Source organism: Colias eurytheme, chromosome 3, assembly GCF_061535395.1.
Source record: "Colias eurytheme isolate Ceu_HAF_F1 chromosome 3, ilColEury1 Martin Lab GWU primary, whole genome shotgun sequence".
Classification (NCBI taxonomy): Eukaryota; Metazoa; Arthropoda; class Insecta; order Lepidoptera; family Pieridae; genus Colias; species Colias eurytheme.
Window position 1 is genome coordinate 12,681,886 of NC_142982.1, and position 258,769 is coordinate 12,940,654.

The 258,769-nt window shown below is 32.8% G+C and overlaps 7 protein-coding genes, 1 long non-coding RNA gene and 1 other non-coding gene across 13 annotated transcripts; 3 read left to right on the top strand and 6 right to left on the bottom strand.

Moving 5' to 3' along the window:
• Positions 1-16,700: 16,700 nt before the first annotated feature.
• Prx2 (Peroxiredoxin 2) lies at positions 16,701-33,444 on the top strand. Its single transcript, XM_090120107.1, has 5 exons — positions 16,701-16,851; positions 26,733-26,873; positions 30,547-30,686; positions 32,366-32,534; positions 33,237-33,444. The coding sequence occupies exons 2-5, from the start codon at positions 26,743-26,745 to the stop codon at positions 33,382-33,384; spliced, it is 588 nt and encodes a 195-aa protein (XP_089976233.1). The 5' UTR covers positions 16,701-16,851; positions 26,733-26,742; the 3' UTR covers positions 33,385-33,444.
• A 2,021-nt stretch (positions 33,445-35,465) lies between these two features.
• Positions 35,466-41,804, top strand: LOC149910010 (uncharacterized). The gene is made up of 7 exons (XM_090118534.1): positions 35,466-35,555; positions 36,702-36,801; positions 37,005-37,121; positions 37,528-37,659; positions 38,035-38,162; positions 40,512-40,692; positions 40,974-41,804. Exons 1-7 carry the CDS (start codon positions 35,511-35,513, stop codon positions 41,180-41,182), a joined length of 912 nt encoding a protein of 303 aa, XP_089974660.1. The 5' UTR covers positions 35,466-35,510; the 3' UTR covers positions 41,183-41,804.
• A 9,046-nt stretch (positions 41,805-50,850) lies between these two features.
• Positions 50,851-52,037, bottom strand: LOC149910011 (uncharacterized). Its single transcript, XR_016458422.1, has 2 exons — positions 51,718-52,037; positions 50,851-51,393 (listed from the first exon to the last, which is right to left on the bottom strand). It is a non-coding gene; the product is annotated as an uncharacterized LOC149910011 (long non-coding RNA).
• Positions 52,038-61,763: 9,726 nt separating this feature from the next.
• Positions 61,764-100,065, bottom strand: LOC149910012 (ichor-like). 4 transcript variants are annotated; one of them, XM_090120108.1, is made up of 3 exons: positions 99,890-100,065; positions 99,430-99,569; positions 61,764-65,314 (listed from the first exon to the last, which is right to left on the bottom strand). In XM_090120108.1, the coding sequence occupies exon 3, from the start codon at positions 65,233-65,235 to the stop codon at positions 63,841-63,843; it is 1,395 nt and encodes a 464-aa protein (XP_089976234.1). In that variant the 5' UTR covers positions 65,236-65,314; positions 99,430-99,569; positions 99,890-100,065; the 3' UTR covers positions 61,764-63,840. The 4 variants fall into 4 exon arrangements, with proteins under 4 accessions (XP_089976234.1, XP_089976235.1, XP_089976237.1 ...); XM_090120109.1 differs by having other exon boundaries at positions 99,794-100,065; XM_090120111.1 differs by having other exon boundaries at positions 99,956-100,062.
• Positions 100,066-116,429: 16,364 nt separating this feature from the next.
• On the bottom strand, positions 116,430-190,349 carry LOC149910013 (uncharacterized). Its single transcript, XM_090120112.1, has 2 exons — positions 189,145-190,349; positions 116,430-118,163 (listed from the first exon to the last, which is right to left on the bottom strand). The coding sequence occupies exons 1-2, from the start codon at positions 189,836-189,838 to the stop codon at positions 116,818-116,820; spliced, it is 2,040 nt and encodes a 679-aa protein (XP_089976238.1). The 5' UTR covers positions 189,839-190,349; the 3' UTR covers positions 116,430-116,817.
• Positions 190,350-218,949: 28,600 nt separating this feature from the next.
• On the bottom strand, positions 218,950-219,022 carry TRNAF-GAA (transfer RNA phenylalanine (anticodon GAA)). The gene has a single exon. It is a non-coding gene; the product is annotated as a tRNA-Phe (tRNA).
• A 12,159-nt stretch (positions 219,023-231,181) lies between these two features.
• Positions 231,182-235,481, bottom strand: RpL35A (ribosomal protein L35A). The gene is made up of 4 exons (XM_090120113.1): positions 235,366-235,481; positions 234,925-235,148; positions 232,368-232,598; positions 231,182-231,241 (listed from the first exon to the last, which is right to left on the bottom strand). The coding sequence occupies exons 2-4, from the start codon at positions 235,144-235,146 to the stop codon at positions 231,218-231,220; spliced, it is 477 nt and encodes a 158-aa protein (XP_089976239.1). The 5' UTR covers positions 235,147-235,148; positions 235,366-235,481; the 3' UTR covers positions 231,182-231,217.
• A 3,973-nt stretch (positions 235,482-239,454) lies between these two features.
• On the top strand, positions 239,455-249,521 carry P58IPK (dnaJ homolog subfamily C member P58IPK). The gene is made up of 11 exons (XM_090120114.1): positions 239,455-239,655; positions 239,774-239,887; positions 240,850-240,944; positions 241,221-241,325; positions 244,338-244,538; positions 244,899-245,024; positions 246,672-246,896; positions 247,459-247,576; positions 248,403-248,535; positions 248,885-249,014; positions 249,373-249,521. The coding sequence occupies exons 1-11, from the start codon at positions 239,577-239,579 to the stop codon at positions 249,517-249,519; spliced, it is 1,473 nt and encodes a 490-aa protein (XP_089976240.1). The 5' UTR covers positions 239,455-239,576; the 3' UTR covers positions 249,520-249,521.
• Positions 249,522-252,598: 3,077 nt separating this feature from the next.
• LOC149910017 (uncharacterized) lies at positions 252,599-257,453 on the bottom strand. Of its 2 annotated transcripts, none has more exons than XM_090120115.1 (6): positions 257,303-257,453; positions 254,993-255,150; positions 254,517-254,767; positions 253,946-254,165; positions 253,370-253,549; positions 252,599-253,016 (listed from the first exon to the last, which is right to left on the bottom strand). In XM_090120115.1, exons 2-6 carry the CDS (start codon positions 255,144-255,146, stop codon positions 252,706-252,708), a joined length of 1,116 nt encoding a protein of 371 aa, XP_089976241.1. In that variant the 5' UTR covers positions 255,147-255,150; positions 257,303-257,453; the 3' UTR covers positions 252,599-252,705. The 2 variants fall into 2 exon arrangements, with proteins under 2 accessions (XP_089976241.1, XP_089976242.1); XM_090120116.1 differs by lacking the exon at positions 257,303-257,453 and adding an exon at positions 255,467-255,523.
• Between the last annotated feature and the right edge of the window lie 1,316 nt (positions 257,454-258,769).

Sequence of the window (258,769 nt, forward strand, 5' to 3'; positions counted from 1 at the left end):
GTCGATTTCTCATTAAATGCTTATACGTCATGTGTTTTCCTCACCGATAAGTTTCATTCATTCTTCCTCACATCGTATAAACTTTATTATTTTCATAATTTCAAGATATCAATCCCATAGCTTATATGAACTCGCGTCGCTCATCACCCACGCGTTTAATCTTAAACTCGTTAATGTCCTACATATATTAGCAGACGCAGGTAGCTGCTATCTCGATTGCAGACACGAAATGTTGCTTAAATTGTAATTTATACGTGTACTTAGGAGCCTTGTTGCTGGAAGCAAATTATCCTTGTTAGATAATGACGTTGAGGTTGTAACGCATGCACTTATGTTGGGTAATTGTTTACTAAGGGCTTTCTTGTGTCTGATTTAGCATTAAGAAGATAAAGGCTTTAAGAATGCTGTTTATTGTTGGAGTGTTCAAAATTTGGTGAAAAAGCTATCATTAGAGAACTAAGAACCGCCCTTTGCTATTTCTGTAGTTTTGTCTTTGTTATATGTATTTATGTATTTTCAATGCAATAAAGTATAATAAATAAATAAATAAATAAATAAGAACCTGGGTCTCCCATGAGGCATTAAACTCAAAGTTTCAGGATCTAAACCAAATAATAACGTACGTAATGCTTAGGTTTTTATTACTTCCAAATGATTAGAAATAAAATATGATAAAATTTGAATGTTATTTTCGTTAATCCAACACCACTATTTTAACCTAAAACACCGGAGACAATGCCGTAAATTTGAGGTTATATTAAACAGGCATACATTGTAAATTACAAAAGCAAATATAGGCATTAAATTGGCAAAACAATGGGGATTGTTATATTAATATTAGTTCGGTGTCTATTCGTAATTGAAATGAACGATCATTATGAAATTTGGCGAATTTGGTTTATAATACCGTTGTATAGAGTTCAATTTCATTTGTAGTAATTACTTAATAGCATTGAAATAGTAGAGGCAAAAACCTCTGACACTTTAAAACAATATACAATGTAAACATAATATTTAAGCTGATTACGAAGACTGTGCGTGGGAGTAAAACTCGATTTATCAGAAAAAAGTGAAGAAAAATGGCAGTACATTTAGATTCAGTAACGATGAGTTTAATGCCTCAAGGGAGAGCTAGGTTCTTAGTTCTCTAATGAAGGCTAATGACGATAAGGGTCTTTGTAAATAATATCCTATTATCCTTTAACAAACATTTTTATTGATATAACGTTACTAAAGAGCTGTAGTGACTCAGTTAATTCCAATTAAAGAATCAGACTGCATGAGAGATGAAAATATATTATCGAACTTACATAATATCAGTGATCCTATAAGTGAAGGAAAATATCGTTAGGAAATGTCCAAGAAATAAAAAGTTCGACGAAATATGTGTCTTAAACCCTTCGCCTGTGTCTCTAGTCTCTACGGTGGAAAAAAATACTTAGGGATGATGATTGATTAATATATTTTGATATACCAAAGGTATTGATAAAACTCACCACACGACGTTCTCAAAGTAGCCTTTTTTTAATGCAATTTTAGCTTCTATACGACAAAAACTTCATAATTAAAAGAAAGTTCAACATGACATTTCTAATTTCTCACTCAACAATAAATTCTTGCACATTTTCCGCTCTTGGAGCTTATAGAAAATAATTACTATAATGAGGAAACCATAAAAACTGAGGCAATGTCAGAAAAGACGGATGGTGCAGTGTTTGCGTGAGGGATGACTGATCTATTTGCTGATAATATCATTTAGTTAATTAAAACGTTTCTGCTCGTCACAATCGTTTAGTTTATGAAGCTTTTTATAGAATACGCTCGGTACTATTTTAATGTTTGTTTTCATTTCTAGGTCAGGCAATCAAAAGTTTGCTTTATTAATAAAAGTTAATTAATCAAGCCAATAACTGTTGTTAAAAGGCAAGGTTTCATATTTTTATTTTTAGATTTTCATCCAAACTTACTACATTAAAGTGATCACAAAATTGAAATTCAAATTTATTTATTTGCAGAATGTAGAATTACAAAGATGTTAGGTAGGTACCTACAGATTACATAGATTCTTAAACATTCTGGCTCGTAATTGAGCGTGCAAATATATTATAAATGACAATAAACAATATTATATTACACAACACTAGATCCCATTACAAAATATTATAGTAGCTATTATAAATTTTTACAAACAAGTAATTCGGTCCAATATTCGGTTCGGAAATTCGTTTTTTTACATAATACATATTATTATTATAACAAAAATTCAAAAGTCAATACAATATTTAAGCCTAAGCCAAGTCCTCGTTCATCTTCGTAGCTTTTAATACCTACATACTTATCATGCATAACCTAATTAATACCACATTGTATGACCAAGAGATTCTTCTACCAACTTTACCTCTCGTTCCCTTCAAAGTTTCTCAAAATCACTACAGCCAATAGTCAAGTTTTCCGTCCGGCGAAGTTTATAGTTCAAAGTTGAATGTCACAGGTTGTACTGACTGCTAAGTTCAAGTGGAAATCTACTTACAAGTTTCACTATTCATCATTCAAGTTTCAGCGTATGGGAGAATGTGCTATTTGGTAGTTCATTTAACGAATCATGTGTTAGAGACTGGTAATTAAGTAAATATCTTCATGATCTAAAATGATAATATTATAAACGTGAAATATATTTTAGTTACTTCTTCGTGCAAAAACAGCCAATTGATTCTGTATAAAATTTTGCACAGACGTTAAATACAGTGATTTGCAACTTTTTAATCAGGCAACAGGCGAGTGAAACCGCGGGCTACGAAAAGTTAACTTTAACTATTCGTACTGAATTTAGAATGGTGGAGAAGCCTCATAATCAGGCTTGATTTCATTGTAACGAAAAAGAAATTAAATAAATCGACTCGAAGAATGATATTTCAAACTGTAAAGTTATTTAAAACATCATCATTAAAACGCCCTTTATTTCTCACAAAAGACAGCAAAAACAATACGTCAAATCCGTTCAATAAATTCCATACAAGTGAAGCGTAAACATGTATTTAACAGTACCTACACCGCTCGAAGCGATAAAAATAATAAGAGAAAACAATCTGAACAGCACAAACGGGATACATAATGGTCTATGTGAATAGACAATGGGACGCTATCTTTAATTTTACATACCCTAATTACTCTTCGTGAACTATTTTAACGAGTATTGGTACTGACTACTGGTTATGCGACAATGGTAGAATTTATTAATTCCAGTGATTCTTGTTTCACAGATCGAGTTTTCTAGGAATATATACTTAGCAAAATAGTTAGAGCTTCATTAACATAACTAAACATTAATTTTTTGTAGTTATTCCCTGTCTATCTGAAGTGTCGTACGTGTAGTGTTATCTGTGAAATGTCGTATGTGTAGTGTCGTATATGTAATGTTTATAGTGTCTATCGGTAATGTCGTGTTTGTATATGTAGTGTCGTTGGTGAAGTGTCGTATGTGAAGTGCCGTGTGCGTAGTGTCGTGTTTATAGTGTAATGTGTGTAGTGTCGTGTTTGTAGTGTCGTGTTTGTAGTGTCGTGTGTGTAGTGTCGTGTGTGTGTAGGTCAGTACTGTATACTAGATGCGATAATATTTTTAATGTGTCTTCAACATAGAAATCTAAATAACAAGACACATAGAAGTGCTATAATGTCATAATTCGTATGAAAACCGCTGTCGCCAAAATCAACACATTCAAACCGAAAGCTAAACAGTACACACCAGTAAACTATGCCTTTTATTGGACAGCTTGATTTTAGTGAAAACTAACTTAACTATTAAATTAAGCTTTTGAATATGTATCCTAACGCACGAATTTACGGTTTATTTTAGAATAACATCCCCAAGTATATGAGACTTTTTGCTCCAATACGAACAAACGTGATAATAAGAATGGTCGACTGTGTCATTCATTGTTATTTCGATTACTATGGTGACACTCGTAATACTTGTAAATATTCTATAATTTTAAGGAAAAACGGCATTATTTCTAAAAAAAAATATTTTCCGATGAAATATTATTCCTTTATAAGTATAATTACAACTTGTGGAAGAATTTCCGCAATGGGAATTGCTGAAACACACCATGTATACACTCATACGTCTCCAGAGCAACTGAACAGTGACGAATGCACTGGTGATGTGCAAATCACCTGAGTGGCGACAAGGTCACGCACGCTTACGACTTCTAGTGTCTTGTTAATTAGATTTCTATGGTCTTCAACCTATCACATGTTTTTGGAAACGGTGTTTAATCAAATCTTCAGAAGCAAAGCAATGAAAAATTAGAAAATGAAGACAAATTTAAATAGGTATATCTATGAGAATTTTGCAGAAGATACAAGAGACATAACAACAAACGTTTATGAAGATAAACATTGACTAGAGGCGTCGGAGCAGACGTCTCAAGGACTACGACAACTATTTGAGGGCTATTGTTCCCCAAGAGCTCATTATCGTAGTAATACTTGGCAATAATTAGGCCCTTTAACATTTTGCAATTATCTTTTCTCAATAAACTAGGGCCATTGTTGAAAAATGAGAATTAAAGGGGCTTATGAAAGTCAGACGTAATGAGGTATAATGGGGCTTACGTTTATTTGAACTAGCTGTGCCCTGTTGCTTTACCCGCATTGCTCCGCTCTTTTTGTTCGTAGCGTGAAGCCTACCTCTGTAAATGGGCTATCTAACACTGAAATAGTTTTTCAAATCGGAACTGTAGTTCCTGAGATTAGCGCGTTCAAGCAAAAATAAACTGTTTTTTTTTTCAATATTGCTCAACTGCAAAACAAGACCGATTTTTTGAGTCTAGTAATTGAATAAATAAGTTTTTTAACAATATTCCTTAATCATAGTTAGTTATGTAAAAACCATAAGTAGCAAAAAATGATTTTAACGAAATACATATTCCAAACCGCATGCCTTTGATCACTGGGGTTCGTTACACATGAGCTTTCTGTTAATTTGATAAAAAGCATCAATAACCGCGTGTGCTAACGTGATAATATTAATCAAAGAGGATTCAATCGTGTCATTTCATACGCAAACGCGCCCGGCGTCACGGTATGAGGGGATTAATTATTATAAATTTATAACATACATATAGTTATAATGTAGATGTAATTTATACTTATTTAATAGTACTTTTAAGTCTTTATAAATAAATAAAGGAGTCAAGATATAGAAGTTATAAAATATATATAGAAACAGATTTCTTTAGTTATTTTATAATTAAATAAAAAAATATTTGTTATAGATTTGACTTGTGAATGCATGGCCATGAAATCGAAGGAATTTTTCGAACATTATATTTGCTGATTGAATGACTAGCGCGTTTAGATTAAATCAGATGACTGCGACACATACGTATACACTCTATTATTAGGATACCTATTATTTGGATAGTATAGGATAGTTCGACGTTTGATTAAATATTAATATTTTAATTAGTATAAACGCATGTTTTTCTTTAAAGAGATAAGAGTCGAAATAATCAATAACGCACCAAAATACAGGTCATCGTTTTCACAACAATATTTATGAAAATGGATTCGTTTCGATTTTACGAAACAAACAGCCGCGGACAAATTCGCTTGACAAATGAATAGGAAATACCGAATTGATTTAAAATTCAGTTGGAAACAAAAAAAACTGCACTAAAGTTTGCTGAGCCGGAATAAACTAGGACCGAATCGGTTTACAGCTTGGTAAATGTTTGAACAGCATACAGTTCTGCTAGTATATTTGGATAATCGCTGTGTTCTTCCATTCTTCGAGCTGTTAATATTTGAATTTTATATGAACGAAATTAATGCGCAACACGGTAGTTACGTACTTATGGGAGATATTAAATTTTCGTTGGACTGGCTTTGGAATAAATCGCTTTCTCATTATTATAAACTACGATTTAAGTACAATTAATAAATAATGATAGCTAGGTACCTATATTGATATTTACATTTATAATATTTTCAAATGAAGATAAAAGAAAAATGCATATGTAATGTGCATGCAGCCTCATTTCCAATGTGCCCTGAATTGTTACAAATCAAAATAGAAATGAAAAATTAATAACACCAGATAAAATGTGTTGACTTCGATCGATACAAATTCATTGCCCCTTATTACACATCAAAGCAAATTTTACTCAAACTTGCTTTTATGTTCAACAGGCGTTAAAAAATTACTTCGACAACATAGCTGAGAACAATAAAAATATAATATTATTCGCTGCAAACGCACGCTATAAAATATGGAAATAAATATATAATCACACCACACTCAAGCTCCGTAGATATGAGTAATATTATGAAGATAAATGTAGACATACAGAAGGGAACAAATGGTTTTATTTTGCTTCAAATATTATGTCTGGAGAAAGGGTGAGAACGGGGCGAAATATCACCTTCTTTGTGTAAAATGTACGACGACAAATGGAAAAAATACCGACGTAATTCATTTTGTTTTTAGGGAAATGTGCTGTGTGGGGAACCAGATTTTCATTTAGCTGTTTTGTTTTGTTAGTTTTAGGTACTTACGTTATATTTGAATTTTGAGTAGGTAAGTACATTCTTGTCAGTTTGTGACGTGCCTCAAAACCTCGTTTTTCTTATTAATATTAATCAAATCTTATTAATGAACTATAAATAATTATTTTTCTCTAAATTCATACAAATAACTAACTTGCTAATTGTACGTTGTAATAATTGTTCTTCTTATTTCTAATTTAAAAAATAACAATATTCGGAGAGTCAAGATCTTTATCGTTATTAGGTATTTACGTAGAAAAATACTGAAATAAAATTATGTGTAAATACAAGATAGAGCCTACTTCTATCAGTCCATTTATAGTAGAGACTGTAATTGTTGAACCTTTCTCGATGCCACATAGTCGTTTGAAATCTCATGAATTCTCCTTTCGTTCAAAGACATGTCCCATACAAGAGCTGATCTGACTCAAAGGATTCTAGCAATCAGTGAGGGACTTTATCACTCTAAGTGGCCGTCTCTCTCAACGCCTGACCGCGGTTAATGTAACGCATTAGTTACTGTGACACGGGTGCATCTCGCTGCCCTCCTCTGAAGCCTTAGGGAGATTATATTAATGGTTCCTTGGACATTTTAGAAGTAGCTGAAGTGGTATAGGATTTACTACTGTATGCTACAAAGTGGGAAAAGTCTATAGACCGTATAAATAAATAAATAAATAAATAAATCATTTATTCCACTTATAGAGCACTTGTTTGTTAAAATCCACAGTAATCTAAAGCAGAAATGAATTACTTTAATTGATTTGATAAAACGTCTTTGTTTTTAATTTAGAACTCACGTTGAAGAAGGAAAAAACAGAGTTATAAATATTTTATTTACCAACTGTTTCAACCCTCTACTGCCAGTGCGGTCAAGGTCAGCTTTTTGAGCTTTGTAAACTTATATTTTGATTGTAATTTAAAATGTTACTTAATGAAACCTCTACTATAAAAATACTTATGTATAAATCGGGTTTTAATCCCTTCTTATCTTGTTTATAACAACACAAAGAAATATGGAGAACGAACACACAAATAACTGGAGACCAAATTATGCTATTCAATTAAAATGAAAATGTTGCAGAATAAATAAAGGCTCTCTTCTTTCCTTGTGGTGCCTGGAGCGATTAAAATTACTCTTGTTAGATTCAAAAACTAACGGTAAAGTTGCATGAAAACTAATTATTACATTCTGATCAGTTTTAATAGGAAAAGTTTAAACTATAATTACCTAATGGGCTAGATATTATCATAAATATTAATATAAAAGTTGGTAAAAGTACTATTCACAGAAAGCCAAATATTTTTAAAAACCTGCATCCAGGTTATATTATAGGAGTGGCCTTTTGATGAATAAATTATGATAACTCGCGAATCGCGATGCCATACCCGTTTAAATCAAGTTGGTATAGCCGTAGGTAGGTATTCAAGTTTAATAAAAGGTTCAAACGCAACTGCATGAACGAATTTTTTTAATCTTTTTATGCCCCAAAATCTGAAGTCAAAAACGGTTGACTAATCCTTTGTTTTATTATTTTATAATTGTGATATAAAACCTTCATAATAATATTACAACTTCGACTTTTAAACTACAAAGCGTAAAAACATAACCCTCCTTTATCCAGTCGGGTAAAAGCCACCCTGCACTTCAATATTGCATTATAACGACCACATTCTCTGCATAATCCATACTTAAAATGCTCCAACAAAATCCTCTTTTAAAAATTGAATTTTTTCTTAGACCTCACGTAATCTTTTACAAAGAAGATAAAGCGAAAAACTATTGGTGTCAGTTTAAACGTGGTCACGTCGGTTCGCCTCTGACGGGAGGTTTTTCTTGTAAAGCCGAGTTCAAACATTATCGTGCGAATATATTTAGTTAGAATATAGTTATTTACTGATCTATAAATTAGTACAATACAATGTTAGGTTAAACACAGTGTTTTTGTTATCTTTCGAGCTTTACTTCTAACTCTGTACTTTTTTTAAGCGGTCATAATAAATACTGATACTTATTATACCTAATTACGCGTAAAACACAAAATAACGGGAATTTTGTGTGAATGAATACCTATTGAATTTACTGCCTGAAAATACATCTCCATCGTTATATTAGTTTTACGTAAAACACACATTCAATTATTAACTAGTACATTAATTTATAAAATACGCTCTTATTCCATTATACTATTTGGAATAGAAACTACACGAACTTTCGTTTAAACTACATAATTAAACTTAAAATTAACCGTATTAACAGCACGCACTTAAAATAGGATATAAAGGACAAAATTACCAACTTGTCTAATCCATAGCTAATAAATAGACATTATAATAGGCCTTATTACGGTCGATTTAAATTATTTCGCGTATGTTGGCACTTTGCCCAATACAGAAGCAATATAGTCCCGACTTGATCACTATCTGCATTGACTTAATGTAACTGTTTATAGCTTGTAATTTGTTTTATTACTGTTTGTACGGTAGTGGCTACAAATTCATAGCCAATCTTGATGTAGATAGCTTTCAGGTACTATTTCTTTATATAATATAGTGGTTATGTTGTTGGTTTGGCCACAGAATAATAAGGTTTGGCTTACAATAATTATTCTGTAACATATGGTTCATGCCATTCATTTGAATTGGATTGGTCTTTTTATACGTGTCACATCCAACCAGATGAAGAAATATTAATTTCACTTGAAAATAAAAATTTCAATAAAATTTTTAATAAAAATTCTACAATTCAATAAAATGGCATTAAAATACGGTCAAACATGGATAAATAAACTATAAAGCAATCACCTGTACATTAAAAGTTAAAGCTTCACCACTTCATTTAATCCCTAATTTTTTTTCATTAAATAAATATGTAATGGGTTAAGACAGTGTGACTCTGGCTTTATGTCTCCGAGGCGTCGATAAGTCCAATTTGCTTGTATCACGTACGCTATGCGTACGAGCTTTAAAAAACATCATCAAAATCTACTTGGGAGATATTTTCTGAACTGACGCTTAGGGGATTTCGTAGATATTTTAGAGAACATACCTTCTTAAAATATGTAAAGTGTTAAATCAAGATGCCCATAAAAAGTCTGAAAACATTTTTGTTGTTTGTTTGTTTGTTTGAACGCGCTTATCTCAGGAACTACTGATCCGATTTGAAAAATTCTTTCGGTGTTAGATAGCCCGTTCATCCAGGAAGGCTAAGCCTATAGCCTAAGGCTTTAATATATAATCACGCTAAGACCAAGAATAGCGGAGCCACGCAGGTGGAACCGCGGAGCGCAGCTAGTACCTAAACTATAATTATGATTAGGTATCTATGCTACGAAATGCTTTACGATAATAATCAAAACTACAATTACAGCAGATTTTAGTCCAAAAATACAATATACGAAACACACATCGACCTTCTTTCGCTAATTCATAAAAGGATTCCATAGTCGTCAGTCACCGTGTCTTTGACTTTCCGTCACGATCTTTTGGTAATGATTAAATAATTTTTAATTAAACGTTATTAAATTCTCACTACGTTTGTCGGCCATAATGAAATTGCAAACTCGTATTGCATATAATGAAATCTGAAACAAAATTTCAGTAGTGTACCCGTGTGGAAGGATGTAATTTGTCAGTTTTACGTGGCATTCAAATATTTGCCTTTTCCCTGCTGTTGTTATATTGTGAAAGCCTAAGCAATAATATAATGTTTATTTGATAGGGAACTGTATAACAGAGAAAAAGGTAAGAGTAGAAGAAATACAAATAATAATAGTTTAAAAAAAACTTAAAAAACACGCTTTTTTATAGAAAACCGAACTAAAAAATAGAAAATTTTATCAAATTAGTGTATTGTCATCGGTCCTCAATAAATCTACAAAGTTTGAACGAAATCTGGCCGTTTAAAGTGGGTCAAAATCGCGCCCAAAGAAGTCGGTTAAAAACAAACAAACATACAGGTGAAGCTAATACTTATAAAGCGTGTAATAAAAACGAATTCAGATAATTGTAAAGTGATGACCTGTTGTGTGTTCCTACCTGTGGTTCCTACTTTCATTCGGAACTAGGCATAAATTACATATAGGTACATCTCCGGTCCGTGAGTTCGTCATTAATCTCCTACTAAACAGCTGGAGCAATAATTTCAATGATATTTTCTGTATTTCTTCAGATGGATTCGATAATAAATTTCCAAGACCAACGACCAAAATTCCCAGTACCTATAACTGAAAATCCATAATATTCTGATTTTTGTAACAAGAGAAGTAGTTATTACTATTTATCTAAAGTCCCTGCTTTATAAAATCGAATTATGTTTATTATAAGCAGGCCTTTTTTCAATACAAAGTAGGTACTTACCAACAAACCGTATTTATGCAAGCGTCCGAGTTTAAACGCAAAACAAACTTACAATTTAAAAGAGCAAAATATTCCACGAGCGCGGGCAGCATGAAAAATAATGTACAAAAAAATATCAATTTCATAAACAGTTGAATTTATTTTAAAACACATTTCATTCCCGGCATTTTGTACATTTTAGGAACATACCGCCGTTTCGGGTGGACAAAGCGGTTTCATTTTGGCGCGCGCCATGATGGATGGTGCGGGATGACAGGTGAAGCGCGCGTCGGCCATTTTGTAATCCGTGTTACCCGGGAAAAAATTGTTTGTAAACGACAGAGATGTTTTGCTTTATTTCTCAATTAATCGCGTTTAAAATTTTCACACGAACGACTCACTTCTTATTTTGTACGGTTTTTATTTGGTTCTATTATGCTGAACGTTTTAGATCACGATTTATAGTGGTTCGGGTTACGTTGTTTGCGAATATTTTTCGTGCATGATTGTAAAATACTGGCTATTCATCAGCCTGCCATTTTGAGTTGTGTCAATTTAAAAGAGAACACCTTGCGAACACAATAGCCAAAAAAGACTTCGCTTACTTAGGTAGGTAGTTAAGTATAATTAAAACAAAATCATTCATCATTCTATTTTTTACATCTTGGTAATTTTCTAAATATGAATGACTAGCTTTCCGCCCGCGGCTTCGCCCGCGTTTTCAAAGCAAAACCCGCATAGTTCCAGTTCCCGTGGGATTTCCGGGATAAAACCTATCCTATGTGTTAATCCAGGTTACCCTCTATAATATGTGTGCTTAATTTCATTGCAATCAGTTCAGTAGCATTTGCGTGAAAGAGTAACAAACAAACACACACACACATCCTCACAAACTTTCGCATTTATAATACATATTAGTAGGATAAAAAGCTTGCACAATAAACTAGGCAGTAGATACTTGAACTGTCTATCATAAAAATTCTTACAATAGGTAATAATTGTAAAAGATGCATAAATGCATTGTAAGTAAAATGTTTTCTCAATCTTATAGTATAACGTAGAAAAACAGCATCATTTAATGCACTAATGAATATAATATATGCACGCATGAAGCATTAAAAACAGAAATAGTTATATAAAATACTGCAATGAGCGTATAATCTAAAAGTTTATAGGTACTTTAGTAAGAAAATTAACATTTCCAACTATTCAATTGTACTTGAAAACCGTTATATTCCACCTGCGTGCTATAGAAGTTACAGGTCTATCTTGGCACTTTGCCTACAGCCGACTATAATTTTATTTGATTTTAAGTACAATAGGACATAATATTTAAAGAATTGAATTTTTTGTATAGTATTTTTAGTACACATAAACTTAATAACTCAGGCCCCGGAATCATAGACACAATAGAAAATTTATTGTGTCGTGGACCGATCGGGCCGTTCGGGGCTCAATGGGTTAAAATATATAATCTAAGGTGACATCACTTGATGATATACATACATAGATTTCATACGTTTACAGCGCAAATTTTCTCATAATGAATTGTAAACCTATGTTGTTACTACATACATTACCTTATAGTATTTGTACTTAGGGCTAACTTGACAAAACTGCTATCGATAAGAATGCATTTTATTGGGTTCACATTTTTATCTTTACATTGTGAAGAAAAATGCTTACCCTTAACAGACAAGATACCTATTACTAGCGTATTCTGTGATATATAACGTTATGCAAGCAAAACCGAAATATAAGCTAGTTTAGTAAGGTGAGAATAATACAGAAATTAATTATAGTACACCTACGCCGTCAGGAGATTATTTTGGTGAAATATGGCGGAACGATTTTCGAAGTTAATAATTACTTAGCCTCGTTAAGGAAGTCCCGGCTTGTTATTAGACGACATAGTCTGAGAGCTGGACTGAAATCTATTCCTCTTTTCTAATATTACTTCTCTTTAATACATGTACGTATCTAAAAAAAACATAAGGTTCAAATAAAAAGGTGCACTACTTCGTCTTTGAAGTGAAACTTCCTCAGGTGCGTTGAGAGTAAAATTTCAAGGTCGCGTCATGGCAATACCGTCACGTCATTGAGTAAGGCGACGATAATGGTATCTTTGAATCTTGCCAAAGAAGTTTTACTTCTGACACGTGTGTTCAGCACACACACTCTTTTTTATTGTTTTGGTTTGTATCTATATCAATAAAGAAAACATTAAAAAAAATTGTGTATCCGTTTGGCGTAATTCCGATGAATCTAAATTTTAGAACATAGAATAATTATTAAAATTTAAATGAGAATGATTTATAAATAATTTCCTTTTATTCCATAAGTACTCTTAACTACTTAAAAACATAGCAACCGGCAAAATGGCGATGTAGAAGTAAAATATTAGATGTACTAGAAACTTCTCATACAGCTCTCTGCCTACTCTCTCGTATACCATGTGTCGAGTGTACATTATTGAATCACCCGTTAGTTTCCACTTTACGTATGATTTTACTCGGAATTTCTTACATTATATTATACTCCATATTATAGTTAGTACTTGCAATCTATATGTGTACTGGCTAGTATTGACCGGCGACTTTGTTTACACTTACCCACTGAATTTTCAGGAATTATTTATAGTCCAGTCATTTGGTATAAAATATTGAGTCATAGGTCAGAAAACTTTTTGAAAGTTTTGAAAATTACTGGTTTTATAGATTATGGGGTGCTCTTTTCGAATTTCTACTTTCCACTTGGCCTCGTAGCTTTGCCTTGCCATTTTTCTAAGTAAATCTTATTTTCAAATAATATTTTCTTTTTCTAATATAGTTTATTAGTTATACGAAAATACAAAGATTTATTTAGAAGATTTTATATACCTACCTGCTAATATTTCAATAGCATTTTTTTTATTGGATAGTTTGACTCGCAAAGGTCATTGATTTTTCTATTCTTAAATAGATCGCATTATTGATAATGATGTCTGAAGAAATATAATACATAAATGAGAATCGCTAGCCATTTTCGCGGGTCACATTATTATATCTTAGAATTCAAGACGCCAAGGAATTTACATTTTCGAACAAAATTTAATACAAATTACTCGGAGTTGAATTCAACGCATTCATCTCAATTATGTTAAATAATTACTCTTATTTAGACATTCGTAATTATTACAGCATTCCGACGTTGGCGGGAATAATTGTGTAATTTTATTTTATACGTATTAAATTTATCTAACATTATTTCGATAAAGATGTTTTTATAATATGCCTAAAAAAACTAAAATTCTCATGTCACATTGTTTGTGGCAAACACATCCGTTAAAAATATAAATAAAGAACTAAAAAAAATCTAATACGATAGAATAAACGCTTACGTTGCTTTTAACTAGTCCCTATAAATTTTAAGTTTCTCAAATGAAGAATAAAAAAAGCCTCATTAAAATAAACGTGTTTGCGTAAAATAACTTCCTGCATTTTAATCCAAGCTTTAAAATTCTAGATTTTAAACAAATGTTCGAGCAGACGCGTTTCATTTACATAGTACCGACTTCTGTTTTACACGGATTTCCATGCAATCTTTTTTGACCCTTTATAACGTTGCTATAGCCCTATAGGCTTTTAGGAGCGGTCCTTTTTGTTAACAATAATAGACAAAAACGTTTCTGATACCATTTTATATGAAAACTGATGAAAATTCAAACTATCTATTATAATAATTATTATGTACCTAGTAGGTACCTACCTCCAAAAATACTTCTTATTGAGAAAGAACTACAACTTCCTACGTGATTCTCGATACAATGAAGTAACTAATTCTATAATATTAAGTAGTATTTGAAAGTAACATTTTTAAATCACTTAAAAAATAATCGTCGTATAAAAAATATAAAAAGTTTTACAGAGCCATAGAAACCTAATAAAATATAATATGTTGGAATACGAAATAAGTAGATAGGTACTTACACAAAAAGGTAAACAATATTCGTTTTATTAATAATCTTGATAGTTGATAGTGTTGTTTCAGTCTGTATTTTTTGATATTGTTAGGTATACTCTTAATATTATCTTTCACAGTAATTTCACAATACCTCTGTTGACCCTTGTCAGCTTCAAACTTGCTCCAAGTTTGAAAGAAAATTGTACACTATAGTAGGTAAGTAAAATAGGAAACTACTAAGTTCCAAGCATCTACTTTAGAAACAGTGCCTATATTAGGTATACAACTCAAACTGAAACAAACTCAATCTGTAGGTAATCCTTTATATTCCTGAAAAGGCCTTCAATTTTACGAGATAATTTTAAACTACCTCCGTTTTTAAGAATAATCGGCTATTGTAACATTTCAAAATTCATCAATAATGATACCAGTACCTAGATAAAGTTAATTTAATAAATAGTTGTTTATACTAATTGACAGGTGTACGCAACATTGGCGTAGTAATGCGATATACATGTTCGCGAAATTGATTCGGGATTCAAATAATCCCCGCGGTCAGTTTGTATTGAAGGTATTGAATAACTGATTAAGAAGTTTTCGCAATTCCGCTATCTGGCTGGAGCCGATATCTAACCAAAAAACAAAACAACAGACTACAGACCTACAGACCACATATAAACATATTTTATTTGCCTTCGCAAAAAATTTTTTAATTAAAAGTCAATGTTTTAGACATATTCAAATTTGGTACGTATTCGAACATCTATTTATTAAACTAGACTTCTTTTTGAGGCAATTTCAATTATATATACCACTAAAAATTAAATTAACATCGACTTTTTTTAATCATTATCCATTTTTAAATTTAAAACTTAAAATAAAACGTTTCGTTGTGGTTTCCTTTTATTGTGACTTGTGAGTGAAAAAGCTTCGGTGCCATTATAATATAAAGTATAAAGTACCTACCTACCTTAAAAATATCTATTTAATATTATGTTTTATGTAAAAGCAAGTCATGTTAGTTACACTGTATAATAACTCAGTATTATGATATTATCATACCTACTCAGAGGAAAGATTTTTTGTTTGTAGTTATTATGAATTAAATCTAAAACTGTTCGATCGTTTCTTTAAAATAACAGTTTTACATAATATTATTATGTAATTGTGTGCTATTTTTTTATCTCGGATCAAACCGTTCGAAGCCGGAGCAAGCGCCTAGCAACCTTCAAAAAAATACAAATGATACGATCCGTATCCAACGATTTGATACATTAAAATAATATTGCATGCGCCTATTATAATACAATAATATCGCAAACATGGTAAATCAATTTCCACGTAATTGCTCGTTGCTGTTTACAAGGTCCAATAATGCGATGCTTCAATGATCCGTACAATTTATATTATTAAAACTATTTAGTAATCGGTGATATTATTAATTATTAACGTTCTCTATATTATAATCAATATTATTTACACTATCATTTTTTTCGACATTAGGTAAGTACATAATATATATTTTTATTGAAAGAATTTAGTTGACTGAAGCTGAACCGTCCGCGACCGATGGTTGAAAAGAAACTTATACCTACATTGTTTGTTGTACTAGTTTGGTGAAGAGTTTGGTGTGGCGTTTTTAAATTAGTTTTAAATTCATTTTTTTTTTATAAAATGAAAACGAAATACAATTAAATATTAACCACCCAACTACGAAATTTGCGAATCCCATAAAATCAATCGAAACTGAAATAAGGAAATATATTTTTTTTAAACAATAAACAATATAATACTATAAAATAAATTTAAGTGCCATAATGACTTGACCATAATGAATTACTGATAACCTTTTTTATGGAGAACTTACTGGCAATTCTTTTATCTTATCTGTGGACGTTGACGTATTTGAAATTCATGCGGCCGGCCACCGGCTGTCAGTTCACAGTTGTCATTCGCACGCCAACGTTTCTTGAGCAAGTTCGTTGCCGCAAATTCTCTACGCCTCATTTAATTTAAATTACTGTGAGTACTTTTTAACTATAATTAATTGTCTAAGATAATGTAAAAATTACTTACAACACAACGATAAATAAGTGATGCTTTGCATCAATGAGGAACTTGTTCTAATTTTTTTTTCTTTTGTTACCGACAATGACTAGGTACCTACAGATTCATCTAGAAATATGTAACTACGCTTCCTATTTGTACAACAGATAACTACACATTCAATTGGCTTTATATCAAGCAGTTTTATGCCGTTAATGCGTTACTAATGGTTTTTATCTTAAATCGATACCGATGAAAATTTTCTAGAGATGTTTTCGCGGAAGTAATCTTATAGGATTTTTTTTCTAACAAATTCCTTTGGATCAAAGGTTAATATGATGCAAGAGGTATCGAATAGAAAAAGAGAACGCAGCGATTCAGGCAATGAGCAAATAGGAAATGTAGCAAAAAAGGTCCTTATTTCAAGGTTAGTCAATGACGTGGTGTAGGGATAACGCATGATCAGTGAGGAAATTTGGAGTTATATGCTTGTTTGTCTATTACAATGGGGAAGGATACTGCTCAAATTGCATAACATTTAGTATTGACATACAAAGGTCTAAGATATGTTTGTTTCAAAGTATTGGTAGATTTTATCCTGGAATCAAGTATGTACTGCTTAAATCTTATCCAATACTGCAAGTGATTAAAATTTACTTAATTTTGTTCAAAATTATCTAAATTCTAACATTACTCGCACAAAGTCGGCTTTCAATTATATTATTTTTAGATATCTAGAAATTATTGCTCTGATTACTGCATGGCTATCTGCATGTATGTTGATTAAATAGATTATTCCAACATACAATAGATTTATCAGTTAAAACTTAAAACATAAGTGGAATGTAATAGTATTGAGATAAATCATGTGAGCAATAATAAAAGATTAGTGTTTAATCTACACTGTATAGTATGTGTACTCAACTTATTTATTACTCTTGAACTAGATTAAAAATAATTTTGTCTAGCTATGGTTAATACAATTCAATATGAAACCAACCTTTTTTTACGCTACCCTCAAAATTCTGTTAATTTTTACATAATTTTTTATCAAGCATAAAGTAATGTTTTATCTTTAAAAATAAGTAGAATTATAGTTAACAACACTAATGTTTGAAGTTTGTGCTATAGATATAAGGCTATATAAATTTATCAATATGTGATAATACTATCTTCAAGTACAATACAGTTTATGACTTAAGTGTTTTTAAATTTTATGGGAGAAAAACATGTTAGGTCAAATATTATCATACCAGTACAAACTATAAAGTTTTAGCTTATCTTGTAAACTGTTAGTCTTTATATCATTTTCTCACATAATATTTAAAACTTACTTATTAACTTGTCCAAATAAAAATTAATAACAATAGCAAATATTTCTTCAATACATTAAATATGAATGAATCAGCACTTCGACTTTAAATGTAATTATTTTTAATTTTCTTATTAAACTTGTTTACCATCATCATCAAAATTTCAGTGACAAACATACATAGTAAAAACATCTATGTATTTATATTCAATATTCTCTCTTATCCTTGTTTTTTTACTTTAACATAACAGTTTCAAATTAAATTCATTTCAAATTTTGTCCCAATGTTAATCATAACAAGATATATTGATATCTTTATATGTATACATAAGTTGAATGCACAGTTATGTTAATCATTCATAATAATTACTGAAGATTACAATACACATCATACTTGTTTCTATTACCTGCAAAATTCCAAGTATAGTAATGATGATGCTATAAATGCATTAAAACTGATGAAATACAATGAAACATTGTTACAAATTTCACAATATATTGTGACGTTGCTTTATGACCTCAAGTACTCAAATTTGTATTTCAATTGACACCAATCCTTATATTATAAAGGCAAATATGACTCACAAGGCCTATTGGAAAATTCTATTAGAGTATATTAAATTATAACAATCAAAGTAAAGTATGACGATTTGAACGAATATTTACTTTTATCATCTGAGACAGACCATATACTAGACCGCTAGGGACTAGTACAATATGGAGGTATTCAAGAGGAGAGTGAACAGGTACATTCTAGGGAAGCGCGCTCAATCTTAGGCCACATCTTAGCTTACCATCAGTCCAGATATGCAATATTAAAACAAAATATATTTTAGAGAATACCATAATATATCAATTTATCACATCTAGATAACTATCTCAACTATAAAAATTAAAATAACTATTTAATTATTCAATAAACTTCAAGATATTAATTGGATATAATAAATTTATTCAAAGCTCATATCCATATTAATAGTGTTATTCAATTCATATGAATTATTAATTCCTATTAGAGCTTTAATTTCTGGAAATATACACAATACTTTGTAGAGATATAGTTGAATGGTTAGTTCCACTTTACTTTCATGAATTCTTGTAATATTTCTTAGTTGCAATACACAAATTCTTGTATCTTCTAGATCTTGAGATAAACAATTTATTTATAATATATAGATCGCTTACAAACATCAAAACATACAATTTTTAATGAGAAAATTAAAATGCAACGATAAAAATATCCACTAATTAAAATAAAAGTTCAATATACTTTTAAGTATTCGAACTGTTTCAATTGTATTACAATATATGCATAAACTAATTACCATGTATTATCGAACAGCTGACTAAATTATCAAGTAACAATGGCAATGGAACACAAGTGTTATTGCCGAGGAGATGAAGGGAATGCCCTTGATCTGGCCAAGCCTGAGCATCTGATGCCCATGATGAGACCGTTTTCTATGAGGTTTTTGATACTTTTACTATGTAGTTTTGTTTAGTTGAGCAAGTATCAAAATGTGTTGGTCGCAGTAATTTTGGGTAGTGGATTTAAATTGTTTTGGAGCATAAGTTATCATGAATAGTTAGATTATCTTTTTATTTGATATTTGTAGTGTATAAAAATGTTAGAATTAAATTGGAAAATTGAGTAGCGGGATATAGAAGAATATATTTTTTTAATAGAGTGCATAGTATATGCACAAAACAATAAGTTGGTTTATACAGAATGATAATTTAATTTAATTAAAATAATAAAGAACTTGATGAAAGTGTAAGATAACAATGTTTACCAAAACTGCATTGATAACAATAAAAACTTCATGTAATTTTATTCAAGAAAAGTTTATTAAGGTATTTGAATTTGGGTTGCTAAAATTGCTATGTTTTATAAAGTTATTTCAATATATTTTATACGGTTATCACATTGATAATAATTAATGATATAAATCACTTATAGATAATTCTATTCTATAGTTTATATAGGTCAATGTCATAATTATAATCGATATTTTAAACTTGGCGTCACGTCCGCGTCAGCTGTTTAGTTCATATAGATTTTCACATCGGGGTATGGGGCAGGTGTACATTTAATAATTACTTAATTAATATTTTAGTAATCTACCTTCTTTCTTTTGTGCCTAACTGGGATAATATACTTAACTTACTAGTCTTGGTACTTGAGATCAAACTTGCGGCCTTGCAGTTAACGCCATGGCCATAATCACTCAACTAAGGGGTCATTTCAATATTTATTTAGGTATATTGAGTAAAATAAACTTTTATTCAATGTAACATTTTCCGGGTTGTTATTATATTTCTAGTTCAATTTTGCAATGAGGAAATGCGTTTGAATCTAATTGTATTTCGATTTCAATTGAGTAAAACCTTGATTTTTGTCATTGAAATTGTTGTAACTATTGACGGGTTCAGTTAATAATTTTATATGGATAATAATTATATCGGAATTAATTTACCGCGTGGATAGTCAACCTGATTTAAGTATATATACGTAAATTGTATTAAATGCTTTTCTCCTTTGTACAAATATGTAGGTACCATGGCAGGTACATATCATTTTATTTAACTATTTTGAAGGCCTTCTGGAATTGTTTATTGTTTCACCGGACTTCTTGACTTTGACGTCACAACTCATACAACAGTCAACAACCTCGAAGTACCTATACCTATATATGACGTCATAGCCACTGTATTTATTCACATAATTGTGGTTACAAATTACCAAAGAGTGTTAAGGTAATACTAATATTCCATAATAACTATTTGCTATGCCTAATATTTCGGCAGGTTTACCGAGAATTTTTATCGAAGAATATTTTTAATAAAAGTTCAGTTCATTGAAATTAGTAACTACGCTTGAATTTTACTTCTTTCAATGGGATAATATTATTATACTTGAAACAAATGCTCTTAGTCTAAACAATGATTTAATATTACAATTCTAATTCCCTAGATTAGCTCTCATACTAATACCTAAAGGCTAAAAGCAAGTACTAACTATGTACTAACCTACAAACTTTGACTACAGAAACATTTCTAATCCCTTCGGATTGGTTCACATGTAATTAACTGAACCAAACCACTGCAATTATAAACGAGTACGTTTTAACTTTTAATGTTACATCGTGTTTCCCTAGAGAGTAATTCATAGTGATGTTACATTTTAAGTTGATTGCTTGATGTATGTGTTAAAACTCGTTATAGAAGTGACCTTATCGTAAATTGATGCTTCAATGTTGACTTTTTTATTAGAATTAACATACCATTATGTAGCTACTGAAGTAAGTACATGTCAATCTACATTGTGGAAAACATTCAAATAAATTAATAAAGTACCAAAACTAGTCGATCGCGCTATTAAGTATTTTGAGATATGTATAGCCTACAAGTGCCAATTTCAAGACTGTATTGCACGCCTCATAAGCGAAGCGTTGAGGTGGGTACTACTGTCGCTTCGCGCAAAACATCTGATTTTTCAAACTTAAAATGTCTTTATGTATCATACATTGCACTTGTAAGATAATACATACACACACATATTAAGAAAAAACACTATTTTTAACATTCATGATATTTTTGATGTCATTTTTGTTATTTAAACTAGTTAAAAAACAGTTTAAAAAAGTTCTGTCTTGGACGTCCGTGTGTCTGTATGTGCGGATCCTTTTTCTTGTTAACACGATAGCGATCGAAATACTTTACTAATCGAGTCTTTTGCACGCCTCATAAGCGAAGCGTTGAGGTGGGTACTACTGTCACTTCGCGCAAAACATCTGATTTTTCAAACTTAAAATGTCTTTATGTATCATACATTGCACTTGTAAGATAATACATACACACACATATTAAGAAAAAACACTATTTTTAACGTTCATGATATTTTTGATGTCATTTTTAGGGTTCCGTAGCCAAAATGGCAAAAACGGAACCCTTATAGTTTCGTCATGTCCGTCTGTCCGTCTGTCCGTCTGTCACAGCCGATTTACTCGGAAACTATAAGTACTACAGTGATGAAATTTGATGGGAATATGTGTTGTATGAACCGCTACAAAAATATGACACTAAATAGTAAAAAAAAGAATTGGGGGTGGGGCCCCCCATACATGTAACTGAGGGATGAAATTTTTTTTTTCGATGTACATACCCGTGTGGGGTATCAATGGAAAGGTCTTTTAAAATGATATAAAGTTTTCTAAAAAACATTTTTCTTAAAGTGAACGGTTTTTGAGATATCAGCTCTCAAAGTCGTAAAAAGTATGTCCCCCCCCCTCTATTTTTATAACTACGGGGTATAAAATTCTAAAAAAAATAGAGGTGATGCATGCTAATTAACTCTTTCAACGATTTTTGGTTTGATCAAAGTATCTCTTATAGTTTTTGAGATAGGTTGATTTAACTGTAATTTATTATATTTGCTGCTACGGAACCCTTTGTGCGCGAGCCCGACTCGCACTTGGCCGGTTTTTGTTATTTAAACTAGTTAAAAAACAGTTTAAAAAAATTCTGTCTTGGACGTCCGTGTGTCTGTATGTGCGGATCCTTTTTCTTGTTAACACGATAGCGACCGAAATACTTTACTAATCGAGTCTTTTTTTTTCTCTTACGCTTGAGTATGCTCAGGAATAGAACCCTTTCATTTTTCAGGGTCTGATTCGATGTGGTTTAATTGTTATTAAATAAACAAAAATAATAATTAATAAATACAGTAGCACCTCGTTAAGTCGAACCTCGATAAGTCAAAAACCTCCAAATCTCGAAAAAATGTCTTGTTCCCTTCCCTTCAAACCCGAAAACCTCCGTAACTTGAAATTTTGGCCCTCTGTTAGTCGAAATGATCACCGAGTCCCTCCAAGCCATTTTGGTACATATTTTCACTCTATAACTCGAAAAATTAAATTTGACCTCTGTATCTCGAACATGGCAACATTTTATTTTACAATCTTTATAACTTGATCATTTGGACTTTAACAACTTGCCGACAGTGCAGTACACTATAATTGTTTCTTAGAAAACATTTTAGGAGTATGCGATAATAAATTTATGACTCACGTAAACACGTGTTTGCATTAAGTAGGTATCTGATGACGAAATTATCGATTCAGTAACTCAGAAAACCGATACTAATGATAAAGATGACATAGAAGACGTGAATAGTACATGCGCTCCATGCGTTTCCATCAAAGAGGCAAGAACCGCATTGAATACCTTACGAAATTTTATAGAGCAAACCAGTATCTCTGAAGAATAAGAATTTTCTGTTCTTTATAAGTAGATTAGACAATGCTAGAGAACAACCAAATTATATAAAGCAAAAAAAATACTGACTTTTTTAATGCCATATTTTTTATTTTTTTAAATGATTTGAAATAATGTTGATTTATAATAAATAAAAACATGTTTGTCACCTCTGCAAGTTGAATTTTAATGTACTTTACCTCTCTAACTCAAAATTTATAAGAATAAACCTCAAACTCTTTATTCTCTCTCTTTAAAATCCGCCTAAGTCGAAATCCTCCTTAAGTTGAAAACTCTATAACTCGAATTTTTTGGCGTCTCCCTTGATATTCGACTTATAGAGGTGCTACTGTATTTATTAAAAAAAAATTATGAGGCGTGCACTTTTGGATTTTCCAAATTATTTTTTTCTCTTACGCTTGAGTATGCTCAGGAATAGAACCCTTTCATTTTTCAGGGTCTGATTCGATGTGGTTTAATTGTTATTAAATAAACAAAAATAATAATTAATAAATATTTATTAAAAAAAAATTATGAGGCGTGCACTTTTGGATTTTCCAAATTATTTTATTATTTATAGCTTAAAATAACTAAAGATTCTACTAAACCTTAATTAAACATATAAATACATATTAGACTTTTATCATAACTAATTGTTCTCAGGGTGAACAATCTCGAGGCAACAATAGCTAACATACTTAACTGTGGATTCTTAACTGATTTACTTTACAATGGCGATGGGAAATTATTGTCCAGTATATGGAGAAACACTGCTTTCATGAAGAACACTGTACATTTGATAAATTCCAAGTATTTTACGTGGAATCTTAGGTTCGTTGTTAGATGTTTCTGTTTGATAGTTTCTCATCATATTCATATAAAATAGTTAAACTGAAAATGAAAACTCTTTAATTAAAGTGTAGATAGTAATGTCAATAACTCGATAAAGAAGGTAGATAACAATAAACTTGTTTTAAAATAAACGACATTGTTTAATCAGTTTAGTAAATAGGTCGATAAAATACACGTACTTTATCAATTAGATGGTTCAATAACTTCGCTGTAATGTAACCGATAAATACATTATTATAATAAACAGAATTATATTATTTAATACATTCAGGCGAGAAGCCTCGTATATTTATAACTAGCTAGCGCTCATAATTTTGCGTTTAATTAATTTTAACGACAGTAATTTTATCAAATAAAGTACTGGTAGGTAGCGAACTTTAATATCACTCAAGATGGCGTAGTTTGAGTTTCAAAGATTATTCCTACAAGTACAAACTAACATGCTGAAAACATTACTTCTTTAGAATCACATTGCGTAATCACAGTGAAAATTAAACATAAATATAGAATTAAACACACTATGACGATTATAAACTTATAGAATTAATTACTCATAATATCTACATAATATATTGAAGGGGAACAGATTGTACGTGATAACCGCAAACTAGTTAAACCCATGGGGACCGAGCACGCAATGTGGTCATATGTCTGGTTAAATGGTAATCAATCTCGTATTAAACTGTTTTTAACTGTTAGACAATTCATAAATAATTAGCTTCTAAAATAACCCATTTTCATAGAAAACTAATTATAGCCCAGTAACAATCCTTATAAATACGTATAAATATTTTCAAATATGAGCTAATAATATAAATTATTGCAACAGTAAACACATTTGCGTGCAAAAAACATTTTTGTAAACAACCAAAACACGCAGTCCTTTAAAATGTTCAATCTACTTTATGGGGATTACAATTTTATCAGCAAGTCAACATCAAAGGTGCGACCATTGATAGGCTATCTGTCCGTCAGTTTTGGCACAGCAATCGTGAATATTTGACTGACAGATATACACCCCACGTATCTATACAAATACGAGCGCTTTGAAGTATATTCCATTTGCCATAAATGAAGAGAAATGTAGCGAGTTTTTTTCGTGGTGTGATTCTACAAAATTGCAAGTTTTCTTAGCAAGCACTTAAAACAATAATTAGGTACATAATAATTATTGTAAACCAAACAGCATATCAAAACGACCTTCATTTAGTTGTTAACGCTTCAGTATTACATTGCATATTTCAAAGTGTACTGTAAAGTCACACTGATAAAGATCCTCTATTTACTAATAGATGTTCGAAAGAAATATGCATGGAAATAACTTCACTTATATAAAATTGCTTCAGTAGTTTAACCGTGAAAGCGTAACGACTTTCACGTAAATAATATTACAAAAAATGGATGGATCTGGCTTATTATTTCACCTTTGACATCCAAAGTATCAAAAAATTCAATTCGAGCTATCAAGAAAAATGTCAGCTGATACATTATCTCTTGTATTTTAAATAGCTACTATTATCAATATTACATAACATTGAGTAATTAAGATTGTGTTACCTTTATTACTGTTAAATTATTTACAAGATGACCCGTTATTTTTCTTATTAACAAAAAATTTAAAGATTTTTCGATTACCAAAAAGCCCTACAAATAAATTTTACGATATATCGACATCATAACTATAAATATACAATGCCACTTACTCCAAAAACAAGGCCATAATAAATAAATCAAAAGAATAGGCCATAAAAGTGCATTCCGCAGTGCATAACGACTCCATGGTAGGTCGATGCTCCCTAGCAGGTTTACCTCATCGATTTTGTATGTTGAATAATATGTATTAGATGTACTAATTAGGTACTGTAAATGTATGAAAACAATGTGGAAGTACATAGGTAGTAAGAACTAAGAGGTAGAATTTGTGTAGTTATTTTGTACAAGGTGATTGTAGTTATGTAATTTAACCAAGTTTTGTAATATAAATGTAAATTGATTTTCATCACAAATTATGTACCAAACAATTGTCACGACACGTTTTTATCGTTAAAATTACTGCGTTTCACGATATTCTTACCTCTAGTAAAATAACGTGATCTTCCGTTATACTTAACACATCATGTTTATATAATTAGGTATATATTGTTAATTAAATTTATAATAAGTAGTTTCTCAATACCAAACGTGAGTCAATAAAATTATAGTTTTAAAACTATAATTTTGAATTTTCCATAAATATAGTTTACTATAAGTTGTAACTATATTTTCATTCCAATTTAGCCCCCGTTACTGACGACTGCTCTATGTCGGTCTTCAAGCGCCATAACTTTCCCATACTGGTAATTAATAATAATACTACTATAAGACATCATTGTACATCAAATGCACACATCAATTCACTCAACCAACTCAACAATAATCCATGTTCTCAACATTTCAGTTTCAACAAAATGCCGCTGCAGTTGACCAAACCCGCGCCCCAGTTCAAAACTACAGCCGTAGTGAACGGCGAGTTCAAAGACGTCGCTCTCTCCGACTACAAGGGCAAATATGTCGTGCTCTTCTTCTACCCACTTGACTTGTAAGTATATTTACTAGATAAAATAATAATTTACTTAATGTTTGTAGGTCGGTATTATATTATTACTAGCTAAAAAACCCGGCTTCGCCCGGGAGTTGATATGAGATGACGTGGTAGTCGAAATCCATACTAATATTATAAATGCGAAAGTAACTCTGTCTGTCTGTCTGTTACTCAATCACGCCTAAACTACTGAACCAATTGTCATGAAATTTGGTATGGAGATATTTTGATACCCGAGAAAGGACATAGGCTACTTTTTATCCCGGGAAAATGACGCAATCCCGTTCCCGTGGGATTCCCGGAAATCCCACGGGAACGGGAACTATGCGGGTTTATCTTTGACTGCGCAGGCGAAGCCGCGGGCGGAAACCTAGTAAAAAAATAAACTATGACGTAAAAAGTAAAAAAAAAGTTTTTTGAAAACGTTTTCTCATTATTTACAATACTTGTTTATAAACAACATTTTTCATTTTATTGTCCGGAGTATATATATACATAAATTTTTCGGATTTCCTACTCTTGAGCAAGCTACATATAGCTGACCGTGAGAGAAGCAGGATTCTTTGAGGTTAATGCCACAATATTTTAAAGTTTGTCCTGGCGCTTTGTTAATTGTAAAACTAAAGGCTAATTTTATTGGAAACTGCAGTCTTTTAAATTGAAATGGCAATTCCGAAGAGATCAGAGGTATTCTAGGTTTAAATACTGTCTGTCCTTTGGTCTTTCCAGAAATAAGTTCAGCTTCAATGATATTATTCGATAGCTGTTTTACGATCATTCTAGTTCCATTACATAATTTTGGGGAGTTGAGATTTCTGAGTAGTATGATTGGAGTTCCAATTTTCAGACGAAGGCAGTGTAATGGCATTCCTGGTACTTGTAAAGAGTTTAGAAATTCAGTGAGGAAGTTGACACTTTCTTCAATAGATACCATCGTGTCGATAGATTTATATATTTTCTCTTCACCAGGTATTTTCTTTAGAATATTAAAATTGATATCGTCAACAACATTATTTTTAGTGGCCAAAATTGCTCTTTGAAATAACCACTCTGCATTAGTATAGTTCTGAATAAATTTTGAAAGATAAATTTTGTCGATTAGTTCGTCTTCAGTAGTGGCTATATTACAGAAATCACTATTAAGTTCAATTAAAAGCGCGAAATTTAAAAACCTAAATTTTTAATGTTTTGAGAACTAATTTGGATAACTAAAATTATGTCGCTTTAACTCCAAAATATAAGTTAGCTAATGACGTATACATACACAAAATTTAATAACTTTATTATAGCAACAAATTAAATTTAAGACTTTATTGAAATTGGAATTTTAAATTTCGTGTCACTACTACACATGCTACAATTGCTCGCAACGCTTTTGGAAATGCAACCCAAACAATCATTGTCCTGAATAAAGTTCAAATATTCGATAACAGATGGCGCCACTGCACTTAATTTCCAAGTTGAAGGGTCGGAAAGTCCCTTATATCTTTAAAAACATGCCCTTTAGATTAAAACGGGAACTTTCTTGTTCGAGGGGGGATAAAGGGCTATCACACCACATAAGTCCCTTTATCGTGTCGGGACTCCTTTTTAAGTTTTATCGGCACGCACATTTTATCGACTTAGTTTTATTATATATATAGATTATTTAGTACTGGATTGCCACAATTCGTAATTAATGCAACCCTTGTTAGGAACATATTTTAAGGCTTCTGATTCGACTTTATCATGAATTTTGAAACAATATTCGCATGGTTTATAAAATTTAATAAATTTACATGTTATAATAACTTCGTCAGTTAAAAGTACATATATCTATAAGCACTTAGAGTTGGGCAATATGAGTTCTTAGAAATTAAATTTTCTGCACGAGTTTAATTATTATTTAAGTAGATATACGTCGAGGTTTGCTACGAAATTACAGCCATATATCTACCTAACGATAAAGCCGTCTGTCTCTTCAACGTAAAGGCAAAATCACCGAGTCTAGATACTAAAATCATTTTCACAATAATCTTCCAACTGTCATCTTTAGCCTTGTATAGCAATCTTGATAATTTATGACCAAACGACGCGGTTATTCATTATTATTACTACTTGTGGACCGCCCCGGCTTCGCCCGTGGTACATGTTTACGTTTGCTCTCCATAAGAACAATCCTCGTACTTCAAGGAATGGAAAAAAATATTAACGAAATCATTTTTATGTAGACTAGCTGTGCCCGTGGTTTTATCCGCATTACTCCGCTTCTATTGGTCCTAGCCATTTGATGATAGCCTTCCTCTATAATGGACCATCTAACACTGAAATAATTTTTCCGAGGAAGAAGTCAGATCCGTAGTTCCTGAGATTAGCGCGTTCATCAAACATTCTTTATAATATTGGTATAGATTATCTCCTTATGTTCTCTTAAGAAGTACCTATATAAATTATACAAACATTTGCATATCAAAATAATTAACGGAGACCAGCTTCCCTTTGTCTTCTTAATTTACACTCCCGATCCGTAATTAGCGATCAAAGATTCGTGCCGCAGTAAACAATCGATCTTCCCGTTAGAACCCTTTAAGGCCCTTAGAAACTTTGAGTTCATAATACAGTTGACGAATTATTTCACGCCCTATTTGCATTAGAATACTCGTAGATACTTTGTGAACTTGTTAAACCTGTTTAGTGTGCTAGTCGTCATGGGAACTTGTGTCGGTTATAGCAATACTAGGTGTGCCGCGTGGTTTTCCGCGGGCAATTTCTATAGCTTATTGTATTTTGGTAAAAAGCTATATCACTGTGAAGTAGCATCAAAATCTGTTCAGTGGTTTCGTGTGAAAGAGTGACATAAATATACATTCTTACTTACTCGATAGTGAATGGATTCATCGCCATAGAAGATTCTGGGTAAAATATATTTTGACTAATTTATACATTTGATCAAAAACCGTCCTGTTCGAATAAATAACTTTCTACTTCAATATATTTTTTAAAATTTCCTTGAAATCAATTGTCATTGTAATTTAACTTCTTAAATGGCGATATTTACATCAGATTTGTAAACATTAAATTACATTGCATTGTTGTAATCATTGTCTTTATTCAGTTTGTACAATTGTTTCTTTGAATTATTAAAGAACATGATAAGTTATAATTCTCTCTTAAAATTGTAAATACTGATTAGATAATATTATGTTAAGGAACGAAATGATGAAACTATACAAAAAAAATCATCGTTATAAGTCAGTTATACATAATTTATATGTATTCGGCGTTTTATGTATTAGTTTATATTCGTAGTAACAAAAACAGTTTTAGGTATTCAAATGCTGAACACATATATTTTTAGATAATTACTTTTGTCAAGAACCATGAAAAGAATTAATTAAAATGTTAATTGATACATTTAAAATTTTAAATCGATTCTATTTTGAAAACAAAGAATAATGTAACATTTATTTTGGCATGTTTATTTGCATATCATTAAAGTACTGCAGGTATTCCACAATATCATACTTACATTTAAATGATATTTGTATATGGTTAGGACTAAGATAGCTATGTTGTTCTGAAATTACTTTTATTAGCTTCATCAGTAAAACAGATTTAATTCAAACTTGATAATTAAGAGTTTAAGCGTGTCAGTTTTTTGAACTATATTTATTTTTATACAATTTTCCAGCACATTCGTCTGCCCCACCGAGATAATCGCGTTCAGCGAGCGCGCCGACGATTTCAGGAAGATCGGGTGCGAAGTGATCGCCGCCTCAACTGACTCGCACTTCACTCACCTCGCGTGGATTAACACACCCCGCAAGCAGGGTGAGTTCTCGAATGCTCTAGAACGTTCTAGAATGTTTTATAATATTCTATGATTAACTTATTTGTTCCCCTAGCGTGGATCAACCCGCCACGCAAGTAGGACGAGTGCTCGAGTGTTCTGGAATGTTCTAGAATTGTCATGTGGTTGAAAAGTGAATTTAGTACGGTCACGTTCGATAATCTCCTCATCTGAATTCTATCGAATATATTTTCATGCATAGTATTTCAAAAAAATTCCCAAAATTCCTAACTCCATTACATTAAGGCACATTCTGACGCAGATGTTAGGCGGTCTATAGACGACGCGGACACGTTATGTCTTCGTGCGTTTCGACGGTTAGGGTGTGCGCGACGCGAGCGACGCCGTAGGTCTGCGTCTGTAGGTGACGACAGTGAGTCAAACAAAATAAGGGGGGTTATATATGTTGGATTGGATTCTGTCGGTCATTCGGTTTAATGTTGGTCTGGTGTGGAACTGTCTAGGTAAACATTTATTTACTAGTTAGCGTAAATTCCTGAGTCGCCGCAGAAAATCCTGTATTATTTTTATTTATTTATTAATTCTTTATTGCTCCAAGAAAGTTACAATAAAACTTAACCTAGGAATACATTCAAACAATTGGCGGTCTTATCGCTATGCAGCAATTTCTTCCAGACTTTACATTATTTTAAATTATGGATAAAAATTCTTGGAATAAAAATGAAAAATAATATGTCCCAACTTTATTTTGAGAAGCAGCTATTGATATCATTTTATAGGATCTTCCGTACATCCCTTCAGTTTCCCGACATTTGAAACTTCCTCCGAACGTCCTTTATAGTTTGATTTTTATGATATTTTTATCTTTTTTTTATGTAAATGTCAAGCAACTTCTATAACAATTAATATCTTTGTAATAGGCAGTTCCGAGGAGTGGTAATAAAACTCTGTCTACACAATGTTATGCAACTCGCAAGTTTCAATGTATTGTGTGGACCGTCCTTAAGTAAACTATTTAACGGGTTCTGTGTTGAATACAGTTGACTAGCGCTTGCCTACGGCTTTGTTCGCGTCGCACTTCGCAAATTGTGATTGTATTTTGGAATATTATGTGCTTTTAGGGTCAGTTTCGTCTTTGGGTTTCATTTTCTTGAATATTACATCGTCTTGTCATATCTTCGGGAAATTATCTCTTTGTTCAGTGTAAGAAAATTCTGAATACTTCCAGAAATATGATGTGACATCTCAGTGGGATCATTTTTAATTTGTTTAGAATTAAAAAACTGTTTTTAACATTTTAAATAGAAAAATAGCCATTTTCTTGTCCTCAAATAATATTAGCGTGGATTTCAAAGATGACCTTTTGAATATTTTTGAAAATGCCATTTGCTACTTTCTGCTGTAAAAAAAAAAAACAACTGCCCCCCTACGTAGATATATAATTAGTAGATACGTTTATCTACAGCTTACGTCAATCTCATACATTCGTAGTCTATTCTATTGAACGCTGCGCTAACAGAAAGCCACTTGACTAGGGGGGCAGATAATTGATCTGTTGATCTGGAAAGCTCTGGACATACTGTATTCTACTTTTAATACATTTGTCTATTTTCATGATGGCTAATAAAGTTTTTCTATTTTCACGTAATTATTTAATATGTCACAACAAAAAAACTAAACATTCTCCTTTCTATATCAGGCGGTCTCGGCCCAATGAACATTCCGATCATAAGCGACAAGTCGCACCGCATCTCGCGCGACTATGGCGTGCTCGACGAAGAGAGCGGCATCCCGTTCCGCGGGCTGTTCATTATCGACGACAAGCAGAACTTGCGCCAGATCACCGTCAACGACCTGCCTGTGGGCCGGTGAGTGACGTACACACGTACAGACAGACAGATACGCACACACATCATCACACGCACCTATCAACAATCAAAGATCAACACACGCCTCAACGCACGCAAATACACACACTAAAAATGCCCATCAGATATCGCTTTTCACGCACTCGGTTGTGCGTGTGCGGTAATTTGTGCATATTATGGTCTGTGTAAAAATTTATAAAGCAATGAAAAAGTTAAATTAAAATTCCATACGATTTTGACACACGTACACACATGCAGACAGACATATACGCACACACGCATCAATTCACGCAAATACACACACTTAAAAATGCCCATCAGATATCGCTTTTCACGCACTCGTTTGTGCGTGTGTGCGAGTAATTTTTGCATATTATGGTCGGTATAAAAATTTATAAAGCAATGAAAAAGTTAAATTAACCCATTGAGCCCCGGCCCAATACGACAACGACACAATAGATTTTCTATTGTGTCTGTGATTCCGGGGCCTGAGTTATTAAAATTCCATACGATTTTTATTTAACTTTATTAATTTGACAGTGTACCGTTCGTTATAGAACATGAGATAAATATCTCGCAGGCGAATATATCATCTCGATTAATATTAACCGCGCAGGCGAAGCTGCGGGCAGAAAGCCAGTTGACTATAATAATTGTAAAGACACAATTAAAATTTAAATAACATTTCATTTCCCCCCACAGTTCAGTAGAAGAGACCCTCCGTTTAGTGCAAGCGTTCCAATACACGGACAAGTACGGAGAGGTGTGTCCCGCCAACTGGAGGCCGGGCTCCAAGACGATCAAGCCCGACACCAAAGCTGCGCAGGAGTACTTTGGCGACCAGAACTAAGATAGCGTAGATCCTTAGCGGCTGTTTATTTAATACTAATAATAAAATCTTGTTAAAGTATATGCTGTTTTATTTTTGAGTATAGTGCCCTCTAGTGACGAAAATTGGTATCGTTATATGTATTCCGCAAAATGAAGGCCCGGCCCACGATCAAAGGTGCGTAGGACTACTTCGGCGACCAAAACTAAGATAGCGTAGATGCTTAGCGGCTGTTTATATTTTAATCTTATATATAAAAATGAATCGCAAAACGGTTGGTAAGCGCATAACTCGACAACGGCTGAACCGATTTCGATAATTCTTTTTTTATTATATTCCTTGAAGTACGAGGATGGTTCTTATGTAGAGAAAACGTAAATATTATGTACCACGGGCGAAGCCGGGGCGGAATCTGCTGTTTTATTTTTTATTTTAGTTTTAGTATTGCGCCCTCTAGTGACGAAAATTGATATCATAAGTGTCTCTTCAACAACTGGAGGTCCGGCTCCAAGACGATCAAGCCGAGTTAGTTAGTTAGAGTACACAAGTACAACATGTGAATCGATAAGAAGTTCATATAGTACCTACAGATTATTTGTTCTAGATATCGATAATATCCATTTACAAGATTACCAAAAATAAATAAATATCGTATTTGTTTTCAGCGCCATCTAGTGTATATAGCTAAGAACACTTGTCATTCTATAATGACAAGTGTTTTTAGGTATAATATGTCACGTTGACATTCAATACTAGTTTAATTGTTAAATCATAGATGGCGCAATTTGAAATTGTAAACAATCAAAACAAAAATAACAAAGGTGGTAAATATTGTTACCTATTGTTTACAATACAATGTTACAACATAATTGTAATCACATTTTGTGTATTGACCATGGTATTGACTATGTAGTTTAGAGTGGTTTAATAAAATACACAAAATGTGTAGGTAAGTAGGTATGTAGTAACTAGACAAGTAATAACACATCAGAGAAAATATTTCCATAAAAAGGTTAAAATGAAGCTTCATACTTTTGTAAAGTCGGTAAAGTCTTAGTTAAATTAGAAAAAAACTAGGTATATTATTTATTGTTTAGGTATATTTTATTACAGTAATATTAGATTCAAACTTCACAAAGAAATACTAGGTATACAATCGAAGCCGCTTCAAGCGATTAGTTTTGTATACAATCTCAAGTGAAAACATTAATTACTTAAATTTTATACGTGCATCTTTTGAAAGTCGATACCATAGACTATATACCTACTTATTACAGAGAACTTTCCGACATAAACAATATTGAGTTTCAAGCAATTGAATCAAGTCGGTCGCAATGAAATTGCTGACTACATACCTAGCACTTTAATTATTATCGAGTGAAAGATTATTACCATCGACCAATATTAATTAATACTTAGTATAGTTACCTACCTACGATTTGTATTTTCATTACCTATCTACAGAGTTTGTTTGTTACAATATTATGCTCAATAAGATTATGTTACTTTGTATTTCTTCATTTAAAATAGGGTGAATGTACAATGTTGTAGTTACATGCAAACTCATAGAGTCATAATTTACTATTATATAAATACATAACATATTATGTAAAAATTTATGAGTAAATAATTAATTCTAATAACTAATTTTATTCCTACGTTGAAAGTTTTTTGTTTTAGTAATTTTCAGAAGCAATTTAAACAAAATCTGTTGTTTGCCTCATAATTCGAAAGTAGGTATATATTTTGAGCCATAAATTTAAATTTAGAACATTACCTACCCATTGAATCGAAAAAAAAGAAATAAGAAAATACAATGATTAAAATAGGTACTTTCACGTTTTTATTTCATATGCTTGTGTATGGTATTTTGTCTATTTATTCTTTATTTTTCCACGCAGCACAATAAAAAATTCAATGCGTTGTTATTTCAATTTTTTTTTAATTTTTCCATTTCGTTAAAATTTTATTTTTTTTAACCTGTGTAGACACATCTTTATGTCGTTCCTTGTTTACAAATTACAATTTCGATTCGAGCGACGAGCACAGGATTCGACCAATAGGGAGAGATTATTTTGAATTCACAATCCGAACCGGGTAGTCGTGCGCAACTTACACAAAGGGACGGTTATAAAAATTGTAATAAAATGGGCCTAACGAATTTAAACGATTTATACAACTCCGTAGAAACTGTAAGTTATTTTATTATTTACTTTAATATACATTAATATAAAATATAAGCGTATAAGTAGTGAATAACATGCATTATTTGCGGGTATATCAAAAAAAAAAGATAACACGCAGTTTATACTTTAAGGCGTAGTTAGAGATGACGCGTACCTATATTTTAAATTTTTCTCTAAAAGAATTTATCATTGGTCGACTTCTATTTAATAATATAGTACAACATCATAGTTTTAGTTCCACTTGCCGGCCTTAAATTTCTATCATATCAATTCATATTGTCTTCTTTTCTATTCTATTTTTATCCAAATTTTATGTTGCATACGATTCAGTATATTAAAAACGATATTATATTTGTAACTAGTCGTTTGTAATGTAGCAATGTTTGTAAAATATCGTCAGAATGGATTCGAATTTTAAAATAATTTCAAATTCGGGAAAGCACGCGCAGCAGTAAGTTACCTCGCAGTCACCAGCCACGAAGCAATAACCAAATTAAATAAAAATGAATGGGTTCTGTAATTTAATCAATTACACTATGAATTGTTTTAAAAACTCCATAATAAGGATTAAATATTATGTTCTGAAAACAGAAAAAAACTTAGTCCTAAGTAATAAATAATAAATAGTAAAGGGCTTGTAACTTGTAGCATAGTAATCATTTAGTAATAAGTAATCTATGGACAGTTATTATTCAATCATCAAAATAATATTATTTTAATGATAAAACAAACGCAGGCTAAATGCACCCGAGCGGCCGCGGCGCGGCGGCACATGGCGGCGGTGCTCCGCGCTAGGTTATATTTTATGCTTCACATTAATTCCATATGCATTCAGCGATTATTTTTATTATTTCTTCTTATTGTAGTTATATTATATCACGAAGAAACACCAAAAAGCTTGTACATTATACCTAATAAAATAAAAATCAAAAGAGAATACTTATCTCTTTCAACAAGATACTTTTAAATTTTAATAGCGCTGTTTAGTAGTATATTTTCAAGTAAATTTTTACTTGTCCCTTTCTTCAGGAAGACCAGCAACTTGAAATTATTGTTTTTTGAACTCTGCATGCTTACAAATCAGGAACTCATCGTACAGAAGTGTTTAAAATTAATTAAAATAATCACAAGAGCATCTTCTATATCTTCCAGTTACCACCATGGTTGAACCAAGATACGATGCGCTTCGCAATGCAGACAACACTGGAAGACCACAAGACGATACGTCGGCGTTGGTCCAGCGGTTTTGAAGGTATGTAAGTATGTTTCTACTTGTTAGACTCAAACATTTTTTGAACTGAAACTTCTTTTAGGCGCGTTGAGAGTAAAATTTCAAGGTCTCGTCATGGCGATAACGTCAGGTCATAGAGCAAGAAGTGTTACACACGCTCTTTTTTATATTTAAAATAGTTAAGTTTTCGTAAATTTTTCCTCCCTTTTACCTTTCATGAACAGGTACTGCAAGCAGCAACATAGATGCTGTAATGCAAGAGTTCAGAATGAACGGATCTGACACGCCCTACGATCCTGAAGACGTCCATAATATAGGTGACCCTTCACTTCAAGACTCAGGTATTTATAATAATTATTAATTATTTTTATAAAACACTTTACTGGTCAATTATATTACAGATAGACATAAATAAAATTAACAATAACACATATATACCTACACACAGCACCACACAGTCCTGCTGGACAACGCTCGGATAGTCCGTAGGTTCCTCACTCAGTCGCCCTAGGCTCCGGCCGTCTGGCCACTCAGCCGGAGTTGTTCACAACACCGCCGCGAGGCGAGATACTTGCCCCCAGATTACACATATTATACTCATCAATGAGAAATTTTTAAACGGCCACGGAAAATGACTGTGCATACACACATATGTGTATGTGACATATATACTGTCACATGTGTGACATGTGCACTGACACAATCATAATTTTTTGTGAAATGCCCTTTATTAATATATCTGGTCAGGCTTACTAGGCCTGGGCCCACCCAGCAGTTACCTCCGACAGAAGTCCTGGCCCGCTCCAGATAGTAGTCCCTGCACTCGCCTACCGAGATACACTCCCATGCCTGACTACATCAATGGATCTTCTGATGAAGGTAATCTATATTTCGAAGTAACAGATGACCTTCTGAGGACGACTAAAATCATTTTTACGGGACAATTAATAGAATTTGTATTTTCCTTAGATTTTTATCGTGATAAATGACTTATTGGCTGGCAGTTTAAACTTTAAATTACTGTTATCCATTGAAGTTCGAAGTAATAGATTTCTTAATCTTAAGATTTGTCAGATATCAATAAATTTTTCTTTGAACGCAAAATAATAGAATTTAAAACGAGATAGTAGATACCCAGTAGTGGAAATCTGATAACATGAACGACTATTGCTTACAGAACTTTTATAAATATGTACCTTTTTTTATAGAAATGTGGTTTGGTGAAAAGAAATGAACTTTTGTTAATAATTTCAGAATCCCTATCATCCGAGACGCTGACTGACCAGCAGCGTCAAGTGCTCAGCACCATCCCCACGGCTGTGCTGTATCACATGCTGAGGAATTTGGAGAAGACTCGGGTGCAAGAAAAGATGAAGAAAACGGTAAGTTTCTGTCAATAAAAGATTCATATACTCCCAAAATAAGTGAAAAACCTAAAATATTTTGTGTAAAGTTGTTAATATTCTATCGTCTTTTTAACTAAGATAATGTTATTGATAGACTTAGGTATTTATTTATTTATATTTTAGGAGAATCTACAGCTATATCCTTAAAGATAGTCACATAATATAATACTTACAATAAGCCATTTACAGATTCTCACGGCTAGAATAATGTTAATATATGTACATATAACAATTACAAATGTGAGCGATTACGTACACGAATCAAATGCTTAAAACCAATGCTATTGTAACACTAATCAAATTACATATCAACTTGACCACCAAACTGACGGAAGAACTCATTAGCTAACTGACGCTTAATGGAGTAAGAACTGCTGCAGAATAAGTCAAAATCGAACTGTTTTGATAGCTTGTTAAAATTATTGCTTACGCGTAGAATAAACGAGTTTTGACGATAGTTAGTGCTGACTGCGGAAGTAAAGATAGGATTATATTTACGAGATAAAATTGAGGGTGTGTATAAAGAAATTTTGGCTAGTAGTTCTGGGCAGTCTATTTTATTGGATGTAATGCCTAAAAGTAATAAAATATCAGAAATTCGATAGTTGAAACGCAGTGTTTGTTTTTTACGACTAAATGAGACGACTGTGCATTTACCAGGATTGAGATCTAATTTATTTTGAGTACAATAGTAGTCTAATTTATTAAGGTCATCTTGAAGCATAGCAGCATCAGCAGAAGATTTAATAGTCCTAAATATCTTCATGTCATCAGCAAAGCAAAGAAGATTTGAGTGTGTGAAGCAATTTGGAATATCATTTATGAATACGCAAAACATAAGAGGACCCAAAAGGGAGCCCTGAGGTACTCCACTTGGTATTACCACCCAACTTGATATATAGTTACTTATTACAACTGCTTGAGATCTATTGTTGATATACGAGGAAAACCATCTGAGTAAGTTACCTCTAATGCCCATTATGTATAATTTATGCAAGAGAATCTTGTGATCTATGCGGTCAAAACATTTACTGTAGTCCGTGTAGATTACATCGACCTGATGGCCTGTCTCCATAGCATCAGTAATGTAATCATTCAGAAGCACCAGGTTAGTCACGGTTGATCGACCTTTAAGAAACTGAATTGATAACTCATAATAAAATAAACTGATAACTCATGAATGTGTGTTTAAATACTGCATAAACCTGGTCGTATACTATTCTTTCGAAGACTTTGGCTATGATACACAATTTAGATATAGGTCTATAATTGACAACTTTCAACTTAGAACCTTTTTTGTGGACAGGTGTAACAAATGCCCTCTTCCACATTGAGGGGAATTCCATAAGAGTAAGTGATTTCTTAAATAAATAGGCTAGTGGAATGGCTATTGAGTCGGCACATTTTATAAGAAACAGTGGACTGATTTCATCAGGACCTGCAGATTTCGAAGGATCTAGTTGGGATAATGCCTTTTTTATCGTTTTCAAGTCAATGTTTATCGAACAAAGGTCAAAATTTGATTCAAAATTACTTAATTCCAGTTCAGATACATAATTTGATAAATTTGTGTCAGTTTTGTCTAGGAATGTAGAATAAAAATAATTTGGAAAATCCAAAAGTGCACGCCTCATAATTTTTTTTTAATAAATATTTATTAATTATTATTTTTGTTTATTTAATAACAATTAAACCACATCGAATCAGACCCTGAAAAATGAAAGGGTTCTATTCCTGAGCATACTCAAGCGTAAGAGAAAAAAAAATACTCGATTAGTAAAGTATTTCGGTCGCTATCGTGTTAACAAGAAAAAGGATCCGCACATACAGACACACGGACGTCCAAGACAGAACTTTTTTAAACTGTTTTTTAACTAGTTTAAATAACAAAAATGACATCAAAAATATCATGAACGTTAAAAATAGTGTTTTTTCTTAATATGTGTGTGTATGTATTATCTTACAAGTGCAATGTATGATACATAAAGACATTTTAAGTTTGAAAAATCAGATGTTTTGCGCGAAGTGACAGTAGTACCCACCTCAACGCTTCGCTTATGAGGCGTGCAATATTCTGAGAATGCAATTACAAATATTGTTTCCGGATGTGAGTAAATTGTTATTGTATTTAATATTGCTAGGTAAGCCTTTAGATTTCGATCTACAATCTACATCCTTACCTGGTTAAACGAACCTGGTTAAACGAAATATGAGGGTAGATATAAGTATGTAATGTATTCTTTTCGATTTTGTTTCACTTTCGAAATCATCTTTTACATTCCAAGCCTTTACTTTGTGTTTTATATTTATTTTTTGGTCGACCAGGAGATGGAGTGCCGCTTCTGCAAGAACAACGGCGAGCGCGAGCAGTACTACCGCACGCACTGGCTGCGCGTGGAGGGGCGCGTCACCTGCCCCGTGCTGCGCGCGCTCGTGTGCCGCCAGTGCGGCGCGCACGGCGACCGCGCGCACACGCTCAAGTACTGCCCGCTCACCAGCCCCGCGCGTGAGTACCGCGAGCTGTGCGCGCTGTCTGTGTGCAGTCGCTCTAAGCACGAAACAGCAAGAGTGCACTTCACCCCATAATATACTGGACTGACTACTACTGTATTCCATCGTAGCGACAAGACTTAACCAAGTTCATAAGCCTTCGACATCGAGATATACGTAGTACATACTATCTCGATGGCCTTCGATGTTTTTTTTATTATCAGTAATAAAACTATTAATTAATACAATATTAATGAACACTGTTTCCTAAAATTATTTGAATGCTTTCGATTTCAGAGCGCAAGAAGTCCGCAGCGATGATGCAAAGCCTGCGCCTGACGTCCGGTCGGCGCCGCAACAAGCTGCCATCTGACGACAAGAGCGGTGACTACGTCGTGTTCGGCGAATTCTCACAAAACGTGCTCAGAGATGGCGCTCTTTGCAACCCCTACGAATTTCCCTTGGACCCCATGTGGGCAGCATTGGAGAAGAAACTAATGCGCTAATTAAAAACCTACATTTTGCTTCTAATAAATTTGATTACGTACTAACTAGAATATATTTTTGTCAATGATAATTAAACTCTTATGGTAGTTGATTGTGTGGCGCATAGATGGCGCTAAATCAATTAATCGAGTGATTTTTCTTTTTTATTCGTTTTTGTGACTTGTGTATTATTTTTGACATTAATAATTAATAATACAATTTTTTACAATGAACGATTATAAAATTTACCTCGTGTATGTCTTATATAAGAACAATACACAATATTTTATTTACAAATTAGTACGGAATTCATATAAAAAAATAAACTTTAATATTCCACTGAATATTTTATATTATCACATTATGATCACATGCATCAAAATAATTTCCTTTTTATTTCCAGACTATTGAGAAATTAAAAAATCAATTAAAATATGTGAAGGTTCACTTATGCAATAAGTTTATTTAACATTTCTATAACATATTATATCTTACCTTTACCTATTATTTTAACTTCCAATCCTGTGCGATTGGATTGTATAAAATAATCGACAAACAAATAAACGTATTTTTCTTCTTAATATAATAAAGGGAATGTTGATACATTATTCCTTTTTATATTTGTCTTCAAATTATTATATTTAAGTGTTTTTTATATTGCACGCCTCATAAGCGAAGCGTTGAGGTGGGTACTACTGTCACTTCGCGCAAAACATCTGATTTTTCAAACTTAAAATATCTTTATGTATCATACATTGCACTTGTAAGATAATACATACACACACATATTAAGAAAAAACACTATTTTTAACGTTCATGATATTTTTGATGTCATTTTTGTTATTTAAACTAGTTAAAAAACAGTTTAAAAAAGTTCTGTCTTGGACGTCCGTGTGTCTGTATGTGCGGATCCTTTTTCTTGTTAACACGATAGCGACCGAAATACTTTACTAATCGAGTCTTTTTTTTTCTCTTACGCTTGAGTTTGCTCAGGAATAGAACCCTTTCATTTTTCAGGGTCTGATTCGATGTGGTTTAATTGTTATTAAATAAACAAAAATAATAATTAATAAATATTTATTAAAAAAAAATTATGAGGCGTGCACTTTTGGATTTTCCAAATTTTGCACGCCTCATAAGCGAAGCGTTGAGGTGGGTACTACCACAGACTAATAATAATATACTACGTATGTACTACTGTCGCTTCGCGCAAAACATCTGATTTTTCAAACTTAAAATATCTTTATGTATCATACATTGCACTTGTAAGATAATACATACACACACATATTAAGAAAAAACACTATTTTTAACGTTCATGATATTTTTGATGTCATTTTTGTTATTTAAACTAGTTAAAAAACAGTTTAAAAAAGTTCTGTCTTGGACGTCCGTGTGTCTGTATGTGCGGATCCTTTTTCTTGTTAACACGATAGCGACCGAATTACTTTACTAATCGAGTCTTTTTTTTTCTCTTACGCTTGAGTATGCTCAGGAATAGAACCCTTTCATTTTTCACATTTTGATGTGGTTTAATTGTTATTAAATAAACAAAAAAAAACTCGGATGTTTTTTTTTTTTTTTTTTTTTGAAGTGAATTTTTATATTTTTATTGAAATTGATTCCAGAAGATTACTGGGAACTTTAAAAATTCATTTTGTTACTTTTATTAGTAGGTACGATCCTTATAAGTATTTTAGTGTATTCAACCAACTTAAAAAAGTGTGACTATTTTACAACAATTTCAATATGAATTGTATTATTGTATACAATATCGAAGCTTTTTAAGAAATGTATAAAATACTTTTTTAAGAATTATTATCATACACAATATTATGTTACCGGCAATATATTAAAACCGGCATTGTATGCAATTCTTAGTAAATGTATGTTATTCCGAGAAACAGTCGGAATGAAATAAATTAAATTCGTCACATTACCTACTTATATCTTTAAATCTGAACTTTTTCTAAGTAGCAAACACATTTGCAAATGTGGGTGGTTTTTGGGGTAGCTATTAACCAATATGAGGCCAAAACTAAAATCCAAGATGGCGCCGACGAAAATTTGAAATCTTTTCGTCATGGGTGTCATTTTCATGTTTTTTGGGGTAGCTATTAACGAATATGAGGTCAAAACTATAATCCAAGATGGCGCTGATGAAAATTTGACTTTTTTTCGTGATGGGTGTCATTTTCATGGTTTTTGGGGTAGCTATTAACGAATATGAGGTCAAAACTAAAATCCAAGATGGCGCCGACAAAAAATTTACATCTTTTCGTCATGGGTGTCATTTTCATGGTTTTTGGGGTAGCTATTAAACAAAATGAGGTCAAAATTAAAATCCAAGATGGCGCCGACGAAAATTTTACATATTTTCGTCATGGGTGTCATTTTCATGGTTATTGGGGTATCTATTAACCAATATGAGGTCAAAACTAAAATCCAATATGGCGCCGACGAAAATTTTACATCTTTTCATCATGGGTGTCATTTTCAAGGTTTTTGAGACAGCTATTACCAAATCCCCAATGTAACCGTCGATAATTAGGTATATTTTTCTTACTCCTCTAAAGTAAACTTAAATAAAATAACAAAAACGTTAACAACTACAGTTTTGTAGAAAGTCTTAAAAAAAACAATTTTAAAGAACACTATTTTAAAGAACATTGAAATACATAATTATTTAGAAATGTAATATAAAACGTAACTCTGTGGCAATCATGTTAATATTCTGACAGATATTATTAACTTTGAATATATTCGCTAAACTTTATTTAAAATAAAGTTTATCTAAAACATTTAAACGAAGAGAATAAAATAAAAAAGAACGTGTGTGCCGAGAAAACGTGTCAGGAGTGAAACTTCTTTGGCGAGATTCATAGATACCAAAATCGCCGCCTTGCTCCATAACGCGACAGTATTACCATGACGCGATCTTGAAATTCGACGACAATCTTGGATTTTAGTTTTGACCTCATATTCGTTAATAGCTACCTCAAAGACCATGAAAATGACACCCATCACGAAAAAAGTCAAATTTTCGTCAGCGCCATCTTGGATTATAGTTTTGGCCTCATATTCGTTAATAGCTACCCCAAAAACCATGAAATAACACCCATGACGAAAAGATGTAAAATTGTCGTCGGCGCCATCTTGGATTATAATTTTGACCTCATATTCGTTAATAGCTACCCCAAAAACCATGAAAATGACACCCATCACGAAAAAAAGTCAAATTTTCGTCAGCGCCATCTTGGATTATAGTTTTGACCTCATATTCGTTAATAGCTACCCCAAAACCATGAAAATGTCACCCATGACGAAAAGATGTCAAATTTTTCGTCGGCGCCATCTTGGATTTTAGTTTTGACCTCATATTGGTTAATAGCTACCCCAAAAACCATGAAAATGACACCCATGACGAAAAGATGTACAATTTTCGTCGGCGCCATCTTGGATTTCAGTTTTGACCTCATATTCGTTAATAGCTACCCCAAAAACTATGAAAATGACACCCATCACGAAAAAAGTCAAATTTTCGTCGACGCCATCTTGAATTGTTTTACCCCACCAATCTATTAAACAACCCATAAAAAAGAGGATCTCAGGCAAGGTAATTTTTAAAACATAATTTTAAATTACAAATAATTGGAATATGAAACTTATACAGTTTACTCTTTTATAGTATCAAATATTTCAAATCACGAAAAAGACAGTGCACGCACAATAATCTTTTTTATTTCGTTTTTATTTTTGGCACGAGGAGCGCCGAGCGATACACCCGTCCTTCCAAGAGCGCTTCTGAGCGTGGTCTGACGAACCGCGAGAACAAAATGTATGAAGAAATCGACAAGTATTTTTAATTTAGCTCATAATTGAAATAAAATTTTGATTTAGATTCATAAAAATTACACCATATATAAAGGACTATAATATTATATCCCTCAATAGTTAAGAAGATAGATTAGGCTCTTAATTTTCCTAAAATTGTACCGTTTTAGACCCCATTTTTTTTCATTTTATGCGTTTATTGTGATGGGAAAAACTTATTTCAGCGACAATTTTGTATGACGTCGTACAATTTTTATAAGATGAACGTAGAGCTGAATATATCATCTTTAAATTAAGATATTACTATGTTCTCACGTGTAATTGCTTTAAGTTAAAATGGTACCGTAAAACAGCGTGTTTTTGTAAAAATACGTAATAGCGTCCTTAATCAAGTTTTCACTTCTGCCGGCACTTCCGGAGTGCAACCCGTCTTTTTTTTTGTAAGAAATACTATTTTTGTGCTTGAAAACCTGCGTCGAATGCCGTCAAGCGCGTCAAAATCGAACTATGCGTTCCAAAGATATCGCGGTTCCAAAATTTCCTAAATAACCTTTTCTTTGAATAAGTGAATAAGTCTCAGAGGTCTCAGATTTCATCAACTTGACCGAAACTACCGATTGTCAGATTTTTGTCGAGAATGTGTGGCTATCGGAGTATATTACTTATTTTACCAACTTACCGGAAGTAATTTATCGGATAATTAACCAAAGTAGTAGTTCTCAACAATAGCATTTAGCGGATTTCTAACAAATTAACTTGTTTGAAAACAACCAGTGCAAATTAGACAAAATAAATTTATTGACTCATAAAAAAACGATTTTCTACAATTTAAAAAAAAATTTTTTGAACTGTAGTATCCTAGTGGTGTGTGTAGGATACTATCTACTTCTGAGATAACTATATGTGATCATATTGCACGCCTCATAAGCGAAGCGTTGAGGTGGGTACTACTGTCACTTCGCGCAAAACATCTGATTTTTCAAACTTAAAATGTCTTTATGTATCATACATTGCACTTGTAAGATAATACATACACACACATATTAAGAAAAAACACTATTTTTAACATTCATGATATTTTTGATGTCATTTTTGTTATTTAAACTAGTTAAAAAACAGTTTAAAAAAGTTCTGTCTTGGACCTCCGTGTGTCTGTATGTGCGGAGGATTTTCTTGTTAACACGATAGCGACCGAAATACTTTACTAATCGAGTCTTTTTTGTTCTCTTACGCTTGAGTATGCCTAGGAATAGAACCCTTTCATTTTTCAGGGTCTGATTCGATGTGGTTTAATTGTTATTAAATAAACAAAAATAATAATTAATAAATAATTATTAAAAAAAATTATGAGGCGTGCACTTTTGGATTTTCCAAACTATTTTGAACTTTGTTTTCTACTTAGTTACTTACATATTTATTATTAGTTACATATTTTGTTAATTTTGTTGATTATACACGAGAATGTGTTTTTTTTTATTTTGTTGAAAATCGTTTAACAATTGACATTGTACTTGGTGATGGTGTTTTGGGTCATTAAATATTTAGATAGCATTTTTTTTATTTCATTTCCCTCCTATTATATCCTCCTCCTATTTTATAGTATTTTCTTGTTACTTAGTTAAAAATATTTGCCGTAAAAAATATAGTTTATTGCGATAAATGTTGGTTACAACTTACAGGATATTGCTTTTATTTCAACTTTTTTCGTTTTAATTACTTACCTAACTATATGAAAATTTAATTTTTTACACCTAGCCTAAGGCTTTAAATGTGAAAAAAACGAAAGCGTAGGCATGTCCATTAAAAATAAGTAATAACCATAATTCAGTACAAATAAGAATAAAAATTATAAAGTACTGCCCAAAAATTGTAAGCTTACGCTTACCGCTATAATCGAATTCATTGAGAAAAACTCGATTCAAGAAAAACGAACCTTATCGTATTCGATTAAAGTTTAATTCGTTATGCTGTTTAATTTAACAGCTAACTTTTATGGCGGAGACGCAAGGTTGAATTTACTACAAGTAAATAAATATCTAGGTTAGAATTCGGTTGCTGTGGGATTTTGTGTCGAGGAAGTAGAACGTATGGGAGGGGGGGCTGCGTCATGGTTCATAACTGAAGTAATATAATGTCAAAATTATATGAGACGAACTTAATTTGTAAGGTGTTTTTAAATAACATGCGGTGATATGGAGGAAAACTGAATGGAAATCTTTCAGGGAGTGTTGTCTTCAGCAGTGAATGTTTATGTAAGTACTGAAAAGAACGAAGAACTCGCGCAAACTTTAAAGTTATTATCTATACTAATATTACCTATATAGCTGAAGAGTTTGTTTGTTTGTTGGAACGCGCTAATCTCAGGAACTGGTCCGATTTGAAAAATTCTCTCGGTGTTAGATAGCCCATTTATCGTGGAAGGCTATCATCACGCTAAGACCAACAGGATCGGAGCAATGCGAGTGAAACCGCGGGGTACAGCTAGTTATTAATACAAATCAGTATCTTGACTTTATTACTACTACATTGAACAGGTACTTTAGGTTCATCATCTATGAAAAGGTCAAATAGAACTCATATCTTTTATCCACGTAGGTACTTACATATATGACTTACTGACTTAGTGTCCTGTGGCCCCTATGTGGGGCAGAGGGCGTCCACAGTGCGCCGCCATCGCGTTCTGTCTTGGGCTACGCTCTTCACCTCCTGCCACGTCAACCCAATCGCCCTAGCCTCCGCCGCCACCGATCGTCGCCAGGATTGCCTAGGACGGCCACGCTTCCTTTTTCCTTGCGGAGTCCATTCCAGGGCTTGCCTAGGTATATGTGAGGTATTCCTTCTGAGGGTGTGGCCGATCCAAGTCCATTTTCGACGTAAGACGACTTACATATATACATTTCCGTAAAAATACTAAGTTCTGATATTCCAATATTTACAGTGCAGTGTTGATGATAGATCTCGATTACAGAATTTTTAGCATAATCACAGAATACTTAAACTTAATAGTACCTAGGTAACGCTGGCATAGTTTTAGTGAGTTTGCAATAGAAACCCCTGATCAAGAACATAAGAATTTTGGTTATTTTAACTCGATTAATGATTACATATTTTCATGTTTCAGATACAGACCATTTTCATATTAAACATAATTAGATGTTGTATGCCAGCTTGTGCCTTCCTACTTCAAAGATATGCGATTCCTATGAAGTAGCCTGTATGTACTTGTCGCAAAGCTAAACTATAAAGTTTTTATATTTTAGGAAATACCCATATTTTCAGTATTGTTAAAAGAATAAGTACATAATAAGTTTAATTGCACAATACTAATTCTCTAGAAGTCAGAACATGATCACCACGCAGAATCTCAAGAGCATACATAACTGTTAATATGTCACATGAAAAATAAACACTGCATCATAATGCCAACACATTAATTTTGGGGTCAAGAGTTAATTGAACACCTACCTGAGAACTTCATAGCATCATGGATTACCATAGGATTATATTTTTGCAGGGCCGAACTTGACACATGATTTTTATATTCTGGCACACACATTTTAGTTCATAGATATAATTTTGGAGCCCCAATTCTGAGGACCGAATATGTAGCACTTGTTTGTGTTACTTCGTGATTGAAAAATTGTGTTAACGAATTAAATGAATTCTCTGAACTTAACTTGATGTGAAGAAGGATGTTTTCACTACATTATACCACATATTACATATTTATTCACCTACGTTTAGTTTCATGTGTTCGAGCTCCAATTTATTTTTTACTTACCTATTTATTATTTAAAAAATCTTAAAATTTTTGATACTTCAATCATTTCGTTTTATTAGCTGAAAGCCTTTATCTACTGAAACAATTGAAAACTCACAGATCCAATGTCCACAATTTCATTGTAAAAATATGATGATGTTTCATTTGTAAATATGACTGATCAATCATGAATGATAGGGCCCTCATATTGGGGCCTCCAATGTACCAAGTACGTCCTTACAAAGTTAAATATAGCATTTAGTCTGACGAGCGTAGGCTTATATTGTTAGCAAGTGGGTCATTTTGAATAGTATTGTGATTGAATGCACTCTGATTTGGCTGTTACCGTATATTTTATAACATTAGTTTAGAAAGATGTGATATTGTATTGTTAAAACTATAGATAAGGTGTGATTATTATTTGTTGAATAAAACAAACGCCGGTGTCATTTTTGTTTATTTTGTGCTTTTGTGCATAGAATTGGATAAATAAGAAAAAAATAGTTAAATAAGTATACCTTTTTACTGGTGAACTTATGCTTCCTTAAATGTTTTTTTTATTTTTTATTTGGCTAACTTAGAATGATTAACTAAGCTGTTGATTAAATTATGACTGTTTAAATAAAATAACGCCGTATTGAAATATCTATCAAAAGACACGTTCAAACGAAAGAGAATATAGATCTTTAATCTTTATGCTATTCTACAATTATATTAAAAAATTGAATGAAGATTTGACGTTCAAATTAATTAAGTAGGTACCTAGTTAGGTTTATTCGTATTTAACGCATATTATTAGACAACAACTAAAACACCTATAAAGTACTAAACGAAGCATGCAAAGCATAACATAGTAAAGCGCCCACGCCCCCCTCCTCCCGCCCTCGTGGAGTGGAGAAATGGCGACCTTGTTTCATGACCCACTGCCGACGTCGCCGGCGATCACCGAGCCTTTGCGCTTGCGCATCTATACTAGACTATTTTCATACTAAGGCTGGTTGAATGGATGGATATATTTGCTAGTAATCTACACTTATATTTATTATAAACAGGAAAGATTTGATTGTTTGTTTGTTTGAATAGAATAGGCTCTGAAACTATTGGATGTTAAAAAAAAATATATCTAAGGTATTTCGCTTTATTTTTAATGAAATTATGTGGTTGGGTGTTGATAAATAGTACTTTGTAGCACAAATAAATAATATCTACATAGGTACTTAGGTATTTAGGATGGGACAAAAAAGTTTAAAATATCTAAGTTTAAAAAATAGTGTGGTTTTTATACTTTTAATTCGGTCTACATCGATAATGTGACTTCCTTGAAATTAACTGAACGTTTATGTTCCTGGATATACTCTATACTTTTTTAATAAATTCACTAGCTTAGGATTTGTAGGACAAGTAGGATATCACAAGCCAAAATACTTTTTTAAAATCTACCTAGTTACCTATATTATTGCACAACAAATTGACAAACATTTGAATGGCAAAACGCAGTCTAACCGATCTATTTAGAAGTTAAATACTCGAAGTCTTCATTATCCTTATTTTAAACACAAGAAATCAAAACAATAATTACTATCGTATAATTTCACTACTTCGTCATTTATATGCCGCAGACGGTCTAGGATAGACTAGCACGTGGTGTGTGTATGTGTGCTCGTTAGATAGTGCATGTGTGGGTGAAAGTTTGACGACACCACCTTGATAAAGCGTGATCTTTGGATTGAAGAAACTGTCTAGACTATTGATTCCAGCAAGTCTAGGCGTTTTGGCTATTAGCATTGTATTGTGTTATTGACGATATTAATGGAATTGTGTGTTTCCATAATACAAGCGAAAGCTTAGTATGGGATCAGATTGTGCCGTGTGTGAAAATTGTCCTGAAATATTTATTTATTTTATTTAGGATATAAAAAAAGACGTGTGGCACTCGGGGACTGCCGCGGTAAAGCTATTGCATGGTATGCCTTCAAGCCACACCTCCCTGCTCGTCAGAGTGGGGAGCGTAAGGTTTTTTCGTTACGGAATTATTGGATTCGGTCCCCGCGCTCAAGGCCCGCGATAGAAGCTATGCAATAGCTTAATAATTACAGTGCGACACAAAAGAGATGAAAATAAATGAGGGCGCCACCGTCGCTCATATAGCAACACTGATACTGCGACGCAAGCGATCTTGATACTATAGAATAAAAATCCAAAAATCTATATAATATAATCTAAAATAAATACCGCGATTTAAACCGTTATAATTGTTTCATTGTAGCAATAGTGTAAATTTAAGACAAAAATACATTAGTATTTTAATTGACCTACCTAGGTCAAATTTTACTTAAATGTATTTGGAATTAGTTATTTTATAAAAATCGGTCAAGTGTTTAGACTGCAGAGGCGCACATAGAATCAAACATACAAACAAACAAGCATACATGCAGCTCAAACACATTACCCTCTTTCTGGGTCCGTCGGGTAGAAAAAAACAAGGCGATTTGAAAACCACATATTTTTATTTTTTTTTGTAGATAAATTTTGTACATTAATATAATCCATCAAAATCTAAATATTCTACTCCTTCAAAGGACTGATCATCACTCTGTTTCGAAGTACTGGCAAGAGGGTACGGGGCATCTTCAGTATCTGTAAATATGATACAGTAAATATGATTTTTTTTCTTATGGTTTGATTGATTAATAGATAGATAGCTGTATGAAAACAGTTATCACTATACTATGTAGTAAAATCTAAACTAGGTACTTTATTTGAGGCTGGTTGGATTGGATATAACTTCTTGACTCAAATTGTGCTGGTCGCACTATAAAAACTAGTTTTTGTTTACATACAAATAACCTCAAATTAAATTGCGAAAACGTAATAATCGCCATACATACATACATTAAACACTCGTCACTAATGGAATATTCTATTTTACGTAGTACTGAGCAAAAATAAATGGAATCTCACCGGTATATTCTGCTGTACGTTTGTAAACGTTTTCCAAATCAGTCAATAAATTTCCAGCTTGAAATTCGGACAAACACCGAATAAAAACTTTATACACCACATCACGGACACCGCTACGTTTAACCTTTTTCATGATGTCTCCTTTTTTATTTAAATTTCTTGTTCTAAATAACAATTTTATCTCAATAATTCTCCACTTCACGAAAAAAACAACAAATTTTTATTCAACTTGACAGCTACATTGCCAATTCAGGGTTGCCAGGTAATGAAAAACGAATTAGTTCCAAAATAATTAATTTCATCTCTTTTATGTCGTACTATAGATAAGCGTTCTTTGATCGGAAACGTTAAGTATGCTTTGCTTTAAAAATGTTATGATTAAAAAAAAATTATACTCTTTCTTTACTGTTCACTAGCAACATACAGAGAGTAAGTATCAGTCCACCTTCGATAAGCCTTAACTCAATCAGGACTTCTAAATTCTAATGGTCATTGGTCATTTGCTCGAGGCAACGGCATTTAAAACGCGCTATTAGATCAAAGATCAAAAGCCTCATCGCTATAAATAATAAATCTGATTCATCATAAATATATTGCAATAATAACTGTAAAGATTCCAAATATTTCAGCAAATTGCGCCATAACCCTCCCACCATGCCCTACTTGATGTCACTCCACCTTTAAGGCAATGAATTTATTCAGATCTTCAATAATACAGTTACAATACCGTTCATTACACTTTTTTAGTTTGGATGACGCTATAGGTCTGGATGATTGACTATTCTCTTAATCATATTACAAGTTCCGGTCAGTCTGTCATAATTATCTTTGTAACAAATGCGATAGTAACACTTTTTGTCTGTTCTTTCATGTCTCACTCTAATGGAATTGTTTGATTTTTTGTTGTGAAAATAAACTTGAGGAGGAGAAATTCAATTTTTCATGAATAGCTCCTCCAAGTTAGGGAACTTCAGGTTGGAAAATATATCAAGTTTAGAACAATGTCCTGAAAGGGAGGCAAGAATATGGGCCGTTAAAATTTCATGATTCCAGTATTCTGTTGATCAGGTTTGACTTAAACCAACGCCACTGACATTTTTTATATGTATGAACATTTTTGAATAGTTCCTCCAAATTAAACTAATCAAGGAAAACAAATGTCATGAAACATGATTCAGAATCAGTAAACATCCTGAACTCGCTGGCAAAGACGGATATATTCTGGGCTAAAGCTCGCACAAAAGTATAATTCAAAATACTACCTACCTATGTGTTATCAGTTTGTTAACAAGTTGTGACGCAACTCACACTAACAGTGGCTCAGTCTAAAACCGTACCATGTATCCCGCATGGTGCATCGGCAATCAGTAAAAACTAAAAAGTAAAAGTAGCGAGTTAACTGTACCCACTTCGCTCTCAAATGCCGACACACTAAAGCCTTGTGTATGGTAGCTGACACCGCGGTAGCGATTTCGCTCGTGAAGTCAGCTACGTAAAATTCTTGTCATGGTAAAGGAAAAGGAATTAATACAGATCTATTTCATTTCTTTTGTATAGTTAAAATTATAATTTCATCCAGCTGATATTTATGATTGATTGTTTTATAAAAGTAGGTAAATTTTCACATCATTTTTTTGTTTAAACTGACATTTTTGTAACAAAATATAAAGCTTCAATACAAAATCACTTTTTATATACATACCAAAGTTTAACTAAACACCCATCAAGCTTGCAAATAAAACGGTAAATTTTTCATATAATTAACCTTTATTTTCATTAATGCATTATAATTACGTCGTTCTCTCAAGCTGTGTGGTATAATATTAACTCTTTCTTCGCTCCCGCTACGCTTTCCGCCACCGCTCCCGCTCCGCTCGTCGCTACACCACCGCTGGCACACTAAGAAATAGCACGCGTAACCGTTGATGTTTTAACGGATTTTAATGAAATGCCTAACTTTTGACGACCTGTAGCGGTTATTTAAATTTTTAAGTCATTGCAGATTAGCACAAATTGTAGTTGAAACGAATCTAACGTAGTATTTAACGAATATTCATTTATGTTTTTAGTTCGCGATAACGGCTAGTGGATTTTGTTAAAATTTTATTAATTTGACGACTTGTTAATTTGGTAGGTTAATTAAAACGATACATATGTTTATAATATGCAAATGAAGGCTTTAAGTGGTTTAATATAGAGTAGTGACAAAGCTAAGTTAATAAACTTATTTTAGTAACTAGGTGTTTCAGCAAAGCCTATATTTTTATTAGACACATATTTCTTTACATTTTCCTTTTTTACTCTCGTGTTATGTTAACAGTTAATAATAATGTCAAATATGTTTAAGCAATTTCATAACACAATACTTTTTTAAGACTTTATCCTGGATGCAGGAATACACCAATCTTGCTGTTGTTTAACCCATTCATATAGTCTTAAATCTGTTAGGCTATTATTGTTAGTTTGAAACTAAAATAACATTTATACATACTAAAGTGTAGCCTGTAGGTCTGTCACCGTTAAATGTATTTGCAGCAATTCTACGGCCCTTCGACATGTCTTACCGACGCAGTGTAATGTATATTTCTCATATCTATCCCAGCGAAGCTAGGTAACGTTCAATTATGATAATCTCCAAAGAATACATAATATATTAGCAATATGGTAATCTGTACTTACCGTTACAGACGTACTACTAACTTGGGATTATGCAAAGTGTGCATTTATTTGATCGTTCAGATAAATAATGCGGACACGTGCGAATAGGTCATTAGTGAATTTATAAGCTAGTTGAGTTTTTCACTAGCTGATACGCGCGTTTTTGCTTGTGTTAAAATATGATTTGCTACACGAAACGCTATAATACTTATTACAACTAATAGATACCTGACAAAGTCTTCATGCTTATAGGTTCTTAAAAAATATGTTATTTGCCATTACTTTTCTATATTATATCTAGGGCTTTAGGACTCGTATCAGCCATCAGGCCTTTATATTTTATTAAAAAACAGATGAACACGATGAAGGTAACTAAAAAAGCTTTGAAAGCTCTTCTATTTAAATAATTTTCACAATTGTATTTAATATGCTTACCTACTTATAATATTTTTCAACTGAAAGTGTTTTCAAATCCTTCCTCTTTCTTGTATTCTGATTTAAATTCTTTGTGTTAAAGGAAGTCAAGCGAGTATATTATGTTTATGTATTTAGGTTTGTTGTTATCATTATTCTGTGTTATAGCTGCAAGCCTTGTGTACCATTTATCTTTTTCTATGGTCTTGTGCCATTTATTACTTGGTTTAGTTTTGACGGCGTATCAACAATTACTGTTAATGATTTTAACATTAACATTTTTTCATGTTTCTATAAGAACAATTATTAATAAAGTGTTTTTCATTTGATAAAGTATTTTCCCTAATTACCCATTTTTCCTCATATTTTTACCACTTCAAATCACTATCATTTTTTGTCTATACTATCTCCATAAACAAAACCCTACATTCCTTGATACAATTTATTTATGTATATTCCTCAGAACTCAACAGGTGTTATGATACAAGTTTATTATTTATTAAAAGCAAGCCCATCTCTATAAAATAACAAACACGATAGTTTTGAAGTATTCCCATGTCGTCGCACGGATGTGGCACACCGACATACTGACATACTTTCTTGGCTTGCTACTCGCGCGGCGGAAGCACGGTCAAGGTTGAGCTTGTCACCTGCGATTATAAGGAAAAATGCTTTTCTTTTGGTGTAGTTTGAATAATATCATTTCAGTCATCTGATTGAGAGGCATTAACAAATCTTAAAGTTATTAGTTTGTAAAATTAAACAGACAAGCGAAATAATTAAGAATTGAACAAGATGTGAGACAGATTTTTATCTGTTGTTAGCTTATATTTTTATAAGCTATTAATAAGTAATATAAACAATTGTAATAATAAATTTATTTAGATTTAATAAGCCTATATAGGCTCCGATGATATTTTTTACATTCAAGAATACATGTACAGTCACATACTTAGATATTATATTAATACGTAATTATCCTGAAAATCAATCATTGCTTGAAAAAACAATCTTTGTTTCTCGTAAAGTTTTTTTAACAAATTATACTTATGATAATTATATATAAAACATATTTCCAAACTGAGTACATAAGTAGTCTGTAGCACAGTATTACCATATAGGAAATAATATTGTAATACTGTGTCCGTAGTATCTACTTGTAATTTAACATGTTTTGTATACTCGTAGGTGCCTACTACGCGTGTGCTACATTTTGCGTAGTACGTACTTGTTTTCGTTGAATCCTGGGTCAAACAAAACAAATTCAATATAACTATATTTTTATAACAATGTAAATAAATTATGTAATAAAATCAACACCTACAAGTACTGATTATCTTTGCTGACTTAAAATCGAAAAAATTCTATCTATCGGAGGCATTTGTTTGAGTTAAATCTTAATGTTTTAATTTACAGTTAGTAATGTTAATAATTAATAATTATTGACGAATATGTTAACCCATTTGCAGTTTAACCTATTTGGTGACCCATCACAAATCCAACCGCTCGTAACTGTGCTTTCCCCGAGTCATTACCGAGTATTGGTTATTAGTTCTAGTGTCTATAGTAAAGCACTAGGTCGTAGAGTGGTAATTTAGCGGCTCATTACTGACTGTCTTCAGTATAACGATTAATCATTGCCGCTTGAATGTGTGGTGTAAGGTTGCTTCAATAGGAATATAAAGATATGCCTTTTATAGATCTAGTGGTTTGTAGGTTTCCCCATTGAGAATCGGTTGTCGCCTTATAAATTTTTACTATTATATTATATTTGGATTTATGAGTTTATTTTCTGTACATTCACACCAAGTTTAAAAGAAACCTATAATAATTAATAACCTATACTAAAGTGTAATCTATTTCTATAGTTTAGAAGAAAAAAAAATCTGACGCTATTAGCAGTAGATAACTAAATCATTTATATAGCTTAGCTTTCATTCGCATATTACCTTTTTTTTTTTTTTTTTTTTTATAGTGGGGAAATCTTCTTAGATACCCCCGGCTCCCGGGGATGGAGCCGTGGTTATGTCGGATTTCTACCGACTAAAACCCCACTCTGTTCCATCGCGCTGCTTTGGACGGAACTGCGGGAACGGTTACGACTCTACCGCGTGTCCCGCCCAGCAGATGCCCGTTTCCAGGCCCACCACTAGAACCCCCCTCGCTGGTGGCTGCTGGAACGAAGGCTTACGCCACCAACGCGCAGACAATGGATCTTTCCCCGCTCCATCATCCGCGTTCCCCCGAACCCCCGACCCCATCACCGTCCGGCCGGAGGGTGCACGCCGGAAGGTCCTCCGATGTGTGAAATACACGTCAGGGGACCCTCCGGCGCAATTTTATAGAGATTACCTCGCAGCCCCCGCCTCACCAGAGGTGGCGGCCCTCGGTCCGGCCCCACGGACCGGATTACGAGTTGGCAGACGGCCGTTTTACAGCGGCCGCCGCCCCACACCTCTCTGCAGGAGTCTCCGCGCGTCATCACAATGACGCGTCGGGATCCCGCCCTCCGCTGCACGACGTTGCTTGCTAAACCAGCGAGCCCGCCGCGCCGCGACCTCTGGCCGCCATCCACCGCCGCATAAAAGCCGGCTCCTCTCTGGCCCACAAACAGGACCTCTGCCGTCGGGTCAGTCGAGGCTTTCCAACCCCAACTGCCGTTCAGCGCCACCTTTGCCTAGTGGACACGGGGTCCGCCAAGCCACGACCTCTGGCCGCCATCCCACGCCGCACACAGCGGCCGCTGGGCCACACCTAGCCCTGGCCGTCGGGCCGGTCGAATCTCCCCGACTCTAAACCAGCCGTTCAGCCCCTCGCTGGTCCAATTTCGCTTCACTCAGAGGGCCATAACTCTGAGCTACTGAGCCCCTCCGCCGCGACAAGGCCTGGACCGTTGGGGGGATTCGCATATTACCTACTAAAATGCTATTTTAATTAATTATATGATATATCTACCAACAAACCCTAGTCCGATCATTTCTTTTGCGAGATAGAAAGGAAGGAAAAACTTATATTCGACGAGTATAAATTTAGTTTATTAAGGACCTGAATCCAATCAAAAAGGAACAACAAGCGACAGTAAACAATATCCATCCATGCTCACAAACTTTCGCCTTTTCGCATTTAGGTACTCAATTCGCTTCATCTCCTCCCTCGCGGGCAGGTCACACGGGTTCAAGAATGAAGGGCGTCTGTTATCGGTTTCCTCTTGAACTCGAACCTTCAAAGGTTGCGCTGGCCTTTGGTTTAAGGGATCTGGGCTGATGACACCCTTTCGCACAGCTCACAGGTGTGGCTTACAGTTAGGATGCTCAAAATATTTAGATGTGAACTTTGCAAGGAACTGTTTTTGGTATGGTATTTCTGCAGTTGGACACAGCAACATAGGTCTGTTTGGTCAAGCATGTTTAAAGTTCAAACTGCGACTTCAAGCTCAAACTCAAATCAATTTATTAAAGTTTTATGTTCATACTATTCTAACTTTGCTCATATCAACCATAAATACAGATTTAGGCAATTTTTCTTTTAATCCTAGTTATTGAAAAGTTCCAGGATTCGATCAACAGTTCTTGAAATTACGATTAATTTTGCAATATTTGTTGTTGTTGTTTAAATTAATAATCTAGTATGTAGTTAATCTTAAGTATAGTTACATCTAGAAGTAATAATACGATTTTCTTTCGGGGATTTATATATCCTTTATATTCAATAATTATATTCAATATTACGAGGTGATAACAAAATTTATAAAAGAGCTTGTTAGCTACTGTGCATGTAAATACAAAATTCTAACGAATCTTATTTACGACTATTGTATGAGTAAGTCGTACATATTTAAGGTCAACAATAAATATTATATGTCGTAATAAACGAAATGTACATAATGTATTAAGTGTGAAAACGGTATATAAGCTTGTTTAAATTATTTATTGTACTATTTATCTGTTAGTTTGTGTTAAATTATCAGGTATCTTTATATTCCTTTGACACAAGTATTCAATTTCTTAATTTATACTAAATATTCAACCATTTAACTGTAGGCACAATAAAACTTATGAAATTATGCTGAAATGTATTCAGCAAATCAGTAACTTACAAGCAGAAAAATAAAGTACTTACTTACACATATTAATAAGTAGTGACCAAGTATCATGGTTGAAATTTTTGAAAAATTTCTGACAGACCGATTTTAATGAGACTTTTACATGGACTCGTGTTATAAAAAATAAACTTGCATATAAGAGGATGTTCAAGCATAGAATGAGACTTCATTGAATAGATAAATAAAATTAAAACTAACTCTTAATAAATATTCTTCGTATTTCTTCAGTTTGCAGAAGAAACGTAAACTTTTTATGCTTTCCATCAGCCACTATAAATAGAAAGATCCGAGTTTCTTGGAAGCGATGCTATAATGCATGTGAACTGGGTTTCTATTGAGGTGTCATTGTTACACACTAGATAAACATACACTTTACTGTGCGAAAGAGATTTTGAGCGAAATGTAGCGGAGTCTTAAGTTATAAAGTGGATTAATTATTATTAGCCAAATTAAAAAAATATAATTTTTGAAGTTAAAATTCTTCAGGCGCGTTGAGAGTAAAATTGAATGTCGTCATGGGAATACCGTCACGTCATGGAGTAAGGCGACGATTTTGGTAACTTTGAATCTTGCCAAAGACGTTTCACTTCTGACATGTATACTCGGTACACACGCTCTTTTTTATTAAATATAATAATTTTTACGACTAAAGTGAGAACATAACCTCCAGAGGTCAAAGCTCCTAACCAGCAGTATTTCTGATGAAATATTTGCTATTCAAAGCCCTTGCTCGATAAATTAGGAAAAAATTACACAATCGTACTTTAGTTATTCTATTGTGCACCAATTTTACGCACAGTATTTTATTTCACAAAATTGGCAATAACTTCAATCTACCAATGAATGAAAAATGAAAAAGTTAAACTTAAAGTGTACCTACTCCAATATTTAATATTTGCCAATCCAAACCAAAAATTTTACACTCCCTAATGGTTGAGATTGTCCCCTAAAATTGCTTTCAGATAGACCATCAAGCTTATACTTATTAATTGTTTAGTAAAATATTATAATTGATATGGCATGTTTACTCAGATCATTCCCGTTGTTCTGTCATATCGCATGCTGATACACGTGTGTATATAATATACTAGCTGCTCCCCGCGGTTTCACCCCCGTGGCTCCGCTCCTGTTGGTCGTAGCGTGATGATATATAGTCTATAACCTTCCTCGATAAATGAGCTTTCTAACACCACAAACAAACAAACAATCAAACAAACTCTTCAGCTTTTTAATATTAGTATAGACTTATTATGTAGAATATTGAACTTGTATGTTGATGTGTAAATAAACATTCAGGTTGAGGTTCCATCGAATTTTAATGAACATAGTGTTTTGTATGGTAATTGGCACTTGCTCTTGGTTTAGTTCTTATTCAATGTGGTTTAAGGGATTTTATTGTTCCTTTTATAAGAACATGGCTTGATAAGAGGCTTTATTAGCTTGAATATACTTATATTTTCAATACCTACTTGAAATTACGTGCAATTATCTAAATACATAGGTACTTGTTTCAATTACTCTAAAAAAATTTTCGTTGTTTCAAAATAGAGAAATAGAGTGTTTCTTTTTTATGTAATGTTTCATTTTATCACAACCTATATTTCTTTTAGCATTTCTTATTTCCAAAGAAAGTTCATATAATTTGTTGGCTTATTATTAATTATGTCCATTTCCTTCTCCTCAATGTCGTTAAATGATATTAAACATGTCTAAGTACGATGCGCAAATATCATAAACTCGTCGTGTGATGGCTGCGCGGAGAAATCACGTTGCGCCGTAAGTAGGTTGAAGAAAGAATCTGCGCCTGCGATGTACGGACGGCAAAACAACTAAATAAAAAAGTGTAAGAAATTGCGTGTACTGTTTTATGGTTTTGTAAAATAATTGGTAGATTTTAGTTTGTAAACAATAATTGCAATACGGGTAAATAAACATATATATAATCTAAAATTTAAGAAATAGGTAGTTGTTCTTTTAATCAAGTTCTAACAGTACATATTCCAAATTGCAATGTGGAATGACGGAGGATAGAAAATAAGTCTTTAATTTTTATCCTATTTTATTATCATTGATCAATGATCTTTTCAAAGGCAAATAATTTCAATGAAATTTCGCAATAGATTCAAAGTATTGTTAATTCCCCAATTTGACGCCGAAATTGAAATGTCTCAATCCTAGAATTACATAAATCAGTTAGTGATTAAAGGCGTGACGAATGATGCCATTTAGGAGTTAATTAAATTTGATTGTGCAAACATTTTGACAATAAGTTTGGATGCAGTTATTATTAGATTGAGCAAAAAAGTTATCACAAAGTTTACGTGGCCCTTTGTCATATACAAAATATAATAAACTAAAATATGTATTGCCAATTCAAAATTAATTTCAGTGTTATCAAATAATTATTCTATGTTTATTTTATCTATTAAATTGTTTATCTAGACAAAGGTGTTACAATTACAATGATATGCATAACAAAGACGAACCCATTTTTATTTCCATTGTATAACAATAAATGTTAAGTATGAATCATAATTTTTTATCATCATTATTTACACGCATGATTAGATTTGTAGGTAATTATTTTCTCAATGGATTCCTCGAGCTCCTTTAATTATGTATTTCTATAATTTTTTTCATATAGTTTTTTTTGCGCACGCTACTTGCTATTGACATTGGTTACGCGCGTTTTCTCCGCCCTGCAGTACACTACACAGTACACACCTGACGCAAAAAGTCGATTCGTCGCGCATTATATATCTTTTCACATCCGACTTCTCTTACGGAAACTGTGCGAACTCTTTCACCGGCCTTTGTTCGCGACCCACATGCGCATAGAAATCATCCCATGACCTTGCAATAAAACAACAAATAACAAAAAAAAATCTCAATTTATTTTACATTAATTTACACTTATGGAAATCGAAAATAACCTACACATCTACCATTAAGTACGGCGTATTAACATTCGATATAAATATGTAATATATATTCGCGGCTCACGTCGCGACGCGGCAGTGTTACTGTTACAAGATACGAGGATATACAAATTACAAAATTACAAATCAATAAATACTTAAACAGCTAATATGCTTAATACTAAAAAGGTACTTTTAGTCTACGAGCACTGTAGGAAACGCCACGTGTGAAACACTTGATAATTTTGAGATTCGAAGACGAATTTAATAAAAAAATTAATTTCATGAAACATTGATATATATATTTTATTAATTAAAAAGAAAATGAAGGTATAAGGGCGTTTCACAAACGTGCATTTAACCCACAGTGGGTAGAACGGTTCTACCTTTTGTGTTGAAAGGCTTTCCACCGACGTTCGTTGCCTAGCTGAGCGTGGACAGACTTACAAAATATATTGTTTTGGACGAATATACTATCCAATTACATTTGTTTACCTGTGAAACGTGATTATTTACTATTTTAATCAAGAAATACATTGGAAAATTTTATTTACCTTGTATTATTGGGATACATTTCCCAGAATTTTCTTTAATTTACTAATATTCGCACAATGGATATTAATTTTAGCACCAATTGTTTCCAATCCTTAAATTCATAATTTATTCACAAGTAAACTGTTTTTCTTTACAACCACTCAGCTCTCTTCAACTACCAAAGTAAAAAGGAATGCTTTTATATATTTTTATAAATACCATTTTGTCATGGATTTATTTGTGCTAACATTCCGTAATCTGTCTTTATTTAAGTAACGATTTGGACGGCAAAGTTTTTATTTACAATTATAAATATACAATTTAAAACACTAAACGTAACAAAAATATCATTTTATTATAAAACAAGTCACCAATTTTAATTAAATCCAGAAAATATCAATAGAGATGAACGATGAACTATTTAAAAGAGATTCAGTTGTGATGATGATGATTTTAATGTTTGTGATGAGATGATAAATGATTTATGATGTGAATTTATATTAAAATGTGAAATGCGTAAGTACTATAAATTTAATGAAATAATGAAAATGAATGAATTACATATAGATGAAACTAAAGTGTTCATAAAAGATATTAGCGTGTCGCATTATGTGTCTACATATTAGCGAATGATAATTCCTAATTGTTTTGTTTGTAAAGAAGTAAAATAGATGAAAAATAAATTGGTCTATTTGCTATTAATTCGCTGTCCTACTTAAGGAGTTGCGTAACAACGGATCGTTGTTATTACATTTGATTTTAAAGTTTTTCGATCATTTCCCGGACACGGTTGTTCCGCTCGCATGCGCCCGCGCACCGCAAGGATTCTTCAAGCCATCAATTATTTCATTAAAGTGGAATGTTCGTACGAGATTCGGAGGATATTTACACTAATAACATTCAGATGGTGATTTATAACGCTATTTTTACTGAAATAAATATATTATGTAATAATGAATGATGGGGATTATGACTGTAGGGATGATGCTAATGAAAATAATAATTTGAGACCAAATCAATGAAAAGAGTGAGCACTAACTAAAACTCTACTGGGAGCGTCGCAAATAGCCTCGTGAGCTTTGTCCACATTAAATACAAAATAAGTAACTAATATTATACATTATAAAGCTAATTAATATCTTTTTAATTTGACTATAAATAGGTAATCGGAGTAAGCATTCACACTCGAAAAATATAAATTATTTGAAGAGTTAAAAGATTCGTCGTTCACTGTTTGTTCAACGCTCGGTGTTCATCGACCGTACACACATTCTGATACAACGCGCAAAGAACGACGCACAAGACTTAATCATCTACACAACAAAATAAAACAATATTATCTACATAATAAATCTGAAGGGCTTAAAACTAGTTAACATTGCACTTTTCCTTAGGAGGATATAACTACGGGGTCGAACATCTCGAGAAGACAATTACACATCCAATACACAGTTCACAGGTTCAACACACACACTAGGAGCTAGGAAATGCTTGCGGTCAGTCGCGGCCGATCCGCTTGTGTATCTGCTGGTGCTTGATGAGATGCGCCTTCTGGCGGAAGGCCTTCGCGCACACGTCGCAGCGGAACGGCTTCTCGCCCGTGTGCGTGCGGAGGTGCACCTTGATGTTCGACTTGTTCAGGAAGCCGCGGTTGCAGATCCCGCAGCGATGCACCGGCTTCTCTTTGCCCAGAAGGCCACTTAATTCGGCTGATGTGGCGGAAGAGAAGGCCAACGAGCTGCCGTGCAAACTGCCGTTGTTTTGCTTTGCTTTTGCGCGACTTCGTTTCGACTTGCTGGATGGTGTGACTGTCGTCGTGTGCGCGTGCGGGTAGCCGAGAAGTCGATCAGGACTGCACAGGCCGTCTGGTTTTAAGCTCAGGGCGTAATGAGGTGCGTATCTTCCATTTAAAAGGCCGCCCACTCCATCAGTCGTTGATACAGCGTTTCCGGGTGGTGACGACGTCGATATCACTTCCATCCCGTAACTCGTCGAACTCGGGGCCTCTTGTTTGACGGGCGGCCCGTTTTGTAACCGATTTTGGAGTAGGGGCATGTAACTTTGGGTGAGCAAATTTTGGAGGGTTGAGCCGGCTTGGCCGAAATTATTTTGGAAGAACTCTTGGGTTTTTGAAAACTTTTGATTGGCTTTGCTGGGGTAATCGAGCCCCGAAGTGTGGCTGGATTGAGAAGGGGGAGGAGAAATGGAAAGGCCGAATTCAGAGAGATCTTGAGGGACAATTTTCTCTCCGTGCTGACTGCTGGCGCTCGTTATCCACGTCATGTCAATGTCCATCCAACTGTCTCTCGAGTCGTTTCTTTCTGGGTCTTCCGGCTGAGATGGAACGGTAGTGTCGGCGATTGCAGAACCAATGATGGCTGCTATGTCTTCTATTGAACTTAAATCGTACATTTCTTGCTTAGGCGCATCATCAAAGAGCTTGGCTGGCGGGGAACAAGATTGTGCACAGGAATCCGCCGCCCCGGGCGCGGTAGATTCCGCAAAAGGTTTCGTATCGGTCACATCAAGCGGAAAAGGCTTCACATCTTCTAAATCGGGCGGTTCAGAGTCGGTAGGACAGGTGGAGGACGAGACGACCTCGTTGTCGGCGCCGTAGCCGCTCTGGGTGGGGTAGTTGTTGTTCTCCTCGGGAAGGCGCTGCGCGATCGCGTGGAAGTGGTGGCCCGAGATGCCGTTGATGGAGAGGTGTCCCGTGTAGCCGGTGAAGGGGGGGAGCGGCTTGAGCTCGGCGAGGGGCGGGGGGGCGAGCAGCGAGTCGAGCAGCTCGTGGCAGGGCGGGGAGGAGGCCTCGATCTTGGGGTCGAGCCAGCAGGCGCCGAGCAGCAGCTCGTTGCCGCCCGGCCCGCCGCCCGCGACGCCCGCGCACTTCATGCCGCGCCTCACCGCGACGCCAGAGCCGAGAGAGACCCCGCCACCACCATACTTAGATGCCGCCACCCTGTCGCGCTGTCTGGAATTAAAGAGAAAGCGACGTTTAGTATAAATAGACGATACCTAATTCATTTAGAGCTTTAAATATGAATTGACTTTCTTGGTAAAGAGACTTGGTGGTCAATGTTTTTAAATTAATAAACTAGATGTATAAATTATCGTTTTGAAAGTATGTTTTGTTGTGTGCACGATTTGCACAGTTTGCAATCGTTTCATGTTCAATTTTTTCTGTTGTGTGACAAACATTTCATTCTTTTACATGCAATCCAAAATCCAATTTATAGTCTGCGCTGTCGAAAGCAACATAATAAGTAGGTAACGTAAATATGAACCGAGATATTGTGTTAAATGGTGCCCATTTTGCCGCGTGCCGCTCGCTCCGCCTCACTAAGCATTTGTGTTAAGATATATACTATTTTATTTACATTCGTACTACGCTCTATTTTCATTGTCTCCTTGCAAAACTATGTTATAAAAACGTCGGTGTATAGTGGTTATGATTTTGTTATTTGTATAATATTTTGAATGTAATATCATTTTAATTGGGTTTTGGTTAGCTAATGATTGTGTGAAAATTTCAATAATGGAAATTAAAAAAAAAAATTAAATTTTATTTGCATCTTAGCTTTCTTTCTTTATAGGTTACAGCTACCACCCTTTGTAAATTATCTAAGTATACAATTTCCAAATAATAAATACATACAACTTTTTTAATAAGGGCTCATTTCTTACTTTTCATTTTGACTTGATTGTTTCATTTTTGATCGTGCAAAATTTTTGCAAAATATAAGTCGATAAAAGTACATTTTCTTTACGATTAATTAAGTTATGTTCCACAGTTCCGACATTTTATGTATCCTCTTCAAATTATATACTTCTTACAAGATCTAGATATATTACGACTTTTAAATAGTTAGTGTATTTTGAACTAAAATTATGCATTCAGCAATTAATGTAATATTGTTTGTAGGAAGCCGTTTTACGGATAGCATAGCCGGTGGCATACTTAATGCAAACATGCACAATTAGGCTTGCTTATGATGACCGTGTTTTTAGTTTAAACTAGTTTTAGTTTGCGACTATGTTCGTGTTTAATTAAGATTCTATCTGAATTGGAATTTGTTCTTCTTTGTTTATTTTATTTATATTCTAATTTAATTTAATTTGTCTGCAGCTTTTAATATGGCTTGCGTCGTGTTTTATTGAATAAAAATTCGGGGGAGATTCTTTGAAACAAATTTTTGAACATTTAATAAAACTGTAGAATAATTTAATTGGACCATATTTGTATTGTGATATAAAGGTAAGTTTTTTTTTATTAGTTTTAAGATTCACACAAAGAACGTTAACAAAAATTAACGATGCAGACGATTGGGATTCAATTACCTACTGAAAGAATTTTATAACATTTAGTTAACATGTGCAAGTAGACGTTTAAAAAAACGAAAAAAACAAAATCAAATTTTGGAACAAAATCCATTGTATTTCGATTTGCTCCAAATCCAACAATATCCTAGTTGATACCATTTCGCCGGGTGTTGCACCAAATTTGATGTAGAAACATGCGCATGCGGCTAAAAGACCGATATCACGCACAGTTGCCCAAGCATTGCACGCAATTCGCAATAATCCAATAAAAAGACTGTAGATTATTATAAAAATTCGTCTCGGCTAGCCAAGAGCGTGGCCTTCTAGATTTTCGCAAAGTTATTGCGCCGGTCGTCGGCCCGTGGCGGGTTGCCGCAATGGACTAAAAAAAATCGTTTCAAGATTTTTGTGATTGCGTTTTGAACGTGACTTTATTGGCATTTGTTGACAAAGGGTTCCTATAGCTATAATTAATGTGGAAGGAAATTTTCGCGGTTACATAGCTATATTATGTACCTACATATAGAATTAGAAATGGCAGCGATTCGCGTGGTTACTGACCCTAACAATTGTGTAGGGTTGTGTGTGTTCTATTCAAAGTGCTGTGGAAATGTTGTTTATGTAGTGTCTTTATGTTTGTAATATATCATGTGTGTTGTATAGAAATGAGTATGTTTATGAGCAGTTTAGCAGATAGAACAGGATCCGCTTACTTTGGGATTAGATTGCTTACGTAAACCGTTCAAGAATTAAACATTTTTTTAGATATTTTTAACGTTGTGATTCCTTGTTAGTTGATCATAGTATTATTAAATTTCATTTTTATCAATATATTTATTGTATTTTAAATAATTTCCGAATCAAATCATATTTTTATAAATTGTACCTTTACGCGTAATAATAAACAGTGATTATACGTATTTAAGTGGATTAAATAAAATTAATTCAACTAGTATATGTATATATGTATTAGCTTTTCAAATAAAATAACTATTACTTCTTAGCAACAATATCGACCTCATTGTTATTGGTAAATTGTTTGCAATGAATAGTTACAATTTTTGCAATCACAAGAAAACAGCAGCTTATTTGCAGCTATAAAACTGTATGATAATTGAATCTCTTTTATATCAACTAAAACGTTATACTGTTGAATTAGATTGGCCGTATTTAAATATTCTTAATCGTTAAATTATTAATTAAAATATCGCTTGTATTACAACAATCTACGAATTAAAAATAATCGCAATATTACTTAGGTAACTAAGTACTTAATTGCCATAATAGCCTAAAATATAAAATACATAGAAGTATTGTATCTATACATGCAAGTTACAATGAGGTTATCCCACAGGGTTATCCAGATAGATCCTGATTCATAATATTTTCTGTCAAATATAACTAAAATAAAATTATTGCACGCATTAGAAATAATGAATTATTACAATTTCAAGCTGCAATTTCGAGGTCGCTTGCTGTTCGATTGTCAACCAAAAATCGATATCGAATCAAATCGAGTAAACAATCGATGTCGTCTGAATTGGAAAGAAAGTTGAGGTCCGGTTCGCTACGCGCTCGGCTGCTTCAGTGAAAGTCAGTAAACAGAGCCTAGGGCCTCCACAAGCGGTTATCTGACTTTTCTTATTTACAATATGAGTATAGATGTCTTTTTCGTAATTTCAGTATAATTAGATATAGCGCTAAATTCTGTTTTAAACAAAACAAGTACTTTGAACATTAAATAGCGCGCCATCTAGTTTTAAATTCCGCAAAGTTTGTACAAGCAAGTACCTATAGAAAGCCAAGTTGAAGTGAAAATTACAAATAAAGGTAAAAAGTTACTATGTACTAAGTATATTATTAGAATTTTTTTAACAAATAAAAAATCGTAGTAAAATGTCAGAAAAAAAACAGGTAAAAATAACAAAAAATAAAAAGCTGACTACTAAATTTAAATTTTCGCAGTCATTTCAAATGCCAAGTAAGTAGGTAGAGTAGAATAACTACTGAGTTATTTCTGAGAGTTCATTTAAAAGCATCGTTAAGTTAAAAATTTGACCGACCTAGAAAAAAGTTATAATTTTTGAGCGCAGATCTAAAATTGGATATTAAGATTTGTAATTTCAATATCCACTACTATTTTAATAGAATCTTTGGTGATTCAACGTTTTTTAATAATATTTTATAGGCTTTCTATTTACCTATAATTCAAAACGAGTTAAATAGTCTGTATTTGCATTTTTAAAGTCATTTTTATCTCAAATTTGCCATTAACAATATATTCAAATTTAAAAATAACTAACATGGTAAATATAGCACGAACGGTATCAATGTCTATAAATGCTTTATACGTAGGAATGTTCTGCGATATTAAAGTTTCTTTATAAAATTCTAAATGCCAAGTCCGGCTAAATATAGAGAAGACTAAAACGGTCTTCCAGCCTTGAGGTAGGTTAAATCTGGGGGCTCTAAGGCATTTACCGCAAGCCATTGTGAATCAGCACCGTGAAAATCGAAAACTTGACCGAGCGCGCGCAATTAAGCCGCTTAACGCACAATGTCAAGGTTGAATTTCCCCTGCGCAAGTTCGGCTGTTACGTCCTATGGGTATCGAGGTACACTTTACGCTACTGACACACTTCCGCGTAGTACCGTTAGGCGGCCCTGTTCCGTTCTTCCGTCTCATTCACTCTCGTTGCGGCGCGTATCTCGCTCTCTGTCCGCGTGCGACAATTTTTCGATGCGGGCGCAGCATGTGGGTTGGCCCGAAAATTCAGTTCGTGATAGGATTTTTTTCGAAGTGGGGACGATGTGGACCAGGTCAGCGTGGGTAAGGGGGTCACGACGGTGGCTCGCATCACGTTGAGCGTATCCTGATTGAATAATTGGTGAATAAATCGCTCTCAAAAATGCCCGCTGAATCGGTAATGAGACGAAATGAGAAATAAAGTGACTTTTGCGGTTCGACTTATTTACTCGAACCTTTGAATACTGAAAATGCCCCTGTAGCGAGCTTTTGACTGTTCGTTGTGGAATAATTAAAAACATCCGACATGTAATTACAAGTAAAGTATTAATTGCTGTTATTACATTTCAATTACAGGATTTTAGCAAATTTTTTGTACTCATTTCTAAATACCTATAAAATTGTATTGTGAATTGAGACGCATACCTTATGATACTTAATTAAAGTGAAGATTTTTTATTTATATAAGATTAAGTGCATTACAATAGGTAATTTGCCATTTATGGGTTTTGTTTAGTAGTACCTAATAAAATAAAATATATAATAATTTACTTTTTAGAACCCGTATATATATAGACTAGATTTCACTTATTTAACATAAACGTTAGCTGATAACTTATCATACACAACTACTCCTGTTAAATATATTTATTATATTTAAAGCTTGTATATTTCTTTTCAGGTAGGTAATAATTTAATAGACAAAATCAAAACGAGATGAAATAAATAATTAATGTTTAGAGGTAGGTCACAAGAAAATGGCGCTTTTTTTAATTTAGTATATAAAATTTTTATTATTTTAAGTGTGGAATAAAAACCTCTAAAAATTAAAATACCTAAAAAGCTTAAAAAAATAACATAAATAAAAACGTAAAGTCACCTTGCCACACATTCCACAGCTCACGTAAAATCAAAAAACTTTCACTGCCAATAATTTATATATTTTAGCACAGCACGTATATAATTTGTCCAAAAAGCACAAGTACTGACACCCTCACGTCGCAAGAGCACATCACTAACTGGGCTATTTTGTCCCGAAAAGCAATAAAAATCAACTTTTAAGTAAACAATAGCGTGCTATTTCAGATCCTTACCGTTACCGGCTACCTTACTATAAAATTACCGACTGTAATAAAAGCCTACAGATAAACAACTATTCAAACGCTTTATTTGTATGTACTTTTACGATCGCCGAAATTGCGAGTAAATATTCATGATTTTGGGGAATTCTTTACTCGTTTGAAAGATAACCGGCACCTGACTAAGTTGTTTATTGCTACGAAATATGGTCACTAATTTATAAACAAAATTCTTTTATAAGTGATAGTGATCTATTATTTATCTATATTCATTATATAGACGCGTCAAAGACAGAGGTTCTAAATTAATAGCACAAATTTTACAAGGTGTATATATAAAGCTCAAAAGACTGAAACAATATAATTGCTTTCGTATACAAGCAAATTACATTATTGCGTGAGAAAATCAACATTGTCTTCACAAGATCTTATGCTCGAAGAAAAGACTTCAACGAGCGTATTGTTCGGGGATCGATTAATTTCTTTGCTCAGAGGAAATCTATTTTCAGTTAATCGCAGTAACATATCGCGTTTTTATCTATTTATAAGTCGAATAATTTTCTAGAACATTATTTATAAGTTTAACGCCACGTTTGAGCATGATTTCAAACTGAACGGTAATAAAACTGATATTTTTGTTACTGTTCTCTTATTTTGTTACTGGTCTCAGACCTTCAGTCCCTTTGATATTACCGATATGCAGAGAACAGTAGAATAGCGGTAGAGTGTTATCTGTTTGAAGTTAAAAACAATGGCTTGGACCCTAATCCTAATAGCCTAATATAAACATGACCTGCCTGTACCGTTACAACGGGTTCTGTCGCGTGATTTTGATGTCAATTTTTTGGGAATTTTAACATGTTAAATACTATGTTTAGAAGATTTAAAAATAGACTGCATATGTAATGATATTAAATTATAATAATAATAAAATATATGTTAAAAATCCATATAAAACTATTAAGTTATTAACGAAATATTTTTTATTCAATAGAACTTTAACAATTTAATATTTAATTGAGCCTTAATATTTGTATTTGTAATTACTAATTTGTAACCGTTAAATTTTTTATCCTTTTCGAGAAGAGCAATATTGTTACTGAATATAGCGATTATTTTTGATACAAAATTTCTATTTGCTCTTTGCAAGAATAATTACACATCTTTCAATGTTTTCTAACATATCATATTATCATAATTCAGTGCATACTTTTCAGTAAACAAATCAATACAGAAGTGGTACACTGTTTAATCTCACAACTAATAAATAATAAATAGTTAGGATCAAGTGAACTTAACTGTACCGTTGAGCGGTTCTGTTAATTATTTCACTGCTTCATAGCGCACTCATGCATGCGTTATGTAGACGCAGAGACCTGACAATATTCATCAGTATCTTAATAATATTGTGAATTCTAACAATGATATGTTTTAATAGAGGTATATATCCTTCTGTGTAACAATTACTTAAACATCTTCATTTGTTGATACTTCTAATATAAATAATGCTAACCATGGATGCTGATAAAATTTAAAGAATCGATGTAAAGGACAAATGCAACACAATTATTTTTATGTAAATGCTTTGGTCATCCTATATAATAATTGAGACAGGACGTGAAAAGATATTCAGTTTTTGTATCATGATAGAACCATGTAAATATAGTTACCAACTTAATTGTAAACTTAAGTGATATAGATTAGGCTACGGTTACGCCATCCATCTCATGTTCCCAAAACAACGATCACTAACATTTCATATTATATCAACGCGCGCAACGCTGAATCTATGAAAAGAAAACTTAATAAAGTAAAAATAATTTTCTAAACAATTGCGGTGGAATAAAGAAAAAGTTTGGAAAATCCAAAAGTGCACGCCTCATAATTTTTTTTAATAATTATTTATTAATTATTATTTTTGTTTATTTAATAACAATTAAACCACATCGAATCAGACCCTGAAAAATGAAAGGGTTCTATTCCTGAGCATACTCAAGCGTAAGAGAAAATTAATTTGGAAAATCCAAAAGTGCACGCCTCATAATTTTTTTTAATAAATATTTATTAATTATTATTTTTGTTTATTTAATAACAATTAAACCACATCGAATCAGACCCTGAAAAATGAAAGGGTTCTATTCCTGAGCATACTCAAGCGTAAGAGAAAAAAAAAGACTCGATTAGTAAAGTATTTCGGTCGCTATCGTGTTAACAAGAAAAAGGATCCGCACATACAGACACACGGACGTCCAAGACAGAACTTTTTTAAACTGTTTTTTAACTAGTTTAAATAACAAAAATGACATCAAAAATATCATGAACGTTAAAAATAGTGTTTTTTCTTAATATGTGTGTGTATGTATTATCTTACAAGTGCAATGTATGATACATAAAGACATTTTAAGTTTGAAAAATCAGATGTTTTGCGCGAAGTGACAGTAGTACCCACCTCAACGCTTCGCTTATGAGGCGTGCAAAAAAGACTCGATTAGTAAAGTATTTCGGTCGCTATCGTGTTAACAAGAAAATCCTCCGCACATACAGACACACGGACGTCCAAGACAGAACTTTTTTAAACTGTTTTTTAACTAGTTTAAATAACAAAAATGACATCAAAAATATCATGAATGTTAAAAATAGTGTTTTTTCTTAATATGTGTGTGTATGTATTATCTTACAAGTGCAATGTATGATACATAAAGACATTTTAAGTTTGAAAAATCAGATGTTTTGCGCGAAGTGACAGTAGTACCCACCTCAACGCTTCGCTTATGAGGCGTGCAAAATAAATTTAAGTGTGGCATTGGGTTTATAAATTCTTTTCTTATCGATATGTGGTAAAGAACGTAAATTAAAACTGCCCATCTGTTTATATTATTTAATTTTGAAAATCTTGAAGGTACATATACATATATATTGATTATTAGTAAATAGTTTGAAAATATCAATTATATGTATAGCTATAGAGAACCAAACATAGAAAATTTAAATCTTCACTTTACGCTAGTGGAATGACTTCAATTAAACTTATTAATTCAATTATAGTTTCTAATAAAATATAATGCGTGTAAAGTTTATGCACAATATTAATTAATAACTTATAATAAGAGTCAATATACCCACTTGATTTATGTAAATAATATAATTTACGTTTATTATGAAATTCATTGATTTAATACAATGTATAAATGTAAAATTTAATAAAATATAGATTTTGCTACAGAAAAAAAAATATGTAGAAGGTATTATTAGTTCGTCGCCGGTAAATTTTATGTACAAATTCATAAATTTAATATAAATCACAACCAACAATCTAAAACATCATAGATTCCCTAGCTCTTAGTCTACTTGACTAGCACCTAATTTGCATTATAATATGCAAACAGATTTGTTCAAACAGCTATAAACTTAAGCAGAAAGGATTGTATATTGTTTCGAAGAAAACATTTTAAATGGTAAATTTTGTCACAACTTCTTATTGATAGGTTCGAGGAATAAGGATACAGAATAATTAGAACTATAAAGAAAGACAAAATACATCATCTGACGGTAGGCGACGCGGACACGTCACTTATGTTACCGCTCATGTATCTTGAATAGCAGAAAATAAAAGACGATTAGTAGAATTATTGCATAATAAAATGAATATCCTGTCATTCTCAGGTAAGTACGTATGTTTATGTTTATTGTCCATTTTAACAACGTATGGAGTACTTTAATTACCGTATTACATTTGACGCTCCGCGTAGACCCTGTTTTAAACATTTGATTACGATAAATAAAGGCTTAAATTCACTCTGAGTTATTAGTTTTATTCTCGATAATGTAATGTAAGCTTAGATTGCTGGGTCTGATAAAGAGTCGTCTTATTATTTACGAACTTCAACGTTATAATATAAGGTCATAAATAATAAAAATCGAGATGAAATTTGAGATAAAGATCATTGGATACAAATGAGAAGCTTCGAAAAACTGCCTCGTTCCAAAACCGTTTATTTTTAATCAAGGTTTGTATTGTATCAAGCAACCTATAATAAATAAATAAATAAATAAATATTATAGGACATTATTACACAAATCAACCTAGTCCCACAGTAAGCTCAATTAAGGCTTGTGTTGTGGGTACTAGGCGACGATAAATATAATATTTAATAAATACATATATAGATAATAACACCCAGACCCAAGAACAAATAATTGAGTTCATCGCACAAATATTTGCCCTGACCGGGGATCGAACCCGGGACCGTCGGCTCAGTAGGCAGTTACTTTACCACTGCGCCAACCGCGTCGTCAATAATAGTAATATACTAATAATAATTTAGATATTTGAGCACAACATTAAACTTAAATTGTTGTTATTTATAATACATATATTTATATACACTTGTATATACCTAAGATTCGGTTAAAGAATTTTTAAATTTGCGTGTAAATTATATTATCTCATATAAATATAGCTGAAATACTTAGCGTATTTAGCAAGTTACAAAAAATACATCCCTCCAAATACAATGACGTCACATTATGACAAAAAAGTATTCCAAATACAAAATCTCAAGCAATTATCGATACAACACGGTCATCGTCCTTGCAGGGATAGCCCGGGATGGTTCGTTCCATCTAACGGGATTGGGGTCAGCGACCTGCGGGATCGTGACGTCATGACCTTGGACGTTTTTTGGCCTCGAGTCGTTTGGGATGTTATTTCATCTCTTGAATGATGTTTGGTGGTTATACTTTTAGTTTGTTTGCCACACACGACTCTGTTTTATTTAGAATACGATATATGTAAGGATATAATATAAAAAATGGAATATTTATAAATGTAAGTGTCATAAGTGTGATTATGTATTATTATGCATACCTGTTAATTGTCCTATGATATTATTATTACTATGAAATTAATAAATTACATTATTTGAATGAATCCAATTCTTGGATTAGTTGTTAGATTTCAATGTTGAAAATATCATTAAACTATTGCAATTTGTAACTAATAAAATATGATTAAATTTATATTGTGTAATTATCAATAGATTTCTAACTGCAAATAATGCGCTTTATTAATATTAAAATTAATTATTATGTTGTGTGATTCCATTTTATAAATAAAACATGAATAGTTCAATATTTTGTAATATGATTAATAATATTTAAAGAAATGAAATAATGTAAAGTTCAACGTCCTCTGTGCACGAAAATTAATAAAAATAATTAAAATGTACATACGTACATATTATATGTTTCATAATTAGATATTTTTATTTTGTTAAAAATACAAAGAATGTTTATTACTTAATTAACACAAATAAGGCTTAGTGGCATTACTGAACACAAAAAGGTTCACTGGCCCTTTCCCTCACAATTAGGTTCACTTAATTTGTAATAGTGGGGTAAAATTGCAGGTGTGTTTATTCATTATTGTACTTATCGCAAGTGTTTTCCAGTTTAAGAAATAATAAATTATTATTCCTATTTAACAATTTATACGAAGGTATTCTTCCTTCTTCTATAATTAATTTTAAGAGCAAAAAGCAATTAATTGTATATCTATCAGAAATTAAATGCAGGTTCTACGTACATCGAAATAATTCACGCAATTTAGGGCATGTATGTCGAATAATTTCAACAAACAATTACAAATATTGTTTTGTGCTATTGAGAAAGCATCACCGACATTTAGTTAGTACAAGAGACATCTTGTGACATTTCCAATGAACATTTTCTACATGTTTCAGTTTAGTGCGTGTGTTGTGAGCAAACCTGTTGAATGAACAAATTTGATAGTGTCTAACTGTCTAATAATGAGATAATAATAAATATTTCCATAAATTTGTAAGAGTTTTTAGGGTTAAAAATCATAATAATTAAACTACAAATCAATTCAACGGTAGCAGTATTGCTAGAGGCTCTGTAAATGAAATATAACAAAAAACATAAAGGAAATAAATCAAATTGACAAAGCTGGCAAAATGTTGCAACGATATTAGTTATGAAAAATTAAAAATACAATAGGTACATGGTACACTCTCGTAATATACAAACGTTAACATCTAGTCACTATACACACTGTTGAGGCGTTACCAGGCATTTAACACAATGCCAAGAAAACCGATTGAACGATAAACTCACTTAAACTTTATCAATATGCGACTTACATTTAAAGGTAAACACGTAAGAGCAGTGTCGAGCTAACATATAGTCATCATGACAAATTACAATGTGTTTTAGAACAACTTTTACTCAGCAAATAGAAAATCTTCGAGGCCCTATCACGACGGGATAGGGTTCAAAATGTTATAGAATCAACACTTTTACATTTAGCGAATAAGTGTTAATACGGTCACTTTTCCAAATAGATTTTGAAGAAAAATGAAAGTTCGCACTTTGACCAAATTGTATTAATGATGCTGTAAGTAATCTTGTATAAGAAGGTGCGTGATAAATAATCGTGTTAATATGGACATATGAAAAATATATACATCGTCATTCTTAAATTGTAAAATATAAAGGGGAATTATAAAACGAGCGAACAAAAAAAAACTTTGCGACTGATGATGACATACTGTTTTAATAACTTGAGCGGTATGAATTTGACTAAGCGAAAAATTAACTAAACTGACGACGAATATTGATTTATAATAAAATCCAGAACGAGCTTACAAAAAGTGGATTGTGATAAATCCATTTCAGATATTAAAATTTTATCGAAGCGACTTCATTACTAAGTGAGCGACTGGAAATACAGAGAGGGCAACTTCAATATTAAGATAGATTCGATTTTTCTAAGTGAGGTTGTACTTAGCGAACTACTAAAAAGTTCACTTTGAGCAAAGTTTTGTAAGCTGCTTTATTAATGATTATTGGTTACTGATATTCTATTTGAGGGCTTATGTTTTTTATTTTGATACGCTTTTTTAATAAAAACTACAGATTTTTAAATTCGCGCGAATTCGAATGGGGGCGGGGCGACGAATCGTTGCAGTCAGGTGAGTTGGGAGTTGGTTTTTTTTTTAGTTGACTGAAGCGTCTTATTTTATTTTTTGTTCATTTGATTGAAATAAATGCATGCATATTACTTTTAATTGGCTCGTCTTTAAGTAGTACATTTACGTTTCGCTAGAGCGTTGATTTTTTTTAAGTTAGTTCTAAGTTTGTTAATTAATTTTGGAAAGTTTCAACTTGCGGAAACCATTACTTTTCAAGATATAATTTTTTGAAATTCAGAAAATTTGGTTATTATTTACGACGTTTTTGACAGCTGACGTTTCGTTCACTGTAACTATATAATGACTGATTCCTTTAATAAATGTGTTTTTACGGTTAATATAAAAGCGCAAATTAAACAATTATGTATTAAATCAAAAATATGATATAAATATGTATATTTTACTTTACAAATCTAATACGGTAAATATCAAATCTAAAAAAAATATATGCAATAACGAAACGTGAGCCCATTTTGTGTGGCGAGTGCCAAAAGCGACTTTAGGGTGATTCCCACTCAACCAAAAAAAACTACGTAGGTTAAAAACTATAAAACTTTTATTCTTAATATTCAAATAGGTAGCGAGGAGCGAAGCGACGAGCGTGTTAGGTTAACCCTTGAACTGCCGCACGAGCCGAGCGAGCGAAGCGAGCGTGCCGCGGCAGCGGCCGGCGAGTGCCAGAAGCGACTTAACCCTTAACTAGAGTCGTGAACAATTGTTACGTATGTATAGTCGTGGGTCCATTAGACCCATGTATTATTAAATGGTCATAATTATTTATTTATGCATTTTTTAATGTAAATTTAAATAAAATATGATATTTTAGTTTATGAAGAATATATATTATAAAAATCAACAATTAGAACTTTTATTTACTTAACATAATTTCACTTATAAAATCAGTCGTTGTTTTCTTATACAACTAAAAGGCGTCTTACAAAAATTAAAAATCTCAACAAAATTTTTATTTTTTTTAAATCAAAATTTTTTTATCTGACTAAAAAAAGTATGTTGCTTCCTAGAAAAAACAAAAACAAACTAAAAACTCTTTTATAAAAAAAATAGCAATCCCTAATTACGTGCAAGATTTACAAATTATATTTGAATATGGGCTCCCTGCATTTAGTGCAGAAATGTACAGTCTTTGCTCTTTTGCCAGGCAAACAGAATGAACATCGCTTCCTTTTATTTCTATCTAACAACAAAATCTACATCATTATCGGAAAACTCATTAACTGATTTAGTTTCTGCAATACGGGTAGGTGTTGAGTTTTCATCGGAGTCTTCATCATTTTTTAACAAATCTTCATTTAACCATTATTCTAACATCTCTTCGTTATCAACACATACACTTCTGGGATTCGACATAGCGATAAACTAAATACAAATACAATAATAAATTTAATAATGAAAATAAAAAAGTTACGTATCTATAGTCGTGGGTCCAGTGGACCCCTGTAAAGGTCAGTACCTACCTAAGGAGTACCGAGCCGAACACGTCTGTCTCACAGGATACGCTCCAGCGTGCTAAAGGAAGGTACTGAGCAGTGGGAGGTTCTGCGGTAAGTGCCGTGGAGTAAACGAGACTTTAAATACTCAACCTGGGTCCATTGGACCCACGACTCTAGTTAAGGGTTAAGGGCGATTCTCAAAATAATTTTCATTCTCGATTTTCACAAAAACTACGCATTTTCGTAGAAAAAGAAAAGCAGTTTATTTTGAAAAGTCACTACCCGCTATCGATTAGACACCTCAAAATAATGAAATTCGGGGATCACGAGTCGTAGTGTTAGGTTGCCTTATATTGCTATAATAAAATTTCTCAACTAATAGAATAGTGTTTCTTCAAATAGTTATTTCATATTATTTTTATTTTTTAAATGTGAGCTCATTATACTCTGCTCATTAGTGTATTTTTCAAAGTGGTTTTTGTATTCGAAACACTTCATTTAAGATAAAATGCCGCTCAGTATAAAAAATACATTTGCCAAATATTGAAAAAAATGCAGGACGTAACGTTGACACTCAAACAAATATTAGGTCGCTCAAATATTATGAAGCTGCTCATTTTGTATTTTAAGTAACTCAAATTAATGTAAGTTGCTGTTCTGTTGATTTCTCGTCACTCGCAGTCAGTCGCTCACTTAGTAATTCTATAACCCAAATTAATTAATTTTGACACTTAGAACTGTAATTTACAGTCACTCGTTTAATTGCTACCCAAATATAAATAGTTTAACAGGTCAGTCTTTGGATAGCAATTAGCAATTCATGCTTAAGATCTTCTTATACTGAGATCGAAGTATCAATAAAATCTGATCTGGGTCTTTGTATAAAGGAGCAATAATATAATGTATATTGTAGAACATCTCATAGACATGTTAAGACATGTCAATGACGTATCTATTTAATACAGCTAGAAGGAAAACACATCAAAACTAACACCCAAACGAGATCAGACAACTCACATTTAGTCCGATAAAAAATCGTTTGCAAAAACAATACAATTATTAATCATGTTCCGATTTCTATTCAATGTTAATAAAACGGTGTCGACTGTATCTCGAGGCGGTCTCGCTGAAGAGACGCTTTCAGATAAAAACAGGGTTGCCAAATGTCAGTTTAAATGGAGATAATGAAAATGTCACGTAGACTCACGTCACTTTAAACAATGGGAAATGTTGAGCGTTTTTTAACAAGAGGTTATGGATTGGATTAATGGATAGAGTTTGTTACAAAAATATATTTTTAATTTAAGTTACTGTTGTATTAAATTATTTTTGCTATTGTTAAATTTATGGATCTTAGGATCCCATGTTTATAATGTTTCATCAACACAATTGATAAAAAAACGAACAAACGCATTAAAAGATCGGCTCTACCTCGAGTTTTTTAAACAAAATATTAAAATATAGTTTAAATATAAAAGTGGCAACCCTATATCTATCTAGCCACCGATACGTCGTCACTACACTATCGGCGGCGGCAATTAATCGCAGCGCTGAGATTAAGTTCACGGTTAAGGCTTCAGATTTATCAGCCAAGTGAACAGTAGTTTTGTTGCGATAGAGACGCCGACAGTTGCTGTGCACTCTGCTTTGCTTGGTGAATTTTAATAGTATCTACAATTCACATATTTCGTTGTAGACGTTATTATGAGTAAAAGATATAGAGATTGTTGCTTACTTTATAAAAAAGGCAAATTTGTTGAGTTGATTAAGAAGAATATTCATCCAGCTTTATATGCACATTGCATCTCATTTAGGACCTCTTTCATATAAGACCTCTCTTATTATTTACATTACAAACGTAAGTAGATGAAGCCTTATAGTCTAGCGGATATAAAAAGGTTCTACCTGAAACAATATCATTACTTAAATCAAAACAATACAAAACAAGGCTCTTTTCTCGATAGTTTATCAAAATCCATATCCCTTTAAAAATTAGAATAATATTACCTAACCCGCTCACAGCGTCGAACGCAGATTTATTTGTTAGATAAGTTTCTAGGTCACTCAGAGCTGAGAGAACTAAAAGCCCACTAAATATCTGGCCGATATGTAGTAATGGATGTGTAAATGATTCTGTACCGTAATTGTCTTTGTCTTATTTATTGACTTGATTACAATTTATATGTTGGCGATATTGTTCCGATGTTCTGAGTTTAGTTGTTGGTTTAGTGGTGAGCTTTTACGGTTAAGTTAATCCCGGGTGAGGAAATTTACTATTTTATTTATTAAGAATATTGGCATGGGACGGTAATACTCTGTTATGAATGTATGCACAAATATTATATCATTGTAAGGGAGAAAAAAAACAGAGAAGCACTTAATATTTGTCACGTTTCGTTCACCAATCCTTCAGTTATATTACAGTGATTATGATCAAGGCTTATTCTTTTGATCTGCTAATATTATTTAAACTATTTATATATGTCGTGGCCATATCGTAAATTTGCTCATTTCATGATATGACTGGCCATTTCACGAAATGGTCGCATTTCGTGAAATGGCCAATTTAGTTTGGCCACATCATGATGTGGCTTGAGCAGATCAATGATATGAAATCGTTTCACGATATGGCCAACTAAACGCGCGGTTTTTTTATGAAATTATCAAAATTATTTGATCCTATCGTAAAATAGTTACATTAATCATTGGTAGAGGCGCTGCAAGCTCTGTGTTTATGTGATAAGATGGCGGCCGCTGGCGAAAATTTAATTATTCGCAGTTAAAAACTTCATAATTCGTTTAATAACAATATGAAGAAAGTCATAGCAAAGAATTTACGACGGTTCGAGTACCTACTATGGAAAATGTGGATATCTTATATGTATTGAAGAAAAAATGCGTCTTAAATAAAATAATTTAAGACGCATTTTTCTTTTAGGATATATATTATTTTTTAAAAATTGTTTGTTTTCTAAAAAGCTATCCGCTTCTGGCACTCGCCGGCCGCTGCCGCGGCACGCTCGCTTTGCTCGCTCGGCTCGTGCGTTGTTTATCAAAGTCTAACCTAACCTAACCTAACTGTTTTTTATTACAAAAACGATTCGCTTCTAGCATTCGCCGGCCGCTGCCGCGGCACTAACTTAAATGACATTAAACAAGTTTTTACAATATGCTGAATTTTAATATTTTATGAACTCTTTATATTTTATACGATCTGGCCAAATGTGGATGGCCAAATCGTGAAACGTTGACGATTTAACGATCTGATCAAACTATGTTGGCCATTTCATGAAATGCGACCATTTCGTGAAATGATCGATCATATCATGAAATGAGCAAATCTACGATATGGCCACGACATATATATTATATTAAGAAAATCCCTAAATATAGAATGAAAGCGCAAAATTATAAACATTTTTATTTTAGAAAAGAGAAATATTTATACCAATAAACCTCTAAATGTTTCTGATCACTATTTTTAACAACCAAAGTGTTATAAAAGTATTTTTTAACAAATATATTCATATTAATCTGGGTCAATAAGCTTAAGTTTAGAAATAGATATGTGAATAAATACAAAAAGAAAATCATTTTTAAAATCTATTCTATATTTAGTAGGAAGTTATTTAAAATATTTTAGCTATATGTTTGAAAATAAATATGCAAACAAACAGAAAACTACTTGGATGGAGATTTAAGGGAAGATCATACGTAAATAGTAAATACTACAGACGTCGCCGACCTTAAAAAGGGGTGTGTTGACCCATGCCAATGTTATTGAAACTCGAAAAACAGTGAAATAAAATTAAGAAGTAATCATACATACAACTAGCTTTCCACCCGTGGCTTCACCCATGATGTCTAAAACTTAACAAATCATATACTTAACCTTCCTTCATTAATTTAACTTCCTCATGAACGAGTCTATACATTAAAATAACTCATCAAAATCTGTTCAAAGTTGTAAAGATGTCTGGATATAAGATTTTTAGCACCAATAAAATTGCATAAAAGAAAATATGTAATATTAAAATTTCGCCAATGGAATATTTCGAACGCATAATTTAGTGAAGCGTAGTGAATAGGCAGCGTAAACACATAGTGACATTTGGGCCTGCACCTGTCGGGGTTACAAGCTGATTTTACGAATACGATCGCAAACGATAAAATATAAACACTATGCTATGACTTATAAATTTAGATAAAAGCCTCTCTCCTTTTACATGGGAGTTACATTGAAATTGATGAAATGCTATATTATGTATGCCTTTTTATCTTATTGAGCCAGCTGCATTAAGGTGTTTGTCATGTGTATGTGTGTATGTTTACTATTGATGTCAATAAGTATGATGGTTTGTGTATGTGTGTGCGCATATTAATGGGGCATCATTAAGCACGTCTAATAAGTTTGACCAAGGATTTTATGGATATGACGAATATGAAAAAAATTTAACACACCGAAAGATATGCACAATGAGGCACGTTGACATCATCTCCAAAAAGTAATTTACGAAAATCTTCAATAAACATATAAAAAATGTCCTAAAATAACTGAATTGTGAATCAGCAGCTAACCTGCACGTCTGCACGTCGCGGCTATTTCGCCACAGTACAGTTAGATTCGTTTTACGATCGTTTAATTGTCTTTAAGCATTGTTCCCACGATTCTGATTAGAATTAATTAGTTTTTAATTCTGCAAGTTGGGCAGATGATATTTGGTTAATGTAGAGTGATTAAGTAGGAGCGAAAGTTATAAGCAAATTAGTTTCATAAATAGCTGGTGATATTATATTTATTTTGCGTGAAAAAATAACATAAATATTGGAATTATATTTTTATAATGTCGTCGGAGGAGTCGATTTCAGTGTCGTTTTGTATATAAATTTATGTTAGCTCCTTATTAAATTAACCGATATCCGGTTAAGTGTAAAGATATACATAGTGTGGGTACTGTGTACTACATTGTCCAGGAGAATAATATGAAATATTTTATTATGATAGATAAAAACGAAAAATATGCATTCAAATGCAAATGTTTTAATGCATATGTTAATATTTATGACAATTTGACAGTTGACACTTCTTTTGCCTTCAAAACAGCGATATGAAGCCTTATCTTAAGCCAACCGGTCATAACCGTCCAAACATCAAAACATTTTAATAAAATATCAAAACGCGTGGCCACAAATGGCCAAGAAAGAGCACCGTTCGTGAACTAAAATGTCGACTAATGTAGGTTTATGTTCCCAAACTTGTCACCTGTACGCACGTACGCTGCGTAACTTAAAAAACAACCTACTTTTTTAATCCACGCGGCCGTTTCGGATAAGGCTTCAACGTTTTTGTCAAATAAAATGAGAAATTTGCAAATATAATACGTGACAATATAATAATTACAGATTTGAAACTATTTATTTATAAAAAAGTGAATTAGAATTTTCGTAGAGCCACTTCCAGATAACTTTGAATGGATAAATAATTTTCTTTCTTGCTACGATAAATCTTGACGTTCATTGTTTAGATTTTTTATTCTAAAACTATGTAAACTATCGATTATAATTGATAAGAATACTTTTCAGGTTTTAGAAGATAAAAAGTTATGAATAAGGTCTCTTACAAGATGCTATCATTATGGATTAAGAATCAATACTTTAACATTTTTACTTTAAAAATTATTAATTTACTACAGTTACACAATACCGGAGTAAATCAATTGTTGTACTCATATTCCTACAAAAGAAATAATCTTTCACGTCAAACCAAGTAATCGTATTCGTATCGTGATATCGTACAAAATAAATTGATCATAGAATACATTTTACAAGGGCCAGGGCCAGTGTCCTGTGAGAAACAGGTTTCGTAACGGGACCTCAGATGACCTCAATCGAATTTTTGGAAGCTGACCGGGTGAAGAAATTGTTCTTAGCTGCTTGAGGCTGTTTTGTTTATTATTTTAAAGTATTTAATATCGTGGATGATGAATTGATGCAATTTTGGTTATTGGTTTTACGTTATGAAGTTAAATATTGCCCGTTTAAAACTTCAGTGGTATGGTAGAAATATATTGCAATTAAAACATGCTTACTGTTTTGTTTAAATTCGGTTTTATTTTTTGTAAAGGGCTATAATAAATAGTAATGAGTTATTTCATTTTTGAATCTTACTACTTCACTACCTCACTACCTATACCACGGAATATATAATAGTACTACGTACGTAGTCATACCTACTCGTAAAATGTACATAAATATCAAATACGTATATACTATATGTACATTTACGTACTATGTACATTTTCAGCAGTTCAGTTCATTCACAATACAGATCGAAGTTGTTCAAAAACATTTGCAGCTTTTCCTACGAAGTTTTAAAACCTCTACGAACAACAGAAAAACGCTACGAACTGAACATGTTGTATTATATTGTAGTACCATAGAGATTCGTGATCATTTTCTTCTTTAAGTATTCATAGTCAACTTTGTAAAATACTTATTTTTTAATAATCAGTACAATTCTAAAATTCAGCCATCTTTCACTTTCTCATAAAAGTCTTATAAAATTCTAAGAATAATGCAAAATGAGTCACATTATAAGGAAAATGAGATTTTATTAGTTACGCAATAACTTTCATCGATGGAGGGTTTCCCAGAACTTATTTGGGCACTTATCTGGTATCTCATGGAATTCGCTTAATATTTAGGTCATCCCTGTTCGTGATTCAGTCACGTGTGATGCAATTTTAATGAAAGTCTTTCGTTAAGACGCCATTATAACAGATTTTTGATGTATTTTAAAGTGAAAGTTTGGATGTTGATTTGTTTACTGTTAACGGTATTGTGAATCAACTGAAAAAGTGTGTGTGTTATTCTTTTCTTTGTAAGAATGTGTTATACGGTGTTTTAAATTTTAATAAAATTGCAAATACAGACTTGAAGCTACTTATCACCACATAAAAATTCTATGCAGAAGATGGATGGTCTTATCCTGTGAATAATAGTAATACTTAAAAAGAAAATTGTCTTTTATTTTGCACGAGAAAATATTTAAACTAGATACATTTGCACAGATTCACACACATTTATAAAATAGACCGCGTTTTCGTACTTGAATTTCTAAATAAAAAAACAAGTAAGTATGTTCTCATAAATTGCTAGTAGAACAAACATTAACACAAAAACCACTATAATAATAATAATTAAATACAAAAAGCATATAAATATGACATACAAACTTCTTGAATAACTCTTTGAAAGTCATTGTAGGTCAATGTAAAAGCATTGCTAACGTGCTCTTGACTTTGAAAGGAGGTTTCGGGGTCGGCGGGGGGGTAGAGGGGAGGAGAGGCGGTGAGAGGGGGAGGTAAAAGTGAAACGTCTCTTAGCGATTCACATGAAGTTAATTGTTTGCACGCTGAGTAGGTGATATGGCTTAGAACACTGGATTTGTAGATTAATGGCCAAAAAATAAGTATCATGGCTAGAGCTTCAAAACTGTGTATATCCGGGTACTGAATTATATGTAGGTTCAGTAGAATCTTTTACAAAAAATATTTGCAAAACACAACTAGGGCGCCTGAAAAAGAACCTTTGGGAACAGTTGGCCCCAAAAATTTATAAATATGTAGAGACACCTGAACTTTAAATTCGTTAAATTCAGAGCTTCAGAGTTTGCCAAAGACTTCCAATAATATGTAATTTGTACATTTATAATATATTCAATTATCTGTATTTAGTTGCTATCAATATGAATTAAACTGTAGCATTATTTTCATTATAAACTTGGTCAGAATTTTGCGGTATTCAGAAACTCAAAAAACAAAGACTGGAACAGTTCTACTGTAGATTCACATCACTCTTCTTCATCACACTTCTTTAAATAATAAAGGATTCTAGTAAAACAAATTATGTATCTGTTTGGAGAAGCTGCGGTCTATGGCTAGTATATATTTGTGGCGGAGAAAGGTAAACGAACAAAGGACACGCCGCCCACACACTGACTTGATGCAGATGTGACTTAGGAGGCAATAGAATTTTACAGGATATAAATAGATATACCTACATGTTATTTTTAGTTCAACCTAGAGTTGTTTTACGAATCAAAGACTGACTGACGAGAATAGCTACTTCACAAAAATGTAAGTTAGAAATTAGACAAATACTAACGTATGTGTCTTCCTGCCAATATTCATAGTATTTACTCATAAATATCCTCTTATCAAATAAATCAGATTTTGTACATTCATTTAGTAAGAGATCCAATTAATTATAATATGAAGTTGATATGAAGTTTTTATTTAAACATATTCAAAGATGGTCTAAACCTTGCAAGTGCATAAAAATCGTAACTTTTTATGAATTAACAGCCTGCAATTAATAACGGCTTATCCACGTTATTCGCTATACAAGATCTCAAAACAGACTCAAACGGGTACCGTACAAAATTCTCATTTGAACGCTTTATATGTAATTATCGTATAAATTACGAAGCAGTGGATGGATACAACGGTACGACTACACTATGACGTGTAACCGCCATACGGTCCGGTGAGCGCGGTAAACAAACACATAGCTGGACTTTATAGCTAGCTGGTTCACCTGTTTGTTAGTAGCTTATTTTGTGTTGAGTACTAAGACTCAAGCTTCATGTTGTTCTTCATAATGTAGAGTGAAGTTGGTGGATGTCAAATGTCAAACTTACAAGTAGACTGTCACTGCTGTAACTTTTCATCAACACTCTTTCGACTATTGTGTGTGCAGTGATATTTGGCTTATGGTAATCTATGATAGATTTGAGATGATCGCATTTGTAATTAGCTAATGTCATCTTCACCATAAGGTGGTGGTTGGAGAAACATAAGTTCTAGGATCAATACGGCGTCATATTGATTACGAATTTTTGTACTAAATTATTTATTTTCTAGTGTAAAAAGACAAGTAACTTGATTTTAATGTAAATACATATATATTTATTCCGAATTATTATTACGTTCTTTATAACGTCGAAATTAGAAAAAATATTAGTTTGTTTATTCTATCGTTATGGAAAGGAACTGGCTTCCATTACACAGGAAACACCTAGTTTGGAAGTCCAGAGTTGCTAAAGGATATATAAACAATTGTTTAATAATATACATTTCCTTTGGAATTATATTTCTGTGTCTTATTTCATTAAAATAATTATAACATTGTTATATAAAACGGCTCTACAACATAGACTTGTAATAAGTACTCTCGATACTTGAAATACAGTTCTACAAATCATAATTAAAATTTTAAGAGTCTGTAAAATAGACTACAGAATAATCTCAAATTTAAATAAATTCAAACTCAAACATTTATTAATTTATTAATTAGGCTTCTTCTATAATTACTTTTGAATCATCATAACATGGATTAACCATTGACAACCAGTAAAATATGAAACCCGAATAATCTTTGTTACTTCTAATCTGATTTGAAAACATTTTGCAAGGTGCAGCTCGAATAACTACTATTCAACCAAAATATAAACATTTTTGGGTATAGGTTCTCTAAAGAGGAACTACTTCTATATTCAATCGTCTTTTAAACTAGTATACTATAATATTAAATCATGCAATGATAATCATTACATACAAAAAGTCGCGGGCTTCAATTAGCGCTATACATAAAGCTAACTATAAAGCTATAGGTGGCTATATCGAGCGACTCATTCGCTACGTCAGCGATACAGTTAGGCTGTGACGTAGCAACAAGGCCGCTGGCGCACGTGGCGAGCCTTGTACAGTGGATATTTATTATTTATCACCAGCTGCATGTACTGGACTTTAGTTGGATAGACGTAGTGTTTGGAGTATAGTCCAGCTATAGATAAATATAGATAGGCTTTGTAAGATTTAGAGATATAACGAGGCAGGAGGATACAGTGAAATAGTTTTTCATGCAATTGTCTATTGAATATATATATATTTTAACAAATTAACAATTCCTTTGTGTATCAAAAGTTTAGTTAGTATTCACTTTAGTTAACACAACAAAAGCGTAATTTCAATTTATAGTAAAAACCAGCTATACACCGAAGTACAGTAGTAGAGTAATCGTATGAAAGAATGTGTCTAATCAATCTAAGTATCTACTCAAAAGTAAATTATTGTTGGTGTTAAAAATTGTGGGCATTTCAATGTGTTTATTATTATTCTTTCAGTATGTATTTAATCATGTTAATAACGGAAGAACTATATTCAACACAAAATATACGAAGAATCGTATTAACAGAAACATATTTTAGCATTGAAGTAAACGACCTGCAGTATCAAAGCCTTACTGCCGCAACAGCGTGCCATGTAAATGGATATGTATTAAGTAAAACAAGTTACTAAACATAAGGTTAAGACTAAGTTAGAGCAAGGGAAGTCAGGGCCACAGCCTAATGCACCGTTATATTGAACAAGGAGCTGCTTAGGGTGCGATTATAATTTTCAATTGAATTATAATGTTGTTGTATTTGTTTGTTGTAATATATTGAAATATGTAAAAAATGATGTTGACTATTATTTAGTATTTTACTTCTGTTGTCAAAGTTATTTGTGTAATTCCCAAAAAATCATTCGAATTTAAAATGAATTAAGAGAGGATTATTGAAATGATTTTCTTTTATTGTTGTTAAAATTATTAATTGTAATTTAATATTAAAGAAATTGAAAATTATATGTAGGTATGCTGATTTCTCATCCACACAACATTTGCGAATCTCAAATCTAACCATTTCCGTCCATGTAAACCGTCCGTTATCTAATCACGCATGTGAACCAACCCTTATCTAAATTCCTCCAAGACGCGGTCTCAATGAAACGTAGGCTTATGTGGGTCAAGTTTATTGACAAACCAGGACATTGCCCGTGCGCCGTCTCGCTCGCACGCGCTCTCTCGCTCTAACTGATACATTGTCCTTGCTTGTCTCGGTTGGGACCAACTTTAGATCTTATTTGTAGGCTGTACCTATGAATCATTTGATTGTATTGAGATGTAATTGAAAAGTAATTGTTTAAATTTAGTTGTGTTTTCGATTTAGTTTCCTTCAAAAGTTTTATGTTTGCTTAATCATTATCGTGCAAGTTTTGTTTTAAATATTTCTGAATTGATATGAATGACATAGACATTTAACTGCCATATCTTATTATCAAATCCTATTAGGTATTCTAGCTTTTTACTATATTAGTTTATACTTATTTTTATATTTCTACTAGCGGTCCGCCCCGGCTTCACCCGTGGTACATATGAAAAATAGATGTTGGCCGATTCTCAGACTTACCCGATATGCACAGAAAATTTCATGAGAATCGGTCCACCCGTTTCGGAGGAGTATGCAGACTAACATTGTGACACGAGAATTTTATATTTAAGATATATTTTCTATAAATCGTAAGTTCACGGGAAGCAGGCGCGTTGAATTCTTTTGAATACACGTAGAACAATAAACGTTAGACTACATATTTTATTAAAGCAAAGTTTCTTTATGGATTATAAATTAACTAACCTACATAATATTAACGTTATATTATGTAGAGTGTAAAGCTGGTACTGTAGAGAGTACTTAGAAACTACTTCGTAAGAAAATAATAAATGAGCTTTTCTATAAAATATTTTTATCTTATTTAAACATATTCAACAAACTCATAGCGTCATCTGAATACTTAAGGGATAAACTACGCAATAAACTATGCAATTACGTCGTACGAATCTAAGATATAATCATCCCTCTTTAAGCATTTATCGGATATAACCTGATATGAACCGGATATCAGCTTAATACACGGGAAGTGAACCCGCTCTCAGGTGTTCCGTCTCTAGGTTAATGGGTTGTTTGGATAGTTTTTATTAAAGTATAGAAAAAATGCAGAAAAAAAGCATCTACACAGGGGTGTTTGGGTGGGAAGCTATTTGATTATACTTGTGAGAATACAAGTGCAATTACTTGTAGATTAATGCTTTAACGATTTTTCATTATAAAATCGTGCGCAATAAATTTTTTTGTTTATTTGTAATGAATATTAAGCTCCTATTTTATATGTATGATATATGTACTTCCATAACAATCTATTTGCAAAAAGTAATTTGTTAAGTGGTTTATAATGTATAAAAAAACAGGGAATGTTGGATTAAGAAAATGAGTATATGTAAATACAATTTATTATTATCAAAATAAAAAATAACTTCACAACAAAATAATAATGCATGATGTGGAAAAAATGTTTCCAAACCCGCCCATTGTTGCGTTTTAAATAATAAGAAAGTAAGCCTTTTGTACTCACTGTCGAAGCATCAGGTGCGTTTAATCGATAAAGATGAAGGCATATCAAATGTTTTGACTTATCTTGAATAATTATGTAAAGTTATTTATTATTCCACGCATTATTCATACACATGGTTACTTTGTAAATGAAGAATAACCCATTTATAATGTTTTGTTTATATTAATAGATTATAATTTATAACGTCTGAACCGTGACAGCTCTATTAATTTTTATGATATTTGAATACTTAATTCTTTACTGTTTTATTCGCACATAACAAAGCTTTTTACATGAATTTGCTAATTTTGATGATGGAAGAAGGATTTTATTTTAAAAAATTTAAGGGCTCCAAAACGATTAAGTTTCTTTTCCTTTGCAAAATACACACAAACGTCAACGACCATTTTTCCTAAGCAAGAATTAATTTAATCAGTGACATTTCATACTTATTATAAGTATCGGAATAATGTTATGTGTGATTTTATAAGTGATTCTGCATTCAGGAATCCCGATCATCATCACTTTGGTAAAATACAACCGAAGATGCTACTTAAGAAATGTCTCTCTCACATACCACAGCCAAGATTCACGTAACCAAATCTGGCAAGAGATCAAAAATCAATAACCCAGGTACGTTCCCACCGAGTACACGTGGCTTTTTTTCTTAAATTCAAATATCGTCTGATTGAAGGGTTGTAGGACATCTGTCGCAGAGAAAGCTATGGGAAAGCCTCACGATGTTTCGGTAACATGTGCGCAAACCTTATTGTTTGAGTGACATGTGTTATTTGGTACTTTTTTGATAATTATAGCCTGGATTGTGGTCTTCAATTGTAGGTAATATTGATACAGTTTGGCTGAAACTAAATTGGTGGGTAAAGTAATTATGTGGAATTTAATATTTAAATAGCAAATTATTTCCTTTAAATAAGACCATAGTAAAGACTCCAGTTCGTCAGTTAGTTCGTAGTCAGTTCTCAAGCTATTGTCAAACATAAAATAAATTCGCAAACTTGCATTTCTTTCTCAAGGAGCCACCCAGATTGAAGCGGATCCCACTGAATTTATTATGTAGAAGTGAAAGAGATGATAAATATAAAAGCTTGTATAAACTAAACAACTTTTCGTAACAAAATACATCATTTTTTGTCAACCAAAACGCACTTAATGACGCAAACGAAACAGATGAAAACAGCATAAAATTTCATCGCAAAAACAGACGCAAATCGAACAAATTGACATTAAACCTATAATGGCATAAGTACATAGCAGATTTTTACTCCTGACTTTAAAACCTGTCTTTTCTTATACATTTTAGGTCACAAGAACGAATACTAGTCGGAGTATCTTGTTTAGCTTTCTCCGACGTGCGTGACTCGACCGCTTCATACCAAAATAAGTCTTATTTCATATTGTATAGAGTTGAGTTTATATTCTTACGCTGTTACCACTAGGCCAGTGGGCGAGACAAACTGACTTTGATGTCTCTTGAATGAATTTCTTGGGATTATTAAATGCAACGAATAAAGGCAAGCAAATAAGCTGGAATTGTTATGTTTGATGATTGCTCTTAATTTTAAATTTACATTTTGTGAGTCCGTTTATTGAGAAATTTAAACATGTAGCTAACATCGTCATCAATACATTTTTATTATATTATTTTATATTAAAAAAATACATTTGTATCATATCTATTCCTAAGGTTTACATTATAAAAAATAAAAATAGTAACGGTGGTTTGAAAATGCAATGTTAGTTAATTACGTATCATCATCATCATCATCATCAGCCCATATATGTTCCCACTGCTGGGACACGGGCCTCCTATGAGGGTACAGGCCACAGACATGTATCAAGATAGACTAAGCGAGTGTATGTACTTCCCGTGTCCAAACTACGTTATTGAAACTTACTTGACGCTGGCCTACACTCAGTCCGCGCTTGCAGTTCGCCAAGGAAAGACGTGAAGCTGAATAAAGTAAAATGCCGAATTGCGCCGTTATAAACTGTAGAAACTCCACAGCTGTGAGTGGCCAAGTTAGCAGAGATGTTTCCTTCCACCGGTAAGTAATTTTCTAATCAGAATATGCACTATTTATTTTAAAATCAAATAAAGAATATCTGTGGAAAACGATCGTGACAAACACGGATACCAAATCATACGAAATGATTCGGAATACATTGCGGCTTTTACTTGGCACGGTAAAGATCGCGTCGTATGATAACAAGCAATGAATAGCGTCTTCTCATTTTTCTGTTCTCATTTTTCTGTCCAATTTTGTGGTTAGTGATGTTCATTTGATGCAACAGTTCTCGATTCTAATCGATTTTATAATCGAACAGAAAAATGATAATTTGTAGGAGCAATTTTTCAGAAAAAAAGGCATAGATTTTTTTTGTCATTTAATACGACTTGACCTAGAACTTTTAAGTATTTTAATACAAAGGTACTAAAAATAAATATTATGACATGGACGCCATTAGTTAAAGTGTCATCTTGGGAGTTTTTTAAGAAAACTCCTTATTGCTTAGACTATGTTTGTTTTTTCAGTTTTCCAAGTAACCCGAACATAAAAGGAAAATGGATCGATGCAACGGGACATAAAGATTGATTGATTGACAGTTTCATTACTTTCTTTCGATGGCCTCTCTAGTACGTAGTACATGGTAACTCAATGGGCATATGTAAGAAAAAGCTAAAACACATTAGTTTACTTGTTAGAATATTAAAAGGTTTATAACTTTATTTTATCATCCCTCTGTCTATGGTAATTATCATTTTTCTGTCTTGAATCGATTTAGTAATCGATTACGATTCATTTATTTGACTACCTCTTAGACATAGATCTAGTTTGATCTGATTTCTTTCGATTTACTTCGATGGGATAGGACGATACTAGAATCGCCGCGCGAGTGGCGGCCTAATCGATTTAGCGTAAAATGAAATTAACATCACTAAAAAGCGCTCGTGACGTCATAACGCGTCAAGGTCAGTACAAAAAATATGACACGCTTGGTTTTCATACAGATCGCGGTACTTGCGTATATACATGTCTGTGGTACAGGCCATAATCCACCACGCTGGCCAAGTGCGGGTTGGCGGATGACACATATCGTCGAACTTTTGATTCTTCGACATGTCGGTTTCCTCACGATGTTTTCCTTCACCATTCGAGCAGTGGTGATGTTACAACATGCGCAGATAAATTGAAAAATCAATTTATTTCCTGCGCGCTTGCCCGGTCTCGAACCCCGGACTTATCGATTCGAAGTCCGAGGTCTCACCACTGAGCCACCACTGCTCATTACTATATTTTGTACGTATATTTTGTACATATTCTATTTCTATTTTATTATCGACAGTATTTTTTATAAAACTGAGCAATATAACTTCTTATTTCAAATCTGTCAATATATATTTTTAATTTTACGTATTATATTTGTATCTTATCCGTATTACCTACGCACCAACAACGTACCTACGTACGTACAATTTATTATCTTTACTCGTATAGTATTATATTATTATGCCTTTACCTACTGCTAATATAATTCATTCATTCAGCTAGCAAAAGAATCCGCATCACATTTGGCATTCAACAGCCGCTAGTGGGTCAGTGGACGGTCAGCTGATGCTTTCACCGGGCGACGTCCTGCGCACGTGTCCTTATGACGCGGTTTACGTGTGTGTGTGTGTGTGTTTGTGTGTTTCTAGCAGATATTATGGAAATCCGAATATATACAAGCAAAATAATATATGCTTTTTATTTGGTTTTGACTTTGTTTCTTTCGTTTGTATCGTTTTTTTATGACACTTAACATGATTTGAAGTTAGTCGTAGAGTTACTTTTTACAGCGATTTTTTGTATTTTACAAATAAAGGAGGTTGGCAAACATGGCAGTAATATCTTTTTGCTTATAATAAATATTCTATTTGTTCATGAACAAGCAAAAACAATCAGTATAGATGTGTCCGGTTGTTATTTCAGTAACACCTTTTTACATTAAATATTTATCGAGGATAGAGCCTGATTCATATCGACTACCGGTATGGAAGGCCTTTTCTTATATCCCAATGCGTATTAGCATTTGTTGTGCAATGTTTACTATACACTGATTCGTGTCCTAGAAGATAAATTTACTACGTACATGCACAGCAATCCTTGGACATCGTCATGTTGGAATGACCAATGTATTGGGTAATAATTCGTGTGAATGTTAAAAGGTTTTTTCCTTGTTTCATCGATACCTGAACGATTACACGGTATTCGTAATGTGTAATTAATTTAATTGTTACGAAAAATTTGTTTGGATTCTATTTCACGTACTGTCATGAAGTAATGAATGACAGTAATTATGAATTCAAACTGACAGAAAACATGAAGGCATTATTCAACCTATTAATAAATATTAAACGACTAGTAAATTAAAATAATAATGGGCATAAACAAAGTATTATGAAGTGTATTAGAACAGAAACTTTTCCAACTTTTTAAAACAATAAGCTTTAACAAAATTATGCATGTTGACTTATTCTACACCTGATTGTCTGAACATAATATCCACAAATTACAAACAATCTACATAAATTAACCAACAAACTAAACCGTAAATCATGTACTGTAATTCTAGTACACTATACTCGCACGTGAGCAAAACCGGGTGAAAACAATCCACTCTTGACATTCACATGGTCATTGCCGAGTGGAGTCGAGACGCGTCGAGTGAAAGTTACCCCCCCCTCCCCCTCCCGCGCCTGCAATATGTGTCACTAGCCGTAGAAAATGTGCGACGAGTGAAAAATATATTTTCCGATGCGACTCTACTGGCGGGATGTTTGAACTTCGTTATGTTTGCAGGATTGCCTTGACTGCTTGATGTACTTAGGGTACAGATTGTATTATAAAGGTAAGTTTATAAAAGCTTAATCTCTATATTGAAATTTTATATTTATTCAGACTTTTGGTACATTTGTTAAAATAAAAAATAATGTACTGATAGGCATTGCGTTTGGCATTAGTTTCGTGCTGTGGAATATTCGTATCTTTTTTTTTAACTATTAGGTATATAAAGGAAAAAATCTGTGTTTTTATTTATAATTATTAGGCTTTTCTTAAAAATAATTGTATTAATAATATTACCTATAGATAAATCTCTAAATGTACTATTAATAGTTAAAAGTAAAGTTAACTATGTATATCTACATGGTACTTTTGGGGTAATCTGTTCTTTTGGTTCCGAATCAGAGAGCAAAGTCAGGGTTTATTTCTTTTTTGTGTATTAATAAGTAGGTACATAATGTGGTTTCTTTTCCGAGCAATCCAAACAACAAATTTAAAATAGTCGATACGAAACAATTCGTCAGTTGTTACGAGCATCAGCATAAATTAAGATAACTCAATTTAATGTGTTTAATTGTTGTTTAAATATAAAATTATTTTATCTTGGAATTTTTACTATTCAATCCAATCTTGGAATAATATAAATGTTACATTTTAGGGGAAAAGGGATGCTTATTGATTTTAGTTATACCGAGTTTTGAAAGAGGAAACTACCCCCTACGGGAAATAATAATATAAAACAAATTCATCGAATACCGTCTTTTTTTTGCAATTGTAAATTTTTAATATTTTTGAAAATCAAATGAAAATCAAATATCACATGCTTTATCAAATCACATGTATGTAAATTGAATTACATTTTCAGAGTTGTACAACTAGGGCATGCACCCGGGTTTACCCGGTTCCGAAAAACCCGGGTAAACCCGGGTTTTTTGATGATCTTGAGAACCGGGTCTGAATAGTATGAAACCCGGTTCTCCCGGTTCCGACCAAAATATTAAAATATGAAGTATTATTTATATTTTGCTGCATTATTTTAACAAATTTATTGTATCTGACAACGTCAGACTCACGTGCATTGCGAATTTTCGTGCCACGCCTCAAGCGTGGCTCTGATTGGTTGTCTAACCTTAGATGCTATAAGATTCCTACGGTTGTATTACCAAAAAAAAAAAGACGGGTTGCACTCCGGGAGTGCCGGCAGAAGTGAAAACTTGATTAGTAGAGCATGTTTGATATTTTGGAATGGTATCCGTCTTACGCTTTTTCGATCAGGTCACGTGTTCTGACGCGAGTTTAAGATTTTATACCCATTACAGAAAAAGTGCTCAACGCCGCTAAAGAAGTTTTCACTTCAAAAAAAAATTAGGCTTCGAAAATGACAAAAATTAGGCTACAGAAATATTTTTATTAGATTTGTCGTGAATTTGAAAAGCTGTTGATTTTACTGTTTCATATAATGATCCAGTCATGTTTTTTTTGGTATCAAGCTGAAATTTATATCGAATACTCAAGTCTTCGGTCCCTTTTATGTGAAAAAGTCAAACTAAAAACACAAGCCAACGCATCAAAAGATACAGCCGTAAATGCTGAAAATTTTCGCAAATTTCGACATCCGCATGGGACTCAAAACCTACAGCTGGGTACTTTTCATGAACACAGATCCTTTAAATTTGGTAAAAGTAACGTCTTATAACACAGATAAAGGAAAAATTGCTCGAAACATAAATTTTAAATATAAAAAATAGGTTTGTTTGGAGCCCTCGGAGCACGAGTCCGACTCGCACTTGGCCGGTTTTTTGCTTTACAGTTTGCAGTGAATAAGGTTTAAGTTTATTTTATGTGCTATTATGATAACAAGGTACTTTACTTGAATTTATCTTGAAATGTTGTTCAAACACGCCTTTTCCCTAGACAAAACCGCATGCTGTAGCTAGTATATAATAATACTAGCATTAAACAATAATACATACAATTTACCGCCCTGCTCCACCTACCCGTTTGCTTCATCGCGACTATCTGACTCATGAGATAATTTGGCTTTGAGGGAATGTGTCACTTCAATATTTGAGGTCAAACCGTTTGTATTAATCACTTTCGATGTTTCGTGCTTACGGTATTTTGTTTGTTGTTCTATGACTAAATTTCGTTTTCAATTTACTTTTCGCTTTATCGCTTTTGAATTGTCAAGATTGTTACCGCTGCGCTAGAAGCGAAACCCCCACACGATCTAAGTTAGGAGAAAACTATTAATCAAAACATAAATTTAGAATGAATCAATAGCTTAAGATTTGTTTGTGTTTAAACAATCCTTTTAAAAGATTTACTATCTTTAGTATTGGGGTCTCATTATTGAATATACAAGTACAACCATTGGTGCTTTAGAACAATTCGTAATTACTGCGTAAAAAAACTAAAACGGATTCAAACGTTTCATCAGATTAACAATGTGCTCTTGGTTGTAACAAGGTGTGTTATCAGAAACAAAAAATAATCTAGAAGAGGAAATTGCTGTCTTTTCACAAAATATGCATAATCTAGTATCATTTTTTTAAGTTTGTATCTTTGTTAAAGAACCTTAAAGTGTCGAACCCATCCGCACAGCAGGTAATAGATAATACTATAATAAATTCAGCTACTAAATAATTAGTTAGCAAGCAGCATTGGATGAACACTCAAACAAAACTCATTCTTGGCCGTCTTTGGACACACCTAGTGCCGAAGGCGGCATATTTTCCATGGGCGGGAAAATATGGAATAGGCAAAAAATATATTCGCATTATTTGCAAAAAAAATATTTGTTTATGAAAACGTCATTAATTTCTTATGTATTCAAATATGATTTAGGTACCTAATAAGAATAAAAAAAAACTTAATATAATATTGTACCAATGCCAAAAATAAATCAACTTTAAAGTTATTTTAAACAACAATATATCCATAGATACTTAATTTCAAAATACTTGTAATTCGTACGAAATTCGCGCATCGGTGCTCTTATCAAATTAATACCCTAACTAGTTTAGCTCTTCTAGGTCACTCACCCGCATTACCTAGACGATAGGTCAATGTACATAAAAACACCGAAATTTTGCGTAAACGCATTACACAAGGTCGCCATTTTAAAGTACCGTACGTACTTTATGTATGTATGCAGGAATAACTAGCGGTCCCGGCTATGTGGGTCACAAATTCGGCAGACGTTTTTCCACTTGTGAATTTATATATTTAACTGTACTTGTTCAATGGATGCATGTTTCTTAAAATATTGTTGTAATTTATTTAATTTATTCAAACTTAATTCGGATTAAGAAGTGCGATGTTCTACGCGTTTACAATAACTGAAACTATTTATACCTATATAAATTTGATAAGGACTCACCTGAAATATTGCAGTAATATCGTGGGCAGCGGTGAAGTAGGTGTCAAATCCAAAACATTATACACTTAAGTCCACTTGTCACAAGCGTCACTTTCTTGAGGGGTCAGAAGTACCAAGGCCGTGGGGGGTTCGGGCACAGACTAGAAATAATAGAGACAACTGTAGACACCATAAACTACTCTGTGTTATAGGCGAATAGCAACTACAAGGTATGGTTGAGAAAATTGAATATTCAAGTTGACCTATTTTAAGTAAACTACAAATTGAGATAGCATAATAAATTTAAGTTGAATCAAAAGAAATAAAAAGACCAAGAATTTAAAGTTAAAACAGGAAAAAAATCTCAAATATACAGATATACAACCTTCAAGTGAAAATCCAGAACAGTGAAGAAGCGAGTATATTACATGCGGTTAGTGAAAAGTCAATGTGATTGGCAAAAATAAAAGATACACGAAACCTCAGCTACGCAAAGGCGGGTGGCGTCACACACATCACAACACGTCACTTTATTAATGCCAATTACATTCGGGCACCAGAGGCTGAACGTACGAGAGCACGGGAGTGCCGCACCGGCCGCTTGGTTCCGTCGGGATCTATCACGAGAGGCGGGCGCGAGCCGCGCGACCAACGAGTGACTGGCGGCGCGCGCGCACCCCACTTACTGCCACCAAAAATTTTCTACCACCAGCAGGATTGTTAGACCGCGGCCCGCTACCGCTGCGGAGCGTCCGCGTCGGTTCTTCTGTGGTAAACTTGTGACTTGAAAAAGCAGATTATTGGGGTTTATTATACTAGTTATTATACTTATTTTAACATTTGTGTTATCTAAAAACAATAACGTTAGGTCTATGAATATAATTTAACTTAGTTATAAATTATAATGATGTCTAATATCTAACATACCTACTGGAAAAAACTTAATACATATTCGTTTAAGCAGAAAATGAATTTTATCATAGTCATACAAAATATACCAGATTACTTTTTATGCTCATAAAACTATTCAATAAATATATATTTACCTACTGCAGATAATTGTAACAACAAAGAATTACCTTATTTATGAACGTTATTTGACGTTAAATATAACAACACACCATACTTTAACATTTAATCTCAATTACATGCACCATTTAAATATAAAAGCGACGCATTTCTCTTCAAGTTGAGGTCCCCTGTCGATTGCTATCTCCAATGCGTATACGCACACAGACGCCCGCACGCACACGCCGACATGCGCACTCAGCCTACAGACCTACAAGCGGCACTTTCACCTACTATCACTTCTATTCCAGGGTGAAAGAGTCGACTTTCCTTTGTCTAAACTGTAAGAGTAGTTTGTCAATCGAGTTAGTAAGTGGGCCACCGATGATTTTCTTTGTAGGCTCCGGTGGGGCCCTGGTGAGGTCCTATATCTTTAGCATTTGGATGAGCAAGAAACGAGATGCTTTTCATCTTATACAACTTAGTTCGTTATTCTAGATCTAATAAAAGTTATGTTTTTATGCAAATTACTTGGAAACACCACATTTTACCATAGATATAATATAATTGTACTGTTTATTTTAGTGGTTCGTTGATAGATAAACCAACATTGGAAGCCTCTGAGACCCTTGTTTCCAAATTCCAATGTTTATAATGAAAATTTAATAGTCCAGCCAACATTTTCCGCCTACATGAAATGAAGCTGAGAACTCAACCAAGCCTCTTATCACATACCTTATTTAATTAATAACACCACGTCGAAATATTCATAATTTTAATATATATATCATAATATTTAGAACTTGTATAGAACATACAGATATAGGTATGTTAGATTAATTATACCGCTCGTTTGACTTGGCGATAAATAATTGAAACAGTTCAAAACTTCAAAAGATTACCGCCTACATTTATAAAACGTCAATTACATTGCCAAAAGCCTTAATTATTTCCTAGAATAATGAGTAAATCCATGTGTAATTATATAATAACGGTAAGATTCATTTGTATTATGCTGATTTCGTTCCTAATTACTGATGCTTGCAGAAAATGGGGTTTAGGTCAACTTTACCTACATTAAAAATAAATATTAGTCGTAAGAATAAATAAGAAAACTGGTAAGTTATTCTAAGCTATACCCTATCTGCATACATAATTCTGCAAACATCAGTAATTAAAAATATTGCTAGATTATCGCTATATTTCAAAACTGAATTTTTTTCTTGATCTAAAACTATACAAATTCAACCAGGAATCTTAAAAAAACGGTCTTGTAAATCATATTATCTTTTACTGAATGCCTAAAAATAAGCTTCTAACTTAAAATTAGCAAAAAATATAAAAGCAAAAAAAGTCCCTGAAAATATTTCTATAAAATCTGAATAGATGTAGGCACCACCATGACAGATATAATATAATACTATACTACGCACTACTAAAACAATTACCCACATCTGCAACTTCTTCATTACCACCATTCACAATCAAATTCAAATACATATATACAATTATAAAAATCAATCTATTCTATAGGTCTAACTACACTTAAACATCTCTACATATAAGTTAAATGAATTCTCTAATCATTTCCGACTTCCAATCTTCAATCATATCATTAATTTGTCGAAATAATTGTGAGCACGAAATACTGTCGCGATCTGTTCCAATTGGTTGATGAAGCGATATGTCATTAACATTTAATGGGGCACATTTTGGTTTGACAGCCCGATAATTTGTGGGAGTGGCTGTAAACTAAATTAATGATAAATGATCTGGGAGATTATTAAATCTAAATGAATTGTATCGCTCGCGGCGTTGTGTTTCATTTGCTAATTTTCGATTAGAAATTATTGATAAATTTATTATTATTTTTATGAAAATAGATGGAGATGAATATATTCAATTTTATTTTATTTAAGGCATAACTTTCTTATTTAATTTTTTTGGACACTTCGTCACAAGAGTGGAAAGAGTCATGTTAAACTGAAGTTTAACATGACTCTAAATTGAATCTCTTGATTGAATCTAAATTGTAATGGTAATCTTCAGATTACCTACTATTTTTAACAATTTAGATTTATGCTTTCCATGTATTTGTGAAGCAATTGAATCAGAAATCATTAGTTGTTTATGTTCATATATTTGTAATTAATAATTCAATAACCATTGATTTTAATTATCTACAGCTGTTATACGACCCAGGTTTTATTTTTAGTTTCTTCGTGGCAACGCGGTCGAGTCCGAGCGTTTGGCTAGTTTACAATAAATTGCCAAGTTGTTAATCCCAATCATACAACTAACAATTAAAACGAATACAACCAACAAATTATCTAACAGTAGTTATTAAGCCACTATTTTATTATAAAAACATAAATTATAACTGTACGACCGGCGAAAGAATCTCAAAAAGTTTATCTTAGCTAAATAAATAACGGAATATCAGAATGAACGTGACGACGCGCGGAATGTACCTGTTTTTTAAATGAATGCAAAACTATTTGTCTACAAGCATATTTAATTGTCGATATGGTAATGAATAGCGTCTTTTTGATTAAATCCGGAAAATTATTGTGTCCGGAAAATGTTGTCTAAAGTTATGATTTTATATCTGAAATTATTAGTGCATTATGTATATTTTACAACATAATTATTGTGTATTTATATATTGTATCTGGTACAGATTTTAAAATAAAAATATTTAGTCTACATATTTTTCTTAATTAGGCTCTTACTGAGATAAAAAGTGATAGATGAATAAGCTAACACAGAAAACTAAATTTTCAACCTCAATTATAATTTATAACAAAAAAAAAATAATCCCATTGTAATAAAAAAAACAATACTTTTAAATAATTAAAAGTCAAAACTTTTTTTTAATAACTTATCGAACTTATTTCAGTATCGGAATTTAAAACTAGATGGCGCTGTAATCAATTTCGAAAAGTGCATAAACTTCACATAAAGTAGTGCTCTAGTAAATAGTAATATTTTGCGTAATAAAACACCGTTGTATGGAGTACGTAGTGCAGACGGACACTGTGGTCATTACCATGATGGATGGGCGACTCGGTTCCTATATGATGGTGACTGGTGTAAAAACAAGATGAAGCGGTGGTTGATTGATATAGTACCTCTTTCATATATATTCGTTGTGCAGTTTTTTTTAGTTTAATTTTAGTTTCAGTTTTTTTTTTTAATTCCATGCGTTGAGTTTTCTATGTAAAATTAGACGAAATTATATCTTATAGTAGTGACAGTTGTGTCCTGGATATAATCATCTATTTCCCACTTCATTAACACATGCTTTTTATCAGGTTTATAAACTGCAATGACAAATAACGATCTTGAAGGTGACACATTACTAAACAAGGATTCTGTGCTTATTGTTGATAAAACATCTATTGCCGTACAACAAAAAACTGTAGACAGGGTTTAACTTTAATCTGGTTTTGTCGTATTTCACAGAGACAACTAGTAAAGTGACAGATCCCTGGTTTAAATTTAGACTGTGTTTAAAAATTGTTTTGTGGTAAGACCACTAACATCTCTTGTAGACACATCTCTTGTAGAGAATTTGACAACTTAAAAACCGCTATTGCATATCACTTGGACCTCAACAAGTCCGGTCAAGTCGAATTCGGCATCGCTTAATGATAGACAGACCGACACACTGACACCGATCCGCATTCGCTCATCTCTTAACTAGACGCCTTTTTATTTCGATGACTCAAAGCTTTTGAGTTTTGACGTCAAACTTCAGTTACGAAATTGTTATAAGTTATATTCTTTGAATGTAGGAAAATTTGGTGGTTTATCAACATAGTATTTCTTAAGGAAAACTGACTTATTATTTATTTTATTTACTCTTCAATACAAAGGAAATCCTGTTCCAATTATATACGAAAACACAGTATAGTTTATAAAGCGGCCTAATCACTTCCCAATGATCTCTTCCAGGCAACCGTGACCTTAGCTTAGTAGGTATAATCTCATTGTATTATTTTATTTTACATCAAATAAAAAAATCATAGTTTTAAATAAATTTCTTGGTTTCTCTTCGTAAATTTATTCGAAATATTTTCATAAGTTATTTAGACGATTTAACAGCTATTTGATTAGTAATAAATTTAAATAGCTAACCTCAAAATTTACGATCAAATTAAGATAACAAATAATGTTATAGAAAACTTCTTTATATATCTTCCGAAACGAGTAATTCATAAGTCGAAGATGCATAGTGTGTCTAAGTGTGAGTCGGGATGTGTTGTAGAATACCTAATCACATTGGAAATTTAATTCACGTTGTATGTTTAAAAACTGATTATTTAATACAAATAGATGAATCATTCATCTTTTTGGCAAAATTTAAAAAATCCCCTTTACAGAGTTCCTGTTACCTTATAACCACACCGAGCTTTATTGGCGGCAAATATTATTTTCCAATACTAAATTGTTAAGGTATTTTTTTTCTTAGGTTTTTCACATATACATTCTATTATACGATACGCAAATCAATTGTATTTTGACAATGAAATAAAAAAAATCCTTCGAACCAGTGTAAATATTTATTTAAAAAATATTTTTTTATTGTTTGTTTTATGAAAGACTATGTCACTGCTGCATTATGCACATTGCACACCCACGTTTCAAGCGAACCAAGCGGTATTATAAAGAATAAACCGTGATTTAAACCCTTGAATATCTAACAATATGTATTCTATATTTGCAAAATGGATCCCGTTAGAGACGATTGCACAACCTTCGAAGAAATGATTGAAGATGACCCAAATTTTTTGCCACTTATGTTTTAAATGTAAGTGGGTTGTGGTCTTATTTGAAGATTTGTCATCTTACATTTTTATTGTATTTTTATTTCTTAACTGTTATATTGTTACGTTTTTTTTATTTAAATTTGATTAATAGATAATAATGTAATTTGTAGCACCAATCAATTAACGATAACTTATTATTTTTCCTTAAAATATTTTTTGAGCTATCATGCTTAAGATAAATGACAATTATAATAGATAAGACAACCAACTAAATTTAATGATATGACGATTCGGATTTTATCGTAAAGTCGTAAATCGTAACGGTACACGTCCCGCGAATTGCGAGCCCCCAATTGGCAACCAGTCTTCGCGACAGTAAATTAACAATAATCAATTTTACAACGAGAAATGTAAATAGCTGACACGCCAATATTGAGGATTTATCAACTTCTGCCCGCTTTGTCGGCTGTGATAACGTAAGAATTGGGAGAAATAAGGATGGATAAAAACGAAATTGAACTAGGTATAGTCTCTATATTAATATATATAAAGAAGAAATATAGAGCCGTGACAACTTTACGATAGTTTATAACAGTTACCTACATAATATGATATTTAGGGGCCAAATCATTCATATTTTATAAAAATGACTGATTTGGCCCCTAAATATCATTTATATATAATTATCATATCCACTGTTTAATTATTATAACATATTATGAGAATAACTTTCATACTTATACCGTTCTTAATCTATGGATAGTATAATTTTATAATTGTTCAGAAAATACAGCTAATCTACACAACTTATAACCCTAACAAATATGAACCACAACATTCCTTGCCATTAACAACCCCATATAAATAAAATTAGTTACACCGTTTCCCAAATATTTTTAGACAAACTTTGTCTTTGAATGTGTCCGACATTGAATATTACCCTTTATTCTGTGATCTGTGAATATTACAATAGAACAATAAAATGTGCACTTGGAAGATGGGTTACTTTGCTACGTATCTCGTCAAATTGAAAAACTCAGCTCTAGCAACTGGAACTATGTATTTTGTATCAAATATTGACACATTTTTGTAGCTTTCTTTGAGTGGGAACTGTATATTATAATATTTTATATCAAATTTAGAAATTAAATGGCAAAAAAACATAAATTAACTCAACAACTTTCACTTGAAAATAAATCTTAAGTAAACATAATTAAAAAACCTAGTTATAGTCATTATATTCGTCCATGGTTATAATAAATACTAAATAGGTATGTAGGTTGTAAGTTGTTAACGCATCCTTTAGATATTCTCAAACATACTTCAGATAACCTCATTTCTTTAAGATATATTTTATTAAAATGCGAAATAAATGAATTTTGAGAATTTTATCATATTTCCCCAAATTAAAGACTATAAATTACACTTTATTATTTTAATAATATAATTAAAGATTTGTAGAACGGAAACAAGCAGATTCATTGAATTCTACAAGTAATAAAGACGTTTGGATGACATTATTTATTTCATTTATTCTATTTACAGACAATCTGTCTGCTCAAATGGATATTAACACACATATTTGAAGATGGCGTGGAATATATGTCTAAACGATATATTAGATATGTAGGTATGGATATTGGAAGGTGCAAAGTTTTTTTCTTAGAATTTTAATGGTTATAATTTCACATAGTTTACTATTATATGAGGTCGAAACCTTCTATTTTTATACTAGAAACCATGCCTTTTTTCTAATACAAAAATATAAATAATATAAGCTTATTTTGAAAATTGCCGCCTGTAAGTTAGCTCGTATCTCGTTGAAGTCTTTCCGTTCAATAAAACTACCAATGCAAACTGTTTCGATGTGAAGGCTAAACTCGTAGTTTTAATCGTGATAAACCCTAGGGGATTTTTTATCCCCTATTTTAATCCTTTTGAGTTTTATTTTTGAAAAAAAAGGGGCAGTATGAACCCGGATTCGCAACTATGAACTGTGCGAAGATAGATACCTAAACAGAGACAGATTTTCGCATTTTTAATATTTATATTTAGTACATACATACATATATGTATTATAATAGCTGAGTTCTCTATATTTTGTGTTGTCAATTTAATCTTGGAAATTAATATTAAGTTAAATCGCTTTTGCTTCACAAGTACTAAGTCATTCTAAGAAATGCGACCTTTTAATCAACATTTCTTCTAAAACTAAGACATTGGTCATTCTCATTAACAACACAAGAAAATAAATCCCGACACATGTTTTTTGTCAAACCATTAACCAATTTTGGACAAAATATTTGACGACATATTGAAGACATTTCTATTATGTTCAAAGGAAAGCAATAATTAGTCAATTTGTCCAAAAAACACATGTTGCAGATTTTGCACAATGTAACAAAAAGATGATCATTGTGGAACTAATGTAAAAATTAAAATACACTTTTTATTATTGTTTTAAAAAATGTGGGGTCGCGTGTCCTTAGAAGGTTAAAACTTAAAATGTTTTGACCATATTGTATAAAACAAATTATAACCCATTGTTAATTTCGACATCGTTGAAAAATATTAACAATTACTATTTAGGATAGGATTTTAGGAACATAAAGTGCAATTCATAGGCTCAATACTTATTTACAAATTATAGTTTTGTTTTAATTTATAAATTAATAGACACCTATGATACATCATAATTATGTAGATCATAAAATGGTTCAATCTACACCGAAAGAGTATCCTTATTAAAATTATTGGAGTATAAAATAATCTCTCAACAAAAAAAATATCTCAACTCAAATGGTATCAAGACGCGCTTGATTAAGATCAAAATCGTATTTAATTCTGAGCGCTAATTAATGCAATCACGCTTGCAGCGCTTTACATTCCTCAGTGGTTAAACGCTCGGATTCCTGCAGCGCTCCACCGCTGCAAGGTGGCGGTACATACCATGTGGTCCCTCGAGCGAGACTCACATCGCATGCAAAGTAGGCTGATCTAGTCGTTATGTGTATATGGGTCGAGGTTTTTATCGCGAAAAACCTTAATCGTCTGATATTAATCGAAAGGAAAGCTCATTAGTGGTTGTTTTATTTTGGTGCTAATTCCTAATTTGTGTACAATGTACCTTCATAAGCACGATTTAATATATTTTGCAAATATTTTATGCAACAAATTAAAATATTCAGTAATATGTAAATATTCAAATATCTTTTGCAGTCTTTAACACTTTCTAGCTTTTGTTTAAATTAATTAACCAAATTCAGGTTGATTCGAATAACTAGGTCTTAGGTATATTCTGTTATAGATTTGTTTATGTAGATCAATTAAGAAATTAATTTAATCAAATGTGTTCTATTAAAAGAGCAAGTAGATAAGTAAAATGAGAATATACGTTGTTCGACACAGTTGTTCGAAATATGTTTTACGCAAATTTCCCTTCGTTCATCTTTCTTTCTTTATCCTAATTAACTGTAATTTTCGTATGCCAGATTTACAATAATTAAACAATCAATAATTTTGCCCATGAATTATAAACTCATTTAATTCATTCAATATAAAAACTCATTAGAAATGATAATTAAACTATTTCTGTATGTTTGTATCGTATAGTTGTATCGTATGGTCAAATTCGAGTTCACAACTCGAATTTGACCCATTTATTATTCAGAACGAATTTAATTCAAACTTTGTGTATCAAGGATCGGTTACAATACAATAATTTCATGAGTCTCAAGCGTGTTTTTAATATTGCAAATTATTTATTATTTCTATATAGCGATTATTTAGCCACAAAGCACGTGGCAGCAAGTAACCTGGAAGGCAAGTGGAGCGAACAGCACCGTTTACAATAATTTGGGACCGCGACGGATCTGAATGTCAAACAATAGCGATTGATCATTAATGATACAGCAATTTGGTGTTATTTTATTTTTAGGGCGTGATAATGAAAAAAGTTTTATGATAAATAGTTGTAGAGGTGTGATTTAAATTAATGGTATTCGGAATTTTGGTGGCATGATTGGAATGGAACTTCCTTGTACATACCTGTTTGATTCTTTTCGATTTTAACTATTCTAAGTACCTATTAGATGATCTTAGGTTGATCACCTACTTACTGAGGAATAAATCGTCAGACATCAGTCCTATAACTTATATGTTACGGAAATAATCGAAGAAACAAAGGGTGAAAAGATTTACAAGCTATCTATTATTATACAACATATAATAAAATGTTCTTACTTACAACACATAATAAACTAGTAGTAAACTACACTATCTATTATAACAATTTTTAAAAGGAAACCATTTTTTTATTTTCAACTAAAAATTATAATTTCAGTTATCCAATTACGTATTTATTTTCAGTAAGCATCGAAACCATTCTATATATATATATTTCACCAACAGGTTATACATATATCGAAAATAAAAATAAAAATTAACAACTTTCGATACCTAATATAAGTTTTGCCACTTTCTAAAGGTAAAATTAGTATTCGAGCTTTTGGAAAAATCTATTAGTCTATTAGTATAATTATAATGTGATAAGAAACGTAAGAATGGGGTTTATGGTTTCAATAAAGGTGCATAGATATTTATAAATCAATAGCAACAATACTAACCGGTGTTAGTTTTTAATGTCTAGGTAGGACTTATGCATTTATAATTAGGTACCTACTTAAGTAATTCTAGAAACTACTGAATATTACTATTTTTAATTAGTAATTTAGCAATAATAATTTTACAGTATTTCAGTTCTTGTGTAAGAAATTCTCATCTATGTACCTACTCACATCAGTTTTTACGCATTTAAACAATAACTATGTATGTGCTACAATTATGATGTACCGACATAAAAAGAGCGACAAGTATAAACCTAAATCGATTATACGTGTAGGTACGAATTTTTTTACTGAACTGTTAACACCATGACAATATATGCTATTGTCTAATTGTAATTTATCTGAAATATTTCCAACAATACTGCTACTTGTATTACTTACATAAAAGCTTAGTTTGCACAATAAAAAACATTTTGTGGGGGGTCCATTGGTCTCACCTGTAAAACAATATAAAGGACGAATGCCCCTGTCTGTTTGTTACGGACGTTAATCCTTAGTTCCATTGAAATCGAAAGTTACACGAATTGTTTTCATAAAACATAACAAATAGTTGAATGGGCTACTTATTTTAAAATACCTAAAGGTAAAAAATAACTAATATTAAAATAAATAGGTATATAACTGTAAATTAGATTAAGAAGTAGGTGTCTAAATATAAAAAAATAATACAATTTTATTAGACAAAAAAACATTAAGTACATGAAATCTATCTACAATAGTTAAACTCCCTGCTACTTACTAGTATAGTATTACATTTACTGTGATGATTCATGATACTCACAATAGTTTTGGTTGATTGACTTTTCCGATACCCTGCAACGGAGCTCCGAGCCACAGGAGCTATAAAATAAAATGTCATGAAATTTTGCGAAAAGATAAATGTTAGATGTTCCTTGATAGTGATCTAGGTATATAAGTAGTAAGTACAGAACAAAACATTACTGTTATCGACGCATCACATAATATTATAAAACATAAACCTACTATAACATTTTATTTGGAAGTTTATGTAAAAAATATTTAGTTTATGTATAAATCAATAGGTGGAACAAAAAGATATTGAAACGTAAAAATTTAGCATGACGCAAATTTAAAATGTCTCTGTCGCTTTAAATAAGTCACGAAACGTCTGAATCTATTCATGCCGCCAAATAAATACATAAATCTATGTTCCCTCCTGTGCTATTATAATCTCAACAATTGTCAACCAAAATATTTACCTCTAAATAGCTACTGGCACCTTTTAATCTTTTGTTCAATTGTACAACCTGTCGAAGCACTTGCCCAATATTCGATTTATTGCCGTTAAAATTAACAAGCTACCGCGACGTTTTTGTTCTTAAAACTTATTTAGGGACTTCGAATTGGTACAGACAGTAGTTTTCTTAGAACGAAAAATCAGGCGTAAAACAATCGCTCTAGTTGATTCGTCAGGTAGATTTTGAAAAAAAAACAAGAATAATACCTAGGTATTATGAGTAAAGCGTTTCGAATTGTTTGTGATTCCATAGAATGATTCAAAACTAGATTCGAATTAATAATAAAAAAAAAACGATTAAAAAATGTAGACTGCCAGTGATCGAGGCCAGTGATAAAGCCTAACAAAAAATATTATGGATTTTTTTTTCTTTAATTATAAAAATAATAAAAATACAATTCATAAAAATTATTAGATAAATTTAATGACAAGATGGAAAAATTTACCATCTTCACTGTGGCGCCATCTATTATCACAGTTAAAAAAGACAACAACATGCATTCTTATTGCTCCGGTATTGGTTTGTATGTTTTACGCTAGATGTCGCTGATTTAAATTATTCATAATTTAATATTTTTATATGATAAATGAAATACCAAAATATGACCAATAATTTTGCTTAATTTCGAAAATAATAAAGATAAAAATAACAATACAGATAAAAATTGAAATAAATTATATATTTGCACGCCATCTGTTATCTTTAATAGGTACTACATAGACGACATTTTTAAATGACATTGACGTAGTACTTATACTAAAAACTAGATGGCGCTTTTATCAAAATGGAAAAAGTTAACGACATTCTTCATTTTTGTTGCATATTATTTGATACTGTAGTCTCCGTTCAATTTTTTTTGTCCTCAAGATAATGTTCTATTAATTTGCAGCCTGCAGCGGGCGTCTACAGTAATGTTTAATTTACCATAAAACTTTTATACATATTTTATTTGGCACCCACCGCGCCGTACTAAAATTAAAAATTCATATTATTTTAGTAACTTAGTTACACGATTTCAACTCAAGCTTTTATCTCTTATCATCAGGCATTCAACGCCTTGTATGTTTCTTGTAATATAAAATAAACTGGTTTCTGAGAAAAACCTGATGTCCTGATGCTTTTACCTACCTATATATGCTTTTTAATATTTTTAAAACATTAAACATTTAACAAAATAGGAATATAGGTATTAAAAGAGTTCTTTTCTAATGAAGGTAATATTTTATGTTCGAATTTATCTCTAAAGCTAGTAACCAACTAACCAAGCTAGTAACCATCAAGTAAAGTAAAACCACAGACTAATAATAATATACTACGTATGTAAAACTAAATACCTTCACGGGACCGTAAACCTGTCAGTCCCTGGGTCTAAGCTTTTTGTAAATATTAGACTGTTATTAGGCTGTAAAGACATAATAAAATTTGTGTAGGCCTTATTTAATCTCTTGTGGTCTCTTTATTTTCATTATAAAGGTCAAAATTAATAAACAGTGTAAATGGTAACTTTGATAATATGTGATTGTCTGATTGATGTAAAATTATATTTGGGGACATCCTTAGGGGACATCATTAAAATTTATTCATTGAAATAGTAGTTATGTCAATCCAGGTTAAATTTTATTATTTAGCTATATTATATTATTTTGACTATTATAATCATTTTCGTTATAAATATCCATTGTGAGAATTTAGAAACTACACTTTTTAGCAATTACGTCAACCGTAGTTCCGTTTTAGTCAGCGATTATAACAATTACATCTGATAATAACTAAACTACAGTTATTATAAAGAATAACCATTTATTGTTTTCATTTTAAATATACAGTACGATTCATTATTTAATTTAAAAGTAAAACGGTATGTTAACTAAATTATATTTAACTAGTTGTCCGCCCCGGCTTCGCCCGTGGTACATATTTCGCAATAAAGGGTAGCCTATGTCCTTTCTCGGGTATCAAAATATCTCCATACCAAATTTCATGCAAATTGGTTCAGTAGTTTAGGCGTGATTGAGTAACAGACAGACAGACAGAGTTACTTTCGCATTTATAATATTAGTATGGATGTAAAATGAGGTACCTAAATAGTAGATAATATTGTTGCCATGGTAACAAACTTAGTAAGCAATACAAACTATCAGTGAATATACAAAAGATTGATTACTTACTTACATATTTTTTAACAAATAGATCAGTGAATAATAATGTGATAATAATAGTAGGTATGTGTTATAATTATATCTGTCATACCTAATGTTGGTATGTAGGTAACCTACATGCATTATGCAACAATATATTAATTATTGTTGTGACAATTAAATTAAATACTTTGCGTAAGTTGTAGAATATTTCCCCACTAGTTGTTACCCGCGGCTTGATAGCCAACCGATAGAAATAATTTAGTCCTAAAAATTATGCACAAAGGAATAGAGTAATTCTTAAAATGTGATCCGATTTTCAATAATTAACATAAACCATTTCTATGTCACTGTCGAAGAACACGACATTCTCGTGAAAGTAGGTAAAACACATTTTGCAATATTAGAAGGTAAAAGGTATGTACATTTTATAGTAACTATGTCTGTAAACATTAAAGCGGTATTTTCATAAGGCAATAAACTGACTTCCAATATATTGAGGAGGTAATTAGTGCTGATAGAGCGACCTTCGGGTTCACTGAACCCATAAGGAAGCTTACCGTTTATAATTTTATAGCCTATGAGCCGATGTAAATTTTTGAAAATCTACATGTTTTGAGTTGACTACAAGAGTTAATTACTGACCCTATAAGTCTATATAAACCCTACTAGCTACGATTTTATTATCATTGTCCAATGGTGAAAATCTTTTTTAAATCGGTTCAGCAGCAAAGAAAATCCTCAGCTTTATTTTTACACGCTTTATATTAGCTTCACCTGTATGTTTGTAAGTTTGTAACCGACTTCTTTGGACGCGATTTTGACCCACTTTAAACGGCCAGATTTCGTTCAAACTTTGTAGATTTATTGAGGACCGATGACCGATACACTAATTTGATAAAATAAATAATAGTTAAAAAAAAAATAAAAAACACGCTTTTTATAGAAAACCGAACTAAAAGCGTGTTTTTTAGTTTTCTAAACTATTATTATTTGAGCTAGATATAGATTGTGAACAGTTAACTACACTTGTCAGTAAGCTAGCACTTGTTAACATGGGTAACGAAGTGTAACAACATAATATGATGAGTCGGTTAAAACTGGAATAGGGTAATAATAATTGGGGTGCAGTTAATCGTACATCTACGATGGTTTAACTGTTTAGGTTAAAAAAAGTATCTTTACCCTTTTAATGATATTTGACTGGACATAAATAAACAATAAACGCTTGTTATCGATTCAGAAAATAAACACTAAGTACTATAGTACCTAGTGTACCATAATATAAATTATTATTTTCTAGTCGAGGTATTTCTATTTTCATAGGTGAAGTATGATAATCTTCTATTTTGCTTATTATTAATTAATATATTTGAAGTTCAGCATCACTTCTGCAGCAGCATCTTTATCATCTCCTGTCTATAAAAACGGTTTATACTTACAGGTCTGCTTACAGGCGCCAAATTTTCGTTTATTTTTGCTAGACAAAAAAGGAAATCGTGGTTTGTGTGATTTCTTAAAGCACATATTGTAACTTTGTAATATATTTTTTTCTTTACTAAGTATATTTTTTTATAGGACCGCCTTCTTGGTACAGTGGTTGACGTGTGAGCGTAGCACCGAGGGGTCCTGGGTTCGATTCCCGGTGGAGATGAAGAAAAAAAAATGTCTCGGTCTGGTAGGACATAGAAGGCTGATCACCTACTTGTCCCTAAAGAAAATCGATCAATGAAACAGATGAATAAAGCATCTGCCCCTTACCCCACTAGGGGACATGGGACTTCACTTTTTTATATTTTTATTTTTTATAGCCTATTTTATCACGAACACAAAATAATAATATGATATTCATATTTATCCTATAGGTATGCGTTCCGACCGAAAAATATAATTTATTCTTTTGTAGCGATTGAAACCAGTTGCAGTGCTATGAATAGTAATGTTTTAATGTGTACCTAGTGTGTACGCAGGATCTTTGTTCCTTTGTTGATGTTAGGTTTTGCAACTAGTTTACAGGCTCGTCTATTAATATATTGATCAGTTAAACTAAACATCTTTCTAAATAAGGTAAAGTTTAGTGTTTACTGTTTACAACGGTTATCCATGTTTTCGTATAGTGACGCTACTGTAATCATCCAGGGAAACCCTTCTCGAGTTTATTTTTCCTTTAAAAATCGGCAGTCTTATATTATTTTTTGTACTCTTAAAATTATAAAATAAAAGATCCAATAACATTTTGATGTGAAGCGCGTGAGCAGTCAAAGGTAAAATTTGTAGACCAATATTGATTGAAATTGTCACGTTGATACACCTCTTTAGAAAAACATTGTTTAAATGTTCTACATCGCATTGCTAGTACAACAACGTAAATTAATATTCGAAAAGTATTCACATAGTAGTTGCTCGAAAAACCAACTAAAAAACGTCGTGATTGGAATTTTAATTTCAATAGCGGGTGAGCACGCGTCACACGCTCACATCATCGAAGTAATTGTTCTGATGTACAGTTTTTGTCACATTTTCTACGTTAATTGAAATACCATAGGGTAATAATTTTACTTTCATCTAAGAACCTTTGGGGATACACACTAAAGGGAAATAAGGAGTTACTAGTTTTATTTATTACTAGCTGCGCTCCGCGGTTTCACCCGCGTGGCTCCACTCCTGTTAGTCTTAGCGTGATGATAATATAGCCTATAGCCTTCCTCAATGAATGGGCTATCTAACACCGAAATAATTTTTCAAATCGGACCAGTATTTCTGAGATTAGCGCATTTAAACAAAGATACAAACAAACTCTTCAGCTTTATAATATTAAGTATACCTAGATGTTAGTTACCTAATTATATAAATTAATTACGGCTCAAATAGTATAAGACCACCGAGCGGCCCGATTGGGCCACGAGTCACGACACAATAGATTTTCTATTGTGTCTGTGATTCCGGGGGCTGAAGCATTAAAATGGTATCAGTAGTTCAAAAGTAGGTACAGACTTATATTCACAATATATTAAATCGATTAATAATGTTTCATTTATTTGAAAGCATAATATTATGAGGAGACAAAATCTGTCCAGCATCAGTTTTTGAGTGATAAGCCTCTGCTCGATTATTTTTGTTGTGCCTGAGATTCTTTAGCAATATTTATAAAAAAACAGACTTTTTAATTGATAAATCTTACTATTCTTATCTAAGTGAGGGATTAAATGAATAAATCTATTTAACTGTTTTTAATATTTATTTTTTAAAGTAATTTTTCTCTACAGACATAGGTGAATGACCTGAGTTACAAATGTATAAACATGGAATGTGTAAGTACCTACTAACCGTGACAATGTGACGAGCATACTTACAATAATTCAATAAGATGGTTCTATATCATAATATATTATTCATAACATAATACGGTCATCCAATAGAATTAGAATTTAATGAAATCTCATATATAAATCACGACTTAATAAATCTTATTTTACAATATATACAAAACAAGCTGAAAAAGTACATAATATCTCTCTATTTATTTACATGTATAATTATCTACTATTCACACATATATTAATCTATGCTAGATATCATCTTAACCGTGCGTGCATGTGGCGGTAAATTAAACCATTATCGTGTTACCAATAATGCTTTCCTTTTCCAGCAGTTCAGAATATCCCGATTCATCGCTGCAAGCGCTGTCATTATCACCGACCGTCTTGAATACATCGGTTTCAGTGCTTGAGTGCAAACTCTCTACATCTGTTAGATTGTCAATGAGCGACTCAAATTTGCCTTCGAGATTCGTCACGCTGGAGTCACCTCGTAGCAGCGGGTATGTGGACCGTCGACGAAAACCATTCCTCTCTCCGATCGGTACGTGGTTCACCTCATCTGAGATGTCCTCGCTCTCTTCCTTTATTGATGCATGGTTATAGCTCCTGCTGCTGCCACGTATGGTGCCAAAACGCACGCTGTCAAATGCTGACACTCGTTCGTCATCGCTGTCCTCTTTGTGCTCTTCGTGGAATTGTGGCAGAGAGATGGGCTCAGCGTCAGACGACGTCACCGTACTTGCAGTCTCACATCCTGAAGAAACTGAACCGTCGTCGCTGTCCGTGACGAGGTAGTTACTTTGTAGCAATTCTTTTCTATCACAAATCGTGCTCAATTCACCCATTTCCGCTATCGATTCTAGTGGTTTTATCAATTTGTCGGTATCATTGTGACTAGGTTCCTCGTTTTCAGTTTTGTAATTTGTCTCGCGGATGAGAAGGTGTATAATGTCATCAGCGGCGTCCGAACCTTCTGATTCAGAACGGATTCGCTTGACGACGTCAGGGCATGATAATTTGCGAGGTGATTTAACATCCTGTCGCCGCCTGTCCAGAGTTTGTGTGTCGTAATCGTCATCTATAGGTTTCTTCGCATTCATCTCAGCTTCTTCTTCGTCTTCTTCAGAGCAAAGTTCCTCAATAGCACCGAGTTTAGGAGCTGATTTTGAACGCTCTAACGGTGGCCTATAATTAAGTGCGCCTACACTGAGCATTATCTTTCTTCGGGGCATACTGGGATTCTCATAGATGCTATTCGCAAGGCTAAGCCTGGCGTTCTGTTTGCAGATACGATCCTTCTTAAATTCGACTAGGGCCTGTTTTAACTTAACTTGTAATTCTTCAGAAATTCTCTTTGAAATGGATTCTTTGGTGCATAGAACGGCGTGGCAACGGAGTTCGTGTTTCAGTTTCTTCCCTTCGTGGCGGTAGACCCAGCAGAAGAGCTTGGGGTAGTGGGGTGGGCTGGTGCAGTAGGTGATGCGGTGGGACCAGTACTCCGTGAGCCCGTGTTCTTTGGTGAAGCCTTTGAGGCCGGAGTTGGTAACGGAGAGCTTCATGACCACGTCGGGTTTCGTGGATTGTTGGTAGTTGCGCCATAGAGTAGCGAGCGGCTTCTCTATGCAACCTTCACCTGAAAAGAGAGAAAAAGCTTTGAGTAAATTGTAAATTACACATATTTGGGTCTTAAATTACATTTGTTCATAAAAACTATTCGCCAAGCAACAACTGCAAAGAGTTTTTATCCAATATTTTTTAATATAATGTTCGCTTTTTTATCAGTATACCTACTTACATAATCTAAATAGCCACAAAAACTAGGCTTAGTGCAAATTTAATTAGACTTTTTGCATGACTACTTTAGTATTTCATAAATGAGTTTTTTTACATATTTAGACATCAGAAACTGTTAAATAATATCTCAAATGAGATTTAATTGTTAATACATTTGGATAATATTAAGGGCGCGCGTGGGTGCGCGTGCGACCCACGTGACTATCATCTAGTATAGCTTCGATATCGATCAGCGTGTAATGTCGAGGTGATCGTGTACTTCATAAGGAACGCACAGGCCACAGACACAGCGTAAAAAGGACATCGCTATTTAAGGTTAAACTTTTAAAGCCAGCAGGTCGCTATTGTCTATTTATAAAATGGTTAACTTGTATAGTGTAGCTCGGAGGGCCTTGACTTTGCTCGTTATATCTATAAATTACTCTGCTACCTATAATATGTATATGCATTCAAACTATGTAATACGAATGCGAAGAGATTTTCAATAAAGTAGAGATTCTTCATGATCCAAGGAAGAATTTAATTATCTTATGGATGAATATTTCATAAATCACCTGGCTAGCTAACTTCTAGTTTACATTTATTAAAATTCGTTTATTATTGAAATGGTCAATGAATAGATTAAAAGACTTATTTAATTAACACTATTGCTTGTTCTCGCTTTTACACCGTTTTGAAAATTCGTCACATGTATTTTAAAAGTCTTTGTTCAATTGTCACAACACGCAGATTCTTATATTTTTCCGTTTTTCTTAATATTTTTTCGTTCGTGGTTTTTTCACATAATAATCAATTTTAGCGTCGTAGTGTTAAATGAATGTATCAAAATGTAAAATATACACCTGTCCTTGTAGAGGTCAGGAACCTGTGACCCCTAACACCCCAAGACTTATACCTTCCGCTTGACTATATGGGGCTATCGAACCATAACTAGGTTACATGTAAAAATTCATTAAGTCAGATTTCTTGAATAGTTACGATTTACATATTACATATATGCAGCAATTTTATTTTTATAATAAATTTCTACGATTTTGATATTTTTGGTTTTATGGCATTCAAATGCTTTATAAATATTTCTACGATTTCAAACGTTAATTAAATAGGAGAATATGTTAAAAACGAGAGCGTTCGAATAAACCAGGCTTTAAATCCGTTAGACCTCATTCACACGAGAGCTTTTTTAACGTCCGTTAAAAAAGCGTCCAAATAGAACAAATGCATTCCCAAGTATATGTTCACACGTCAGCGCTTTTAAAGCGCGACGCTTTTTTATCGCGCAGTGTTCTATTTTCAACGCTCGGCGTTGGGCGTTAAATAAAATAGACCATAGGAAACTTCTTATGCTAGCTCTTCACTCTCGTCGAGGTTAGGCGAGGCGAGGTTTAGCGAGGTTAAGCAAGGCGAGACAACACGAGGTTGTATCCATCTTCACTCTCGCCTTCGTTCATTTCTCTCTGTGTCGCGAGCATAATGGACGTGCTCGAAGTGACACGTGCCGCAACTCTATGCGTCTTTGCGTATATGAATTTTGTTAAAGTATATCACACGTAAAAAGTTAAAAAACGTTGAAAATGAAAATGAAAATGAAAAATTATTTATTTCAGCAAAAACACAGTATGTAACAAAACAAAATTTAACAACATCATATTTTGCTGTCACTTATTATACAATATAATTTGTTGGAGAAGAAGGCGATGGTGGATAAAATCTATGCATGATATAACATCTATATACTGATTGACTGAACGCGAGAATGTGGACGCCGCACCTCGCCTCGTCTGCTCTCGCGCCTCGCGTCCTTTGACTCGCGCCCAAAAACCGACTCCAGACGGAGACCAGACGAGGCGAGACGAGGCACGGCGATGTGACGCGAGGGCTCCGACTACACTCTTGTGCTCGCGCTCCCTCGCCTAACCTCGACGAGAGTGAAGAGCTAGCGTTACTATTATTCAGACGAGCGCTAAAAAAGCGCCGGCGCTGCGTTCAGTATGCCGCACGCTCGCTCAGCGGTAGCACGTGTTTGTTGTGCTTATAATCATCAGAAAATCGATACGATGTCGTGGATTGTTGATCCCGAACTATTAATTATAGATGTGGAGTCTCGTCCGTTCCTGTATTCAAAATCGTTATAGACATTTGAAAATAATTAAAAAAATTCCGGGGTATTGCCTTAACTCTTCGTACAGTGTCACAAACTGCCCTTTTAAGTATCTCTGTTCATTCAGAGGATGTACCCAGAATGCCTTTTGTTTTCTTTTTCGTCTTTTAATAACACAAATCGCTAGTGCCAATCTTTCTTTCTTTCTTTCTTTCAAATATACCTAACATATAAAAATTAAAACAGTAGGTATTTTTATCATATTCCTTTAAGTAACATCACAGGTAACATGTTTTTTAACGCAACGCTTTTTTAACTCTCGTGCGAATGAGGTCTTACCTACATATTCTTGTGTACAGCTAGCTGCTAGAAGATTAATTATATTTTACTCGACCATCAATATTAGTAACAATCATAGAATATTTTCCAACCTATTTATCACTTCGTATATTATTCTTATATTATATATTCGTATCACTTCGTGAAGTCGTTTAAACAGAACATGGACTTAATCAGAGCTTTCATAATGATGATTGAAAATATCGGTACCCCAGTTTACTTTCATCGCGTTTGACAGATTACTACTACCTATGCGAAAAGAAGACCCTGATATTTATTATGCTTTTGTCATTTATAAGCACTGTTATCTTTTTTACGATATTAATAAAAAGAGAACAGGTTTTGCTGATACTATCAAGTTACTGTTAGAACATAATAAAACCATTATACTGTCAGTAAATTATCGCTACAAATTAAAATATTAATTATTGAAAGGAATATCTGTAATCATTGATTAACTAATAATTTTTACATTAATATATCTCTAGAAAAATATAAAAAATAATATATGTTTGTGACGTAAAAGCTCATAAACACTGCATCGATTTAAAAACGACGTCTACGGAAACAAAATCAGTCATTCATTGTGTAAATTTGATAAATAAATTTACTAATTAAACTTATTTTTAAATGAATAATTGAATAATTGAATAAATGAATGTTTGAGTTTGAAATGCTTGTTTCCTTGTACACCTATATGTTTTCGTATATAGATCGATTTTCTCTGTCTGTAATGATACTATCAAACATTTCTTATTTGTATTTTGTTTCAATGTACGATTCAAACCATGTACCTTCAGATAATAAAATGGTTACTATGCTCAGCGGCCATTATTATATCACTGACATATTCAATTTGATTAATCGTAATAAATCATATCAATATATTGGTCCGGGAGCCAGCAGCAGATTTTATGACCAAGTTCCTCTCAAGCGGTAATTAGTAAAATGCATCAAAGTATAGTATTATGAAGCCTCGTGAACGTCAGCTGGAGCTCGGTTGGGGGGAAGAGCGGTTGTAGCCTCCCGTATCAGCTGACGGTTTTTCCACCAAGATACAGCCAGCTGACATATATATTTATCGACAGTTACATATAAGCTATCATCAGGTAAATTTTTGTTTGAGAGGAAATAACGGAAAATAAATTTTTCTTTAAATTTAACTTTCATGTTCGAGACACCAGCTGACGTATAATACACCATGTTGTAACCAGCTGACTATTTTTTTTCGTTGAGATATTGGGTTAGCTACAATTTGACAAATTTTTAGCTGAGAGGAAATGAATGAATGAATGTATTTTTTTTCCTATGTGCGTGGGAGGCTACAACCGCTCACCCCCCCAACCGAGCGCCAGCTGACGTTCACGAGGCTTTATAATACTATACTCTCATGCGTCTGACGAATTATCTCTTGAGAGGAAATAGTTAACCAAATTTGCACCTGGCTCCCTAACCATATTATTTAACGCGGAGTTACGACCACTCTACTATGCATATGATTATAATATTATTAATAATACTAGCTGTTGCCCGCGACTTCGTCCGCGAATACGGAGGACATCGAAAATCTGAGGAAAACATGAGTGAATTTGATTTAAATTCTACATTACTTAGTAATTCAAATAATAATCTAAATTAAATGTAGATTAACAGTTTGAGCGCATCATTATATAATATGTACCTAAGTATTAAATTACGTTATAGTTTACATAGTAGTTTTACTAAAAACACGATGACTTTCTTTCGCGCTCGGTACAACAAACTAAGCATGTTTGTGGTACGTGGCCCGCGTCACTCGACCCCCCGTGAGTTCCCCTCCGTTACTATGCGAAAATACATTCGTCGCCCTACTGTAGGAAAAATTGTAATATTTTAAATTCGAGAAATATTGATTTCTTGTATTCGACTATTCGTTGTAGTCGAATACAAATATATTTGAAGAAACTTAGGTTGGCCTTCAGGCAAAAGGGATCCTATCAAATGATAAACTTGACCTTGTATCTTAAAAGTAAGCATGAAAGGATCCTCTGATAATTGTTGAGCATCAAAGGATCATTTAAAACGCACTACTATAAGAGCGAATATTGTCTAAGAACTGTTTAGATTGCACATGTTCCTCTAAAAGTAGTGATTTCAAAGGTTCTGGTATATCTTCAAACGAAAGCCGACTCCTTACTCCTCTTTAAAGCATTACAAAAAGAACATACTACGTTAATATCGCCTATACAGAAGATGATCTGTAATCAATTGTGAGGTTATAAGCAAACCCACTTTTATATTTGTCGGACCACACCACCGAACTCGTAGATTGATCTTCTATGTTTACCTCTAAGTCATTAAGACTGTCGAAATCTGTCTACAGTAAGACGGGCCTCTCGCTATTCGTCCGTTTCAAGAGACCAAATAGTTTCAATTCTTAATCTTTCATTAAACAAACTTATTAATCGTACTTGTCTCAAATAATCTTGTCTCAAATAATGGTAATATTCGCGTCCCTACTCTAGTCATTGCTTATGCTCATGTTCATCTTCAAGAGATCAAATAATGTTATGGTGCACCCTATCATTTGTCAAACGGTCTTCATATTGAGTAAAAGTTTCAGATTATCGAGATAAAATATGCCATTTGCGATCAGCTGGGAGACGTTATACCCTCTCAGTGAAGGTTTCGGTCTCACAGGCAATTCTCGTTGTGAAGCGGTTTCAGGTTCTCGGCATAACACATGTTGTTTTCGGTCAATAGTAAGCCTCTTACCTCTAACGATCCTTGAGAACTCTTATTTCTCATTTTCTTAGCTTTGCTCGAATTTCGATATAAAGATTTTTTAGGTAGCACTGATGCGAGTGAATAAAAATTAAGTTAAAACGGACTGAGAGCGTTATAATCATCAATCATCATCATCATCAATACATATAATAAAATTGTGGAAAAACGATGTCTGTACAATGAAAATATGTAGAAAAAAATTAGCAGGTGTTATTATTAAATCGATCTTGAACCCAAAACTGTAGTTAAAAAATTTTTTGTCTGTATGTTTGTGCACGCTAATCTCAGAAACGGCTCATCCGATTTAGATGCGGTTTTCACTAATGTATTGTGGTAATCTTCATTTAACATTTAGTGTTTATTTTATATCAATCGGTTCATAAATAAAAAAGTTTATGACAATTTATAAGTAATCACGGCGAACATTTGCTAAGGCATTCTATTTTACACTGTACAGTGTACGATAAAACGTAATTTATCTGTTATATGTACGCTACAGTTATTCCTTTACATGTCCAGGTGATCATATCAAAATTCCCCAAGGGTTTGGGGGTAAGCTGAGGTAGTAGGGGGGGGGGGGTCAAATTAACATTATGGTTACTTCTAATAGGTAAATTTTCCACATAAAATGTCCTTTAAATTATGTCGTATTATATTTTTAACCCCCGACGCAAAAAGACGGGTGTTATGTGTTTGACTGCTATGTATTTCTGTGTGTGTGTGTGTGTCTGTCTATGGCACCGTAGCTGGCTAACAGGTAAACCGAATTAGATGCGGCTTTTTTTTGTTAGGCAGCATATTTTCCGACGCTGGTTCTTAGATAAATTATATCAAAATCGGTTCATCCAATTACTTATTATACCTACATAGGGGTAAAAGTGAAAAATGAAAAAAACGATATAATAATTTATTTTTAAGGATCGTCGGGAAGTTTATGAAATTATTTATTCCTTTTTCTATACACTTTTCTTCGTCTAAACGGTTTAGTTACGTGCTCCCTCTCTCTCTCTTCAGCCTTTAGTTACGTGCGTGAGACAGGAAACATCTAATTTGGATTTGTTGCTGGATTTGATAAAAATTGAGTATCGATTAAGCTGATCAGTGGCTACACCATACATTATTAAAAACATCCATTTAAGAAAGGAAGGAAATAGAATTTGCTCCTCTCCCCCCCTGGTTCCTAAAAAATAATATGACATAATTTAAAAGAAATTTTACGTAGAATTAGTTAGGTATTTCTTTTTTGATTTTCGATATTATATACTTACTAATCATAATTTTTAATTACAATATTATGTAGTAACTATTTGGTATAGGTTAGGCATTTCATTTCTTGATTTTCTTTAATAAGTTGGTACGTAAGTTTTTTAGCTCAGTTTAGTAAGAAATTTTAATAACAATTCTTTTAATTATTTATGGTAGTACGTATTTACTCAATAATTGTATGTTAAGTAGTAATTCAGCATGGGCGTAGCCACGGTGGGGCTGGGTGGGGCGCTTACCCTGGCTTTGATCTGGTAGGTACCAATTGTGAAGGGGAGTGGGCGTGGGCGTTGGCGTGGGCCTGGGAGTGAACGTGGGAGTGGAAGCATGAAAATAAAAACAATTATTGTTGCCCCACCCTGAGCCCATGGTCATAGGTCCCATAGTCACTATTCCACGCGGACGAAGTCGCGGGCACAGCTAGTAGACAAATATAATCAGAAAGCTTTGAACTCCTAAGCTCAACCATAAAAGATAGACATTTATGATGTCGGGAGATATTTTTTATATAATATGGAGAACATTTCTTTCATACTTGATTTCTGTGTAGCTTTAACCCTTAAGGTTGCACACGCGACGAAAGCTTAAAAATGGAGTTACTGCTCTGCTCACGAATATGAAAAATAATTGAACCAAGTTTCGTTTAAATCCGTCGAGTAGTTTTTGTTTTTATAACGGTTATACAGACAGACAGACAGACAAAAATTTTTGGCGTCAGTGTCGATCCCTAATCACCTCGTGATAGTTATTTAGGAAATATATTTCATGTACAGAATTGACTTCTACAGATTTAATATAAGTATATAAGTATACATATATTTAGATTCCAATTTCCATGTAACGTTAAATTCGACTATACAATAACTAACAGACAACGCAGGTTACTCTCGTTTCCGTAAGTTGAGGCGGCTACATATTCGGTCCTCATAACATCACTTTTTGTGAACGAAACGACAGCGCGGTTTAATTCGATGCCAACATCAGAAAAAAGGAAATATTTTTAATTGAGAAAAATATTATGATTTACACTATTAATACTATTTTAACATTAACACAAAATATAAGACTGTGAGTGTGTAAAAATAAATCCAGCTAGTTTCACATCAAACTTATGTTTTAATTAGGTATACGACATGAAAATATATTAATTACCAAGCAATAATCATACAGGTAAATACTGAACAAAAGTATTAACAGTCAAAGTATATTTTTACTTACAACATGTAAATGATGAAGGAATAATAATAATTATCAACGAACTAACCTTTTTGTATTATTGTTTATAAATATAAATTCATAAACAATAAATTTATAAAGAATAGAAAAAATTCGACCACTAAAGAATGCTGGTTCGAGTCCCGCCTCGTTATCCAATTTTTAAAACACGAAGATTTTTAAAAATGTAACCAATGAACACAATCAATATTAGATTAACTGTAATCTCAGAGGAATAAACCTATTCCTCTGAGACTGTAATGGTGTCTAGTTTGACTTAAAATAATAAAGATCTACCCTCACTTTTAAAAATGTAGTATATTCACACGAATTATAAGCGCACCTTATAGGGAAGGGAAGATATGGGTTAAAGAGTTAAATAAATAAATAACATAATTATATTTAAATTATTAATTTTTAACATTGTGTTCAGTAGTGTTAACATGTAAATTGATTTGATTTTTACGAAATCTCATAGATGGCGCTGTTTCAAATTTGTATACTAATAAATTCATTAAACTGATTCTCTGCCCAAATTACGTAAATGACATAGTTTTTATTGTGTAAAGCTAGATAATAGCATGGCTTACCCGAAAGCAACATTTAAACATGAGTCTTTAGATTGTACGCTGTCGTAATACACGGAATACGTAAGAAAAAAAAAGGTTCACAGCTCCTCCCCCGGAGGTGATAGCATGATAATATGTTTAAAAAAGCCTCACCCGACCTGTTAGTAATATTCATGCAAAATTTGAAGTCAATCTATGCAGTACTTTTCGAGATTAGCCTGGACAAACATACAGACAAACAGACAAACAGACAAACAGACAAACAGACAAAAATTCTAAAAACTATGTTTTTGGCTTCTATATCGATTATAGATCATGGATTATGTATTCTTTTAAAAAAATATTCAATGTACAGTTTTGACTTTCCTACGATTTTATTATATGTATAGATAACGGAACTTACTGCTTCCTTGATGTATTGGTAAGTATATAAAATATACCTAAATATATTACACACATACATAATAATTATACTAATTACTACCTGTTCACGCACATCAAGAAAACGCTACATTATCTACTTACATTTTAAATTCTTAACTTTGAAATACTTTACCCTCTTATGAGGTATGATCAAATGTATCTGACCTAGGTTTTATTTATTACTTAATTATTAGTTTCTACATAGGATGGAGCCTAATTATATTATTATATTATGGAGCATATGCCCAGATTTTCAGATTTCATACTGTGCTTTCAGGTCCTAAAAAAACAACCATTTCAAAGAGACGTCATGCTAGTAGCCACTTAAGCTTCATCAACCGGTAATTATTTTGACAGAAAAAACATAATTATAAATTTTTATATGTTTGAATAGATTCACAGATAACCATAGAAAACTTGTTATCACATTTATATATGCTAATCGCCGGAATATGAACAATTCCGCGAACTTTGTCGCGATCCCTGTATAATGAACTTTTTACCGACAATAAATTTTAATAATTAGTATCAGAATGCTAATTAGCTAATATATGAGGTTTTTTATTATATAACTTGTTAGCAAGTTAAATTATTTATGAGCAAATCACGTATTAAGTGCGTTGAAGCTTTGATAAAAAAGACAGGTTATAAATTTGAATAAATAAAATACTAATAGATAGGTAGGTACCTACTTAATATTTCTTTTTCACATATTTTATTGCGTCGTATCTTTTTAATTTTTATACAAAGATGAATACAATACACAGAAGTTATATTTATTAGTGCTAATAATATGCCAAATTTGCTAAAGCCTTTCTGAGATTAAGACACACAAAGACACAGACAAACAGTATTATATTACAACTAGATTGTATTGTAACAGTATGAGAAATAGGCATGTCATGTAAATAATAATAAATCGCGTTAGAGCCTTTAAGTTTAATTAATTATTTTATTAAACGATTTTTTATCATAGAATGAAAAATTAGCGTATCGATTGCATGTATACTGTTCCTTCGTTTATATGGTAAGTAATCAATTAAAGAGATAAAAAGATCATTTCTTATGCAAAAAAAAATATATCTATTTTTTATAATGTCAAGTATAATCTACTGTATTTTAATGTAACATAAAATATTGTGACCACAGTCGTAAAGTGATTTTCATATATGCATCATGTATAAAAATTTTAAATTCTTAATTACTTCAACTTTTTTACACGGTAAAAAATGTCCTTTCTCAAGGTTTAGACTGACAAAGTAAAGAAATTATGTATTAATGAAAGTCTGATTTATTGCTTCTAGTATCTAGCTGTATTTTTACTTTAATTTATAACAAGCTTTCCGCCCGCGGCTGCGCCCGTTATGTCTAAAACCTAATAAATTATATCGTAAAACCTTCCATGAAAATTACTCGTATCTATTAAAAAAAACGCATCAAAATCCGCATGTAGTTTTAAGCATACATAGGGACATAGGGATATAGAGACAGAGAAAGCGACTTGGTTTTATACTGTGTAGTGATATATTTGATATACAGTTGTTTATTCTGTAAATTTTGCACAATTATCGTGAGTAAAATGTTAAATATTAACATAACATAAGGAAGACGTCTCATTTATATCTCACGAGTCATTTGAGATCTAACTATGGCTAGGGTTGTCAAATTACAATTAAATAGTAGATTTATTATTATTTAACACAAAAGAACACTTTAAATCTGAAACTTTTTTATTCTAGTTTTGTATTTTGTGTTCTATAAGTACATTTTTCGTTTATAAAATCTTTTTGGGGATGTAATCCACATGCGTTACGTAATGTCCCTAAAAGACAACAATCATTCCTATATTCACTACATCGCCTTTATATTATTATAAATATATCTTAAAAATAGCATAATAGTAAGAAATTAACCATTTTTCGCAGCCCTATCTGTGACCGTTACCTTACATAAGGCAGTGGTCACAGTGACGTAACCGTTAGGCTGTGTTCTTGTTAACACGACGCTAATGTACGGAATTCGTAATGTCTTTTCAGTTCTGGTGATAACTTAGTGCTCTGATGTTAATGCCTAAGTTGTTTGTAAACTATCTCCTGTCTACGTCCGCGTCGTCTATGTAAAGTAAGATTACGTTTTACAGATATTTATGTAGTAAAGGTAATGAAAATAATTATTAATATTGTAAATATCATTTATTTCATAGTACATATTTGCAAATACAATAAAAATCTGTAAAAGAGCGTGTGTGTCGCGCGCACGTGTCCGAAGTGATACTTCTCTGTCAAGATTCAAAGATACCAAAATCGTCACCTTACTCCATGACGTGACGGTATTGCCATAACGCGACCTTGAAATTTTACTCTCAGAAGTTTCACTTACACAATATCTATATTTTCATTTATACGAAATGTAAAGGCCATTATTGCACGCCTCATAAGCGAAGCGTTGAGGTGGGTACTACTGTCACTTCGCGCAAAACATCTGATTTTTCAAACTTAAAATGTCTTTATGTATCATACATTGCTCTTGTAAGATAATACATACACACACATATTAAGAAAAAACACTATTTTTAACGTTCATGATATTTTTGATGTCATTTTTGTTATTTAAACTAGTTAAAAAACAGTTTAAAAAAGTTCTGTCTTGGACGTCCGTGTGTCTGTATGTGCGGATCCTTTTTCTTGTTAACACGATAGCGACCGAAATACTTTACTAATCGAGTCTTTTTTTTTCTCTTACGCTTGAGTATGCTCAGGAATAGAACCCTTTCATTTTTCAGGGTCTGATTCGATGTGGTTTAATTGTTATTAAATAAACAAAAATAATAATTAATAAATATTTATTAAAAAAAAAATTATGAGGCGTGCACTTTTGGATTTTCCAAATTATTTTAAATTTTCTTTCCTATTTATACTCTGAGCAGGAAGTCGGATATTGGAGGTCAAACTATTGATTCGGCTGACTAATTAATAAAGTAAACAAATTATTCGTGACTTATCTCATATACAAAGCCTTTCAATAGATACCTTTATCTGTTTCCCTACATACAAAATAATTATAATAGCAACTATTCTCACACTACAATGATATGAGTAAAAAGCTTAGAGATTTGGTTTGAATGTGAATAAAAAGTAATAAAGGCCCTTAATGATGGAATATTTACGTCACAAAGCCTCTTATTACGTCTCCCATACAAATTACTGCGTTTCTAGTATAGGTAAGTGCTGATCCACAGACGAGTTACATACATTTGATTCGACCAAAACAATCAAAGACTTTCACTCCTCCGTGAGAACAGAGGTCGTTGGCTTGTAATAAATTATGTAATTACATATCTACGATGTATTTACTATGTAGTCCCATTACAACCGTGAAGCTTTGTATTTGTAATATATGGACTTTGTTACATAATTGTTATATAGAGGCGCTATACCTTTAAAATTTAAGTTGCGATGGATATGGATATCTAAGCACATAAGTACGTACATGCAGAAAAACTATCTGTTAAAACTGGCAAAGATATTTTTCAGTCCAAAAAAACATTTCTATTTGAAGAAATAATATAAACTCGTTGTTAACTTTCAAATAGGAATTATCACAGGTTTGAATTAATTATATCACATAGATATTAATATCTATAAAAAATATTATTGGTTCATGTTTACCCTATATCCTACGGGAGTTAAGTAATAAGTATGCACATAAGTTTAGACTTTAGTGTACTGTGTGACTTGTGAGATAGTAACTTGAAGGGTGTGTTGAAAACAAGTGTGCTATCAGGTCGTGTTATTTCTGGACGATTTAACTGAGGCCTTGAAAAGAGCGGATATGTAATGTTAATAGAACTGGCATTACTTTCTTTGTAACATGATTTTTTTTCATCACTACCTACGAATTCCACAGACAAATTTTATTAAAAACCGTAACAGAAATCCGAGTGAGGAAATAAAACGAGTTTCAGCAATCGATTTTATTAAGGAAGTGTTTAAATATTATACAATAATTATTCCGATTGTATTATTATACGATAACTATACTTATACACACATACACTTTCAACTGGGCTTTCTTCACAAGTAGGTACTATTAGTAGAGGATAGTGGAAGAACGAATTCACCGATCTGATAATTAAAGTCAATTCAATTTATAATAGTCGTGAGTAATTTTTATAGGCTAGTGATCATAGGCATAGTTTTGTTCATAAATTATATTTGATAAAGAATACGTCTCATCTGTTTATCAGATCGGTGAATGTCGATTTCCCACCGGCTCTTAAACCGTATGGAACTAAATCTAAAATCAATGAAATCGCTTTAGCTCATCGTTTTGCGTATGGCCCCGCTTATCTCATAGCCCCACGAAGGGCCACAAACTGGTGTGCCTACTTGGCAAACGCTTTCACCAGCTGTCAGTGCCAACTTGGGCGCCATTCTTGGGATAATATTTATATTTATTGTTATTTGTTTGTCACATTGTCATCTATATGAGATTTATTTAGTAGTATATCATTTTTCTTAAAAATAATCACCTAAATGTAAGAATTGTAGATTGAGTTATTCCGATTTCATAACAACAGCTGAAGAAATTGTGTCAAATTTTAGCAAAGACCTGAATAAAAATAATTTGAATTTACTCACAAAGCTTATTTTTTTGCGGAAAATAAGCCTTGAAAGGTATTTGTATATTAAAGAGAAGTGTTGTTCTGGAGCCACCAAATGCGTAATAAGCTAGTAATAATCGTGATAAGCTCACGAGTACCAGACCCAAACCGAGTAGGTACTTAAATAAAATACGTGTTCGAAGCAATCATTCAAAAAATCTTCCAAGAACACAATTATAGTTCGCCCATACATTGTTTATAAGAATCCTTTATATCAGATCGTATACGTCACGAGGTCGTTGCAACCCATTGTCGGGTTCATTGACCCGCAGTATCACTTAAGGGTGCCATCTCTCATGAGATGGATTATCGTAAATCATACTGTAATTTAATCGGCATTCAAAGAAAATGTGTGTAGCGCTTCTGAGCGTAACATAAATCTTTGCTTTTTTGCGAATTGGAAATTGAATCAAATACGTCTGATTTGGCTGATTTAGACAATGTTTGTTTTGACGCGTCTGCTTCTACAAATCTTCTTTTCGTATTATTCGATATGTTTAGCTATAAATCATCTTGATGAGAAAGAAATAAGAATTGAAAACTTCCCTCGATTTAGGATCGTTGATTTAAAATATTAAAGGTACTATTTTGTTCATTTCAATGCGTCATGTAAAGAAAATATCCTATACATGGATCCTATATGAATTTTGACATTTCATTTTAAACATAAAAATCATAAGTGAAAGGCTTCATAAAGTTATTATAACGTAGATACTCCCGGAAGCGCCGCGGTTCCTGTCCCAAACTATACGTCCATGAACACAAATAATTACATATTAATACATACAATAATAGTGTCCTTTTAACTGAAATTAACTGAAGTTAAAACCCGTTTCATTTCCTGTCTTTCGTTGATTTCGTCGGGTCTATGAAAATATTTAAATTTATTTATTTATTAAGTCTTTAAGGCGGATTCTTAACATTTTTATTTTTTCCGAATATTTCACACCAAATCGTCGTTCCTCTTCCTATTTCAGATTTATAATTTCTGTTGTTTTTAGAGATATTTATAGTTATTAGGTTGTCAAGCAATTATTTTTGAATAATATCTACGATTATTTTTAATCGATTATCCGCGTTTGATCACGCAAACAAAATAAGGAAAAACATTTGAGTATTGTTATCTAATATTTGTTCATCGTTATTGGTATTTATTCGTAACATTTGCATCATATTACATTATATACAGTGAGTACACATTTGTGATCGATTATTGTTAGTTATTATTGTATGTAAGTTGCACATATGTTAGTACCTACATATTATATAAAGTTAATAGCTCCGTCACGCTGGAACCCGCTTTAAAAAAAACCTTACTTTTTTTCAGCCTATTTTACCTACAAACGATGCTAATAAATGTAGTAAAGGTCAATTTTTTGTAGTCTTATTAGTTACTTAGAAAACATCATTGATATCGTTCGAAGTAAAAAATATAAATAATAGCGTGTTGATTAGTTTTGGAATGGGTTCCAAATTGATTGTAGTTTATTGTAGTGGCAAGAAAATTCTTTATTTGCGTTGTTTTATCTCAAATTATTGCAAGAAGGTCACAATAACAAGATTTTAAAAAATAAATAACACTTGTTCAAAAACTACAAACGATGCCAATAAATGTAGTATAGGTCAATTTTTTGTAGTCTTATTAGTTACTTAGAAAACATCATTGATATCGTTCGAAGTAAAAAATATAAATAATAGCGTGTTGATTAGTTTTGGAATGGGTTCCAAATTGATTGTAGTTTATTGTAGTGGCAAGAAAATTCTTTATTTGCGTTGTTTTATCTCAAATTATTGCAAGAAGGTCACAATAACAAGATTTTAAAAAATAAATAACACTTGTTCAAAAACTACAAACGATGCCAATAAATGTAGTATAGGTCAATTTTTTGTAGTCTTATTAGTTACTTAGAAAACATCATTGATATCGTTCGAAGTAAAAAATATAAATAATAGCGTGTTGATTAGTTTTGGAATGGGTTCCAAATTGATTGTAGTTTATTGTAGTGGCAAGAAAATTCTTTATTTGCGTTGTTTTATCTCAAATTATTGCAAGAAGGTCACAATAACAAGATTTTAAAAAATAAATAACACTTGTTCAAAAACTACAAACGATGCCAATAAATGTAGTATAGGTCAATTTTTTGTAGTCTTATTAGTTACTTAGAAAACATCATTGATATCGTTCGAAGTAAAAAATATAAATAATAGCGTGTTGATTAGTTTTGGAATGGGTTCCAAATTGATTGTAGTTTATTGTAGTGGCAAGAAAATTTTTTATTTGCGTTGTTTCATCTCAAATTATTGCAAGAAGGTCACAATAACGAGATTTTAAAAAATAAATAACACTTGTTCAAAAACTACAAATAATGTAGTTGATTGTAGCTAAACTCATATGTTTGTAGTGGCTGCTGAACCCCTGTAAGCAATAAAAAACAAAAAATTTAGTGTTCAATAAGTTAATATATTCAAAACAATTATGAGCCTTGGATTTCGTGTCGTTTGTAGTTTTAGAAAAAAAAAATATTCATGCTCATACATACATCTTCGCACACGTGCGTGTTTGTGTATGCATGTGGGAGTTTCGTAATTTAGTGTACATTAAATTGCACATGATATATGTTAAAAAAAAAAAAGAGTTGGATATCTTTAATGTTCAGTAGTTTGCTGTTCAATGTTACAAAGTCACTTAATAATCCGAAACTGCTGAGACGACAAAAGTAATTAAAATGAAATAATGGATAAATTCCATCCGAAACGAAAAAAAACTCAAAATAGTGCAATATAAAAAATTGGAATTAATATTGTCATTTATCGTTTATTGTAGTACTGGTAAAATAATTTATCCTCTAAAATAACTTCAAGAAAAATCAGATAAAACTAGCCAAATTGTAGTGGTATAATAAAATGACACTGGCATAAAAACTACAAACGATATGAACAATTGTCACAGTACCTTTATATTTGTATGTCTTGCTTATTACTGATTTAAAGTGCGAATGAATAAATCTACTTAGTGTTTGATAGAGTGATACATTTTAAGACGTTAGAAAATAGAAAAGGAAATCGTTCGTAGTTTCACAGTTTGTCTTCCGACAGCATACCTTTATATGTATATGGACATTACCGATTAAATATAAGCGTGCGTACACAAGTTTACAGTTACTATAGTGCCTACAGTAAATGTAGCATCGATTATACCTCAAAATATAAATTCAAAATCGTTGGACTTACAAGTATGTGCTGTTTTTCGTATTAAAAAATAATGACAGCCAACTATACACGGACTTTCGTAAGTATTGAAAACTTGAGCTGCAAATGAGTTGAATTTTTAATTATAATTTCTGAAAGTGTAAAACTTTTTGATAATTGAAAATTGTTAATCAATAATCAGAGAGTAATTGTTAGTATTTTTAACAACAGCTACGATACAGTTGAAGGATCGTATACTACAAACGATTTTATAAACTGTAGAGCTTTTTGAAGACTAAAAATTGGTTCATCGAAAGCCTTATACTGCGTTTATAGTGATTCAAGAGCAAAAAAATATTTCTTTTTTATTTATTTTTATCTACAAACGATGCTGATGAATGTAGTATAGGTCAATTTGTTGTAGTCTTATTAGTTACTTACGGCCGAAATTAATATTCAATCCAATCTAATATCTGCAGATTTTCGATCGAAAATGTGATCCGGATTTTAAGTTAAGTGTGCCAATAAACAATCCGTGGATCGAAATTGCAATCTCAAAAACCAATCTATCTGTGGGAGGACGGATCACAGATTACAGATAGACCTCTGTTCGAAAATGGCAGTTTGAGCGTGTCAATAACATATATATCTCACGCGTTTGACGTTTCGATCGATCGGTGTAAACAATCTTTAATCTTGATCTTAGACTTTCCTCAGATTCTAGGGTTGAATCTGTAGATTTTATTCGTAAAACGTAAAAATCGTTTGTAGTTTTTGAACAAGTGTTATTTATTTTTTAAAATCTCGTTATTGTGACCTTCTTGCAATAATTTGAGATAAAACAACGCAAATAAAGAATTTTCTTGCCACTACAATAAACTACAATCAATTTGGAACCCATTCCAAAACTAATCAACACGCTATTATTTATATTTTTTACTTCGAACGATATCAATGATGTTTTTTAAGTAACTAATAAGACTACAAAAAATTGACCTATACTACATTTATTGGCATCGTTTGTAGTTTTTGAACAAGTGTTATTTATTTTTTAAAATATTGTTATTGTGACCTTCTTGCAATAATTTGAGATAAAACAACGCAAATAAAGAATTTTCTTGCCACTACAATAAACTACAATCAATTTGGAACCCATTCCAAAACTAATCAACACGCTATTATTTATATTTTTTACTTCGAACGATATCAATGATGTTTTCTAAGTAACTAATAAGACTACAAACAATTGACCTATACTACATTTATTGGCATCGTTTGTAGTTTTTGAACAAGTGTTATTTATTTTTTAAAATCTTGTTATTGTGACCTTCTTGCAATAATTTGAGATAAAACAACGCAAATAAAGAATTTTCTTGCCACTACAATAAACTACAATCAATTTGGAACCCATTCCAAAACTAATCAACACGCTATTATTTATATTTTTTACTTCGAACGATATCAATGATGTTTTCTAAGTAACTAATAAGACTACAAAAAATTGACCTATACTACATTTATTGGCATCGTTTGTAGTTTTTGAACAAGTGTTATTTATTTTTTAAAATCTTGTTATTGTGACCTTCTTGCAATAATTTGAGATAAAACAACGCAAATAAAGAATTTTCTTGCCACTACAATAAACTACAATCAATTTGGAACCCATTCCAAAACTAATCAACACGCTATTATTTATATTTTTTACTTCGAACGATATCAATGATGTTTTCTAAGTAACTAATAAGACTACAAAAAATTGACCTATACTACATTTATTGGCATCGTTTGTAGTTTTTGAACAAGTGTTATTTATTTTTTAAAATCTTGTTATTGTGACCTTCTTGCAATAATTTGAGATAAAACAACGCAAATAAAGAATTTTCTTGCCACTACAATAAACTACAATCAATTTGGAACCCATTCCAAAACTAATCAACACGCTATTATTTATATTTTTTACTTCGAACGATATCAATGATGTTTTCTAAGTAACTAATAAGACTACAAAAAATTGACCTATACTACATTTATTGGCATCGTTTGTAGTTTTTGAACAAGTGTTATTTATTTTTTAAAATCTTGTTATTGTGACCTTCTTGCAATAATTTGAGATAAAACAACGCAAATAAAGAATTTTCTTGCCACTACAATAAACTACAATCAATTTGGAACCCATTCCAAAACTAATCAACACGCTATTATTTATATTTTTTACTTCGAACGATATCAATGATGTTTTCTAAGTAACTAATAAGACTACAAAAAATTGACCTATACTACATTTATTGGCATCGTTTGTAGTTTTTGAACAAGTGTTATTTATTTTTTAAAATCTTGTTATTGTGACCTTCTTGCAATAATTTGAGATAAAACAACGCAAATAAAGAATTTTCTTGCCACTACAATAAACTACAATCAATTTGGAACCCATTCCAAAACTAATCAACACGCTATTATTTATATTTTTTACTTCGAACGATATCAATGATGTTTTCTAAGTAACTAATAAGACTACAAAAAATTGACCTATACTACATTTATTGGCATCGTTTGTAGTTTTTGAACAAGTGTTATTTATTTTTTAAAATCTTGTTATTGTGACCTTCTTGCAATAATTTGAGATAAAACAACGCAAATAAAGAATTTTCTTGCCACTACAATAAACTACAATCAATTTGGAACCCATTCCAAAACTAATCAACACGCTATTATTTATATTTTTTACTTCGAACGATATCAATGATGTTTTCTAAGTAACTAATAAGACTACAAAAAATTGACCTTAACTACATTTATTAGCATCGTTTGTAGGTAAAATAGGCTGAAAAAAAGTAAGGTTTTTTTTAAAGCGGGTTCCAGCGTGACGGAGCTAAAGTTAATGTCTATATCTCAATTATTCTTGATGATTTTTTTCCATATGGCAGCAGCCATCACATATGTTATGAATGCATAACATTCTATAATTTTTATCAAAAGAATTGTATCTGGTAATTTCCTTAAAAAAATCTAATACTTTTATGTACATCAGTTTTGCTCACAAATTTGTAGATATCAAAGCTTTCCTTTGTGAATTATAAAGCAAATTACCAAATAAACGTTAAAAGCCTTCATTACAGTACTTTTACGAAGCTATTAACGACGAATTATCTTTTAACTCTCATTTAAGTAACGTGATCGGGAACCTAGTAAAGTTTTAATTAAAAAGTTGTTAATTGAGAAAAGTTGGTCGAAATTCTGTTTAATTATATAGGGTAGGATTGCGGATATCAAAATTATAAAGTACTTTTATACGCGTACCCTAGTTTTTAACTATACTTTTGCATAGATATTTAATTTGCATTAAACTAATGTTTTGCTAGAATATAGACAGATAAAAGTAAGTCTCAGTAAATAATATAAATGAGTATTGTTTATTCCTAACCTAAAACAGTAAAATACTTCTAGCATAATTACCGTAAAATAAATCAACAACGGCTTTTTATAATGCAAATGCGCAACAAACCTGATTTTTAAAGAGCTTTAGAAAAATATATTCGCTAAATGTCAATCATTGTATCAAGTTACCCACATATTATATGAGTTTCTATATCAACAAATCTCTACAAAGAACATCGCAATATGTACGTATTTGTATGTATGTATGTACCTGTATCCTCGGTTTTCACTCGGATATCATTACATTAGACGGGCCAATCTCAGCTAATGTGTTTGCTAACATGTCTCGTATACAATAACAAATATTACCCACGGCTTTTTATATTGATCATTTTCTTTGGCGACGTGTTTTTAGGATGTTCATATAAGTGTAGAATGTTTGATATAATTTTATTAATGTTTGCCTGATTTAGTAAATGAGTTTAAGATGTAAGGAAAGTACTTTATTCCGATAGTTTATTTGTAAGACTAAACGATACCAAAAGCTTTTAAAAGCTGTCTAGTTTCTGGTTTTGAAATGAAGGTTATTATCATAAATCTCATTCTTATAATATTTTTTCAATCGCTAATAAGATTTATAAATTTAAAAAATAGCATAATATAATGGTTCTCGAACTTTGACTATTATGGTTTCCCGATAGTAGAGTTGTTTTAATAAAAATAAAAGAATACCGAGGTAAAGAAAACGATATCTTCATATTTTACTAGCTTCTTCTCATTCAGTTAATGCAAGAACTTTTCAATTTAATAAAAGCAAAGAAAGTTCTCGACCGATTATTGAGTTACCATATTTCTACACCATCGAGACAACTGACTAACTACCAACTATAAAATGTTACTGTGACTTATTATAGTGTTATATTATCTGTGCTTGATCCTTAATCTGATTGTCTGTTCTAGAACTTTCCAATGTCAATGACACTTTCAATATATTTGGTCGTAATTGTTTTACAGGCGAGATATGGGGCTGTAAACGTGTTAAAGGTTTATTGGCGTGATGAAGAAGATATAATGTAGCTCGTAGGTGGAGTGATTCGGCGATTAAAATGTTTATATGTGATGATGTATGAGTGTCTGTGTATGCCTCATAATATTTTGAGTGCCTTCAGAGTTTCGTAGGTAAAATATTTCGTGATAGTTAAATATATTAATTGTGTTATAGGTAGTGTATTTATTTATGTGTTGTATGACTATAAAATAAGTGATGTTGTACCTATATTAAATAAATTACCCAATGCTTATAAAAAGTTACGATTTTGTAAAGCACTTTTATATGTGACATGACATAGATAAATGTATAAAGAAACCGGATAATCAGATATTTCTTTTCCTCAAAAGCAATGAAAGTGGATTTCCAATGAATATAAACTGGAGGAAAATAAACTAATACGATATAAAACATTCGTGGTGCAATAATTATACGAAAAGCAAACATTCTGTATTTCCATTCACGATTTAGCAAAATAGTGCTAATTTAAAATAAATATACTTAGTAAGCATTTAACTCATACTTGTATTTATTTGATAAATTTGCAACGATGTAGTCATTGAATAAATGTTTTGAATGAATTATGCAGTTGAAGTTTTCATTTAGAAAACTACAAAACGGAATTTCAATTAATGTCCGTTTTTTTTTATTGTATCGATTTTTTTACGAAAGGGTTTGTAAAAATATATTGCACCTCATAAAATTCATGTCATAAATTTAAGAATTATATAATTATTTGCCTCGGCCTGTAGCCCATGTTATACATGTAATGTCGTTGGATATTGTATTTTGTAATATGATGCAATAAATAAATAAATATCGTTTATATCTGTTTTAGGTATTGGTCGAATTCTATGCATGCAAAGATTACTAGAGAATGTAGAGACGTGTACACTACATGACTGAAATAATTTTACAGGTAAAATAACGTAAATTTAAGAGTCAACTCTATCCAGACCTAGGTATATAAACTCCAAATGAAAGCAATAACAATAAACAACACAATTACATAAAAGTGTAAATAAAACGAGTGGATTAAAATTGATTGCAACCATTTCACTGCATCAAGTGACAAAGAGAATATCACATTATCTGATTAAGTCCTTGCTGTTAATAAAGGAAATAGGTTTTTTAGCGTTTTATTGGTTTCTTTCGACCGGAGCCCTTGAGGTCATGAGGGCTTTAAACTAATATGGATTCTTGTTTCGATTCGTTTTTTAATATATTTAAATATAAATATTGCTTTCAAATTTGTAAAATAATATGCTGCTACATGAAAGTATTAAAACCCAAAAATTTTATTGCATTGATTTATGCATTTGTTCTCACTTTATTACATTTTACAGCTATTTAAACTTTTGATTACGAAATGTAATAACTGTACTGTTATTTTATCATATAGCGTTGTAATGATTTCTTTTTTTTATAAAATATAAAAACTAAACAAAATGTACAAACTATTATTACCTACAAATTTTCATTTTTACAAGTTATAGGAACATCAAAATCTTATCCCAAAACTAGCGAATTAGATATGAAATGCTCCCTATACCCCACTCTGGGACATGAGTCTTCACACATACATACTGTATACTTATAAATACCCTCAAACACTCGAAGCAAACCGGATGGAATTACCTGTAACAAAATAGAATACATTAACTCGATTTTCACAATACAAGGCCTACGATTAACCAATGTACGCTTTCAAATAAGCATGCATATAATCGACGAACAATTTCAAAGTATTTTTGTATTTTTTCTTGGGAGCAAACAAGGTCGTTATTTGATAATTTATGTAAGTTATGTTAACGATAATTTCAAATCTGTTCAATTGTTATTATACTTCGAATAAATAAAAATAAACTACTGAAATTATTACTATTTTAAACCTGAGATTATGTAGATTACATATTTTAATAGTTATTTTTATTCTGAAAGAAAGTTTGCATAGAGTCCCTCTATGGGAGACATTAAAAGAGAGAAGAGGAAGAAAAACTATTAAATTGGTAAAGACAGAAAAGTAAAGTTGTATTTTTCATTGGAAGTTTTATTGTGTAAGCTTAGATATGTAAGTATTGCACCACATAACAAATATTTAAGCCGATGCAATATATTATGATGTTTATATTATTAAAATTGATGAAACGTAAAGGTTCGTTACACTGGTCGATAAACTTGCAGGGGTCACACGCGGTGCTTCGTGATTTGTTAACAGTTAATAATATTAAGATAAATCTGCGATAAATAAAAATTGATAAGCCTCTTTCCTTTTAACGTTTAAACCCATCAACATTTAAAAATATATACTGCTAGGTATCAAATTTAGCTTAATATAAGCTAAGCCTTTGTTTGTTTACTATAAAGAAAATGATTTTGTAGAGTGTATCAGCATCTACACTCTACATATTTTTCAAAAGTAAATATTTTACGTACCTACTTATTTTCAATGCATTTGATAAATAGATTGATAGAAATTGATATTTTGTCACTACAAAAATACATTTTTATCTGCTTTAGGGCCGATTTTTCAATGCTTGGATAAAACTTATCCGTCCAAAAGTATTACACGATAATATTAAAATATCACGTAAACTGTCAAATACGGACAATTAGAATACGTTTTTAAAATGGTAGTTTTATACATTATTCGACGAATAAGTTTTAACCAAGGATTGAAAAATCAGTCCTTATTCATTTGATTAGACAACAAATAAATATAAAATTTATATTCTTTTCATAGGTATTCAATTCAAGAGCAACTAGGGAGTTTCTTGCCGGTTTATCTCCGTAAATACTGCTTACCGAATCGGTGGTAGATGGTAAAACTATGTTATGACGATTCAAAAGTGCTTTAGAAGAACTCTTATTGAATTAATCAATGTTTGAGTTTAAGTTTGAACAATTGTTAAAGTAAAATACCCAGATTTATATTCCGGAATAAAATGGTAATGAACCTAATTTCAAAGACACCATATATGTAATATTAATAAAGTATACAAGTACAACAATTTATCGATGTCCAACTTTTGTTTTTATTACGGTCCTTGACCTGAGGTTAAACGTATTGCAAGGTTCATAAAAACTTGAAGGTCGTCGGTTCGCTATCCTCGCTGCAGTTTTGAAAAAAAAAATGAACAAGTGAATTTCACACTCAAACTCCAAATTGTATCAGTAATGTAAACTTTTACAAGTGTTTATGAATTGAAAATTTTATCTTTTTTTAATATTGATTGTTTTGTCATTTTTATAATACGAAATATTAATAAACCATGTAATAGTAATAATTAATTTAAAATACCAAAGTTCAGTGTACGTTTAATGATGTATTACAACTGAGTAAAACTTGAAATCAAAAAATAAATAATATTGCGATGGATAAAAATTAGAAATAGCTGTTGCCAAGGAGGAAGTGGCTAAAAGAAACACTATTATCAAAAGAACTGTGTATTTGTACCGCTAATATAATTAATACAGATCGATCATCGATTAAGTCTTTTCAGAAATAACCTTTATCATTGATTGAATTTTTATCATTGATTGCATTTACATTCTACCATGTCTGCCTTATTACTCTATTGGTCCAGGAGCCACGTGCATTTTCGGTTCATTATTTGCTCAGTGATATTTCGTAAGATACATCAGGGACTTATACTATTTACACTCGCGAATGAACCGTCATGAAAATCTGTCGTGGGCTCCCGGGCTATATGTACACTGTACAGTGTACATTTTGCATAAAAATCTCTTTATTGACATTATAAACGGATGTTCCAAGTGTATTTATTAATTACTAGCAATGCCCTGCGGTTTCACCCGCATAGATAGCGATATCTTTACAGTGAAAAGTCTACTATAGGTCGGACATGAAAATCACCTTTACCCCGTCCCGCACTACGGCCTTTTTTTTTTTTGTTTTAGTGGGGAAATCTTTCATAGATACCCACGGCCTCCAGGGGAGGGGCCGTGGGTTATGTCGTATTCCTACCGACCAAAACCCCACTGTGTTCCGTCAAGACGCATATTGGTAGAATTCCTCCGTGACCCCCGCACTACGGCCTGCTCGAACAGTATACCTACTATTTTCTGTAGATTGACACTTTTAAATTCGTTATATCTTTTGAATGGAATATCCAATTCTGTTCATTTAAAAAGTATTTTGCTGGTATTGAAACAGTCTATAATAAAACATCATTTAATGGGATAAGGATTAATATATGTGTATGGATAACATGGTTTGATTACTGTCGGCACTTCTATTTACTTTGAAAACGTAAAAAAGTTGTTGTAGTAACATAACTACTGAAGATGGACATATGGTATCGCGGACTTTCTTGTAGATATTGATCCATTCTATAATACTGTAGAACATTTTTTTGTTCTATCTTCAATAGATTCCGCAGCGCACGCGATGACAGAAGTTTTATTGAGGATTTTTTTACACCTTGGGTTACATTATTGCATTTTTGGTAAGGATCTCTAATTTTTTTGAAAATGCAATATAGCCTATGTTGCTCAGTAAAGATGCAGCTTTCTAATGGTGAAAGAATTTTTGAAATCGGTCCAGTAGTTTTTGCGTGAAAACCATACATACATACATACTTACATACATACTTACAAACTTTTCCTCTTTATAATATTAGTATAGATTTGTACAGATAAGTAGGTAAAATGGTCTAATCGTAATAATCTAATTGGCAGTCCACGCACTTTACCCGTCAAAACATGGCGATTATCAGTGATTCATGATGCCTATTTAATATTTATTTAAGTTACATTTTCTGCGATCTACGAAACATGATACTCTCATACAAGTTTATGTTAATTCTTATGTTAATGAGGCACTCACAGTTATCGCGAATTTTGATAACTTATACCAACAATTTGATCACAGTAACACGATTTTCGTATATATTTAAATAATTATAACGTTTTCCGCAAATTAAATTCGATCATAATAATCGTTTTAGTAAACATAATCATTGGTTCCGTTAAATATCATATTTTTCACGCGAGCCGTTTTGTACATACGTATATATAACATAATATACCTAATACCTATATTATTTTTTCAGTTCTTTGCAATTTAAATTGCGTAATGATCTTAAATCGGTGCATATCAAAAATATGTTTGTTAAAATTCTTTTTTGTTTGGAAACGTTAAAACCTACCTAAATGGTCAATTATGTGATGATAAATGTTATACAAAAACGTTTACCGTACATATACATTATGTCATTGTTGTTGTCTTTATATATTTTTTACCCTTCACAAACATTTAAGAATAAAGATACTATAAAATCATTGACGCAACCTTTGCAAAGTATGAGTTCTTTGTGTTTTAGTTGTGAGGTTTACTTTAGAAAATTTTAGTTGATGTTCACTATTTCATAAGACAAACAAATCTTTTACGTACCTAGTAGGTATAATACAAACAGTCATTGGAACGTATCAACTTTAATTACAAAAATAAAAGAAATTAACGCAAAAATATTTTTAACGGAGAGACACTATTGAAATATATTCAATTTCAATGTTTGATATGAATCGAATATTCACACAGTACTTGTAAAATGTTATGAATGAAAATATTAAACTTTGAATAATTTTAACATTTAAAAGCGAATACTTTTATAACAAAAATGTTCGCCTTTTGAATACCAAAAGTTAAATAAAATACTAGGCGCAAGTCTATACAAAGATATGATTTTGTATCATAAATCATGAACCTTTCATAAACACACACATGATTAGATATTTAAACCCAAACTTACGAAAGCTTATGCTGTGAGTCATACAGCTTATAAACATGCTATAGGTGTAAACGTATTAAAGTTTGATTCACGCTCGAAGCGTGTAAGAAACGAACAAATCTATACTAATATTATAAAGCTGAAGAGTTTGTTTGTTTGTATGTTTGTTTGAACGTGCTAATCTCAGTAACTACTGGTCCGAGTTGAAAAATTATTTCGGTGTTAGATAGACCATTTATCGAGGAAGGCTATATATCATTACGCTCAGCCACGTGGGTGAAACCGCAAAGCGCAGCTAGTATCTGATAAATATTGAATACCTAAAAAACACTTGAGCCGCTAGGGCTCTTTCAAGTATATAATGAAACTAATCATATCAGATTATATCACGTAACCTCCCTCATAGGAGGCCAGTGTCCCAGGGAACGTATATGGGTTGATGATGATGATATCACGCATAATGTAAATTTTAAGAATAAAAAATGCAATTGATAGTATTAATTTTTAATACACCTATGAGTTATTACCAAGTGACCACGTGACCGCTTTACGGGCCAACCAAAGAGGAAAGTGGAGCGTGTCAACGACTCGACGTATCGGTTGTTTTTATTGCCCAATACTTATGTAACTAGCCGATTGAATAAGCCTTTTAAATTTTAAACCTATCGGTGAAGACCGCAATCACTTATATACAGGAATACTTGGCTTAAAAGAAGCTGGTTAATATGTGCACGTTTATTTTTGGGGTATTATAGTGCCTAATAAACGTATTTGTGCAAGTGTTTAAAACTTTAAAAAATATTAGGCATTTTATTGGATGTAACACGATTCATTTTTATTACGGTCTCATTTATTGATTGTTATTCTTTTCCAGTTTCACACACAGTATTTCAGCTATACTAAACGAGAATACATATGAGCCTAGTTGCAAGTTCCCACATAGTTCCAATCACTTCCTACATCACCGTACAAACTTATATCTTACAACTACACAAAAATGTCCACTAACAACCAATAATAAATACCTATTACTAATTATCCAACACGCGGGTAACACATGATAATGAGCATAAAACAATATTTGCCCTACATTTGTTCACAATTCTACAAATACGAAGTTGATATGTAACCACTAATGAGTAATAGATGTGTAATTGTTATTTTTGTTGAGTATGGGGCTATGAAAAGCGCGGATTTCATAAAAATCTAAATCCTAATTAATATAAATATGTGTGTTTATCTTTCTTTCACGTCGCAACGGAAAAATTTTATCATATGATTTTAGAGTCTGAAGATAGCCTAGAGAATGGGCCTACTTTTTACCGGGGTGGAATATCTCTTTGCTATGGGAATTTCCTTTAAATACGCGGACAAAGCCACGGGATCTAAACTAGTCTAAATATATACAAGTAAAGATAAGAATTACCTCAATGGTGCTTCAAATTTTTGGACAATCAAAGAGGTTTTTGAAGATGTTACAGAATCAGAAACCTTGACACGTAACATCTTCGAAGAAAGTCCTTTAACAATTCTTAGAGTTATGTTTTTAAATATATAAAACAAAGCTCTTAAATATTATATCAGCAGATTTCAGAATTTGTCTTTGTAGGTAAACAGAACACAGAATACTTCATTACTTAGTACTCCAAAGCTGAAAATCAGATAAGCTTGATTAGAGTTTTAAAATACTTAATTTCGACAGATTTGACAGCTTTGATCTTTTTCAATATTAAAAACAGCTTCCCGCAGACATAATTAATATTTTAAAAACTGTTTTACCGAGCGACAAGATTATCAATTACATTTATTAATTACTTACAAGCTGTCTACAGAAAAAGGATGTTGAAATTTATAATTAACCGATTGAAATGTAAGAGCAACAAATGTTATCAATGTTTCAGTGAAAATAACACAGCCTACTTTTAATCGCATTTCACTAAATGTAGAGCCACATACATATTAAGCGTTTGTAAAAGGAATCCGCGCCTGCTCATCTCAGGCGTTTGTTTCTTAGCCACGGTTACAATAAAACAACCGCTGCCGCTTAGCGGAGGCGTGACTCAGTGATCGTGCTGGCTTCGACTCACGCGCAGGAAGTCGCGGCGCCGACTACACGTGACTTCCGTGCGTCTGATTGTCACGAAGGGTTTTGAATGTTGACATAGATATGGAGGTATTGAATTAGGGTTATAAATTGTTGTATGGTTTTAAAGTAATTTTATCCGCGTATTGAATAGCTTAACAGTGAACATTCAATATTTTCTTTGAATACCCTCTCTAGGTTGATGTGGACAGTAAAGAATTTAACGACGACTGATTGGAAAAAAGGCGTTTAAAATCAATTGAGCTTTCCATAGAGTCGCATACAAACAAACGAAAAAATAAACAAATTACAAAACCATAAATCTCATCGATTTCATCGATCAAGTATTACAACACAACAGTATCGAATCTGTGACCTTTCTATTATAAAACACTAGCAATTTCTCGGATGAAACACACTGACACAAATTTAGGCGGAAGGCGACTCTCAGCATTTCTATGTGCCACTTTATAATATTTGCGCAAGCGTTTTGCACCATCTGTTTATTGTTGACATTAAAAATAATTTATTGTTATTTCCTTTGTTTTAATATCCGTTTCTATAACTCAACACTATTTATCAATTATAGAGGAAAAAAGTAATTTTAAGGTTTATTTGTTTTTAATTTGTTGTCGTGAGGAAATTAAACAATTTCTTATCAACTAAGTACATGTCAACTTTATAGCAAATAGAAAAAATTGAAAGTGCCAAAGATCATCCTACATTACCTAAAATTGAAAGTGCCAAAAATCATCCTACATTACCTAAAATTGAAAGTGCCAAAGATCATCCTACATTACCTAAAATTGAAAGTGCCAAAGATCATCCTACATTACCTAAAATTGAAAGTGCCAAAGATCATCCTACATTACCTAAATTTTATATAGTATTTTTTCGAAATATTGTGTTTTGTAAATCAAAACAACTCCTTTTGCTTTTGCTTTGCCGTAAAGAATGAAACCCGTTTTCCTTGGTCACGGCATCACGCGTGAACGGGTGGACCATTTTCGATAATTATTTTTTTATTATATTCCTTGAAGTACGAGGATGGTTCTTATGTAGAGAAAAAGTAAATATGTACCACGGGCGAAGCCGGGGCGCACCGCTAGTGCACAATAAATGTATTCACGTAAAACAACAGACAAGTAAATCTATATTCCGGTACTCACAACTTTCTCTCTCGATGCAAGTGAAATTATTCCCTCATTTATTTCGGAGACGTTCGTGAATTTGCTTTGCAGATTGTGGAGATTCGGCACGTGACATACATACGTATATACATCCGTATACATACATAAGTATATAATGTTTATGTGCGTTTATTTACTTCGAAACGCTTACGTAAACAGATTTTTGTAAACACATAAGCTATTTTCATACATCATAATTTTTCCGACCGTAAACTATATTTAAAGAACTCTTTCAGAGGTCACCGAATTACCTCAGGCTCATAAATATCTTCGTATTATCACTAGATACGTGTCATCTTCGTTATCGTTAATTTTGATCATGCAGTAGGCATTTATGCATGATGCAGCATATGCTTACAAACCATAACGAAACTTTCTTTAATAAAAATGGCACGCAAAACCCATAGTTCAAATAAAACCCACCACGTGTATTTTAATAGTATTTTACAATCACCCACAAATCTGTTACGAAACGATGACATTTCTCCGGCATCATAAATTAACCTCTTAAGAGCGAAGGCACACGATGCGTTGCGGCGGCGGTGCGAAGCCGGAGCGGTGTCGCTACGTCGTCTTACATAGAAATATCTGTGGCATGTCACACGATGCGCTCCGGCGCCGCACCGGACTTGTAACCACCAAGACGAGGCGGGGAGGGGTGAATGCGGTGCGACGTCGGAGCGGCACCGCTCAGTTGTTTTGCGTCACAAGGAAGGACACGCTGTGCAACGCTGCTACGACGCCGCTGCGTCATAAAAACGTTACGGCGCCGCACCGCTCGTGTGCCCACTGACACGGTGAAATCTTTGCGGTGCGGCGCCGCAACGCATCGTGTGCTCCCGCTCTAACATTAGCGACCCCTCCGACCACCGTCAATTTGAGCAATTAATGACGCTCTGAATCATCCTACGGCGTACTGTTGGTGACATCCCGTGTATCAATTACTTAATTATTTTAATAACATTATATAAAACCCAGTCATGCCTCATATGATGAACACATAATGATTTAATCCATACTAATATTATAAATGCGAAAGTAACTCTGTCTGTCTGTCTGTTACTCAATCACGCCTAAACTACTGAACCAATTTGCATGAAATTTGGTATGGAAATATTTTGATACCCGAGAAAGGACATAGGCTACCTTTTATTGCGAAATATGTACCACGGGCGAAGCCGGGGTGGACCTCTAGTATTATATAAAACTCTCTTAGGATGATGTGTCTGCAGTGGAAACAGAAAGCTTACGATGATATAAGGATGATTTTGAAATTGTTTTAAATAAATCTTAGATAACTACATTAAAAATCATACATTATTGCTACGTAAGATTATTACACTTCTAAGGTATTTTTTTAAAGAAGCTTTGAATTAATAAATGTTTGAATATTTTGACACCAACTTCTTTTATTAGATGTTCTAGCATAAATAAATGTATGAGTTTAATACCAATTTTTTATCAATCAACTGATTCACATTTGCAAAGCTTGGGTTAGTTCAATAATACGAATTTAAGTAGCTACACACGTGAAAAAAGATCCTTAAATGTCGAATGATTTCGAAGAAAAAACACCTAAACAATGCTCTCAGGTTTCTTGCTAATGTGACCACGGTTTGAGCCCGGATGGAATTATATATAATTGGTTTGAAGAAACACACGTTAATCATCATAAAATTGCTTCTGTTGTTGTGATTTCAGTTGCTAAGACCTTTGATATACCCGGTTTCAATACAGTACACGTATTTCTCGCACTTTATATAATGTAGGTAATTTATTTTTATAAAAAAACTGTTTTTTTGTTCAAATAAAGTATGTTCGAATATAATAATGTCCTCTTCCTCCGAAAGGTTTTTTTATTGTTTTCTTTAAAACTAACCTAACTTTAAATCTTTAAAAATTACTTTAGGGTACCTACTGTTTTAACTTATATTTAATTTGATATTAAATAGAGAAATACAACATGCAGACGGAAAAAATTAAATTCAATCAAATTGTACTTATTTCAAGTGGAGCCGGCGGCTACGATACCAATTATTGTACAGAAAATAATAACAGTATGGACAATTTTTTCCTTTACGTCTCTATTTTTAGATTTACAACGCAAATTCTATAAATGATACAATAATAAAATTATGTGTCTTGCGTTTTACTATTGCTGTGTGTATTTGTATGATATTTTAGATTAAAATATGTGAAAGAACGGAGCTGGAGGCTCACTAGTTTCGTTTCTACTTCACTCCATTTGAATGTCTACTCAGTTTGTTACACAAAAAATACTCAAATTTGTTACCTAGATAGATTATTGTCTTCATGACATAGGCATACATTTCATCCGAGGCGTTAAAGCTACTTAAATTTCGTAACCACCGTTGCCAACCAACCGGACTGGTGAACGACACCATATATTAACAAAATAAAAGTTAATAAATGGTTTTATTGCTCATAATTTGTACCTTAAAAACTGGTTGGGAATCCTTGAAAGGCCCTCAGGTCGTGGTCACAGTACTCGATACAGGATTCGCTCAAAACTGGATTTTTGTATCTAATTCTTGAAACAACCACAATATCATTTATAAAATCGGCATCGTTAGAGTTAACATGCACGATGCAGAATTTAAATCGAAATTCGTTACGAACAAAAAACAAACAACATCTCGAAATTGTATGCGTGTATAAATAATTATTATATTTACTCTGCCAGCAATGACCTATCAAACTTCGTTCTTTTTTTTCTTATAAAATTACAAACGTGTTTTATGAGTAGGTATGGATGTATGTTTTATTACGCCGTACCATGTCTGAATGTGGTACAGAGATAAATAGATGTCTGGATTAGCACAAATACTCGTAACTCGAGTGAAGCCGCGGGTTCGAGTTAGTTACAGCTACTACATAAATATCATCGATATTTTATAAAATGGCAGACGATCTTTTTCAGCTTCAAAATAGTTAAATCAATTAATAAACACAGAACTATTACTTATAAACACTTTTATACATTCATTATTATCTTTATCGATTGCCATCTGTACTGTTACTATGTAAAATGTAAAACCACTATTTTATTCATAGTTGAATAAATTATCTCATTTTAATAACGACTTGTTTTAACATTCTCAATATTAATAAAGTTTTAATAGTGAGAGAGAATCAACATTAATTATTAATTTATAGTCTAAAACTGATGAATATGCATGATTTTAAGTATATTGCAGTCATAAATTTTCTTTTTATTGTTCACGTGAAAAGTTTTAACCCTACTCTACTACTATACATAGTGGTGAAGATTTTGTTGTGTTTGTACATAATAAAATAAAACAATTAATAGTAATTTACGAACGTAATCCCCAAATATACATAGTAGAAAATACAACTTACAGATTCTATAAGTTATAAAAAAATCCATTGCAATATTAACAGATATTCATTTGGCATGAAAACAGTATATAATATTTTCATTCTATTTTCCCAGTTTATGAATGAAGAGTATTGTTAATGCACCAGATGTTCAGTTTGTTGGCAAAGCGTCAAATTATAAGAGCATCTTCACACATAACATTAGCGTAATGTTGTTAAAATGCTGACATTGTTCTGTAATTAGCATTTAGTACAAAATTTACCCGCTTCCTCATTGTCATCGAAATTTTCATTACTGTCCTCGAAGTGTTTACTTCCACAGTTGTTTTGTTTACAACATTGTTTTGAAGTTAGGTAAGATGTTTTAGGTAGACTTATTCATTACATTTTATCCTGTAGGTATTTGATGATTGTTGATGTCCTTGAAATATTCTCCTATGATAAACATCAGCACGAAATGTAAAGATAATAATCGTTATATTAAGATCATTACCAATTCAAATCAGTATAGCATGGTACTTAGGTCTGTGAAAATTTTATTTGACTTTTTTTTTGCCTCTTAGTCGTACCTAAATCTGATGTCTATGGTTCTATGCTATCAAAAAATATGAAGTTATTTTTAACTAGCATTCCGCCTGCGGCTTCGCCCGCGTTTTCAAAGAAAAACCCGCATAGTTCCCGTTACCGTGGGATTTCCGGGATAAAACCTAGCCTATGTTACTCGTGGATAATGTAGCTTTCGATTGGTGAAAGAATTTTTAAAATCGGTCCAGTAGTTTATGAGCCTATTCATTACAATCAAACAAACAAACAAACAAACAAACAAAGTTTTCCTCTTTATAATATTAGTGTAGATAACCCGATGTCTTTATTACAACCACCCTACTGATAAATATTTAAAAAATGATAAAAGCGAAATGTATAGTGTGGAAAGGCCCTTATAAACAGGTTAAGAGAGGACGCACGGTCAGGGCCGACCGCTCGAATCACTCATAATATCATTGAAGAGTCAACCTCACTTGAGGATTTTATTGAAGAAAGTATATATTTGATCTTTATTCACTATACAGGGCTCTTTATTCAATTATCTATACAAATAACGACAGAAGCTGTTTGTAAGTTATATAAATAAACATGAATCGTCATATGTGTTGCTAAGCGTAAAATTCGAGAATCAATGTTTTTGTTTAAAGTTAAAAAGAAAGGTTCTTGTAAAGAAAAAAACAATAGTTTTATGATTACGTCGAAAATAGTAAAAATAACACATTTTCTTTTTCCATGAAAAACGATTATGCGATGAGCTGGGATGCTATCAAACAATTGGTAATGTAAATCAAAGCAAAAAGCAAACAAAGAGGGTGAGGGTAATCACTATCATCACTACATAGTATGTATAAACAAAGTCGCTTTCTCTGTCCCTATGTCCCTTTGTATGCTTAAATCTTTAAAACTACGCAACGGATTTTGATGCGTTTTTTTAATAGATAAAGTGATTCAAGAGGAAGGTTTTAGTATATAATTTATTAGGTTTTAGACAAAGCGGGCGAAGCGTTAGGCGGTAAGCTAGTCTTAGATAAAGATAAAATAATTACGAAAGATTGACAAAATGGTATACGGGGCGAACTTGTGTCAAAATAAAGTTTGATAAAAGTAGTGGAATTATAAAGTCGAATTAAATGTTTAATTTGTCACTTCGTCAAAAGTTCCGGCTAATCTTTCGATAAGCCTGAACTTAATTTTATTTTACTCTTATGGATAGTCTGTTTGCATTATTTTTCTTTTTTTTATTTCTATCCTAATATACGATTTACTGCATTAATGATGCAATCATGAACTTGATATAAACAATTTACATACATTAAAACAATATTTGACGCTGACTAGCAGATTTGTTTGTACTTAGTTGATATGTCTTGAATATGCTCAACTGCAGGCTTTACGCTGATGTCACCAAAGCTTAACCAACAAAATAAACCGATCCAGCAACAAAAACCATCGCCGAAAATAGTACAAGCCATCAATTATGCCAGTCAGCACAACTGCATCGACCTTTCATGGTAAGGAAGCCTGAAGGTCAGGGCCGATCAGTCACATAGCTTCCCATACGGGCAGATAGGCATCTTTATTTGAAGATTTATTCGATAAGCTTTTATTTATAGCTTTTCTCTATGTTGCTCTTTATGTGGTGTTTGAATGGAGATTTTCTTTGCCGTTTTTGATTTGAGGTTAGAATAAAAGTATGTTAATAAGAGTTGTAGATAATAGAAATAATTACCGTATTGCTTTATTATGTATTTTAATAAGTATCGTTGTTTTTAGTTGTGTATATCACACACACAGATGGATTTTTATAGTAGGTCTAGTATCTACTTAAATGGGTACTATTTTTCATGTGTATATAGGAAAATATGTTTATTATATGTTAATTATTAATATTGAGAATCCGTACAAACGATTGAGTAAAATTTTATAAAATACTGTTATTTTATTCATTCCCAGTACGAGATTTTCAATATTCATAATTAATATGTATGACTTTCCTTTTAAAAGAATATTTAATGTATGTTACATAATGTTTTCATTTCCCTACAATAAAAAATATGTCGATGCTTTTGAGAAATTAATGTACAAAATGTATACTAATTATGAGACGTTGGAAGCTAAAATTAACCTTAATTTTAAGTAGGTAGTTCGTGCACTTTGCGACAAACAGACACGTTGATCCACATTTAGATACATATAAAATGAATGTAAATTTACTAAATATTTCTTCTAAGTCATGAATAATTAAAACTCCTTGACCTGATAGTTAAGTTTTACAGGTTTTTGGCCATAAACGGATAAGTATCTTGATTAATTAAGAAAACTGATTAATTTGAAATAAATTATTGACTGATATAATCACAAATCTGTACGCCATTTTTATGAATACATAGATATATTATGGAAAATAATTTTACCCGTCGTTCTTTGAAACGCAGATTAGAAATAGCACGCTGCACGACTTACCGTCACATTGTCTTTATAGCTGTTATTTCAAAGACAAATAAACATGAACATAATAGAAATATGCATAAAATGTTTCATTTTCGTTTTTATACACATACTCATGAGATAGGTTACAGATAAAGGTCATTGCCGTGTCTATTGTTACTTGCATCGCTCTATAAAGACCTTTGTTTTTCTTCAAAGAAAGGACGAATAATCTTATTGTTGCCTACAGACAGTCTAAAGATTAAAGACAACATATTCAAATTTTATTTACTCGTATTTACTCGAAAACCGTCAATAACCTTCAGAAGAAGGATAGAATTTGTGGTAAAGAAAAAAGTTTGAATATTTCTATGCATTGTATTTCAAAATAGAATTTAAACATAACGTCATAGGTGTCCTCATTTTTTCTGACTGTACTTATAGGTAAATGAATATAGAATATAGATAGAGTCGATTATAGATTCGTTTATTATGTACATATGTATGTATATTGGTTTTAAGAGTTTGCGCTTGTTTTTTTTAGTTTTTTTTTTATTCTACAAAACAGGTGTTATTTTTTAACATTAGCCTACTATAATAATACTTTTTAATTTGAGTTTTTGACTTAATAGACTTATTGTGTCGAATAAATTTGTATTCAATCTTCACAAAAAAAAAACACTGTTCCATAATATGTATAACCTCAATGTAACCGAATGTACAGGCTTTCCATTGCAGGTGTACAGAATATATTCGCGATTCAATACAAGTGATTCTAAGCAAATGCTAATACCATTATATGTAAAGTGTTTTGGCGACGGGCATCTATTAAGTGAGTCCTCCCGTTAGGGTAACGGGATCGAATTCCATGCAGGTATTTTACTTAAAGGGCAGCGATATAAGTAGGCTGTTAGCCTCCTAGGCAGTAAGCTAGACTTGAACCCTTTAAGATTAAAAGTATTGAACGGATTTGATAGATATGTGGAATTACGAAATTAAACATTTTAACGGATTTTAAACGCGATTTATATGCAAATACGTTAAATTTTTTAATTTCTAAACTAGTAATAGGTACTCGCGTAAAAAGAAACACAGGATAATACTAATTATGTTATGTTTGATGACGTTTTGAAGTACCTACAATTAGTTTTGTCTCGATAAAGACATAATTTAAAAAATAAGCTAGTTTGAATGAAAATATATCAGGTTAATTTATCAGATTTACGTCTTTACGTCGAACTAAGAAAGAATTTCATACCGCCGTATAAAGTACATTTTTATCAGAAATAACCGTAACTATCACACATAAAACAGTCGAGAAATTTCTATGGAAAATTTTATCATGACCAGTTATTTTTACACGTTATGTTTATGTAATATTTAATAAAACCATTTTGTTCCTATAACGTAGTTGGTTCTTGGATTCACATACACTTATGTGTATGTGAAAAGTATTATAATATTATCCTTTTTAGGTTTCAAGCGTCTATTCAGGTGTGAGATTTTATTCTTAGAATTGAGATTTTATTTATAAATGTTCAAGTTTTCAATATTTTGTTTACATAACAGCTAACCATCGGCAACCGAGAGAAATGATCTGTAAATGTTTATAAACATGTTTTTGTATTTCATTTCTACAAACACTCTTAGATAGTTTATAAATAGTATGTTTTTCCTGTAACTTTGAGTAGGTGTAGGTACTAGAAGAATAAGAAAGCCAATAGCCACAATATAAACAGCTAATTTTATGTTATTTTACCTACAGTGTAATGAGGTTAAGTAAATTAATAAATTAGTATAAACATACGTATTGAAGTAGATTCAAATATATTAATTGTATTGAAATAATTACTAAGGAAATTGTGATATTAATTAAATCTTTGAATAATTTGTGTTATCCTGAAACATTAAAATTAAAAAAGTCCATATAAAGAAGTTGATGAGTAAAAAATATATTTAATGAGTATATTTTCCCATGATTGTCCACCAATTACATATAACTCGTCAGTACCTACAGGTTAACTTTTTCATATGTTTAATAATTTTAATTATCTACGACCTCAACCGTAATTATTTTTTCTTATTTTAAATTATTTATCTCGTTATTATTTCACCATTAACATTGAGCGATCGTAAAACTATTTGAACATCTCGATGTAATTATTGAAACAAGTTTGACTTTATTCCTTTAAGTAGATGCCATGCTTAATCCATACGAATATTATAAATGCGAAAGTAACTCTGTCTGTCTGTTACTCAATCACGCCTTAACTACTGAACCAATTTGCATGAAATTTGGTACCTATAGAGAAAGAAAAACTGGTACTTCGTAATCGTACTTCGTGGTCGGTACTTTTTGTATTATCCAAGAAAGGACATAGGCTACTTTTTATCCCGGGAAGTAGGATAGGGTTTATCCCGGAAATCCCACGGGAACGGGAACTATGTGGGTTTTTCTTTGACTGCGCGGGCGAAGCTGCGGGAGGAAAGCTAGTTGGGTTATAATATTAAAATAATAAATGTGATAAAATTAATCTTAACATAATTAGTAATTAGTTCTTAACATCCCCTTTAGAAATTGCTTCTCTAAACAATAAACAAATCATACTTTACATTTTAAGATTTGAAGAATTTGGTTATAGAAATTTAAAATGTCTACTGCGCTTTATTGAATACTGAATCATATACAAATGCGTTGTAAACATAGTATTCCAAAACTTTCGTATACATAATCAAATAGGACGATAGATGGAAAACAATGAGAGAGAGAGAGATATTGTTAAACAAACAATAACACTTGCTCTATGAAGCACGTGGGTGTGCAAACTGCACCAACTTTCTGTCTGCGGATACTAAGTAAATATGAATAAACTATCCCATTTTTATTTATCTCAGAAGTTTAGTGACCTCTCAATTTGTAGCTAGAAGTTCTTATCGTTGGATGAAACCTTTTATTCTCACTTATCATTCTAACACAGCAGTAAAAACCTAACCGCTCTCATATCTTACTAATATTATAAAAGTGACTTTGTGAGGATGGATAGGTATGTATATTTGTTACTCATTCACGAAAAAACTACGGCACGGATTTGATTGAAACTTTACAATAAGTTAAGTTTACATAGTGGCTATACATCAGAATAATAAATTTAAGAAGGATCGTCCACGGGTGACCCCGTGCGGCACAGCTAGTAGGTAATTCATAAAATCATACTTCCTATGCCTAAAGCCGACTCGAACAACGTTAAGTTTGCAAGCTCTATAGTTAAGCTCCATAAAGACGAAACTTCACTCTCAAATATCCAGTAAAAGGGAGTCAATATATTGCAGTGAAAGTTACATTGAACTTACCGCTCTCTCAAGTCAGTTTGAACTTACCCGTTTCACCCGACGATCGGACGTGATAAACATAAGTGATGGTTTAATTAAATATTAATACTACTCTGGGGGGTTCAGGTAAAGACTGGGAATTGTCATTTGATTGGCCCATGAGTAGTTTCTCTATTTTATCTATATTTGGTAGTGTAGTAGTAGGAACTTTGTTATTAATCTAACATACAATTTACAGGTATATTTAGTCAAACGTCGATCGGAGAATTTGTTTTTCCAACTGTAGTTTTTCTTCGAGCTTTTCGTTTAGTTTTTACTAGGAAAGGGATATATCAAAAGTCTATCTAGAAATTTGTCCAATTAACTTCCTAAATAACCTCTATATAGGTCTAAGTGGGTATTGAAAATAAGCTCTTTAATAAACGTCAACGTAAGCTTGGCAACTGCCAACGTAACCTAAATTTGAAGGCTTAGAACAGGCTCTAGTTTAGTCTTTTAAGAACGATTCTTCGACAGCATAGCTTCACTAAGAGCTCTAAAACGCGTACTTAAGCTTAAGAGCTTAATTTGTAACTTAAGCGATAAAATAGCGCTGACATAAAACGCTTTATCTGTTTAGATACTGCTTCATTGTGAAGCACTTTATTTGTTATTCACAAAGAGTAAGTATAAATAATGAATAAGTTTTCATAAAATGGTTGAAAAAGAGCTATGATTTATGAATTAGGAATTCAAAAATAAGTACCATTAACCGAGCTATTGTATTGAGTGTAGTAAATATAAAAATTAATGGTTAAAGATAATCATAATTACACTAAATTTAAAATTAATCCGCCTTTCGAGCAGAAACGAAGCTACTAATTGACGTAGCGTTGAAAATTATAAATTCAATTTGAGTATTATTAAAAAGCTCAAAAGCTTAGATAATATAATATTCGCAAGTCATAGCTACTGCCGATATAATTACCGCTCTTTATTACCATTAGACGTCTAACATCATTAAATAATAATAAAAAAAACTCTTCAAAGCGTCAATGTTACCTATGTATTATCTCATTAAAACCCACACACAAAACCTTCAAGTTTTTTTACATATATGATATATTTTTTGAGATTATTACCGCATGCGACCTGAGGAATTGCCTTGGAATTGTCAATATGCCCTTCCGTACCTTTAATTTAAAGGTTTATTGGTTTTATTTGAATAAAACTTACCATTTATTATGTAATCGTATCTACCTACGACTAGTGAGATAGGCTTCATGTGTATATCAATGCTTTTTTTCCCAGCGTAACTTTAGAATGAATAAATAACGTTAATAAATAACTGAAAACCACGCTTAACTAATGACACTGAATTGTTACTTATCGTTAAGGGTACAAAGTTTGAATTAAATCTGTCCGTTTAAAATCAAGTCTTAAGGAGACGGTTTCATACAAACATACAATTGAAGCTAATAAAATCGTTTTAAAAATGAAATTTAATATTCCAAAGACATTAGAATATGCCGATACGTGCAACTAGCACTACGCAACATTGCTACAGAGTTGATTAACCTGAGCATTGCGAAAAGATCACGTAGCGTAGGCGACATTATATCATCCTAACTATATGTGTCGGGGTTATCGGACTTCGAGATACGATGCTATACTTCAAAATATCGTTTATAATTGTTAGATTTGACTCAAGCGTATTATTTTACGAAGTTTTTAGAGTGCCTATGAATTAACGTTATGAAAGCAAACTCATTTAAATGTAAATTCAAAGGTAGTGAAGCATCAACCAAATTGATTAGAAATTGTTAATCTTTCACACTGAAATTATAACACAATTTCCAAATGTCCAAAAACTAATCTTCGTACACTCATTATGTTTACATTCTAAAGCAAATTAGAACACATTTACCGTTTAAGCCACACTCGATTTCCACACAAACGACCTTAAGACACAAATTGTTGAAATAAAGCAAGTTGCTCATTCTGTATGCATACCGCGGTGAGTTACAACAGCACTGCCTCTTGGGCCAAGCGATACCTATGCCAATATTTTATTATTAGATAAGGTGGTGTAGTGGTAAGTGACCTTGAGTTCGATTGAAGGGACTGCTGGAAAGCATTGTGGGTGTGCACTGTGCAAGTGTGCATGTATGTAATGAGAACCTCCTCCTTTTTTGAAGTCGGTTAAAATATTCAAATATTACTAAAAGAAAATGTCATGAGCATTGAGCATTACTGTCATTCCCGATTAATGAATCTATCTATATTAAAAGAATAAAATATTCAGCATAAAATATTTTTTCAGTTCAGGATCCAAACTACACAAATTCTGAAAAATACAGAAATTTTCTTTCTCTTGATTTTTTAATTATATAATTTTGTTATACTTTCATTGTTTTAAAGCGTTCAAAATATGTATCTCAACAATCAAATTCATGATTGGGTTTGATAATATTTCTCTATGATGAAATATATTTTAAACCTGTCAGCCCAATGTACATAAAACATTAACAATAAAACGACAAACACGTATAATTAAAGCTCCATTTTATCCATTCCGTCAGAATATACGGATATAAACATTTATATCGATAATAAATATATTATAGCTCTGATACTTATATTGTAAGTACAATAATAATACAAACCCAAATAGAAATAACTATAATCTGAGGAAGGACTTAGGGTCCTAACAAAAGAAATCCTCTCAAGAAGATTTCGTTTCTATAATATGGCTAGAATAAAAAGAAAGTATTCAAGGAACATTCTAGAATTTTTCATAAAAGGAGGAATCATCACAATTCGATGAGAATCAATACCAAAATGTAAACGAAACTTTACTTCATAATAATCAATAAATAAACCTGTTCCGTTTAAATAAAAAATATTCTAGATTACGCAGAACATTGTAAAAGTAGACCAGTCCGCGTTTCCCAAATATCATGGACGCTCTCATTTTGCTTGTTTTAATTATGGCAAGGCCAATATCATGTTGATAATATATTACAAAATACACGTTTATACAATCGTTAAAACAAACAAGCAAAAATTATATGTTAATATTTTAATAACAAAGTAGGTACTTAATCTTGTTACAGCAGTGAAAAATATTATCAACCCCTATTTTCCCATCCTTTTTACGCCAAAATATAATCTATTACTATCTGCCTTCTGCACTTGAAAATTTTTCAATTTGCGCAATCAGAAACGAATCCGTCAAAGTAAATATCACTAAAATCCGTTCAGCCATTCTTAAGCTACCAATGCAAATGATGTAACTCGACACTGGACACACGACTTTCTTTTATACATTGTCCAAGAATAAAGCTACCTAGTACCACAGACTAATAATAATATACTACGTATACAACTAGTACTTGACGTTTTCCTTTCGCTGTCATAAATAAAGAAATACATTATCAATTAATTTCCACGCATTCGAACTGACAACCTACAAACTCACACACCGTGTCTATGCCCAGCCGAGCGTGGCGGCGCCGCCTTCAGCGGCTCCCGCCATACAAGCAGCACCGAAGCCTTCAGCTGAAGTGCACTCTCTAGAATTAGCCTCGCCTAACGAGTTCTTATCAAACGTTATCTACATTAGGAATTATGTTAAAAACCTCAACCTCAACCCTGAGGAGGTAAATCTAGTGGCCGAGAAATTAAGAAACGCCAAAAGCCGTGATGAGGCCATGATCACTGTATTCACCCATTGGGAGTTAATAAACAAAATCAACACAACTCCCTAATGGCTACTACAGCTAGAATTAAACCCAGAGCGATCTCCGTAGTTACTTTTAACGCGGACGGCCTTCTCAAACAGACTAACTTAGTTAGGGACTTTGTCACTAGACGGCGTGTCGATGTGCTAGTAATGCAAGAGACATTCCTTAAGCCTTTTAACCGCAATCCGCGAATCGCCAACTACATGTTGGTGCGTAACGACCGCGTAAACAGCCCCTTAGGCGGCACCCTTATATATTACAGAAGGGCCTTGCACTGCACGCCCATCGACACGCCGCCTCTAATTAACTTAGAAGCCACAGTGATCAAGGTGTCTATGACCGGTCATCAACCCGTCATAATCGCCTCGGTCTATCTCTCACCGTCAAAGGCAATCTTGGAGAGCGATCTCAGAGCCTTGCTTGCACTGGGCGACTCGGTCATTCTGGCCGGCGACCTCAACTGCAAGCACTGGAACTGGAATAGCTCCTACGAGAATGCCAATGGCAAACGACTAGACCGACTGACTGACCTACTTAACGTCACGATTGTAGGCCCCTTAGAACCGACTCATTTTCCGAAGAACACGGGACACAGACAGGACGTGCTCGATGTGGCGGTAATGCGGAACGTGACGCTACAGTTGCGCTCCGTTGAAACGTTGCACGAGCTCGACTCTGATCACAGGCCCGTGTTGTTCGAACTGGGTCCCCCCGATAGCACCACCGTAGAGTACATGACGAAGGTAGACTGGCGAAAGTTGCACGAGGCCTTACAGCCCGTCGACTCGCCAGAGCTGGAGTCTGTACCTGACAAAATCGACACGGTCGTAGAGGCGCTCGACGCGGTCTCCTCGGTCACCAGCCACATTCAATCCAAGATTGAATACGCGTCCCGGCGGGTCCCCGTTGGCCTCGGCCACCGGTTGGATCTGCCCCCGGACGTACGAAGGCTGGTGGGCGATAAGAACGCGGCGACGCGCGCCTACGACCGAGCACCGACAGACGAAAACCGTAGAATACTTCGTTCCTTACAGAGAGAGGTAAGAGAGCGAATTCACGAATTACGCAACGAGCGGTGGGACTCTTTACTTAGCGATCTCTCTCCCTCGCACACTGCCTACTGGCGGCTTGCGAGGACTCTCAAATCTGATGGTATTGCCGCCACGCCACCGCTCATTCGCCCTGACCAACCTCCCGCTTTTGACGATTTTGAGAAGGCCGAATGCTTAGCTGACAGTTTAGAGGAACAATGTTCCCCCAATCTCGACATGACCGACTCGACTCACATTAACGTAGTTAATCAAGAGATCGCACGTTTTACTGAAACCCCTCGTATCGATGCCGAGCCCTTGTCACCAACGACGGCCACCGAAGTAAAATCACTTATCAAGTCACTTGCCAATAGGAAGTCCCCAGGCGGAGACTCTATTCCCAATAGAGCTCTAAAAAGCCTGCCGCCCGCCCTTATCGCTCTCCTAGTAGCCACCTTTAATTGTCTCCTGGCCAATTGTACCTTCCCCGCTAAGTGGAAGGAAGCAATTGTGATCGGGATCCACAAACCGGGCAAACCCCGGAACGTGGCATCTAGTTACCGTCCCATCAGTCTCCTCAGCTCTCTGGGGAAAATCTATGAGAGAATCATCTCTAAACGCCTCTGGGACGCAGTCATTGCCAAAAAGCTGCTCCCGGACGAACAGTTCGGCTTTAGGCGAGCTCACTCATGTCCTCACCAAGTACACCGCATCACGGAGTACATTCTCGCGGGCCTCACCCGCCTCACACCCCACAGAACGGGAGCGGTCTTCTTTGACGTAGCGAAGGCGTTCGACAAGGTCTGGCACAACGGTTTGATTTACAAACTGTACACTCTCGGCGTGCCAGACAGTCTCGTGTTCATCATACGAGACTACTTGTCTAACCGGTCCTTCCGCTACAGACTAGACGGCACGCTCTCGTCTTCACGTCCCATCCAGGCCGGAGTCCCTCAGGGCTCCGTCTTGTCGCCCCTCCTATTCGCGCTATACACTAGCGACATCCCTAAGCACGATAAAGTGCAACTATCCCTCTTCGCGGACGACACGGCACTCTACGTGTCGAGTCCACACCGCAAAAGAATAACTCCACTCCTACAATCCGCGACCGATGCACTAGGCAAATGGTTTCGCAAATGGGGTATCACTGTGAACCCCGACAAGAGCGCCGCCGTGCTCTTCAGGCGCGGCGGCCCCGAGGCCATAGATAGTGTCAAACTCTATGGCCAAGTCATTCCGTGGCAAAAGCACACCAAATTCTTAGGCGTCACTCTAGACGCACACATGTCATTTAAAGCCCACATTAAGGCAGTCCGTAAGAAAGCCAGCTATGTTCTTAGCCGGCTCTATTACCTTATAAACAGTCGCAGTAAAATGTCCCTTAGACATAAGGTGACACTTTACAAAACGGTGGTCCGTCCAATCCTCACTTATAGTAGTGTAGTTTTCGCGCATTGCGCTCCCAGCTCCATACACAAGCTCCAGACGATTCAGTCGCGGTTCATGAGAACGGCGACCGGAGCGCCCTGGTTCGTGCGTAACGTGGACCTACATAGGGACCTAGAACTCCCCACCATAGCCCAATGGATGAAGCAAGCGTCTAAGCGCTACTTCGACAAGGCTAAAAACCACCCCAACCCATTGGTGACAAAGGCCATCGCATACGTCGCGAATCCCGATCCCACTCGTCGTCGCAGGCGGCCGAGACACGTCTTGGACGACTCCGACGACGACATTACCAAAGCCAACGCACGGCTAGACTCGGCGATTGAAGCCCAACGTCGAACAAACCGCGACACCGCACACACCACAGCAGAAAGCGTACACCGTCTTCGCCGGCGAAGACGAGGTCCCTTGTTCCGCGTTCCCGCGCCCACCCGGGTGAGCGCCCGTCCGATTAGGGCCCTTCTGGCCTCCTCCACTCAAGCGACAGCTCAAGCCGAGGTTCGTGGTCCCCGTCAAGGGGGGACGCCCTTGTGCATGTCGCTACCAGGGTGAACCTTCAGTTCACCCCCGCGTCCGCGTTAAAATGTAGAAGCCCTTCTGGCTAACATTGAGAGACACCACACAAAAAAAAAAAAAAAAAAAACCGTGTCTATATAGTCACTGAGCCACTTACATGCAGCAGGTAGTATAGCCCAGTTTTAACAGTATGAGGGTAATTTTAATCTATACTATAATATTATAAAGCTGAAGAGTTTGTTTGTTTGTTTCAACGCGCTAATCTCAGGAACTACTGGGCCTATATTTTGAAAAATTATTTCGGTGTTAGATGGCCCATTCCTCGATAAAGCTTTGGTCTGGTGATCATGACGCACAACGCTGAGGTATGCGCCCCAACGCAGCGTCACGACGCAGCATTTACCGTCCCTGCGGAGAGGTGGTCAGTTGATTTTGCCGCAGCTACCAAGGTAGACGTGAACATGAACAATTTTGCTGTAATTATCAAACTTCTATGTTTTTTGTCTTTATTTTTATATAAAGAAGGATAGCTGCGAACTAATTCTATTAAATTGTCTTCGAAAAAATTCATATTGTCGCAATTCATATTATATGCCGTGACGCATACCCGCACACCGCAGCGTTCAATCGAGAATGACGCCGCGCTGTGCGGGAGTACACCTCCCCACTCACCGCGCTTGCCCTTCGCCGCGGACGCATACTGCGACGGAACAAGAGAACATTGTCGACGTTTTTCATATGATTGAGTGTCCGGCATCGCAAACCGTATACCTCAGCGTTGTGCGTCATGATCACCAGACCAAAGCTTAAGGCGGAAGAGCGGAGCAATACGGGTGAAACCGCGGGGCAGCAGCAGTATCACATACAAGTTATTTCTGTGATAAGAAGGAATTCATTTTATTAACACCAGTAAAATACTATACGGGTACAACGTGGTTAAAAGATATAACTGCGTGGTCTAAGATTACGAATTTTTGGTAATTAGGAACATAATGAATAGGTATTTTCATAAAAAATGTTTGACTCATATTTCGAAATGGTTTAGAACATCGACCACACAACCACTTAGAAGTAATTAAACTGAAATTCAGCTCATCAGTATCATCGTTATAACTATCACATTCACATAATATTGTGAAACTGCTTTTTAACATTGCAGCATATTTGCTTCTTTATTATTATGTATGTAAGTACTTCATTTACTGTTATTTTTTATTTGTAGTCACAGTCTAATCGAATATTTGTAAAGTATCACAGAGACTCCCTTATGTAAAACATAACAACATTGTAAATATTATAATAATCAATATATTAACTATAGATATCTTATATATATTAACATTGGACCTATAAAACAGTTATTCTTCATAATATTATAATCTAATCAAAGTAATAATTTTCTCCTTATTGCATTTACCTCACACATTTTTTTCTTCCTTTCAAAGTTTGATAAAATAATAATTCATATTGCTATGAAAGATCAACTATAAAAATTATTATTATTATTTATAAAGACATATTACTAATTAGCTGTTATCGAATGAATATATTTAATATACTCTTTATATTCTCGATAAGAGAAATTGTTTTTATGGAGATTATTGAAGAGGTCGATGTTATTTCAATGAGAGGTCAGGGTTCGCGGCTTTTCCGGGTTTTATAAATTAGTATAAAATTAGAATGTTTTAATTCTTTTTCATTGATAAAACGTATTTCTCTTGAGTATTTTTGCGATTTGTTCTGCATTTTTTTTTAACTTACACACATTTTCGTCATGTTTTTTTCGCGATAAAAAGAATAACGACCATTAATCATTTATTAATTACCATAATAAAATTAATACCATAAGTGTCAATTTCAAAATAATAAAAATAAAATTTATTAACGTGAATATTGGGCATCCCAAACTCGTTGTGTCAAAAACTGCAAGAGAATCTGAGACAAATAGTGTTTAGGAATATTTTGAGTAAAAAAAATGAATAAAACATTTAAAAATATGATGTCACTAATGTTGACATTGTTTCTATTGAAACCATTCAAAAATAGAATGTTTGCTCATATTTCGTAGAAAAGTCCGTTGTTACCTAACTTGTTTACAAACAATTATTCGATAATTGAATAAACAAACAAAATAATGAAATAACGAGAGTTTTCTGTTTAATCCGCGAATGATTTATACTATCCAATGCTTTATTTGGGATGAGTTTACTGCTTCGTCAGGGATCTTAATTTTTGATTGAAGACATTGTTTGAATGAATGAAAATGAATTTCTCTTCAAGTAAACATTGACTTAATGTTTACTTGAAGGCTTTAAACAACTATCACTACTATTTAGCGGTCAACATCTCTATGTAAACGCCACTCTTCAATCCACTCTTGACTGCGTTTTCAGACGCTTCTATAATTGTGAGAAACGTTTAATTAATTTTTAATATCGAATCCTACAATATAATTTCGCTCTAGAAATAGCATGTCAGTCTTCATAATATAGCGTAACACATACATAATTTTCTGAATTCACCATTAATGTCTTGCATAATAAACTATATATATGTAGTTTGTTAAATGTAGAGTCAGAAATAAATGATGACTTCACAATAGATATCAAACACGATTAATATATGAACTTTATCAAAACTAGTCGTTTTATTATTTTAAAAACTTGTTTTATTTCTCAAGGATAAAAAATATTCTTTCAAATCATGGTTAAAAAGACGTCCATCTTCCATTAATTGAATAATTATAAAGTTGGTCTTTTAAACGTCGCTAATTAATGTATAAATTAATGGTATAATATATACCTACTTCTTTACAAATTACAAAACATTAAACATGACTGTGTCAACACTTAATTTCATATTTATTTTATTATCTATTGTTTTAGTACGTTAGCCTTTGTTAATAAATAATATTAAAAAAAACACATCTATGCGTGTTATAATGATATGATAGATTGCATAATTATAATTTAATAGAATACGCGAAGGAATTTAATTAAAAATAATTTGAATTTAAATTAATCTAATAACATACGTGAATTGAATTCCTAATCTATCGAAATCCATCCCTTCCATTGAATCTACAATAATATGAAAATTCCTGACAAACTCCCGTTCTTTTCTAATGAAATTATATCGTGATATGATGCCATAAGACATTTATCCCGTTGCTCCATGCGAAGAAAATCATTGGATACACGTAATCTATGTTAACCGCTGTAAAGGCTAACTTTGAACGTAAAACACGGAAATAATAACAACAATAGACAGTTATTAATATTGTTTCCGTATCAAAGTCGATATACAGGGTGTACCAAAAAGTAGTGATGAACGGAAGCTGAGAGGTAGAGGACCTAGAGGGCTATCCGAATCACCCCCATGTATGTTATGCGATTTTTCGTATTTTCGGAGTTATGACGTTTTTTTCAATTTTTCACCTATCGCCGAGTACGATGATATTTTCACTCATGCTGACGTCAATGATTGCGCAAGATGCTTGATTTTTTTTGTGTGCTAAGCTGAAAGATAGGCCAATTCAGTATGGTAACATTTACTATCGTTAGATCTTTGAATGGAATAAAAAAAAGAATTAAATGGCAAGAAAGATAAAATTACCCAGTATGTTCACCACTTCAAGGGCCCGTAAAAAAATAAAATCACATAAAAAAAGTTTTCCGTTTGACTTTTAAAAACTTGCTCTATCTATCAGATAGCTACCCTGAAAATTTCATTTTATTATTCAGAAGGATTCAATCGAAAAATTTAAATCTAAATGTGGTAAGTGCAAAAATTGAATTAACATGATGATCATTAAAACCAATAAATAGGTGTTTAATTTCCAGAAATTTTTAAAATAACCCCGCTGTTGCTCAATGCAAGTGCGACATCACCGTAAAAAGTTGTCTTTTAAATGTCTGAATGCCCTTTTATCATTTTTAATGGTTTCTTCTGCTACTATGAATTTCCGGGTTATTTCGTCCAAATTGTGGCATTCTCTCAAGTAGCCGAGGTCTTTTTAGTATTCCCATTGAAACAAATCAATGGGGTTTAGGTCGAGGGACCGTAGAGGCCAGGCTTTAAGGCAGGCGTTACCGGCGCATGCGCAGGCTGCAACGACCAATCCATCTTTCAGGGTATCTTTGCCCTTTAGCCTGGCCTGCACGGTCTCCGGACACAAACCCTATTGATTTTTTTCCGTGGGTATACTACAAAGACGAGAGACTGCCACAATTTGGACGAAATAACCCGGAAATTCATAGTAGCAGAAGAAACCATTAAAAATGATAAAAGGGCATTCAGACATTTAAAAGACAACTTTTTACGGTGATGTCGCACTTGCATTGAGCAACAGCGGGGTTATTTTAAAAATTTCTGGTAAATAAACACCTATTTATTGGTTTTAATGATCATAATGTTAATTCAATTTTTGCTCTTACCACATTTAGATTTAAATTTTTCGATTGAAGCCTTCTGAATAATAAAATGAAATTTTCAGGGTAGCTATCTGATAGATAGAGCAAGTTTTTAAAAGTCAAATGGAAAACTTTTTTTATGTGATTTTATTTTTTTACGGGCCCTTGAAGTGGTGAACATACTGGGTAATTTTATCTTTCTTGCCATTTAATTCTTTTTTTTATTCCATTCAAAGATCTAACGATAGTAAATGTTACCATACTGAATTGGCCTATCTTTCAGCTTAGCACACAAAAAAAAATCAAGCATCTTGCGCAATCATTGACGTCAGCATGAGTGAAAATATCATCGTACTCGGCGATAGGTGAAAAATTGAAAAAAACGTCATAACTCCGAAAATACGAAAAATCGCATAACATACATGGGGGTGATTCGGATAGCCCTCTAGGTCCTCTACCTCTCAGCTTCCGTTCATCACTACTTTTTGGTACACCCTGTATATAAGATATAAAAATTCTTATATATCGGGTCATTAATGACGATATAAACTCTGACATTTGAGTTTTTACGAACTCGCTGGTTTTGTATTTAATTCGTTTGTGTGATATAATACATTGTGCAATTAGCAAACAAAACTGGTTAAGCGAACTTTGTACTGCATCACGATATTTTGCTGACAAACATATGTTAATTCGACTAGGTACATTACCTTCAAATGGTCCAAAATATCATGGCACACATATTTGCATAAACCATTGCTTCTTTCCTATCATATAAAACAATAGACATTTAGCGTGTTAAAAAAATACTAAATACCCGATCGTGAATAACAATATAACTTCCTAGAGCCATGCAAATGACCTGTAAAGGTATTAAAAATTAAAATGCTGACTACAAACATCACTTCCGTACTACACGACTGGAGTGCTAAAGGGAACAACTGCGTCTGTATTTACCTGAAACAAGAAAAGAATAAATTAATAGGTTTACCGACACCTCTAGAAGGAGGATAATGTTTTTAATGGTGTGCGGAAGGTAAGATTTCGCGTTAAAGTATTTACAGTAAATAATGATAGTTTAAATTACATCTTAAAATTTGTGATTATAGAAATAAAGTTTTTAAATAAATAATTTAGGTTTCTTTAGAAAGTTCCACCTGAAACAGAAACGTAATAGAATATCTTGAAATAAACCAGTTATACTTATTAAAATTCTAAATACATAATGTATATAAGAGACTATAAAATAAAATGCATTTATAAGAAGACTAATAATTTGTGAGAACCTTTTAATTCTAATTAGTTAGTTAAATATCAAACTTAATTTAAATAAAAACCAAACACATGACTTGCACACGTGTTGACTTATATTTATTATTATAGTAAATATATTAATTTTATCCTTATACATATTGAATATCATCATTTCTTTGTATAAATGTGATTTTTAAGCTAATTTAGGCGTAATAAAATCTTGATGACGCGGTTAAAACAAATGACGTCATAGTTTAGTTTAATATTCATAAATTTTACATACTTGACTTACCTATGTTTAAAGTGTTAAAAATGTATAATTTTATTCAATAATTAATCATTGATAGAGGGACTTCGGGGTTAAAAATATTGCTTTTTATGTTTTTAAATGTTCTTACAACTCTCTCTCTCTACTCTCTTTGCTTCTAGGTCATACTATTAATAATCAAATTAAAATTATTAAACATAAACATTTCACAATATTTCTCATAAAACAGAGATATGTTCTTTTCCTTGTTATTAAGTATATGCGTTAAAACCGCTACTTCCATAGCATAATTTATATTTATTAAATACATACTATATTCAAGGTTACACATGAATGACAAACAAAATTAAAACGTTTCAAAACAATCCATAAACAATGCTTGTTCGTGACCTAAATTCATAAGAAAGTAATACGTTTTTATATGAAAAAAATATATTTATGTAAATGTGAAGTTTCGCAACGTTCCGATAACGATACGCTTTTTATGGTCATGCAGACCACGCTCGGTGCAATGTTATAACATTGGATTAACATTAAACAAGTTTTAATAAAAAATATATTACATATTATGTAAATATAAATATTATAGTACACGAATTTTAGATAAGATTGAGTGCGCGGCTTCGCTCGTGTGCATAGCTAATTTGACCGAGTAGGTTCAATTATTATTGAGTGATTCAACATTAATTACAAATGGATATAGAGACTTGCATTTACCCCGAAATTTACTGCTTAACTATATATTATATGTATGTTTGTTTATCTGTATGTTATAACTTATAACTATTATAATACACTTTCGAAAGATATTATCTTCTTACTTATTCGTTTTACAACTAACGGTTTAATTCATAAATAATCATTAAAATCTCAAGCATGCAAGGAAAACGATACCATGAATCTAATACACACCGACCCAACTATTGCCTATACAAGAACTCCAATTTCTATAGAGAACTAAATACTGTGAAATATGCATTTCACAAGAACATCACTTATACAGCTCATGTCCAATTACAGGCCGGATATTGCGCTGATAGTCTAACGATAAACCTGTCGTTTAAGTTCGCTATGTATGAGGTAATAGAATTAATTATTTTGAAAAGTTAATAAGTATCTTATTGATAAAACACCATTCATGCGTTTTTATGTCAACTAGTATTACCACATAATTTGTATTACCACAAAACAATTTAAACACAGTCTAACTTTAAACTAGGGATCCACTTTGATAGTTGTCTATGTGAAATACGACAAGAGAACCCTGTCTAAAGTTTTTTGTGGTAAGACAGAATATATGGTAATGTTTTCGCTTTCAATCTAGCAATAGAAAAACAGATATATTATAATATGTGTATTTTAAAGTCACTTTTTACTCATCAGTTATTATGAAATAACAATAACCAAACTGAATGATATTTTTACAAGACATCACTATCATAAGTGCTGAATAACATGTATTCTTATCATACAAATATAACTTTAGCCAAAATACATTTATCATAAGAACAACAAATTTTAATTGGGGTGACTGGGGAATAAAATTATATTTTATCTTGTGTAGTGATTGTCTTTAAGTGTGGATTTGAATAAAAACTATTAATACAATTATTTATAGACTTGCTGATAACATTACTGTAACTATAGATTAGGATTTAGGGCCTGCTTTATATTATGTGCTACGAGAAAAACTATTTTACAATTTTCTATTGGAATCATTAGTTCTTGAGATTGTGTCGTACAAACAAAAAACTTTTCGCCTTTACAAAATCAGTATCTAGGTATGTTTCTTATACGTACAAAATTGTAGAATATTATTCTACAATTTTGTACAAGAAAGTTAAACAATGTTTAGGTACTATATACACGTACATATATACCAAATAATATAATTGGTGATACTCTGTTCAAAGCTATCAATCAAAGAAAGAAAAGGCAAATAATATTTTAAAATCATTACCTCCGCAAACATTAACAGTACAATGTTTTCCTTTTAAAAATTACCATCAATCTGTATGAAAAAGACCACATAAAGATAAAAAGCCCAATGTGAGTGAAATTTTCCTTTAATAAAATCTATTTAAAAGCTTCGGAAATGTTGGGATCTTAACATTGAAGCAGGTGGCTCTCAGACTCGATCGTTCAAATAAACTACGCGATGAAAGATATAGATTATTCATTATAGTATGTAATCATTTCGGAAAGTTTTAACTTTTCAATGCGTCACAAAAATAAATATTTTTATAATTTCAAGTGCATGTGAAAAGTAATAACTCGTCAGCTTCAATTGCTTCAAATAATTATAAACCCAGGAGGTGTCTTTGCAAACTTAGCAATAAAACTTACAATAGCAGTGTTATCCCAATGTATAAATTTCCTATTTATGTCATCGTGTTTTTACAAATGAATGATGATTTATTATTAAAAGTCCTACTATTAATATAGTGCTAGGTACTTTTTACGATCGAAAAAAATAAAATAAAAATCAAAATGGCTATATATCAGTTTAATTCAAGTAGTTAGTACTAAGTGCAGTTATTACATTCCTTTTTCGATTTTTCGTCTAGATCTCTCCATTTAATTTATCTATCATTCACTTCACCGTAGTCCGTACCTATTACACAATACACTCGCAGGTGTTACTTATTTTATCATACAAAGTGCTACATTTTATTTAATTGGTTTTAATTATAAAATCCACCTAATTTGCATGTATAACCAAGTAATCATTTTTTATACCATACATTGAAAATTTACACACACATTGTATGAAGTAAAAATTAACTTTCATCAGTAACTAGAAAACTAACTGATGTTTTTCTTTTAATATTATCGTAATTCCTTTTGAAAAATATAAATTCAAAAACCTTCCACTTATTAATAACTAGCTTTCCGCCCGCGGCTTCGCCCGCTTTGTCTAAAACCTAATAAATTATAACCTATACTAAAACCTTCCTCTTGAATCACTCGTTCTATTAAAAAAAAACACATCAAAATCCGTTGCGTAGTTTTAAAGGTTTAAGCATAAATAGGGACAGAAAAAGCGACTTTGTTTTATACTACCTATATATGTATTGAATATTGATGAAGCATTGTAACCTTTTGATAATAAACCTCTGGACTTAAATTAATATTCAAATAATTATTACTACGGATATTAGACCGACCCAGGTAGTTTTTTATCATCACTTTTTGCAATAATTAAATTAAATATCATTTCGAATACCTACTTCTAAAACTCAATTCATCATCAGTGCCCAATATCTTTAATCACGCATGTTTTAATGTATACAATGATATTGTTGATATTTTTTGTTAATACTATTGAGGTAAATAATCTAATATTTTATTAAGAAGGATTACCTATGTGCATTGTGCACTCAAATTTATTATTATAGAGACTCTTTACCCGACTGCCAAAGAAGGAGGGTAATGTTTTTCGAGTGTATGTAAGTATGTATGTATGTCTTTTCCTTTGTGACCACCTGTAGCCTAAACGGCTTGATGGGTTTTGATGTATGAGGTATCGTTAGATTTGTCTTGATTACGGGAGTGTCATAGGATACATTTTATCCTAAAAGTCCCACGGGATAAAGACATAATAATATTTTTTTAGTGTGCAGTCGGGTATTTTGTTTTTTAGGGTTCCGTAGCCAAAATGGCAAAAACGGAACCCTTATAGTTTCGTCATGTCCGTCTGTCCGTCTGTCCGTCTGTCCGTCTGTCACAGCCGATTTACTCGGAAACTATAAGTACTACAGTGATGAAATTTGATGGGAATATGTGTTGTATGAACCGCTACAAAAATATGACACTAAATAGTAAAAAAAAGAATTGGGGGTGGGGCCCCCCATACATGTAACTGAGGGATGAAATTTTTTTTTTCGATGTACATACCCGTGTGGGGTATCAATGGAAAGGTCTTTTAAAATGATATAAAGTTTTCTAAAAAACATTTTTCTTAAAGTGAACGGTTTTTGAGATATCAGCTCTCAAAGTCGTAAAAAGTATGTCCCCCCCCTCTATTTTTATAACTACGGGGTATAAAATTCTAAAAAAAATAGAGGTGATGCATGCTAATTAACTCTTTCAACGATTTTTGGTTTGATCAAAGTATCTCTTATAGTTTTTGAGATAGGTTGATTTAACTGTAATTTATTATATTTGCTGCTACGGAACCCTTTGTGCGCGAGCCCGACTCGCACTTGGCCGGTTTTTTAATAATAATTGTCTTGTTTGCTTTAGCAAAAAATGTGTAATTTACTATTACCAAAACGTGAGAGAATGTGGCAAAAATATTTAACCTACAATCCTACATTGTATACAAAATATAACAATATAAAGGCGACAGAAAGTAATGCATAGACGCGTGTCTGTTGTTAGCCGCAAAACGGTTGATTGGAATTACTTAGCACTTGAGTAAAACCTCTAACTGGCTAGTGAAGAATTATTATCAACCGCATTATTAAGCACAATAAAAAGGATTTCTTAGTCTTTTAGTGCTTTAATATATTATCATTTGTAATAATGTGCTTTACTGTAGATATAAGCGCAAATTACTAAATATAAACACACACAAATGTTTGTGTTTACAATGGTGTTTGCATTTCACGGTAACTTTGACCTTAAAGAGTCCATTACTAGGTTTTTATGGCGAGAAAAACCACAAAATTGTTTTTGAGATACTTAACGAGCAATGTAAATGGTGATGATGATTACAGTTTTAGTAATTAGTTAAAGGTCAAGGAATTTCAAGAAATCCGTAGAGCAGTAAAGGCAAAAAGCGTTTTAAATTAATTAAATAAAAATATTTTTGTAGCACCTGCGAAAAATTTAAATACAAAAACCAAACAAAAAAAGGTCCGTTATACCTACGGCGCTTAAATCTTAGTTGTATAAAAAGTCTCAAGTCATAAATATCTGGAAATGTGGTATTAATACTACGTCAGAATGTATGCAATTATTGTAAACCTGTTATTTTAACATAACAAACTAACTCTTTAATAATTAACTTTATAGATACAACATTTGCTTCAATATTACACATTTCTTATCTAACTTCTAATCATAGCTTTATATATTTTATCATTAGGTTATAGGTACAACAACTCATAACTTAGACGTCAGACAGTCACCAGATAACTTGCTCCCGAAGGGTCAACCGATAGTGAAAGCATTATTGAACCGTGACCCATCATAACTGTATACAGTGGTCGATTGATGATTATGAGCATTTCGTAATAACTGATTTAACTGTGAGCGTTATAATTAGTCTGTTTTGCGTTTGAATACAGGCCGTTCGCCGCAGCTCTGCCTGAGTTGTTTTGGAATATGATCAAATGAATATAGCCTCTGTTACTCAGGGATAAAGTAGCTTTTACTGGTGAAAGAATAGTCTTTCACCAGTAAAAGAATTAAAAGTAAAACCATTTATAGAAATGGTTTAGTGCTTATATATTAAAATTTATATAACATGTGATTGTATGTGTGTATATGTACCTATGCTTGTAGTGCATATGTATGAGTATGCTATTACCACATTTATTTATTAAACTAAAATAATAGATGTAAAAACTAAATAGTAACTTTTAAAGATTAAATAAAATTTACTTTACCTAACGTATTCAGACGATAATCTCTTGAATTTCTTATTACGCAATACTCTAATCATTTTAATAAAACGTAAAAAAATACTGTTTTACTTGAAAATACTTTTTAACTTTTTTGTACCTATCTTTTTATCAAAACTAAACTTTGAGTTTGGCAGTGATTTAAAAATCGTATGTATGTATAATATTTGTTACCTTACACACATTTAAAAGTCTCTGATATGTACTACTTGCACCTTACCCTTTTCTAATGCATTACAAAAGCCCAGTAGATAGACTATAAGACTAATCCACGCTTCGCACAATCTAAAAGATAAGAGCTAATCCACATGTTAAGATCATGTCCTGCGTCACAGTGTAAATATTTATAGCAGTATGTAAATGTCACGCCTTTTCTTGTTTACATTATTAGCTAATTATGTAAAATTAAAAATGACAATGCGCATTTACCATGTACGTAGGTATATTTTGTTTTTCACACAGTTATTTATAGTACCTAATCTGATCGCAAATATTATGATCGTTTTATTTTTTTTAAGCTATTGCATAGCTTCTATCGCGGGCCTTGAGCGCGGGGACCGAATCCAGAAATTGCGTAACGAAAAACCTCACGCTCCCCACTCCGACGAACACGGAGGTGTGGCTTGAAGGCATGCTATGCAATAGCTTTACCGCGGCCGCGGCAGTCCCCGAGTGCCACACGAATGCCACATTTTTTTTTTGGTATAAATAGGTATCAAAACAAAACACTGTGGGTAAATTGTGTTTTTGTTACAAATATTTCTCCAAACACCAACCCAATAGTCAGGGACAAATACAGCGTATTACACCAATATTGTTTATTATAGACCTCGCTTCAATATTGAATATTTTCCAACGGATATGGAATTTCATTATAGCCCCGACTTTCTCTATTCCTGACTGAAACCTGACCTTTGCTCCCATGATCCTACTTTCATTGAATTCCATCAAAGATAATTATGAACTTTGACATTTTATACAATAGAAACTTCGTGTTTGTAAGGCAATAAAATAATTTAAACTTGAAGGATTGGAGAACTGTAAGAATATGAAATTGTTATCTTAATAATATTATAAAATAAATTTATAATAGAGAAAATAGACACTTATTTACGTAACATAAATACGTATGCACTTACAGTGACTTTGAACACTTAAATTTTAAATGTATTTACGAAAAATATGCTTATACTATAGGTACATGCATAACACACACATATCTTGTTATTCAACTATGTATGCTCGGAAAGTATTACATTTATACTGTCTATTGGTTATATCAATTAAAAATGGCGTTTTAAATTTGATAAGCCCTATAATACTGGTAGATGTTTATTGATAAATATGACACTTGCAAGGAAAATTATAAACTTACGACAAAACACCTGACTAAACAAAGTTTGGAATTTATAACTAATAGGCTCTTTACAAACATGAATATAGATATAATTTTGCTAATAATTATAGCAATATCATTAATTAATTAACAGCAGCAATTTCTAGCACACCTTTTTTACGATAAAATTAGTTATACTGCATTAAACAATAAGTAATTATTAACATGTTACAGATATCCGTGGGAACATATTAGGTACTAATTGATGTTGTTACAATATTAGCAACTATTAAAGCAGACGCTAATCAATATAACCTGTATCGCTATTAAATTTAATGACCAATAAATCAATAACAAAACATAAATTTTTGTTGTTAAATATTTTGACATTTATAATAGGGATAAAGTTATACCTACTGTTATGATAAATTATGAACGTACGCAGTACGCGCCTACGTTCATAATTTAACTATTTCACGTTTGACATTTTTGTACGGCTTGCATAAATACCTACCTAGTAATATAACATGCTTTGGTAGCCAGGTATGCCATGGGTAGTACCTAGATAGAGTAATATATTTTTTCTATTCAACATTACAGATTACTTACAAAAAGTGAAATTCGTCGCGGCTGAATAAATTTATAACATTTACTACATTTTATATGTAACAAAATGATTACGAAAGCGTGAAGACAACTCCACCAAAAGTATTATGAAACACATAACGTAATAAATTAGCTCATACATCTTTAAATCTATAAATTATAAGCTATTGATAAAGCCATTCCCCATTCTGACGTCACGAGCTAGCTCAAGGCATCTCAAGGCCTGAATGCCACGCGGCTCTGTTTTCTTTTTGTAACGTTAATTTAAACTTAGAGAATAACAAATATTTATGAGCTAGTACGAAATTGAAGAAACGATTAAAGACTTCTTGTGTAAGTAATTAATTATTAGCAAGACCCACTTCCAACTAAGAAGTTATAATACCAAAGATTTTATAATCTCTTCACTTGTTGTGGTGACTGGTGTACCTACTTAATCAAATATGTTTGTCCCTCAGCTTCAACTACTCAAATGTTTTCGATCTGCATTAAAATGATATCTTCTTAAAACTAGGTACCTATGTCTTACGACCACCATTACATTTGATTGACATTTCATAATTATTGACATTCACAATTGAAAACAAAGAAGTCTGTTACATAATTACAGTAACAAGACAGACTATAACCTTACAAAAGCTTTCACTCCAAATCCACTTTCCATTTAGACATCAACTATCTTACAAGTGATCTTCAAACCTTACAAAATTGATGTTCAAAAGCTTGAAGGCCTCTTACTTTTTTCTGTTTGGAGACGTTTTATTTTCACATGCAAGCCGCTAACGGAAGCATCTATCCCCCTCTACGGGATCTTTCTCACTCGTTTTTTTAACCACATTCCTAACATCATTGTTCGCTCCCACAGTCACGGTCTACAGAGTTTGTGATACCATTTCCATTTCGGTTTCTTTATCACCTTTACTGTCATCAACTCAAAGTTCCATTTCGTTTACATCAGGTGCATCATAAGTTTGCTGAATGTCTGGTTTCATAGTATTGTTGGCATAACCGATATACTTACTGGTTAACACTTGGTTGTGTTTAGTTTTGATGTTATAATTCTGCTTATAAATTGAGGCAAAAAGCTAATATGTTAATTGCCTCACCAGATGTAGAGTTTTTTGCGATGATTATAGAGTATATCAACTCATGTCATATTATGTAATTATGAAAAATGGCAATCGTTTAATTGCATTAAAAATTACAACACATAAATCAAATTAATATCCGTTATTATGGTTACAAGATAAAAATATAAAAACTGGTTTTTGGATTTTGATTTTTGAATTTTGAATTAGTCATTGAATCTATTTTTGTATGTATGATCCAGTTTAAATTCATAATATATAATCGATGTTTTATTTATTTCTTTGTAATAATAATATCTGCTTTAGCACCTGTCTAATGCATGGTCATTCTTTTAACCATCGGTGCATATATCACATATATGTATTCGAGTTTCAATCATGGAACAAGAGACTTTTTCGTACTAAATGTTAAACACAAATCATACTCAAATGTAACCTCTTCCATCCTAATGGCATCGCATTTTCTTCTGCAGATTCAAAGTATATTTCATCCTAGGGTTCTCTAAATGTTACCCAGGTCATAATTCCTCATATAATTAACTAAAACCCGGATACAAACAAACGACTCGACATATCAACGGCTTATGACTCAAATGCAATAACTCGTTTGCACGCCAAAACTAATTTGCAGTAAATTTTGAGCCAGCTCAGTATTATAAGTTTATTTAATTAGTTGTGCAATTATACATTTATCCATTTGTTCAGGCTATAAAAGGTATTTAATCAGTGCGTCCTACCAGTCATGACCTACGGAGCCGAGACGTGGACACTGACAGTGCGACTGGTCCACCAACTCAAAGTCGCTCAGCGAGCTATGGAGAGAGCTATGCTCGGTATTTCTCTAAGGGACCAAGTCCGAAACGAAGTAATTCGCCAGAGAACAAAAGTAACCGACATAGCTCAACGAATTAGCAAGCTGAAGTGGCAGTGGGCCGGTCATATGTGCCGCAGAACGGACAACCGCTGGGGCACACATGTCTTAGAGTGGAGACCGCGACTCGGCAAACGTAGCGTAGGACGCCCTGCTAAACGGTGGAGTGACGACGTTCGCAAGGTTGCAGGCCATAACTGGCGGCAAAGAGCCAACGACCGGGCTCAGTGGCGTGCATTAGGAGAGGCCTACGTCCAACAGTGGACATCGAAAGGCTGATGATTGATTGATATATTTTTTCAGGCTATAAGTAAAATTTCCTGTTAGATATCTATAAATTAGAAATAAAATATATCAAGTTTTAATATGCGGTGTAAAATTTTCCCGAAAATTGAGTAACTTAAAGACTAGTGCAAATACACTGAAGATAAATAAAATTACTTACTTTTAACTTGGGTAAAATTTAATACAGTTACAGTTAGGTCGAGGTATGCTTCATATTATGTATCTACTTATGTATTGTGTATTATTATTTGATAAATATCAATTTGTACCTAATGTAGGTGTACCTACATTAGGTACAAATTACAATATAATACAAATTAAGATATACCAACTAACACCATCGTTTAATTTAGTTTGTCATACAATATAATTGTATTTGAGCGTGTGGGAAGTAATCTAATAATGAGATAAATTTGCTAGAACTAATATTTTGAAAGATTTAAATCGGCTTACCTGAAGTAGGTCTGACATCATGACGTCTATCCTATAATTTTTGTAAGACTTTTTCAGTAATTACTCCTTTAAGATATTACCTAGTCGCTAAAAAATATTTAAATCCGTTCATCCGTTCTCGAGTTGTAGGTAGAGTAACTAGCACGACTGTTTTATAATATTAAATTACAGTTATTTAGTTGAAATAAATATACTTGGTTGCAGAGAAATCACCGTCAGTATAAATAAATATACAGTGAGGTGTGTGCCTAAAATACGAATCACATAAAACGTTAAATAGCTCGATGTTTGTCTAACTATCGACCACACCTTATAATATATTTATTTTACATGTTATACTAGTTGTGCCGCGCGGTTTCACCCGCGTGGCTCCGCTCCTGTTGGACTTAGCGTGTGTTGATGATATATATAGCCTATAGCCTTCTGCGATAAAAAGGCTATCTAACACCGAGAGAATTTTTTAAATCGGACCAGTAGTTCCCGAGATTAGCGCATTCAAACAAACAAACTCTTCAGCTTTATAATATTAGTTGTGACATGGGAAATCAGAATAAAATGAATCATTTGTCCTTTATTATCAGATTAGAAATTATTTTAACTCTACCTCATTGATTAGGTTTAATATAATACATAAAAAGTGAAAGGATGTAATTATTTCCGCTTTCTTTCCCTTCTCCCTTCTAAATTTATGTAAATAACAATGTCATTACCTAATGGCTAATACTTTATAATAATATCTTTAAAAATTACATAAACTACTAAAGTATATTTTTGCTTCTGTGGTATTTAACAATTTTATGTTTTCCTGTTAGAGATTTACTTATTACTCTTTATCAACATACCCAAATGACAAAGTTATAGTGTAGTTATAGCTTGGACCTGTGTAGCATATGAACGGCTATATAATCGGGAGTTCTTATGTCACTGGTTGGTTAACGAAGCGAAGCGAAAAATTTAAACGTTAAGCAAACAACGAGCTAGAAAAATGTAAATATTTTACATCAAAACGTCCTTTGAGAGTTAAATAAATTAACTACGGTAATTTTATATAAATTTATACGGTAATTTTGTCCGTAAGTATACATAGTTCAGTATACAATATAATATATAGAAACTTTTTTAATAGCGAAATAAATGCCAAAATATGATTTCCAGATTTCACAAGTTACAGAATATGTTTCTCTACATTATTATGATACGCAACCATACTCTATGGTAAAATGATAACACTTTTATTTATTTACTCAATCAATATTTATTACGAAACAAACATAGATTGGATGTAATAAAGTAAATTTTACGAATGTAGCGTCTAGTTTCCCGCCTCCCGTTCCGTAACATTTGGTTTCTATCAGACTGCAGACAGTGCTAAGACCGTGTTGATGGACGAGCGGTAGCGATAGAGAAACTGAATGTAAAGAGAATATAATTAATAATGTATTGTTTTCTGAAGTGGTGCCGAATTACAGAGCTATGTCAATATGAAAAAAATAATAGCGATAAATAAGGAGTTTGTCTTAGTATTTAGTTTTAATCTAAGACCAAGATTTGTTACATCTCTTGGCAAAAAATGAACTCCAATTAACGATACCTATACCGTATTAGAGCTACAGTATTCCTGAGTATTTTTTTTAACCCGAGTAATTCGAAGCGGAACCGAAACAAGTGACTAGTACCTAAATGTTATTTGTTTATCGATATAGTTTTTTTTTTTTATATTCAATGTTTTACAATTTAACAATCGCTTTCAGCTACCACTGGCACCAAGATCACAATCTCAACACCATTGCGAGTTGGGACGCCTTGACGCATGACAGATGAAAGTCCATCGGAATGTACTCTGTTTACATGATATTAACTATCCGATACAAAGTAATGTATATATGCTTTACGAAACTAGTAAATATATACAGTAAACTGATGTGTAAGGTTGTGTGTTAAAGGCTTTATGGGAACCTATAAATGTAAATTGTTAACAAATAACGCAACAACTGATACGAGAATACCATCACTATCGTCGTAATTATAATTAAATTTGAGGTCTACATTTGAAGAATTGCCTAAATCTTTCAGGGCACAGAAGGTTGCTCAGTTCTCTTTGTAAGAAAAAACAAATAAATGTACATTTATTGAGTCGTATATAAGTAATTATGTATACTTATTATCTAACAAGAGTTGACCGTATACTATGAGATATAACATTTTTATGTGCATAGTAATACATGTAACAAAACATAACGTATCATTTTAAAAAATGCATATAACTATAATAGTACAATTAGCAGATTAGGTAGAGCTCCTTCAGAAAATAAATGTTTTAATATAATAATGCTAATAAATTGTTCGCTAATCCAAAGCTGCGAAAAAATACAAGTTCTTTAATCGTCTATCATACAAATCTGAGCTCAGATCCGTTTTAGCTGCCATCTTGTATAATTAAAAATACAAGATTATAATTAACTGAGGAATCCATACTATAACAATATTATAAATGCGAAAGTAACTCTGTCTGTCTGTCTGTTACTCAATCACGCCTTAACTACTGAACCAATTTGCATTAAATTTGGTATAGAGATATTTTGATACCCGAGAAAGGACATAGGATAGGTTTTATACCGGAAATCCTACGGGAACGGGTTTTTCTTTGAAACCGCGGGTGAAGCCGCGGGCGGAAAGCTAGTTATATTATAAATGCGAAAGTAACTCTGTCTGTCTGTCTGTTACTCAATCACGCCTTAACTACTGAACCAATTTGCATGAAATTTGGTATAGAGATATTTTGATACCCGAGAAAGGACATAGGCTACTTTTTACCCCGGGAAATAGGATAGGTTTTATCCCGGAAATCCCACGGGAACGGGAACTATGCGGGTTTTTCTTTCCCTGCGCGGGCGAAGCTGCGGGTGGAAAGCTAGTATGTAATAAGTCAAACGTGAAGCGATAAAGTAATATTGATGAGAATTTAACAAAAATGCAAAATTCCCACAAATGTCAGACACAATAAATGCTTATTTTGATCCACAAAAAATTGGTTCACACATATTAATTACGTTATTGTACCAACGTTTAACGCCACGTGATTCGTTTAATTTATCTCTTTTGATTTAATACGGATAAAAAACTATCCTATATTGTTAAGCAAAGTCACACACATTAAATATAAAAAAAGATTGGTAAAACTAATTATCATTTAACTTTATGAAATTCAAACCAATTATGCACCATAAAACCTTTTTTATGTTAATTAATTTATGTAGAATAAATAAGATGGACTATTCATATTGTACTATAAAGGTTTTTAATTACAGTATAATATAATAATGATTCATAGAATTCCACCGATAACTTCAACACGTAATAAGATAGAATAATGAATTGTTCTCATTACATACAGGTATGTAATACCGATCATCCATTAAGTGAATTCAATTTAGGGCTGATTTTTCAATCCTTAACTTATTCGTCCAATAATGTATAAAACTACCATTTTAAAAACGTATTCTAATTGCCAGTATTTGACAGTTTACGTGACATTTTAATTTTATCGTGTAATACTTTATTGGACGGATAAGTTTTAACCAAGCATTGAAAAATCGGCCCTTAATCCGTATTCAATATTTAATCGACTGTTCTTGTATACACGATTAGGTATAAACTTGATATTAACTAGCGAGTCTTCTCGGCTGATTCCAGGAAATGTTATTCAAGTAAACTATCGGCTAACCAAATTTCAACAGATATTGCTCTGTTTTTTTTGTATGTGATGCAAAATACAGTTTTACTTAGGTACATCGAAATCTATTCATTCTAATCATAAGGTTGTGATAACACGAATCTTAACCTAAACTCTAAAGCTAAAGTTTTAATCAGACATAGTACGTATGTTACATTTTAATTAGATATTATTTTCATATTAACTTTTCATTATTTACAGATAGCTGCAATTTTGTAACAACCATTTCGAAGATTATTCAGAATACACAGACGAAAAGTTAAACAATTAATTTTGTTTGATTATTATAAAATCTACATACAGATAGACATACATCACGAACAGACAAATGTAATTTATTCACATGAAAAATTGCAACATCACGCGTAACTTTACAATCTACGCTCTGTTAAGCTCGAAAATATATTTCCAGATGCATCGAAATTACTAAATTTATAGCGCTTGCTGCAATGTGTTACATTCCAAATATTATAAATATACCGATTATAATACTGACCTGTGACCGTTTAAAAAAATACTAATTATGCAAAACGCATAAGCAACTTAGTTATTTAATCATAGATTATGTTATGACAGAAGGCACATTTTAATAATTGAATTTTAACTAATGCTATTTTAATCTGTCACAATGTCATCTGCATATAGAATGTTTATAGGTCTAAAATAGAATATAATATTTTTTACTTTTTCATTATTTTGCATATTTATATTTATAAAAAAAGGTTGCCAACGAGTCACCATAAAAATAAAATATTTTACTATTTAGTCATACGGTATAAGTATATTAATTTAGTTAGCGTAATCGATTTCAAGACAAAACAGTTGTTTTGCATTAACATTTTACACAATTCTTAACCAATAACGAATAGTTATTTCAGAAATTAATAATTTATTGTCGTCCATAATGAAGCTTGTGTCTGAACGGCATTTAATTGAATTCTGTTTAGTGATTAATTATTAATTAAGTGGGTTATTAAGAAAATCTGTCACTATAGTAGATAATATTTGAAAATAATATTTACAAGTTAAGTCTTTCAATGACGAAAATGCAGTTTTGAAACTATGAATATAATAAATATTGGGATTAATAATAAAAAAATAATCCCTGATGAATATTTTTTACTCTTTTACACAAAAAATATATGAAATTTTGCACATATTATGTATAATAAGAGGAACTCCTTCATTTTACGTCGCGAGTTAAAAATAACCTTCCGTCTTCGAACGACAGTTAAAAATAGCATGTCACTTAAGAAGAAACATAGCAACCAGCGTTAATGTTATTATGTTAAATACCTATATATAGAGCGATTTTAAATAGACTTCTAAATATAAGTGATCTGATAATAAAGAGTAAGTCGTCTTGCTCAGATGCACTCGCCTTGAACTAGTTGTGTTGGCCTTTGTTAAACCCTCTGTGTTGTTTCAAATCCCTCAAACTAATGGATCACAGACCTGTGAACGAGTATATAATATAGCTTTCTGCACGCGGGTTTACACGCTCGCACGTTGTGATTTGCTGTGTTTCAACTACTACATATTAATGGCTATTTTTTTAGTATTTAGTTATTAAATATAGTCCAAAATATTTTATTATATTATTTAGGTACTATCCCCTTGCATGAATAAAGATAAACAATTTGATATAGTGTTTAGTTAATGATAAAAATCTATACCTAAAATATTGTTTTACTTCCACAATATTATCGAATTAGATACGGAACCAAAATTAATTGCGAATTTTTAAAAGTTAAATGTCAAAGAACTTGTTATTTAACATTAAGTTACCTAATCTTTAAAACATTGCTTGTAACTTTATATTCATGTTTGATTTAATTTGAAGTTATTGCCCTTTAGAAACCAAATCAACAAGCTTTGGCTGGACTTACGCCAATGTTGTTTAATTAATACAATAAACACACATAAATCATTTCAAATACCAAATATCTTAATTTATTGATACTGCATCGGTATTACTTCACATTTTGATTATAAAATTGAATCAAACGTAACTACACATAAAATTTGAATATAATTTATTCGCAAACCCATTATATGTCTATTAGGTATTTCCGCAAATTTTTTAAATAAATATGAATATAGAAACACTTCTTCTTTATTGATTTTCAAAATACGATTGAATTGCATACTTTAAACATATTTATTTTAAAATTATCTATTTACCATTTCAAAACCCAAAATCCAAATCAAATAATTTATTATTTAAAAAATAATAATTTAAGTTTACATGAGCGAAGTCACGCAGTCCATCAAATCATTCATAAAATATATATAAAAGGAAAAAAGACTAGTCCCCTGTCTAGTCACAACAACAAATATGGCACAGATCCTCTTAAGTAAAGAAAACCATATCATTTATAGCATTTACTTCATTAATTAAATACTATTATCTATCTTTTATTTAATGTGTGAATCATATCTATTGTACAAGATTAAACTACCGTATTTACTCAGATCAATGAGATTGCTGCATGATGTTTTTTTTAATTTAGATATCATGGAGATAAAACGGATTTAAAACAGTTTTATTATTACTTGATATGACTATATTAGGTTAGTGTTTGCTTTTTCCGATGTTTTTAGTAAATCACGTCAATCGCTCTCGGTAGCGCCGCATGAAATACGAACAGAAGTAAACAATTACATATTTCATATTAAGCTTATATGAATTTTTACAAAGAGATAAGAAGCACTAAAAATATCCATTTACGTGTCTTATAAGAATAAGCTTGATGATTACTCGCAACGAAAATAATAATATTTATTTATCACGAAAAATTAATTTAATAAATTAAATTTAACTTTTATTTGAATGGTGGGATATCATTATTTTTAAAGAATGGCATCTATAATATTTATAAATAGTAACAATCTAAATATTAATAAGTTTGAAAACATTACGTACTCTAGTAATAAAAAGCCTTGTAACAAGTTCTTATTAGACTCTATTTTTAAACTAGCTATAAATTCCAATTAATCATTCCTTGCTATCAGTTACTGCCACTTCGCAAATTACCTATAAATTCCAATTAATTATGAAATATTTCACACTAAAGATTTCCTTACAATTTCCTAAATCCGACTCCGTTTTTGAACGAAAACGTCGAAATCCAATAAAAGTCTAGTTACCGATACGAAAACGTGATGTTATTTTGAAACGTTTTGTTTACATAATCGCAACAAACAGGTGTTTAAATTCAACTGAATTTATGTACAAATGTGCCTCTTGTACCAATAAACACTTTCAAAATTAGTTTCTGATTCATCCTCGTAAAACCAATAATTGATTACAATTAGGAATATGAATTTATAGGAATATGAGGTTAATTAATAGGACGTAGGTATTATGAAGATAATGCTAAAAATACCCTTTAATTATTATTTACACCAAAGTATATACAAGTATACAAAAAAGTAATTTAAAATTGTATCTTTATGAACACTTTCCTAATGTATGGCAAATGTAGAGAATTCACATTCTGGCTCTATGTACATAAAAAATTACTTCATTTATTTGTTTCATAAAAACCATTAGCGTATTAAGTAATTACGTAAAGGCTCTTTTAATTTAAATGTTCAATATCTTTGTTAAGTACGTATGAACTTGAAGACTCTACAAAAACCTCGTTGGCGGAACATTGTCGCTTAATTACCTGTCTCAGGAAGTAATTACAAAAAACTTTAAGATATAGCTAGGTACGTTTAATCATTTAAATGTTTAATTTAAATACAGACTAGTGTTGCCGAACTATCGATAGTTTGACTATCGATAGTTGACCTTGAAAATAAGTCAGAATATCGATAGCACTATCGATAGTATCGATATTATCGATACTATCGATACTATCGATAGCGTTAATCATGGAATACTATTGATGAACTGCAATAGTATCGATAAAATCGATAGTATTGATTGCCAATAGTTGCTATACTATCGATACTGTCGATGGTATCGATACTATTGCTACTGAATATTGCAACTAAAATCGATACTATCGATAGTACTGATACTATTGATAGTTTTGAGCTATCGCTATAGCTAAGGTCACTATCGATGGGACGATATTATCGATAGTATCGACACTATCGATAGTATCGATAGTTCGTTCGATATTGAGCTTCGATAGTATCGATACTATCGATGGTATTGCTATGTGTCGATAGTATTTACGCTTATAGGACCATCGATACTATCGATAGTATCGACACTATCGATAGTATCGATAGTGCTATCGATACTATTGCTTTTCCCCAACTATCGATAGTTAATCGATAGACTATCGATAGTGGACTATCGAGCGGCAACACTTATACAGACGGATAAAACCGTGTTCTATGGTACAAGTTCATGTTTTAATCGCACCCAAGTGATACAATTGAACATATTTCTCACAATCACTTCTGTGAATTAACTGTGCGACTGCAGTTATGATAACAGAAGTTATGGTAGCGGAAACAAATGCTAAGTTCTTATCAGTAGTCAGTAGCAAATAAGGATAACTCACCTCTAGCCCAGCCGGTGAGCACGTTTCCAAGATACGCAACTTTGTACACAGGATCTGGCTCACTGATCCGGACGCTGTTGGTGCGACGCAGCAACCTCCCGAGACCCCGGGACAGCTTCCCAATCGCACGGGCCGTAAAGTCCTTCCCGGTTCCGACGTCTGCGAGACACACTTCCGCGGGCAGAATGCTCTTCACGTGCTCTCTGTGGCTGATCAGCCGCGGGATCGTCAGCGGGATTCGCTTCCGCTCAGGCGTCAACGTCTTCGCCTGGTTGACGCTGTACACATTGCTGTTGCGTCGGAAGTGACTCTCTTTGGTACCGTCTTCAGTCTTTTCTATCTCACTTTTGCCGTTCAGATTCTCTCTGAGTGAATTGTTATTCAAGCTGTCTGGATTCCCATCGCTGTATCTGCGCTCCGTCGAACGCCTCTTTATGAGAGAGGTGTTTCGCAAGAGAATGCTCGTTTCGCTTGAGCTCCTGTTTTTGAGTATGTGTATTTTTTTGACCCGATTCACGGCACTGTCCACTTCATCGGCGTCGACCGTTCTTTCAGTTTTGCCCTCCTCGTCGAGAAAGCGAACTCTCAAACCGTTCGACTTTACGTCCGTCGTCGGTTTCTCGACGTCCTGTCGTTCTTGGCTTTTTGCGTCCAAGCAATGACGCTCGTTTTCACTGAGCGCACCGAGAGCCATTTCTAGTAGCTTTTTATCAATCTTACATTATGAACGACACGGGAGGGTTCACTCGAGGGGAACTTTCTAAGCACTAGTTCACGGCGACACTAAACCAGTCACTGAACACACACAGTAGTACACTCGTCCATTAAAGAACACCGGTTCGGAATGCGGCTTCCACACTGAATGCACTCGGTGAAAACGACCGACAAAAAAATGTTGCGAATCGTAATTCCGATAGACACACGATTACGAGAGTGTTGCGGGCGGCGGTTGCAACACTTGTAAGAGGCTGTTTCGAAACTTTCGGCGGCGGAGTGAGCACGCGTTTCCCCGGCGGCAGAGCGATGCGGAGTGGCGGCGCGCGGCGTGTGCGCACTGCCCGGCGGTTCCGCACTTGATCCCGCGACCGTTCCGATTCAAGTTATGTGTGCGCTAATCCACTATGCGGCCCCGGCGCGCGGCGGTCACCTGCAACAAATAACAATCATATTATACGCGCTGTGGTGGCAAAACAATACACTCCGATAACTATATCAGAACTAAACATATTACTTATTACATTAAGTTATTGTCGTGTGCAGTTTTCACGTTATAAGTTAGACAATGACAATTCAACAATCAACCATTTTGTATAAATGTAAAATCTACTGCTGTTACTCTTGAATGTATCTCTATCGTTCAAAGGTGAACAACTCGATAAATTTTAGTTTAAATCATGTTTAAATAGCCATTTTCATACAAATATTGCTAAATGTCTAATTAGAATTCTGTGGTAGAGTTCGAATACTTGTGTAGAGTTCATTTATTTTTGGATTGATACCGTTTCTTTGAGATATTGTGTTGAATTTGGATTTAGTTTAACATAATATTATATCGTCTAATGTTTCGGTGAATGTAGAGAATAAAAGTATGACAGCGAACTTTACATTATTTTGTCGCTTCAGTAATAATACATTTGTAATAAATATTTTAATGAATAATATCGTTTTACTTATTCTTGCGTAATAACCTTTACACATTCATTTATTTTAAATTGATGCGTGCATGGCGCAAATAATAAGAAAACTCTACGGAAGAAACAAATAAGTTCTTGTAAGTAAATTTTTGACAATAGGCCATGGTTTGGTACATGCTGCATGTATAGAAATAAAATTCAACGGGATTGTTTATCGATACCTCTAAACTGTATTCAATCCCATGCGCTACATAATATTATATTCTACGACTTTTTATACATATTTAGTCTTAATGAACAAATAATTATCATAAATTGATCACGGAAAGTAACGGTTATTCATTATAATTAGATTAAAGCAATATAATATTAAAGCAGTTAATGTTTAATTAACGTTTAAATGTATTATATTCTAGAGATGTAGAGCGCATTATTTATTTTTTAATTTAAATAATTAAGGCAGACTGAAGACTAGATAATAAAAATAGCTCTTGACTTAGCTTTTGTACTTTTATTTTACTTACTGCTTTACTATTGTGAACTGAAAGATGACATTTACGAAATATTATACGGTTAGTTGCTTATAAACAAAAAAAAATGTATCTCTGGGTTTACGTCAAGTATCTATTTAGTATTCTGTGGAACTATAATTTATATTGTTGGCATTTCTGTTTTACTCTTAATACATACTTACATATATATATATATATGTAAGTATATATTATGTTTAGAACTTTGAAAGCTATTTAAGGCATCTATGATAACAATTCCTTAAAATGTACAAATATTATATTATTCAAACCAACTCCATCTAATCCAAAGGTTCACGTGTCACATTAAAACCTACTCATTGCGTTAATACAATTTAATGGCGGTGAAGGACAACATAATTGTACGTGACCCAAATTCGGAACAATCTATACGAATAAATCAGTACAGTGGATCGTGACTAACAGACTGACAAAGCCGAAATTTGTGACCTGGATATACATAGACCATAGCTACCTTTGACACAATACTTTTTTTATACTAAGAGAAGGAAATATCATCAACATCATCATATTATAAGCTCAAATTTGTTCCAGTTATTTTTTTTTATGTTTCATCTTCATGTCATATTGTGTTATTGTTCATTGAAGACACAGACTCCTGAAAATTAGTTTTTACTCTATGTGGTCACTTTAAATTTCTCAATTTATTGTGTACATATACATTATTTATATAAATCATAAAATGCGAAAATTTCTGTAGTAAATATGAACAGTAAAAATTGAAACATCCTTTGATTTAACATATTCATCTGGTTTCAAATGCCCGACTTTATAAAGTCCGAGTATCAACCACTTAACCTGAGAGATATATTATTCGTTTGTACAGCAATCACGCTGGAACCTCGTGTTCGTTTCAGTGTTTATTCAGAATTGTAGGTTAGTAATTAGCATATCCACTAATCGGAATGTTTGCAATTGAACGCAATAATGACAGCGCTTAATTAACTCATATGTGTTATAATTGCAGATTCTAGATTATAACTCTATCATCTAGGTGTTTAGGACAACTCTTGTCGAGGGTTCCAAACGTCTTATTTTCGGATTGTGTATAATAATCCATCAGTCCCCGGAATCACAGACACAAAAGAAAATCTATTGTGTCGCGCCCCGATCGGGGCGCTCGGTGGTCAATGGGATAATAATATTACATTTAAAAAATGTATGCGTGTTTAGTTTCACTTCTTACGTGTGCACTAGTGTACACACGTAAGAAGTGAAACTTCTTTATGACCTTTTTTTTCAAAAAATAATTTACTATAATATGTAACTTTACAGAAATTCGTCGAATCACGCGTGGTAGGGATAAGAAAAAGTTGGCGCGTAACGGAAAAATGTCACGCGTAACGAAAGAACGTTACACAAAAATTTTTTCCAACCCCGATAAAGAAGTTTCACTTCAATAATAATATTACATTTAAATATAACATACCTACAGATAATCTCCAGCCACCGTAAAGACTATACAGATAGAGACACCGTTTGGTGTCTCCAAAAAATAGGTTGCCTTGTTTGTGAATTTATTTTCATTCAAGTTTTTTAAATGGTTTTTAATTTTTATCGGATGTCTTACAACCTTTTAATTATGCATGTTGTGCCAAATATCAGTAGGCTATGTCATGACAATTTTTCATAATAAAATAGTCACGTTCTAATGATTAGAATTTAGAACAGTGGTAACTATTTATAATAAGTGCTAATAGCTCTACAAAATAATATAAACAATAACTTATCTGTTAACATCATGAAAAGATCGTATTGCCAAATATAATAAACAATCTATAATCTATAGATAAGCTTTATCAATTGGTGTAAGAAATTGGGCACACTTGGAATATGGGTCAAATGAAATAGTATTGTAATCTCATCTACACTTGTTTTGATAAAATTCGATATCAACAATTTCTCATCCTCTAGTAAAAAGGTTGTGGGTTCGATCCTGCTCTACTATTTTTATAATTACTGTCGAACTATAAAATAACTAGGACCCGACTTCGCTCGGGTAGTAAAAAATAAAGCTTATACATATTAAAAAACATAACGCTAGAATAAAAATAAATGTAGGTAGAGCACATTTTAATTTAACATGTGGTACGCTAAAAACAATATCAAATGGCATGAAAACTTATAAATCTTGGATTAATAAATGTTGCGTTTATGTTAATGTTAAAATTAGGGCGTACTGCACTTTTATGGGAGAGAAACCTGTAAAAAGACCGGAACAGGAATTACCGGGAAGTTTAAACGAATTTTTTTTTGTTTCTCTTGTCAAACTGATAACTATACAGTATACATGCTGAGGTATTAAAATATACACAGCTTAGAATTTTAGCCTTTTTAGCTTCAGAATTTATATGAGTTATAATGTGACTAGAAAACGGAATATTTTTTGTTATCAATAACAATTAAAATCAGACCCATATCGTGACAAAATTAAACTAATTTTAGTTTTAGATATTGTATTACCAAGAATTACAGCGTATGTATTGTATTTATTCACGCAAAAATTAAGGATAAAAAATATTCAGATAGAAATATCTTAAAAAAATGTTTATTAATAGGAAAAAGCAGTCACAATACACATTAAAAGTCTGCACTGCGTCCACGAAAGATATATTATCATACGATTTATTATGACAAACATTCTTCAAACGCAATACCTGAGTGATTTAAAGTCCCAAGCGGGAAGCCCCAATCAAAATATACTCCGGTGTATCAAACACCACAGTACCATCCATAAATTAAAAAATACATCGTAGAAATATCACCCCTGTATCATGAATATAAGACTTAAAATACGGTGCACTCATTTGATCTGTAACACTCAACAATGCAGCGTCCGTGATTCAACTACAAATTGCGTATATACTACTACGTTTGAATATTTCGTCTTTAATAGAGTCATGTATACGTTATGTAATAGTGGTAAAAATAGCAACTATGTAGATTATATTCATGTTTTTCTAACATTGCATTAAAAATTATCAACGCATGTATTGTATTGCAACTGTGTACAAAATATTATGTTTCCAATTCTATTATTTAGAAGACATTCCGAAAAGGTTTTTGAAAATTCTCTAGGTATATAAACTCAAATTTTAAGAAATAGTTTGCCAATTTTTTTAATACTTTTGATAAAGATATTGTCACACACTCGAAAAAATAAACAACAAAAACCTTCTCACGCAGTTACAAAAACGTGACATTCGCTGATGAAAATAAATACATTTCCAAAACTTTCTAAAATTTAATAAAGAAAAGTGCTCTGTATGACAATCAAATTCATATCTTCAATTTCTTTGTCCAAGTTGAATTAACACCTGCCAATATTTGATGTCCAACTACAAAGGATATCCCTTGTTTATTTATCTGCACTTTTTATAATAACTGGAGGTATAGGTGCAGTTCAATATTGATGGAATAGTTCTCCTTTCTGCGTTGGAACCGTTTGCGAAAGCATTTTTGCTTTAGAAACCATCTCTATTGTCCTATTGTGTAGTGTATTATATTAGTGTGCAATATGGATTATTTTTTTATATTTTTATAGGAGTATAAAGTGTTATTAAATATCTTCTCAAAGTCTAGTGGGATACATAATTCATTGCTCTCTTCCGGTGATCGAAGCCAGGATGTCTCAGTCGTAGTGTTTAGAGGTAACAAAGAAACGGATACGAATATACGTAATAAAGACGACGTATATTGATATTCCATTACGAAACGGCTGAACCGATTTTGAGGCAATTTTACAATACCTAGTGATAGATTGTAAATGGACATTTGAGAAAATAAACCTAAAATTGATGAAATGGAGATAGACAGTTTGTTCTATACGCGAGAAAAGCTTATTTCTTTTGTCCTATTAATTTAGTCCTTTTAACACTAAGATGTGGTACCTACTTCATACGCATGAACTGGATTTAAGTCACTAAAACTTGTTTACATTACCCACAAGTTCTATTGACCTACAGACTACAGGCTGCATATAAAAATAACACTTGCATTGACTCAGCCTAGTATACGAGGATATTATGTGTGGTATAGCATGGGTATAGCTATTTGAACATCTGACTCTACACAGACTATACGCATTATAAAACTCTGCTCCATTTATATCTCAATAACGGCTGGACCGATTTCAATAGATTTAGATTTATAAATAATATGATATTTTTATGAAGTTTGAAGCTAAAACGTAATTAAAACGTTAATTTTACATTTTAATTACAATTAATTTACCTTTGGTCGTTTCAAGTCAAATTTCATTTAATTACTTGGATTTTGAAACCTACCAGTATACCTGACGAATATTAAAATAATAAAATATTATTGACAATTATTATCATCCTATGTGTATGTTTGTTACTCTTTCACTTACACTACTGAACCAATTACAGTGAAATTTAGCACACATATAGATGGTAACTTGGGAATGGGAACTTTGCGGGTTTTTCTTTGAAAACGCGGGCGAATCCGCGGGCGGAAAGCTAGTATAATTATAATAAATAAGCTAACTCATGTAATATACGGTCCTTGGAACATATTCATTTAACGTTCAATCAGTAGACGAAATAAATTCCAGAATATAACGCTCCTGAGATTAAAGCAATTTGTTATTAATTTTCCCGGCACCGAGATATGTCCCATGTCCCCAACGTCGTTTTAGATGGCATTATCTTCTTCACGGCCAAAGATGATCAGATCTTATCAACTTGGAAGGTCAAGTGTTGTATCTATCAATGTTATAATTTAGCATGAAGTAAGGATCACGAGATTTATTTAGACGTTTTTTTTTAATAGACAATTTTAATAGACAATTGCGTGATAGTATGAGGTGGGCGAGTGCTTTCGAGGTAAAAATAATAAGCACTAATTTTTTTTTTTCGCAGAAAACGCGTACCTAAAAATAACCCGAATGATTACTTTATTTTTAGCTGTATAATATTCAAATGCTTTATATTTTTTTCTATTCTTTAAAAATGTATAGTACTACTGATTAAAAATAAGACAATCTTCTTAAAAATAATGTTAGTAAGAGTCAATAAATCTTTCAAGTTATAAATTAGAAAACTTTTACATATTGAGTACATAATATTAAAGTGTTCAAAGTATACATTTTCACATAATTATAAAACATCGGAGTGGGATAAAATTTAATTAAAACAGCGTTAATGAGAAACCTTTTAGCATAACATTTAACGACCTAGGTCCTATGGCTTTGAGTGTCGTTTTCTTTTATTTTACTTTACTATTAATAAAAGATATAATGCGACTGCTTTGCCTATATTATTATTGTTTTTCTGTTCCTGATATTATAAGGAGTACACTAACATAATACTAAACAAAATTCAGATTACCCACTTAGAAATTTCTAAGACAGATCAAAATGAGAAATTACTTCATTAATTAATTTTAAAATATGTAACAAGTACGAACAAAGTTCGCTTGGCCTACTCTTTTAACAAATTTTTTTATTCAAATAAGAATTTTAACAAGGACAAACTAAACAGAATAATGACGTATCTGTTCAATATAATACCAACTATATAATATTATAATAATATTTATTCTCAATGTTTGAGATCGTAAAGACCGATTTGACAAACATCAAAAGACGTATCAATAGTGGTATTTTATTTATTCACGTTTGTCGGCTCTACATACATGAAAAACAACAAAAAGGTATAAATAAAAAAATTAAGGTAATATTTTTTGCATATACATTATAAATATCTGTATAAAAATTGATTAAAGTAGTATATTATAGCCATCAATATCTTTTTCAGGTATCGAATACCAATAATAATAAATAAATAAAATAAATAATATTAATAGCCGCGCTTAAAGTTTCCTAACCGGAAACATAAGTTACAGGACCTTCTTCGGCAGTTAAGTATCTATTATTTAATCGCAAAACAGATAAAGAATCACAAAAACATGAGAAATCAGTCGGACTGAAAGCTACACGTGCTGATAATAATTTAACACTAATATCATTCAAATGAAAATCAATAAATTAGTTTCCTGTAATTTGAACCTTTGACATTTTAGACAACTAGGCTGGCAAGATTTCTTTAAAAAAATGTAAATTTTTGTATGTTAATTACTTTAAATATGCAAAAATTCAATCAGGTTTACGAATATTTTCTATTTTATTCCCGTCAAACGGGTTAACTTTTTAAATAACTTGATTTTTTTATTGTCTTCTTATTTTTTCGTCCTTAGAAATGTTGACAGTTTTTACAGTATACCTCGTATTTCTTAAAGTTATAAATTGTATTTAAATAAATGTTAAATTAATAAGGTTAGCAGTTAGCACTCATTTAATATAGTTATTTGCCTTAACCTATTTTCAACAACTTCTTAGTAAATCACAATATTACAAAATTATAAATACGAAACTTTCATATCTTTATTGCAAAATACCTAAGTAATTTTAAAATATGTTTACAGTTTATAGATAAGTGTGTGTGTCGTGTACGATTCATTTAAAAAAACGTATTTGAAGGAATCATTACATTTTTAAAATTGTCACTGTGTTTATTTGAATCTAATTTATTTGAAAAATTAGCCGTTTCGTTAATGGACTAGGCTCTCGATTATACAGCGACGTTTAATTAGTCAATTAAACGATACGCCGTTGTTATAGGTATAAACTATAAACGGTCATTCAGGTAGTTAATTAAACTGAGCTACTTAATCAAGAGCTTTATTGAAACGACTGATTTAACCAATTGGCTGCGACATATAGTAAGGATTAAAATAAAACAACGATTTATGTTGGTTTTCTGCGCAAATTCTAATTAATTTTAATATTGAAATACATGTATTGTAAACTTGTATTTTGAAATACGATATAATAAATGGATTAGCATCACCATGTTCTATAGGCTATAAATTACTATTATATTTGTGGTTATATTTGTGGAGGGCCTGGAAACGGGCAACTGCTGGGCGGGACATGCGGAAGATTGCGAATGTGTCCGCATCCCGTCCCGGGCGTAAAGCAGCGCGTTGGTACACGGTGGGGTTTTAGTCGGTAGGAATCTGACATAACCCACGGCTCCTTCCCTGGGAGCCGTGGGTATCTTAGGCAAGATTTCCCCACTTGAAAAAAAAAAGGCTTTAAATTACACTCTAAACGTGCAAGCACAAAAGTACAAAACGTGATTTAATATAATACATATTATACAATAATAATTTAAGAAAAACAGAACAGGTAAGAATCAAAACAACAGATCCAACCTGCGTATAATTTAATCAATAGACCAGTTTTATCAAAGCGAGATATTTAGTTTAGTTTAGTACTACATTGATTTAATTAGAAGTTCGGTTTCCGTAGGAACACGTCCAATTAGAAAGAAACCTGTCTCGGTGGCGTTTGTATTATCAGATATCTGTATAACAAGGTTGTTTTATATTTGACCAGTTTTCCGCATTATCACAACATTCCTCATACAAGTTTCTATCTCCCATTTCGCCCCCAGAAGTTGTAATAGTACCTAGTTTATAACTTGTATCCTTCTTAAATGTATAGTTTATATTATGTATGTTGATTAAATAACATTAATTGGCGTTGCTTCGTGCAAACGGAACATAAAGATATACCTATTTTGATTTATAATATAAGTGCAAATGCTTCCTTCCTCTTTACCTTTAGATATGTATGTTTGTTATCAACTCTTGAATCGCTGAATTCTTTTGGTTGACATTAGACTAAACAATTACGTGAGAGAATAGTTTGTAATTGTCATATTCATGCGTAGCCGCGGGCTTAGTACAAAACCAACCACGACTTTCAGACAAATTCCATATTATAACTGTCGCTGTCGCATTGGATCGCGACTGAACCAATATTGATACAATGGCGCGCCCGTGACCGAGTTCCGATTAAAGGTTTATTGTATTTGTCTCATTAAGCCATGAGGAAAACTAGAATGTGCGCTAATTGCCTCTCCACAAGCAATGAACATACACTTGGAAACATAACGATGCATATAAATGCGACGTTATCAGGGATTGTTTTATGAGGTAAAAATGAAGTGTGGCTCGGATGGATGAAATTGTTGATCTTTATTCAAATGTGTATGTGTGCTCCGTTTTTGTGCAAATTGACACGACCGATTTGGAGTAGCTTCAGCATAATATAGGTGGATCCATGGCGGAGAGAAAAGATTTCACAGAATGAAGCTAGTATTAGAAATACCAAAGTTATTCTACCCTCTGCTCCTTTCATCATATTTTGATAGAATTTAGTATAGAATACTAAAGTTTATATTACACCAGGTCACGATGAAATTATGCGATAACGCGAAGTCACGCGAGCGAAACAGCAGCAAACAACGTAGCAATAAATACAATGCAATTTAAAACGTTTTCATTGCAATTCGAAACAGCTTACAAGAAGTTAATTAAGGAAAATTTCCCATTTTGTTTTTCATTTTTAAAAACGAAATTTATTCAAAGAAAACGCATGATCGAATCAAAACGTGACGCATAGAGAATAAAGTGTATGGATTACGTCAATTTCCAGAAATTTCTGTAGCACGCTTCATTTGTATGCAAGAGGCGTAGCCCAAACAATTGCTTTGGTGCGAGCGTGGTTTGTTGACGTTCAACCAGATTCCATTATTCAAGACCACAGGGACTTCGCAGGGAGATTAGGTGAAGTCTGTTGGTCAGTTCTTTGAAGTATTATCCTTGTGAAACATTAAAAAACGATAGCTTTGGCCATAGCCACAAAAAAAGGTAGCAAAAAGTGGACATTGTCCATTGCTAATGTCGCCCAAGCCTCAATGTTTTTTTACAATTGTTACGAATTGTCACGTTGTTTAATAAAAACTGTAATGGTGATGATGTTTTGATGTATACGTCTGTAATAAAAGAACTTAAAATACTCCCAAATACCATGAAGCTATCAGTGTGACATCATCAGAGCCTGCACCACGAAACGATAACTTTGCGATATTTCTTTATTAATTCCTGATGTGTTTTATTGTGAAAATTATTTATTTTATTGTTTTTAAATCCAAATTCCGAATTTAGGAGGAAAATATGCGTATAAAACGTTTTCCTTTTAGAGTCCAGTCCAGTCCAAATAATAGTAAATGTTTGTGCATAAAACAGCGATCAAAACAATTGATTATTCGTCACGTTAACTCGCTAACGAAACAAAATAAACTCAATCAATGTTAAGTGGTTTGACTTTGAAAATCGATTCTTGTTTGGGAATTTTAAACATATGCAATTATAATATACTCGTTAAATATTCTTGTTTTTTTTAATAATAAAAAAATAGTAAATTTCATGTTATAAACGTGATAAAGTGCCAGTTGAGTTCGTTCTCCGCACCTTTGGTACATTATAATTTACGTGGTATCATGACGATTTGGAAATTGTAGTTAGGTATAGTCGAAAAAACCTTTTTCCTTTCGTCTATTGCGATACCTATTCCTTAAGATATAATAAAAAATGTTTATCAGTTGATCCTATAAAAATATTAATTCAAATTTAAATAATTACTATTTTTCAGGAATAAAATAATTTCTTAAAATTTTTTAATGGAAGCTGTTTACGTTGTTTACATTAATTAATATTTTTTTATAAATCCTCTCTCCGGTATACAACGGAATAAATAAGCGACATTTTTAATTAGAACAAAATAAGACTGGAACAACTCTGTAGGTTGGAGACTTCTTTTTATTAAACATCTTTTTACTATTCTATACTACTTCAGATATTCATTACCAGGCGTGGTTGCCTAGCTTTTGCTATTTCTGTTGGCTTTTGTAGAAGTTTTTCATTTGTTCTTAACGATATATTTTACAGATTAAATAAGGTCAATGAAACATTTTAAAAAATCATAGAAAACCAGCGAATTCAGTATCTTTCTGGGTCGTTTTTGGATCGTAGAGCGAGTTTACTAGAGTTTTAGTTTTGGACTCTTTACAATGTTTTCCAAAGTTTATTGGTTCAACAACTATCCGGATACCCATCACGGATGTTTTTTCCACATATTAAGCGATATTTTGACAAAACAATGTATTTGTGATTTAATTGTCATGGGTTTGCACTTAGCTGTACGCAATACGCATTTATTTGTAAACAATTGTATAACTTTGACCCGCTGTTATTCGTGAAAAAAATGTTGAAAATATTATTGTAGTGGATCCTTTGTGCTTTTGTTTCACTCCTTGTGTCATTATACCAAGGAATTTAAATAAAAAAATAACATTCCACTGCCTTCTAGATATATTGTGGATTCCAATATTTAATAATAATGGACAACTTGAAAATTGTCATTTTACAACTTGACTGTAATAATTGTAATTACTGACTGAAATTTGAGTCCTGTCCCTCCAACTGGACATTGGCGATAACCCTTCTTAGTGGTAGCCGTTAATTAAGAGAAAAAGAAGAAGAATCATCGCTCTATGTGAAAAAGTACTATAGCTAGTGAAGAAATAGAAAAAAAGTTCTTATAACTTGACATGTTTTGTATGCCTCGTTAGCGCGCTGTAATTTTATTCATCTTTTCAATGCCTTATCACTACTCTTCGAGCCTCCTTGCTCTCGTTATTCGTGAAAAAACTTGATAAATAAATTAAATGAATACAGGGATATGGTATTACTACAAAAATTACATACCTACAAACTTTCCTTCACCTCTCACCAAAACTTTCCAATAAATACTAACAATGTGTTTCCAACTTATTGTTCTTTCTTTTATCGTTTTTGTTTCAAGGACTAAAATAACGCTAACAATATATTTTCGCAGATTAATGTCACAGAACGGTTTAAGAATTTATTTCTATTGTTTCGAAACAACGGTTTGTAACAAAACCATATTGTTCGGTCTTCAAATATTTGCATACAGTTATTTATAATTCTGCTTAATTCGCTTGTGAATTAATAAAACTAGCTGATGCTTGCGATAATCTGATATAATCAGATATCTACATTGTATTTATTTTAATATTTAAGTTTTAATTGACTACTTTATTTTTTCACTTAAAACCCATAAACAACTTCAGGTCTGCATTTATATTTGTAGTGTATACCATATTAATATACATATTATGTATAATAATCTACATTTCAGAATCAACATTTATTTGTTGAAAAACAAACAAATACTCAAGAAAACAATATATCAATGTTTAGCCGTGAAAAGCTAAAAGATGGATGAATATTGAATAAATGTATCGATTTAGGGAGGACGAATATACCGACATACATTTCAGCACTTACGTCACAACGTAAACTGAAGTCGTTAATTATTTCGAGGGACATTTCACTATTTATTTTCTGGCTATCGTTAAATTGTTCGAGGAATTGATTTTGTCTTTTGATAAAGGGATGTGTGAGATCGTTATTTAAAATTAGATTTAGGAATGAAATCAATTTGAATTTATTCATAAGTTAATTATGTTCATCGTTCTCATTTAAGGACTAAGGTATACTAGTACTTTCTGATACTGATTACCTATAATTGTGACCGCCTCCTTAGTCCTTGGTACAGTGGTTGACGCGTGAGAGTAGCACCGAGGGGTCTTGGGTTCGATTCCCGGTGGAGACGAAGAAAAAAAAATGTCTCGGGCTGGTAGGACACAGCAGGCTAATCACCTCGATCAGTCAATCTGTTAGTGAAGACTTAACTTTTTTATAATATTGTGATAGCTATGAAACATTATTTATTTTCGACAATAATCTATTACGCCTAAATAAAAAGCCTGGCGTAATCTCTTGCAGTAATCTACCTATATTAAATTGAAAGCAAACATAACTTTAGTTATACCTAAGTGTCGATTTGTCTTCAATTGAAAATTATTTAAAAGTATTGAAACAGCATAAATCTAGGTAGTCTATATAGTAATTAATACAGTCTCCATGAATAGTGTAATGTGTTCTTTAACTACCCAGCTACATTAATCGCTCAAACTCTCAATAACTAGTGTCGTATAAATTGCCTCGTAAAAGAAAATCAATCCATCCTCCGTCCTTCGCCGACGAATCAATTTCCTCTGGAACTCTGCGAAACTATCTCAGTTTTTTCTCTTTTGATTCATTACTTGGATGATGTTGACGGAAGATTTCGTTGATTAATGACTAAAAGAGTTTTTTTATAAATAAAAAGCAACTTATATTTAATTCCCATCCAATCCACACATACGGTTATTTTGTAGTTTTTAAATCCAAGATGGATTTAAAATTTATAAAATAACCAAGTGCAATATTAAATTTGAGTAAATACTTACAGTATTTTATAAAGTTAACGTATTTTTTTAATTCGCATTCTAGTCAACTCTACTATTACACAGCATTGTATAATAAAACACATTTATTGTGGTTTAATATTTCTTTTTTTTGACAGTAAGCAAGCGTAATAAAACAGAATCGCATAAAAAGGTATATTCTATATCTATAAAGATTGAAGTTTAATTATTTTTAATTTGAATTTGATGATGATGATGATGGCATCGTCTATACCATGTTGCACAAGGACAGAATTAGGTAATCACCAACCAATAAATGTACTTCATCAATATTCATGTGATTGACATCATGATACGGAACCAAAGCGATTGTGACGTCAATTTTAATGGCTCCTTTTTATAATATAAATAATATAAACAAAGAAAATCGCCGTTATTTAATTGATATTTCGATTGTATTTATAAACTCGTCTGTATAAGGTTGAGAATACTCATATAATACCTATGTATTTTTTTTTCTTTTTTCTGTTGTGTTTCTTATTTTCTTGCCTATCAATCGAATGTAATTATTTAATTGTCTTAATGTTAATGTTAATTGTCTTATTAATGTTGTTAAGTGGTTTGAAAGAAAAAGTATCTATTTATTACAATCTACTCTCTACTAGTCCCTATGTTTCAACGCAACTTATGTTATGAAAGGTCAGTTATTCTCTCTCAGCAATTTATTAAAAAATAATGTAGGTAGGTATTATAATATGTAACATTACGTTGTTAACGTAGATAATACTGCTTAATCTTTGTTGAACAAGCTGAAATAGGATTTTGTATCTAATATTAAGGATCTAATGTGACAGCCAGATTACAGAATTCTTTGACGAAAACAACCTTATTATATTTACTATCAGACTAAAACATTTGTACAGAATATACCTCAAAGCTTTTATAAAAGGATACCTTTATTTCTAACTAGCTGTGCCGCGCGGTTTCACCCGCGTGGTTCCGCTCCTGTTGGTTAAGACCAAGGCTATATATTCCTCGATAAATGGTCTAACAAACACCGAAAGAATTTTTCAAATCGGACCATTAGTTCCCGACATTAGCATTCAAACAAACAAACAAACTCTTCCAGCTTTATTATATTAGTATAGATAAAAACTTGTTCTTCGGTGAATAAAATGATAGACTCTTGTAAGAATATTTTTAAGATTAAAACAAAACTTTGTTAAATAATACCTAATACATAATATTGTAGTAGGTATGCAACTAAAATGTAATAAATAAATATATTTATCATGTATGAAATTATATTTCAATATATCTAATTCCATATTTTATCCTGTTGTTTTAACATAAACTAATACAAGTAGAAATCTTTTAAACGTCTTTTCACGGTCCAAGTATTGCAAAAGATAGTAAACAACAAAGCAAAGCATCGAAGCTCGATGAAGTGGACGACGCCAAATGAAAACACATACATCAACATCAATGTTGTTTTATCCCAAGAATTTATCACAAGAACTAGGATAGTGAGGAAAAGTAGTATAGGAACATTTATTTATGTATGTGTTATTGAAATACCTGGGAACATGAATCGACTATATTATTTTTATGTATTTAAAACAGGCAATTACGTATCTTGTCAGCTATTTAATTTCGTTAGTGAAATTAACTAAGTACATAACCTAAATCTTCCTGTAAAATACCTAGAGCCGCATAATCCTAAGTCTATAATTATTTTCCCCCCTTTTAATGTAATTAAAACTTTATAAAATGCACCAAGTACAGTTTCTGACCTAATTTCAATATTATTTTACAATAGTAATAAAGTACTGCGATAAATAATTGATATTCTATTACATCGTGCCATATTTATCGTTATATTGGGACTTTTCAGAAACTGCAGTTGTAATAACATTTCGCCAATAAAGCATTTGACCGATAGCCGCAGTTAATTCGACTCACGACCTCAGTTGTACCAAGAAACTGCATTCGTTCTGTGACTCACACAATTCCTGAAAACATTCGTTTATTAGAACAGAAAAATAAAGTTAGCAACGTTTCGTTTTTTTTATGAGATATATTGCACATTTTACTTTCCCGTGTACTTTTACAAACAAAATCTGAATATGTACCTATGTAGGTACAACCATGCGCAGTTGCTTGCATTATCGAAAAAGAGTTGGAAATTATACAGGTACATAATATTATAGTCTCTACAATGTTTTGCGGGCAGAATATAACAAAGAATACTATTTTATTGTCATTTTGCGACGACCGCTTTACCACAATATTTCATAAAACTGCAACGAAGATGCGCTACACAATTACACGACCTTCATTATTATAATGCATAACAAATAAGAGAAAATATTTATAAATATTTAATAACTTTTTACATAACCTATTAAAAATGAGAATAAATAGAATTATGTATGAAAAAAGTTAGCCAAACTAGTGTAAAAATATACTCGTTTAACGTTCTTGACCGGCTTGACCGCTGATAAAGCAGCGATTATCATGAAAATAGAGACTATTATTGTATTATGTACCTGTATAATTATTTACAAGGTGAGCTTTGTTAGTGTTGATGATTCAGACTTTCACCAGTTTCCACTATATGGAAACTTATTGATGCAAAATAAATTTAGAATCCAGAACACCCGTCAAAAAAAAGAATTTTATCAGAAAGTCTCATTTCTAAAAAGATTTTTGAAACAATTTTTTTCTTCATTAAAAACCGATTCCTTCGTTACAGATACTAGGTAAAATGAATTATCAAACTCAGAAAACAGTATCTCATTTACGAAACTTAGGTACATTTTACCACAGATTTTACTAACATTTTTGTCAGTAAACCGGTCAACGTAAAACGAATCCAAAAATACTGCTACAAACTGTATCCACGAGCAAAGCGTATGTTACGTTCATTTACACGCTATTCGAACCAGAACGAATTTTCTGGATGAATATATCGAGTTTCCAGTTAGAGCGGCAAATCGAATCCTCTTGCAATTACTTGCGAATGCTTTTGAAGCGACACAACACTCGCTCGGATTACAGTGACGCTGCAGCTGTTATAAATAAATAAATAATAAATAAATAAATATTATAGGACATTATTACACAAATCGACCTAGTCCCACAGTAAGCTCAATTAATGCTTGTGTTGTGGGTACTAGGCGACGATAAATATAATATTATAAATACATATATAGATAATAACACCCAGACGTAAGAACAAATAATTGAGTTCATCACACAAATATTTGCCCTGACCGGGGATCGAACCCGGGACCGTCGGCTCAGTAGGCAGTTCGTATTACTGTAAATTAATTGTATTCAAAATGTTACAGGAAAGCCGTCTGCCCCGGCTATGTCCGTAGCACATACTATACAGCCTTTAGCATTTAAGGATCACGTTAAATATTTTTTGAAATCGGTATAATAGTTTCAGAGCTTAGCGCATTCAGAAAAACAAACAAAATCATCGGCTCCATTTCATTATTACAGATTTTAATCTACATATTAGCAGAATATTGCAAACGAACATACAAGTACAAGCCGTATTATGTATGCTTTGATACATATTTTAGCAAGCGTACTCAATCAATATCACAGTCCGATGAGTCGGAAGGACTGACGAAACGACACACAGTTCTCATAAACACACATTTATTTAAATAAATATGTGTAAAATAACATGTTAAGACAATTTGATGTCCACACGAGTTGGATAAGATCTTGAAAATGAACATTCATTAGTAATTACATATTAATTAGGTCATTATAGAAGAAAGAAACATTATTTCTGTATCGAATCCACACAGGTGTTGTTTTAAAAATGATTAAACGTACATAGTTTTTTTATTTAATTCATAAGATAAGACAATTATATAAAAAAAATTGTTTGTTTGTTTCTACAGCTAATCTCCGAGGCCGGATGTTATAAGATTTCTATCCATGTGTATATTTTATTAAAATCCGCCATTATTAAAGTAAAATAGAGTTCCAAGTATATATTTATTTTCATAAGAGCTAAAGCAAACATTATATCAAGGTATTAGATGATCAGTCATAGTTTAATAAATTGTATCCATCCATCTTTGTTATAAAGTATATTACTCCCAGTCATTGCTTTATTAAAAGTTCTGCTCACTAGATATATTGAATTACGTAGATATCTTTTTATGTTTCATATTTACTCTACAAAGCTCACTTACGAAATATCTGCTGATGAATGAAAAATTGGCTAATTCGTTTTGGAGTTTGCTTGATGCATAGTGCAAACTATATTAATAATATTAGAAAAACACCAATAGTATAATATCATTACTGTTAACACCTCTTACATCTGCAATGTGACATTACCAACACAATACGATCATGTGGCGCTCACAATATTGTTTCATTATCTGTGTAAACTGACAGCTAGTATATTATCTGCGCTGACAGTGACCTTGGGCGCGTCATTGTGGCGCAGCAGCCGTGACGATAGATCGCATTGTTTTATATTCCATAGCTGCATTGAGCCATTTTAAATAACGACTTTTATGGTGTAGGAGATGGATATGTAAATTACTTGCACTCGGCACGCGTATTTTACAGTTGAATTCTTTCCAGTTTCAAACGTGGCATCCTGTTTACTATAACTTTGCTAAAAATACTGGCCAAATATATTGATATGATTCAGGTGCCAAAACTCTAAAAACTATCGCATTTATTGATAGTAGTAGCTAATATAATAATAGAAAATCAGGATAGACCATAAGAAGATAAATAAATGTGTCTGAATGTTAAATTCGTGACAAAAAAGCTTTTAGCCTCACAAATCTGTTTTCCATTTGTGATTTGTAAATGAATTGGTGAACAAGAGTGAAATGTTATGTCACCAAAAATCAACGTAGCATTTTCCTTTTTATTTGCAGGTGGATTACAAAACTAGATTAATGTATCATAATAAGTTTTTTTTTCAGATGCGACGCAAATTTTATAAACCTAAATGGTCGAATGATGTAAGCGGCTCATTCGTCATATTGTTCGCTAAATTAGTATGCCAATAGATAATGGGCAATAACATAATTGGTAGTAGTCTTTCAGGATTAGGGTTTTATCCGGTATCTAAGTCGTAAAATTAAACGTCATATAACAGTTCAAATTTAACTACATACCTACCTATGCAACAAATGTATCGCAATTATAATTCAAAACATTGTTGATGTTGTGGCTAACCACAACGCTACATGTAACCATCATGTTCATAATATCTTCCCGTGTGAGTTTTCATGAACAATTCATACCGAAGCTGTTTCAAAATACGAAAAACCATTTGTCTGGCGAAGCACATTTGACCCATATTCCTCGTACAGAGTAGACAAAGGTATTGTTAAAAATTTAGCTTCAACTACAAACTGTAGATGCATGCTACATGTACTAGTAATACTAACTGTGCCCCGCGGTTTTACCCGCCTTAATCCTAATTCTTCCTCGATAAATGGACTAACAGTGAAATAAATGTTCAAATCGGACCCGGGGTTCCCGAGATTAGCGCGTTCAAGCAAACAAACAAAAGAAATCTGGTTTATAATATTAGTATAGACTAGATTTCCGCCCGCGGCTTCGCCCGCGTTTTCAAAGAAAAACTCGCATAGTTCGCGTTCCCGTGCGATTTCGGGGATAAAACCTATCCTATGTGTTATTCCAAGTTACTCTCTATATGTGTGCTAAATTTCATTGTAATCGGTTCAGTAGTTTTTACGTGAAAGAGTAACAAACATCCATACAAACTTTCGCATTTATAATATTAGTAGGATATTATCTGTGCTACATGATACATTGCGTGTTAAACGAATGTATGAAACAATATTAGATAGAGCATATTTTTAGATTCAATCTATTAAAACTATAGACTTTAATGATGTTATGGATTCCTAAACGTTCGTTCAAGGTCAAGGACGCTTTTACTTTAACTAAACGTAATCTGAGTAACAAAATCATGTAAAGAAATTATAGATAGAGTAGCTTTTTGCCCATGACCCTTCACGCAATATCGAATTCTATATTTTATGGTCTACGAATGGCAAATCTATCTGTGTTTATAACTTCTTGCAAATCTGTCCTTCTGTTTCAAAGTAAAGGAATCATATATATATTTTAAAATTTACAATCGCTATCTTATCTGAAAAGAAGAAATACGAAACATTCTTGCTCACTCCGTTTTCACGTCTTATATTTTACCTGACTATTTAAAAGTGCTTACAAAAGAAACAGTGTGATGAATAAAGTAAGCTTTTTATTTAAGTTTAATAAATATAATATAATTAACTAGCTAAATAATAACCTACTTCACAAAATAGAGCAAAATTGTGAACCGAACATGTAAAATTTGCTAGTACTTAAATATTTTTTTATATATAATATATTTGTAATAATTAGAAACTCAATATAATGCGAATTATAATAAATAAAAATGTTGTGTGGTTTTATGAAACCACGGTAAAAGTGAAACTGTTCGAACGGTTCCGAACACTGCTTTGTGTAGCGCATGTCGCGTGACGGTCGGCTGCCGAGTAGGTATACCTACTCGGCAGCCGCGATAAATGCGACATGCGCTACACAGACCAAAAATTTTGAGACGATGTAATAAAAGTTTCACTTTAATAAAAAGGACGTATATTAAATATTAATATTATGCAAATTTAATAAAATAAACACAAACAAACATTGTTCTTATTATTTACCTTAATGCATTATAATAGCGGAGATATCTACGTATTACAGTTAAATTCGAAAATTGCTTAGTTATTTTAGTTACTATACTTTACTTAGTAAAACTTTGTTTTTTGGGCTAGGTTAAACCACGTAAAACACTCCGTTTCCATGGAGATGCCCCAAAACAACAGTAAAAGAGAAATAATTTTCGTAAATGACTTTGATACAATCTTGAATATTTCAACAATAAATATGAATTCAAATAGTTTATTGGAGCTACCGCTTATTATCACTATTTAAATTATGTATTACAATAACAGGGAAATAATTTCAATTATTAAAATAAATTAAGTCAATAAAAAATTACAATAATAAGATATCTACAGACCTAAGTCTACAGAGTATAGGGAAATTTTGAAAATGGTTAAATGCATATATAATAATAATGATGTCAATATATTTGAAAAAATATTTTATAACCTAAAATTTATAATAAAAACGACTCTATAATATTTGGTAGGAAAATAATCCACTTAATAATTAACTCTATTCAACTAATTATCAATAAAGAACTTACCAAAATATATGGACCAAAAAACTTTCATACAAAAGAGTTGTAGGGCGGGCGGGCGGATAGCTCGACGCCCTCGCGGCAACTGAAGCTCTTCGCAGGCTTTCACGGGCTTTAATACAAACTCGCATGAAAGGACGGGGTTAAAGAAACGTTCTATGAAGGCCTTATGAATGAACTTTTTTCAGTCTTACTCATATTTTGAAAACCGCATAGAGCTAATTAGAACAGTATGAGGCAATTCATAGCTTTTATTAAAAGTAAAGTTACTTGGTAAGGCTTTAGAATTAACTATGTCAGTAAATTTATTCTAAAGAATTTGTTGGTTAATTCATGTTTTTATAATATAAAAAGAAAAATAGAGCTGTGTGCAGTTTTTTCATTCAACCATAGTAGTAGTTATTCTCTTTGGTTTTATTTTATACAATTTTAATCTGGCCTATTCTTTTACGTAGTCACAAAGACAGTTTCATATTCTCTGAATCGAAGTTGAATTGTTCAAATGGAAGGCTAGTAAGAAAGGCACTGGGTTTCATCATTGCAGGCATTGTGCATACATTTATACAAAGCGATATTATATTTCATTAAATATGTATTTCTTAGCTTCAATAGAAACTGAACTTTATCATCCATTTCCAACAAACATAGATAAAATTCGATTAGAAATGAAAACCTTTCATCGGATTATTATCGCGTCTACAACTTATTTCGCTCTCTAAATATATATTGATGTTTCAGTCGGAAGTATTGAATTTACATAGTAGGAATAATAAACATCAATGCTGTTACATATATTGAGATGTTGAATACGATGGTTGTAGCCAAGATTTAGCGGTCATAAACGCATTTATAGCGATCTTGAAATGTGAAAAATAAATAGAGCCGTCTGCAAATGTATTGAAATATGTTTATTTGCATATTCGTTACGGATTGATGGATTCTAGGAATATTGAGTTATATGCCACAATTTGACTTTCTTTTGTGCACGTTGGAACTTCATCATCTATTCTTTTGGTTCATGTAAAAGAAATACTAATACGAAATATGAACTATTTTTGATGTTGGAAAGCACTTCAAAATTTATTTCTGAAGTCAGCCTTCATGTTATAAATGAAATAAATTTTAGAATATATTCTCTCTTTTACTGCATTTTTAATTCAGAAAATTCCCATGAAAATGCTGTAGCGTGAATTTCTTTTTGTATTCGATTCTGGTGATTTAACAATGTATTTTATATTCTGAGAAATGTAAATGCGGAGAATCACATGTAAGTACAACAAAAAAACATGAAAATGACAAAAAATTGTTTGAAGTACCTAGTGTACTAAACCTACAATTCAAGAGCAGAATATTTTAATGAATTAGATTCGTTGGATTTATCTTCGCTTGCATTAAAACTTATTTATGATACACTATCCAAATCGGTTGTAGGTAAATTCTTAATTTAATCCATAAAAGCACAAATCAAATATCTGATAAATACTATTATATGCCACAAAGTTTGAACAATAAAGTTGAAACTTACGAGTCAGCAATTTGGTCTTGGCCGGTCAAAGCTCGAAAATAAGACATAATGGCCGAAACTTTTAAAAGCTAAGGTGAAATCGAATCCAATTAGTTGGGAAGCTTTGTTGGAAAAATTCTTCTCGGTGTTATTTTATTGACTTGGTATAGGTATATATGTTATATTTTCTTATATTTACCAAATAAGAAGAAAAACACTGTATAGTTTTTAGTAATAATTATGTACAATATTGATATAAAAAATATTTTTATAGTAACAATTGAATGTTTGACAGTACGTGTTATTTGTAGAACGTAATTTAAAAAATTCTATAAATGTTTATCTTGCATTAATTATTATAGTTTTCTATTCTTTTGTTGGGAAATTAATTAATTTAATATAATTACATATTAGATATCGTGTTTTCTTATCAATTGTATAAAATTTGGACAGCCATAGCATTAAAATTCATTACGATAACACGCTGAATAAAGTCGACTAAAAATATCCAACCCGTGAAAATCTTATCGCCCTTCATCGCAATATATACGCAGCAGGGACCAAAGAATCCTTGGAAGGTCGAGTGTCCTCGAACTTCGAAGCAAAGTTTCATCAACTTCGGCACCGCCCATGACCCACATTTTAATGGCGCCTTTATGACTTTTCCGAACATTTGGGGTTAGTTTTGCTTTAATGAAGCTTAGATTTTCAGTGAATTTGATTGAGTGTGACCTCCCATTTCATTGTTAACAGTTGGCAGGCAGATTAAGTGGTTTCTTATATACATTGCTAATTATAAAAAGGTAATAAAATATGATGGCTGATTTAGCATATTATTTCCGCAATTCACCACTAGATGTTCTCTTAGATGCTTTCAGAAACGATGTATGTTTGACCAGATGATAATAACAAAAGTGTTGGTCACGTAAACAAATCAATTAGTTTACTAATGGGACATGTAAAACAACAGGGAAAAGGTGAGGAGGAAAATAAATAGTTATGTTCTACATAAAAGTTTAAAAATTGCCGTTAAGAACATGAGTATATAATGTAAATATTGACTTTTCCAATGACTACAGTTACTTAAAAACCCATTTGCTGCCGTTGAGCAAATTTCCTTTATTTACTTACACTTATGATGCACGTCATGCATGCAAATATACAATTTTTCAATTTGTTATAAAAAAATTCTTATTAAAACAATTTTGGGATTATTACCAACTGGCTTTAATATGTGCAGTATTTTGGAATTTTCATCTATTGTATGGAGCCCTTATTACAATGTCCACATTACTCGTATAGAAAAAATTCAAAATAAATTTCTAAAAGCTTTAGAATATCGGACTGGATATACCTTTATCAATTATGAAACTACTTTTAAAAAACATAATATAAGCTTACTGGAAAAGCGTCGTCTATTTTTGGACCAGATGTTTCTTTACAAGATTATGCATTGCATAACTGATTCAGGCTTGTTATTGGAAAAAATAAAATTAAGAGTTCCCAGAATTTCCTCACGTTGCAGATACACATTTGAAGTCACTCCCTGTAATACAAATTACGCCAAGAATGCCTTCTTAAAAAGAGCAGCCAAATTTTATAATGATAAATTATTAGACATCGATATTTTTCAATGTTCTTGTAATAGTTATAGAAATCAATTAAGAAATACCATTTTATGTAGCTAATGTGTAACTTATTACTTATGTATAATTTAAATTATTTATTTTTCTAAGTTTTGTATTTAAATGTGGGCTTTATTTATTATTTTATGATTAAGATTAGTAGTTAATTATAGTTCATTTGCGTGAGGCTTGTTGCACGCCTCATAAGCGAAGCGTTGAGGTGGGTACTACTGTCACTTCGCGCAAAACATCTGATTTTTCAAACTTAAAATGTCTTTATGTATCATACATTGCACTTGTAAGATAATACATACACACACATATTAAGAAAAAACACTATTTTTAACGTTCATGATATTTTTGATGTCATTTTTGTTATTTAAACTAGTTAAAAAACAGTTTAAAAAAGTTCTGTCTTGGACGTCCGTGTGTCTGTATGTGCGGATCCTTTTTCTTGTTAACACGATAGCGACCGAAATACTTTACTAATCGAGTCTTTTTTTTTCTCTTACGCTTGAGTATGCTCAGGAATTTTCATTTTTCAGGGTCTGATTCGATGTGGTTTAATTGTTATTAAATAAACAAAAATAATAATTAATAAATATTTATTAAAAAAAAAATATGAGGCGTGCACTTTTGGATTTTCCAAATTATTTTCTTTTTTATATGCTGTTTTTCTTTTTTAATAATTGAACATGTTGTGTGGTCGTAGTGAATTTTAGAACTTTGTTATATTAAATCATGTATGACTGTTATGTTCTTATACAAATAAAATAAAATAAAATAAAATGTGCAATCATCCTGGAAATAGTAAAAATTCTCTAAATATGCATCCTGGCCTAACAAAACAGAAAATATAAAACTTCGCCTACTTTCTCACCTCTAAATCTTGAAAACTATTTCTTACCCGCTTCTAATTTCCTCATATGTTTTCCTTACCAACATACGATACATTAAAACTACGAGACTGTACTGCATTACCTTATACAAACACCATTTCCAGTAAGAGTTAATTAAAAGCATCAAAGGTGATTGCTTACGGCACGTGTAGGAACTGCTAAATGGTAACGTATTCGGTTACCCGCAAGCCACAACCCGCCTTGACATTCAATAGTCAGGAGACTCTTTACGCACTGTTGTTTTGAACAGATTGTATCAGTTGCTTTGGTGGTATTGGAGCATCTTCACAATTATATCTCAATGTTTACAAAATGGTAGTGAATAAAGGTAATAAAGTAAAGGTGAATGTCCCCCGACATTTACCATTCTATCCAGCATTTGATAGGACATTTGATATTTCCCCACTTTATCTTAGAATAATTAATGTTAAATTTGTATTGTTTCAGAAGCTACGCAAAGAGTGCAGAGAGCAGACGTTAGAAATAGTTGTAAGAACGTAGAATATTATTTTAAAACATAACGATACCAAAGAAATGCATTATGTAATATTAAGTTTATTTGTATTTCAGATGACGTAATTATTTTCATAATTAACGTGTAGACTGTAGTTAATAGTTATTATAACATTTTTACATTTAAAAATATTTAATGTAAGGTATAAACACCAAGCTATTTATAATTGTTAACAACACGTGGTTTCACGATGTTTTACAAATGAGCAGAAATCGTGAGGAGTACAGAATTAGACGCATTTACTTTGTCGATAATTTCTGCATAATTACTCTATAATGGTTAATCGTGATAACAGTTACATAAGACGATGCAAATTTAAATGACGAAATTAATAAGTTGTTATTTACCCATTTGGTTCTTATGACCATTACTTACCAATTATTTATATTTCTTGTGTTGGTATCCGTTGTAAAGGAAAAAAGGAGCAAACGTAAAAACTTGTATGTGCTATTATAAAACCATTAAATAGCTATGTTATAGGATGCATACGGTGTATATGTTATGGACCAGGTGATTAATGCGGGCATTATTTATAATGCACGAGCATTATGAATAATGTCTAGCTTTATTGGGCTAAGTGATTAATTACTATCTTAACTTCATTATTTATTACATTGCACGGTCATTATTATAATGCTACATGACAATTGGGCAATTTGATAATAAAGCTTGAAAAGTTGTCGCAAAGCCAAAAAGTTGTGTACCTCAAAATGCCATCACAGTGGCAGTTGTTCTAATAAATATTTCATTCACAACACAGTATTCTAATATTTGAGAACCATCAAATCAAAAAATTTTATCCTTGTTACCTCTGTTAGCTACCGCAATCGAGAGTTTCATACAGGAAATTATTGATCGTCTCATCAAAATAAAGCTACTCACGGAAAATTAGCTTGATAGTAATCACTTGCAAAAATGGGCGAGGGATCCTGAACTATAAGTCATTTCTATAAAACAAAGGTACGTTGTGAAATTTTTGTTTTAAATTTAATTATATTTTATGTTATATTTTTAATATGACTTTCCTTAAGTTTTAAATGCAAAAACTAGTGGATTTTTAAGGTAGAAGTCCTTGGTAATTAATCCAAATAATGAGCCTGATTGTTTAAGTGGTTTAATATTTAGTTTATTTTAAGTTAAATGACAATAACAATAAAAAAAATTGTAATTATATATGTTTGTTTTACTCTGCCCAAAAGGTGATGGGCAATATGTATAATGCCCGGTCAATTTGATTATTTGAATAATTATTATCAAATTGCACTCTCATATTGGGCATTTTTCATAATGACCGTGCATTATGTATACTGCCCAATTTATCACTTGGTCCATAACATATATAATATAAAAAACGTTTATTAGAAATATACAACTAGCCTTAATATAGATTTAAGTATGAAACGCACATTTTTCTAAATACATATTTGTTTTTTACTAGTAGGTAGATTTAGAGTAGAAATTAGAAAATACAATTTTATCACACGTGTATTTAAACTTCAAAACGTTTCCCTACATGTCAATATCGAAACTAGTGAGGACCTCCCGCAGTGCGTGAAATTCCTGAAATTGATTGACGCCATAGTCCATATGACAGCTGTAAACATTACTGCAGCACTAACCCTCGGAATGTTTCAGATCTCGGCATTTTCCAGCTTTACGACTGAAATGTTTGTACAAGAGCAAAGTCCAGGCGGAAAATATATATTTAGATATAACGTGGATATAACTATACGTATAATAAGACATGATTATACAAACTAGGATAAAGTGGTTATAATTATGGATATGATCTCTTTGTACTATGTACGTAGTGTGCATTGAAAACCTTGGGAATAAAATAAAGTCCAACTTTTCAATTCCGTTCTTGATGTAGTTTCAGGTCGTTGCATCGTCGTGTCCTGGGGATCATGACTTCTTCACTTCTTCTTTTAGATTGGGTTCATTTTAAAAACTTCTAAACTATCAAGTTTATAAAATAACGTTGACTTCATATTTTGGTAACCTACGAACAGTCTTTGTTACATTATCTAATTTATGGTCCGAACGTGTACTTACATAGTTTATTTAATATTTGTAAGAGCTAAGCAAGCACAGAGAACAAACCAAAATAAATGCCGATGTGCACTACATAAATGAAGAATATTACCCTGGAAGTTAGCGTTTTAAATCCGCTACAAGGATTTCCTGACCAATTATATTGACAAACCGCTCCAGAGTGCCACAAATTACATAACATACAGTATTATATAAACATATAACATTACACAAGTATTAGTGAGTTATGATGCATCGTCAGTTAATGCCGAGTCAGCTAACGGGAAGTGGTAGCGGAAGGCGGCTATTTGCGCACACGCAACGCGCCGAGATGACGGCTTCTTTGAACTTTACATGTCATATAATCATAACCGCTTCTATTTGGTAATAGGTATCAGTAGAATACATCTATATCTTTATCTAATAACTGGATGTGTCTACAATATTTATACTAATAACTCAGATACTACCTATAGCTCATGGGTACAATTATAATTCTGAAAAGTTTTATTAATCATATTTTTTCAGAAACTACTTGTGTGATTTCATTAAATATTTTTGGAGGCAAAGTCCAGTTTTCATAATTTATAACATATCCAACGGGAATGTATCGGAAATAATATTCCTTTTGGTAGCAGACAAAATCTCATCAGTAGGATATCAATCAGATAGGATAGAAGCTTTATACAACAAGAGACAAACAGACAAAATAGACTTCTTTTTCATAAATAATCTTTGGCACCATCAAATTTTATCTACGTGTAATCTTCTTAAGTTCATTGTTTCCCACACGTGCACTAATTTTTCTCATAATATCTGTGGTTAATTTACAAATAAATATAATGAAGTCACATGTTCAGGTCGTCGTAATGATCGTCAGCTAATTAGTACAAATAATAACCGTATCTACGTCATTCATTATTATTACGATTAAATACGGCCAAAATCAAACAATGGAATATAGGTACCTATTTGAATAGGAATCAGCATTATTTATAAAAACTTGATGGTAATCCTTCGTAAAACAACAATTGATTATTTTAAAAGAAACAAAAGAAAGACATTAAATTAATTGCTAGATCGCAAAAACTCGTCGTCGTTAAACCGAAAAATAATAGGTACCTAACTTTTTGTAGTAAGTACATAAATAGTTACCTACTATTTGATACTATGCTATTTGGTGTGCGTGCCGTGTGACAATTCTAACAATATCATACCTACATGCAAATAAGTTTTTTTGTTATAACAAAATGCATGGACAATTTATAATTAAAAATAAAAGTAAAATTATTGTGAGTAAACTTTATTAAAGGAAAATAATATGCTGGGAATAGAGAAAAACAAGGAAAAGAATAAACTCATCCCTAATATTATGAAGGGAATCCAGTAGGGAGGAAATATCAGTGTTCTACGATATTTTGTTTTACCAACATTTTAAATTTTTACCTCACACCAAGAATTTTTTTCATGATCTAGGAAAATGTATCTACTTATAAATATACCATCACTACGTATATAACTTACATGCACTAAGTTAAAAAAAATAAAAAAGTAATTGCCGAAACCCGGGATTGAACCGGGGACCTTTAGATCTTCAGTCTAACGCTCTCCCAACTGAGCTATTTCGGCGATGACAATGGTTCTTAAAAATACCACAAAACAATCCATACTAATATTATAAATGCGAAAGTAACTCTGTCTGTCTGTCTGTTACTCAATCACGCCTAAACTACTGAACCAATTTGCATGAAATTTGGTATGGAGATATTTTGATACCCGAGAAAGGACATAGGCTACCTTTTATTGCGAAATATGTACCACGGGCGAAGCCGGGGCGGACCTCTAGTATCATATAATTTTAATAAAATAAAATAAAAATTAAATGACGATAAGAATTTAATTTAATACTTATTAAAATCTAATATTTTATTTTGTATAGCCTAGTTAACTACTATTAAATTTATCGTCACTGTATTTGGAGATTATGTATTAAAAGTTTGCTGAATGTATTTTGCGTTAACATAATATTATGTAGAGATAAGATAAGAACGCTAGGTAAATGGATAAATATTAACATTTTTGTTTACAGCAATATTGTTTTTTAAAATTTATTGTTTTTCTTTATTATTGTTTTTGCAAAATAAATATATTCTGTTAAAAACAGTAGCTTTTTTCTAAATTCACAACTTGTCATCACTGTATGATAATGAGTTTTATATAATGATGTTTTTTTTATAGCAAATAAGAGCCAACGGTGAGGAGGCATGTTTTTATATTTTTTGGCAAAAACGTCAACCATCAAAATCATTGTTCAACGTTCATACCAAGTACCAACACTTGACAACTATTCTAAAAAATCATAATTCCAAGCATTTGTAAAGGAAAACCCGACGATCGTAAAAACAAAGCATTTATATACAAAACCATTAGGTATATACAAATAATGATTTACTGGGATTACCCTAACTTGATAACTTCAACTACCTACAGTTTTTGCTCACCATCACAACCATGATTGATGACATTCAATTTACATACCACTTACCAAAAGTCAGTGTTTGATTGGATAAGATTTTTCAAGTGGATTCAGTAATTAACAGCCGTGATAATCAATATTCGAGTATTTTCAACACGTGCGTGCTATTGTTAAATATATGTATAGAAGAAGAGCGTCATGAGCGAACAAATATTTTGAAACTATTTGCATAGTTTTTTAGAAATTTCAATAAGCGTCTGCTAAGTTTTATTGCGCAGTATAAATCATATTAAGCTTGCAAAGTAGGTATTACAGAATTTATGTATTTATAAAGGATTTAGGTAATAAGTCAACTCGTTGATATTCTATGTGTTAATTTTAGTGCTAATTATTGTCGAAGTGTAGTTCTAAAATTTGCCATCCTCATCTTAATCAATTAAACACATTAAAACAACAAAAAAATCTCAGAACCAAAACATTAAACGCAATAAAAATATTCTTTGAAACCATATTTCGTTAATTGCCGCGACATTTGCGTATTGCGAAAAACTATTTTAGGAAAAAACATAACAAGAATGGCCTTAGCAAGTTCACTGGCACGCAGTTGACAAGAATAGCAAACGGATGCTCACAATTGTCCGTCATCAGCTCTCATCGATTAAGGGACCCTGGTAAATGCTTCCTGAGCTCTTTGATTACCCTTTGCACTAATTGGAGAGGCAATATGACTCGCAGATCAAGTTCAGGCAAATTGCTGACTTTCCTGAATGTGTAGCTATATTTGGACGAACCACCCTCTAACAAGAACAATATGTTTTTGAAATTGATTAGCAGCTAGGTACTGTAAGTTAGAAAGTAATTGCATGTAACTATGTTTAATCATGAGAACATCAATATTTTACTTTTTCACATTAAAACATTAGGATGGAGTGAATGAAATTTTGTCTACATATAGGTAGGATAGGTAGATAGATACCTGTAGACAAATATGGATACCTATATATACCTCGGGCCTAGTCTAGCTGTAGGTAGTTTAAAATCTAAATAATTTATAACAAATACCTACAAAAAAATACTGTATAATTATAGCAATTTAGTTATTTACGAATTGCATAAAACGCAAGATGCAAATCTAAAACTACAATGCACTAATACTCATGTCCTCTATTTAGATGAAACACCTACACTTGAGAATAGCAAAGTCGCAGGATATAGGTAATTGGGGCAAGTGCCCCATTAGTAAGTACTAATCCTAGTGCATCCTTTCCTTGATATGGCTGTAAAATGCTGCTCATATTTTTTCTAGGAAACTTTTTTTACTATGTAAATTACATTGTAGGTATATGAAGAGCCCCAAGAATTCATTCCTAAAAAAAATGCTTAAGTAAGTAATATTTACTTAAGTATGATGACATAAATTATAATAAGAACGACCAAGCAAATAGTTTTTCTTATTGAACACTATATTTTGGCTCGTTAAGCCTAATAACAAATTCTGTGTATTTTTCTTTTAGGAACAAAATGAGGACATAGTTATCCTTTGTAAAGATACAACCTAAAATATTATCTTTCAATTGTTACATGTACCTACATCAATTTATTACAAAAGAAACATTAAAATCGACTGATGTTACAATAAACATGCCAAAATATTGTCGTAATTGCTATTCCCTCTATATGTAAGTTATCTAAAAACATCTAGATAGGTATTCTGTGAAAGAAGTAAACAAACGACTGCTATCATTCAGAACAATTGACAATTACCTTGTTACGAATTATTATTCCGTCCACGTAAGTAGAGTACTTCTATGAGACATTCTAATTTGCACAAATAAATATAAAAAGAATCATTAGAAATTCAAAATATCCTATGATAAATCTATAAACAATACAATAATTCTTCTGTTAATCTTTTAATTGCTTCTTAGTACTTTATCAGAACATCCCAGCATCTCTTTCTATAACCATTCAACCTTTTCAAACGTCATAGTTTCAGTACCGTAAACAGTAGATACAAAACATGGAAGTAATACATACATGATACAAAGTAATAGCACTATAAGGTAATATAATAGCGACACGCAGCACAATAGAAGTCATAAACGTTTATACCTATCTATAGTCCTATAGTCAGATCTTATAGTGTCGCACCGTCATCACGTCTACACTGTTTTGACACTATTGTCACTAAATAACTTTGTTGTAAGTGTGGTGTATGACGAATTCTACCTATACCCGTGGCCCTGTCGTTGATGCGACTTGACGGTACACAGTGGGGTTTTGGTCGGTAGAAATCGGACATAACCAACGGCCTCTCCCCCGGAGGCCGTGGGTTGCAAGATTTCCCCACTTACAAAAAAAAAGTGTGGTGTATAATAGGAGGTTAAATATTTCAAATTGCCTTTCATTTATCACTTTGACTACTTGTTTTCAGTAAATAGGTACTAGGCACTTTTTCGACAAGGAACCAAAGGTTCCGCAGTTGTAACGACTAGGTACTGAAAGATGTCTGATGATGATCAACAGAGATTTATGATCGTCTTGTCCATTGACGATTATTGAAACAGATGTATCATCATCTGGATTATTTAAAACATAACAAAAATGTATATCAGGGTCAAATAATATTTGCGTAATAAAATAAACACCATGTAGATATTGAAACCAATACATAAATTATATAATGTGTACCACAATAGCTAATTCATACGACGTAGATATGTCCATCACAATAACGTCCCTTGTTACAATGCCTCTTGTGATTTTCGGGTACCTAGAGGTCTAAATAATATTACAATCAAAATTACACAATCTAGGTACACCTGTCGCATATCTATTATAAAGGATGCATATCTATTATTCTTTTATATAAAAATGAATCGCAAAATGTGTTGGTATTTGGTAAGCGCATAATTTGAGAACGGCTGAACCGAATTCGATAATTCTTTTTTTATTATATTCCTTGAAGTACGAGGATGGTTTTTATGTAGAGAAAACGTAAATATGTACCACGGGCGAAGCCGGAGCGGACCGCTAGTACAGGATAAAAGCGTGAACAGTAAAACAGTTTAAATTATTTATAAAAAAAAAACAGTTGAAAAATGAAACATTACCAAAAATATTTTAAATTTTTAAGCACTAAGTAATTATTTTATTTGCGTTTTGTGAACACATTGCACATAAAAATGTCATATTAATTATGTTAAAGAATTTAGCAGAACAGTCATGTGGATGAATCGATGGTGTGAGATTAATTAATTAATTAACCTTGCTTAGTTTATTTCTTTCTAAAACCAAATTGTCGAATAAAAATATAGAATGAATAATAAGTATGCTTCCTTCATAAAAAAACCCACAATTATTGTTTTAAAGGAAAATAAGGCGCCTCGTTAATACTTTCCAAATAGAATTGAAAGACAAGGAAATTAAGAGTTATATTAGCCACTCAGGCGCCAAATTATTTTTTATAACGCCCGTGCCGTCAAACAATATTATTTTCCTTTACAATTATAATATTTGAAATGAAGATCTAGCAAAGGCTTCTTTGATGTCAAAACGTGAGAGAGATGAATACAATACTGCAGTCGTCTATTTCATCGGTACGTTTATCTTAACTAGTAGGAGCACGCGGCTTTCCCAATAATTTATGAAACATCCGACTAAACGAATAATATTATAAAGCTGAGGAATTTGTTTGATTAAAAAGGCTAATCTCAGGTACTGAATAATATTTTTGTGTTGGATAATACTTTTTGTCGAGGAAGGCTGTTTTTCAATCCCGATTCAGTCCGTGGGACGCATTTAGTAAGTGTAAATTTTTAAGAAAATGGCCGGAAAATACATAGCTTTATTTATCACCTATACCTATGACTATGGCCTTTCTTTTAATTCCCAAAGTTCACAATTTAGGTACAGACATTCGAGGAAGCTAACTGTTCAGTATGATTATTAGATGCTATAAAGTAAAATGAAGCATAATTGTTGCACGTTCGCAGAAAATGTCAGCACAAAAGATTACATTTTCTATGAATCACTTAAAGTACAATTTTAAAGCATATTTAGATGATTCATGAAGTCAACAATAAGCGACGGATAGGATCTAAGTAATCATGTTACCCATCCATACTAATATTATAAATGCGAAAGTAACTCTGTCTGTCTGTCTGTTACTCAATCACGCCTAAACTACTGAACCAATTTGCATAAAATTTGGTATGGAGATATTTTGATACCCGAGAAAGGACATAGGCTACCTTTTATTGCGAAATATGTACCACGGGCGAAGCCGGGGCGGACCTCTAGTATAGCATAAATGTGTTGTATTGTCAATGTTAACTATCTATAAAATAATTCGCACGGATAAAGACAATAAGTTTATAATATGTTTCAGTTATTATAACTACCTTACCTAAGGCTAAGTAAGTAATATGTTTACAGAATTTATTTTAGTCTGATAAGTTTTTGTATTCTTCTTTGGTCACTTCATTATTTATTTTGTAAATCATTTTTGTTGTTTGTGTCATGTAAATCATAAAATTTAATTAAAAAGTATACCTACTCTCCTATTTGTGACGCAGTTCTTGGGTAACGATATTAATTAATAACCCGTAAAACTGCAACTAACTAGGTACCTACATAAATTTAGTTAACATTGATAATGATAACAAATGACCATGTTCTTAAACTTGAAACGTAGGTAGGTAGGTACCTAAGTAGGTATTATATAATATTCCTGGTTGTGAGCACTATATTATATCTTAGATCTAATAATAATCAACACTTAGGTAGATTAATTGGTCGTGATGCCTGGCTCTATAATTACTGATCACAACTGCTGAAGCATGTAATACGATAATTTAACTATGCCTCTTTAATATAACATATAATATTACTTGACGGCGCATACTTTTTTAAAATAAGCGAAAAGATTATACTTGAACATGAAGTGCTATTGCAATCAGTGCAATTTTCGATTAAATTTAATAAATATTAATCTTATATATAAAAATGAATCGCAAAATGTGTTGGTAAGCGCATAACTCGAGAACGGCTGAACCGATTTCGATAATTCTTTTTTTATTATATTCCTTGAAGTACGAGGATGGTTTTTATGTGGAGAAAACGTAAAAACGTAAAAGATGTACCACGGGCGAAGCCGGGGCGGACCGCTAGTAACTGATAAAATCAAATAAATATAAAGTATTTTACTAAATATAAAACAAAAAGTCGACGCAACTTAGGTACATAGCGATCACTTGGTTCGGGCCTACGTGTGTTCATTGATTCACAACTTGCAAGTGACGTTATACAAGACGCTAGTCGCTACACATGGATGACAAGCGCTGGCGCCGGAAAATAACCGGAAACGCCTGGAAAATATCCGGAAAATGCGTGGAAATTTCCGGAAAATCCCTGGAAAATATCCGGAAAATGCGTGAAAATGTCCGGAAAATGTCTAGAAAACATCCGGAAAATCCCCGGACAATGCCTGGGAAATGCTCGGAAAAGTCTGGAAAATATCCGGAAAATGCGAGGAAATTTCCGGAAAAACCGTGGAAAATCACTGGTAAATGCCTGGTAAATATCCGGAAAATGTTCAAATATCCGGAAAATGTGAAAATATCCGGAAAATGCCTGGGAAATTCCCGAAAATAACCGGAAAATGCCTGGAAAATATCCGGAAAATGCGTGGAAATTTCCGGAAAATTCCTGGAAAATATCCGGAAAATTCCTGGAAAATATCCGGAAAATGCGTGAAAATGTCCGGAAATTAACCGGAAAATGTGTGAAAATGTCCGGGAGGAGCGTGGAAAATGCCTGGAAAATCCCCGAAAAATGCCAGGGAAATGTCCGGAAAATGTCTGGAAAACATCCGGAAAATCCCCGGGAAATGCTCGGAAAATCCTCGGACAATGCCTGGGAAATTCCCGGAAAATAACCGGAAAATGCCAGGGAATGCTCGGAAAAGTCTGGAAAATATCCGGATAATTCGTGGAAATTTCCGGGAAAACCGTGGAAAATGCCTGGAAAATATCCGGAAAATGTGTGAAAATGTCCGGGAGGAGCGTGGAAAATGCCTGGAAAATCCCCTAAAAATGCCAGGGAAATGTCCGGAAATGTCTTGAAAACATCCGGAAAATCCCCGGGAAATGCTCGGAAAATCCCCGGAAAATGCCTGGAAGATCCCCGGAAAATGCCTGAGAAATGTCCGGAAAATGTCTGGGAAATGCGTGGAAAATGCCTGGAAAATCTCTGGAAAATGCCAGGGAAACATCCGGAAAATCCCAGGGAAATGCTCGGAAAATCCCCGGAAAATGCCTGGGAAATTCCCGGAAAATGCCAGGGAAATGTCTGGAAAATATCCGGAAAATGCGTGGAAATGTCCGGAAAAGGCGGGAAAATGCCTGGAAAATCCGTGGAATATGCCTGGGTAATGCCTGAAAAATATCTGGAAAATGCGTGAAAATGTCCGAAAAAAGCGTGGGAAAATGCCCGGAAAATGCTCGGAAAATCTCCGGAAAATATCCGGAAAATGCGTGAAAATGTCCGGAAAGAGCGTGGAAAATGCCACTTCAAATTTGCGAAGTAATTAAAGCAGAAAACCAAAAAAGAAAAAGAAAGCTAAAATCTTTATATTTCTCGATTTATTTGTAAAAATTTATTAAGTACGGTCATTTTACTCATTAGGTTAAGTACTTACTTTCGATATCAGTTTAAAGTTTTTTGTTATCTGTAATACTTACGGAAAAATCGCCTGTGCACACTTAACGATTACACTCTGTATACTTACTGATATTTTCTTTCAGTCCATGCAAACAACGACCATCAGAATCATCAAACATTCTTATATGGTAAATTAACCACCAACAAAATTATTTATGACGACGGCGGTCTTCAAGTATTCTTTTCCGCCAATAATGTACGTACCTAACACGTGCTAATTTGTCTCCCCGACGACAAAAGAGGTGCTAAATCATAGCAGTAATAACCCATAGTGGCCAGCACGACATAAAATGTGATTTTAATGTAAAATGTTACATCTCACCAACCTCACGTGGCATCCAACACGTGACGGTATTTTACGATTCGCACAAAGGTTTTAACGAAATAATAGCCGTCCGCCGCTGTTATATATAACCGAGAGTTATCAGATTTTATAATTAATGTCATCTTATGAAAGGTTGGGAGGGCTTACATTGTATTATGAATCGGTTGTTTATTAGCATCATTTATATAACATTGGCCAACATAACGTAAGTTAATTTTACAACATAGATTCTAGCGCAAAAATGAGGGCCACCTTAATATCGGTTATTATCCTTAGGTGAAAGGCCAGGGGAAGTCGTAGCAGGTTACATAAATATCATAGTTCACTCGAGCACAGCTAATAGCGTGAAGCAACAGACATGGAATATGAAAGCTGCGTAACAGAGCGTTGTGGCGTTAATATGCACTGATGCACGTCACTCCACTACTAATGGGGCCGTTCTGCTCAAATAGTGGGTGTCTGCTCACTGGGGTGTAGTGATAATATACAGGAGCTGTATGATGTATCATACTTTAATCATAACTCGACTCTACTACTTACCACCGCACCAGTTTAATAAAGTTGTTATCTATGGTACGTAGATACCTTATCATAGGTAATAGGGGATAGGAAGGGAGATATTAGTCATTACATAATATAATTAGTTTAAAACTTTATAATTAAATATAGAATGTGATGCCAAAACTACAAAATCGATAACACTTCGAAACCATAAATAGTTCCATGTTATTTCTAAGTATTATCATAGTAGGTATTATATTAGTTATCTGTGGTATTATTTAACATCATCATTTTCAAATATCATTATTTTACCCGGTATAACATAGTAACAGATAAATCCAACATTACTTTGTTAATTTTAAATGTTTATCTACAAACAATAAACATCAAGCGCAGCTTAAAAACAAACGCTTTAATTTTATTCATGAAATAAACCTACCTACCTACATACCTATATCTGAAATTAAATCGGTTAATAAAGCGATTAAACATCATTATTTATGCAATGATTGTTCAAAACATTACCAAATACGCAGTAAATCATTCAATATTGGCAGTTGCGTGTGTTGATATGATTTTAATGCACGCATATGATTGACCTTACAACAACCTTACCTACAAACATGCAGATGCCAATTGCACTAATGCAGATAATGCAACTGTTTAGATTATCTAGTATGTAAATTCATTTTGCAGTATTATTAGAAATGTATGCATGTTAACTGTCTGTTTTTACGTTTTCCCGCATAGACTGCAGAACAGAAGGTTGTCGAGACCTTAGATATAATGAGTAACGGTCAATTGAATCTTGATGTTGTTTCATTTAAGTATATGGTGTAAAAAATCAATGCCAGATTCCATTGAACAGAACGACGGCTATCGTTTACATCTGGAACAATAATCACAGCAGTCTATTATGTTGTTTAATACCTCAGCGGGGTAACAAAGCCAGTGATCGATACTACAACCGTGTCACGGTTGGCGACCCACTTTCCTTTTACCCTGGATGTAAGGCATGGGCAATAAATACTTAAATATTTTCATAAATACCATTCGATGTGGTCACGGTCAGTCGGCATGCAATCGGAAACATATTTCTCTGAACGAGGTACAATTAAATTGGGTCACTAATCATTCAAGGCTCTAAACGTTATTAATAATGGACCATTAATATACCTACTGTTATACGCAGACTGACGCAGACCCATGCCTACATGCATGCATGTTTCCACCATTCCACCTTATAATATGTTTCGCCTTGATTCGCTAGAGTCTAGACTAAGACAACTTAAAAAACCGTCAAAAATAGATTTGTAAAGAACAGCGAAAAAAATATAACTTTGAAACTGAATTATATTTCAGTTTCCAGATTTAGGATTCACCCATTTCATTTCTAGTTTATGAAAAGACTCTTTCCTTGTCATAAAATAATATCTTAAAAGTATTTTAATATTCGCTTTTGTGTTTCAAAGGTTCTCAAGAAGGCAAAATTCTGATTGCATTATTAAGTACCGAGTAGCGGCGCAAGCTGTAGCAAAATATTCTTAAAATAAATTCTCAAAGACGGCGCCGGCACTCAATCTAAACCGCGATAAGGCTGGACATGACTGATGATATCGAAACGTGGGGCAACACAAACACTGTTAGACCTCTAAGCAAACCATGCAATTCCTTCTAACCGATAAGAACAGGTACTTTGGCCATTCATGTTCGTAATTTAAAATTTTATTTTACATTAATAATTTACTTTAAAAATGGAGAAATACTGCGTATAACAAAACAACACTAGTCTAAACTTTTATAGCTACTGGCAATTCTACTCCTGTCACACACTAAAAAGTTATCGAGTTGTGCGTTTCTGATATAAATCTAAATTAATACCTAATTTATAATAACTTGCTGGTTTAGTTACTATTTTTGAGTACTTAAATACTTTAAATAGGAAAATAATTTTACGAATAATACGTTACATAGCTTACACCTTGGCCACGGACACCGGCGGCGCGACCGACGGCGCGACTGGCGGCGCGGCAATTCGCGCGGCGCGGTAAGCATGCCACGGGCAGTTGCGTTCGCCGCCGCGACCAGTGTAGACGAGGAGACGAGATGGCTTTATCAAAGTTAGCTCGACGTTGTTTGGAGAGTAGCAGCTTTTTTGCTCAAGTTTTAATGTTTGGAAGATATAGTGGAGTACACGAATTAAATAGAAATCGTGTTACAGACGGAGAATTCCACCAAAAATATGAAAAATATAGGCATGATGAAAAATTATGTTGCGGGTGGCTAGACTTCCAAATAGCTGGTCTAGCTAGAATTTCTGCAATAAAAGCTTCCGTCTCCATTTTCGCGAAAAAAAAACAAACTATTTTAAATTAAGTTCGCTCCGGGAGTAGTCGCCGCGTCTGCCGCTCGACTCCGTGGCCTGCGCCGTAATAACTCATACATTTGTTTCGATCGCTAGTCGTGCCGCGCGATTCGCTCGGGGAAATTCGCCGGTCGTCTCGCTGGTCGCCGCTGCGCGTGGCATGCCCAGTACATTTCCATACATTTGATTCATTCGCAAGACGCGCCGCCAGTCGCGCCGCGCGAATTTTCGCTATAGCGAATTGTCCGTGGCCAGCACGTTAGGTAGGTACTTATCAAACAAATGACTGCGGATTACGATTCTGCGCCTTAATGGCATAATAAATGAAATAACACCAATTTTGCTCAATCACTGGGAATCATTAGTATCTATTGTTGTAGGGGAAATACCAAATCCAGTTCACAAATTAGAATAAGTAGCTTGCATACCTAAATAGAAAAATATAAAATTTATAGAATAATGCTGAAGATAAAATTAAGGAAGATAGAATCTAGTATGATAATTATTTTTCTTTTTAACTAAACCACATTCAAATTGACAACAAATTGGCTGCAGGTGGCTTGTATGGTATATAAAAAACCGGCCAAGTGCGAGTCGGGCTCGCGCACAAAGGGTTCCGTAGCAGCAAATATAATAAATTACAGTTAAATCAACCTATCTCAAAAACTATAAGAGATACTTTGATCAAACCAAAAATCGTTGAAAGAGTTAATTAGCATGCATCACCTCTATTTTTTTTAGAATTTTATACCCCGTAGTTATAAAAATAGAGGGGGGGGGACATACTTTTTACGACTTTGAGAGCTGATATCTCAAAAACCGTTCACTTTAAGAAAAATGTTTTTTAGAAAACTTTATATCATTTTAAAAGACCTTTCCATTGATACCCCACACGGGTATGTACATCAAAAAAAAAAATTTCATCCCTCAGTTACATGTATGGGGGGCCCCACCCCCAATTCTTTTTTTTACTATTTAGTGTCATATTTTTGTAGCGGTTCATACAACACATATTCCCATCAAATTTCATCACTGTAGTACTTATAGTTTCCGAGTAAATCGGCTGTGACAGACGGACAGACGGACAGACGGACAGACGGACATGACGAAACTATAAGGGTTCCGTTTTTGCCATTTTGGCTACGGAACCCTAAAAATTGACAGTCTTAACTTACTATAATATGTAATTAACGTGAGAAAGTATGCAGCAGACTTATTTTTATAAATTATTCATCATAACATTAAAATCATCCTTTATAATACTGTTTCATCTTATTAACAAATGAAGGTATATTTTTCTTATCCCGGATGTTCGACTTTCCTACCTATCAACAAAATGCTATTCATAATCAATTATTTCATGCTTAAAATTACGATTTCATTGAATAAAACAAAATATTTTGGATTTTATATTTTATTCTTACATTAAGGTGTTTAAATCCTTGATGGATACATCATCTGAAACAAAGAAAACATACAGTTAGTACATTTAAAACATCAAAAGAAAACTTTTAAAATATTGCAATAATATCAGTTGGATTTTGTCCACATTCAATTCAGGTTTCAAATGTCTAAGCATCATTTAGAAGAATAGTATATCTATGTTATATAGAGAAAATCCTTATTCATATGAAATTTTTCATTAAGCTAACTAATGGACTAGTAAAGATAATTCTAACACTGAATGTAAATTTGGATTTATTACTGAAATAGTGGCTAGATATTGGCACTGGTTCTAATGAAAGCTAAATATCTAAGATGCATCTATTTCCACAAATCAATCTATAGGGAATGATTTTTGATATTAACCAACAATACTGATTTGTACGCCACTTCAATATTATTGGGTTCTCTGTCAGAAATTGCTTAAAGCAATAAGACAACCCCCTTTACATGTTATTTCTTGTTTCTTGTATTGTTATAATGTACATATTTAGTATGCAATAAATATAAAATTTTCACTGCTTACATAAATTAATATCCACAAATCACTTATAAAATATCTTTACAAGAATATGTTATTGATAGAATATAACATCCTCCTTTTTTTTGAAGTCAAACAAAAATTTAAACAAACAATACTACTGATTTAATAAATTCATTCCCTATGACCTGTTCTCTAAATCTTATCTGAATGTTATACCTAAATTACTTACGACATTGACTTTATTTTAGAAAATGTAGTAGCTCAATTCAATTCAGAAAGCAGCAACTTGAGAAAGCAGCAAATAATATAACATACATAAATACATAGACCTCATAGTGAAGTCCCATGTTCCCTAGTGGGGTAAGGGGCAGATGCATTATACATCTGTTTCACTGATCGACAAGTAGGTGATCAGCCTTGTGTGTCCTACCAGACCGAGACATTTTTTTTTCTTCGTCTCCACCAGGAATTAAACCCAGGACCCCCCAGAGAATTTTCTATTGTGACTGTGATTCCAGGGGCTGAGGCATTAAAGTAGATATTAAACTATTTTAAGCTTTTATAGGTGCCATCGTTCACAAAGTTTTTGTATCTGTGTTTTTTATTGTTCCAAATAAAGAATTTTGGATTAAAAAAAAAATTTAAAAAAAAACTCACCACACGTATCCTATGTCCCATAGCTTGTGCGGGCAGGTTGGACTTGAAGCGGGCTCGCACGCTGCCCGAGTTGCCGTGCGGGCGCGTCACCTTGCCCCAGATCGCACGCAGCTTCGTCTTAATGCCGCGCGGCCCTCCGCGGATGGGGGTGCGCTTCTTCGCCTTGTATACATACACGCACTTCTTGCCCGCGTAGAAGATCGCATCGTCGCGCGAACGGGCACCTTCAATCTGGAAATTGGCATGGTTGAATGTAGTTTTGTATGTTTTTGGGATTATTTTATGTAATGGGAAGGTAATCAGTAAGATTTTGTCCACATTTGTGTTCAGGTTTCAAATGTCTAAGCATCATTTAGGGCTTGTTAGTTTTAATATTGTTGGTAATGTAACAAAAAGTAATTTACTCAATTTGGTTTTTAATAATAATAATTTATTCAAGCAACCAGGACTCGTTATGTTAGTAAAAATAATACAATTTATATTTTTGTAACTGGAATAATAATATGTTGATATTTTATAACAACAAAACAAATTAAATTCAAATTTCAAAAAACAATACAGAATTAATAAATAAACTTTCCAGGATTTATGTATAGGAATATTGCTATACATCTTAATTCAGACAATCATGTAATCACTCACTCACTATTATTGTCTAAACTTAACTTAAGCAACATAACTTGTTTTGAAAGTGATAATACAGTAATAATGAAATATTTTAGCCTGTTTTAGTTCAACATCCAAAGATTTACATGAACCGTTTGTTATTGTACCTAGTAATGGTTATCATAAGTAGAACTTTGCAATGTTACTTGGCAGAATTGCGTTATAAGCTACAAATGAAGTTTAATCATAGACTGCTGTTATTTTTATGTATTTTTTATTTATTAAATAATTTAAAACAAGTGATACTTATGAAGTGAGTTTACTTAATAATTAAAATTTAATAATAGTCTTAAAGCTAATAATCCAAGAAATGACCCCAAAAGCGTGCGGAGATTGAGTATAAGCACAAAGTTTATTTTTTAATTAATTATTATTAGACAAACACTAAACAATAACTAAACTAATGCAATGGCAGACTAAATGCTATAAAGTTAATCAATAGTGGTTTAACCTTTTAACCGCCCGACTTCAGAACAGTTGGCGTGTCCCTAGCGCCCGGCACAGTGAATCGAAAATTAAATACCTAAAAGAAAGAGGGATGTGCAATACTTAACTTTGTGATGTCGATATTTCGTTTTAATAACGACATTTGCATTTGCGAGCGTGGTTAACTAACAACTACATCTCACTAAGCTAAGTTTGCACCTCGCGTCGTTTACGTCACACTGAGGCTTAGGTAGGTACGGGCTGTAAAAAAGGATTCGCTATGACTTTAAAAAAGTAAACAAATGTTTGTTAGATTTTACTTTGCATTTGTTGTTTTTAACATTATATTATACGGGTACATGCCGCATTCCAGCGAGGTGTTAACTTAGCTTGGTGGAGATATAGGTACCTACCTACTTGAATACTACTTAGGTACCTTACGAAATTATTCGACATTTTTCGCAAGTCAGTAAAACAAAAAGTGTTTAAAAATTTGAACGATTTATTAATTATTATTTATTACTTAAACTATTCACAATAAAATCAGTCCAGAGAATTTATCGACATACGAACGTAAAACTTCATGCACAAGCACAACACTGATGGAAAATTCCAGAAGTCGGCACTCGTTTATGACGTAAGAAGCGGTCGTCTTTATCCGACCGTAGCGCAGGGCGTACTAACAAAGTAAGTTTCGGAACATGTAGGCTAGGGATGGGAACCATCAATTGAATCGATGACATTTCATATGTAAATTTACTTAATTTTAAAGGAATTAAATGAAATACTCACAAATATTTGTAAACAAATGTTTTATTAACAATTGCTGTATTTGTTTTAAAGTTAATTAGTCAGTATAACGAGAAATATTTTGATTTATGTTTATTTTTGTATCGCATATGTCCCGTCCCTCATGTCGGATTTTGTCGTCATGGGCGTTGTACATTAATACAATTTTCTAAAAATAATGTTAGTAATTCATCTAACTTTGGACATTATTTTTAGGACTCCTAATTAAGAGGCTAAAGTGTATTAAACTGTAAATGATTACTTAGTTAACTATTTGCCTAATATAAACATATTTTTGATAGAATACAGCGTAATTAAATAAAAAAGCTGATTAAACGAGCAGTGATATTTTGGTCGTAAATATACGACTCTGGCGAAATGGGCCCGAAAATATTTGTCGGATTAATCCGACGTAGGCGGTTAAAAGGTTAAAGAACAATTGCTAAATATATCATGATTTATATCAATTTGAGGTTATAATTATACATAATATTTGAATTTGAATAATCCTGTAACTTCATAAGCTTCCAATATCCTAGAGAGGTACTGTTAAAGATCTATTCTAACCACCTCTATTCTCCACAGAAATTTTACTTTATTTTCCATAATAAAACGTTCATAACCCATAATGTTTTTGTTTAATTTTATAAGATCTTTGAAGGACTCATAAACATACCTTTAAGAGTGCGGTATTCTCGTGTTGGTTTCTCAGACCACGTTTGTATCCAGTGAAGACAGCTTTAGCATACAGTCGGCCGTGACGAGGTTTGGAGGCCTTGCGTACAGGCTTCTGGGATTCTACTGGAGGCGCCGGCGCGGCATCTTTAGGGGCCTTTTCTTTTGGGGCCTTGGTTTTAGGCGCTTTGGCCTTTGGTGCTGTGGACGGCGCGTCAGCCATTCCTTAAAAATATGAACACCTAAATAAGTACACTGTCAGTTGCGAGAGGTTATGTTGACATCCCAACTTTTAATCTTAATTTATCTTTTTATCTTATATCAATCGTCTGTAATAATAGGATCACAGAAACTGAAATAGGATTGCTCTATTCAAATCAAGCTATATTTTTCGATACAATATCTATTTTATTTCAAAATTCACAAATATTTTAACACTAACCGGACACTTGTTTTTGAAGTGAAAGAAAGAAAATGTTGCCAGTTTTTAATATTTGTCTATTTTAGTAGGAAGGCACGTTTGACAAACTACCATATTCACCGATAAAACTTTTTTCTATAGTGCAGAGCTTTTGTTTTTAATTTTTAAAAATCGATTTCGAGGCGGTCGATGCGGAATTCTCTCTTTCTTAAATAGCAATTCCAGGCAATTCCCGATTCCAGTGAGGACGGATAGAATATAGATAATAGTACCCGCGTTGGTGTAAGGCGTTGAAGTTTCACATCTGAGATATGTACTAGGAACACGCGCCTTTTATTTCTTTATAAATGTTAAAAATACTATGTAATTACGATTCGAAAGTGCTACTAAATAGTAGTCTAATTGAATAAATGAATGTTTGAGTTTGAGTTTGAGTTTGAGTTTATAAGTTTATATTTATAAAGCATTTGAATACTATAAAATTTAATATGAAATTCAGATTTTACACGAATATTTTGTGCAGTATAAACTAAGATTTGCTATTTCCGCACTGCGGAATAAAATTTTGATCAGTCGTGCAACGGCGCTTTTGAGAAAATCCATCCATTTTAACACGCTTTTATTAGCTACACGTCATGAATGTTTGTATGTGACTGACTCCTTTAGACTCGATTTTGGTCTTATTTTGGCCCACTTTAAATCAAAGAGTACTATAATAATTGCTTTAAATGGACAGATTCAATTCAAACTTTGAATGTACACTTATCAAGGATCGATAAGTCGATAACTATACAATAATTTCATATAAAGAGGGTAAGTTAAACACACAGAAAGTATAGTGAAACTTCTTTATGCGCATTGAGAGTAAAATTTCAACGTCGTGTCATGGCAATATCTCAATCGTCACGTCATGGAGTAAGACGTCAGGCGACCGTCACGTCATAGAGTAAGGCGATGATTTTGGTTTCTCTTGAATCTCGCCAAAAAAGTTTCTTTCTCACATGGAAGTTACTTTTTTCACGTGTGCTCTGCGTAGGTATTACCTACGTACAATTCCGATTGCGGAATTTAATACCTACTCGAAATACCGCTTTATCATTGAAAAAAATTTCATCAATTTCATAACAGGTAAAATTGAGTCCTCGGTAGATAACAACACGCTGCAACGCGGGTCATTTGTGATACCATTCACATGTCACCAAATTGAATTCTCTAATTAATATTATTACGTGTTTGTTTAACGTTAGGAATACCATAACAGTAATTTGGGAACTTCCCAAGATTATGTTACAAAACAATGAACAGTTTCTTTAAAAAGTAAATTGCTTCACTTGAAAATTTTTTGTTAAGAAAAGTTAAAAAAATCGTAACTCGAAAAGTAGGAAAAATCAGTTAGCATACATGGCGAATATTTTGATTGCCCACGATGTGAGGATCCTAAAACCAACCGGTTTTGGACCAACCTATATACTTGAATTTAAAGTTAATTTTTTTTAAGGCAATTACACGGTTCAACGACCTTAATGATTCTGTCACTACATTTGAATTTGTTTTTTTAACCGCCCTCTATAAATATACATCGTTGTTGAAGTAAAAGTGACCAAAGATTATGGAATTGTATACTGTATCGTATTGTATCGTAATGTGTTAGTTGGTTTCTACCTAATTTATGTTTTCTCTGAGAGGCAGTAACATATTACATTTATGAATAGTAAATATTGTGTAAGTACTATGTATGTTGTAAATGTAATGTAGGAAGACTCATCTTTCAACATTAACCGTTATAAGCAAAGTCGCTACTACATGACCCATTCTGGAGACCTTAAGATGACTAAGCAAGTAATTATAAGTTCTAGAGTGGGGAACAGTTAAGAAAACACCGATTTAGAAATTAATTTTATTCAACACGGACTCTACTATATTCTGGAGACCTGATGATGGCTAGGGTGGAGAACATCTCACCTACAGAGATATAAAAGATGGAGTACACTATTTGACGTAATTCTATAGAACGGCCTCTACCATGTCATGGTGTATCGAATGGTAATGGTGACCAGGCAAATGTATTTAGCGTTCTCTGTATATCTCTTCATACCTAGTAGGAATATATGCATGCAACCTACACACACCGAAAAAAATAGGGGAACGGACAAGAAATCACGTTTTTTTCGACTTGTTATGTATTTTGTAGTTAGTTCGGGGTTAATTTTTGAAAAACTCGCATAGTTCCCGTTCCCGTGGAATTTCCGGGATAAAACCTATCCTATATTACTCGTGGATAATGTAGCTTTTGAATGGTGAACGGAATTTTTAAAATCGGTCCAGTAGTTTATGAGCCTATTCATTACAATCAAACAAACAAACAAAGTTTTCCTCTTTATAATATTAGTGTAGAAGAAATCATCGGTTCACCCAGTTAAAAGTGCGGAGGTAACGGAACCAACAAAAAATTCAGTTGAATTGAGAATTTCGTCCTATAATGGCGTCGGCTAAAAATGTTGCTATACGTTTATGTCAGTTTTGACTTTCCTACGATTTTATACAATAATATAAAATTAAATGATTTTATACAATATTAAAAAAAATTGCTGATTTTCGGCGGTATGGCGACCATTTGGAACTGTCTGAAAAGTATGGCATGGCGATTTTCGTACATGGCTACTGGACTATGATTACCTGTGCAAAAATTAGCCTGGTACAAATGGTTGAATTTTTTTTTTAAATCAACGCATTCACGTCGGTATTGTGGGCTGTAAATTACACCGGAAAAGTATGGCATGACACTACCGCCTACTTCTTTTTTATGGGCTATCGGTAAATCCTAAAATTTTTGTGTTACAAATCGTTTGCCTTCCGTAATTTATCCGACGAGTTCGACTAACGCCCACGCGACTAGTCTGCCGGTACCACTGTTCTGACCATGATTTTTCTTTTTGTCATTGCGTACTAAGACCACTGTAGAACCGCCATCCAGTTACAAATGACCCAAAATTTTGTGTCAGTATCTCCCGGCTTTGGATTGTTTTGGACCCTTAAAATATACGATAGAATAGCAATTAATCTTTTTTAAAAAATATTCAAGGGACAGGGAAAATCTGGTTACTGTTTTATAGGTAGGTATGTGTTTTCTGATAATACTTTACTGTCAAAAATTATCAACACTGGATATTATTCAATGACGCCTTTCAAAAACAAAACTAATTTACAAACAGATTTTTATATCTTTACATACCTATTTTTAACTTTCATTTCATGAACTGCTCATGTAAATACCTATTACAATCTGGTTTAATTTAACAAAACATTCAATTCGGTGAATTTTAGCGTTATTTTGCAAAAAAAACCGCACGTACAGTCCCCCGTCCGAGTCGAACTGACACCGTCAAATTTCGTCGAAAATATGCAATAGAGGTGAGGTTTTATGTGGGTTTTATTATAAATTCGAGTTTTTTCTTGATAATTTAACGATAATAATGAAAATTGAAAAAACAATCAATACAAATTGTTACAAATATCATAACATATTTTTTGGTATAAATTTCATGTATAAATATGTAGCCGTTTTCCTAACAAAATGCGTTTTATGTTCAAAAAGGGGTTGATTTGTATGTATTTTTTTTTATGTTTAGGCCGTTCTAAACTGAAAAGTAAACAATACACTTTGTTAATTATATCCTTGAGTATCACATATATTTTTTTTAAGACAATCGTACCAACAGTTTCCTCAACAAAATTCAATATGTATAAGGTGTTTTCCGGTTTTGACCATAGTAATCCCCTAAGAAAAGATGGAAGTATACGTAGTTTGGTTCTTCTATAATCTTTATTTTGTACCAAAATTCTATAAATTATCGAAGATGGCAATAATCATTATGAGCGTTCCATTTTACTGTTTTTACGTTCCGTTCTGATTAAATTTTTATATAAATAATTTGGATAGTTTTTTTGAACAATGTATAAAAAATAAAATAAGCTTGTTTTACAACTTAATAAATAAAATCTACAACCAAATTTTATCTCGATAATAATAATTAATTTAATATGAAGACGCTGTCGTCTTCATTATCTGTTTATTTTCCGTCAGTGTCTGATTTGGACCAATGAAATCAGACCACGAAAAGATACGAACTACGAAGGAAAGATGGACTGTGGCTATGTCAAATAATTAGTGTTATTATTACAAGAATTGCTTTAATTTGTGTTAAGGTTGCTCTAATAATTTATACAAAATAATGGACATCTTAGTTAATATTAACTGGAACAAAATCACGCCATGTCTCGTTTTATTACTATCAGATTTAGTGTTAAAGTGTGAGTATGAAATAAATAGACTATTTTTTTTAGTTATTTTTAAACTTCTTGGTTGTTTTTAAATACTTTGAATGAAACGGTGCAGTGTTTTTGACGGGAAATAAGAAATTGTTAATAGTTTCAGAGTGCACGTCGACACAAGCTGAAGTAAACAAACATTTGGAATTAGGACGAGATTTTCTAAGTCGTGGTCAGCTTTCTGACGCACTCACACATTATCATGCAGCTGTTGGTAAGTGTAACAGATAACAGTATGCTCTAGAAATATTTAATTTGGAACCTTTAAAAAAATAATTATTTTATCTCAGTACTTACATACTTTGTAATACCCAAGTTCTTATTTTAAAAATTCAAAATTATACTCTTGCATGGCAATGAAAAGAAAATAAATTATTTTATTTTAAATGGATTATCTCTTATGAAGCACATTATCATAAAACAATAAAATAAGTTTAATTTCTGTAGGTATACATAATTCATATTGCTGTATAATTTTTGTCTCCATCTTATCAGCTATAAATTCTTATCATCTTTGTTCAATAGTATACTAAATCTAAATTCTAAATGAAGGCATGCAAATGTAATTATGGAAAATAAAAACTTATGATTATAATTATTTCCATTTAGTTTTCATGTGTATTGCCATAGTTCATAAACTAAAAAATAAATAACTTACAAGTTCATTTTCAGTTATTTATTTTTAAATTAACAATTATTGTATTATTGAAAATCTTTAAATGATGTCACAGGCTCAAAGAAATTACCCACATATTTTATGCAACTTCTGTACACCCACTCATAATAGTAATGTATTACAAATACTATTTAACATTATGACATATCAACCATATTGGAAAGTATATGTGCGAGTGGTGAAGGTCGTACATTGATTAGTTGTTGATGTATGCAAAAGTTTAATAGTATTTGGGGCATGTATGGTTAAGATTTATTTAATTAATATCTTTATATTTAATATTTAAAAAATCAATTTCCGTAGTTTTTATTTATTTTTGTACATTATTTTACGAATGCGAGCAATGTCCCACATAATCAATTGAGATATGCTTTAGATAAATATAAAATACAAATAGTTATTCTTTACAAACAATTTAAATAATTTTTTAATCTCAAATGAATGTTGTAGAATCAGCAAAAAAGTAAAACTATAATAAAACAATTAATGTCTTGTTTCAGAGGGGGACCCACACAACTACCTCACATATTTTAAGCGCGGTACCGTCTATTATGCACTTGGTAAAGCCAAGTTTGCATTACAAGACTTTACTAAGGTGAGTCAATTTTAAGTAAATTTAACTTTTAGCAGTTTTGTTAGTTTGTTATAATTTTATTTTTAACCAAAAATAACTTTTAATGAATATAATACATTAAATAGTAACTCTAATTATATTTGTAGAAACAAAAAGTATTTACTAATACATCCTGGTGTGCTAAATAACATTTTTGATCATGATATAGCATATCATAATAGTAAACAGTGTATTTTAATTTTAATGTTCAAACCAATAAGCTATAAACTGAGAATTATATAAACAAAATAATTCCAGGTTTTAGAACTAAAGCCAGACTTCACTCAAGCGAGAGTGCATCGGGCGCAGGTATACCTCAAGTTGGCACAATATGTGCAAGCCAAAGATGACTTCCTACAAGTGGTATGTACAGCTTTATATTTTAAAAAAATCTAGAATACCTATGTAAGAATTTGTAGTTATAGATAAATCAATTAGATAAGATGGTGAATTTGATATTTTTGGTTTAATGGCATTCAAATGCTTTATAAATATAAATTTATAATCATGGTTGTTAATCATCTCAATAGATGGCGCGCGCTGTGTCCCTTAGACACATAAAACTGAAAGAATAGAATAAATTTGATTGCTCTGGCGGGTCACGAGTGGCTGAGTTGGTCAGGCATCCGCCCCGGTTTGGCGCGAAAGGATGCGGGTTCATGCAAAGTATTTTATTTATTTAGATAATGAAATGGAATAACACCCCTAAAACATATTTTTATCATTATTCAGTGTAATATTAGTATTAATACAACCTACAATTGATTATTTTTTTTTCATTGCACTATTTTTTCATCATAATAAAACTAAGTGTTTACAATGAAAATAGAATATATTTTCCACTTATAATTTCAATAAACATTTTATTACATTACACTAATGTGTGAAATGTCATTCTCACCGTAACATAGATAACAACAAGTTGATACAGCTGTGAGCTGTGACCAATGTAACAATATTATTAATTTGTTACATTTTGAGATAACACGCTTGTCGGCCATTTATATACAGTTTGATAAGTTTATTTGAGAGAAAAACTAAAGCAGGTTAATTTACTGTAATGAAGTTAATTAAGATTTTAAATGAGTTTTTTAATTACTTACGATAATTAAGGAATTCAAACATATCCATAATAAATACACTAATTAGTATGCAATATTGTTTATTTGCCTATTTGTTACCGCTGAATGGATTCGGATGAATTACTTTTTGTAGGATTTGTGGAACCTGAATGAAGTCCTTTTTAGTGTGATATTTATGTTTCAGTGACAAACCTGACTGACCAAAAAATTTACTTTTTTTATCCTGTGCTGTAATCTGTGGCCATCTTGCTTAGAACATAAAACAGCATGTTGAACATATGTATAAGTAATTGTAACAAATAAAATATAAAAAAAATGTTGAGTTTTTATTAGCAAGAGCATTATTTGAATATTTTTTACCATTGATAGCAAAATAGCTAGTCAATGAGTGACAAAAAATCTTCTTTTGTAAATGCGACGTGACTTTCATTCATGCAAATAAGCAGAGGCGGCTCGCCCTAAGGAGCGCTGGTGCAGTGAACTCCCATAAATAATTATAATAAAATCATACTCCTTAATTTAATTATTAACATTAATTATTACTATTTAAAATCAATCGTAATCTTTAAAACTACTGTTAATACCAATGAATGTATCCATCATTCCATCATCCCATACACCTGTATAATACCTACTGTATTATGTAACGCGCGAAGCGGAGCGCTCACGATTGCGCTCCAATGAAAAAAGATTTAGTACATTTCCTAATACGAAATCCAATAGGAGTGAAAGAGAGGGTTTTGCCAGAGCCCTGCGCGTGAAACAAAAGATTTTCTATGGAAAAGTAGCAAAATTCGGAGCGCCGCACCCGCAAACGTTGCCGGTTCGTTTTTACCGCCCGGCAGGACAGCGATTGCGCGCGCGGCGCGACGTTGCCAGTTTCCACTTCTATAATATAAACAAACACTCGAGTCAACTTCAATGCACGCGCGCGATTCATGCAATTTTCTAATTAAAATTATAAAATACGTGTTGAAATAGCCTGTAGTTATCAGTATTACTTGTGAGTGTTAAAATGAACAATAATTATAATGTGGCGTTCATTAAAAAGTGTGTTAAAACGTTACAAATTCGGCTTGAATGTCTTTACATTCTAACTACTAATAAGGGACCGCCACGGCCTGAACTTGATCTTACGCAAAAATGTACGACAAAAACGAAAACATATACGCGTGTGTTTAAATCTGAACAATATGTGAAAACACCGTGGTTGTGTGGTTGTGATGAAAGCAACAAACTGTTTTCCGTGTCTTTTATTTAAAGCGGGCGCAGCCGGCGGAGGTGAGAGTGCTTGGACTGAAACGGGCGTTGACGACTTAGCTCATCAGTCATCTTTCAATCAAGATGAAAAAACATTCACAATCTCGGTACCATTTGTTGAATGAACTGCAATTGGCGTCTATCGGACGACAAGACATTCGTAAAGCACTAGATTCCGCGTAGGTACCGAAAGTCAATACGCGAGTTCAATGACCGTGTCGATGAAAACAGACATATTTTACGAAGGTTAATAGATTGTGTCGTATTTTGTGGTGCATTTCAAATTGCTTTATGGGGCATGATGAGTCTTCGGAATCCCTGAATCCCGGAATCTATATATATATTTTTTTTAATAAATTGTACTGATTTACACCATGTATTTTCAGTGTTTTATTTCAAGTGAACACCCATAAAATTTTGTCACGAGCCGCCTCTGCAAATAAGGTTACACTTTTGTGTAGTATTTTGTATATAATAATTATTATTGATTAAATATCATCAGCTATATTATTCCTGAGTGGCATAGACTGTATATTATTTTTGTTTATACTCTGCGTAAGGTTAAGGTTGCACTACGGTTAAACCGCAGCGAATTTTAACCGCATTATCTTATGAATGGAAATAAGAATGGCAAACTAATATAAGCATTTGCACTGGAGCCTTTTTGCAGAATTGTAAAGTGAGAAAAATTATAGCAACTGCTCCAAAATTTGTATTGCATAGTACCTATTTAATAACTCAGGCCCCGGAATCACAGACACAATAGAAAATCTATTGTGTCGTGGACCGATCGGGCCGTTCGGGGCTCAATGGGTTAATAGCTATATTGAACGCACGCATAGTTTTTTAACCGCAATGTGTGCGTCTCGGGCAGTGGTTTTCCAATTAAGGGAAATGTGTTCTACGTATTACATGGATATCCGGTTGAGTCTGTAGAGTGTTGAGTTGTATTTGCGTTGCAGCGGTTTTTTTTTGTTATTTTTTTTCTGTTTGTATTGTGTGGTGCTAAATAAACATTCTTTCTTTCTTTCAGACGTATGAGGACCCGTATAACGAGGACGCGGCGGTGCAGTACCACCGCATGGACGAGCTGGCGGAGGAGCTGCGGCTTGCGGAGGCCTACTACCGCGGGGCCGACGTGCGCAGCGCCGCCGAGCTCGCCACGCGCCTGCTGGAGGCTTCGCCCTGGTCCGCGCACCTGCGGCAGCTGAGGGCGGAGTGCTATATCGCGATGGTAAGCCCCTTTGATTGGTAGGATGTTGCTATGGCAACTGGGGTAGTAGTAGTTTGAGCGCGTTCGAACTTTTGGTGGAGCTATAATGTACAGGGATGACTTTCAAGATGGTGCCGTAAGGCGCTACGTTGTAGAGCATTTTTATATTTTATCAAAACCAAATGGTCCTTCGAGTCTATCGTATTACTTTTCCATCGAAATTAGAATTGATTTAGATTTCTATATAAAACTTCATTGTCCCTACAAATCGTGTTCATACGTTTTTTTTTTTTCAAATCAGCCATTTCCATCTATTTTTATTAATTTAAAAAACCATTTTATATTCTTTCTCTTCTATAACTTACATATGATATGTTGCAGAACGACCTGTTCTCGGCGGTGTCGGACATCAGGTCAGTAAACCGCCTGCAGCAGGACTCGACGGCGGGCTACCACCGCCTCGCCACGCTGCTCTACCAGCTCGGACATGTTAACGATGCGCTTAAGGTTTGTGTATCACGATATTTTTTGTGTTTTAAGCTATTGTATAGCTTCTATCGAAGGCCTTGAGCGCGGGGACCTAATCCAGAAATTTAGTAACGAAAAACCTCACGCTCCCCACGGGGACGGGCGCGGAGGTGTGGCTTGAAGGCATAGCATGCAATAGCTTTACCGCGGCAGTCCCCGAGTGTCACACGTCTTTTTTATTGTGTATTTTTAATTATCTAAATGATAAACTGTATCGTTAGAATTGGATGAAATTGATTTAGATTTCATTTAGTGGAGGAATGCGACAAGTTTTTACTAAATTATATAGATAATTATGTCTTTTAGCTTTCCCCGAGTTAGAGCGAGCGCCCACGAGCAACTTAGTTGCCCGGCAACTATTTTGTCTCTGTCGCTGTCTCCTCGCAAAGTTTTGAACGATGCGCACACGAAAGCGACAGCAACGCAACTTTTTCTTTAAAATTTTCTTCATTTATCAACATGGTTTTCGAAGAGACGGTTGTGGTCTGTGCTCTTGTCCCGCATAGTTCCCATTCCCGTGAGATTTCCGGGATAAAACCTATCCTATGTGTTAATCCAAGTTACTCTCTATATATGTGCTAAATTTCATTGTAATCGGTTCAGTAGTTTATGCGTGAAAACTGAAAACCATACATACCTACAAACCTTTCCTCTTTATAATATTAGTATAGATATGTAATCGTAATTGTAAAAAGTAAAGTAGTTTTTATTTAATACTTTTTAGTGTATTTTTCAACACGAATCAAACGAGCTCAACCTCGATAAAGTTGAGTCAATATATTACTAAGTTCCTATGGCCACCTTCCGATTCCATCATCAAATCAGCTCTATCTCATAATAATGTTTCATCGCTATCCAATTTACATGCGTATACAAAATTTCAGCTCAATCGGTTTCCTGGAAATGAATCAAAGTTACTTGCTACATTTCAATTAAGTCATCGAGACCAGACAAAAATGCTCATAAAATAAAAACTACTGGGCTTATCCGAATAAATTTTATGGGACCAATCCCACACCATTCTGCATCAAAAAAAAAAAAGAATCACGTAAACCGGTTCAGAAACCTCGGAGTAATCGGTGCATACATAAAAAAATATACCGGCCGAATTGATAACCTCCTCCTTTTTTTTTGAAGTCGGTTAAAACTACTGTGTACGAGAATAAATACGTTGACATAAATACGTATTATCGCTACGCCGGTTACGCGGCAACTGACCGGCGGCCGTCGCCTGGCAACATTTTTGTCGCCGTGCGCGCACTTGCATTGAAACCAATAGATAGGGCGACAGTTGCGTCGCGGGCTTGTCTCCGAACCCGCGGACAAAAAAGTCTCCCGGGTGTTGCGTCGCTACGTGCGCGCACTTTCATACTAGCCCATGGCTGGAGAGACAAAATAGTTGCGGAGACAAAATTGTTGCGGAGACAAAGTTGCTCGTGGGCGCTCGCTCTAACTAGAAATATTATATAAATGCCACTTAAAATGAAATTGCAATTAAAACAAAAATTTTGGTGTCAAAGAAGTGTAGGTGAATATAAATCAACCAATTGCTACACAATTTTTACAAAAAATCCATTCAAAACGCCAACATACACACTTATTTAATACCTTAAATACCACCCACAGGAGATCCGCGAGTGCCTCAAACTGGACCCAGAACACAAGCAATGCTTCCCACTATACAAGAAACTGAAAAAAGTGGACAAACTAGTGGAGCAGTGTGAAAGTGCGAGTGCTAATGGGGACTTCGCGGGCTGTGTGCGAGCTGCGAGTCAGCTGCTTAAGGCTGAGACTGAAGTGACCTTGGTTGTGTTTGAAGCGAGAAAGTGGCTGTGCACTTGTGCTAATAAGGTATGTGTTCTTGTATAAGTATTTGAAAATTGAGAAAAAAAAATGTAACTTACATTTTTTTGAAGTGAAAACTTCTTTAGCGGCATTGAGCACTTTTTCTGTAATGGGTATAAAATCTTAAACTCGCGTCAGGACACGTGACCTGATCGAAAAAGCGTAAGACGGATACCATTCCAAAATATCAAACATGCTGAACGTTAATAATCGAGTTTTCACTTCTGCCGGCACTCCCGGAGTGCAACCCGTCTTTTTTTATGTAGAGTTGTTTTGCATGTTTTATAAATTCGATTATAATGTAAGTTTCGTTAAATAAATTTTGTTTGGTTGGAAAGATCCCTTTTACAGGCATTGTTCACATATCAATGCCGTTGGTCATTGTAGTGTATAAAAAAAAATTAACTCGTTATATTATAAAGGATTTGTATATATTTACGTATCTAACATACATGTTTAGTTACATCCATGTTTAGATAAATAATATTTAATGCATAGATAAAAAGGAGGGGATCACCATATCTTCCACAATCGTATTGCATCAACAATTACACAGAATATATTCCAGGACGAGCAGCACACAGAAGCGCTAGTGCACTGTAACGCGGCGCTCGCCATACAGCGGGACGCGCGGCTGTTGTGCGACAAGGCGGATGTGCTCATCGCGTTAGAGATGTATGAGGATGGTGAGTACATACTACATAGTTTAGTCTTTATTACGGCCGGTTCACACTTGTCTCTGTTTTACTGTTCCGTTTTATCGTGTACGTTTTTTATTCGTCGATGGCGTATGTAGTTATATGAGCGACTTCACACATGGCACAGTATTCTGTATACAGTAAAAAATATCGTTCCGTAAAAAAATTACATTCCGTTTTGTCATCGAATACTGGACGACGGAACAGTAAAAATATACGGAAACGTAGAATTTTAACGGATAGGTCCTATGTGCGTGAAGAGCGGTGTGTGCGGGGTGAAGGAGGGGGAGTGATGCGACAGGTTTTGACTCGCATTTTCTATTGTACATTCAAAGAGAACGCGCGCATGCATTGTGCGTAATAATTATTATAATCATTGATTTGTAGAATAACGGCGGTATACTGCGAGAGATTTCTGTTCACACATCGGATCCAGTAATGACGGATCCGTTGAACGTTATACGGTGCCTATGTGTGAACAGAGCATAAATTTATGACGTATCCGTTAAAAACGTACAAGTAAAACGGACTCCCATGTGTGAACGGGCCGTTATTTGTTAGAGTTGGTAAAATAAAGTCAAGTAATAAGATTTTTATTCATTTGAAAAGAAAATCAACTTGATTAAAATTATAAATATTCGTAACTTTGTTATAGGTAGGTTATTTTCCAACGCATGAGACGTAAGTTGCAACGATATTGATCCATATGATGAATATAGTTTTGTTAACTACTGACACAGATACATATAATTATAGACCAAGATATTTTGCATAGATTTTTAACATGCTACAATAACTAAACGTTTGATTGCAGCGGCGCGCACGTTTAGAGAAGCGTTAGAGTTAGAGGAAGGTCTGCAGCGAGCTAAGGAGGGACTGAACAAAGCACAACGCATGCAGAAACTCGCCGAACAGCGGGATTATTACAAGATTCTTGGTGTTAAACGGTAATATACATATATACACACATATGTGCTATTGTGTGCTCGTAAACGTACAAGCATATCTATATTTGTGCATAATATTTTATCAACAAATAAAAACGATGCAAAGGAGTTGAATTTTAATAAGAAACAATTACATAATATTATTTTAGCATAATTCGTATGAAAATCTAAAAAAAAAACTACTCGAACCAAGCATGAAGTTCGTGACACTAAGTGCTACAATAGTATTTTTATCCTCCTTTTTATAAAAGACGCATTTTAAAGGTACATATTTCCACACTGCACAGATACAGAAAAGCATAAGTAAAATCAATAATCTCCAAATAAATATAAGATATCATTCCACCAGGTCAGCGAGTAAGCAAGAGATCACGAAAGCGTACCGGAAAGCAGCACAAAAGTGGCATCCAGATAACTTCCACGGGGATGATAAGAAAGTAGCCGAGAAAAAGTTTATAGATATAGCCGCTGCTAAGGAGGTGAGTGGTTGCTAATGAATTGTTTGTGAGTTATGTGGATCTCTGCGAAATGGAAATGGGTATAAATGCAGATGCTAAAAAACTTAAGTAAATTTGGTCCAGCCTTCCCATCTAAATTTGCTCTAGTTCTGACAATTTGAAGTACGTATGAGTTGTTTAATTACAATAAAGCAATAACTAGACAGGATTTAAACCCGCGTTTTTCGCTACGTCGGAGCGACGCCTTAACCTACGAAAGAGTAGAATAAATTCGATTGCTCTGTCAGGTCGTCGCCCCAGAGTGGTGGAAGACGCGGGTTCGAATCCCACTCCTTGACAGATTACATTGTTACAAACAATAACGTGTATGTATGTGCAGGTGCTGACGGACCCCGAGAAGCGCGCGCAGTTCGACGCGGGGGTGGACCCGCTGGACCCCGAGGGGGGCCGCCAGCCCCCGCACCACAACCCCTTCCACCACTTCCAGCACGGCTCGCCCTTCCAGTTCAAGTTCCACTTCAACTGACCCCCCAACTCAAGTTCCACTTCATCTGGGGCCCATGCAGCTCAAGTTCCACTTTATCAGGGGCCCATGCAGCATAAGTTCCACTTATACTGGTCCAGTTATTCAAGTTCCATTTCATATGAGGAGCATCCAGCACAAGTTCCACTTCAATTAAACATCGATCGAATCGAACAGGACAATACTATCGCGTTCAATTTCGAAAAAAAAAGTAAATTGCTTGTGATAACATCATATTGATGGTAATTAAATTACTTTTTGATATCATTAAATTGTACATCGTTTATGTCAATATTATCATTTATTATTGTTAATGTTATCACTATTAGATGTTAATACCAACAATTTTGTATGATTATTATTTATTACCGTCGATTTTTGTTGTAAATACCATCACTTTCTGATATCAATGCAATCACTTATCAACATTTTTACCATCGTTTTTGATGTTAATACGATCGACCGTCATGTTTACGTCAATACCATCACTTTTTTATATTTATTGCCAACAAAAAATCAAAAAATAACAATCATTATCATTGTTGAAGGGAACCAATAAGAATACTTAAACAAACAATGCACGAAAATACAATAGTTTTAAATTGTAAAGTAATAGTCATATTTATACAAAACTTCGGAGATTTTGTAAGTCCGTATTCCGTAACACAACGCTTTAAGCTCATGCATAATGAAATATTACAAAACGTAGGTACCGATATAATAAATAACATAATATGTAGTAAAAAATAATAGTTACATCACTTAAATGCTTCAAAAATCAGAAATCACTGTTTTTATACTAATACATGTTAAATGCTAACCATGTTAATTTTGAATTCATCATTCATTAAAATTATATAAATAAATTCGAGAAATACTAAGACAATAAAAAGTAACAAAGGTTACTTTAAATATATTATAATAGCTTCCATAAAGACGGTATATCTAGTCCACTACACCTGCTTCTAATTAATATATAGAATCTATTTTTTATATTTCTAATAGTATGTGAAATTATTTGCAAGCCGTATATTATGTAAATTGTAATATAAATTACTTTAGGCGATATTTTTTTAGCTTTTCAGAAGATTAAAATGATGAAATTATTAACAGATAATTAATAAGCAAAAAATGTATCGCCTAAAATAATTTGTGTCGCCAATTCTATAGAAAAAAGGTATATTTATTTATATCAATATAATATTATACTCAATCATTTCATAAAAATTATCCGTTATTATATGTCAAAAAAGGAAAAACTATAATTATAGTTTCTGATTTTAATTTTTTCGCGCAATACATTCTCTAAGTACAAATAAAAAGAAAAAAATCATGCATTTTCATAACGCTTTTTGTGATTTATTTGTGTAACATTAACACTAATTTTTGAACTCTTCACGGAGCATAATTGGCGGCGCGTTTAACTGCCATTGTTGCCTTTACGAATTCTCCTTACAAATTACGTAAAAATGATTTTTAGGTATAAACCGTTTTATTATACGAAGAGATGAAATTAAAATAAAATAAAAACGAGAGAGTCACGTCGAGTTGATAGACTGCACTTTGTAGGTTAGTTGCGACGTGTGACACTTCTCGGAGTTGCCATTTCTAACAATTGAGGATTGCTTGAGAAAAATTATTAATAAGAAAAGAATTGGTTCGTTCGTTGCTTGCCAAAAAGCAATACGATAACTTTAATAAAATTTTTTATGTAAAAATCGATTTTAAAAACTCAAGCCATTCTCAAAGTTCCCGAAGTCCCGATTTGTCCAACAATAATGCCATTTGTTTGTTAATCGCATAATATTTAATTTAGTTTGTAACAAATGGTGTTGTTGTTGAAATGGACGGTCACCAGTCCCGATGTTTATATATTTATTTAAGTTATTTTGTTGTGATTTAACGAAATTGTAAATATATTAGAAATATAAGCGATTACGAATTATGTATGTGTTTTATTTTACATTAGTTCCTCGCAACTTAAATAGTGGAGATATCTAAACGAAAAGAAAAGTTATGTGTATAGTAGAAATATTGAATTTATTTCATTAATAAGTACTATATAATAATAGTGTAATATCATAAGGATAGATAAGATTTAATTTGTTACGATTATAACGCAAAAACTACTACATCGATTTAAAATGGAGCACAATTCAGTTGTTTGGTCCTCACACGAAGATAAATACAATGTAATGTTAGAGCGGGTCCAGAACAAATACATTAGATATCTTTATTTTAAGCTGTATGGGGTGTACCCCTTTTACCCGTTAATGTATCCTACACTATTCATTTTGGGTATGGTAGGATACAATGAACTGAGGGTACGACGGGAGTTCTCCATAGCGCTATATTTAATAAAGTTATTGAGGGGATATGCGCATAACCCTGGAGTACTCCAATCCCTCTCTCTATGTGTGCCGGACAAGTACATTGAGAAGCGCCACAGACCCCCGCTATTCTGCGTGCCTCAAGCACGAACCAAGCTGCTCGCGAAGTCTTCTCTTGTTCGAGCGCTCCGGGTTCTTAATGACCTCCATGGGAGAGTGGATATATTTACATGCAAGTTGGGTGAATTAACAAAGGTTCTTCTTTATGTCATTTGTTATTAATTATATTGTTATTATTGGATTATGTTAATTGTATGTTCTCTTAGTAGGTTGTAAGTTATTAGTTTAAGTTGTTAGTATAAGTATTAGTAGTATTAGTTTAATATATGTATATGTATAACATCTATAGTTTTAAGTCAGTACCGCATTAGGAAATCCTGTAATGGTATTTGATATGTGTGAATAAATAAATAAATAAATAAATAAATAAATAAATAAATAAATAAATAAAATGTAGGCACCTACACTATTACATAGAAAATGTCATCTTTACCACGTACCCACATCATATCCTGTATGGTTTCACATGTTCATTGCCATACATTATTAATTATAGAGTATATATATAATATTGAGTATATAATATTGATGTATACCATAAACAAATAATTATATTCGTCCATGTGTATACAAAGTTATCAGAGGGACTTTTTGGGTATATGGAGTAAAGGTGCAATAAAACGCAACATAAATTTCAATAATTTATTTATTAAATTATAAACATTAATCTTAAATAAGGTACATAATATCTGCACATCAGTCTTACAAATAGAACATCACGTTAACAACACACTACTATCTAATCATCCGTACTATCCCATAATAATTTAGCTTTTCTCGTTCTATCTAAATTCAGTTTTCTCGCTGCCCTTTCGATCTCATTGCTCAGTTTGGTTTTGTCTTCTTCCTTTTGGCATACGTATCGATGTTTAAGGGCACAATCTTGTCCCCTATACACGTAGTTGTTAATAGCAGGATCGTATACAAGGGCCAGACAGCGACCTTCACCAGCGATGGTTGTGGTGTTGGTTGCAGCTTCCACCGGGCGGGCGGAGTGCGACCAGATCCAGAGGAGACCCGGGTTCAGACCACCTGTCCAGAAGTCCTTGCCTGGTGGAGATAGTGATATTAGTTGGGAAAATACTTATCGATATAATATATGAAATGTTTCTATTGGGTTCTATTAAAAAATGATATTTACAAAATTTTAAAGAAAAGATAAGCGGGCTTCGTTTTTTGCTTTAAACGAGATGTTATTGAATTGTAAAAATTTCAATAAAAATATTAATTTGAATAATTTATAAGTGGAATGTATAATGTAACTATGTATATGGAATACGAAAAAAGTGTAATCTGATTTATGTATTAGTTTTGCTACGCTGTTATGTGTTTCGCAAATTTACTTTTCACACGTCATAGTCACATTAGGGCTTAGACAATATAGTTAAGACTAGTATTCATACCCTTGAGCTGCTTATCAGACAGTATCCTGGACACCATGGCTCTCTTGGCGGCGTGGTCGAGCTCGAGCAGCGCGGCCCGCTGCTGGCGGCAGGCGATACTGGCGCCCTTCCAGTCGGCCGCCTCAAGCGACCACTGGTAGCAGCCCGCGCCCACGCGCGTGTAGTTCGTCATGCACGGCTCTGGGAAAGAGATTAAGATATAAATTTATTTAAATACATAAAATTCATGATTCATGATTACACTCGTTATAAAGTTGTATAATATAATATACTGGCTACTATAAAACCCAAAAGTGGGTAAATAAATTGCACCTTTATAATGTATAAAATCCGTTAAAACTTCTATCCTATCGTATTATCTGTGATGTAAAATCAAAAAGCAAACCTTCTGTATTATTGTTTTTTAGGGAAAACTAAAAACATCAACTGGTTTTTCCCATCTAAATAGTTACCACATAACAGAATTTCATTATTTCCATTACCTATCATAAATAAACACACTTGCAGCAATTGCAGACCTCTGTCGAAATAACTTAAATAAAATTACACTATAGGTATTAAGCACAGCATACTAACCAGGTTTAGCCTCAGCCCCCGCGATCACATAGTGCAAGCTCTCCTCCAGCTTGCGCAGGCGCTTCTCCATGAGGTCGGCGCGGTAGACGAGCTTCTCGATAGCGCTGAGCAGGTACAGGTCGGTCTCCGTCACCTGCTTGCGCGGCGGCTCGTCTACCCGGTCGATGCTGTTGGGGGCCTGCGGACGGGTGGGGCCTTGTTGTTGCTGCTGTTGCTGTTGCTGGAATATGTTATAGGTATTTCTTAGTGTTTTTGCAGCTGTAGATGTGTACTAAACAGCAACATACCTACTAAGAAAATATAAATGATACAGTATATTAATGAAGAGATGCCAAATTTATGTGCAAATAATAAAATTTTGCCTAGTGTATCAAAGTTTAAAGTTTGATTTAATTTAATTGGTATCGTGAAGATATTTAATTATCTCATGCAAGAGATGCAATGCTTAATGATTAATAATTTAAATAATATCTGATGTAACACACGCTTTAGAATTTAGATAAAAAATTAAGTACCTACTTATGTTAAATACGTTTTAATATTAAAATAGCTACAAATCTGTGTAACTTACATAGCTCGGTCTAAACTTGTCCTTATAAGGACTGGGCGGCTTATTGACAATTTTCCCGTTGCCATCCCACTCGTTGTACCCATGCGGGCCGCTGTAGCCCTGCGGCGGGGCGCTGCCGTAGTGCGCTGGGCCCTGCAGGGGGATCGCCCGGTTGGGGCCCGCGGGGTGCGGCGGCGGCGGGGGCACCAGGGGGCTGTCGATGCGCTCTGTCACGTAGTAGCCCTTGGTGGACGGCAGGGCCATTACACGACCTGATGATACGAAAATATATTATTGAACTGATAGCATTTTTTATTTGCAATGTCCGAAATGAACATACCTAGTTACTGTAGTAATAGAACAGTTACAATAAAGAAAAGCATTTAAATACCTTTTCGTAACTTGTTATAAATGCGGTTAGACATTTTTGTTCTGTCATACCACAAATTTCGACATAATTGCATTGAGTCAAGAAAATAACTGAAGCGATGGCAAACCTTGTCTCTGCGAGGCGGGTTCTGTAGCCCAAGCTTCAAGCAGCGCGCCGAAGGAGCCGGTGTCCCACGCTTCACACGTGTCCTCCAAAGTGCTGTTCTCTGAGTTCACGGCGCTTAGCACCGCCAACACGATTAAGGTGTAATGCATCCACATTGTGCTGGAATTCAATAACACTTTAGTATACCTGCTTCGTTGTTACTTTACATTAAATTATTAAATGGTACTTAATGTAGAGTAAAATGAAGAATATAGAATTGCATTCTATAGCTATAGTGGAGTTGATGTGATTTTAAAAGAATAACGACAGAGAATCATGCCGGCTCTTGTGTGTAGAAACTGCTTTCTATACCGTTGGTAAACATGTTACATGGTAAACATGCTTCTAAAGGAAGTCTATTTGAATTAGGTACTAAGTTTGAGTTTAGCTGGCGAATTTCCAAAATCAATTCAATAGTGAATAGTTGAATAGAAACCTTTGGTAGTAAGTATCCTATTTAAATCTAGACATGGGCCATGGCCCACCAGTAAATGTAGGACGTTTTATGCTCTATTAGGACGTTAAAGAATGTGCCTCACGTTTTCAGCATCATATTATGTTACAAATAAAATGGTAATAGCTCAAACATTTTATGACTTCAGCGAGCCCGCATGGGTTTTACATAATAAATAAAACAATACATAGCCAATGCTTGACCCACATATTTGTTATTCCACTAACACACGTTGTTAGCGCATCCAGCATAATGTTATGAAACATTGCACAAATCCGGCTCGTAAACAATAATAAGCTATTGAACTCACGTAGTTCTTATATTAGTCAAGGCCCAAGGGTACAGACTTCTCCACTGTGATATAATCGATCATTTAAAATTAAACATTGTTTTGGTTGCATTTATTAATCCTTATTTATAGTTATTATAAGAGTAAAAGTGTGTTTTTTTTATAAATATTTTGTTGTAGTCCCAGCATCACCCGTCTGTAGTACTATACTTCCCTAACAGTGAACAAATATTTTAAATCGATCCAGTAGTTCCTAAGATTAGCGCGTTCAAAAAAAACAAACGTTATTAAATATTCTTAATTAACAAAATGCGCTCAATAAATGATTAAACTGACGACGTTGTGTATTGGCTGCACACTTTCACTTCACACTCACGCATAATTGCTATAATTTTGTCGATGAAATTTCATTTGTCTGATTTTAGTTTTAGTCCATCTATTGTCTCTTGACGTATTGCTGTTTTAATTAATCGTAATAAAGCGTATTTGTATTAATAAAGTGGTGTGCTAATAATTTGGGGATCATTTCCAAATGATTACATCACATACTTTTTTTAAACTTTCACATTTATCTCAAAAGGACTAATGTACGTGTGTGTACTGTAATGTAATTTCTCAAATCTCTAACTATTTCAAAACCCCTTCTTAAATAAATAAATCTACTAATAAGCAACCATTACAGAACGATACAAATGACGCATTGTTTATCATTACATCAGTCAAGATAACCACACAATGTCGCAAATTAGTGAATGAGAAGGTCAGGCGAGGTCAGGGCTCGGTGCTATAGTTACGCAAGGAGAAAGCGCGCCAACATCCGCGAGGCAAGCGCGGCCGCGCCGGGTTTCCCCGACACATGAAAGTTGATTCATAAACCTTTCCATATGTATTAATAACAACTTTTATATCCTTTATTAATATTTGATTATGTAATTTTTTTAATCTTAATCAGGTAGAGAGTCGCAGAGCAAATATAATTTTACCTAATTATGGGCCTCCGCAATGCTGCGGTTACCGCAAATAGGTATGATATTTTGTTGTGTGATTAATTGAAAAAGTGATAATACGTCCTAGTTATTTGGAATTAATATCGAAGGTGATAAGTAATTTCACGATTGTAGAGGAAAAACTGCTCAAAAAATGCACAAAATTGTTATACGCACGCATCATGCGGGTGTGGCTATTATTCACCAAACATAAATATTAATATATGCGATGTACTTATGTATGAAAATATACTTTCAAATATCAATTTATTTCTTAGAATGGATTAAAATGCAAGGAAATTTTCTCTATTTAACATAGTAGAGACAATTTCAGCAAAAATTTAATAAAGCTAAATATAAATAAATCGATTAAATTAAAAATTACATGATAATATATAATCCTTATATTTTTATTTGACTCTCATTCATTATCATAATTTATAAGATAGGTATAATATTTTTCTCTACTGTTTGAAAAATTGGGACTTAATATCATATCTGATAGTTACAATAAACAATAAAATATTAAAAATTCAAACTCACCTTATATCTCACTATCCACCAGCACAAATTATATAATGTTTACAAACACGTATAGATATAAGACTATTATCAACTTTCTTTGTCGGCGTTGGTTCCTCGACTGCCGCCACGAGCTCTTACTTAACACTCCCCACGACAATATTATGTAAATATTACTTGGTTGATCTTGTACGCGGATGTTTAAGGAATTTCGAATATCACTTAACTTTTTATTATAAAAATGTCATTGAAATAACGATAAAAGCATAATCCGCAGGAACTTTTTGGTGCAGTTATGAACATTGAACAAATGAAAATACCTATAGCAAAAAAACATGGGAATATCCTCCAATGGATTATGGAATCCTCATAAAGAAGCGATATCTAATAATATATCTACGAAAAAAATTCTATTCAATTGCCTTTGTACACTATAGTCTATTCACTCTATACTATTTTTTTATAAATGATTATATACTAGGTACTAACTGAAGTCAAAGTGGCATAAGTGGTCACGGTGCACTTAGACCAAACGAACATAGAGTAATTAGAGCTAGAGCAAGAGCATTCTTTTGTGTTCTTTTAGTGTTAATGAAGTCTCGAATTCAGTTCACTATTAGAACATTGCATAGAATCTTTTCGAACGCACTAAGAACAACGAAAGAATGCTCTGCGCCTGTTTACACTACTGTATTTGTCATAGTCATGGGCGTAGCTAGCCATGGGCTCAGGGTGTGGCAACATTAAAAAATAATATGCAACAAGCCACTATAACCGAGGTCTTATCCCGGTTAATTTTTAGTGCTTCGAATCTCAAAAGGAAAAAACGAAATCCATATAGGATCACTTTGTTGTTCGTCTGTCTGTCTAAAAGCGGTATCAAGTTGAAATTAATATTGAAAACTAAAGTCTATCGTCTCTTGAAGCTGTGAAAAAATCAAACTAATAAATCAACACAATCAAAAGATACAGCCGTTTATGTTGCAAATTTTCACAAGATTCGACATTTGCAAGGGAGTCAAAACAATTTTTCCTTTATTTGCGCTATAAGACGTTACTTCATAGAAAATTTCAAGATTCTGGGTTTACGAGAAGTACCCTGTAGGTTTGTTTCTTCGTTCTTGCTACCCTCGCGAATGTCGAAAAATTTTCAGCAAAAACGGCTGTATTTTTTTGATTGCGTTGGCTAGTAGTTTGATATTTTCACTGCTTCAAAGGACTGACCGACTTCACTGCGTCGATATGAATTTCAGCATGATACCTTCGCTGACAGATCCAGATGGAGCTTCGTACGCAATTTAAAGAAAAGTTTTGGCCGATATCTCGGAAACTATCCACTTTAGGGCAAAAGTTACCCTGAATTTTTTTGTAGAAAATAAAATTTCGCATCTTTTATATCCAGTAAACTTTTCTGTAAAACTTACCGTTTACAATTTATGGCCTATTTACCGAAACCGGTTTAACGTTTTTGCCTATTGGATTAATCAA

Coding starts and splice junctions, on each gene's coding strand:
- P58IPK (XM_090120114.1), top strand. CDS start 239,577: ATGGACATCTTAGTTAATATTAACTGGAACAAAATCACGCCATGTCTC. Junction 239,656..239,773: donor ATCAGATTTAGTGTTAAAGT/GTGAGTATGAAA, acceptor AATTGTTAATAG/TTTCAGAGTGCACGTCGACA. Junction 247,577..248,402: donor GTTAGAGATGTATGAGGATG/GTGAGTACATAC, acceptor GTTTGATTGCAG/CGGCGCGCACGTTTAGAGAA.
- LOC149910010 (XM_090118534.1), top strand. CDS start 35,511: ATGGGCCTAACGAATTTAAACGATTTATACAACTCCGTAGAAACT. Junction 35,556..36,701: donor TATACAACTCCGTAGAAACT/GTAAGTTATTTT, acceptor TATATCTTCCAG/TTACCACCATGGTTGAACCA. Junction 37,660..38,034: donor CAATGGATCTTCTGATGAAG/GTAATCTATATT, acceptor TAATAATTTCAG/AATCCCTATCATCCGAGACG.
- LOC149910012 (XM_090120108.1), bottom strand. CDS start 65,235: ATGAAGTGCGCGGGCGTCGCGGGCGGCGGGCCGGGCGGCAACGAGCTG.
- LOC149910013 (XM_090120112.1), bottom strand. CDS start 189,838: ATGGCTCTCGGTGCGCTCAGTGAAAACGAGCGTCATTGCTTGGACGCA. Junction 118,164..189,144: donor GCTCACCGGCTGGGCTAGAG/GTGAGTTATCCT, acceptor CTCTCTTTTCAG/GTGAAGGTTGCATAGAGAAG.
- Prx2 (XM_090120107.1), top strand. CDS start 26,743: ATGCCGCTGCAGTTGACCAAACCCGCGCCCCAGTTCAAAACTACAGCC. Junction 26,874..30,546: donor TTCTTCTACCCACTTGACTT/GTAAGTATATTT, acceptor ACAATTTTCCAG/CACATTCGTCTGCCCCACCG. Junction 30,687..32,365: donor TAACACACCCCGCAAGCAGG/GTGAGTTCTCGA, acceptor TTTCTATATCAG/GCGGTCTCGGCCCAATGAAC.
- RpL35A (XM_090120113.1), bottom strand. CDS start 235,146: ATGGCTGACGCGCCGTCCACAGCACCAAAGGCCAAAGCGCCTAAAACC. Junction 232,599..234,924: donor AGAATACCGCACTCTTAAAG/GTATGTTTATGA, acceptor GCCAATTTCCAG/ATTGAAGGTGCCCGTTCGCG. Junction 231,242..232,367: donor TGGGACATAGGATACGTGTG/GTGAGTTTTTTT, acceptor TCTTTGTTTCAG/ATGATGTATCCATCAAGGAT.
- LOC149910017 (XM_090120115.1), bottom strand. CDS start 255,146: ATGTGGATGCATTACACCTTAATCGTGTTGGCGGTGCTAAGCGCCGTG. Junction 254,768..254,992: donor ACCCGCCTCGCAGAGACAAG/GTTTGCCATCGC, acceptor TCGTATCATCAG/GTCGTGTAATGGCCCTGCCG. Junction 253,017..253,369: donor GTCTGATAAGCAGCTCAAGG/GTATGAATACTA, acceptor TATCTCCACCAG/GCAAGGACTTCTGGACAGGT.